This window comes from Pseudoliparis swirei, chromosome 1, assembly GCF_029220125.1.
Source record: "Pseudoliparis swirei isolate HS2019 ecotype Mariana Trench chromosome 1, NWPU_hadal_v1, whole genome shotgun sequence".
In the NCBI taxonomy this organism is placed as follows: domain Eukaryota; kingdom Metazoa; phylum Chordata; class Actinopteri; order Perciformes; family Liparidae; genus Pseudoliparis; species Pseudoliparis swirei.
In genome coordinates, this window is record NC_079388.1 from 18,876,859 (window position 1) to 19,160,808 (window position 283,950).

The 283,950-nt window shown below is 42.9% G+C and overlaps 5 protein-coding genes across 6 annotated transcripts; 4 read left to right on the top strand and 1 right to left on the bottom strand.

Annotated features, from left to right (window-relative positions):
* Window positions 1-203: 203 nt before the first annotated feature.
* kcnk9 (potassium channel, subfamily K, member 9) lies at window positions 204-34,103 on the top strand. Its single transcript, XM_056415253.1, is given in 3 exon segments — window positions 204-344; window positions 346-856; window positions 33,238-34,103. Coding segments are annotated over 3 exon segments (1,518 nt in total).
* Window positions 34,104-41,759: 7,656 nt separating this feature from the next.
* On the top strand, window positions 41,760-45,169 carry LOC130195137 (zinc finger protein 512B). Of its 2 annotated transcripts, XM_056416458.1 has the most exons (3): window positions 41,765-41,909; window positions 43,044-44,194; window positions 44,917-45,169. In XM_056416458.1, the coding sequence occupies exons 1-3, from the start codon at window positions 41,894-41,896 to the stop codon at window positions 45,034-45,036; spliced, it is 1,287 nt and encodes a 428-aa protein (XP_056272433.1). In that variant the 5' UTR covers window positions 41,765-41,893; the 3' UTR covers window positions 45,037-45,169. The 2 variants fall into 2 exon arrangements, 1 of the variants encoding a protein (XP_056272433.1); XR_008832022.1 differs by lacking the exon at window positions 43,044-44,194 and having other exon boundaries at window positions 41,760-41,909.
* Window positions 45,170-47,925: 2,756 nt separating this feature from the next.
* col22a1 (collagen, type XXII, alpha 1) lies at window positions 47,926-107,931 on the top strand. The gene is made up of 65 exons (XM_056416082.1): window positions 47,926-48,074; window positions 51,210-51,355; window positions 51,443-52,009; window positions 57,393-57,473; window positions 62,125-62,239; window positions 63,806-63,929; window positions 65,148-65,423; window positions 65,510-65,590; window positions 66,668-66,784; window positions 66,871-66,915; window positions 67,012-67,074; window positions 68,111-68,149; window positions 69,570-69,623; window positions 69,723-69,776; window positions 69,870-69,923; window positions 72,450-72,503; window positions 72,593-72,637; window positions 74,153-74,206; window positions 74,322-74,375; window positions 74,815-74,850; window positions 75,234-75,263; window positions 75,692-75,745; window positions 75,838-75,891; window positions 76,148-76,201; window positions 77,461-77,514; window positions 77,606-77,659; window positions 77,745-77,798; window positions 78,714-78,767; window positions 78,945-78,989; window positions 79,079-79,141; window positions 79,902-79,955; window positions 80,103-80,144; window positions 80,254-80,286; window positions 81,218-81,271; window positions 82,367-82,420; window positions 82,506-82,559; window positions 82,645-82,698; window positions 82,781-82,834; window positions 84,007-84,111; window positions 84,888-84,932; window positions 85,597-85,674; window positions 85,767-85,802; window positions 86,100-86,153; window positions 86,253-86,297; window positions 86,627-86,662; window positions 87,726-87,839; window positions 88,879-88,932; window positions 89,750-89,803; window positions 90,048-90,101; window positions 90,244-90,297; window positions 90,515-90,568; window positions 90,816-90,869; window positions 92,097-92,150; window positions 92,237-92,281; window positions 93,017-93,070; window positions 93,268-93,321; window positions 93,407-93,460; window positions 96,911-96,982; window positions 97,078-97,113; window positions 97,231-97,275; window positions 104,134-104,313; window positions 104,392-104,458; window positions 104,697-104,879; window positions 105,734-105,811; window positions 105,899-107,931. Exons 2-65 carry the CDS (start codon window positions 51,265-51,267, stop codon window positions 106,090-106,092), a joined length of 4,872 nt encoding a protein of 1,623 aa, XP_056272057.1. The 5' UTR covers window positions 47,926-48,074; window positions 51,210-51,264; the 3' UTR covers window positions 106,093-107,931.
* Window positions 107,932-109,999: 2,068 nt separating this feature from the next.
* On the bottom strand, window positions 110,000-141,155 carry LOC130198242 (collagen alpha-1(IX) chain-like). The gene is made up of 37 exons (XM_056421391.1): window positions 141,077-141,155; window positions 139,880-139,951; window positions 138,408-138,534; window positions 136,238-136,634; window positions 135,903-135,983; window positions 133,912-133,929; window positions 132,887-132,976; window positions 132,754-132,789; window positions 131,444-131,515; window positions 131,313-131,357; window positions 130,297-130,332; window positions 130,195-130,218; window positions 130,060-130,113; window positions 128,563-128,634; window positions 128,046-128,084; window positions 127,177-127,233; window positions 126,450-126,503; window positions 126,086-126,139; window positions 119,296-119,349; window positions 119,163-119,216; window positions 118,993-119,046; window positions 118,283-118,336; window positions 118,145-118,198; window positions 117,996-118,049; window positions 116,555-116,599; window positions 116,076-116,129; window positions 115,925-115,978; window positions 115,748-115,801; window positions 113,726-113,797; window positions 113,595-113,630; window positions 113,471-113,515; window positions 113,348-113,380; window positions 113,103-113,249; window positions 112,299-112,353; window positions 111,985-112,179; window positions 110,607-110,693; window positions 110,000-110,199 (listed from the first exon to the last, which is right to left on the bottom strand). The coding sequence occupies exons 1-37, from the start codon at window positions 141,153-141,155 to the stop codon at window positions 110,000-110,002; spliced, it is 2,808 nt and encodes a 935-aa protein (XP_056277366.1).
* A 13,077-nt stretch (window positions 141,156-154,232) lies between these two features.
* fam135b (family with sequence similarity 135 member B) lies at window positions 154,233-205,418 on the top strand. The gene is made up of 19 exons (XM_056426455.1): window positions 154,233-154,309; window positions 164,402-164,481; window positions 169,981-170,120; window positions 172,975-173,045; window positions 174,462-174,635; window positions 175,534-175,660; window positions 185,943-186,102; window positions 187,768-187,817; window positions 188,314-188,469; window positions 191,025-191,098; window positions 191,178-191,332; window positions 191,420-193,349; window positions 195,280-195,446; window positions 195,677-195,768; window positions 195,871-195,968; window positions 196,819-196,970; window positions 197,125-197,235; window positions 201,301-201,414; window positions 202,316-205,418. The coding sequence occupies exons 1-19, from the start codon at window positions 154,233-154,235 to the stop codon at window positions 202,519-202,521; spliced, it is 4,134 nt and encodes a 1,377-aa protein (XP_056282430.1). The 3' UTR covers window positions 202,522-205,418.
* Window positions 205,419-283,950: the final 78,532 nt, after the last annotated feature.

The following is a 283,950-nucleotide window of genomic DNA, read 5'->3' on the forward strand; positions in this document are numbered from 1 at the left end:
TTTTCTTAAAGATAAAGTGAGTCCAGCGTCAAATAAAAACAAGGGAAATAATCCATGTGATTGGACGAATTTATTCACATCTGTATTCATTCACTTGAGGAAGGGAAGAAGAAGAAGAAGAAGAAGAAGAAGAAGAAGAAGAAGAAGAAGAAGAAGAAGAAGAAGAGAAAAGACCAACAGGCGATCTTGGCCGCGCAGTGTTGATGGCACTGCGCACCGGGAGGACTTGGTTTGGGCAGGTCTTGCGCAGGCTCTTCCGGCTGCAGGGCTCCCGGTCCAGGCGATCCAGCAGCCTCTTGTGTCTCTCCTCGAACCAGGAGCAGGACCTGGGAGTCTGCCACCACCACCGGGGGGGGGGATCACTACCAGGTGGGGGATCTCCACCGCCGCTGCTGCTGCTGCTGCTGCCACGACCGCTGTCACCGGAGCGCACCGTTCTGCGCCTCCGCCTCCGGGCGCTGTCCGCGCGGCTTCCCCCCCCAACACCATCACCTACACCACCCCGCTCGCTGCTGCGCCTTCCCGGGGAACTCGAGGGGACATGAGCCCCTCGGCCGCCGGTTCCTGTTGGCCATGAAGCGGCAAAACGTGCGGACCTTGTCCCTGATCGTGTGCACGTTCACGTACCTGCTGGTCGGCGCCGCCGTGTTCGACGCCCTGGAGTCGGACTACGAGATGCTGGAGAAGGAGCAGCTGGAAGCCGTGGAGAAGCGTCTCCAGGGGAAGTACAACATCAGCGCGGCGGACTACCGCAAGCTGGAGAACATCATCATGAAGGCGGAGCCGCACCGGGCCGGCGTGCAGTGGAAATTCGCGGGCTCGTTTTACTTTGCCATCACGGTGATCACCACCATCGGTAAGTTCCCGGTACCCACCAGTCCGATCACTAACACCAGTATAACACCAGTATCACCAGAGCAGCCGCTCAGTGGCGCGTGGGCACCAGGGCGCAACAGGACGAGGTTTATGATTATTAGTAATATTATTATTAGTAATATTATTATGGCGATGAAAACATTCCAAAGGGAATAAAATGCCAAAAAAAGCTCTTATCTGTTTACACATCTTTGAATTCAACCCGCGAGGCTGAAGATAAAGTTGTTGTTTTTAAGCAACATGTTGCCACTCGGGAGTTGAACATAAATGTGTGTGTCGTAAACATGTACACACTACACACTACACACGGTATTTGGGTTGAATGACGTGGCGAACTTGGAAACCACACACACACACACGTCCCATAATGCGTTGTGTGTGTAGTCACGTTATGATGCAACTTTTGGATGAAGACGCAGCTCCGGGCTCTGAGCGGGTGGTGGGTGGTCAGACACGCCGGGGTTCAGCTCCGGTGCCCGGGGAGAGGAGGACGAGTCTCCGGCGGCGCGTCCCGTGGTGCTGACGGGGACAGCTCCTCTCCTCCGGGAGGGAGAGCCGGCGCGCGCACGCCAGAGTTCACTCGTGTCTCTCCGGAGAGATCTCGATGTGCACGTCTCTGGTTTGATGTTTGAGAGGTTTCTTTTTGAAAATGAAAAACTATGAGAACTAAAAACTATATAAAGACGAATTAATCCATGTTTTCATACATTAATTTCTCTCCCTCCCCAAGAAGAGGCCGCGTGACATCAGCGCGAGGCGGTGATGCATATTTGCGTCACCCAGATGTATTTCAGGCTGAGGGTTGCGCCGAGTTCGTCTCTGTGGAGCCGGAGCCACACTGTTCCGGGATTGTAAAAACCAAGAGAAGCTTGGATCTAACCCGAGTTAATTGAGTTAACTCACACGTGCGCTATACACACACCCCTAATTCATGACCTCTCTACTTGACCTCTCGCGACCTTTCCATCTCAGAGGTCACAGAGAAGGGCTGTCCCTCCATCACTGAGGCGGTGTTGGTGGAGGTGAGGACCGACACTCGAGAGGGACGACCTGCACGAGGAGGAGGGGGTGGAGCCTCTGTTGTATATGGCTGCAGCCGGTGGCATGCATCGTGAAGTGGGTACAAGGGACAGGGGGGGGGGGGGCTTTATATGCACCACCACGGCTCTGTCACGGTTTGACATCAGGAACCTTGTTGTCATGTGGTAGATTAAAGGTGGACAGGACATGTGTTACTACAGGTGTTACTACAGGTGTTACTACAGGTTATACTATGGGTGTTATGCAGGTGTTGTAAACAGGTGTTATACAGGTGTTACTACAGGTGTTAGTATAGTTGTTACTACAGGTGTTGTACAGGTGTTATAAACAGATGTTACTACAAATGTTATATACAGGTGTTGTACAGGTGTTATAAACAGGTTATATACAGGTGTTGTACAGGTGTTATAAACAGGTTATATACAGGTGTTATACAGTTGTTATACAGTTGTTGTACAGTCGTTACTACAGGTGTTATACAGGTGTCACTTTGCAGATTACAGTGTTCCTGAGGATGAACGAGCTCTATTGTTTCCTTCACTGGAGCCGAGTCCCGAGCCTCACGCTGTCCTCATTGTTCTACATCGTCGAGAAGAATGAAGCGAGTTCCATGGGGTGTTTCAGTTTTACACGTTCTCAGACTTGTGAACTATGTGAAACTCTGTTTACCGACAGCGGAACACCTCATTACACCTCAGAGGGCGGTTCTATGGGCATCTTGAACACGTTCATGGCGCAATATTGTCAGGTAATAAGAATTTTTGGGGAAAAGAGGATGCTTCATGTGTAATTTACTGTAATTCACACACAGGGCTATGTCAATGTATTCTTGGCATATCCCTCCTATAGAAACACACACACACTCCACGCATGCATTTCAGAGGGGGGGGGGGGTCGTCATGCGGGGTCGGGCCACAGCGCACTCCCCCGGAGCGGGTTCAGGGTTCGGTTTCCAGGCTTGAGGCGATTCCTTTTGGACCCCCGTGGACTCAGCTGCAGGAAACCCTGTTGCTCGTGTTGATCCCGTGACCTTCAGTGAGAATCAAGAACATCTCATGTAATCCTATTTTATACTTGAAAGGAAGAGTCTGGTGACGCCCCTAAAACACCACAAACCAACAAGGAACTGATCCTCCTAACAACAACAAAACCAAATATGCATACGAGTCATAATTCATCTGTATTCCTCTGAGCTATACAATCACCTTTATTACATGTGTGCACATACAAGATACTTTTTTTCCATCTCCATTGTTGTTCAGAAACTATTGAGAAGTATCCGTGATCTAATCCGTCCACTTGGAGTTCATATTACAATGAATGAGTTAGTTTATTGAGACTCAGTGCTACGTTTTCAAATACCAAAATATTGAGCAGCATTTGCGAGAAAAAAAAAGAACTTCAGGAAACCATTTCGCTTATTTTGGAAAATGACATTTTCCATCCATGAGATGTTTTTAAAAGTCTTCAGAAGGAACCGATAGAATGTCCAGAATACGGAGATGAAGTACAGAATATTATCCTTCAACCATATTGGCCTCTTTGAGCTCTACTGTAAGGTTTATTTATGTTGCACTTATCACAGACAAAGGGTCACAAAGTGCAGTAAAATATTCAATTAAAACAAATTGAGAATAACAGGGTTTAAAACAGTTAAAAGAGCAAAGTAAAATACAAGGTAAAAGATGGTGAGGTAAAAAACACAATAAAACAAATAAGTAAAAACTGATAAAACGCTGATTACTGCTGTCATCGATGAGGCTGGTTCACCTGGAGGCCTCACTGGGTTTAAAGGAGACGTTTTGATATCATCAGCATTTAGATGATAAGCAACTTTATAGGTTTTAATGATCTGCCCAAAGGGGGAATAAGTATAAAGAACAAATAAAAGAGGCCCCGCGACCCCACATGGACTCGCTGCAGATCGGAAACAAAAGCCAGTTTGAATTGACTTTTTCTTTTTCCTGTCATATTCTTGCCGTTACGACGTGTTCGGCACAGAAAGAGAAACGACTCGAGGGTTTTTGGAACCGATGTTCTTTGACGACCGTGACGTTTAAGACAATCACAGGAAAGTGTCCTCATGACTTCACTTTGATATCTTTTCCTGAGATTGGCTTGTCCGTCCAGACGTCCTCAGGCCGAGTCGTTTCATCTAACAGCTCGACATCCGTTTGCAGGTATCGTTTCAAACAGCCGGAGATTCACCTGTTGATGCCTTTGGGGGACATTTGTACACCGGATGTATTCAACCGCACCGCACCGGCAATCGATTTATCCAAATATTTATTATTTTGAAAGTAATTGAAATCCACTTCCTGTAAAAAATTAAACTCTGCCGCAAATATAAAGAAAAGGATTTGTTGCCGAGTCAACGATGAGCTGTGTGTGGAAAATAATTCACAAGAAAGACCAAATACCTCAGGAGATGTTTAACAATACAGCACAGAGAGCCACATGCATCACCTGATGCTCCGAGCTCATCCGCAGCACTTTCTCTCCAATAAAATCTTCTCCAACTGAATAAAACATCGTAACACTTTAAGGGAGAGTAGATAACATATTGGATTTAAATCATATATACGAAAGTCTCTCAAATAAAATGTTCAGAATGCATCCAAAAGCTGAATGTTGCTGGATTAATCTCTGAAGGGAGGCAGAAGTCAAGTCGTGTTAACAGTACAATCAGAAGTACTAGTGGTAGCAGAATCATCAGAATACATAACAGTCGGAGGAGCAGCAGTACAAGTCGTAGGCGAGCAGTAGGAGTATCAGATGTGGCAGTAGTAGTACTAGTAGCAGCAGTATTAGCAGTAGATGGTGGAGATCTATATCTCAGACTATATCTGGATTAAAACACAGATTAGCACTTCAGTGGCACTTAGATAGCACTTACTTATGGTACTTTTGTAGTTCGACTATGTTGAGGAAATGTTACTTCCTGTATTCTTGTTGTTCTTAGTTTGTACTCTAGGTTGAAATGCACTTATTGTAAGTCGCTTTGGATAAAAGCGTCTGCTAAATGACATGTAATGTAATGATGGACATGATGGAGATCATGGAGATGATGAAGATGATGGACATGATGAAGATGATGGAGATGATGAAGATGATGGACATGATGGAGATGATGAAGATGATGGACATGATGAAGATGATGGACATGATGGTGTAAGTCGTGGCTGCAATACGACTCCATGCAGAATCTCCGGCATGTGTTTTGCACTGAGGATCCGAGGCCACACACACACACACACACACACACACACACACACACACACACACTTACTCACAGAGCCATGAACTCATGGAGATGCTCGGCATCATCATCCTCATCATCATCATCATCAAACCTCCGTAAACCAGCTTCAAAAGAACAAATACTCGTCTGGAAATCTGAGACTGGAGTCGGAGCAGCTCGACTACATTTATACCTGTGTGACACTTAGAGATGACAGCAAGGTGTTCTTGGGGGGGGGGGGGAGGAGTAGTGTGCATATAAAAACTCACCTTTCTCCCGGAGTCGAGGTCCTCTTGTTCTCTTGTTGCCGGGAGACGGATGACAGCTTAAAAGGTGAAAGCCATCTCTGCCAAATGTCTGGAAACATCAACGTGTGTGTGTGTGTGTCTCTGTGTGTGTGTATCTGTGTGTGTGTCTGTGTCTGTGAGTGTGTCTGTGTCTGTATGTTTGTGTCTGTGTGTGTGGGTCTGTGAGTGTGTCTGTGTGTGTGTGTGTCTGTGTGGGTGTGTGTGGGTCTGTGAGTGTGTGTGTGTGTGTTTGTGTCTGTGTGGGTGTGACTGTCTCTGTGTGTTTGTATCTGTGTGTGTGGGTGTGTGTCTGTGTGGGTGTGTGTGGGTCTGTGAGTGTGTTTGTGTCTGTGTGTGTCTGTGTGTGTGTGGGTGTGTCTGTGTTTCTGTATGTTTGTGTCTGTGTGTGTGGGTCTGTGAGTGTGTCTGTGTGTGTGTGTGTGTGTGTGTGTCTGTGTGGGTGTGGGTGGGTCTGTGTGTGTGTGGGTCTGTGAGTGTGTGTGTGTTTGTGTCTGTGAGTGTGTCTGTGTGTGTGTGTGTACACTTAATGGATATGTTCCCTGATAATTAAAATTAATTGTACAGACTTTTTTGTGGTTGTCACCTCCAACCACATCATTAGAATATCAATTAATTAATTAAAGTTAATTGATTTTTATTTTTTTCAAACAAATACAAAAAGTCCATTAAAAAAATGTAATTTATTTAATGAGTTCATTCTTCTCGGTCACATCCGGCTAATTTCCACCCGCCGGCCCAATTTCACCTCCGTCTTGTTCTCTCCCTTCAGGCCGACACTGGAACTACACAACAAGGAATTGGCTTAAATAGAAAAATTGATTGTTGAATAGTAAATGTAATACATTAATAACATATCAATAGAACTTAAAACACTTTCAAGACAGGTTTCCAACCGTGGAGCTAATGCTAATTACCCCGAAAAAAAACATTATTATTCACGCAAATTAAACTGAACGAGTCCTTCGTCCTCTGCGATGAGTTAATGGTTTCTCATGAAGAGGCGGTCTCAGTTTCCATCACGCCGCTCAGCAAAGTGCCACTTATGGATATTTCTGGACTTTTGCCTCACGCACATTACGAGGTTAATGTCCACTAAAAAGAGAGTATTGTGTATTACGAATCGACTCATTCAAAAGGAGCCATTGTAGACAATATCTCCTCATATCTCTGTGATGCTTTGGTGTAGAAGGATTCTGTAAAGATATTCATAACCGGTGTGAATATATATATTTTTTATGACACTTTTTTAACGTATTTTTCCTCCAGAATTTCATATACAAAATATTATAAATAGAATAGATTATAAAATACACTGTTGATGAATACCAACCATATGAGTGTCTCAGTATTACATTTTTAATTGAAAAAAGTTTCACTGATCAAAAAAGAACGCGACAAAACATTGTAAATGACAAAAATAAAAATATATAAAATATAAATTTTTTTTTTAATGACAAACACTTTTTGTACGTATTTTTCCTCCAGAATTTCATATACAAAATATTATAAATAGAATAGAATATAAAATACATTGTTGATGAATATCAACCGTATGAGTGTCTAAGTATTACATTTTTTAATTAAAAAAAATTCAAAAAGTTCAAAAAAGAACCCCACAAAAAAATTGTAAGCGACAAAATAATTAAAAAAATTAAATAAAAACGTATTTAATAATTAACCTTTTTTTAAATTATAAATATTTATTTATTTAACCGTATTCTTCCTCCAGAATTTCTTATATATAATAATATATAATTGAATATAAAATACACTGTTGATGAATATTTTCAATTTCAATATCAACCGTTTGAGTGTGTTTCAGTAATAAATGTTAGTTCTTATTTCAAATTATTATTATTGTTATTATTAATATTTATCAGTATTTTTCCTCCAGACTTTCAAACGGTTTGTTTTTTTCACGTTAGTTTCTTCTAACATTGAATAAATCAGATTGTGTACGCTGGTGTTACATCACCTTGACGACGCTCCATCAATGATTAACGTTTAGTGGGTTTTGTTCACTTGAGGTTTTGCCTCCCCGTCTGTGCTGTAGACCAACGCCCGCTGGGCCGGACTTCTTTCTCAGTTAATAATGTCCGACTGGTTTTCTCATTGAAACATTATTTCCAGTTATTTTTCGCCCCGGTTGCCAGTAGATTATTGATTTACTTCTGCCTGAAGGCTCGATGGAGGTTCTCCACGCGGATCCATTGGGGGAACGTGTCCCACGGCGCTGATGGTCTCTGTGGGGGGTCCCGGGCTTTAAACGAGACCCCCTATGTGCACGACACAGCGTGAGCCCAAAAGCCAAGAAATAATGTCAGGTATTAGTCTGAAAGAAAGTTATATATATATAATAATAATAATAATTATACAAAAAAAACTCCAGCTATTGTCATTTAAAGGGGCTGTCAACATCTTCAAAAAATAACCCTGATGATGTCATCGAGGTGATTATTATTATCTCTATTTTGGGCTCGGTACATTATCTGTATATTCGCGTGGACTGTAAAAGACATCGGAAACGTGTGTGAAGATGCTGTCGTGGTGCATTGTCGGTAATATATGATCAAGAAGTTGCTTTAGCCCCAAAAGACAAGAAATTATGAAAGATATTAGTCTGAAAGAAAGTTATATATCGTTGTTTTTTTAAACTGTCTGTCAAATAACCCTGATGATGTCATCGAAGGTGACTTTGTGATACACGCATGGTGTGAAGATGCTGTCGTGGTGCATTGTGGGTAATATAGGATCCAGAAGGTTTGTAGGTTGCCCTCCAGAGACCAAACGTCAGGCTAGCTCGACCTGCGCTGCTTTCATTTCAACATTTATTCTTTCGGTTCGTCGATCCGTCTCTCGGGTCAGAACTCGATATCTCAGCAAGTAGAAGACGGATCGTCGTAGAATTGCACAGAGACCTTCATGGTTCCCTGAGGATGCATCGTACCGACTTTGGGCTCTTTAGTCCGTTTCTCTTCGCGTCAGCAGCTTGTTGAAATCTTGGGTTTTCCGTGAAATACCTAAACAGCTGTTGGATAAGATGCAATGCAGAGCATATACATGTATACCCTCTTATATGTGTTTCACTTAACCCTTGTGTTGCCTTCGGGTCAATATGACCCGATTCAATGTTAAACCCTCCTGTTACCTTTATATTTACTAACATATTTTACCCTTGAGGTCAATATGACCCCAGCTATTAAAATCTCCAGAAAATTATTAGAATTAATATTGTTTTCCAAGTTTAAGTGTGAGGTACTTTATGTTTGTTTGTTGACTCCCGAAAGAACACCGACATTAAACATTGAATCGGGTCAAATTGACCCGAAGGCGACAGGAGGGTTCAATATTGAATCGGGTCAAAATGACCCGAAGGCAACACAAGGGTTATAGAAACAAGTACCCATCAGATGAATCTAGCTAAATAGAAGTTTGATTGATTAATATACCAAATTTTGGGAGGAGAAAACAAAGCCGAGTAATAAAACAGTTTCTACTTCCTGCGATGCAGTTTTTCTACAATTTTTATATTATTCATTTCACGCTCATAATAGTCCGCAGTCGGGTTGGATGTACTCTCAAAGAAACAGTGTTGCAGTTATGGGGATTTAGTGGCAGAAATGTAACATCATATTTATAAAAGACATTGTATCTAGTGTATAAATTACCTGTAAATAAGAGTCACTGTGGTTTGCTTAACTTCTCAGGAGCAAGTCCTCTTCAAAGTTGATGTTTTATTCTAAAAAATAGGCAAATAAGTGAAATCTGTCATGAATTACAATTTCACTTCCAACTTCATACCACTGCCTGAGCTCCAGGAAGCGCCGCTCATTGAGCTTGGATCTCACCCGGTGATCGGCCCCTTAAAGCCACTGCATCCAGCCTCAATACACTGCCCTCCTGATCCCTGGTGGTCTCAACGCTTGTCTGTATCTCAAAGTAGAATCGACCTTTTAAAACATCCTCTAGAGGAGGAGGCGTGCAGCGTCCACGAGAGGAAGCAAAACGGAGGTAATCTGAGAGAAACAGGCGGAATATAATGATCCGTGTGGATGCTCGGCGTCGCCGGACTGTTTTCCTCTCGGTTTCTCTGCGCTGTGCTCGTTGAGCCTCCTCTCAGGAGAGGAGGAGAGAGACCACTCCAGCGACGGCCCAGGGAGACGAGCACAGCTGGGCTCTACCGGGCTTCGAGTGGGACAGTGTGGAGCGGAGAGTGGGGGGTGGGGAGCTTTGGGCCTCCTTGTTGGTGTCCGGGGGCCTCGGCTGTGTCCTTCCGAAGCAGGAGAGGAGAGGAGTCGTGTCGACTGAACAATGAGACGATGAGGGAGAAGATAGAGGTCGACTGTGCCGGGAGAGAGGAGGATGGAGGGATGAAGTGGGGTGTAAGTGGATAGAGGGATGAAGTGGGGTGTAAGTGGATAGAGGGAGGAGGTGGGGTATATATTCAAAAGGAAATAAGCCTCCTGTCCCATTACGTATCGCCTGATGGCTGAAGCAGCTCTTTCAAAATTGCCGTCCTTGTAGAAATTCCTCCTGGTTGCCAATAAATATATAATCCATCCAGCGCAAATATATATATATTTGCCCTGGATGGATTGGCGGCCTGTCCAGGGTGAACCCTGTCTGCTGGGATCGGCTCCAACGCCCCGTGACACTAATGAGGATAAGCGGTATGGATAATGGATTTAAAAAAAAAAAGATATATGTATATATATATACTGTATATAGGCAACCAGGAGGGATTTCAACAAGGACGTCAATTTATACATATATATTTATATTAGGGCTGTGAAACGATTAATCATGATTTATCACATATTACCGATATTCTCGGTATATTTTGTGAGAACATAGAGATTTATGACAAAAGACGGATATATACATTTATTCATTCTTCTATACAATGGTGCTGCAACTCAGCAGTTATTTAGCAGTTTTCTTCCATATGGAACATTAATACATCTTCATCCTAAACAGAATGTTTAACCCTCCTGTTACCTTTCGGGTCAATTTGACCCCATTCAATGTTTAATGTCGGTGTTCTTTGGGGTCAATTTGACCCCAGGCTGTTTTTCACTGTGTCAAACATATCAGAAATATCAACTTTTTATTTATTTAAAGGGCTATTTAGGTAGTCAACAAACAAACATAAAGTACCTCACACTTAAACTTGGGAAGCAATATTCATTCTAATAATTTTCTGAGGTTTTAATTGCTGGGGTCAAATTGACCCCGAGGGTAAAATATGTTCGTAAATGTAAAGGTAACAGGAGGGTTAAACAGAGCATTTTTCTTGTTTGTCAACCATTAACTCCACCATGATACAATCTAAAGGCCTCTAGTCTTCCTCTAGCAGCTGCTGAGGCAAACTGACTGTGTGGGTTTTCTTCATGAACTGGGCCGTGATGAAAGGGACGGCGGGGACACCGCTGCAAAGCTGAAACCTCACCGGCCCGGACAGGTGGACAGATTGACAAGTGACTTTTTTGCTCGGTCCCGATGCGCGCACGGAGCTCTGTGGCGCGCGAGACGGAGATCGATAAGTGTTAACGCAACGCGAAGAGACAGAAATGACATGCTGCTGTGGAGATACGATCAACAACAGACGTTTAGTTTAATAAAAGAACAAAGACGTGCTCTAGAGAACATGTCAGGGGGCGGGCCAATCTCTTTAATGTCATGCGATCTACCAACACTACGCCGCGATCGACTGGCAGGTCGCGATCGACGTGTTGAGACCCTGATCTACAGGAAGTAAAAGTCGTAACAAGGTTTCCGTAGGTGAACCTGCGGATGGATCATTACCGATGAACAGACCGTCTGCATGAGAGTGGACAGAGTTCAGATTGAAGTGGTGTGTTGGAAGCTCATTTTGCAAGTGACTTTTTTTTCATCCCGACGACCAACAACAGACGGATTGGAAGCTCATTCTGCGCATGCGTTAACCCTTGTGTTGCCTTCGGGTCATTTTGACCCGATTCAATATTTAACCCTCCTGTCGCCTTCGGGTCAATTTGACCCGATTCAATGTTTAATGTCGGTGTTCTTTCGGGAGTCAACAAACAAACATAAAGTATCTCACACTTAAACTTGGAAAACAATATTAATTCTAATAATTTTCTGGAGATTTTAATAGCTGGGGTCATATTGACCTCAAGGGTAAAATATGTTAGTAAATATAAAGGTAACAGGAGGGTTAAACATTGAATCGGGTCATATTGACCCGAAGGCGACAGGAGGGTGAAACATTGAATCGGGTCAAATTGACCCGAAGGCAACACAAGGGTTAAATGCGTAAAAATAAAATAACAAGTTAAACCTGTAATTGAATTAACTGAGTTAACGCGTTATTTTTCACAGCACTAATTTATATAAACATATATATAAACAAATGTATAAATATATATATATATTTATCCATATATATATATACAAATATACATTTGTATATATATATGTTTATATTTATATATATATTTATACATATGTTTATATTTATATATACTTTTACATATATATATGTTTACATATACAGGACTGTCTCAGAAAATTAGAATATTTTGATAAAGTTCTTTATTTTCAAAATGTCATGCATTCTGGATTCATTACAAATCAACTGAAATATTGCAAGCCTTTTATTTTTTTTTATATTGCTGATTATGGTTTACAGCTTAAGAAAACTCTAAAATCCTATCTCATAAAATTTTAATATTTCCTCAGACCAAGTAAAAAAAATTTATAACAGCTGAGTGTTTGTCAAGGCTCAGGAAACCCTTGCAGGTGTTTAGTTAATTAGACAATTCAAGTGATTTGTTTAATACCCTACTAGTATACTTTTTCATGATATTCTAATATTTAGAGATAGGATATTTGAGTTTTCCATAATCAGCAATAAATCATAAAAGGCTTGCAATAGATTTGTAATGAATCCAGAATGCATGACATTTTTGAGACCTGTATGTATATATATATACATATATGTACAGTATATATATATATGTTTACATATATATATATATATATAGTGATGTGGAACACATCGCATAGAGCGTGGCTCTCATGACGGTACATACCTCATAACTTGAAGGACACTCGCTTGAAGGACGGGGTCTGCTTATTAATTATACACAAATGTGGACGAGATGGTATCTGTATCAAATATTTAAAAAAGATGACGCTGAAAGGATTTGAATCACCATCTCGAGTGTTGTATAATTTATGAATTAAGAAGCTAAACTTTTTGAAGGAAAACTAAAGTTTTACAACTTTATTCCGACATCAACGTATATATTTTTACATCAGTGTTGTTTTAGCAAAGAAATCCGTCTTATCGAGCTATGAAAATATGTGTATAGATGTAGAAAGTGTTACCGCAAAAAATAACTATACCACGACAGATTCGCTCATTTTCAAAACATAAAAAACACCGTCCTCTAAGTTCCTGAATCTAAAAGATATTTACCAAGTGAACTCTGCAATGCAACTGTTCTACGTCACCCTGCTGGCCGCCGGGGGCCTTCCCGCCCCGGGCAGTGAGTCAGCGCCACACAGAAACCAGCTGCTTGCTCCTCCTCCTCGCGGCTTCAGGCACGAGACAGATTAGCATTTCATCTAATTACTATGCACACGCACATATTCATCCTGGAGAACCTGCGCTGACAGTTTAAACTCCAGGGTATTTCCTTGAAATCCGTCAGTGGGTGCAGCTGAGGCTTTTTCGATGACCAGAGTTCCTCCGTCGCCGTAACCTGCTGTTAATCCTCCACCTTGTCGCTCATCTTCCCGCTGCTGCTCCCACTTGCTCTTTACCGCTTTATTTTCCATGTGGGGAACGTGCGGTCTCGTGTGTGTGAGTTATTGCCTCGTGAAAACGCAGCAAAAGCATGAAATTGGCGGGTTTTTTTTAGACGCCAGTAGTGTCCCCCATCCTAAACGCGGTTCTCCTGGAGGGCGGCGGAGCAAATAGTGACAATAGAATTATATACAGCTAAAATAAAAAAAAGTTCATTTTACGTCTCATTAATGTAACTCAGCACCACATCTGGAAAAAAAAAAGAAATGTAGACATTTTTGCAAATGTATTAAAAAAGAAACACTGAAATATCACATGGTCATAAGTATTCAGACCCTTTGCTGTGACACTCATATTTAACTCGCCTGCTTTCCATTTATTCTGATCCTCCTTTAGATGGGTCTACTCCAGGGGTGGGCAAACTTTTTGACCTGCGGGCCACATTCGGTTCTAAAATGTGACAGAGGGGCCGGGCCAGGAGCATTTGGACACGCAATGTAAATTTATTAAACCTGGAGATTGCGTCTGTTTTTTATACATTTCAATTTAAGGTGCAAAGTTAAAGTAATCAATATTTACTGGAAAGAGATCAATGGAATCACTTTCAACATTCAAAACAAATTATTACCCAACGAAATACTCAAGCTCAATCATTTCTAATGGTTTTAAACCCCGCAAAATAATGGACGGATTGTCCTGAGAGATAGACTGTATTAAATATCCTGCCTGCAGCAGAAACTAGAAAGGGGTCTTTAAATTGAGGGCGATGTGCGGCGTCATCTGGTCAGCATGTGTATGAACCCGTCACAAACAGACTGACAGCACTTTACTCGAGAAAATATAACCCTAAAGCTGACAATTGAAGTTCGATTTTTAAAATGTATTCATATCTCTTCTGAAAACACACCTTTACTCATGTGGACGAACTGTTTTGGTGTTTGAAATTGGTTTACCAAAGGTCATAGGTTCACAAAAGCAGTGAAATATCTGAATACAATGCTAGATACATGTAATTGCACCTGTCCATCCTGGAGAGGGATCCTCCTCTGTTGTTCCTGATCCGATGTGAGGTCAAAGGTCAGGGATGTCTATATGCACAGATTGTCAAGCACTCCGAGACAAATTTGTAATTTGTGAAATTGGGCTCTACAAATAAACTGAATTGAATAAATGAGGAAAACCAAATTTTGTATTAACGTTTTTTTAGTAAAAATGATGTGGTCTGTCACACATTCACCAAAATGATAAAGATGGGACTGAGAAATGACTTCATATTGCAGATAAAGTTTCATGGGGTGTGTGCAAATAAAAAATGACCATTACATTTTTTGTTTAAATAAATATGTATTGTACATAAAAAAAAAAATCTACATTATATACATGTTGTGAAATAGAAAACAGAAAACAACTATTGACTATTTACAATATGGCTTCACTATAATAACATCGTGTCACGAGACCTCTCTGCTGGCCGGGCAGGTGGAGCTGTAGGCGCTGGTGAATCCTCTCTGTAAAATACAAGACTAGTCAGCACCGCGCACAAGTTACGGACACCGTGACACGTAACGTGTGGTAAAGACTCTTACCCGGTCCAAGTGGCTCTCTTCTGGCTGCGTGTTCCTCCTGTGCCTCTGCAGCCCCTCCAGGCTCCGCGCTGCTCGCCAAAATCACTGCAGCTGTTTCTAAATGAGTCTCACCTGTGTGGTGGGCGGGTGCCTTGTGATTTACTGAGTGTTCATTGGTTGTTTTTTTTCGCAAAATGTTGACAGACAAACGGATTGACAAATCATGGTGAAGGGTTTTGTGTGACGAGTACTTTCCGCGCCAACGCACACCGGAAGTAAACAAAGTCGCGATTTGGACAAGTTCGGCGGGCCGGATTAAAAAGCCTAACGGGCCGGATGTGGCCCGCGGGCCGTAGTTTGCCCATGTCTGGTCTATAAATATTTATACATATAAATATATATAAATACGTGTAAATATATATATATATTTATTTATATATATATTTATAAATATATGTATATATGTGTAAATATATATTTATATTTATAAATATATATATTTATATATGTGTAAATATATATATATATATATATATATTTATAAATATATGTATATATTTATAAATATATTAATATAAATACATATATTTATATAAATATATATATATTATATGTAAGTATTGTAAGAAAAAAATTCTACATTTCTGTTTTTTTCTGTCCAGACGGGGTGTTGAGTGACATTAATGAGAAATAAAATGAACTTCTTTGATTTGAGCAAACGGCTGCACTGAAACAAAGAGTGTACATTCAAAGGGTCTGAATACTTTCTGTCCACACAGTCAATGGAAAAACCAGACAAAACCAAACCAATAAAGCAGAAGTGGGATTAGGGCTGTAATTGTTTCCCAGCGTTACGCCGTCCACTCTGCACACGGCGTCGCTCCGATTGTTCGATTCCCGGATGAGTGGAAGGAACAAAACGTGCAGCTGGGTTTATTATCGTGAAACGCGATATGCGACATGTGCATAACGTCACTTTGTGTTGTCCTGAGGTAACATCGTCCCGACGTGACCTTTCCCGACCAACGGCGAAGCGTCTCCTCCTCGTCAGCTGGCGGTCCACGCCGGGCCGAGCGGTGTCGGCTGCTCTCTCTCGGAGGCGACGGAACAATGTGCCCGTTGCTTAGCAGCACTCGACGGCCATATTTGTTTTCCAGAAGCCGAGCAAATGAGCTTCATTAGGTGGAGGCCTAACGGGGAGATGGAGAGCGACACCTGGGACGACGGAGGAGGAGGCGAATGCGACTCGACTTTGAAATTGTTTTGGTTGCACACGGAGAGGATTTACAGCTGCTGGGAAATGCGTTTAGTGTGAGGATCCCCACGGAGGGTTAATTACCCAGCATGCTTTGGAATTAATGACAGGTATTAGGTCCACCCTGGTTCTCTAGTTCATCTGGTAGAAGTTAACGCTGAGATTTATAAATTGTGTGTGGTTTCTATCTCTTTTACCCCCCAAAAAAAGACAATATAGACATATATATAAATATATATATTAAGTGTCTTTGAGTACTATGAAAAGCGCTATAGAAATTGTATGTATTATTATTATTATTATTATATATATAAAAAACTAAACAAAATAAGAGCCACAATGCAATGCCGATACTGTTCATGTATATATATATATATATTTATGTCAGAATCAGAATCAGAAACAGTTTTATTGCCAGGAATGTTTACACAAACGAGGAATTTTTTTTGGCGGAAGGTGCAACATTTAGACATGACAAACAACAATCAACGCGACAGCAACAGTGAACTTAAGTATAAGATAATATAAGATAAAGATAAAGTGCTCGGACAACAAATAATGTTAAAGTGTTTAGGTGTGTGTTTCAAGTGATGTGTGTTTAAGTTAAAGTGCATGTTAAAGTGACGTGTGTGGAGGAGGCCTCCAGGAGGGAAGAAGAAGGAGGAGGGAGGAGGAGTAGGAGGAAGAAGGAGAAGGAGGAGAAGGAAGAGGAAGGAGGAGGAGGAGGGGGAGGAGAGAGGAAGGAGGAAGAAGAGGAGGTAGTCCTGGGGGTGACAGTCAGTCAGTGGGGGACCCGGGCTCCATTGATGAGCCCAACTGCCGACGGGAACAAACTTTTGGTGTGGCGGGAGGTCTTTGTCCTGATGGACCGCAGCCTCCGACCAGAGGGGAGGGACTCCAACAGGGAGTGATCAGGGTGGGAGGGGTCAGTGACAATCTTGCTGGCCCGCTTCAGTGACCTGGAGGGAAGGCAGAGGTCAGGGCGACGGGCCTGTAGTCATTGAGTCCTGTGATCTTAGGCTTTTTGGGGATGGGGATGATGGTGGAGGCCTTGAAGCAGGCCGGAACGTGGCATGTTCCCAGGGAGGTGTTGAAGATGTCGGTGAACACCGGAGACAGCTGGTCAGCACAGTGCTTCAGGGTGGAGGGGGAGACGGAGTCCGGGCCCGCTGCTCTGCGGGGGTTCTGCTTTTTAAACATCCTGTTGATGGAGCTGTGGGGGATGGCCTCAGGACTGCTCCATTGTCTTTCAAAGCGGAACTCATTGAGGTCATCTGCCAGAAGCACGTTGTTCATGGAGTGGGGTGATTTGGGCCTGTAGTTGGTGATCTAAATTCAGGAAGTTCATGGCTGAGGTTCCCTTTGTTAAAATCCCCGAGTACAATAACTAAAGAGTCCGGGTAGGTCCGCTCCACACACCGTCTCTGTTCGGCGAGGGTCCGCTGTGCCTCCTGCACATTTCCCTGCGGCGGCATGTAAACTCCGGCCAGGATGAATGAAGCGAACTCACGTGGGGAGTAGAAGGGTTTGCAGTGAATGATAAGAGATTCCAGGTCCGGCGAACAGTGCTGTAGAATCACCGTTACGTCGTTGCACCAGCCGTTGTTGAGGGAGAAGCAGATTCCTCCACCCTTTATTTTGCCGGAGAGCTCCGTGTCCCGGTCCGCTCGGAACAGCTGGAAGCCAGCCAGCTGGAGCGCAGAATCTGTTAGAGATCCACTTCGCCATGATTCCGTAAAACACAAAACGGAGGATGAAGAGAAGTCTCTGTCTCTCCCCACCAGCAGCTGGAGTTCGTCCAGTTTGTTGCACAGTGAGCGGACATTGGAGAGAAATATGCCCGGCAGCGCTGTACGAGATCCCCGTTTCCGTAGCCGCACAAGCGCCCCTGAACGTTTCCCTCTCCGACGGCGTCTCACCGCGTGAGCGAAGGTGAGCACACCTTTCACAAGAATGTCCAGTAACTCCACAGAAGTTAAACACGTTGGAAATAAATCCGCTGGAGTTGTTCCCCTGATGTTCATGAGCTCTTCTCTGGTGAAAAAGCTCCGGGGGTCACAGCAGAAAACAGTATTTAAGACGAAAACAACAAAAAACAAAGAGCACCTAAGCGCTTGTATACAGGACTGTCTCAGAAAATTAGAATATTGTGATAAAGTTCTTTATTTTCTGTAATGCAATTAAAAAAACAAAAATGTCATGCATTCTGGATTCATTACAAATCAACTGAAATATTGCAAGCCTTTTATTCTTTTAATATTGCTGATTATGGCTTACAGCTTAAGAAAACTCTAAAATCCTATCTCATACAATTTTAATATTTCCTCAGACCAAGTAAAAAAAAAGATTTATAACAGCTGAGTGTTTGTCAAGGCTCAGGAAACCCTTGCAGGTGTTTCGAGTTAATTAGACAATTCAAGTGATTTGTTTAATACCCTACTAGTATACTTTTTCATGATATTCTAATATTTAGAGATAGGATATTTGAGTTTTCTTAAGCTGTAAACCATAATCAGCAATAAATCAGAATAAAAGGCTTGCAATATTTCAGTTGATTTGTAATGAATCCAGAATGCATGACATTTTTGTTTTATTAATTGCATTACAGAAAATAAAGAACTTCATCACAATATTCTAATTTTCTGAGACAGTCCTGTATATATATACTTGTATTATGAATATATGTGTGTATATATATATACATATATATGTGTGTGTATATAGATATATGTGTATATATGTATATATATGTATATATACATATATGTATGTATATGTATGTATATATACATATATACACATACATATGTATATATATGTATATATACATATATGTGTATATATATGTGTATATATACATATGTTTATGTATATATATGTGTGTATATATGTATATAAGTGTATATATATGTGTGTGTGTATTTATATACCTATACACGTGTATATATACCTGTATATATACAGGTCTATATTTATGAAAATATGTATATGTATAAATATATATGTATATATAAATATATGTATATATACATGTCTATATACATATACATATATGTATATATATATATGTGTATATATACACATATATATATATATATTTAACGCCTCTTTGCCACATATTTTGGGATATTTCAGACTGGATTAAATGTGATGCAGCATCATTATAAACCACTGTTTGGACAAGGTTTCTCAGTTCATGCGTTAATTTTTATATATATATATATTTATAAAAAAATGCAGGAGGATAAACACAGTGAAACTAGAGAGCGCAGCTCGGTGCCAGCTGAGCGTCTCTCTCCTCTTTTCTCACTCCATCGTCCCTCCGGGCTCCATTACAGTCGAGATCAATATTCATCACTCGGCCGTTCTCAGCGAATCATAATATACAGGAGTATGAAATGAAATTAATCTGAAGATGCTGCGATAAGAAATGAGATCAGACTCTCTCACCGATGCCAGAGTGTGGCCTGCAAACACACACACACACACACACACACACACACACACACACACACACACACACACACACACACACACACACACACACACACACACACACTGGGTACGGTCTGTTTTTAGCCACTGAGAAAGCTGTTGGTCACCAGAGGAAGAGGAAGGGGGCGGAGTCAGTGACGCTATGAAATAGGCAATTTATAAACATTGTTGTTGTTGTTTTTTCTTCCAAAAATGGTGAATCGCGAACGAGCGCTGCAAATACCAGGCTGATGGGTTTCAGTGGACACACACACTCACACACACACACACACACACTCCCCCGGGGCTTCCATCTGCCGGAGATAATGATCAGATAATTAACAACGCGATGATGATTTCTTGTTAAAATCTTGCAGCGATCTTTTGGTATTTCATCCCCGGGGAGCTTCTGGATCAACTCCATTTTATGTTTAAAAAAAAAAAGCAGCTGCAATTAATGTTAATGTTTGCGGTAATAATGGAACACTTGGACTACTTGAAAATCCATTAAAAAAAGAAGCTCTAAATCTTCTCTCATCAGCAGGTGAGCATCGCGGCGCGGTTAGCAGCTAACGAGATGCGTGTGTCCCCGGAGGAGAGAGTGAACACCTTCATCAGGTGTTCACAAACATCTCCAACCCACTGCTAATGCTGCTCCATGTGCACATCACATACCGCATGTTTCATAATTTTACTCCTAATAATATTTGACTAATTCCTGAATAATTAACGTGGATGAAGGAAACATTTACTTTCCTACATATATATATATTATATATTATTTATATATAATGTATATATATTATATAAATATAGACCACTAATCAACACATATATATATATTATATATATAATGTATATATAATATATATAATATATATATATATAATATAGACCACTAATCAACACCTATGTATATATATATTTTCTATATATATTATATATAAATATGTATATTTTTCATAGCTCGATAAGACGTCTTTGCTAAAATATCACTCTGATGTAGAAAGAGCTGCCACAGAATAAATCATAAAAGAACCCATACGGCGTGGCTTCCTGAGGGTTGAAGCAGATTTCACTCATTACCTTCGCATTGAAAATGCCGGAAGGTTATGTTTTGATCGCCGTGTATTTATTTATTTATTTATTTGTATGCGTGTTATTCGCAAATCTCAAAAAGTATTAAACCGAATCGCATGAAATTTGGTGGGATGATTGTTTATTATCCGGGGACCAGTTGATTAGATTTTGGGATCGATCGGGTCAAAGGTCAAAGGTCAAAGGTCATGAACAGGTCAAAATCTTTCGCAGAACTCAAAAGTATTGAACCGAATCGCATGAAATTTGGTGGGATGATTGTTTATTATCCGGGGACCAGTTGATTAGATTTTGGGATCGATCGGGTCAAAGGTCAAAGGTCATGAACAGGTCAAAATCTTTCGCAGAACTCAAAAAGTATTGAACCGAATCGCATGAAATTTGGTGGGATGATTGTTTATTATCCGGGGACCAGTTGATTAGATTGTGGGATCGATCGGGTCAAAGGTCAAAGGTCATGAACAGGTCAAAATCTTTCGCAGAACACAAAAAGTATTGAACCGAATCGCATGAAATTTGGTGGGATGATTGTTTATTATCCGGGGACCAGTTGATTAGATTTTGGGATCGATCGGGTCAAAGGTCAAAGGTCATGAACAGGTCAAAATCTTTCAGAACTCAAAAAGTATTGAACCGAATCGCATGAAATTTGGTGGGATGATTGTTTATTATCCGGGGACCAGTTGACTAGATTTTGGGATCGATCGGGTCAAAGGTCAAGGTCAAAGGTCATGAACAGGTCAAAATGTTCTTGAATCGCATGAAATTTGGTGGGATGATTGGTTATTATCCGGGGACCATTTGATTAGATTTTGGGATCAATCGGGTCAAAGGTCAAGGTCATGGAAAGGTCAAACTCTTTTTTTACCATAGCACGATACATTTTTGTCCAATTGGCATGCAACTAATGCCAAAATGTTCATAATTCAATGCCCAATCTTGTGATATGCGAAGGTATGCGCTCTACCGAGTGCCCATTCTAGTTAATTAATGTCTTGATCACCCCCCCCCCTCCACCCCCTCCCCCCAAACCCAATCCTGGGGTTTGGTTGGCTCGCTTTAAAGCTGGCGGGACGTCTCCTCAACATCTCGTCGTAAAGAAGGACTTCACAAGACCGTCTCCGGGGGGCGGGGTTAGGAGGGGGGGGGGTCTTCAAAAGGACGGTTCTCGCAGCGGGCGTTTTAAAAAAACTGAAACAATCCTTTCAAACGAAAATTGTGGAATTCCGATTCGGCCACGGAACGTCGCAGAAGTGCGAGTGTTCACGCGTCCAGCCGCGACCCGAGGAGGTGTTGGTCAGTGGTCTTCGGGCCTCGCGAGTCCCTTTTGTGCAAGTATCTCTCAATCGATGTCACTTTAGATCATTCATTATTTCCCCTTCATCGTCGTCTTCGGCGAGACTCGGCCACCCAGATCTCGAAGTATCGCGTCGTTAATACGCCGAAGGGGCGAGTGATTAAATTAGAGTCCCTTTCTGTCCGGTGATCCCGAACTAATCGCTCCTGATACCGTGGAAAGGGGAATTTGCCTCAACGTTAGCACGCTAGCATAGCGCTAAACGATGACTGCAGCGTTTCAATTGACCTTACACGAGCCCTAGATACCACCAGTGTGACTAAGAGGAGCAGATATCCAAGCTTAAATGGACATAAAGAAATGACATGATTTTACCCAGAATGCAACTGATGCAACCGAGGCCCGTCACTTCTTGTAGCTTGTGGCTGTTTTCCGACTGACTCTCTCTCTCTCCGCCATCCCAGCTTCCTTCTCCTTCGCTCTTCTCATTACCATACATGGCCACGACATCTCACTGATGCGTGTCTGGCTTCTGTTCTTCATCGCCTTGAGGTGGGGGGGGGGGGTTGTTTTGTTGTCATCCGGAAGCACAATCACGATGTAAGAATACAAACCCCAGTTCTTGGCAGAGATGGATCCACATCCTTCAGATTCGAGTTATCGTTGCCGGAATCACAGTCAAGATCGACTTAGTCATGAGATGATTACATGCATCGGCTGTACCTCCAAATATTTAAGGAATATCAAAATCCCCCCCCACCCACCCACCCACCCACACACACACACACACACACACATACACACACACACCCTCCCATCTCATATTCCACAGGATTACCAGCTTCTCTGTGCCGGCTGCTCAGCTTTCTAGCTCAGAATCCGTTTTGTGTACCATTCTATATCTCGTGCCTCCGAGAAAAAGTTGAGCTCTCAAGAGCTAACAGACATATTTGAGTCTGCGAGGGTTCACACACACATTTCTCAGTCCAGCTGGTTTTCGCATTTTTCCGCTCGTCACGCCCCCGAAAAACGAGACGACCCCCACGGCGAGATGACTCCTGACTGTTTATTCACCTGTTTAGCCCGACGCACACTTTCTCATGCAAGTGACCCCTGAAGCTTCTCTAACTCCCCTGGTCAGGGCACGGTGGACTATGTGAGATTTTCGATGAAGTCGTTTGGGAGTCGCTTCTGTAATGGTCAAATTATAGTATGTCATGTTATATAAAAAAAATTGAGCTACGATGATCAGGAGTTTTAGAGTGATTTAGTATAGTGGAAAAATACGGGGTTGACCAGCCTGCTGTCATTAAAATCAATGGCATTCCACACTGGGAGGAGGAGGAGGGGGTGTGGGAGCAGATACAAGGTCTCTGGGTCTTGATCAAGATAAGGAGCTGACCCTTCTGGACGAAGGAGAAGGGACTTCTTCTTGGAAGTTGAGGTGTAAACCTCGTGTTGTATAAAGAAGGCTGTGAATGTTGCTTCGTTGAATCTTGAGTCCCAGAGTTTCTTAGAGAAGCTGTGTCACAGCTTTCCTCCTTGCAAGTAATATAACAGAATTTTTGGAATCAGAGACTTCATTCCTCCTTTCCCGATTGACAGAAAATCTTCCTCTACATTTCCTAAATCCGCTCTTTGCGTTCCGTCTTAAAATGCATTTGAGGTAAGTGTTTGACTCGCATACCTGAATCCTGGAAGGTTGTGTGTGCAGCATGTTACATTACATTATTAGACGTCATTTAGCAGACGCTTTTATCCAAAGAGACTTACAATAAGTACAGAGCAGAGAGAATTAGTGTACAGAGAGAAGAGGAGGGGACCCAGGACGGAGCCTTGAGGGACCCCAGTAGTGAGAGAAAGAGGAGGGGACCCAGGACGGAGCCTTGAGGGCCCCCAGTAGTGAGAGAAAGAGGAGGGGACCCAGGACGGAGCCTTGAGGGACCCCAGTAGTGAGAGAAAGAGGAGGGGACCCAGAACGGAGCCTTGAGGGACCCCAGTAGTGAGAGAAAGAGGAGGGGACCCAGAACGGAGCCTTGAGGGCCCCCAGTAGTGAGAGAAAGAGGAGGGGACCCAGGACAGAGCCTTGAGGGACCCCAGTATTGAGAGAAAGAGGAGGGGACCCAGGACGGAGCCTTGAGGGACCCCAGTAGTGAGAAAAAGAGGAGGGGACCCAGGACAGAGCCTTGAGGGACCCCAGTATTGAGAGAAAGAGGAGGGGACCCAGGACGGAGCCTTGAGGGACCCCAGTAGTGAGAAAAAGAGGAGGGGACCCAGGACGGAGCCTTGAGGGACCACAGTAGTGAGAGAAAGAGGAGGAGACCCAGGACGGAGCCTTGAGGGACCCCAGTAGTGAGAGAAATAGCAGGGGGCCCAGGAAGGTGCCTTGAGGGACCTCAGTAGTGAGAGAAAGAGGAGAGGAACCAGGACGAAGCCTTGAGGGACCCAAGTGGTGAGAGAAATAGGAGGGGACCCAGGACTGAGCCTTGAGGGACCCCAGTAGTGAGGAGGATCAGACAAAGATACTCTCCAAGTTACCCGGTATGGGATGATCCAAAATCGAATGAATAAAGGGTACCAGACATACGTCCTCTTCCAGTTGTCGTGGTCCTCTAGAGCCTGGACAGTGAGTTAGCGTTGCAAACAATTAAAAAACTTGCGTGGGCACTAAATTAGCAACGAGGGAACATTCTGGAGCGTAAATCCGCTGAAGAGATGTTTCCCTCGGAGCCTAAAACAAAAGTTCAACCTGGACTCTCATTCAACAGGTGGACCGCATTCACGCCTCCAAATGAAAGCTAACGTCGCTCTGCGGCTAAAATAATAGCTGCAACAACTTTATAAGTGGTTTAATATGTGAATTTATGGCAAGAAAAAAGTATTTACGGGGGTTAGAGAACGCCGCTGTACGAGAGTTTGTTTGGTAATCTAAATAAAAAGATTCTGAGGTATGAAAACCTCTCTTCATTTATTTATTCAGTCTGTTTCTCTCTGTACAATATGGGGCACTCCTGGTGTGTGTGTGTGTGTCCCAAATAAACTGGAAAACATTAAAGAGAATCATCCCTGAGCCAGAGGATTTCTATCTGGAACACACACCACCAACATTAACCGTGTGGGATCCGGGGTCATTTTCGCAATTTTACACAATTTCTTAAATTCACCTTTCATAAGTCTCTTGCATATGACACATAGACATGTGTGTTTTACATGAAGACAATTGTAGAACAATCTCAGCTTTCAATATAACGAGGCATAATTGTCGTAAGGCACAAGTGTAAATAGATAATATGGCTCTAAAGCTGAAAAGTGAAGTTTGATTTATAACAAAATTCTTCATATCTCTTGTGAAAACATACCTTTTACTCCTGTGGACGAACTGTTTTGGTGTTTGAAATTGTTTAACTTAAAGGTCTTTGGTTCACAAATGAGCCGAAGGAGGCGTTATCACCTCTGTCCTCTCTCTGATCCTTCCTTGGGTGCTGATGGAGGGGATACCTGGGTGCTGATGGGGGGATACCTGGGTGCTGATGGAGGGGATACCTGGGTGCTGATGGAGGGGATACCTGGGTGCTGATGGAGGGGATACCTGGGTGCTGATGGAGGGGATACCTGGGTGCTGATGGGATACCTGGGTGCTGATGGAGGGGATACCTGGGTGCTGATGGGGGGGATACATGGGTGCTGATGGAGGAGATACCTGGGTGCTGATGGAGGGGATACCTGGGTGCTGATGGGATACCTGGGTGCTGATGGGGGGGATACCTGGGTGCTGATGGAGGGGATACCTGGGTGCTGATGGAGGGGATACCTGGGTGCTGATGGGGGGGATACCTGGGTGCTGATGGAGGGGATACCTGGGTGCTGATGGAGGGGATACCTGGGTGCTGATGGGATACCTGGGTGCTGATGGGGGGGATACCTGGGTGCTGATGGAGGGGATACCTGGGTGCTGATGGAGGGGATACCTGGGTGCTGCGGTGAATAATGGATGATAGAGATTACGCAACCGGTGAAAATGAGGTAGCCTGTCCTTCACTGTGTTTCTAGATTGTAATACTATATTCCACATGAGGTATTCCTGATGAGAAAATTACAATAATTCTGGTTTGATGTCGTAATATATATATTTTTAAAAGGTCTAATGGAAAATGTATTCAAGAGGATTTTTTTTAGAAGCACTTCAGCCAAAACCTTTGTAGTTCATTATTTAATTTTAGTTGTTGCATACTGTATAAGAAGATCAAAGTGGCTTTTGCATTTTTTTATGTTAATAAAAGTTAATAATATTGAATATTAATAATAATTAATACAAATATTCAAGCGCCTTAAGCTCTGCTCGCTTAATTATTATTCAAAAATATAATATTATTCAATAATAGAATATAATTAATAATAATATTCATCCTACATTTACCAGGTGAATAAAACATATGACATCAAATGAATGTTGCTTTTTGCTAGATATGCAAGTTAAGCTACATTTGACATCAATTTCTTGAGTTGAATTTCAATATTTTTGCGTGAGGTATTTATCCATTATTGGTGTCTGGAGGTCATCACAGCAGCAGCGAAAACGTATATTTTAGTGACCTAAAACATCAACATGTATCGTCTTTGCAGCCCAACATCGATCAACTCATAAAAAAGATCTAACTAAAATAAAATAATACAAACATCTGGTAGTCTGGCTGCCTCGGTACTAACGTGACGATGATAAGACGGACTAACGTTAGCCGTGTTCGTTGTTTACGTTCGTCGTGATGACTTTGGGGGAGTGGCTTTGGGCTGTCGTTGTTGCCTCGGCGACTATCTTGCTGGATCGAGCTAGAAAAGGGTTGGCAAGCACAGATTTGGATTATTTTTGAGTGATGGTGTACTCCAGATTACTGACCCGGCTTTTCTTCGATTACGGTTTTGCCGCCGCACCCCTTCGAAAGTCGGAAATTGCGCCAAACTAGGGGGCTTCTCTTCCCGCCATCTCCTCTAGAATACACCAACTATAAGTACCCATCTTCACAAAGTCCAAACTATCCCTCAATCATAATTAGAAAACATTAGACACGTTTTAGTTATTAAACACGAGAGGTTTCTGTCATTAAAGTTTTGGTCTGTACCTTTCTTAATGATTTGAAATCGGTGGGGGAGGAGTGATCCCGTTGCATAACACATAAACCCCAATGATTCTTTGACTTCGATTATCTCTTATTTAGTCATGAATATCTATTTTCGCAGAGCAATGCATAACTGATTTCAGCTATTTGATGGATTAATGTGAACTCGTGGTGTAGGCTGTCGGTTAATTTATTAAATCGAGAGAAGAGCAGTTTTTTTTTATGGTGTTTGTGAGATAATAATATAATAATTGGGTTTCGGGTTGCAAGCTGTGTCAATTTAGACTTCCACAATGACTCACTCGCTCAGACCTGTCGAGCTCACGTCGTGGGTGCGGGGGCAGACGTTGAAAATAAGTCGTAGTAAAGTGGAGCCAAACAAATGTTGAGTCATGCAGCTTATGACAGGAGCTGCCCGGCTGTACTCACACATCAAAACGTTCAAGGCACTTTTTGGGTTGTGGAGTCACCGGAGGGGGAAGGGAGGGGGGGGGGGGGTAATACAATTATAGATGAAATTGAGTTCCATGCTAAGAAAGGACTGCAGGGGCGGCTTTAGCTCAGTGGGGTAAGAGGGCCGTCCTGCAACCGCAGGGTTGTGGGTTCGATCCCCGCTCTCCCCATTAGTTGCGAGTCGAAGTGTCCTTGAGCAAGGCACTGAACCCCCAGTTGCTTCCCGGGCGCTTCACCGCAGCCCACTGCTCCTTAATAACTAAGGATGGGTTAAATGCAGAGAACTAATTTCCCCTTGGGGATTAATAAAAGTGTATATTCTATTCTAGTTGTTTTGTGTGGTTTGACGTAGTGACACACATCTCGATGCACAGGTATACCCGTCTAATACCTGGCAACAACAATTATTTTAAGATATATTTTAGCCACGATGCAGACATTCCCATCCCAGATAATATATATAAATAAAATAAATATATATAAATATATATATGAATATAAATTTATACATATATATATTAAAATATATATATATATCAATATATATGTATATATATAACTATATATAAATATACATATACAGAAATATATATATATATGACAGAGAATCCCCTTACGTTTCTCCTTTTTTAATGAACTATTTATAATTAACTGTTGGATGGGATTATTACACAGGATCATATACGTCTACTTGATGTCTTCATTTGGGGAGAAGCCATTCCTCCAAAGGGACACAAGATGAGGTGCTTTGAGAAACAAGGGCCTCAACACACTCCAATTCCTCCGGTTGGAACTGAGCCGAGCAAATTACTTTTCTTTGTGCGGCAGAAAGAGAGAGAGAGATAACGGCGAAGAGATAGAGAGGGGGAGAGAGAGGGAGAGAGCATACTTTTGCTTGATGTTGGTCTTTGAGCCCTTTTTGAAGGCGGAAAAAGATATTCTGCTGACCAATTGGAGGAGGGAAGAGAGGTGGAAAGGGAGCATCGGTGACTTGAACTCGATGGCGAGCAGCAACAGGGAGCAACTGGCGAGTGATGAGCAGCGCAGTGACAAGGTTATTTCGGGCTGGTTGAAGACCGCTTCACTATGTGAACAATTTGCAGAGGTTTTATGGGGTGAAACTGATCCTCTGACTTTTCCTCTAGCACCATGGAGGTTGACATTTGTGCTTTTTGAATGAAATTTGCTTGACTAGTGGATTGATTGCCACGTTATTTATCCGTTAATTCATGTTCTCATCTTGGGCCATCGTGATGTTCACACTTCAGTTTGTCCATATCAACCTCAGCTGTCCTTGTTCAGAGCTCGTCATGTTTTCGACATGCTATATTTCTATATATATATATTTATAATATATGTATGAACAAATTGGTACAGAGCTGACCACAAACCGACGTTCTTCTTCGCCTTGTCTATCGCATAGCTTTGGGTTGTAGCAACAAAATGGTAACCCCGATGTGATTTTCTCTTTCTACTCCCAATGAATCCCAAAATACTTTCACGAGGCGCCTATGTGAAGCCGTGTTATGACAAAATGTTCTTTTAAAAGGAGAACTATGCTAATTTGTAGGTGCGCCTGTCTGCTTAAGTCTCAGCCCCGTTTTTTGTGATTGGTCAGCATTGTGCATCTTCTCACACTGAGGTCAGGGGATCTCCTCCAGGTAACTAAACAGTTGAGTCATCACAAACCGACCGATGTTCTTAGGATAGTTTCTGAGAGTACAGGCGATGTGCATTTTTCCGCTGACCGAGCGTATTTATACTTTTTTACGGTATTTTTAAAGCACCCAGACCTGCTTTTATAATCAATAAAGGCATCTCAAAATGTGACCTTTACACTGAGGGATCCGGAGAATCTGACTTTCACTTTCTTTTGCTGTTTATTTCTTTTAGCAGACGGCCAGCAGATTTATTATTACGATCCAACTTTTTGAGTACTGCGATAAATCAGTTTTAGTTGCAGTTGTTTTTACAAACTCTTGTTTCTTTATTAAAGCAATCAATTGTCACATTGTTTATTATAACCCCACCTTATTAAATATTAAGATCCACTATTTAAGGATGGCCGAGAAATTTTCTGTTGAAGGGAAGATCTGTCTCGGAGACACTTTGAAGAAAGATTTCTTGTGAGCTTCATCCCAAATCAGATTTATATCTTGACAAACTCACAGCATCTCAATTTCAAGATTGGGAAGTGCTTCTGAGACTCTTTTATGAATCCTGTCTGCTGGCTGAGAAAAACAAGTCAAATGTTCTTCTCCTTCAGGTCGCCGGCATTGGATGTCCGAACCCTCCAGTTTTTGTCGACATTATGTAATACTTGAGTGACGGGGCCTTCTCTCTCTCTTTGCTTTTTATCCTTCATTCAAGAGTGTGATTCTCTTTTTCCGCTGCACTACACACACCGGGCTGAGCACATGCGTTCACCTGTGCACACACAAGAGCACAAAAGCACCTGTGCTCTGTGTGGCGGAGCAAATACATCTGTTCCCAAGACAACGGGGAAAAGATAATACATTCATCACAACAGGACACACAGGATTACACACAGCCAACCAAACATCCCATCCACGACCTAAATACTTTAAATTGAGACTGAATCTGGAGGAAAAACATATTTTTCCTCTTTTAATAATTTAGGGGCTAAGTGCCATTTTTTAGTTTTTTGGGTCATCTCTGAGTTCACAGAAGGAAAAAGCAAACTGAACAACTCTCGTGAATGAATATATCTCCTCGTTGTCTTAAATCAACCCTTGATGGACGTAATTTGACATGGAATTACAAGTTAATATCTGCTTCTGCGGGTCATCTGCGTTAAACCCTGTACAAATCCCTGTTAATCATCCCGTACATATTGCCTTGGGAATGAATGTTGAAACCCGAGAAGAGCTCAAGCTGATTGGACATCTCTGTCCTTGCTGCTCGTTATACCTTTTAATATACTGCTTTCATGACCTCGGGTGAAGAAACAGACTCACCGTGATATCAACCGTCGCTACACGGACACTCGGGCGCTCCTCTGTCCGGTTTTAAGCTAACGGAAAACACACGCGAGCGTGGTGACCCTTCGATTGGCGTGCCGTTGAATCGATAACTAATACAGTTCAGTCTGATTGCAGAGAGGAGCGGCTGTTGGGTGTGATGAGCGCACACGGACAGAAATAGCCTTTAGTTGTTATGACGACGTCTTGACGTTAAACGTCGAAAATATTAATTTACGAGATCCGCGGTTATCCGTCGGCGGAGACGAGGCCGTCGCGCGAATCCAACGAGAGTTGTCGGTTCTCCCAAGTCGTTAATGTCCTAATTGCTGCGCCAGAACAAATGTGAGCAATTGGAATCGATATCAATTAATTTGATAATTTTTCAAAAGAAAGGAGGGGCCTGAGAAGACAGATGGCTATACGAGAAAACAAATCGTCCCTTTGATGTAATTAAAATTGACGAACGCTTTCGGGATGCCACAATTAGCGCACGATGTTTAATTTCCACCCGACTTCATTTTTTCCCCGCAGCAGTATGCAGAAGTTCTGCAATACTTCTTTCCTCCGCTTCCAATAGAACAAAGTCTACAGGAACAATGAAGAGGCAATTACGATAAAGCCACTAGTTAGAGATTTGCATCACATTTGGCTCGTCTTTCTCAATATTTCTCTATTTCCGCTGTGCGAGAGAGGTGTGAAAATTGCGGTTTTTAGATATCTTTTTAACCAGCTTGTTCCTATTGTTGAGGACTATGTGGAAATATTGTGCACAATGCGGTCCTTGTCAAAGGAATTGTACGAGCTCATCTGTAGTCGGCCCACACACCAGTGACGGTGACCTGCAGACGCTCCTTCAGCTTCCTGCACAGACCTCAAACGTCAAGGTCCCAGACAGTCATGCTGCATGTTTTACTGCATTTAAATATTCACACAAACACGACTTACTATATGCCAGAGCATGCCAGATGATTTTTTTTATTTTTTATTCTAGCAGCTCACTGGATGAGAATGAAACTTGTTGTTTTGGTTGTTGTTATTTTGCTTCTTCTGGAAATTTCAACCATCCGATGGATTTCAACCATCTAATAAAATCTGAGATGGACTGGCGAGCTGTCCAGGGTGTACCCTGCCTTCGCCCAATGTCAGCTGGGATCGGCTCCAGCGCCCCGCGACCCTAAAAGAAGGATAAGCGGTTTGGATAATGGATGGATGGATAGACTCCACCTATCTAAATGGAAATTGCTCTGTTGCCAAAACGTGACCCTAGTTTGGAACTTCAGTCGCACTATGCGCGTTAAAACTATTTCCAAATGTTTACAATAAAATCTGTCACGAAAATATTAAATAATTTTATGAGATGTATTTTTCGATGGAGTTGGTTTTCTTCATGCGTTTTTCTCGATCTTAAAAAAAAACCACACAAATTAACCGATGCGTCATCGTCTTAAGATAAGTAGATATCTTACATTGAGCGTCACATCGTCTGCAAAACAACTGGTTCACTATCAGCGTTTGATCAATTCGATCCAGTAACGTTGTGAAAGTCTTTGAGGAGCAACACCGTTTAATTATTGTAATCCCAATTCAAGTTAGCATTCGGAAGGTTTATCAGAGCTCGACTTGGAAAAGAGTTTGACGAGAGAGAGCGAAGCAAAGAGCTAGAAGAAGCCGGTTTGTGGAACTAAAGAGCGAGGTGTAATAAATGACCCCTTTCACATCACACGCAGTCGTCTCACCCATTCTTAATGAGAAAAATACTGATAGTGCAGCTTTAACTTTATATTGAACTCCGACACTCTTTTCCATTTAAAGAAAAATAACCAAGTGCAGGTAAAATGTTTAAATCTACCATTATCGTGATAGAACGTTTCTTTAAACTGCTCTGATAAAACCTCAGGCTGATAACGTAGACGTATCAGGAGCCTCGTTGCTCGTGCAAATAAGATTGCTGGAGTCCTTTTTCCAAAGGGCATAAGTAAACACGTGCTCGAGTGGGAAAACACCGAATCAATATTGAAGAGTGCAAAACTCAGAACATGCTCAGGACGTAAAAATAAATACGTAAAGAAACGCCACACAGCTAAAACACGATGCTTCTATTTGTAAGGCAGTTAGTTGTTGAAGTGATACACACCCCGACTGTTGGAGGTGTTTTCTTGCCATGATTTGGATGTTTAATACTCACAGTTATGGGGCTGTGGTAGAGGACCGATGACCAATACGACGTATTCAACAGCAGTTGGCTTCATTCGTAACGTTAATCTCCTGCATAATCGTTTTGTATTACATTACAAAATTAAATCAAAAGCATGAATCCTATTGTTAGCCCCCGGAAGGTTTTGTTTTTCCAAAAAAAGCCTTGTTTGTCTGTGAGTCAGCAGTTTTGTGGTCTAAAGATAAAGTTTAATTACGCTAAAAGCTTCATTGGCTCCGTCGCGACTGTCCCATCCAATCCTTCCTCCTCCAAACTCTTCTACCTCACCGGAAGACTTCTCGGACTAATTGGCACGCCGTAATCTCTGAGCCAAAATCAGATTCATGAGCGGACGCATTCCTGTGCCGTGCACCCGTTCGATCGCCCTTTTGGCAGCGCTCGGAGACCCTCGGGTGGATTTCTTGCTCGGTCATGGGTGTAAAGTGCTAATTGGACGGTCTTTCGGAGCCACGGGTTGCACACCCTTTGCGAGTATCTTCCCTGCTTCTCTAACCTCTGCTTGTCTTGTCTGCTCTTCTTCTCAGGCTACGGGCATGCGGCGCCGGGGACCAACGCGGGGAAGTCCTTTTGCATGTTTTACGCCGTCCTGGGAATCCCCTTGACTCTCGTCATGTTCCAGAGCCTGGGCGAGAGGATGAACACGTTCGTCAAGTACCTCCTGAAGCGCATCAAGAAGTGCTGCGGCATGAGCATCACCGACGTGTCCATGGAGAACATGGTGACGGTGGGCTTCTTCTCCTGCATCGGCACGCTGTGCATCGGCGCCGCCGCCTTCTCCCACTACGAGGACTGGAGCTTCTTCCAGTCGTATTACTACTGCTTCATCACATTAACTACGATAGGCTTCGGGGACTTTGTGGCCCTTCAAAAGAACCGCGCCCTCCAGAAGAAGCCCCTGTACGTGGCCTTTAGCTTCATGTACATCCTGGTGGGCCTGACGGTCATTGGGGCCTTCCTCAACCTGGTGGTGCTCCGGTTCCTGACGATGAACAGCGAGGACGAGCGGCGGGACGCCGAGGAGCGCGCCTCGCTGGCGGGCAACCGGAACAGCATGATCATCCACATCCAGGACGATTCGCTGCAGCGGGGCCAGCGGCCCGAAGTGGCCGATTTGCAGTCGGTATGCTCCTGCATGCACTACCACTCGCACGACTTCGGCAGCGCCGGGGGAGGGATGGGAGGCCTCGGCTGCACCTTCTCCCATCAGAACTCGTTCAGCTCGCAGCTGAATCCCAATCAGTACTTTCACTCGGTTTCCTACAGGATCGAGGAGATCTCGCCGAGCACCTTGAAAAACAGCTTTTTCCCTTCGCCCGTCAGCTCGGTGTCTCCGGGCCTCCGCAGCTTCACGGACGACCACCAGCTCATGAGGAGAAGGAAATCCATCTAAAACACTAACACACACACACACACACACACACACAGAGGACAAAAGAGGTTTCATGTTTTATATACACACACGGTCAAACATTTCCAATGCTGCTCCTTACCAAATCTTATTTCAGCACTTGTTGTTTGTGTGTAATATAAAAAAAGTATTTTTTGGGGAACAGATGATGAACACTGTGCAGAACAGCGTGGACACAACGGGATGCAAAGCATGACGCATGGATGTCTATTTTCTCAAGAGATTGCTCCATTTACAGACAACGAGACCCTTCCCTTATTTCAGATTTTACACAATTGATTATATTATATTATATTGGTTCCATACCAAATGATGCACACTTGGGGAAAAGCTTGTTTAACCCTTGTGTTGCCGTAGGGTCATTTTGACCCGAATCAATATTACACCCTCCCCCCGCTTTAGGATTAATTTGACCCCATTCAATGTTTAATGTCGGTGTTCTTTCGGTAGTCAACAAACAAACATAAAGTACCTCACACTTAAACTTGGAAAACAATATTAATTCTAATAATTTTCTGGAGGTTTTAATTGCTGGCGTCAAATTGAACCCAAAGGGTAAAATATGTTAGTAAATATAAAGGTAACAGGAGGGTGAAACATTGAATCGGGTCAAAATGACCCATAGGCGGGGGGAGGGTGTAATATTGATTCGGGTCAAAATGACCCTAAGGCAACACAAGGGTTAACCTTAACTTGAAGTTATGTACTATCCCATTGCCTCACTGCGGACAGAGATTTAAAAAATGACTTAAAGCATCAGGTATTGTTTTCTATTAAGCAATCGTATATATTTAAACTGTTTTCGCCATGCATCAAGCCAAAATATTGTTGCCGATATTAGCATGTGCATTAGATGTCATTTAGCGAGTGTGCCATGGGTTTTGTGACATCCGTTAGCCAAAATCAAGGTGTCTGTTTGTCTTGAATTCAGAGGATCATGCTAATGTTATTAATATTTGTCCTCATCAGGAATCAGATCTGGCCACAGTAGCTTTAATTTCACATATAGCCTTTTTTTCTCCATAGAAATTCGATGTCAAACCAACCTGAAGGACCCCCCCCCCCCCCCCCCCACACACACACACACTTCACTTTTAAACAGATTTGCATTTCAGCACATTACATTCATATTGAATATCTGTTATATTGCATTTATGCTTTTGCAACACACAAGGGGGTAACTCCATCCTCCTTCATTTACAGTCAGCCTTCCTAATTGACCAGAATGCAATGCTGTAAAAAAGGTATATAAGATCACGTGATCAATGACCCTCTCCACCAAATAGACGTCCAGGTAGCGCCACATGTTCACTGTCGACCATTTCTCTAGATCTTTTTGAGATGCATCATGGAAAATGTAGTTGGGAATGTGGAGGTTCTTGGGGAAATTCTCAAATTACTCAAATTACTCAAATTAATGAAGCGGCGATTTAAAACAGCGGGAGAGGATCGGCAGGAGTGAACCCGCAGTTACCAAAGTGCAATTAAGCAACGCCAGTTGAATTCATAAGCAGCGTAATTTGTAAACAAAGGACACGCATGACCGTGGTCTAAAGTCCTCGCATGCTTGTAGCAGCTGACCCCGGGTCAGATCTAAACTGATGTTTTTGATGCACTTTGGAGCCAATTAAGGAAACACACAAGCCCATCAGTGAGGACACAAGCAGGAATAGTTAGTATGAGTCAATGTAAGGGGACAGCTGGAGATTACAGATAAGAAAAACACTTAATAACATCAGTATGATCCTCTCACTTTCTGTAAGATATCAGAAGACGATACGAGGATGGGGAAGATTGTTTTACGTTTGAAAGATCTGATAAGTGCATGAACTTTGTATGATGAATTGGGAACACATTTCACAATAACTTCTATAGTATTTCAATGGCAAATAGTCTGAAGAAATTATTTACAATACAAGTCCGGCAGTTTCTAAAAGGATATAACCTTATTTATTGAATTCATTTAAAAAAAATTGTTCACAGATTTGAATGAATCGCCGCTTTTTTTTTTTTTAACCTACACGACAAACAAATCCCAGGAGTGCAAGAGAAACGGCCGACTAATACAATGTACATATCAAAACCCTCATTCCCAAATAGTATGAGTTTTCTGAGAAATGCGACTGAGATGCATCATCTCGACGAGGAGTCAGTTTGCATAAAAGGAATTATTTGTTACAGGGCTGGATAAATATTTGGGCAATTCTTGATATTTAATTTCTGATTGTAAGCCTTTTTTCTCCTTCCCTGTCACAAATTATGCTTTTTGCCGTCAAAAACAAAAATATTCACTATAACTGAGCTCTTAAATTGAAGCCAGGATTGAAGCGAGACACGTGATTTCTAAAGGCCTTTTTAAGCTGTAAATGTATATTTAAATATCAATTCTTTGTAAAGACTGGAGTGCTTTTTTAAAGTTACACAGGGGCTGGGAGCTATTCCGCCAGCAAGTTATATATCCTTTAAAATCAACCGATATTTATGTAGACAACATCAAACACCACATTTCTGGACCTTGACTTCTCAGAAGCGTTACCATTAGTATTATTTGCTGTCTAGTGTTTAACAGGCTAATTTTAATTTCCTGGGTAGCTGAGCGTGCCTCACAAGGTAAATGACAAACATAACGAGGCGTGAAGTCCGAGATGAGCCCGATTAAAAGAAAAAAGAAAAAGCATTGTTTCATTATCGGAAACTATTAGGCCTACCGGCTTATCTAAATATCCTGTACAATATGTTTATAATAACCTTTGGAATAAAAAGAAACGCCTTTTCACGGCTGAGACGCATATGTATTTTTATACATTAGCATACGTGCCTTGAAGAAACAGCGGTCGGTGTTTCTGTTTGAAGTGCGCACATTTAAATGCGGCGGTGGATCTGTTTGTGCTTTAGCAAACCCCAAAACGGACGGTCACGCGGAGGTCTGAAGCGCAGACGTGGTTATTAATGTAGAGACGAGATCTGAGCTCTGACCAACGGGTTAATATGAGGAGATGAAAGCCAACTTCAAATCCTCGCTAACTCTTCCTCATTCCCGACTCTTTACTTTCAAAAGGACATACGCATCCACGAGCAGCGAAAAAGATAATTCCAGGACGACGGAGGTAATGTCGGAGATTTAGGAATGCCGCAACTTTGCTAAAAATAAGCTAAAGGTGGCAGATAGTTACACAAGTTTTAAGCTAACGCTCGCAATATTCCCTCAAAAAATCCCCCCAAAAATATAAGAAAGCTAAGAAATATTGTCCTTTCAACCCAATTTCAAGATGATGCAGACATATTCCAAGACACTGTAGTTATTTGATCTCACACCTGATTAAAAATAGTCTCAAATATATATTTTTTAGAGTTTTTTGGGTTATTTGGGTGCAGCTAAACAAGCTGAACACACATACAGTAGTTAATAGAGTTTATATACCTAATACCTACCTGATAGAGTTTGCATTTACAATTTATTCGGAGTCTTGCATCTGAGGACCTGGTTACAAACACAGCACTGATATTCAATGTCCTTTTAGCTTTGTTTTGGTCCCCTCCCACACACATGGTTGGTCGGCTGAATGGTCACTAGCTAGGCGCTAACTCTATCTGCCTGTTGCAGTGACGTTACACTTGTTCCCAAATATCACAGCTATTACTTCGGTGAACATAAATCCTTGTCATAACCGTCGAGAATGATGGCAAACGTGCAAATACGAGACCCAACGTTCAAACAAACTGGAATTATCTTTTTACACCTTTCCAATACCGATAGGGTAGAGCTAAACATCCACCTGTAATAAGCGTCGTCCGCCCTCCGTTCAGCTCACGGCCGAACCTTTCCATGCAGCATTTTTGGGGGGGGGGGGAATGTATCAGCCATAATGGATCTTTTTTCTTCTTCATTTTTTTTTTTTTTTACTGAAAAGGAAGCGGCAGACTGAATGAACTCATCGAGCTGCCAGTCGGATCTTTTTTTTCTTTCTTCACACTCCTACCCGAACGTGTGCACGTTACTCAGATTCCCCTGCCGCCATGTGTCATATTGATGGTCCTTTTCGACTGAATGTTACTCCATAACACAGATGGCATGGAGCGGCAGCCACGGCGTCGCTTCCTCGAGAGATTTACGTGCCACGTTATTTTCCCGTGCCACGTTCGTTTTCCCGTGCCACGTTCTTTTTCCCGTGCCACGTTCATTTTTTCCCGTACGTACGTAGCTACGCTTTGGCTTCCAGGCGTCATTTACTGCACGTGGCAGTAGCTCTGAGGCCATTTCTCTGTCGACGGGGGACGATCAGAGACACAAATTGCACAACACAAACTGTGTAATACAATATAATAGAAAAGGCTGTGTTCTCTATGACTTCTATTTGTGAAATATCCTTTTTGCATTAGGTTCTTCTGTGTAGGTATGATGAACAAATAATACCATGTACCATATTCCTTACAGGAGATTATATCCCATCCGTGTGTTTATTTTTAGCGGTCATGTTAAACCCCCAGACCGTCTTCTGTCACAATTTTTTTTGGGGTAAACTGATGTCTGTACAGTGCACTCCGGTATGGGTCCCTTCTCCTTTTTCGCCACACGGAAAAAGAGATCATTGAGAATTGTGCAGAGTGAAATGAACATTATACATAAAATTTTTACATTTGTATGTTTTCCATTTTCTTTTCTTTTTTTGCGGGTGCGCGTGTGCATGATTTGGTGTGGATGACTTACTTGGTTTACGCAGCCCGAGTGAAGCCGTAACACACTTGAATAAAAATGATGAGCCTCCTTCTGAAACCCTCTGTCTTGTTCTAATTGTTCTAACATCTCCGACTGCTCTTAAAAAAAAACGTTATGACATTATATATTCATTAAATCAATTAGTTTCAATGATTTTTTAATTTGCCTCGGGCCACGTTTTTTTTCTTCCAGTTTGAAGTGATTCAAGATGAACTTTTCAACTCGTTTTTAAGAATTCATCTAAAGTACCTCTTGGGTTCATTTAGAAATCTAATGTTATTCTCAATATGACACCTTTTTTAACTCACGGTCTAGAGAATTTGGCCTTCTATCAGTCCAAATGAGAGGAGCATGACTTCCATGAGTATCTGCTGATGAATACAAAGAAACACTAACATATTTAGACTTTCAGAAAATGATCGGATGAGAGTACAAAAGTATGAGCTGCAAGAGACAAAAGAGATAATCCTTGATTAATCCTATGAACCCAATAACAATACCTCTTTCACTTTCACTTTCTTTTCATAAGTCTAAAAAAATAAAAGGAATCATTTGACATTTTGCATGGGTCTTCACATGGTAAATATGATGCAACTCCCATCTAATCGGTTAGCCTAGCTTAGCACAAAGACTGGAACCAGGGGGAAACAGCTAGCATGGCTAACAATATCTGCTTACCGACACCTTTAAAGTTTCAAACTTAATAGGTAATTTTTTAAATCGCTACTAACACCAAAGTGTAACCACATTAACGCCAGGCTAGCTGTCTCCCATCTTGTGTTTGCAGCATGCTAAGCTAACTTGCTGATTCATACCGAACGAACATATCAGCACATTCTCACTCCCGACCGCTTAAATATTGACGCTTGGTCTGTGGCCAGTCACGCTCTGATCCCTAAACCAACAACACTTTAAACCGGGAGGCCGGTGCTTGAAGCCCGGCATCTGGTCCCGACGTGTGGTTGAGTTATTGAACATATTGCGCCTTACGGTACTTCCACCACATTGTTTACGTTTTACTTAGTCGACTTATCTGTTTATTGCCCCGAGAAGTTTTTCCTAAACTTAACCAGTGATTGTATTGCCTTAAATATATACTGGACCTCCAAAAAGCAATGTGGCCCTACTCTTATAAATAAACTGCTCTAAGTACCCTCTGGTGTCGGTTTTCGACATGTCAGTGTCTTTTAAGAATAAACTTCAAACGCACATGCACTATACAGTTTTTTTTAGGCTTTTCATCTGCTTGGAGGTTCAGGAAAAGGACATTTTCAAACAGGCGTGTAATGTGGTGCAGAACGCATTTATTATATTAAATAAGCATGGCGTTACGAAACCGCCGTTGGTTGAGTACGGAAGTTGCGCAACACAACTCGTAAAATAAGTCGACGTTGACGCTGTACATGAAGAGCGACCTCCTCGTTGAAAGTCTCGTGGTTTCTTGACATTACGCCAGTTGCTCTGGCTAAAACCCCACGTCAGAGCGACAATATGGCATAAAAATGCTTCATATTTGACATATCTCTGAAGTCCAGTCGATGCCTTCTCGTCCCCAAATGGCTCTTGCGGTGCAGCTGGATGTTCAGTAGGTGGGAGAATGAGCGCGCAACGTCCCTTTTTATCTCTTCCCACACCGCAGTAATTACATGTCAGCCATATACACAACAATAAGAACATGGCAGAGGGGCGTACGGGCCTCGGCGTCAGGCCTGTAATCGCGCATCTCAAATGATCACGTAAGTGCAGCCAAGTTTGTTCGACCATCTCCAACCACGCCAACGATATGATGCAGCGTTTGCAATAAAGGGGAGCCGACACGCTGCTTTTTCTTTTTGCTTGGTCTTTTTCCTTCGGGGCGACGGAGAACGGGGAGATTTTCAACGATGATCGAGTGTGTCTGCCTGATGAAAGAAATGGCTCGACCGTAGGAGGCGCTAATACGAGTCTCATCCATCGCGGTGGGGGAAAAACTCTGCGACAGACCTGCCTCTGAAAATACAAAAGATGGAGCCAAATTTGAAAATAAACTGCTCCCTTGAAACGATTAAGATCTGCAGATATTCCTGCAGGCAGCACACACCACATCATTGTCTCATCTAGCCTGTCTGCAGTTGTGTATGCAGAAAACGATCACCAGAGCCTTGGAAGGGAAGAGGATTCGATCAAAGTTTAACTCCATGCTGACCGTATTAAGTACATCTCTCTGACATTGACGTATCGCACCTTCACCCACTATTCAGTCTCTCCAAAGGTCACACAGCCACCTGTAACACGTGTTCTTCACATCACCGACACGCGGCCGGGTTTTTGGATTTAATAAGGGGAGGCGATGCGATTAAGGTATTAAGATAAGATTTGAATCTGTGATGTCACGACAGGTTCATTGTCGAACGTCATCATGTTTTTTGGGCTTGTAATGTGTTTATTGTGATCCTGCATGTAACAGCGTATGCATGTCTCAAGTGTGTGGCCATGAATTGTGAGCAGATAGGATTTTTCCTCTTGAAATTTGAGGGATTTGTGGCAGCCTAAAAAAGTTCAGTATTTTGCTTGTAATTTTTCTTTTACCGGAACTCATCAAGGATAAATTAATTGGTTTGTGAACCACAAATATGATGATGATATAGTATGTTTATATGTTCTGATACATATTCGAGGTGTTTCACCAGCTCCTTGACAGCATGGCTTCCACATAATTATGACAAAAGGAGGTCTGTGGCACCCCCTAGTGGTGAGTGAAAACGCTAAAGAAATATCTGCTTGATTTGTCTTCTTAAAGATCACCCGAGCAGCAACTTGCCTTTTTATTTCCCATCATTATAAAAGGTTGGCCTCGCCCCGAGCGTGCACGCCGGCTGCCACTAAAGCCGGAGATAATTAGAGATCACTTGCGGCTGCACTGTGACCCAAATCTGCTTAATCACATTAAGGCGGCCGAAACCTTTTCTCCAACTGCAGGTGGCACAAACCCAACAAACAAACAACACGGACGTTCAACCAGACCGGTTCACCTTCGCTCAAAGATTCAAACTCCTCAACAAGTTCAAGCCGGTCGATGTCTGCCAGAGCCTGTGAGTATCCACTACCTGTGGTGATCTACTTCGACATGGTGTGTCACTGCCAATGGACACAGTTGATGGTTAGTTAGTGACAGTGTGTATTACAAGGCAATACGAGCACAATATATGCCTTTTTATTCCTGTATTTATCGAGTGGTATATTTAAGTTGCTGGTATTCAAGGTGCCGCTGGTCATTTGGAGCATTGTTGAAACTTTAGTTTGGCATTAAAGAAAGTCAAAGTGTCTCAAAACATGGTGTTGTATCACTTCCTAACAAGGGTGACTTTATAAATAGTGTATGAGTTTGTATTAATATGACATCAGTAATGGTTGATACATCATTTACAACGTATTTATTGCAGCTGGTTGCCCTTAGCTTGTGTCATGGCATACTTTATGTTGTTCTTTGCTGCTCGCTCTTAACAAGCAGCGCTCAGATGTTTCACCACTTGTGTAACTTCTAGAACATTAGCCCCCGAGCGTCTTTTGTTTAGAGGACCCTTTGATACGAAGTACAGTAAAACGTTGCATGTGTTTAGTTGTCAAAAGTCCTCCAATTCTTTAGCTTGAATCCTTTGACAGCCTGAAGCGCTGAAATATAGAATATAAAGATTAGAACCGAGTTGCTAGTCGGAAATCTAAATTTACGGCGAAGGTCTCTTGATCCTCCCGGATTCATCTTGTGACCATTTGAGTTCTACAGCCCCAGGTTGAGAACCGCTGTTCACTAGAAAAGTAAAGTGTCCAAATTAAATCTGTTCGCAATTTATTAACGCTAGCATCGAAAGAATGGGTGAAATAGCCATTTAATAATCAGATAATAATGAATATAACCACAAAGGAGGACACTTGTAACTTACTCATTTCAGTTGTATCAGACAATAGCTTCGCTCTGCAGTTTAAAAGAAAATTGAGCTATTAAGATATTAAAAGACAAAGCAGCTTGAGTTTTTTTTTTACGTAGCTGGCACAATTCTTAGAATATATGCTGTCATGGTGGCACTGGTACAATTCATCTTCCTAAGAGTGCTGCACTTGTTCCATTAGGTAATTTGTAATCACGTGGTAAACACAGACTTCGAGGGAGAGCCGGAGGTCACGTTACAGGCTTCAGTGATATTGATCTGACGTCTCCTTTGTTTCAGGGGGCGAGAAGAAAATGTCAACCGTCCAAGTTAAAAATACCGTGTCGCATCCGAGTGGTCAAAACCTCAGGCCGGCGGCTAAAAATGGCCGCAATTCAAAAACACCTGGCCTCCGTCTGTCAGGGACAAAGGGGAGGGAGACGAGCTCAACTGTGCCGACCCGGGGGGGCCCGTTGGGCTTCAAGTTGCCCAGGCCCGACTCACAGAGGGAGGCCGGGAGCCGGCCCCTGAGACGCCCCCCAAAGCTCGCGCCACTGGAGCTGCCAGAGGAGGCTCGGGAGGCTCGGAGGCGAAAACTTAAGTTGATCCAGCAAGAGGTCGAACCTGCCGACCACGAGCTGGATGTGAGGGCAACGGAGCCCCCTGCAGGGCAGTTGAAATCCTGCGCTAGACGGGGCCCGGTGAAAGCTGCAGCAGGTTGCCCCCCTGCTTCCACCGAGCCGCTCAAAGCCCAACGGCGACACACACCTTCGAGGCCCGGGGGGACGCGCCCCGTCCCCGTACAGCGATGCGTCCCCGCAAAGCGCCCCGTCCTCGTAAACCGCTGCGTCCCCGTTAGCCGCTTAGTTCCCGTAGAGTGCTCCGTCCCCGCAAAGAGCCGCGTCCCCGTAAACCGCCCCGTCCTCGTAAACCGCTGCGTCCCCGTTAGCCGCTTAGTTCCCGTAGAGTGCTCCGTCCCCGCAAAGAGCCGCGTCTCCGTAAACCGCCCCGTCCTCGTAAACCGCTGCGTCCCCGTTAGCCGCTTAGTTCCCGTAGAGTGCTCCGTCCCCGCAAAGAGCCGCGTCCCCGTAAACCGCCCTGTCCTCGTAAACCGCTGCGTCCCCGTAGGGCACCTGGAGGACGTGGTGGCGTGTCGAGGTGCCACGGCTCCTCTGCGCAGAAAGCCCGCCCCTCCCACGCTCTCCCGGCGGGTTAAAGCTCAAGCCGAACGCGCCGCGGAGGCGGCACGCAAAAACCACAGCGCCCTACCACCGCCGGAGGAGGGGAGGCTGAGGCTGAGGAGAGCACAATGCCCGAAAGAGGATCAGGGCAATTCAAACACGTCAACCGGGGGATTATCTGCAGATAAAGGCGAGCTCGGCGAGAGGGCTCCGAGAGTCCGGCCGCACGCTATTGAAAAGGCTTCGAGGAGCATCCCGCGGCCCCCTCCGGTGAGCGCGGAGATGCTATCGGGGAAAGCCATCAAGAGGACGCCAGTCGGCATATCTGACTCGGCAGCCGGCGGCGGCGGTTGGTAGCGGCTAACGGTGTGAAGCCGAGTGCTTCTAACTGGAGATTAAAAGAGGATTTTTCTTTTTCTTAAACCTTGATCGTGAAGCACAGCGGCGTGCGGTCCTTCTGGAACGTCTCCAGCTGTAATTAAATTGGATCTTTCACTTTTGCAGCATGGGGACTTTGTGAAATGATGTCATATGCTCAGAGACGACCCTATACCAGGAACAGGCTCGCAGCCCAGTTTTTGGGAAGCTGATTTAGAGTCTACTAATCGACCCAGTAGACGAAAAACAACACGTGTAGGAATCTAAAAGTTCTGCCATTATAAACCGCTCTACACACACACACACACACACACACACACACACACACACACACACACACACACACACACACACACACACACACACACACACACACACACACAGCAACATCAGCAAGTAACGCCGCTTTTTTTAACGGTTTTAGTCTGTAATCTTGAGATACATTATTTACACGCGACTTTTCTTCCGAAATGGCCCTTACAGGGTACAAAGACAAGATCGGTCGGAAGTTTGTTAATATTGACTTTCCCTCGCGATTCCAATCACGTCGTAACATTTCATGAAGTGTATGCAAGGCAGCTCTAAGTTTTGGTTTTCCCTTATTAAATCCCCAGATCCCCCGGTGTGTGTGCAACGATCTGATCGGGTGGGCGCACGCACTGCACGAAGCCAGTTACATCGTTATATGGTCCAGGGAAATGAAACGGGGCAGATGCTCTTCAAAGAAAATATGAGTTGGTGTGATGAGTTAAACAGCAGCAGGCAAGGACCGGCCTCACTTTTATTAGGTTGAATTCTAAGATGTATATATGTACGTGTCCACATGCGACCCTTCAATAAATAAAAGAAGTTCATGTGAACATTCAATTCTCGGAGTCCATCTGTCGTGTTTCTGATTGTCTTGTTGAAAATAGTTTGACGACTCCTCTCCCACAATGCTCTGCACTAATGCTCCAAGTCTCCCTTGACTCCTGCTTCATCTGACCTTTAGTCATAAGCCAGGTAACTTGACCCGACCTTAAGAAGGCGACACGACAAATGGAAGGAAGGATCGTAGTCGATGCAGCAGATGCCGGAATATCTTATTTTCAATGCCACGTGTTTTTGCCATTTCCATTTACGTTTTTTCTTTTTTGCGCCTACACTTCCCATCCTGAACTTGGCCCCCCGGCCATTTTCCAGCTCCTGACCCGCAGGAACCATCTACGAGGTGCCCTCAGGATCTCTTGCCAGTCTTGGTCACCATGCTCACTTGTTCCTTTTTCCTCAGACTCCTATAGTTTGTTGTCCGGTGCTTCACTCCTTTTAGTTCCCGTCACTCCCGTTAGCTATCGATGTTGACCCGCTGTCCGTTTTATTCACTTCCTGCCCCTGGTTGGATTTCTATGCCTTCTTGGACTGACTTCCTGACAGCCCCCCGAACCTGACCCACCAGAACCATCATTTTAAACTGTTTGAAAAGGGCTGACACTTTACCAAAACAATACTCAGGTAATTGAGTGAACCATCTGTCATTCTTCAAGAAGCCTATCTGGACCAGAGCGAACACTTCTTGAGAATATAGCCGTCAGTGTTGTTCCTTGCACTTAAGTTAGGATATAACGAATGCTATTGTAGCATTTACGCTAAAAATCTTCAGGAGCCGCCAATCTTATTTTGAAGGAGCCAACGCCTCCTTCCGGGTCTTCTTGCACACATCTAAGATAAGCCTGCAGCTGCCGGTAGATCCTCAGAGGATGCTGATCGTGATTAATTTTCGTGCGATGTGTGATGCCGAGATCCTCGCCTGTCAGTGGACCCTCGCGGTTCAGTTTCCCATGAGGCAACATGTGATCCATTGTTTAGACATAACTCACAGGGTGGAAAAATACCAACAAGTTGAAGGCAACCTGCCACATCTTTCAATCTGCAGTCTGACCTCCGGTGCCGGAAGAACAGCGCCCCCTGGCTGTCCGTATGGTAAAAGCACTGCCGGCAGATTCCCCGCCGAGTTGAGCGAGTCGTTGCATGAAAGTGTTCGCATTAATTCCTCATACAAATGTTTTTATTTATTTTTTCGTCCCGACGTGAATCGCCGTCAATCAAGCCGACAGATGGCTTTTTTCTCTCCACGACTACGGGGGCGCTCGCCGTCTCTCTCTCTCTCTCTCGCCCAACAAGCTGCTCACCTCTTTAGCCCACTCGCATAAGGCAGCAGACGGTTGCTGAGACTGACGCCATTGCTCATAACGTGCATCTGCCGCGTATCATCAGCCACGCTCCCCCCCCCCCCCCCCGGTCTATACATGGTCTGCCCCGTGCTCACTTTTCCGCGGCTACAAAAAGGCGTTCTAAAGAGGCCCGGATGCAATGGCAAACTTTTTTTTGGGGTTACCCGTGACACTGTTTTTGAGAATGTTGTTGCCTCGCCACCTCCACTGCGTTTTGGATGTGTTTTCTAATACAGCAAAAGCATGTGGAGACAGCTGTGAGAGCACTTTAAAGAGGCGAGTTCAACCCAACAACGGCCAACATGAGACTTCTGTCCCGGGAGCGTGACCACAGATGATAAGGACATCAGCGCACGCTCCTTAAATGTGAATTAATGTTGGGATTAATAACCTTTTCTAATCTATTCTACAGTCGTCCTCTAAAAATGTGCATATAAATCAAAGTGTATAGCTTTACAGGTCGGCAAACGATACTGGCTTCTCTGTGAAGGTATGAGGGTAAGATACATATTATTAGGTCCAAAAAGGGCTTTTTGGATTTTTTATAGTAATTATTTGTGTGAAAGCATCCTTGTGTGACAGATTACAATTGAATGTGTCAGGAAGTCTGGGTAATCTCTTGCTTTTAAGGGTGTTGTTCAGCTTTTAGGGAGATTTTTTAAATATATATGTCCATATTCATCCATGAGTGTGTTTTTTGCTCGTAAATGAATGATCAGCTCTACAAAGTGGATATTGTAGAATAAAGGTTGTCATCGTCTTGGAGGAAAATTGGGATATTGCGAAATGTGAGCTCAAGAAAATAAATCCGAAACTACTGAAGCAATCATTAAAAAGTCAACTAGAATATACACGTTTCATATTTAATGCTTGAATATAGTCATATAGTGATGAACGATGTGATATGGATCCCACACGGCTCTAAGTCAAGAGCAAAGGACACACATTTTAACACACACTGTTCTATAATCATTTCCCCCAATTTAATTACAGGCCTGCTCCATAAGTGTGTGGCTGGTTGAAACCAAGGCGGGGCCCTGGGGGGGGGGGGGCAGAGGGGCCCCAACCACGGGCTCCCGGGGCGGCTCCGCTGTGGGCGACACCACACAGCCCGAGAGGCAGCGGCCGTCTCTCTCTTTGAGATGGGCGAGAGAAAATAAAAGGATAAAAATATCCGGAAAGTTGCGTCTATAATTGGCTCTATAGTCTGTATTAAATACGCGAGCGCAGCTCCCAGTCGAGGACAGTGGAAGCCACTTCTACCCCCCCCCCCCCCCCCCCCCACACACACACAAGTGAAACCCTACACTTGTTACCCCCCTCCAACACAGTTCCCTCCCTCTCTGTCCACCCCATCCACAAGGGTTTCTGAAAGCTCACCTCACTTCTTTTTTTTTCAACAAACACTGCACGCCGGACTGTCACCCTGGATTATATGATCATCTCATTTTGATTTCTTGGAGCGTGCAGAGGGAGATCTCTCCGGATTATTATCACCTGGTGATGACGCCCCACCGGTGCTGATTCGGGGTGTGACTGCTGAGGGACGAGTGGCAGGCCGGGTAAGGACAATTAATTCAGGGCAAAAAGCTTTTTTTCTTCTTATTCTTCATAAATTGTGTATCCACATGCTGTGACGCTCCATCAGAGAACAGGTTTTTCTTGGGTTTGCACATAGAGAAGAAAAAACGCACCGTTTCTGTTTTTGACATCCTGGGAATGACAAACTGTTTCTGTTATAGAGATCTGGACTGCAGGTCCCAGGTCTGCCATTGAGAGAGAGAGGAAGTGGAAACAGACCTGCTGGTAACAGGGGGGGGGGGGGGGGGCAGCTTGTCTTTAGCTTTTACCTCAGATACTAAATAGGTTTCTAATAACTGCCGCTCTGAAAGGGACATGCGGTGTATTAAAATGTGATCAGAGATGAAAGGGAGACAAATTAGAAAATGTACGACTTGTGCAACGTTGGATGAAGAGAATTAGGAGCATGACTGCTGAGATATATACAGTATATATACAGTATATATATTTTGTATTTATTCAAAGTCTCGCTGGGCTGAATTTCTCAGATTTTAAACGCTCACTAATTAGGTGCAATTAGAGTGATTCAGCTACAGCTTGTCTATTTTAATCACTAATAGCACCAGTAAAGCAGCATAAATAGCCCAATCCGGGATCAGATAAGGAAACGTGTATCTGGAGGCCAAAAGCACTTTGCTCTACCCACAGTGAATCCAGCACAATGTGTCGGCTGTAAGGCCAGTCAACAGGTTGCTGTTTGGAAAGTGACCATTTCCTGGAGTAATTACCTGCTACTTTACTCCAACAGACTACTTCTACTTCATATTTGGGCCTCAGAGGTCCACTGACCTAAAACAGTTTCAAATATGCTGCAAAGATTGTAACATATTTATCTTTAAACGAGGATAAATGCATCACTTTATACAGTATGTTTGGTTCACATACCTTCTTAGATCTAATTTATTTAATTGCATAAAACCCGGTTATTGAAGGATCAACTCAACATTTTTTAAATTACACTTATTAGCTGAAAAGATTGAATCCTGTGTTATTGGTTGAATATAAAGCTTCAGAATAAAGAAAGTTAGCTCAGTGTAGACCGGAGGCGAGGGGGAAACAAATAGCCCGGCTCTAGCATTTTCTCAATCATATATCCCATTGTTAATAATGTAATTATGTTTATTATCATCATTATTGTGTCAGGAAGATCATGCTTGTTGTGTGCTCCATCAGCTACCCCAAAAAGCCTCATATTTTGGGTGGCCAGTTATTGCTTGAAATAAACAATGTGTAAAACTTAATGAGCAAACTGGATGCCCGATTCAAAGATGGCGCCTTCATTTAATACGAGGAAATGTGCTTACTCGGCTTTTCCATTGCTAACGCCTACACTGTTGACTCCCCCGAACATGAACGGGATGAGATAATGTCATCATATACGGCTTCGTTTTGGGAGGTTTGTGACGTCACGTGATGGCCGCACAAGTTGTAATACCAGGTGTGGCCACTACGGCAATTTTTTTTGACAGCTCTCGGGCCAAGACGTAGTCTGATGCGTAGGTCCCTGTAAACCCTAAATGTATTCGGTCAAGAAATAATCTGAGATAAAACATGTTCAGAGCAAGGCTAGATGTTTCCAGTCTTTATGCTAAGCTATATGCTAACAGTCTCCTGGGTCCAGCTTCATATTTAATGAACGGATCAATAGCGGTATCAATCTTCTCGACAAAAATGCTAATAAATAAATTGCCCAAAATAGTCTGATGTGTAGGTCCCTGTAAACCCTAAATGTGTTGTTGTTTTCCCTGAGATAAAACATGTTTAGAGCCATGTGTCCAGTCTTTATGCTAAGCTATATGCTAACAGTCTCCTGGGGCCAGCTTCATATTTAATGAGCGGATACGAGAGCCGTATAAATCTTCTCAACAAAAATGCAAATAAATGAATTGCCCCAAATATTCTGACGTGTAGGTCCCTGTAAACCCTAAATGTGTTGTTGTTTTCCCTGAGATAAAACATGTTTAGAGCCAGGCTAGATGTGTCCAGTCTTTATGCTAAGCTATATGCTAACAGTCTCCTGGGGCCAGCTTCATATTTAATGAGCGGATACGAGAGCCGTATAAATCTTCTCAACAAAAATGCAATTACCCAAAACAGTCTTTGCTTTAAGCCCTCAGACTGCAGGTTTGGGAAACCAATACGTTCACAGACCAATTCAATGGGAATGTCAGCGAGCACAGTGAAGGACGGTAAAGCACTTCTCTCGTATTATTGCTTTTCCAAGTTGTGCATATCTTTCCTCCCCCTCCCCCGCTGACCCCCCGCAGAGAGACGCCCTCCCAGGATGACTCTGTGTTATGTCTACGGTCAGTCACAGAGGCCGGCGGCGCAGCCACCGGTGTACAATAAGAGCGAGAATAGTTCTGTGTTTACGCGACAGGTTTCTGAAGGTGCCGCCCGGGAACAACAGAATCGTGAACGAATCCAACCGAGGACGGACTGATGCCGGCACTCGAGATACCTGCGTGAATGTTTTCATCATCAGTGCAACGTTAGCTCACTTCTAACTTTGTTCTTCTACTATTTTGTGAGTGGAGATTCCTATTTTTGGGGAGTTTTTCCTGATCCGATGTGACAGGGATGTCGTATGCGAACAGATTGTAAAGCCCTCTGAGGCAAATTTGTAATTTGTGATATTGGGCTATACAAAATAAACTGAATTGAAGATGTAATTGAATTCCCTCGCTGCTGTAGATTAAATGCGTGTTTCAGTCTGAGGCTTCAATCGTCACATCGTGAGAATGGAGATCTTGCAGAAATAATTTGAAACGAGAGACAATAGAAACACGAGACAATACGGGAGAAGAGAGATTTCTTGTATAAGTATAAAGTGGTAAATGCCATCTGAAATCAGCATTCCACCAGCCGCCTCTTCAATAGAGATGTGGCAGCAGCCATTGTAGGAAGGCCTCTTTTTTTTTACGCCAATCTCCATGCACGCCAACTCCTCTGCTTTCACTGTTAGAGAGAAATTAACACTAATCCCGTCCGCCGAGGGACGGCTCGGCAGACGGGATTTCGATTTTTAAATCTCTGAAAGGTCTGTTGTACATTTACGAAATAACTGACTGCAGTAGCCAATCGAAGAATAGCCAACTGTTGATGTTTTTCCACAGACTGAACATCTTGATGGTGGCTATAAGATAAAAGAAAAACACAACCGAGGCCGAGATGGAATTACACCGGGGATTTCGGATCACTTTGGTCTCAGTCCTCCTGGCTCTGACTCTTTCCGGCGAGCCGGTGGAAGCTCAGAGGGCAGGTAAAACCATCAGATCGGACATTACATTCTCCAGAGCTCATGTGGACTGCGTTTGTGACTAATTCCTCCTGTATTTTCTCACGGCAGGATGTAAAAATGTCCACTACGACTTGGCGTTTATCCTGGATACGTCTTCCAGTGTTGGAAAGGAGAACTTTGAGAAGATCCGGCAATGGGTGGCCAACATCGTGGAGTCTTTCGACGTGGCGCCGGACAAGACGAGGGTCGCCGTGGTCCGGTACAGTGACAGACCCAGCACCGAGTTCACCCTGGGTAGATACCGGACCCTGGAGGAGGTGAAACGAGCCGCCCGCAACATACGCTACCTGGGTGGAAACACGATGACCGGGGACGCCATCGGCTACACCGCCGCCAACATCTTCACGGAGCGCAGCGGCGCCAGGCCGACGGCCCGAGGCATCCAGCGGGTCGCCATCCTCCTCACGGACGGCCGAAGCCAGGATTACGTCCTGGAGCCCTCCAAGGCGGCCGCCAAAGCCGGCGTCAGGATTTTCGCCGTGGGCATCGGGGAGGCGCTGAAGGTGGAGCTGGAGGAGATCGCGGCCGAGCCAAAGAGCGCCCACGTCTTCCACGTGACGGACTTCAACGCCATCGACAAGATCAGAGGCCGGCTGAGGAGGAGGCTGTGCGAGAGTAAGTCGGCCAACCGCGGCCCAGCGCCAACACACGCCACATGGCTTCCTGTTTGAAGCCTCCCTGCCTCACCCTGAACGTGCACTTAATCAAAGTGGACTCTTATTTTAACCTTTAAGTGCTGCTACACGTAGGAGAGACCCCAACCACCCCGAACCACAAAGCAGCTGTGGCTCATGCATACGGTGCCATCATGGCTTCTTCTCTGAGTATGAAGCGCGTGAGGGGGGGGTTGTTGCAAACGTTGGCTTGAAGACGACAGTTTTTTTCTACCCGAGACATTTCTGTGGGTTAGCTGCCTATTTAACGGCTGCTTTGGTGCAGAGGTGTTTAGCACTGAGATTTTCTGAGATCTTCATTTATAACTTTTAAAAAGACTTCAAGACAGAAGAAAGAAAAAAAAGGACAAACTTTACTGCAGGAATTAGAAATAAATGCTAAATGAGATTTTGTGAGATCTTCATATATAACTTTTAAAAAGACTTCAAGACAGAAGAAAGAGAAAAAAAGTACAAACTTTACAGCAGGAATTAGAAATAAATGTTAAAGCAGCTGTGGCTCATGCATACGGTGCTATCATGGCTTCTTCTCTGAGTATGAAGCGCGTGAGGGGGGGTTGTTGCAAACGTTGGCTTGAAGATGACAGTTTTTTTCTACCCGAGACATTTCTGTGGGTTAGCTGCCTATTTAACGGCTGCTTTGGTGCAGAGGTGTTTCACACTGGAAAACCTGTCTTAAGCTCAACCTCAATGTTTTATTTCTTTTTTCTCACTAGTTTGCCGAGATAATCTTTCAACACAGGAACGGAGGCTCAGAAAGTGTCTCGCAAAGCCGAAGTAATGAGCTGAAATGAGTTTTATGTCGTCTGGCAGCTGCGAGGAGAGACGGAGAAATATCTTGTCCGTGAATGTTTTCGCGGAGAAGATGAATACTTTGCCCTCCAACATGAAAATTCTTGTCTAAAATTAGCCAGACAGGAAAGAAGAAGGATGCCACGGGTCTTCGCCACAAACTAAATGCAAAAAATGGAAAAGACATGATTACATGGTTTCACGCACAGATAAGCAAAGACAGGCTCGCAACTCTCAATTTCATCTTAAGCTCTAAATTGTCATGTTTTACAAATCCAAAAGTAGAGATTCCACTGAAGGAAGTGTTGATTTAGACTCTGAAACGCCTTTATTTTGACCTTTTGCTTCTTGACCATATACTTTTTAAATCTGCCAATAATAATAATAATTTGATAAAAATGTTATAAATCATGCTGTGCATGCAACTTTTAGGACTCTGTAGAAAATAACCATGGGGCGACAAAAAAGGTTCACATTTTTTTCTTTCCCTAATCTCTAAAATCACCACAAGTGAGTCTTTAAATATATCAGTGGTCAGCTCAACTGGCCCAGAGGGTAATTCAAAGTTATTTTCATTCGGAAAATTATAGCTCTAATGTTTTTAAATTGGGTCCAGGGCGGCCGCTCTAATGTCCACGTCGAATGTTTTCACCTTTTAATCCATAGGTTTGAAAAAGAAAAAAAAAGGACTCTACTTATTATGTTCTTCACTATTTCATGAGAGGGTGTGTGGCCTCGCTCACACACACTTGACCTTACATGACCCCAGTGACGGAGAACTCTTATTATCAAAGCTCCAGTCCAACACCTGCGGTGTGTTTTAAAAAATTCAGCAGGCAGCACGGGTCATAGTGAGAATTAAAAAGGTGTATCAGATCCTGGCTGCAAAAGGAAATGGTGTTTCTCCGGGGCATGAAATGCACCATCTCTTTCTTATGAATCTGTCCGAGACGTTCATTTCCAAAGGCAGGATCGCTTGCGTTTCAACTCACAGACAGATTCCTAAATTATAGCTCCGGGGGCCACAAGTTTAGGGAGCAGCTCCGCTTTAACATGCTTTAAGCCGTCTTTAAAAAAAAAGAGTGATGCACTTCCATTCATTCAGGGAACGGTACTCTTTTGGTAGACTCGCTGGCTTTAAAAACAAGACCCAAATACCTTTTTCTGAGATCTTCAATTATTGCTAGAGAGAACAAGACTCCTTGAATTTGACACACACGAGGACACACTTTCGAAATAAATGCTAAATGAGATTTTCTGAGATCTTCATTTATAACTTTTGCAAAGACTTCAAGACAGAAGAAAGAAAGAAAATGACAAACTTCACAGCAGGAATTAGAAATGAATGCTAAATGAGATATTCTGAGATCTTCATTTATAACTTTAAAAAAGACTTCAAGACAGAAGAAAGAGAAAAAAGGACAAACATTAGAGCAGGAATTAGAAATAAATGCTAAATGAGATTTTCTGAGATCTTCATTTAATTCAATTCAATTCAGTTTATTTGTATAGCCCAATTTCACAAATTACAAATTTGTCTCGGAGTGCTTTACAATCTGTACACATAGACATCCCTGCCCCAAAACCTCACATCGGACCAGGAAAAACTCCCAAATAACCCTTCAGGGGGAAAAAAAGGGAAGAAACCTGCAGGAGAGCAACAGAGGAGGATCCCTCTCCAGGATGGACAGGTGCAATAGATGTAATGTGTACAGAAGGACAGATTTAGAGTTAAAATACATTCAATGAATATGACAGAGTGTATGAATAGTTCATAGTAGGCATATTCCACGATGGAGACCTCCACGATCCATCAGGCAGATGGCGGTGGGGAGGAGGAGTGGGCGGAGTCTCAACAGTGGGTGGAGTCTCAACAGGACAGTGGCGCAGTCAGGAGCAGGAATTTCACGACCCAGACCTCGATGATCCATCAGGCAGATAGGATCTATGCCGTCTCATAGGGTCCGATGACCCCATGAGACGTGAAGTCAAAAGGACTCCGGGGAGAAAGCAGAGTTAGTAACGTGTGATTGAGAGTTAAAAATTCATCCTTAAGGAGAGAAAAAAGAGGAGATAGGTACTCAGTGCATCCTAAAACGTCCCCCGGCAGCTATAAGCCTATAGCAGCATATCAAGGGGCTGGACCTGTTGAACCTGATTCAGCCCTAACTATAAGCTCTGTCAAAGAGGAAGGTCTTAAGTCTACTCTTAAACGAGGTGACTGTGTCTGCCTCCCGGACTGAAATTGGAAGCTGGTTCCATAAAAGAGGAGCTTGATAACTAAAGGCTCTGGCTCCCATTCTACTTTTTAAGACTCTAGGAACTACAAGTAGTCCCGCATTTAGTGAGCGTAGCTCTCTAGTGGGGCAATATGGTACTATAAGCTCCTTAAGATATGATGGTGCATCACCAATCAAGGCTTTGTAGGTTAAGAGAAGAATTTTAAAAGTGATTCTTGATTTTACTGGGAGCCAGTGCAGAGCAGCTAGTGCAGGAGTGATGTGATCTCTTTTCTTAGTTTTAGTGAGAACACGAGCTGCAGCATTCTGGATCAACTGGAGGGACCTAAGAGACTTATTAGAGCAGCCTGATAATAAGGAGTTGCAGTAATCCAGTCTCGAAGTAACGAACGTGAACCAATTTTTCTGCATCTTTTTGAGACAAGATGTGCCTGATTTTTGAAATATTACGTAGATGAAAGAATGCAGTCCTTGAGATTTGCTTTACGTGGGAGTTAAAGGACAAGTCCCGATCAAAGATAACGCCAAGATTCTTTACAGTGGTGTTGGATGCTAGGGCAATGCCGTCTACAGAAACCACATCACCAGATAATTGATCTCTGAGGTGCTCAGGGCCGATTAAAATTACTTTGGTTTTGTCTGAGTTTAACATCAAGAAGTTGCAGGTCATCCATGTTTTTATGTCTTTAAGACATGCTTGAATTTTACCGAGTTGGTTGCTCTCCTCTGGTTTTATCGATAAATATAGTTGAGTATCATCTGCATAACAATGAAAGTTTATGGAGTGTTTCCTGATAATATTGCCCAAAGGAAGCATGTATAAGGTAAATAAAATTGGTCCAAGCACAGAACCTTGGTCCAAGCACAAAGACTTCAAGACAGAAGAAAGAGACAAAAAGGACAAACTTTACTGCAGGAATTAGAAATAAATGCTAAATGAGCCGCTTGTAGGATTAATTAACGGGTATGCAAGTGCTCACAATTAAAATGAGCTGCTTGGATTTTTGCAATCAGTCATGGTCTGGGATCTGCATGGAGCAGAAAAAAACAACAGCGCTAAATTTAATTGAATGAGAAGTTTCTCTGAACAGATTTATTGTAAACTAATGACAGGATCCGGCTGTCGGACCTTTCCAACAATGTGAACATATTTCTTCCCCATGTGGGATTGGTGAGGAGGTTCTATTCAATTCACCTTGACTTTCTTTCCTGCTATTTAACTCAATTTATTCTCAAGTAAAAGCCTTACATGAACCGTAACGCGTCAGATCACACACATGGCAAAATTCTCACCTTCCTATATGTTATCTAGCTAGTTTGGGTTTTATTTACCCAACACTCAAATGCAATGGCGTTATTATAAAGTGTGTTTATTGTTCTGTACGCTACCAATCCCTCCAGCCAAGAAATCTAGGATGTCATCAGCAGCCTCAACTCACCACCTCCAAGTCACGAAATACGCTTGTTTTTTTAGTGTAATTTAGACGAGCTGACCCTCATAAAATGTTAATCTCTCCAATGTTTACATCTAATAAACCACATGCGCTCTTTAGCAGTGAAGCTGGCATCTTGACACAGATATAGAAAATAACCCTCCTGCCAATAAAAACAAACGTAAACTGAGTATTTCTCACTGTCGTCACCGTGACTGAAATATCTGTGAAATATGAAACTGCGACTGCTTCCCGGCCCACGGAGGTGCCTTGTGCTCTCGTAGAACCACAAACCTCAAACGTCCAGTTATTTTTCGTGCAAATAATCCTTTGAATGTTCGACCTCATCGTGTATCTCACAGAGGTAATACTTTGTCATTTAAATTTTTTTTAAAGGCTCACCTCGGGGCATCAACCACTTGATATTAACTCCTTGGCATTTTCCATCTCTTTTGTAGCCATCTGATCTTTCTTTGTATAAATTGCTGACGTACTGCACAATATACATCCCGGTCCTTCATTGCACGGTATTTATTTGTTGTTATCATTCTGTTTGTACTGTTTGTAACTGTTTGTTTCACGCCATGTTTTGTATATTGTCCTTTCTGTGGACCGGAGGAAGATTAGCGGCCGCTAAGGCGTCAGCTAACGGGAATCCAGCTAATAAACTAAACTAAACTCTACACTTCAGACAAGAGAGATGGAGGACAGTACGTCGCATATCACACCAGAACGACTGCTTCCTATCACGTGATTAGATTTCCAAGAAGATGGGACTTTTGGCCCTGTATCCTAGGAGTTCATCTCATCCCAGATTTACGGCTCGACGTCTAACTGAACCATCGTCCTCTCTCCTCAGATGTCTTGTGTCCGAACATGAAGGTCCAACCTGATCAGTTCAAGACCAACAGCTCCAGCTACGGTCTCCAAGAGGTTCCAGGTATGTGGTTTTTTATATCCTCGATAATGCTGGCAATAGGCGTCTGCCACAAAGTCAGCTCTTTGTTTCTCGAAGCATTTACATGCCCACGTGAAGCTTTTGTTCCATGCACAGATGTAGTTTATTCTTCTATTTCAATCTGATCGGGTGGGGAATTTATTTATTTATTCAGGGCTCGAAAAGTACTACTTTACTGTGACAGTCATTGTTCTGTCTCGTTTTTTAAGCTGCCATTATAAAAAAAAACTCAATATACTTGCTGCTGTTATAGATTTATTTTGTCTGCACTCCACAGCAGCCATTGACTTGTATCCATTTCCACACGCTATGAAAATCAATGTGTTGGCCCTTTAAACTCGCTCGATGTGTTTCGCCAATCGCATCGAAAGGTTGGTCCGAGATTTGTTCCTATTTTCGAGAGATGGATCTTTTTTTCGCTTTCTTACTGAGAAAAGCTCACTAATTAGCACATAAATAAATATCTTGTTATTTAACATCGAAAAAAATGAAGTTACTAGTCACATTACTAGTCCTCCAACACTCCATGTTTTGTTTTCATGAATTCCAAGCTACCGTGCAAAAGGTTTCTGAGAACTTAGCGTTTCACCAGAAAGGTCGGATGTTGTTTTGTTCTTTTGGGGGGATCTGAGTTCCTGTCTGCGCCTCCCACACACATCCATCACGCTGAGAGAAAAAACAGATGCACCGGCACGTCTGTCTTCATGGAACTTCATGGAAAGAAAGAACGATGTCAGAGTGATGAAAGCTGTGTTTTTAGAACAATTTGACTCTGAAAAAAATTGGTCTGGCCTTCACCTGATACTGATTTGAGGTTTTTAATCTCAAATTAATGACATTTTGCTTATGGACTCTTTTGTGCCAGTGTTCAGTTATACCCCCCCCCCCCCCTCAAAATATGAGTGTGTGTTTCCTTAACCCTTGTGTTGCCTTCGGGTCAATTTGACCCGATTAAATGTTTCACCCTCCTGTCGCCTTCGGGTCAATATGACCCGATTCAATGTTTAACCCTCCTGTTACCTTTATATTTACTAACATATTTTACCCTTGAGGTCAATATGACCCCAGCTATATTAAAATCTCCAGAAAATTATTAGAATTAATATTGTTTTCCAAGTTTAAGTGTGAGGTACTTTATGTTTGTTTGTTGACTCCCGAAAGAACACCGACATTAAACATTGAATCGGGTCAAATTGACCCGAAGGCGACACAAGGGTTAAGAGATGTAGTGATGTCAGGCTATAAAGGTGCCTATAAAACATTTAAACCTTCCTCTGTTAGTGAAACCCGGACCATTGCAACTCATAAAGCATCATTATATCATGATGACAAATACAATATATTAAGGATTAATGAACATGTATCTGCAATTCGAACAATCTATCCATGTGGTTTACCTCCCCCCCACCCCCATCCCAGCATGCACTGGGGTCCAGTCACCTGTCCATCACAGGGCTTACCACCAAAACAAGTATTTCTAATGTATCTAACATCCATGTATTTATTTTGAGGAAGGAAACAAGAGCTCTTAGAGGAAACCCATTTGGACATGATATGCTAACTCCACACGAATGTCACGATTTTTTTGTTTTTTGCAATAAGGCTGCTGAGCCAAAAAGTAAAACAAGAAAAGAGAATTTGGCAAAAGATAAGGACTTGTCTTTGTATTGTTTCAATCGTGTGCATTGCTATACATCTAATATATTGTATTATTTGAAGTTTAAAACAGATGCAGCGTGGGGTAAAAAGAAAGTATTTGTAGTAATCTTAAAGTGTGGTACAACGGCATCAAGAAGCATGTGATGGAAATACTCAAGTATATTACAAGTGTTTTCCACTCTGAAGCAGTCGGAGTCGCCTCCGCTGGTAGAAGCTTCACGCATGACATCACTACATGATACATTCACAGTCTATAAAAAAAGTTGTTTCTACTGTTGTTGGTGAAAGTTAAAGAAACGATAATCGTGTTAGATTGAACACTTCATCAGGCGATGGCCGTTGGGCTAATTATGCTAATTATGCTAATTGGGGATTTTCCTCTAAACTGCACAGGAATTAGAACTTTAGATAAATCAGACACACACACACAAAACAACTACACACTCTCTCCGTACACAGATGTGCTGTAAACCCTCTAATTAGAATAAATCATCCGGGCTGTGTTTTTGTTTTTCCTGAGATGAGAAAATGTGTATTCTCATAAGCTAAAAAAAAAGAAGCTAGCATGAATATAATGTACGCCACGCTGATTGATGCGGCCTCAGAGCATCTATCTCTCTACGATAATGGTTCTCTCACGGGAGAACATGACGAGGCCGCGGCGGGTTCCCATGGTTTCATTCGACGTCGGCACAGCGTGACAAAAGTATAAGCTCGCCATCGGCTGCAGGAACCGCCGCCATCTGCTACCATCAAAAAAGAACGCTGCGTTTTATCCGAAAGTCGGTGAACTCATCTGGATTCCCCCGCGGATCGCCCCCATTGGGGCCGTCCGAAATAACTTTTTTCCGGGGTTGATTACATGCTCTCCGCCGCCAGTCTAAATTACAGCTCTGCGCTAACATGCCCCCGCGGCGGCCACAGAAACGTCACGCGGCTAGCTAACGCGCCGCGACAACGAGGGTCGAGGCTCACAGCTGCAACACATCCCTCAGTATGACATCACCGAGGCTCGAGTCGCTTGGTCTTGACTCTTGTTAGATTATTGCCGCTGGTCATTTTCGAAGTTCTAGACTTCTGCTCAAGCCTTTCTTCACGTTTTGTTTTTATCAGAATATTTGATTTTTGCTGTGTTTAGCTTGAGATGTTGAGTTTTAAGTTTGTTCCTTTTAGTTTTAAACACAGGAGCGCTTAGAAAAACCTAAATACTTTCTATACAGGTACTAGAGTCATTGTCTCTATGGCAGGGGTGTCAAACTCATGTTCACTGTGGGCCACATCACCATCATCGCTGCCCTCTTAAAGGGCCGGTGTGCCTGAAACGCTGTATAAACTACACTGTATATAACTCTCTTTGCATTTGATAATTGTTTATTGGAGTATAGAAATATTGCACACAAGAAAATGTATCTGACGTTATAACATGAATCCATTTAATTTGAAACCTTCAAAATAAAAGCACAGGATATTTTTCTTGATTTTCCTTTAGAAAAGGTGGTCCGCGAGCCTTGAGTTTGACCCCTGTGGTCTATGGCTTTTGTCTCACCAAAAATATACTATGTAGGTACTATGCTGTTGATGACACGAAGGAACATGAAATTAGAAATTAACAAGTGGCAAGAAACAATAAATTTGAAAGACAAAATGTTGTCGAAATTTGAGACTTCTGCTCAAGCCCTTTGACACCAGGTTTGGTTCTTTCTATCAGAATATGTTGTTTTTCTCAGGTATTAGAGTTGTAGTCTCGATGGCATTCGTCTTGCCAAAAAGTAGTTATACGACGCTGTTGATGACATGAAAAAATATGAAATAGAAATAAAGTTTTAGTGGCAAGAAACAAAACAATTGAAAGACAAGATTTTGTCGAAATTCTAGACTTCTGCTCAAGCCCTTCCACATGAGGTTTTATTTCTATCAGAAGATGTTGGTTTTCTCTGCAAGTATTTAGCTGAACATATTGTATTGTTCTAAGTATAAGTGTGTCCCCTTAGTTTCAAACACAGGTACCATGAGAGGCATCGTCTCTATGGATTTCGTCTTTTCGTCGAGATAATGCTATAAGCTAACGAATCTGCTGATGGCATTAAAGAACATGAATTAGAAATAAAAGTTACTACACTTTGATTTAACAAGTGGCAAGAAACAAAACAATTCACCATTCATCTTTTAATCTTGACAAACAAAATGAGGAAACAGATGTTAAAGATGCAGGCGAATTAAACGGCATCTAACAGTGAAGGTGTATGAAAAGTGACATTTGGTTATTTTGGTCTGTTATGATGGTTTTTGAGGTTATTCTTTCTTCTGTTGCTAATGGTCTCAGGGGCTCACCAGCTGTTTGAAGGCTATTTTCTCATAAGCTCCACTAAGCGTCTCACGTTACCACCTTTATGTTCCCGTTTTTCTCTTTTGGAAGATGAGGAAAAAAAACCAGAAAAAAAACCTTTTCACAGATTTATTCTTTCCGTCCCCAGCCCGTTCGCTGACGGCACGGTCCGCTCAACTCACGGCCAGCGAACCGCCACCGGTGGCTTTCAGGGCGATCCGCCGGACCGAGTGGCAGCGGTCGGTGCCTGGGACAAACTCACCCGTCCGCCCCTGGCGTCGCCATAGCGACAGCGCTTGTTTGTTGTACAAGGGAGTTTCCTTTTCCCAAAACCACCCTAAAAATGACCCTGTGGCCACACCACTTCAAAATCACATGCTTGCAGGGTCACACACACACACACACACACACACACACACACACACACACACTAATACGTGGACCTTAACAGAAATGCCGGCAGCAAATCAAAGAAATGCTCTATTTTCCAGTCGTTCGGTGATTTCAATCTCCAACATAGTGACGAACACGCTGGCTGCAGGGCGTGGTGGAGCAGACCCAATTAAAAGAAAACAGAGTACCCAAAGAAATACCGACAAAGGCCGTAACTCAACTCTCATTTATTCTGTTCTGCCCGTGTTGCCGCAGGCTTCGACCTGATGGAGCACTTCAACGTGAGAGACGTTCTGGGAGCCAGAGACGACAAAGGAGGCCAGAGCTCGTACGTCCGGCTCGGCACCATGCCCGTCGTGCAGCAGGCGGAGTGAGTGGTCGACAGAGCCGCACGGCGACTTCTGAAATATTTGAAAAGATGTTTAAGATGTGTGCAAAATGTGAAATGTTTGAAAATTCAAATGTGGGAATTCACCTCAGAAGTCATGAAATATTGGCGGATATGTCGGTTCAAAACTCTGGATGTTAGAGAATAATGTCACGTCACTGAGCTGAGGGGAAAGAACAGCGTATATGTATGTATATATATACATCCATATATATATATTTATATATAGATGTGTATATATATATATGTGTATATATATAAATATATATATGTCTATATATAAATATATATATTTATTAGGGCTGTCAGCGTTAACGCGTTAATCTATGCGATTAATTTGGCCGCGTTAACGCACTAAAATATTTTAACGCAATTAACGCAACTTTGTTTACTTCCGGTGTTCGTTGAAGTTTTTACACTCAAACCGAGTGTCAAACCGCGGCAGTACGGTTTAACACTGTTTCCGTTTTTAAAACAATTATTTCTCCGCGAAAATAAGGAGCAGAAATCAGTTTAACTCGTGGATGAATCAGTCGGGTTTCCTCCTGCTCCTCCTTCCTCCCGTCTCCCCCTCTGATACACAGAGGAACGGAGGGCGACGTGTCGGGTGACGCGGCGCGGAAAGAACTCGTCACACGAAACCTTCACCGTGATTGGTCAATCCGTTTGTCGGTCAACATTTTGGGGAAAAAACAACCAATGAACACTCAGTAAATCACAAAGGACCTCCCACCACACTGGTGAGGCTCATGAGCAGCCTGTCAGTCAGAGAGCAGAGAACACGGCGCGAGGACAACTGCGCCTCATTGAATAGAGCTGAGATTGTTCTGGAATGTTTGATGTAGAACACGTGGGTATGTGTCATATGAAAACGCCTTTAAAAGGTGAATTTTTGTGTGTGTGTAAAATGTATAAAATGAGCCCAGCCTCCAGAGGGTTAACATGACATATGTGAATGTCAGTCAGTTACCAAGGCCACTGGTTCTGCTGCTGTTCAATGTTAAAGATGACAGGACCAATGGGGTCTCAATATACAATATACAATATACAATTTATCATCCACAATATTAAATACCTCGCTGGCACTTTATAGGTAGGAGCCTCTTTGAAAACACAGCTCTGTGTGAAGTTTGGTCTTTAAAAAGAATGAACTTTTAACCTTTAATTGCGATTAATCGCGATTAATGAATTTCAAAATGTGCGATTAATTAGTTAATTTTTTAAAATCGATTGACAGCCCTAATATTTATATATGTATATATTCATATATATACATGTATATATATATATGAATATATGTATATATACATTTATATATATGTGTATATATACATATAAAAATATATATTTATTTATATTTGTACATATATATATTTACATATATATATGTATATATATATATATTTATGTATATATACTGTATATATATATATATATATAGGGAGAGAGAGAGAGAGAGTGGTTAGTAGGTGAAATATTGAGTCTAAACTTTGACTCTGTGTCCAAGTAAAATAATACACGCTTTAACAACGTGTTTTTCCTCTCCAGGGACGTGTTTCCTCAAGGGTTGCCGGATGAATACGCCTTTGTGACGACGTTCAAATTCAGGAAAACCTCAAAACGTGAAGACTGGTACCTCTGGCAGGTTTACGACAAGTATGGAATCCCTCAGGTGGGTCAGCCCAACGTAGATGGTCCGAAATGTGACGATAAAACCTGAAAATAAAGACATTGTTGAACTATATGTAATACCATATCTTCATGTGGAAGACAAAAGATGTTTCTAAATGTCTTGCCTACCTTGGCTCGATTATTTAGTTTGATAATTTGACTTCTGCATTTAAAGTACAAACGTAGTGTCAAAAAGACATACTTAAAGTACCAACAGTGAAAGTTAGGGATTCTAATTATTGCATCCGGTAAAGGGGCGGAGCTTATTTTATATACTTAATACCCTGCTGGGAAGCTTGTGTATATCTACATTCTTATCTTAAGGTATCATAATACATGTAATTGTCAAGTAAAGTACCTCTGGATTGTAATAAAAACATATACGAATGCCTTTCTGCCTTTGTCCGGTAGAGGGCGGAGTTTATTTGATAAAAATAAATATCCTGCTAAGAAGTTTGTATATCACTAAGTTCTTATCTTAAGGTATCATAATACATATAATCACCTTTATAATACCTCAGAATTCTAATCAAAACACTACGAATAACCTTTCTGCCTCAGTCGTTAACGTCGTCCCGCCTCCATCCGGTAAGGGGCGGGGCTTATTTTATGTACTTAATACCCTGCTGGGAAGCTTGTGTATCACTAAGTTCTTATCTTAAGGTATCATAATACATATAATCACCTTTATAATACCTCAGAATTCTAATCAAAACACTACGAATGACCTTTCTGCCTCTGTCGTTAACGTCGTCCCGCCTCCATCTGGTAAGGGGCGGGGCTTATTTTATATACGTAATGTCCTGCTGGGAAGCTTGTGTATCTCTAAGGTCTCATATTACTGTATAATACATTCAATCATTGAGTGAAGTCCCTCAGAATTGTAATAAAAACATTACAAATGACCTTTCTGCCTCCGTCCGGTAGAGGGCGGGGCTTATTGTATATACTTAATACCCTGCTAAGAAGCTTGCGTATCACTAAGGTCTCATCTTAAGGTATAATAATACATATAATCATCAGTAAAGTGTTGTTAATGTCGTCCCGCCTCCATCCGGTAAGGGGCGGGGCTTATTTTATCTACTAACTATCCTGCTGGGAAGCTTGTGTATCACTAAGGTCTCATCTTAAGGTATAATAATACATATAACCATCAGTAAAGTACCTCAGGATTCTAATAAAGACACTACCAATGACCTTTCCTCCTCCGTGTTGTCAGGTGTCCATCCGACTGGACGGCGAGAACAAAGGGGTGGAGTACAACGCCGTCGGCTTGACGAAGGACGCCGTCCGAGCCGTGTTCAAGAGCCCCGACGTCGACAACCTGTTCGACCGCAACTGGCACAAGATCGCCCTGAGCGTGGAGGCCAAGTCCGTGACCCTGTACCTGGACTGCAAGCGCATCCAGACCGTGGCCATCGGCGACCGGGAGGACATCGACATCCAGGGCAAGACGGTGATCGGGAAGAGGCTGTACGACAGCGTGCCGATCGACGTGAGTCTCCGCGCGATGAAGCGCTTGACGAGATTTGAGGAATCGATTTTTTTTCAGCGGCTGTCCGTCTCGTTTTTCCCGCCCAGTTTGACCTCCAGAGGATGATGGTGTACTGCGACTCCAAGCATGCGGAGCTGGAAACCTGCTGTGACATACCCAACGGACCGGTGAGTACGTTAGCTTCCTGGTACTTAAGTCTTCATGTCTTTCAGTCTTTAAGTCTTTCAGCTAGTTTCCAATTTAAAGCACTTGGATTTTTAGCTTGAATACAAACGGATATATTGAGAGGCTTTTTCAGTTTCTGGCTTCTTCATTTTTTACCTTGAGATATACCCAATGGACCTGTGAGTACTTTAGCTTCCTGGTATTTAAGTCTTTGACCTAGTTTCCAATTTAAAGCACTTGGATTCTTAGCTTGAATACAAACAGATATATTAAGAGACCTTTTCAGTTTCTGGCTTCTTCATTTTTTATCTTGAGATATACCCAATGGACCTGTGGGTACTTTAGCTTCCTGGTATTTAAGTCTTTGACCTAGTTTCCAATTTAAAGCACTTGGATTCTTAGCTTGAATACAAACAGATATATTGAGAGACCTTTTCAGTTTCTCGCTTCTTATTTCTTTAACTTGAGATATACCCAACGGATCTGTGGGTACTTTAGCTTCCTGGTCTTTATGTCTTTAAGTCTTTAAGTCATGCTTGTTTCTAATTTAAAGCACTTAGATTCTTAGCTTGAATACAAACGTATATATTGAGAGACCATCTGGCTATTTCCGGCTTTTTTTAATTTTTACTTCTATAGCTGATACTAAAACACTGTTTCCCCTAGACTTAAACTGTGGAAAAGATATTTGTATAAATCAGCAAATCATCATTTTTTCAGGTAGATTAAACATTAAAATAGTCCTTATTCAAAGCATAAAAAAGCATTTTTAGCGAAAATAGCTAATAATGCTCCTACGTTCATTTTAATGAGCACACGATGGAGGATGGACCCGAAGGCTTCTCATTTAACTCTTGGCTAGAAAGTTCATGAGTTAGCACATAAAGAAAAACTATTTAAATTTTTTATAAAGCAATCGGCTCCTTTAGAGTCACAGATGACTTCCAACAACGGCTACTTTAGCGTTTAGCGACGTTACCCGAAAGTAGTTTGTTGGTGATCTAATGCTGGCACCACTGTTGCTTCTTCCTTTTTGGTTGCACCATTAAATACAGTATATATTATATTTTTATTTTCAGTGCCCCAAGAAAGTGGTCACGGAGCCCCCCCCTGTGGAAATCCCGGCTCCGACGCCTTCGACCGTGGAGCAGCAGAGGGGCCCTCAAGTGAACTGCTCCTGCCCGGGAGGAGATAAGGTAAAGCCGCCACGCTTAATCCCGGCTATTAATCTTTCCACCGATGAGAGGGAACCTTTTCAATAAACGGCTTTCATTCTTCACAGGGAGCGACCGGTGCGCCCGGCGTTGCAGGTCCTCAGGGTGGAAAGGTCATCTACGATTGTACTTTTAAGGGCTAGTGTGTGCGTCGCAAAAAAAAAAAGAAAGTATGTTTGTTCATTTTGTGAACTTACGTTTTTTTTTAGGGTGACACCGGCCTTAAGGGCGCCGTCGGAGAGCCGGGAATCAGAGCGGAAAAAGGAGAAGCTGTATGAAACCTTAAAGCGTGCACATCCACGAGCTGATTCATTATTTATGTTCTTCCTTTCTGATGAGAGATGATGATCCTCAGAACTTCATGTTCAACGTTGACTTTCTGTAGTACACAGAAAAATAAAGGTTCTTAAATGGTTCTTTAAAACGCCTTGTGGTTCTACGAAGAACCATTTATTCGTTTGAGGCACCATGATAGGTTCTTTGAAGAACTCTTTAAGTAAATGGTTCTTTAGAGAACCCTGGTTTGAAAGGTTCTTTGTGGAACCAGAAATGGTGCTTTAGAGATCCATGTTAAAGGTTCTTCGACACACCTTTATAGGTTCTTTGAAGAACTCTTTAAGGAAATGGTTCTTTTGAGAACCCTGGTTTGAAGGGTTCTTTAAAGAACCAGAACTGGTGCCTTAAAGAACCATGTTTTGAAGGTTCTTGAGACACCTTTATAGGTTCTTTTAATAACTCTTTAAGGACATGGTTCTTTAAAGAACCCTGGTTTGAACGGTTCTTTAAAGAACCAGAAATGGTGCCTTAAAGAACCATGTTTTGAAGGTTCTTTGAGACACTTTCATAGGTTCTTTGAAGAACTCTTTTCTTTAAAGAACCCTGGTTTAAAAGGTTCTTTGTGGAACCAGAAATGGTGCCTTAAAGAACCATGTTTTGAAGGTTCTTGAGACACCTTTATAGGTTATTTGAAGAACTTTTAAGGAAATGGTTCTTTGAAGAACCCTGGTTTGAAGGGTTCTTTAAAGAACCAGAAATGGTGCCTTAAAGAACCATGTTTCATAGGTTCTTTGAAGAACTCTTTTCTTTAAATAACCCTGGTTTGAAAGGTTCTTCGTGGAACCAGAAATGGTTCTTCTCTGGCATCACTCAGAAGAACCATGTCCTGTCCCAGATGGCTCCTTCATGTTTCTGTGTGCTGTGATACACATTTCTTTAGACTCAGGTCGCATGCCTCCCAGCTATTACCTCATCTGCTCTTTTTTTTCCCGCCTCGATAATAATTGATCCTTGTCGATTGATTATTTGCAGGGCAAAGTAGTCTCTGTCAAAGGTGACAGAGGTGTGAAGGTAAGTACACCTGCTCTTCCTGCATGCTGGTCTCCGTGCATATTTTATATGCATGTACGTCTTAAGAGTCGACACACCCCCTTGCTTTCTTTCATTTGGCATTTTCCAAATATCTTTATCACTTCATTACTCTTGTTGTTGTTGCTAGGGAGTGGGTAGGAAAATACTCAACCAGCTGTGATTGTCAGGAGGTTACCACAGAGGATTTGTGGAAGAGCGAGGGGGCGGAGCTACGCAGTCTGTTCAAAACCACAGCCTCTGAGCCGCGCGGCGCTGCCAGCTGGACGAGTCGCACAGTGTGTATTTTATTCCTTGAGACAAAATCCTGGGCACGCATCACCACGCTGTCCAGAGAGGGACTCTTAAAGACGGCCCCCGAGACGAGACGTAGGGTCCTCTCGCTTGTGTTGCGATGCATCTGGAATCTTTTGCATCATACAGGTGGTTTAAAAAAAACTGTACAGGGAGTTATTTTAACGCCGAGTAAAGCAGACAGGACGAATTTCGGGATAATAGACGATCCGTCGCTGAAGAAACTGCATGAAACCAAATGTGTAATGCAGCGCATCCCTGTGGCTTTTCCTGTTCCATCTCCTTTCTTTCCCGCACGAGCATCTGTCTTCACTTCCTCCCAGAGAAAAGACGCAATTTGTTGCATCGCAAACCTTTTTTTGTATGCCTATTTGTAAGAATACACGACGTAAGCGGCAGTTAATTAATTAATTTATTTGTACAGGGACCGTACACATTAATCGACCCATGGGTGAATGTCCCTAAAAAGGTCCGGTTAAAAAGCGCCTCCGATTGCTTCCAACGACGTCTCTGCCCGACGACAACGGGCGGCGGTGTTACGCAACGTGAACGACATGACGTGCGTCTTTTAAAAAAATGATATAAGCTCCTAAAAATAATTAGAGGGGGGCTGACCCGCCGTGACTTTTAAAGCGGTTTATGGAGCGTGGAGGGAAATTCTCGGCGGCCGGTGGGCGGGGCCTCGGCGGCCGCGTGTAATTTCTACCGATCGTAACTTTTCGCTCGGTCCGGCTTTTTTCTCCAAATTCACAGGGATCGCTCGGCACGTTGCTCGTGACGTGAAATCGAAAATTCGACCCTGGGAAGCCGTTGTTCCTCGAGTTTCACCCGATCGCGGTGGGCCTCGGCGTAGGCGATAACGGCTCCCAAAACCCATTAACTCAAACGTCTCTGTGTGTGTGTATTGTGTGTAATTTTAACCCCTGTCTTTCGTCAAAATGTCTGCATCCGTGTTTCAAAGTAATCAAATCCATTCATTCCTCCCACGATAACCCTCTCGACCAATCATCACGCACTAAACCACGCTCTGTGATGTCAGCACGCCGTAGTCGCCGGCCATCCTGCACGCCCCTTTGTGTCGTATTGAAGAGCTTCCTTCTGTCCACAGGGCGACACGGGCGGCTTAGGGTTGACAGATGCTCCCGGAACTAAGGGAGAGAAGGTGTGGCCTTCGAGAACCCGGGATTTCTTCAATACGTCGAATCTAAATCTAATTCTTTAACATGTCGATTCATTCGGTGTCTTTCCCGTCGCCCGACAGGGACTCGGCGGCGTGCCCGGCATCGACGGCTTATCCGGAGACAAAGGAGACAGAGTCAGTCCCGAGTGTTTGGGTGTTTTGTTCATAGGGGTTTGCAAAGACGTGTTCTCATATGTGCGATTTCTTTCTTTTTCTTCCGGTAAACAGGGGGAACCGGGACTGGCTGGTGGTTCTGGGCTGCCGGGTCTAGCTGGACAGAAGGTGTGTGTGTGTGTGTGTGTGTGTGGTCTTCACATTTTTTTTATGAAATCACGAGCCGGTGCTCATACATTTGACTCATCGTGATGTTCACGCGGGGAAGAAAGGATGTCTTTAGGCATAGATATAGATCAGTGCCATATATACAGGACTGTCTCAGAAAATTAGAATATTGTGATAAAGTTCTTTATTTTCTGTAATGCAATTAAAAAAACAAAAATGTCATGCATTCTGGATTCATTACAAATCAACTGAAATATTGCAAGCCTTTTATTCTTTTAATATTGCTGATTATGGCTTACAGCTTAAGAAAACTCTAAAATCCTATCTCATAAAATTTGAATATTTCCTCAGACCAAGTAAAAAAAAAGATTTATAACAGCAAAACAAAATCAAACATTTGAAAATGTGTTTCCAGGTGTTTCGAGTTAATTAGACGATTCAAGTGATTTGTTTAATACCCTACTAGTATACTTTTTCATGATATTCTAATATTTAGAGATAGGATATTTGAGTTTTCTTAAGCTGTAAGAACTTTATCACAATATTCTAATTTTCTGAGACAGTCCTGTATATATATATATATATATATTTGTATACATATATATACATATATGCAAATAATTTTTTTAAATATTATATATATTTATATCTGTATATATATAAAAAAATGTAATATTATATATATTTATATTTGTATATATATATATTTGTATATATATATATATATTGATGGGGTAGCAATTGCGAGTCTACAAGTCTAGCATTTGGATCATACGTTAGCATGTATTCGCTGTATGTATATAATATATTTATATTTGTATATATATATATTATATACATGCTAACGTTGCTAGTTCCTACACGTCTTGGATTTCAATCAAACGTTAGCATGTCTTCGCCGTTTATATATATATGTATATACATATATACATATGGCGGATACATGCTAACGTTGCTCGTTCCGTTGCTAGTTCCTACACGTCTAGCATTTGGATCAAACGTTAGCATGTATTCGCCATTTATATACATATGTTTATATACTGTATATATATATATATATATGGCGGATACATGCTAACATTTGATCCATACACTAGACGTGTAGGAACTAGCCATTGCTACCCCGTTAGCGTCAGACCTGTGTAAGGTAACATAACTGGTTTCTCCCCCCCCACATTCTTCTCTCAGAATAATAAGTGTTCATAAATCTCTCAGAGATAACAAAGTGTTTTTAGCCAGCCGGCGTTGAGCCTCTCCAGACAGCTGTCGTCTCACCGCTCCGCGGCAGCAGGTGTATCATCGACGGCTCGGTTCTATTCAGGTTTCCCCAGGAGCCGTTTTATTATTTACACCTGTGCTTTGTTCTTTGACATTTCAAAATGTCCCTCTTCAGGAACACATTATTCATTGTTCATCTAATATCATAGACATGAGGACCGTGAAGAGGTCAAACGGCACGGGAGCAGCGGCGCTGTTTCCCCCGACGACCGACAGGAAAACGATTCACGGGATAATGTACACTTTTATTTATCTCTTTGTGTGAGAAGAGAGAGGTCAAAGGTCAAGGTTCATCCATAGGGAGGAGGGCCACTGACAACTGGTGCTTCTTTTAACCCTTGTGTTGCCTTCGGGTCATTTTGACCCGATTCAATATTTAACCCTCCTGTCGCCTTCGGGTCAATTTGACCCGATTCAATGTTTAATGTCTGTGTTCTTTCGGGAGTCAACAAACAAACATAAAGTACCTCACACTTAAACTTGGAAAACAATATTAATTCTAATAATTTCCTGGAGATTTTAATAGCTGGGGTCATATTGACCTCAAGGGTAAAATATGTTAGTAAATATAAAGGTAACAGGAGGGTTAAACATTGAATCGGGTCATATTGACCCGAAGGCGACAGGAGGGTGAAACATTGAATCGGGTCAATTTGACCCGAAGGCAACACAAGGGTTAAGGGGGGGGGGGTCAGGTTTCTAGTTGGTCAGTTACATTTATTTACTATAGTCTAAAAACAATATAGTTTAAAAACAATATAGTTTAAAAACACTTGTTTAAAAACACTATAGTTTAAAAACGCTAGTTTAAAAACATAATATCGTCTAAAAACACTATAGTTTAAAAACAATATAGTCTAAAAACACTATAGTTTAAAAACAATATAGTTTTAAAACACTATAGTTTAAAAACAATATAGTTTAAAAACACTAGTTTAAAAACATAATATAGTCTAAAAACACTATAGTTTATAAACATAATATAGTCTAAAAACAATATAGTCTAAAAACACTATAGTTTAAAAACAATTTAGTCTAAAAACACTATAGTTTAAAAACAATATAGTTTAAAAACACTATAGTTTAAATAATTATAGTTTAAAAACACTCGTTTAAAAACAATATAGTTTAAACACACTATAGTCTAAAAACACTATAGTTTAAAAACACTATAGTTTAAAAACACGATAGTCTAAAAACACTATCGTCTAAAAACACTCTAATGATAAATGACTCGATGTCTTTCAGGGAATTCAAGGGGATGAAGGAGTTTCTGGCGGCCCGGGTCCGAAAGGCGTCACCGTGAGTCATAGTATCTCACATTGATTAGAGATGAAACGTTTATTTAACTATTATATAACCTCCTCCTCCTCCTGCTGCTGCTGCTGCAGGGCGAGTCGGCGGGGAGAGGTGAGAAGGGACCAACGGGAGACAAGGTGAGTCGTACCGGGGCTTCAGCGTCTCGCTGAGGGACAAGTCAAGGTCACGCATTTCATTTGACCCCGGGGTTTGAGACATGCAAGTCAGATTAGCTTCTGAAAGAAGCACTTCTTCTCGGGAGGTAACGGAGAACCGAGGGGGGGGGGGGGGGTAATCGTGCAAACAGATGTGGCTTTCTTGATTCACTCTCCACACTTCCTGTCTAGGATCCTGTTGTGGGGGGGGGGGGGGGGTTGGCTTTGCCATGCGGCATGAGGATGTGCGGCGGGTTTCCGAGGCCCCGTTCAATCATGCCGACGAGCAGGTTCAGAGCGCCTGTCAGCCGGGACGCTTCTTGGAGGTGAAAACTGGAGAAGCGATCAGGGGCAGGGGGGGGGGTGGGGGGGTAGCTGGGGTTGAAGTCAGGACAAACGTCTCCTCACTGAAAACTCTCAGAAAAGAAAATCTGCAACCATCGTCGTACACGGCTCTGCACGGTTCGGCTCCTCTGGTTGCTAAAAGGAGTCAATGAGGAAATTACTTCTCACTTGATTTATCTCCTTGAAGACGTTAAAAATCTGATTTCATGAGTCGTTTCTTTATATTTATTTTTTTATTTTTTTATTATTATTTTTGTTTATTAAATTCTTTATTGTATTATTATTTTTATTATTATATTATTTATATAAGTTTATATAAGTTTATGATAGTGTTTTCTATATTTTTAATTATTAAAAAATAATCAATAAATAATAAGTAGAAAAGAAATTGAGTTTATGATAATCTTTTCTTTTTTTATTTATTTCTTTAAGTTTTTATTTTTGTCATTTACAATGTTTTTTTACATTCTTTTGTGTTCAGTGAAACATAAAAAAAAATCAATAAATATATATTTTTTTAAAGTACTGAAAAGTATGAAAGTATTTTCTTAATTTTTCTTTTAATTCATTTTTTAATTTATTTATTTAAGTTTGTCTTTTTCTCATTAATTATTTTCTTGTTGCGTTCTTTTTAAACTCTTTAAACTGAAATAAATAAATAAAATCCTTCAATACAATATGATGTTCATTTAGTAAAGAATCGTCACCAGTCAAATAAAGCAGGGGATGGTTCAGGGCGGGGCTACAAGGTGATTGACAGGTCTCTGCCACAGAGTGTGTGTAAGTGTGTGTGTGTTAGTGTGTGTGTGTGTTTGCCTGACAGCGTTTCAGGGTATTTTCACTCCATAAAAGTTAATTGTAGCTGTTTTGTGTGGTCTAAACTTTCCCTTCTTCAATTTAAATCAACTTTTTTTTCCCACCTTCGAATTAACTATAGAATTATGTGTAATTATCCTTCTTTATTTATTTTAATTTTACGTTAACCACTTCTTGAGTTGACTTCTTTTTCCACAAAGTACTTAACGGGCGTTGTGTGTTTAGATTAAACACTTTAAGACTCTTAAAACTATTATTCACTTTTATTACGTCACTAAAACTATTTCTTCATTCTCATCGATACGTTCTAAATGCTATTCCTCTTCTCTCCACTAGGGCCAGGCAGGCTTTGACGGACTACCTGGAAAACCCGGTGTTCACGGCAAAGACGTAAGATTTAAAGAGGCAGATTTTAATTAATATGCAGCATATTTTTGGCGAGTCGCCTAATTTGTATTAACGAAGCTTTTTTCTCTCTTAATTGATTAATTGGTTAATTGATCAGGGTCTGAGAGGACTGGCCGGGGCCTCGGGGCCCAGTGGGATTAAAGGCATCAAGGTATCGTAACCCCGTTCACCAGATTATAAACAGATAAAGTCACCGACACACCGACGTCACGCCGCTCCGCTGCAGACATTCCTCCGTCTCCTCTGCGCCCACTCGCTCGGGGATAAAAATGCAGTTTGTCTGTAATTAGTGACTTTGATGAATATTCCAGTCGCACACACACACCACACCCATGTGTGCACACACACACACACACACATAAATACACATATATATATATATATATATATATATATATATATATGCACACATGTACGCAGCAAATTCCCACAAGTTTCACTTTCCTTCAGGGCGACAGTAAGTACACACGTGTCATCTCATAATTTATGGTCGTTGCCGTGTAATTACCACGTTGCCCTAAAGGTGCTTTTTAGAAATACATTTTAATAATAATAAAATAAAATCTTTTGTTGTGTGAACTGCTTCACAGGGGGAGAGAGGCCTGGCCGGATCACCTGGGGATGTGGTGAGTACCAATATATATATATATATAGCCCAAAAGAGAGAAAGGATTAGTGTGGAGAACATGATTATGAAGTCTGACCTTTTGGCCACTAGAGGGCGCCACTGAGGCGAAAACCATGTAGTTTCACTGGTGGGTGGGTTGACTTTCTTTATTTTGATATTGAATAAAGTCATTTTTAAAAACAAATATGACAGAAAAGTGCTGGTCCCATCTTTTTGTATAGGATGTATGATAATATAAAATAATTACGTAGCGTTTTGGACGATTTCGTCTGAAAAAACAATAGATTTTAATTCTCAGAATCAATCTGTCAATGATTTTTTAAATTAAAAATAATAATAACACGCATTGATTTTTTTGTTCTTCTTATCTTTTTATTTCAGTTTCAGAAGGAAGGCTTGCGGGGTGAAAAGGTGAGTTCATGTTTAAAAATAAAAAATGTAACATTTTTCATGTTAATGAACAGGAACCACATCAAAGGCTCGAGCCACCGTGTCTCCTAAAATTACAATATATAAGATTACTTATTAAAATTACAAGACAACAGGTATTTTTGGTTATTTAATTTTTTTTACATAATAATAATAAATATTAATACATTGAGTCTATATAGCGCTTTTCTAGAGACTTAAAAACGTTTAGACAAACAGGACAAATAGAACATTTCAGGTAAAAAAGGAATTTAAAAATATTTTAAAAATATGTTTATCATGTTAATTAACACAAATGAACATTTTTTAAACATGTTACCTGAACATGTTTAACCATAAAGTGTAAACTGTGATCTCAATGAGTGTCAGAAGTTGCATCATGTGACACGTGTCATGTGACCTCCTCTCAGGGCAATGCTGGACCTCCTGGGCCTTCAGGGCCTGCCGGCCCCCAGGGGCCTCATGTAAGGATCAGGATTTATCACTTCCCTTTTTTTCCTACTTTTTTTGGGGGGGGGCCACATGTCCAGATATTGTTATTGTTTTTATTTCTCAGGGTCCTCCGGGTCATCAGGGTCTACCTGGGGAACCGGGAGAGTTCGGCCAGAGGGTGAGAATCTCATTTTGATTTAATCTGAACATTTCTTCATCATTTTAGGAAATACATTTTGTATAAAGATGCTCAACAACTACAGGTTAAAATATCCTACATTTAAATGAGCTTCGTCCTTTTTTCTATTTTTTTTACCTCCCTATTCGGCCGTCCACATCATCCTTATATGATGACCTAATAAGCTGGAAGCGGCTCACGTGCAAATAAACGTATTTTTTAATTCCGTTTTTGTTTTTTAAATGTTTTCTTTCAGGGTAAGAAAGGTGAAAGTGGATCACACGGCGTGGACGGCCTTCCTGGACCCCCTGTAAGAACGACTTCCGGTTCACACACACACACACACACACACACACACACACACACACACACACACACACACACACACACACACACACACACACACACACACACACACACACACACACACACACACTAAGACCTCCTCTAAGTAAATGGAGGAGATTTCATTTGGTATTGAGGCCTCCTGTTACCTTTGTGGTCAATTTGACCACATTCAATGTTTAACGTCTCTAAAAGAATGATTGACATCATTTTTTGTTGTTTTATATTTCATGACTTTTCCTAATTTATTGGGGGCAACTGGTAAAAACATAAAATTCTCATGATGATATGTTTTCAGCGTCCTGTACACAACTTGTACACATCGGTGTTCTTTGGGGTCAATTTGACCCCAGGCTGTTTTTCACTGTGTAAAACATATGAGAGATATCAACATATTTATTTATTTAAAGGGCTATTTAGGTAGTCAACAAACAAACAAACATAAAGTACCTCACACTTAAACTTGAGAAACAATATTAATTCTAATTCTTAATATTTGATGTGAGCCACGGAGCGCAGAAGGAGTCTGAGCTGCTTTCGATTTACATTTTACAAAAATTACTTCTCTAAACTTTCCCCTGGAGCCAAATAGAAACGCAGTCCACCTGTTCCAGTGTATGAGGTTTAAAGAGCTGCAAACAAGTGGTGTAATACTCCCTTCTAGTGGCCGCTCGCCGGTACTGACGCACTCTGTGAAATACATATGGACACAATTCATGAGGAAGAAAATAATTTAAAAAAACATGCCTGGAAAAAGTAAAGATATCTTAAAAAAACAAACATTCATTTGATATAAAAATTTAAAAAAACATTAATTTGATATAAAAATAAGAAAAAACATTAATTTGATAATTAAAAAAATAATAACATTAATTTGATATTTAAAAAAATAAAAAACATTCATTTGAGATTTAAAAAAACAAAAACATTAATTTGATATTAAAATAAAAAAATAAAAAGAAATTTGATATTTAAAAAAACCCCATTAATTTTCTTAATTTGGTTTTTACATTTTTTGTGATCACATTTTTATTGTTTTTGAGATATGCACATGCAAAGGAAACTATTTACATATTGTACATATATACAAAGGTACTAGACAAAAACATGATTTGAAATATATATATATATATATATATATATATAAATACGGGTAGACGTGCAGAAACCTGCACACATGTTGACATTGAGTGTATTTCTGAGGTGTGATCTCTGTACCTGCAGGGTCCGGTGGGTCAATCCGGGTCAGCTGGGAGCCAAGGACACACCGGGCCTCCCGTGAGTCACCAGACGCACACTAAGGAATGCACACTAAGGAACGCACACGTCTGTTGTTTTCTAACGAGGGTCCCGTTGTTTCTCCCTGAAGGGTCTTCCCGGTGAAATTGGATTTTCAGGCAAGCACGGCGAGGCCGGAAAGTCTGTGAGTCGGCTGTAAATTATTTATTCTTCTCCAATATGGAAACAGATGTTGTTGCTTCTCTGCTGAACGTCTTTCCCCCTCAAAGGGTCTTCCCGGTAAAGACGGGCTGGACGGCCTTCCTGGGAACGACGGCTCCCCGGTCAGTGAGGCGTCAGTGTGTGTGACCTTGTGTGAGACCTTGTGTGTGACCTTGTGTGAGACCTTGTGTGAGACCTTGTGTGTGACCTTGTGTGAGACCTTGTGTGTGACCTTGTGTGTGAGACCTTGTGTGTGAGACCTTGTGTGTGAGACAATGTGTGTGACCTTGTGAGACTGTTTGTGTAAAAATGTGTGTGTGACGTTGTGTGTGAGACCTTGTGTGTGAGACGTTTTGTATGAAATGTTGTGTGTATGACCTTGTTTGTGTGTGACGTTGTGTGTGAGGCAATGTGTGTAACCTTGTGTGACCTTGTGTGTGTGACCTTTTGTGTGTGACCGTGTGTGTGACCTTGTGTGTGACCTTGTGTGTGACCTTGTGTGTGTGACCTTGTGTGTGTGACCTTGTGTGTGTTACCTTGTGTGTGACCTTGTGTGTGTGACCTTGTGTGTGACCGTGTGTGTGTGACCTTGTGTGTGTGACCTTGTGTGTGTTACCTTGTGTGTTACCTTGTGTGACCTTGTGTGTGACCTTGTGTGTTACCTTGTGTGTGTGACCTTGTGTGTGAGCCTGTTTTTATTTTAAGGTCTTCATATCGTGTTGTCGCTTTTAAAAACGTAGTTTTACAGCAACTTGCAGACATTTTCAGAATAATAAATAAATAACTATCCGACCTGAACGTCTCGAAAACTACACAAACACACACACACAAACACACACACACACACACACACACACACACACACACACACACACACACACACACACACACACACACACACACACACACACAAAGAAGCTATTGCACCTTTTCAGAGGCCAGGGTGTGTCTCTTGTGTGTCTCTTGTGTGTCTCTTGTGTGTCTCTGTGTGTGACGCTCCGGTTGTACATCTAAATGTAAATGTTGTGTCCCTGAAGGGGCTGAGGGGGGAGCGCGCCGCCGAGGGGCCTTCAGGCACACCCGGATCTAAGGTAAGACACCCCCCCCCCCAGGAACACATTGATACATGTGTGTGTGTGTGTGTGTGTGTGTGTGCGTGTGTGTGTTATCATAATGCATAACGAGTGTGTGTGCGTCCCAGGAACACATTGATACGTGTGTGTGTTTTATCATAATGCATAACGAGTGTCTCCCCCCCCCCCCCCCAGGGTGACGATGGGCCTCCCGGACCAAGAGGGCCTCCAGGGGACAGAGTGAGCTCACGGCTGTGTGTTGTTGTTGTTGTTGTGTTGTTGTTGTGATGGTGTGTAGTTCATAGTGTGTGTGTTTTCTCTGCCTGCAGGGCGAGCCGGGTGCCGCCGGTCAGACTGGGGGGGACGGAGGCCGCGGGGACAGGGGGGTCCCGGTAGGTTGATGTGGGCCGGGGCCTGAATGGTGCTGGTGACCTGCTGGGAGAACCTCGGGTTCTGCTGGGTTCCCCAAAAAGACGCCTTGAGACTTCACTTCCTACTTCCTACTTCTTACTTCCAATTAATGAAGTTCCCATATTCCTGCATTTAAGGGCCAATATGGTCCATGATCTGTAGACATGTATCATATAGTCTTGATTTTTATATACATATTTATTTGTTTATTTATATATAAATGTATTTATTTATATATCATTTTTTATTTATTCATACATAAAGATGGACAAATATATATTTATATTGTTATATATATATATATATAGATTTTTTAATGTAAATATTTATTTATATATTTTATATATACATTTATACATATATACATCTGAATTTATATATATATATATATTTATATACGTATTTATTTATATTTATACATGTATTTATATATGTATTTTTATATGTATATGCATTTATTTATATATATATACATATATATATATATTTAATATATATTTATATATATGTATTTATTATTATATGTATATATGTATTTATTTATATTTATATATATATTATTCATATATTCGTATGTATTTATTTATATATATATTTATATATATATACATATTTATATTTAATCACATATATATGTTTAAAAATATATATATTTAGATATATTTATTCATATATTTTATTTCTATATATATATTTATAGATAATTATTTTTATATATTTGTCGTGGCTTCTCCTCTGTAGGGAGAAAGAGGACAGGATGGATCACTCGGCCCGAAAGGGGATAAAGGAGGCAAGGTAACGAAGGAGTCAGTTTTCACCTGACGACTCATGACATTTAATGACATTTAAAACGTAGTTTAAAAAAACAAAAAGACAGTTACGGCCCCCTGTGGTGTTGGTCGTGATGATGGCATCGGTGTGACGTGTCCTCTGTGTCCTCAGGGGGACGTGGGAGTCAGAGGACTACCCGGCATCCCGGGGAACGTGAGTTCACCTCCCGACACTTTGATCTTTCACGTCCTGAAATCTCATCGTGGTAAAAACTCGTACGTCCGATTAAAGACGAGCGCCGACTGTTTCTTCTCCTCCGCAGGTCGCCAACGTCATCCCCGAGCCCGGTGAACCCGTGAGTCCACTCACCACACACACACACACACACACACACACACTAGACCTCTGCTACAGGCTCAGGGGTGACGGCACGTTGAGATAGATGTCACGTTTTACACTTTCACCATGTTTCCAGTTTCTATTGAATTAAGCCAGTAAATAACGTGAAATATAACGTAAAGGTCAGCGGCAAACTGCCAGAGGTCAAACCAAACAAGTTTATGTTACCAACAACTGAAAAATAATGTACATTTTAAAGTTATCGAAAAAGGCTTTTTTCAGGAAGCAAGTTGCAGTTGGAAGAAGTTTATGAACAATATTTGATGTCCATTCTAGAAAGAATGCCACACGAGTGTTTTAGGCTGTTTTATACATATATTTATTTATTTATATATAAATATAATTATTTATATATAAAGATATATATTTATATATACAAATCTAGATTTATATTAATATATATTAATATATATATATATATATAAATATATGTAAATACATAGTTATATAAATACAGATATATACATAAATATATATAAGAATATAAATATATATATATAAAAATCTATATATATATTAATATAAATCTAGATTTGTATATATGAATATATATCTTTGTATATAAATAAATAAATATATTTTTAAATAAATAAATATATATATATAAATATATATATATATATATATAAATCAAGATTATAATATACATGTCTACATTTTATTAAAGAAAACCATTCCATGATTTTTTTTTAAATATATCTCAAATTTTTGTATTCGTTCTATTCTTTAATTTCAACAAAAAATGGAGAAATTGAGGTGCTCTAGAACTTTCTGACCAGTAGTGTGTGTATATATGTATATGAGTAAAATTTCCTCTTGTCTTTTCTTTCTTTCTTTTCTTTTGTCCATAAAAACGTGTAAGTGTATTTTGTTGTTCCCACCTGTAGGGCGTACCTGGAGAGAAAGGAGCAAAGGGCGATCAAGGGAAGCAGGGAGAGATAGTGAGTTTCTTTTTCTCCTTATATTCACGTCTCGTCGTCTTCCTGCAGTGTGCACGCGTGTCCACCAGGTGGCAGCAGAGAGCAGGTCTGCCGCGTGGAGCCGTAACTATTAAAGACAGTTTATAGAGGTACAGACTAGATCAGCTGAGCAGGAGCGGCAGCTTTAATGTGTCGCTATGGTTACGGTGAAGTCATGATGCAACACTCGCACTCACGTTCTCACAAACACACACTTTATCACACACACACACGTTATCACACACTCACACTCACTTTCTCACAAATACACACACACATACTTTATAACACACAAACACACATATTATCACACACACACTTTATCACTCACACACACTTTATCACATACACACACACACAAACACACACACATTTTATAACACACACACAAACACACACACATTTTATCACACACACACACTCAATCACACACATACACACACACACACTTTATCACTCTCACACACACATATTATCACACATACACAAACACACACACTTTATCACACACACACATTTATTTTCTTACACACAAACTCTTGCATTTCATTCTCTCACACACACACACACTTTATCACTCTCACACACACATATTTTCACACATACACAAACACACACACTTTATCACTCACACACACTTTATCACATACACACACACAAACACACACATATTTTATCACACACACACACACACTCACTTTCTCACAAACACACACACACTCAAACACACATATAATCATACACACACACACTTTATCACTCTCACACACACATATTATCACACATACACACACACTTTATCACACACACATGTTTCTTTTCTTACACACAAACTCTTGCATTTCATTCTCTCACACACACACACACACACACACTCTGACTCACACACACTCTGACTCTCAAGCGTCCTATGGAGGTGACAGAATATTGTCGTCATACTTCAACACGTAGACGTCGTTAATAATCTAAACTCTTCATCACCCTGGTTGTAATCTAAACTCTTCATCACCCTGGTTGTAATCTAAACTCTTCATCACCCTGGTTGTAATCTGATGTCATAACGATCTCCCCCTGAAGGGTCACCGCGGGTTACCGGGCGAACAAGGCTTCAAGGGACCGGCCGGCCTCGCGGTAAGAAGCTCGTCACCCGGGCGACGCCCATCGGCGAAGTCTCAACGTCTAATCTGACTTATTTTTCTTTTTTTAATCCCAAAAGGGTCCGACGGGTGAAGCCGGCCTCACGGGAGAGACGGGCGGCGCCGGCCCCCCCGTACGTTTGTTTCTAGCCCTTCACACGTGTTCAGCAGACGGGGCAATGCATTGTGGGAGAACTGTAACGCTTGTGTTCCCCTCAGGGTCCACCGGGGGGCGGCGGCTCTCAAGGTGCTCGGGGAATACCGGGGAACGTGGTAAGTCGGGCTCTGACCTCCAAAGGTCATCGAGAGGAGCTGGAGGTCACCGGCATTGAACCGCCGGCTGTGTGTGTTGCAGGGTGTCCCGGGGGCCGCGGGGCCCCCAGCTGCCGCCGGACAGAGGGGAGACAAGGTCAGTCCTCCTGGTGGAGGTCAGAGGTCAGGCTGCAGAGTGAGCCTGACCTGTGTGACCTTGTGTGTGACCTTGAGTGTGACCTTATGTGTGACCTTGTATCTAGAGACACAATAGCAACGTAGAGACGCAATAGAGACACAACAGAGACACAATAGAGACACGGTAGAGACACGGTAGAGAGACAATAGAGACATAATATAAAGACAATAGAGACAAAATAGAGACACAATAGAGACACGGTAGAGAGACAATAGAGACAAAATAGAGACACAATAGAGACACGGTAGAGAGACAATAGTGACATAATATAAAGACAATAGAGACACAATAGAGACATAATGGAGAGACAAGAGAGACACAATAGAGATACGGGAGAGACAATAGAGACATAACATAAAGACAATAGAGACACAATAGAGACACAATAGAGACACGGTAGAGAGACAATAGAGACATAATATAAAGACAATAGAGACACAATAGAGACATAATGGAGAGACAATAGATACATAATATAAAGACAATAGAGACAGAATAGAGACATAATAGAGAGACAATATAGACATAATATAAAGACAATAGAGACACAATAGAGACATAATGGAGAGACAATAGAGAGACAAGAGAGACACAATAGAGAAATAGTAGAGAGACAATAGAGACATAATATAAAGACAATAGAGACACCATAGAGACACAGTATAGAGAAAATAGAGAGACAATAGAGACATAATATAAAGACAATAGAGACAGAATAGAGACATAATAGAGAGACAATAGAGACATAATATAAAGACAATAGAGACAGAATAGAGACATAATAGAGAGACAATAGAGACATAATATAAAGACAATAGAGACATAATAGAGACATAATAGAGAGACAATAGAGACAAATATAAAGACAATAGAGACAGAATAGAGACATAATAGAGACACAATAGAGACACAAAAGAGACACAATAGAGAAACAATAGAGACACAGTAGATATATAATATAAAGACAATAGAAACACAATAGAGACATAATAGAGATACAATAGATAAATAATAGAGACATAATAAAGAGACACAATAAAGACACAATAGAGACATAATAGAGAGACAATAGAGACACAATAGAGAAACAGTAGCGAGACAATAGAGTGATTTTACTCTCTTAATTCTAGGGCGAGGCCGGTAGACCAGGCCCCTCCGGCCCCTCCGGGCCCCCCGGAGACGGAGGCCTGACGGGGCCCCCCGGACCACCGGGGAAGGGCAAAGACGGACAGACTGTGAGTTACTGATCATTTATATTATATATTATATTTATCACTTCCGTTTCAACTTCAAACATTTAGTTTTTGCAGGATAATATTTGTAATAATATGTTCTTGTATGTGTGTGTATGTGATGCAGTTTGTGGCTTTTAAAGGGAAAGAAACAAATGAAAGAATTAAGAAACAATTGCAGATTTTTGGGTTGAATTCTGTTTTTTTATGAGCTACAATGACGAAGTAAATAAAGGAGACACCGGGATGTAGATGTTGTCTCTTTAAAGTCTGTCCACTAATAGTCAATTAAAATCCAGCATCTCCTTTTGGTCTTCCTTTAGTATCTTTATTTATAAACTTATAAACATCAAATGTACGTCTTGTGCGTCAGTTCCTGACATTTATAATCTGTTGGACACATGTGCGTCTCCTCTGGTGTCTGAGGGCCAGCAGCAGGTCAGAGGTCAATCACAGGGGCCTGTGAGTCCGCTGGCCTTCAACAGGAAGCTCCTCCACGTTCTGCTGAGTCGGCGCATTCCGCTGCACACGTGTCAGACATGTGGCGCCGCCCTGCTGACAGGAAACGAGAAGACGCCCGAGAGGAGAACCACAGAACCGCAGCTCGGGTTTATGTTCTTGTGTTTTACAGCTGCCAGGTGTGGCCCCGGGGCCGAGAACACTCACTCGGAGAACACACACTCCTGCACACTCTGGGTCCTGAGTGGTGTATCTAGAGGTTTCTTGTCTTTGATTGGTCGAGATTATTTTTTTATTGAGGTTATTTGTGTTTATTACAGGGAGATCAAGGACCTCAAGGAATACAAGGACCCCCAGGGCTAAAGGTATAGGTGTGTGTGTGTGGGTGTGTGGGTGATAAAGTGAGTGTGTGTGTGAGAGAGAATGAAATGCGTGTGTGTGTGTGAGTGAGTGTGTGAAGGTGTTGCAGGTTGCCTGAGGTGTGTTTTTAATCACACACAGCTTCTCTTTTGTTGATGTGAAAAACGTTTTATTTATTTATTCTGGCTCACGAAAACAATGACTTCTGTTGAAAGCAGCAGAATAAATATATATACATATATATATATATATACATAAATATATACATAAACATATATATGTATATTGTTTTTAAATATATATATGTATATTTGTTTTATATTCATATATAAATATATGTATATATTTTTTAAATAAATATATCTTTGTAGATTTTTTATATACATACATGTATAAATATATATATATATATACTGTATATGTATATTTAAAAATATATATATATGTATACATATATATATATAAATATACATATATGTATACATATATATATATCTGTATGTATATATATATGTATATATATTTATATATATGTATATAAATATATAAATATAAAAATTAATGTATATATACATATATATATATATATATTACGTGTAGTCTCTCGCCCTCGTCACCGACGGTGACTGTTTAAAAAATGAATATTCCTAAGAATATTTTTTCTCTCAGGGCCAGACGGGTTCCCGGGGAGAATCGGGGTCACCCGGAGGTCGGGGCGTGGCCGGAGAAGGAAAAGTGGGCCAACCGGTGAGAGCCTCGACGTCACATGACCCGCTGCTCATTTACATATTTATAAAATAAAAAATATTCAATTTATTATGTTCTTCTTCTTTCTTTAGGGACATGCAGGAAATAACGGAGCCCCGGGACTTTCAGTAAATATGTTTAATAAAGTTTCCTCTTGAATATCTAATGTGTATATATATATATATATGTATATACGTATATATATGTATATATACACATATATATATGTATACTGTATATATGTATATATATTTATATATATATTTATATTTATATATATATATGATATATATATATAAATATTTGTACAGTATATATACATATATATATATGTATATATATACTGTACAAATATACTTACATATATATACATATATATATATGTATATATATGTAAGTATATATAATGTATATTTGTGTTCCAGGGCGTGAGGGGTCTGCCCGGGGCCTCCGGTCCTCAGGGCCCCGCGGGCCACAACGTGAGTCACACTGCATTCATAAACATATTTAATTACTGTGAGTTGTGTTTGTTTGTTTATTTGTAAACAATAATATTCAATATTGTTTTACCTTCAAAGGGTTTAACGGGACGGCCGGGAGACAAGGGGTCACCCGGAGATCCCGTGAGTACATTTAAGGAGATAATATGTTTATATTCTAATAAAAATTATATTTATGCTTATTTTTATTGAATCTTTTGGGCCAAACGTGACCATCTTTGTCATTTAGTCCATGCTTTAAATCATTTTTAACATGCATGAATGAATACATTCGATAATATTTACATGGGCCGTCATGTGGAGATTTAAATAAATAATGTTTTATTTAAAAACTGAGAAACAAATTGTATTATGAAAAAATTTACAAAATGTAAAAAATAAAATAAAAACTACTGATAATAAAATTAATACAATATTTCTGGATTTTTCTTCTTTTTCTCTTCGTCTCTCAGGGAAAAGACGTTGACCTCTCTGACCTCAAACTGAAGGTAAGGAGCGTCTCCTCTTCATCACCAACATGTCTCCTCTTCACCACCAACATGTCTCCTCTTCATCACCAACATGTCTCCTCTTCATCACCAACATGACTCCTCTTCATCACCAACATGTCTCCTCTTCATCACCAACATGACTCCTCTTCACCACCAACATGTCTCCTCTTCATCACCAACATGTCTCCTCTTCATCACCAACATGACTCCTCTTCATCACCAACATGTCTCCTCTTCATCACCAACATGACTCCTCTTCACCACCAACATGTCTCCTCTTCATCACCAACATGTCTCCTCTTCATCACCAACATGACTCCTCTTCATCACCAACATGTCTCCTCTTCATCACCAACATGTCTCCTCTTCACCACCAAACATGTCTCCTCTTCATCACCAACATGTCTCCTCTTCACCACCAACATGTCTCCTCTTCATCACCAACATGTCTCCTCTTCATCACCAACATGTCTCCTCTTCACCACCAACATGTCTCCTCTTCATCACCAACATGTCTCCTCTTCATCACCACCATGTCTCCTCTTCATCACCAACATGTCTCCTCTTCACCACCAACATGTCTCCTCTTCATCACCACCATGTCTCCTCTTCATCACTACCGTGTCTCCTCCTCATCACCACCGTGTCTCCTCTTCATCACCAACATGTCTCCTCTTCATCACCAACATGTCTCCTCTTCATCACCAACATGTCTCCTCTTCATCACCACCGTGTCTCCTCTTCATCACCACCGTGTCTCCTCCTCATCATCACAGTGTCTCCTCTTCATCACCAACATGTCTCCTCTTCATCACCACTGTGTCTCCTCCTCATCACCACCGTGTCTCCTCATCACCAACATGTCTCCTCTTCATCACTAACATGTCTCCTCTTCACCACCAACATGTCTCCTCTTCATCACCACCGTGTCTCCTCTTCATAATCACCATGTCTCCTCTTCATCACCACCGTGTCTCCTCCTCATCATCACCGTGTCTCCTCTTCATCACCAACATGTCTCCTCTTCATCACCACCGTGTCTCCTCTTCATCACTTGTAGGACGTGTGCTCTGACTGCCCAGCCGGTCCTCCCGGTCTTCCTGGTCTACCCGGCGCCTCGGGAGACAAAGGACACCCGGGACCGCCGGGGAAGAACGGCCAAGACGGTTACCAGGTAAGAAATTAATATTCATATAAATGTTTATGTATCGCCCAATATCACAAACCACAAACTACCCTCAGAGGAGTGTTACTGTACGTTACGGTACGTTACGTCATGGTACGGTATGTCACGGTACGTTACGGTATGTTACGGTATGTTACGTCATGGTACGGTACGGTACGTTACGGTATGTTAGGTCATGTTACGATATGTTAAGGTACGGTACGTTAGGTCATGTTACGATATGTTAAGGTATGTTACGATATGTTACGTTGCGATATGTTACATTACGATATGTTACATTACGATATGTTACGTTACGATATGTTACGTTACGATATGTTACGTTACGATACGGTACGGGATTGTTGCGGTGTGTTACGATATGTTACGGTTTGTTACGATATGTTGCTGTATGTTACGATATGTTACGGTACGTTACGGTATGTTACGATACGGTATGTTACGTTATGATACAGTACTGTATGTTACAGTATTTTTACGGTATGTTCCGATATGTTATGGTATATTCCGGTCTGTTCCGATATGTTCCGTTATGTTACAATACGTTACGGTACGTTACCTTATGTTCCGATATGTTACGGTATGTTACGGTACGTTACAATATGTTGCGTTACATTACGGTACGGTACATTATTGTATGTTACGATATGTTGCGGTATGTTACGGTACGTTACGATATATTACGGTATGTTATGATATGTTACGATATGTTACGGTTCGTTGCGATATGTTATGATATCTTACGTTACGGTACGGTATGTTACGTTACAGAACGATACGTTCTGATATCTTACGTTACGGTACGATACGTTCCGATATCTTACGGTACGATATGTTACGTTACGGTACGGTATGTTTCGTTCCGATATGTTCCGGCAGAACAACGATGTGCCTAATGCAGCTTTCGACCTGCTGCTGTCATGACGTCATGACGTCTCCAGGGTCTGTTAACATGAATCATTCCGTAATTCAGAAAGTAAATTCTAAACGTTACCGTGACACAGACTGACGCTCCCTGTCCCCACAGGGCCAGACGGGAGCAGCCGGAGCCGACGGGCTCCCCGGAGCTGACGGGGCCAAGGCAAGTGTGTGTTCACTCACAGCTTCACACACATCACCGACATGCCTCCTCTTCATCACGACGCTGTGATCCAAAGTGACTAACAGTCACATTCACACACCGTAGACTCAGCTACAGGGAGCAACTCAGGGTTAAGTGTCTTGCTCAAGGACACGTTGACTCGGGCGGGGATTGCACCGTCAACCCTCTGATTGGAAGACAAACCTGGTGACCTCTGACCCTCAGTCACCTTATGACGCATCATACACACTACTCTCTGAAAAACACACATAGCACATACAATACTACAACTCAGGACTAGACAATTATTATTAAAACTATTTATTTTATTTACATTATTTGTATTTCATTATTTTGTATGCAATCTATTCATTATTATCCTTTTCCCCCCATTTTTTTTTCTTGGAGTGAGCGCCATTTGTTTGTTGTTGTTTGTGTGTTGTTGTATACACTGCATACGTGAATATCACGTGTACCAAGACATACAACTGGAAAAAATGACAAAGAAAGTGACTGTATGAAAATACATATTGCTATGTTGTTGAAAACTAAATAATAAAAAATATATAATAATAATAATAATAATACATTTTAATAAAATAACAAAATAACAAAAAAGAGGATACAATATAAATATAGTCCTGACTGCTCATAAGTTTCCTTTGTCAACATTTATATTTATTTTTAAAGCTCAACGGGTTCAGATAATTTAACCACAGCCTTCTCCTTTTGTAAGAGTTTAATATCTTTATTTTTCTCTTTTTGAAATGTCAAATTTCTTATGCTCTCTCTCTCTCTCTCTCTCTTCCCCCCTCAGGGTATTAAAGGGGAACGAGGAACCCCGGGAGGCCCGGGAGACAAAGGAGAAAAGGTAGAGTTATGGTTAAGACTCATTTCCTCCATTTGGGTTTAAAAAATATAGTTTGATATGAATCACATAATTATCACATTATTAAAATACTTATCATTTAATATTAATTATTTTATATTGTTAATACTATTATTACTACAATCACTTTATTACTATTATTATTACTTTGATATATATATATTATATATATACATATATATATATATATATATCATATATAATGTGTATTGTAATGCATTCACAGGGCCACACAGGACCTCCTGGCCATCCAGGTACCACCGGCCTCATGGGAACACCTGTAAGTTATGATCATGCTTCTGTATTCTTCTTTATTCTTCTACATGTTTCATACTTTCAGTTAACGGAGCGACTAGTATCGGCTCTGGTCCCACACTGACCTCCACTGACCTCCACTGACTTCGCCTCTTTTTCCTCTTCAGGGTAACGACGGACAGCCCGGCCAAGCCGGCCCCCCTGGCCCCCCCGGAGAAAAGGTCAGGGTACTTTCCCCCCTCAGAATAACGTATTACCTGTGTGTGTGTGTGTGTGTATGTATGTCTGTGTGTGTGTATGTGTGTGTCATCACTGTACGTGTGTGTGTGTGTCCTCCCTCCTCCAGCATGTAGGTCAGCCCTGTGTTGGTAAATCATCATTTTCTTTTTTCCTCTCCTGCGGTGACGTTGACCCTTTTGTTTGTTTGTTTGTTGTTAGGGCAAAGAGGGTCTCAAGGGGATCCAGGGACCACCGGGTCTGCCCGGCTTGATCGTAAGCACAAAACATACCATGCATGCCGCTCCGCGGCGTGGTGGATGTCTGCTCCGTGGCGTGGTGGATGTCTGCTCCGTGGCGTGGTGGATGTCTGCTCCGTGGCGTGGTGGATGTCTGCTCCGCGGCGTGGTGGATGTCTGCTCCGTGGCGTGGTGGATGTCTGCTCCGTGGCGTGATGGATGTCTGCTCCGTGGCGTGGTGGATGTGCAGGACGCTAACGTGGACGATGTCCTTTGATCTTTAGGGTCCGCCCGGGAGGACGGGGAAAGACGGAGGTCCAGGGGAACCGGGAGAGTCCGTGAGTGGAGGAAGACGAGGGTCTCGAGCCGCGGTCACACAGAGCAACACTCACCACGCCCCACTGTTTGGACTAGTTGTGGCTTTTCACATAGTTCGTCCCTCAGAGGGGGCGGGGCTTAGAGGGGGCGTGGCTTAGCTCTATGGCTTGTCTCCGTGGAAACAGTTATCATCTCCTTCATCCACCATAAAGAACTCACCACTAGTTCTGCTTCATACTTGTTGAAGAACTATATATACACACATTTATATATATATATATATGTACATACATATATATACATATATTTTTACGTACACATATATATATACATATATATGCATGTATATATATAGACATATATATGTATATAAAAATGTATATTTATATATATATGTATATATAAATAAATGTACATATATATATATGTATGTATATGTACATTTGTATATAAATACATATATACAGGACTGTCTCAGAAAATTAGAATATTGTGATAGTTCTCTTTTTTTTCTTCTGTGCAAAAAAAAAAAAAAAAAATGCATTGCATTCTCATTTCATTAAATCAAAATATTGCAATATCTTTTATTTTTTATTTTTTATTATTTTATAATTTACACACAAAAAAAAATAAATCATAATCTCAAAAATTTTTATTTTTTAATTCAGACCAAAAAAAAGATTTATAACAGCTGAGTGTTTGTCAAGGCTCAGGAAACCCTGCAGTGTTTGTTTCGAGTTAATTAGACAATTCAATTTGTTTAATTAATACCCTACTAGTATTCTTTTTCATGATATTTAATTAGAGACAGGATATTTGAGTTTTCAAACTGTGTCATAAATCAGCATAAATCATAATAAAAAAGAAATGTAATGTTCATTGTAGATGATTTATAAATGAATCATGTTGTTTTTTTTTTTTTTTTTTTTAATTGAATATTCTAAAAATCTGATTATATATGTATATATATAGATAGATACATGGCCAGACAATGACGACGTCACTGTTTATGGTTCATTTCTTTCAATCATTTTATATTAAGTTTTTTACAAGTTACACATTACCAGACGACAACAAAACAACAACAAATGAATACAAACTACAGAAGAGCAAAACAACTAAACTATTCAAACAATACGACACGGACAGAAATCATCATCATCATCATCATCATCCTCTTCATCCTCCATATTGAACTATACTTGTATGTATATCATCCTCACCACTGCCTTCTGGTCTCCTCTCAGGGGAAGCAGGGGGAGCCGGGGCCGCTCGGGAGCCCGGGTCTGAGGGGCTTCCCGGTAGGTAGTCCACCACGGTACACGGTCTGATGGAGCAGGCTGACTGATGGTTCACGGCTGTTGTTGTTTTTTTAAATTCTATGTAGGGCTTCAAGGGCCACAGAGGAGAATCGGGTGCTCCGGGTACGAAGGTTAGTAGAAGTGTTTAGTTATTTTTGTGCATTTGAACCGCTGCAAGGACCATGTTGGTGTTTAACTACGAGCAATTCAATTAATTGTTAATCTTGCTATGATAAAAAAAAGATTACAACAAAGATAAACTAAATTATACTTATATTTAATTAGTTTTATATATATTGTATATGTATTTTATATATATGTACTTTATATATATTGTTATATATATAAAGTACATATATATATAAAATATATAAATATTTATTATATATACAGTATTATTATTATTATATATATAATTTTGTTAACAAAAGATGATACATTTTATATATATATATTTAATTAGTTTAATCTATTATATATATATTATAATAATAATATAAATATATATATTATTATAATAATAATATATCATATTTATTCATTATTATAATTATGAGTGTATATATAATGTATATATAATAGATACAACTATGTATATATTCAAACCACATAGGTTTAAAGCAAGATTACAAAAAAGATAAACAAAATGGTTTATATATATATATAATAGATAAAACTCATAAAATCTATATATTTATAATCTTTTTTTAATATACACTGGTGTTTGACTCTTTTCTTAGACTTGAAATCCAATTACTTCGAGAAGAGTTCCTCTGTAATGTCTTTAGAGCTCCGTGTGTCGCCTCTTGGTCTTTTTGAGGTTTATCTAGTAATTACGTTTTTTCTTCTTCTTCTGTGCCAAACAGGGAGAAGATGGAAAGCCTGGATTATCCGGGAGAGACGGCAAGCCTGGGAAAGAGGTACGAGCAACCTCTTTATTAGTTATTGATTCATGTTTTCAGACATATACTATAATATACAGTAAAATACAGCTGCGCTCACATAAAAAGGGTTATCAAGGGTTTTCTACCCCTCTGTTAGTCTTCTAAGGCGAAAACACAACGTACCACTATAACACTGGAGATAACACATGCTTGTTTCCCTTGTGGCTCTTCAGGGCTCCGTGGGGCCTCCAGGCCGAGAGGGGCTCAGCGGACCCCGAGGGGAGTCGGTGAGTCTCGAGGACGTGAAGCGGCGCTCCACTCCGATCCATCATCCCGTGTTCTTCATGTTTTATTTATATTTTGCATCCTCAGGGGAAACAAGGTGAAGCGGGCCCGTCGGGGAAAGCCGGTCTGCCTGGAACTCCAGTGAGTCACTCTATTTTCTGTGTGTGTGTGTGTGTGTGTGTGTACACTATCTCTAAAACAACAAGTTGCAAACATTATTTGTTGCACATGTTTAATTTTTTTTAAATTAAAGTGCAGCAGGGGAAGTTTTTATAGAAGAGACGATCTATCCTGAGGCTGGAGGACGAGTTCCTGGAGGAGAACAGCGATCAGAGAGGAGAGAGGATAGAGGAGGGAGGAGAGAGGGGAGAGGAGAAGAGAGAGGGAAGAGGAGAGAGGAGGGAGGAGGGAGGAAAGAGGAGAGAGGAGAGTTTAGTTTAGTTTAGTTTAGTTTAGTTTATTTCGATCAGCACGGTGGCTCAGTGGTTAGCACTGTCGCCTCACAGCAAGAAGGCCCTGGGTTCGAGTCCCAGTCGTCCCGGTCGTTCCAGGTCCTTTCTGTGTGGAGTTTGCATGTTCTCCTCGTGTCTGCGTGGGTTTCCTCCGGGTACTCCGGTTTCCCCCACCATCATAAAGACATGCTCCGCAGCCTCACCCCGGTTCGTATGGATGTGAATGAATGTTGGTGGTGGGGGAGGGGCCGGAGGCGCTGATTGGCTGCCACGCTTCCGTCAGTCTGCCCCAGGGCAGCTGTGGCTACTGATGTAGCTTACCACCACCGGTATGACTGTGTGTGTATGACTACTGGACTCTGGACTGTAAAGCGACTTTGGGTATTTAGAAAAGCGCTATATAAAAATTGAATGTTATTATTATTATAATATACAAAAATCAAAATTTCAACAAAAGAAGAAAGTGGCTGACCGAAAGGGTCAAGGCTGAAGCTATCAAGTTTATAAGTGCCCTAACCTATGTTTTCATGAAAATACTTATTTTAGAGAACCATATACATATACAGGGTTTTTCCTGGGTCAAAATGGGTCTTCGATGCCGGCGTGCGGTGATTTTTTTTTTCTTTTTCCATCGCGGACTTTTTTTTGCCTTAGGCGCTCGGGAAAACGGCTTAGGCGCACGCCCACATTTTCTCTATACAGGAAAAACCCCTGATATACCCATATATATATATATATATATATACATATAAACATATACACATGCATACAAATTCACACACCCATATAAACATATATACACACACATAAATACTAGTGCTGTGAAAAATAACGCGTTAACTCAGTTAATTCAATTACAGGTTTAACTAGTTGTTTTTTTTAACGCATTTAACGCATGCGCAGAATGAGCTTCCAATCCGTCTGTTGTTGGTCGTCGGGACGAAAAAAAAGTCACTTGCAAAATGAGCTTCCAATCCACCACTTCAATCTGAACTCTGTCCGCTCTCATGCAGACGGTCTGTTCATCGGTAATGATCCTTCCGCAGGTTCACCTCCGGAAACCTTGTTACGACTTTTACTTCCTGTAGATCAGGGTCTCAACACGTCGATCGCGACCTGCCAGTCGATCGCGGCGTAGTGTCGGTAGACCGCATGACATTATAAAGATTGGCCCGCCCACTGACATGTTCTCTAGAGCACGTCTTTGTTCTTTTATTAAACTAAACGCCTGTTGTTGATCGTATCTCCACAGCAGCATGTCATTTCTGTCTCTTCGCGTTGTGTTAACACTTATCGATCTCCGTCTGCGCGCCACAGAGCTCCGCGGCGCATCGGGACCGAGCAAAAAAAGTATCTTGTCAATCTGTCCACCTTTAGATTGTATCATGGTGGAGTTAATGGTTGACAAACAAGAGAAAAATGCTCTGTTTAACCCTCCTGTTACCTTTACATTTACGAACATATTTTACCCTCGGGTCAATTTGACCCCAGCAATTAAAACCTCCAGAAAATTATTAGAATTAATATTGCTTCCCAAGTTTAAGTGTGAGGTACTTTATGTTTGTTTGTTGACTACCTAAATAGCCCTTTAAATAAATAAAAAAGTTGATATTTCTGATATGTTTGTCACAGTGAAAAACAGCCTGGGGTCAAATTGACCCCAAAGAACACCGACATTAAACATTGAATGGGGTCAAATTGACCCGAAAGGTAACAGGAGGGTTAAACATTCTGTTTAGGATGAAGATGTATTAATGTTCCATATGGAAGAAAACTGCTAAATAACTGCTGAGTTGCAGCACCATTGTATAGAAGAATGTATAAATGTATATATCCGTCTTTTGTCATAAATCTCTATGTTCTCACAAAATATACCGAGAATATCGGTAATATGTGATTAATCATGATTAATCCACAAAAACCTGTGATTAACCCGATTAAAATTTTTAATCGTTTCACAGCCCTAATAAATACACATACCTACATATACATAAAACAATCAACAAAACAAAAACAAAACAAAAAACTTGTCCCCATTACCTGTTACTTCAGATGCGTCATCAATGCTGATACGTCTGTACTTGTCCAGAGTCATGTCTTTAATTTTTTTTTGGAATATCACCAGATTCTTAGAGAGGAGAGAGGAGAGAGGGGAGAGAGGAGAGAGGAGAAGAGAGAGGGAAGAGGAGAGAGGGAAGAGGAGAGAGGAAAGAGGAGAGAGGAGGGAGGATGGAGGAGAGAGCTGAGAGGAGAGGGGAGAGAGGAGAAGAGAGAGGAGAGAGGAAGGAAAGGAGAGAGGAGGGAGGAGGGAGTAGAGAGCAGGGAGGAGGGAGGGGAGAGGAGAGAGGAGGGAGAGGAGAAGACAGAGGAGGGAGGAGGGAGGATGGAGGAGAGAGCTGAGAGGAGAGAGGGGAGAGGAGAGAGGAGGGAAAGGAGAGGGGAGAGGAGAGAGGAGGGAGGATGGAGGAGAGAGCTGAGAGGAGGGAGGAGGGAGGAGAGAGCTGAGAGGAGAGGGGAGAGAGGAGAAGAGAGAGGGGAGAGGAGGGAGGAGGGAGTAGAGAGCAGGGAGGAGGGAGGGGAGAGGAGAGAGGAGGGAGAAGAGAAGAGAGATGAGGGAGGAGGAAGGAGGGAGGAGAGAGGAGGGAGGGGAGATAGGAGGAAGAGGAGGCACAGAGGCATGATATAAAAATGTTATCAGATGGACAATTTTACCACATAGAGATAGAAAGAGAGAGAGAGAGAGGAGGAAGAGAGGAGGAGGAAGGAGGCAGAGAGAGGAGGAAGAAGAGAGGAGGATGAAGGCAGAGGAAGAAGAAGGAGGCAGAGGAGAGGAGGAAATAAATGTTATTCGTAAAGCTCATTATACCACGAGCGGCCTTCAGGTGGCGCCACAGAGCGAGAGCCTGGGGGTCACGTGACCTCCTCTCCACCTGGGGAGAGGACCGAGCCTCCTGATTGGCCGGTTTGAGGTCATAGGAGACAGAGGGTGGAGTGTCGTCACCTCACTGTGTCCTAGGCCTCCATGCGCCGTGTGAACACGGATATTAACCCCTTCAAAGCCGACATGAGTCCTGGGTGATGAGCGGTGCGTTAGAGGTCATGTGACCGCGGTCATGTGACCACGGCTGTGTGTCTGCAGGGTCTGAGAGGAGACAAGGGAGTGCCCGGCAACCCCGGGCTACCGGGCTTCAGTGGCCCCAAGGGCCCCGCGGTGAGTGGGAGATTATGGGTTTTTACTTTAAAAGATTATTTTTCAAAAGTGACCAGCTGTGTGGTGATGATGTCATCTTTTATCTTGATTTCCAGGGTCCATTCGGTCCCATCGGCCCAGAAGGTAAACAGGTGAGGACGTCATAGTAATGTTGACGAACTGTGATGACTAATATATATATTACATAATATATACGTTACATGTGCTTCTTGATCACATCCAATTTTTTTATTAATATATTTTTTTAGGGGATGCCGGGCAGAGTGGGAGATCGTGGCCTCAGAGGAGACAAGGCGAGTACAAGAGATGCAATTCTATATATAAAAATATATATTTATAAACCTATCATATATATATATTTATATATAAATATATATAAATAAATATATATGTAAATATATATATATATATATAAATATAAATATATATTTATATAAATATATATATATGTATATATCAATATATTATATGTATATATATTGTATATACAGGACTGTCTCAGAAAATTAGAATTGTGATAAAAGTTTTTTTTTTTTTCTATAATTTTTAAAAAAAAAAAATCAACTGATTTGGATTTTCATTTTTTTTTGAAATAAATATTGCAAGCCTTTTTTTTTTTAAAAATGCTAATTATGTGCTTACAAAAAAAAAAAAAATCTTTCCAAAAAAAAAAATAAAAACAGCTGAGTGTAAAAAAAAAAAAAACCTTGCAGTGTTTTGAGTGTTGTAGGGTTAATTACACAATAATTTGTTTATTTTAATTAGACACTTTTTAGTGTTTTACTTACTTTATACTAGTATATTATCTTTTATTTGATATTTTAGTTTTTAAGCCATAATCAGAATCAAAATAATCATAAATAAAAATAATTAATATAGTTGAAATGTAATGAATCATTAATGAATGCATTTTTTTTTTTTTTTTTAATTGCATTTTTGAAAATTTTCACAATATTCTAATTTTCTGAGACAGTCCTGTATTATATCATACATTAGATATATATAAATATATATTTATATATAAATATATTTATATATAAATATATATATATATATACATTTATATACATATATTTATATATAAATATATATATGTATATATAAATATTAGGGCTGGGCAACGATTACATTTTTTAATCGCGATTAATCGCATGATTTCCCTGATTAATCACGATTAATCGCATTTGTATACGCAAAATCCAATAATTAATTCAAAAGTAGTGTATAGCGCACTTCTATTTGAAATGTTCTGCCATATGAATGAAAGTGCCATAACATGTGTTGTCCCTGTTAGAGTGAGACACCAGAAAACACTTTCAGTGCAGTTTGTCAATTCCTAGAACTTGACACTTATTTTTAATGTTCTGCCATATGAACTAAAGTGCCATCAAATCTGTCAGGACATTGTCCAACGCAGTTATGCAGAGACACTGTGACAGAAGGCTGGAGACTGTGAAGCAGGGACATGATCAAAGGCAGTTGTCTCGCAGCAGCGATCATCTCTGGTGCTCTATCTGCTCAGTGTGGTGACTTTATCTGACACATTCCACTGCTGTGCAACTTCAGTAAAGTGTCCCGCGCACGTTTCAGCATCATGTCTCTCCTCTGTTGTCATCACAGTCAGGGCATGTGAATGCAGCGCCCACTTCTCATCAATATAATGCACAGTAACTCCGAGGTCATTGTGGTTACCGAGTGATGTCCAGTAGGGTGACCAGGTTTGAGTTTGTGAAAAAGAGGACACTTCGTCTCGGGGGGGGGGGGGGGGTGCTGAGATCTCTCTTGTTCTGCCTGTTTTGTGATATCCATGCCTAAAAGGTGCCTAATATTTCTAGACTGAAATAATATCGGCATTATAATTATTATAACTATTGTAGTGCCGGAGATACGGAGTCGGAGGCGGAGTATTCAGGATCGAATTCCAAGCTTTAATATCCATCAAGGAAGAGAACCTTATCCACACAACTGCTTAGCATAGCGAGTTTGCAGGAATGACATGCATCAACCCCTGTGTCACAACTTAACTGTCCGTGTGGCAACACCATTCCTAAAGGTGAATTATGTTAACATTACGTGTCACCACACAAGCCCCCCCAGAATTCACACATTAACAAAATCTGCGTGGCGGGGAGGAACAACACGCCGACCACAACGGCTCCTAATAACTGGAGTTGGTAAGGCGACTCCTTCCTGTGCGGTCCCCGTAAGAGGAGGGACCGGAACAACAGGTCTAGCACCCGTGACAGGAGTCAAAGCTGGGGGGCGGCCCCTTCTCGGCGGCCTAGCGAGCACCACCGGTTGGCCCAAGTCCAAATGAGCAGCCTTCACCCGATCGACCGAGATGTGCTCCGCCTTGCCACCCAGGTCGACCACCAGGTGCTTATCCCCGTGTTCCAAGACCCTGAAAGGTCCATCATAAGGAGGCTGCAGGGGACCTCTGTGTGCGTCGTGGCGGATAAAAACGTGCCCAGCCGAGCGTAGATCCGTGGGCACCTGAACCCCCGGAGTACCGTGCTGAGTAGTAGGTACCAGGGCGAAAGCCTCCGCCGCGTCCAGCAAGAAAGCCCGCTGGGCCCTCGCCGACCAGGGAGCCGACGCCTTCGGGAGGAAATCCCCTGGAACCCTCAGCGGCTGACCGTAAACCATCTCCGCCGTAGAGCACTGCAGATCCTCCTTGGGCGCGGTACGCAACCCCAGCATCACCCAGGGCAGCTTGTCGACCCAGTTGCCGTCCGTAAGGCTGGCCTTAAGGGCCGCCTTCATGGAGCGATGGAAGCGCTCACAGAGGCCGTTAGCCTGAGGGTGGTAAGCGGTAGTCCTGTGCAGCTTAACCCCCAGACCGCCAGCCACCGCGTTCCAGAGCTCGGACGTGAACTGCGAGCCCCTGTCCGAGGAAATGTCTGATGGGGTGCCAAAACGACACACCCACGTTGCAATGAAAGCCCGGGCAACGTCTGCGGCCGACGTCGACCCGAGCGGAACCGCCTCCGGCCAACGAGTCGTCCTGTCCACCATAGTGAGGAGGTATGAGAAACCCTGAGAGGGAGGCAACGGACCAACTAAATCAATGTTAACATGGTCAAACCTCCTCTCCGGCACCAGGAAACGCTCCAAAGGGGCCTTCGTGTGGCGGTGCACCTTAGCGCGTTGACAAGCCACGCACTCCCCTGCCCAAGTCCTCACGTCTTTTTTAAGTCCATGCCAGACGAACTTTGTGGCCACCAAACGCACTGAAGGCTTAACGCCGGGGTGCGATAGGCCGTGCACTGCTTCAAACACCGAGCGCCTCCAGCAGGCGGGGACGACAGGCCGCGACAGGCCCGTAGAAACGTCACAAAGCAGAGTGATGTCCGCGTCGCCGAACACCACGTCCTCCAAGCGCAATCCAGTGCTCTCCAACTTCAGAGCCTGGACGCCAGGGTCAGCGACCTGGTCCGCCGCCATGCGCGTATAATCCAGGCCCAACTGGACGGCCCCGATGACGACCCTGGAGAGGCAATCAGCCACCAGGTTTGACTTGCCAGCCACATGCTTAATGTCCGTGGTAAACTCTGAAATGTACGAGCTGCCGCTGCTGGCGCCGACCAAGGCTCCGCCACCTTCGACATGGCGAAGGTGAGCGGCTTGTGGTCGACAAACGCCGTGAACTCACGGCCCTCCAGCAAGAAACGGAAGTGCCGCACGGCCAAATAAAGACCCATGAGTTCACGGTCAAAAGCGCTGTACCTGCGTTCTCTGGGCGTAAGTTGGCGGCTGAAAAAGGCGAGCGGTTGCCAAGCGCCCTCCACCCACTGTTCGTGCACCGCGCCGACCGCGTAGTCCGACGCATCTGTAGTGATAGAGATGGGTGCCGTGGGTGATGGGTGTGCCAACAAAGCCGCCTGCGCCAACGCGGCCTTGACCTCAGTAAAAGCCCCCTCCGTTTCCACCGTCCAGTCGATCGCCTGGACGGGGGTCTTGCCTTTCAAAGCCTCATACAGCGGCCGCATGATGTGGGCAGCTCGGGCGATAAAACGGTGATAGAAAGTCACCATCCCCAGGAACTCCCGTAGCGACCGGACTGTGAGCGGGCGAGGAAAAGCCGCGACAGCCTCCACCTTCGCCGGCAGGGGTGTCGCACCGCCGTCTGTGACGCGGTGCCCGAGGAAGTCAATGGCAGACAGCCCGAACTGGCACTTTGCAGGATTAATGATTAATCCGTGATCGCTGAGCCGCGTGAAAAGGGCACGGAGGTGGGACAGGTGCTCTTCCACCGAAGCGCTGGCGACGAGTATGTCGTCCAGGTACACAAACACGAAAGGCAGGTCCCGTAGCACCGAATCCATCAGGCGCTGGAATGTCTGAGCGGCGTTTTTGAGCCCAAAAGGCATCCGCAGGAACTCAAAAAGCCCAAAAGGCGTAATCACCGCCGTCTTGGGAATGTCTAGAGGGTGCATGGGCACTTGGTGGTATCCACGCACCAGGTCCACTTTGGAAAACACCGATGCGCCGAAAAGTCTTGTATGTGCGGCACCGGATAGCGGTCGGGCGTAGTGGCGTCGTTGAGCCGACGATAGTCCCCGCACGGGCGGAATCCGCCGTTCGGCTTGGGAACGACATGCAGCGGCGAGGCCCAAGGGCTGTCGGAGCGGCGGTCGATGCCCAGGCGCTCCATAGTCGAAAACTCCGCCCTCGCCACAGCCAGCTTAGAAGGGTTCAACCGCCGGGCCCTGGCGTAGACAGGAGGACCCTCCGTCGTGACGTGGTGCTCCACGCCATGCTTGGTAGTGAGTGCAGAAAAGGTGGGTAACGACAGGTCTGGAAACTCAGCCAAAGTTTAAGAAAAATGTCTGATCCTGACAGCGAGCTCGACAGTCCGTCGTACGCTGCGCTGCCGAGTGTGCACACCAGGGAGGAAAACGTCAAGGCGTCAACCAAGCGTTTATTTTTAACGTCCACCAACAGTCCATGGGCACAAAAAAAGTCTGCCCCAAGCAGGGGAAAAGAAATGTCCGCTGTCACAAACTCCCAGCTGAAACGCTGACCCCCGATGCACAAACACATAGGCCGCACGCCGTACGTGCGAATGGGGCCGCCATTAGCCGTCGTCAACCGCGGACCATTCCCTCCACGAGCGACGTCTTCCCTCGACGCAGGAACTACACTCCGCTGGGCGCCCGTGTCACACAGAAAAAAGGTCCCCGAAATGCTGTCGCTGATGAAAAGGAGCCTGCCCGTGCCGCCCACGCTCACGGCCACTACTGAGCGCGGGCCCCTCCGTTTCCCGGAGGTTTGTAGCTGCATGGAGCGATGCACTTCTTTGCCTTTGTCCCGAAACGTGCGTGGTAAAAGCACTGTCCGGTGTCTCCACGCTGATTAGACATAGGCGCCTCCGGCCTCCGCCACGCCGTCCTGCCTGTACGCGGGCCGCCGAGCGTCACAGCTAACGCCTCCGCCTCTGGCTCTCGTGCCGCCAGGAAAAAGCGGTCCGCCTCCTCAGCCAAGGCGCGGGGGTCTGTGATGGCCGTGTTGGCCAGCGCCGTCTGGACCCGGGGTGGCAAGCGGCGCAGGAAAACCTCCATGAACAATATCTGGGGATCTTCCCCCCCTAGCAGATTCAGCATTTTCTCCATGAGATGAGACGGTCTGCTGTCCCCCAGGCTCTGAATGTCAAGAATCTGGCGGGCTCTCTCCTTAGCAGATAAGCTAAATGTCTTAAGGAGGAGCTCTTTAATCGCCTCGTATTTGCCCTGTAGCGGGGGAGCAGCGATGAATCCCACCAACCTGGACGATGTGGAACTTCCCAGCGCCGTTACCACCAGGTAGTATTTTGCGTCCCCGTCACGGACCTGACGGCAGGCGAAGTGTGCCTCCACGTGGGCAAACCATGCCTCCGCAGCATGCTCCCAAAACTCCGGCAACTTTACATAAACATCACGCTCTGCCATGTTCACTAAGTTTCTGGAAACTTTCCTAGAAATGTCAGGGTCACCACTGTAGTGCCGGAGATACGGAGTCGGAGGCGGAGTATTCAGGATCGAATTCCAAGCTTTAATATCCATCAAGGAAGAGAACCTTATCCACACAACTGCTTAGCATAGCGAGTTTGCAGGAATGACATGCATCAACCCCTGTGTCACAACTTAACTGTCCGTGTGGCAACACCATTCCTAAAGGTGAATTATGTTAACATTACGTGTCACCACACTATGAGGATTTTTTAGTTGCCTATTTTGTGGAGCCCCCTCAGGACGTGGTGTCCTATGCACAGCGCGTAGTGCGCTATGGGAGCGGCGGCGCTGGTCGTAGTTTATAGCACAAACAACAATGAACTAGTGGAGGCGGCAAGGTGCTCCGTGTTGCCAGATTAGAAACGGTGAAGTATCGTACCAAAGGCTCAAAATGGTTGTATTTGGGGGATAATTATCGTGTATCTGGCAACCCTGAGATCGGTCGACCAATGACTGTTCTCTATACTGGGAGATGCCATTTCCACAACTTGTATGGGGTAAATACTAGTTTATGAAAACCCAGAGAAAGACAAATATCCAACGAAGCAAAATCCCGACGTTTTTGGAATCCCTGCCGGACGCATTTGTTAGGTCTCAAAAGCAGGACATGTCCGGGGAAAGAGGACGTCTGGTCCCCCGATGTCCAGTCGTCCCCAGAGAGCAGCAGCACGTTGTGAAGCTGTCGCTTTGCAGTCCTCTCCTTTCATCCAGCTCGTGTATTCTCCGTGTGACGTGTGTCTTGAGGGCGTCTCATACCTGCCGTCATTTGTTGAGATTCTCCATGTTTGTTAAACCGCGAATGACTTTCTTTTCCGGCTCCGCAGCAAGCTGTAGCAGACTTTTACAAAATAAAAGCCTGTGAGCAACACACTTTTACAAGAATAAAATAAATAATAAAACCTGCGTTAACGCGTGATAAAATAATTGTCGGCGTTAATTAATTGATGCGTTAACGCAAGATTAACGCGTTAACGTGCCCAGCCCTAATATATTTATATATAAATATATGATAAGTTTAAATGGCAGTAGAACACAATTGATCACAGAATGATGAATCTAGATGATTTTCAAACCATTAGTGGTAATTATTTAAATCACATCCAGTTATTTTGAAGGTTTCTTTTATTCTGAAAATGTACAATTTGCCGTCATGTGATCCAGGGAGATGGGGGCGTGAAGGGAGATAAAGGACAATCCGGAGATTCAGGTATCCCTGGAAACCCCGGACCCCCCGGGAGGAAGGGTCACACAGGGATGATGGGCATGTCTGGACCAATGGGAGAGCTCGGAGCTCTGGGGCCTCAAGGACCGTCGGGGAACCCCGGTATTCCAGGCCAGAGGGTGAGTCTCACAGGCTTTATATCTGTTGATATTGAGCTTTATCAATAAGTTGATGATGAATAATGTGCGGCGTCTCAGGGAGAGTCGGTGTCTCTGGAGCAGATGAGACGACTCATCCAGGAGGAGCTGGCCAAGCAGCTCGACGGTGAGGAGGAAACTTTACTTATTCATTTCATTCATTTTATTCATTTCATTCATTATTTTTTTAAATATTCATTTGATTCATTAATTTTTTTAATTATTTATTTTATTTATTTCATTTATTTATTTTATTGTATTTATTATATTTATTTAATTAATTTATTTTCTTTTATTCGTTTCTCTAACATTGCTCTAAGTTCTTGACCCTGAAGAACTGAAGTGACCTCTTCCCCGTCTTCCAGCCAAGATGGCGTACCTCTTGGCTCAGATGCAGCCGGCCCACGTGAAGAGCCCGGCGGGCCGCCCGGGTCACCCGGGGTCCTCGGGTAAGGACGGCAGTTCTGGACGACCGGGACCCCCCGGAGAGCCCGGTATGCCCGGGCAAAATGGTGGCGAGGGATCGAGAGGCCCCGCCGGCCCTAAAGGTAGGAGACTTCTCTGGTCCAGTCCACATGGTCCAGTCCACATGGTCCATTTAATATGGTCCATCCAAGTGTTATGTGAATGTCAACAGTGACATCAGAGGTCTTTAGCCGTGTCAATGATGTAATGCGATGATGTCATGTGATGATATCATGGTTTGATGTCATGCGATGATGTCATGTGATGATGTCATGGTTTGATGTCATGCGATGATGTCATGTGATGATGTCATGGTTTGATGTCATGCGATGATGTCATGTGATGATGTCATGCGATGATGTCATGAAATGATGTCATGTGATGATGTCATGCGATGATGTCATGCGATGATGTCATGCGATGATGTCATGCGGTGATGTCATGCGATGATGTCATGCGATGATGTCATGCGATCATGTCATGCGATGATGTCATGCGATGATGTCATGCGATTATGTCATGCGATGATGTCATGCGGTGATGTCATGCGATGATGTCATGCGGTGATGTCATGCGATGATGTCATGCGATGATGTCATGCGATGATGTCATGCGATGATGTCATGCGATGATGTCATGCGATGATGTCATGCGATGACGTCATGCGATGATGTCATGCGATGACGTCATGCGATGATGTCATGCGATGCGATGATGTCATGCGATGATGTCATGCGGCGATGCGTCATGCGATGATGTCATGCGATGATGTCATGCGATGACGTCATGCGATTATGTCATGCGATGACGTCATGCGATGACGTCATGCGATGATGTCATGCGATGATGTCATGCGATGATGTCATGCGATGATGTCATGTGATGATGTCATGGTTTAACGACGTTCTTCAAGCTGTCAAATGTTCTGATGTTCCAGGAGACAAAGGGACCAGAGGAGAAAAGGGAGAAGCCGGCGTGGGCGACCGAGGAGAACAAGGACCCTCGGGACCGATCGGTGAGGACCAGCTTCCTGTTTCCTGTTTCCTGCTTCCTGTCTCCACTCAGGGGCCTCATCACTCTGTCCCTCTCTCCCCGGCTGCAGGTCCAGCTGGTCTCCCCGGATACGGTAAAGACGGAGGCCTGGGTCAAGTCGGAGCCCAGGGGGAACCGGGGAACCCGGGCCCCCACGGTCAGACCGGCCCCCCGGGGCCCACCGGCCAGTGCGACCCCTCCCAGTGCGCCTACTACGCCAGCCTGGGCCAGAGGCCCCACAGCAAGAACGTCAAGGGCACCTAGAGGACGCCGCGCCGGACCGATGGACTATGAACCCCTCTTTGATGTTCTGAAGACGGCAGAACTCGTGCTGGGTCACGTGACCTCTGGGTCACGTGACCTGGTTTAGTTTATTGTTGGTTAGAAGCGTTGAGAAGAGGAGCTTCACCAGAGGGAGGACGAGAGCTGCTCATCCCTTTGTTTTTACTCCCTTGAAGCTTCCTGTAAACGTAAAGGGAGGTCACAAGCCCCGCCCCTCAGAGCGCCCCATTGGTGGAGAAGATTTCACAGTCGATGTGTTGAATCGTTTCATCAGTAGTTATCTCAAAAGTCCTTCTTCTTCTTCTTCTTTTCCTCCTCCTCCTTCTTTTCCTCCTCCTTATTCGTCTCCTCTTCCTCCTTCTTCTTTTACTCCTCCTTATCCTACTCCTCCTTCCTCTTTTCCTACCCCTCCTTCTCCTCCTCCTTATCCATTTCTCCTCTTCCTCCTCCTCCTTCTTCTTTCTTTCTGCCTCGCACCATTTTGCATCCTCTGCTCTCCGATCACTCCCCGTCAGTCAGCTCTCTCTAACTCGTTTGGCGTCCCTTCCCTAATTACTCAGGTCTGGTGAATTATCTGTTTCATTGTGATTGATGGAAGGGGGCGGGGCATAAATACCACAAGTGATGCAAGAACCACTTTGTGCACTTATTGCTCCCCCCCCCTCCAACTGGTAGCAGTGTTGTTGTTGTTGTTGTTGTGTAGCCTTAATTGTTTCAGATAATATTGGCTTTCTTAGAAAAGCTGCACACCGCCCTCTCTCTCTCTCTCTCTCTCTCTCTCAACGTGTCACTTCCTGTCTGAGTGCCCTCGTTCCTTCTGTCATTGGTCCCCTTAGTTTCGGCCCTGCACCCCGATGGCCACCAGGGGGCCTCGCGTCAGCCTCACAGACCAATCACAGCGCTCCTCTCAACCTCCCAGAGGTGCTGGTCATCTTGAACTTATTTAATCACCTCCGCCAAAACAAAGAAGGAGGTGTCACGTTTCGACTTGAGCAATGATAAAGAAGGCAGAGATAGTTCTAGTCCTCTTCATCGTCTCCTCCTCATCGTCGACGGCTCAGGTTACCGTTCATAAACAAAAGCTTTGGTTTTGAAGCTTTAGTCGGGATAAGCAGACTTTTTATTTTGATGTTTTTACATTTTATTTGTGGAGTTAAAGCGACGCTTTGTCATGTTGTTGTTTGATAAGCGACACAATGCACCCGTCAGTACAATGTGTTTGTGTGTTTGTTGCTACAGCTTCACTTTGTTTTTGTTTGTTATGGGGAATGTTTTCCAAAGAATGTCATTTTAAAGGTCCAATTTATACGGAATTCAGAACGTTCCCATGGCGACGAAACAACCGCAGCGCCTGTTTGCACCGTTAGCGCTCTCGGCTCTGTTAGCTGCAAGCCGCCAGGCCCCGCCTCCCTCGACTCCGCCTCCCTCGGCCCCGACTCCGCCTCCCTCAGCCCCGCCTCCTTAGGCCCGTCTACCCCGACTCCGCCTCCCTCGGCCCCGCCTCCCCCGACTCCGCCTCCTCTTTATTGAGAGCCAATCCCGCAACTTAAAACTTTTCTGGCTACGTAAAGGCTCTCTTCAAACTTCAGGAATTGGAAGTTATTTTTTAAGAAAGCTGTTTATCTAGTAGAATACGCCAAAATAAAACATATAAATAGAAATGACCGAGTTTTAGTATTCAGAAAGCTCGTAAGTCCAGCTGCTGATCAATAAACCTCCGTTAGACCTAAACATGGATAATTTAAAGCGTTCTGTCCAGCTCGGCTAGCAAGCTTTTTAGTTTTTTTGGTGTATTGCTTTAACCAAAGTAGTTACAGGAACTCTGAGATGTATACATGTATATCTATATATATATATATATATATATATATATATATGTGTATTTATATATATACATATATATTTATTTATATATATATAAATATATATTTATATATATGTATATTTATATATACATATTTTTTAAATATATATATATATATATATTTGTGTGTGTATATATATACATATATATATATTTATAAACATATATATATATATATTTGTAGCTTTGTCACGTTTTCTCCCTTTTCATCGAATTGGTATGAAATGCAATGAAGTTCAAATTTACGGTAAATTCAGCATTAAATTTGCAATAAATCAGCTTCTCTTTGTTAGTATTCAAGTTAACATAATGTTCGCTGCTTCCTTGTCGATGTATTACTTTATTATTTAACAATTGGACCATATAATTTTTGCCCTTTCTGTTCCATCATTCATTATTCAAATAGCTGTTTTTAAAAGTTAGACCGCTAAATTATTCATGATTTCAACCCAATAACTAAAGTGTATTAATTAACCTGTTTTTCCAATTTGTTGTTCTTTCTTCATGAATTGGTGCTAAGATGTTTTATAATTAATAGCATATTGTAAGTATTGAAAAGACAACATGTACTGTATAATAAAGACTGGAAACGGATTCATTTTATAATACACGCTTTGCTTTGTTTTTTAAAAGAAAATAACAGGTTTACATTCACTTGTGTAAATAAATATGTAAACTGATCTTTTTCATCCTGTGCAGACGACTTCAAATCCACGATATGATTTATGAAATCAAAAGGGACGTGAAGGTCATGTTTGACTGTTTGTGCAGATGGAGGGGGGACGGGGGGGGGGGATGTCAGCTGTAACCTTTTGTAACTAGACAACAGATTATATCCAGAACAACCGTCGCTTTAATCCATTTATGTTTTTTAAAAAGAATACAAATTAAATCAAGACGAAACAAACGTGTGGATCCGAGACAAAGAACTTATGTTGTTGGAGATTGTCGTAGACGTTCATTTTTTAAATTCCTGCCTCAAAATGTAATTTCCTCTTTTCCCAAATTATCTTTTCTGAAAACCGAATAAATATAAATATATATATATATACATGTATATAAACATGTATATATATGAATGTATAAATATATAAAAGTATATAAAAATCTATATATGAATATATATAAATATATGTATATATGTATAAACATACAGGACTGTCTCAGAAAATTAGAATATTGTGATAAAGTTCTTTATTTTCTGTAATGCAATTAAAAAAACAAAAATGTCATGCATTCTGGATTCATTACAAATCAACTGAAATATTGCAAGCCTTTTATTCTTTTTATATTGCTGATTATGGCTTACAGCTTAAGAAAACTCTAAAATCCTATCTCATAAAATTTTAATATTTCCTCAGACCAAGTAAAAAAAAGATTTATAACAGCTGAGTGTTTGTCAAGGCTCAGGAAACCCTTGCAGGTGTTTCGAGTTAATTAGACAATTCAAGTGATTTGTTTAATACCCTACTAGTATACTTTTTCATGATATTCTAATATTTAGAGATAGGATATTTGAGTTTTCTTAAGCTGTAAGCCATAATCAGCAATAAATCAGAATAAAAGGCTTGCAATATTTCAGTTGATTTGTAATGAATCCAGAATGCATGACATTTTTGTTTTTTTAATTGCATTACAGAAAATAAAGAACTTCATCACAATATTCTAATTTTCTGAGACAGTCCTGTATATATAAATATATATATATAAATATCTATTCGAAACGTATTTGACTCGACACGCGTTCAAAGGAGAAGAAGAAGAAGAAGTACACGCATAAGAGGAAATGTACTTTTTATATTACAGAAGAAGTTGCGTTGGCGGCGGTGGCGGCAGCGGCGGCCATTTTGTAACGTTACATAAGCTCCTGGCTAAAATCACACACGAGGTCAAATGTCTATACAGTATTCTACAAGTGTGGCTCGTCTCTGTTCGGGGTCTCTGAGATCCAGACCTCTGGAACCGGGATGCAATCTGGAGTGTGTGTAGGTGTGTGTGTAAGTGTGTGTAGGTGTGTGTGTGTGGTTAGTGTTTGTAGCTGGGGGACTTCTTCCCTCCCAACATGTAGAGGGGGGGCATCCTGCCGGTGCAGGTGGAGGGGTCACAGAGGCCGGGCGACCCCGACGGCCCCCGTGGACCGGCTGCTCCCGGGACGCCGGGGGTCCCCGTCTCGCCCCGTTGGCCGTTTTTGCCATTTATGCCGATGCCATCAGCTCCCGGTGCACCTGAGGGGAGGGGGGGGGGGGGGTCATTATGAAAATCAATTGAGTGTTGAAACATCTGTGTAAATGGGTACTATAATAGTTGTATATTAAGTGCTCCGGGCGGCATATATATATATAAATATATATATATATTTTTTTTTCAAAAATATATATAGATATATTTTCAAAAATATATATAGATATATTTATAAATAGATATATTTATTTATACATATATATACTTTTTTCCCTTTAATATATATAATTTTTTAATATATATTTTTAAATATATTTAATAATATTTACTCTTATCAGTATAGATTAGATTTTTTACACAAACTTAAATTACAAATTTTAGTTACAATTGTTAAGAAAGAGGAACATTCTTCGCGGTTCCATTGTTATTAATATGATAATGATGATATTACCTGGTGCACCTCGTGCTCCTGAGCTTCCTTTGATTCCCACGCCGTCCTCTCCTTTACCTCCTTTGTCTCCCTTGCCCCCAGCATCACCTGCAGAACAGAAGAGGACACACACATTAACACACACACACATTAACACACACACACATTAAAAGACACACATTTTAACACACACATTAACACATTCCTGCTGACGTTAACTGTAGATATGAATGTTAAGCAATGGCAAAAATTGCTCTCTAGCGCCCCCTCACTCTTTGACCGGCGACGCCCCTCATCCAGAATGTCCGATTGATTTGAAATTGTTCACACATGTCCACCTGGACCTGCTCTACAAAAAAGCCTCTGAGACCCTAAGCTCCGCCTGCTGAGATTCTCCGCCATTTTGTATTTTGTGAAAAACCATAATTTGCCAGTCCTCCTACACGCTGGGTCCGATTCATACCAAACTTCATGTGGATCATGATTGAAGCTATATCACTTACTATGTGTCACATGTTTGTGATATTTCATTGTGTTAAGTTCATATGGCCTAATAAACCTCTTAGGGGCGTGTCTTCTTTTTCAACGCTAACAACTTCTACACTTTTGGGAATAATCCCTCCAACCTTGCAGTATATGTGCACTTTGCATGCTGTAACAAGCACAGAAAATCTCGTATGATTTGAATAATAGTGGGCGCTACAAGAATTCACCAAATTTGGACGTTTTTGCATTTTTTTGCAATTTTATTTGCTTAAATTTTTCATTTTTCGCTGTTATACATTTACAGATTTCTCCCACACAACTTGTCCGAATCGACGTCTCTCTTGTTCAAGGATGATCTAAAGGCTTTGATGACAAATACAGAGCAGAATGGTGACTTCTCACCTAACTTCAATTGTCATTATGTGGACCCCAATAAACGCCCACTTTCTGTGATTTTGTTATGTTACTGTTGCTTAAACTGATCCAATCCTTCCCAAAATAATCCTGCATGATGCCAGTCGAGGCCTGAACACATTGATAGGAACACCTACTGAAAAAATAAAATGACCATATGGTTTTCTACTTATATCCTATGGTTGAGATTTTTTTCAACTGACCCAGAGATCCGTGTTCGCTTTCAAGCCAGGGCAAAAAAATGTGCATTGTTGAATTTTTTTACCGTGTCTTACTTTCTTTTTGGGGGTTTTCTCTAAAGCCTTTACTTAATTTCCTGCCTCTACATCCACTGTATGAGCTCTGGATACCCTCCAGGAAAATGAAGAAATAAAATGAAGCATCTATAGCTGGTGAAACACATTATTTGAAAACCAATTAAGGCTCCACTGAAGACTTCCTTGTTGTAGTTCAGCCTAAATTTTAGTTTAGAAAGTGGATTTTATAAAGGCTCACTGACCTTTTTTGCCCGGTGCGCCCGGAAGTCCATAAAAGCCGTGATGTCCTTTGGCGCCGTTCAGCCCCGGAGGCCCCGCCGCTCCCGGGACCCCGGCAGGACCGGCGGGACCGGGAAGTCCCGCTGGTCCAACGGTACCGGGGGAACCGATGGCTGCCGGCTTCTTCAGGAACTCTTTCATGAACTCTGCCAGTTGTTCTACGAGGATAGAGAGCAACACAAATCGGCTTGAAACCAGGAAAGTAGCCGCGATGTATTGTCTCGTGGGTTCATTGTTATTAAATTCAGTTATGAAAGTCAAATCAAAGTAAACAAACCTTCGACTACGGCGGAGCACATTTGCCGAAGCTTCTCGTCGTTCACTTTCGGGCCCTGTGAACGAACGAATGAACGTTAACGCTGCACGCGTTAGCCGAGTATGCGTTAGCCGACCACACGTGAGCCGAGTGCGCTAACAGACTCACGATGGCTTAAACAGAGATATGAATCAAATCGTAAATCCAATTTTGGGCAATTTGGGGTAAGTTCAGTGTTCGCACCATTGTTTGTATGCTAACATGAGCTAATTAGCACAAATTATGGAATTATGGTCTTAAAACAAAAGTCATGTAGGTAATGTGTATATATGTATCTACTGAACATGTATACTGGACACATTTTATGCATGCTAATATTAGCTTATTAGTACAAATTACACCAAAAGTCGATGGAATTATAGTCTTAAACCAAAAGTCATGTATGTAATGTATACTGTACATCAGGGTTCCTACACATGTTGGCCAATGAATTTCCATGACCTTTCCATGACCTTTCCATGACTTTAAACCAAATTTCTATGACTTGTGAAATCTCCGTGTATACACAAGTATAAACCTTAATGACACAAATGAATGAGAGGCAATAGTCTGATTAAAAGAATAAATATTTATATAAATGTTTATTCTTTTACTCGAAAATTAACATATGAAAATAACAATTTTCCAGGACTTTTCTAAAACTTTAAGGATAAAAAAAATTTCATGAACTTTTCCAGGCCTGGAAATGACTATTTCAAAAGGCAATGCCTTCTCCAGGTTTCCCATGAGCGTATGAACCCTGGCACATGCACACTGGACACTTACAGGTAGCCCTCTGGGTCCGGATGATCCAGGCAGGCCCGGTTCACCGTCCAGCCCCCGAGCGCCCATCGGACCGGCCAGGCCCTCGTGGCCCGTCTGGCCCGGTCGGCCCTCGTCTCCCGTGGCTCCTCGAAGGCCCTTCTCGCCACGCTTTGAAGATAAAACACAAAAGAACAAGTAATGACCATCTCAATTATTCATTTCTGTGTGATTTTACAAGGGAAAAGCTTGGAACACAAGTGTAATACCTCTCCTTTGACTCCAGTTACACCGGGTGGGCCCTGAAAACACACCAAAGGTTAGTGGAATTTCTATCAAAGGTTTTATTCTCAACAGACGCGAGTACATAAATAATATCCGGCGTCACATACCTGGTCGCCCTTGACCCCTGCATCTCCCATCATGCCTGTGTCCCCCTGTTCACACAGATTACAGCTATGAAAGTGTCAATAATGTACATTTTTTAATATAAACTGCGATTATAATGGTGCTTACCACCCCCCCTGTCGGTCCCATTGGTCCGATGGGCCCCTGAACACAACACGTGAGACATTTACTGTGAGGCATTTCTTATCATTATGGATGTTTTTAAGTAACGTTGGTAAAATAAAAGAGATTAGTCTGACCTGATCCCCTTTGTGTCCGGGATGACCCTTCAGACCGCCAGCGCCGGTGTAACCTTTGTCTCCTTTGTCCCCCTGGAAATACACGTTTATATACGTTATATATGTTTTATATACGTTTATATACATGTTATATATGTTTATATACATGTTATATACGTTTATATACATGTTATATATATGTATATATGTTATATATGTTTATATACATGTTATATACGTTTATATACATGTTATATACATTTATATATAATGATATACATGTTGTATATGTTTATATATATGTTATATACGTTTCTATACATGTTATATATGTTTTATATACATGTTATATACGTTTATATATGTCAGACATGTATATACATGTTATATACGTTTATATACATGTTATATACGTTTATATATGTTATATACGTTTATATACATGTTATATATGTTTTATATACATGTTACATAAGTTTATATATGTCATAGACATGTATATACATGTTATATACATTTATATACATGTTATATATGTCAGACATGTATATACATGTTATATACGTTTATATACATGTTATATACGTTTATATACATGTTATATACATTTATATACATTTATATGTGTTATATATAATTATATACATGTTGTATATGTTTATATACATGTTATATACGTTTCTATATGTTTTATATACATCTTATATACCTTTATATATGTCATAGACATGTATATACATGTTATATACATTTATATACATGTTATATATGTTTATATATACGTTATATATGTTTATATACATGTTATATATGTTTTATATACATGTTACATAAGTTTATATATGTCATAGACATATATATATATATATGTTATATATATTTATATACATGTTATATACATTTATATACATGTTATATACGTTTATATACATGTTATATACATTTATATATGTTATATATATTTATATACATTTATATATGTTATATATATTTATATAAATGTAATATATGTTTATATACATGTTATATATGTTTATATACATGTTATATACATTTATATACATGTTATATACATTTATATATGTTATATATATATTTATATACATGTTATATATGTTTATATACATGTTATATACATTCATATAAATGTTATATATGTTTTATATACATGTTATATACATTTATATAAATGTTATATACGCTTATGTACATTTATATATGTTTTATATACATGTTATATACGTTTATATAAATGTTATATACGCTTATGTACATTTATATATGTTTTATATACATGTTATATACGTTTATATAAATGTTATATACGCTTATGTACATTTATATATGTTTTATATACATGTTATATACGTTTCTATACATGTTATATATGTTTTATATACATGTTATATACGTTTTCTATATAATATATATGTTTAATATATTTTATATATGTTTTATATACATGTTATATACGTTTTATATGTATTATATATGTTTTATATATTTTATATATGTTTTATATACATGTTATATACGTTTTATATGTATTATATGTTTTATATACACGTTATTTACGTTTTATATATGTTATATACGTTTTATATACATTATATATGTTTTAATTTGTTATATATGTTTTGTATACATGTTATATACGTTTTATATACATGTTATATGTTTTATATATTTTATATATGTTTTATATACACGTTATATACCTTTTATATATGTTTTATATACATGTTATATATACATTGTATACACATGTTATATAGGTTTCATATGTTATATACGTTCTATATCTCTTATGTTTTATATACGATTTATATACTTGTTATATACATTTTATAAACATGTTATATATGTTTTATGTTATAAACACGTATTCAACACAAATCCATATATTTTGTTTCTGTAAATGATCTTCATCATAAGCATTAAACTGTTTCCTAAAGCATGTTGGCTGTTATACATTGTTTTTTAATTATGGTTTATCAAAGTCTCAGTTTATGGAACTTCATATCAATAATCAACGCGTCTCACATGGATGCCTGGAGGACCAGCGGCGCCCACTGGTCCTTGTTTTCCTGCTTCCCCCTGGAAAATTAATTAAAAATAGAGTTAACAAAACACCTGCAGTTTGCAAATCAACTTTAGTCATATTAATAAACCCGAAACATCAACAAATATAAATATAAATCTCTCTGGATGCTTCCTCACGTTGGCTCCTTTGTCTCCTGGCTTCCCGTCCTCTCCGTCACTTCCCGCCTCGCCCTATAGGAACACAGATGTCGGGTTTTTAAACAATTTTAAGTGACAGGCGGGCGTCAACGTAACAGATGAACCCAGATGCATGATGGGAGATTCTCACGATCTTTCCAGGAAGTCCAACCGGCCCGACGGCCCCCTCTTCACCGGCTTCACCCTGGATAACAAAAAAACATGGGAATCTTTAGTTTTTAAACTTCTATTAGTTTAGTCCGGTTGAGAGAAAATAAAATAATTATTTTAATTTATTTCTAATATTTGTATTTTACTATTTTTTAAATTCAATCTATTCATTATTATACTTTTTTTTGGTCAATTTTTTTTGTTCTTCTAGTGAGCACCATTTGAGCTTTGTTGTTGTTTGTGTGTTGTTGTATACACTGTATACCTGAATATCAGGTGTACCAAGACAATTAAAGAAAGAAATTAAAAGAAAATCTAAAAAGAAAGTTACTGTATAAAAAAATCTATTGTTATGTTTAAAACATTTTTTTAAAGAAAAGTCGGTTAAAATAAATTAAACCACATTTTTAATAACATTTTGGCTCAACTCAATAAATAGAAGATGATTTTGCAGCGTACCTGTGGACCGGCGGGTCCGACGAGCCCCTGCTTTCCCGGCAGACCCTGGAACCACAACACGGCGTGTGAAGACGTACAATAATATGTAGAAGAAGAACTCGGATGGGTAACTAAGATAATTCTCTAAGATCAAGAGTGGAAAGGTCAGGAGGTCATGTAGGTGGTCATGGATACACCTGTTGGAGGAGCACGGTGTCGTCCACTCACACACTCACAGGTTCTCCTTCCTGCTGCTGGTTTCATTGAATGTTTTATTGACCTTTACTTTATTATATTTATTAGAAATACAGGACTGTCTCAGAAAATTAGAATATTGTGATAAAGTTCTTTATTTTCTGTAATGCAATTAAAAAAACAAAAATGTCATGCATTCTGGATTCATTACAAATCAACTGAAATATTGCAAGCCTTTTATTTTTTTTAATATTGCTGATTATGGCTTACAGCTTAAGAAAACTCTAAAATCCTATCTCATAAAATTTTAATATTTCCTCAGACCAAGTAAAAAAAAAGATTTATAACAGCTGAGTGTTTGTCAAGGCTCAGGAAACCCTTGCAGGTGTTTCGAGTTAATTAGACAATTCAAGTGATTTGTTTAATACCCTACTAGTATACTTTTTCATGATATTCTAATATTTAGAGATAGGATATTTGAGTTTTCTTAAGCTGTAAGCCATAATCAGCAATAAATCAGAATAAAAGGCTTGCAATATTTCAGTTGATTTGTAATGAATCCAGAATGCATGACATTTTTGTTTTTTTAATTGCATTACAGAAAATAAAGAACTTCATCACAATATTCTAATTTTCTGAGACAGTCCTGTATATAATATTGTGTGTATAATATGAATATTTCTGAAAGAAAATGTGTCATTATTTGTCGAAATAAAATCATAGTACAGTATATAAAAAAATAACTAATACCATACCCTAAAAGTCCTAGTACTGTATGTTTAGAAAAGTTATGGTATAGATTTTTTTTTTAAGCTGTAAAAAGATAATAATATAGTGTGTAAAAAAATATTTCACACGTTAAAAGAAATCCATAAAAGGTTCTCGTAATATATGTAATATATGTCCAAATAGTCAAGTCAATAGTAAAATATATGTATATATAAATATTTATATATACTAATAATTATAATGCATTTAATTTATATAGCACTTTAAAAGGGTACTCAAAGACACTTTACATCACATAATTAAAACATATATATATATATATATATATGTGTAAATATATAAATAAATAAATATAAATAAATAGATAAATACATATATATATGAATAAATAGATAAATATATATATATATATAAATATAAATAAATAAATGTAAATATATATATATATATATACATCAATATATATGAATAAATACATATAAATAAATATAAATATATATAAAGCCAATGAATTGAATGAAAATGAAGTTGAACTTACTGGAATACCCACAATCCCTCTGACACCTTGAGCTCCAGCAGCGCCCGCCTCTCCCTGTGGAGTAGAGGATTATATACAGACAAAAATTATAATTAATACAAAAATTAAATAAAAAATTAAATACTGGAACAAAAGAATGTTTGCGTCACCTTGGCTCCATCGGATCCAGGAAGTCCGTCTAAACCATCTTTACCAGACGCTCCCTGTAACGTCACGAACAGTTATGACCCAGATACAATGAAAATATTAAAATATGAATGCATAATTTCCTCCGCCAGCGTACTCACGGTGTCTCCTTTCTCCCCCGTAGCGCCTCGCTCTCCTTGAGGTCCCACAGCACCCTAATTTAATAAGAAACGTTCCTCTGAGACGGCGTCGCAAACACACGAGGTCAAAGGGCAGAACTGCCCGAAGTATGATTAAAAAACATAATTGTGCCCCTGATATCACTGAGAGAGGGGTTAAAAATGAACCCATAATTTCCTCTAATAATTTAGATAATTTTAATAGCATCTGTACTTGGTAAGTACACACACAAATCAATAAATATATTTTTTTTAATGATAAAAAAACACATAAATAAGTTGTAATTGTTAATAGTTGTTTGAAAAAAAATTATAACAATAAATAACCACAAAGAAATGAAAATAAAATGTAATATGATTGTCTAATTTATGTTTTCTGTTTGATTTTTGTTCAAATAAATCTCTGAAAACACTTTAAATCTATAGATTTCTGTCTAATAGTCTTATTATTGCCTAATTGTCTTATTTTTGCCATTTCTATGACAACTGCTCATATCCTGTAAACCTAATTAAGTATATTTATTATTTTTGAACAAAGGTTAAATGTTATTTCCCAAGTTTTCAAAAAGTGCCCCAATTTATGTTTAAATGCTTCTGGATTTCAGTCAGTGGGGAAAAAACTGCCTCCTAATAAATATGTAAATTTCCTCCCCTGATATAATCCGGACGTCGAAATAAAAGTGAGAACTCACCTCGTCCCCGCCGGGCCCTTCCAGACCTTGACGTCCACGGACCCCCTCCACACCCTGAGGGGAGAGACCAGAGAGTTAGGGGTCAGAGTTAGGGGTCAGAGTTAGAGGTCATTCACATCCTGGTCCCAGAGACCACGAGGGCGTCGAGAGGATCAGACTGAGGGTCTTACGGGAGCTCCGGGGGGGCCGGTCGGCCCGGGGACCCCGTTGAAACCAGGAGGCCCCTGGGAGCAGAGAGGAGGAAACAGAGTCAGTGAATATATGAACTTTACTGGTTTTGAGAAAAAGACGTGATGAACTTACTCTGTCTCCCTTTTCCCCCAAAGTACCGGGAAACCCAATCGGACCCCTTTGCCCCTGAAAAGATAAAACACACATTCATATCTATATATCTATTATATATTAAATATATGTATGTATGTATATATTTAATATATATGTACTAGTGCTGTGAAAAATAACGCGTTAACTCAGTTAATTCAATTACAGGTTTAACTAGTTTTTATTTTTAACGCATTTAACGCATGCGCAGAATGAGCTTCCAATCCGTCTGTTGTTGGTCGTCTCTCCAGCAGCATGTCATTCTGTCTCTAGTGTCGCGTTAACACGACTCCGATCTCCGTCTCGCGCGCCGCAGAGCTCGGATGCCGGCGTGTGCGCGCACATCGGGACGAAAAAAAGTCACTTGCAAAATGAGCTTCCAACACACCACTTCAATCTGAACTCTGTCCGCTCTCATGCAGACGGTCTGTTCATCGGTAATGATCCTTCCGCAGGTTCACCTACGGAAACCTTGTTACGACTTCTACTTCCTGTAGATCAGGGTCTCAACACGTCGATCGCGACCTGCCAGTCGATCGCGGCGTAGTGTTGATAGATCGCATGACATTAAAGAGATTGGCCCGCCCCCTGACATGTTCTCTAGAGCACGTCTTTGTTCTTTTATTCAACTAAACGTCTGTTGTTGATCGTATCTCCACAGCAGCATGTCATTTCTGTCTCTTCGCGTTGCGTTAACACTTATCGATCTCCGTCTCGCGCCACAGAGCTCCGCGCCGCATCGGGACCGAGCAAAAAAAAAGTCACTTGTCAATCTGTCCACCTGTCCGGGCCGGTGAGGTTTCAGCTTTGCAGCGGTGTCCCCGCCGTCCCTTTCATCACGGCCCAGTTCATGAAGAAAACCCACACAGTCAGTTTGCCTCAGCGGCTGCTAGAGGAAGACTAGAGGCCTTTAGATTGTATCATTGTGGAGTTAATTGTGGAATTTTCCCAGCTGCTCCTGAACGCATCATCTCACTCTTCCGGTAAGCTTTGGTTGCCAGCTCAACAGCGAGCATGACTTCTTCTTCTCTCCCTCCCGCTCCCTCTTGCTCAGTGTGTCTCATGTATAGTTACCCCCCTGCCTCCCTTAATGATAACGATACATGCAACAAGTGTAGTTTATTTGCTAGGTTGGAGGCAGGTCTAAGTGGGTTAGATGCACGGCTCCGCGCTATCGAAGCTCAGACAGCTATGCTAGTTAGCCCGCCCTCTCCCGTAGTCGGCGCGGAGCTACAGTCAGCTGTTAGCTGTGCCCCGGCGGTAACCGTGCAGCCGGATGGTTGGGTAACTGTTCGCAGGAGTCGTAAGTCTACACAGAAGCCCGCTGTGCACCAACCACTTCACGTTATGAACCAGTTTTGCCTGCTCAGCGACACACCCGCTGAGGAACACACCCTGGTTATCGGGAGCTCTATAGTCAGGAACGTGAAAATAGCGAAGCCACGGACCAGAGTCGTGTGCCTCCCGGGGGCCAGAGCGGGCGACGTGGAGTCTTGTTTGAAGCTGCTGGCTAAGGATAAGCGGAGATACAGTCAGATTGTAATACACGCCGGTGGTAATGACGCCGAGCCCGCCGCTCGGAAGTCACTAAAATTAATGTGGAATCGGTGTGTGCCAAGACGTTGTCGGACACCGTAATTTTCTCTGGCCCTCTCCCAAATTTGCAGACAGACGAATTGTATAGCCGAATGTCGTCTTTCAACCGCTGGCTGTCGAGGTGGTGCCCAGCGAATAATGTGGGCTACGTAGACAACTGGAAGACTTTCTGGGGAAAACCTGATCTGATGAGGAGAGACGGCATTCATCCCACGTTGGACGGAGCGTCTCATTTCTGCGAATATGACCAAGTTGATCACCGGACTTAATCTATGACAACCCAGGGTTCAGATCAGGAACCGGGAGCAGAGTTGTAGTTTAACACCCTTCTCTGCTCTTCCATTCGAGCAGTTACCCACCCTTGACTTTAGAGTAGAGACTGTGTCTGTCCCACGGCCACTTCAATTAAATAAATCAAAAGTAAGCAGAAGAGGAGTCGTACACAATAACCTTATACAAGTTAACACAATTATTTCAGCAGTGCAACAAAATAGGTCTATTAAATGTGGTCTCCTAAATATTCGATCTCTGTCATCTAAAGCTGTGTTACTGAATGATTTAATATCAGATAATCACATTGATTTATGTTGCCTAACTGAAACCTGGCTGAGCCATGAAGAATATGTCTGCCTGAATGAATCGACTCCTCCAAGTCATATTAATACTCACATTCCTCGAGGCACCGGTCGAGGAGGTGGAGTAGCAGCCATCTTTGAATCGAGCCTATTAATTAATCCTCAACCAAAATTACACTACACCTCATTTGAAAGCCTTGTTCTTAGTCTTTCACATCCAACCTGGAAAACACTACAGCCAATTCGATTTGTGATTCTGTACCGGCCACCAGGTCCATATTCAGAGTTTATATCTGAATTCTCAGAATTTATATCAAGTTTGGTTCTTAAAACCGATAAAGTTATTATTGTTGGAGATTTTAATATCCATGTGGATGTTGATAATGATTGCCTTAGTGCTGCATTCATCTCCTTGTTGGACTCGATTGGCTTCTGTCAGAGAGTACAGAAACCCACTCACAGCTTTGGCCACACGCTTGATCTTGTTCTTACTTATGGCGTTGACATTGAGCATTTGAACGTCTTCCCACAGAATCCTCTTCTGTCAGACCACAACCTCATAACTTTTGAATTTATACTACCGGAGTGTACTCCGTTAGTCAAAAGTTTCTACACTAGATGTCTAACTGATAGTGCTGTAGCTAAATTTAAAGAAGCGATTCCTTCTGTATTTGATTCGATACCACGTCTCAATATAACAGAGGACTCCTGGTCTAACTTTAGTCCGTCCCAGATTGATCATCTTGTTGACAGTGCCATAGGCTCTCTGAGAATGACACTGGACTCGATAGCCCTCTGAAGAAGAAGACAGTGAGGAAGAGGAGGTTTGCTCCTGGTATAACCCTCAGATCCGCAAAGTGAAGCAGACGTCACGAAAGCTTGAACGCATATGGCGTTCAACTAATCTCGAAGAATCCCGCTTAGTTTGGCGAGATAGTCTTAAAACATATAAGAAGGCCCTCCGTAATGCCAGAGCAGCCTATTACTCATCAATAATAGAAAAATGAACACAACCCCAGGTTTCTCTTCAGCACTGTAGCCAGGCTGACAGAGAGTCACAGCTCTGTGGAGCCGAGCATTCCTATAAACCTTAGTGGTAATGACTTTATGAACTTCTTTAATGAAAAGATTTTAACTATTAGGGACAAGATTAATAATCTCTTGCCCATAACCAGTGCCAATCTGTTCTCAAGTGGAATGGCCTTGGAAACCGCTGTATGCCCTGGTGTATATTTGGAGGATTTTCTCCTATCAACCGTGACCAATTATTTTCAACGGTTTCTACTTGAACACGCCTACCTGTCTCTTGGACCCCATCCCGACGAGGCTGCTTAAAGACGTTTTGCCTTTAATTGGCGGCTCTCTATTAGATATTATCAATGTGTCTCTGCTAACAGGCCACGTACCACACTCCTTCAAGGTGGCTGTTATTAAACCTCTCCTGAAGAAGCCCACTCTGGATCCAGAGGTATTGGCTAACTACAGACCGATCTCTAACCTCCCCTTCCTCTCCAAGATCCTTGAGAAAGTGGTCGCAAATCAGTTGTGCGACTTTCTACATCATAATAGTTTATTTGAGAAATTTCAATCAGGATTTAGAAAACACCACAGCACCGAGACGGCACTGGTGAAAATTACAAATGACCTCTTAATGGCAGCAGATAAAGGACTCCTCTCTGTCCTGGTCTTGTTAGACCTTAGTGCTGCATTCGACACCATTGACCATGACATCCTGTTACAGAGACTGGAGCAGTCGATTGGCATTTCAGGCACGGCACTAATTTGGTTTAAATCCTATTTATCAGATCGATCTCAGTTTGTATTTGTAAACGATGACGCCTCGATAACCACCAACGTTAATCACGGAGTTCCACAAGGTTCTGTGCTTGGACCAATTTTATTTACCTTATACATGCTTCCTTTGGGCAATATTATCAGGAAACACTCCATAAACTTTCATTGTTATGCAGATGACACTCAACTATATTTATCGATAAAACCAGAGGAGAGCAACCAACTCTGTAAAATTCAAGCATGTCTTAAAGACATAAAACATGGATGACCTGCAACTTCTTGATGTTAAACTCAGACAAAACCAAGTAATTTTAATCGGCCCTGAGCACCTCAGAGATCAATTATCTGGTGATGTGGATTCTGTAGACGGCATTGCCCTGGCATCCAACACCACTGTAAAGAATCTTGGCGTTATCTTTGATCGGGACTTGTCCTTTAACTCCCACGTAAAGCAAATCTCAAGGACTGCATTCTTTCATCTACGTAATATTTCAAAATCAGGCACATCTTGTCTCAAAAGATGCAGAAAAATTGGTTCACGCTTCGTTACTTGAGACTGGATTACTGCAACTCCTTATTAGCAGGCTGCTCTAATAAATCTCTTAGGTCCCTCCAGTTGATCCAGAATGCTGCAGCTCGTGTTCTCACTAAAACTAAGAAAAGAGATCACATCACTCCTGCACTAGCTGCTCTGCACTGGCTCCCAGTAAAATCAAGAATCACTTTTAAAATTCTTCTCTTAACCTACAAAGCCTTGATTGGTGATGCTCCATCATATCTTAAGGAGCTTGTCGTACCATATTGCCCCACTAGAGAGCTACGCTCACTAAATGCGGGACTACTTGTAGTTCCTAGAGTCTTAAAAAGTAGAATGGGAGCCAGAGCCTTTAGTTATCAAGCTCCTCTTTTATGGAACCAGCTTCCAATTTCAGTCCGGGAGGCAGACACAGTCACCTCGTTTAAGAGTAGACTTAAGACCTTCCTCTTTGACAGAGCTTATAGTTAGGGCTGAATCAGGTTTGCCCTGGTCCAGCCCCTTGATATGCTGCTATAGGCTTATAGCTGCCGGGGACGTTTAGGATGCACTGAGTACCTATCTCCTCTTTTTCTCTCCTTAAGGATGAATTTTCATCTCTCAATCACACGTTACTAACTCTGCTTTCTCCCGGAAGTCCTTTTGACTTTACGTCTCATGGGGTCATCGGACCCTATGAGACGGCATAGATCCTATCTGCCTGATGGATCGTCTGGGTCGTGGAATTCCTGCTCATGACTACGCCACTGTCCTGTTGAGACTCCGCCCTCCTCCTCCCCACCGCCATCTGCCTGATGGATCGTGGAGGTCTCCATCGTGGAATATGCCTACTATGAACTATTCATACACTCTGTCATATTCATTGAATGTATTTTAACTCTAAATCTGTCCTTCTGTACACATTACATCTATTGCATCTGTCCATCCTAGGAGAGGGATCCTCCTCTGTTGCTCTCCTCCAGGTTTCTTCCCTTTTTTTCCCCCTGAAGGGTTATTTGGGAGTTTTTCCTGGTCCGATGTGAGGTTTTGGGGCAGGGATGTCTATGTGTACAGATTGTAAAGCACTCCGAGACAAATTTGTAATTTGTGAAATTGGGCTATACAAATAAACTGAATTGAATTGAATTGAATGGTTGACAAACAAGAGAAAAATGTTCTGTTTAACCCTCCTGTTACCTTTACATTTACTAACATATTTTACCCTCGGGGTCAATTTGACCCCAGCAATTAAAACCTCCAGAAAATTATTAGAATTAATATTGCTTCTCAAGTTTAAGTGTGAGGTACTTTATGTTTGTTTGTTGACTACCTAAATATCCCTTTAAATAAATACAAAAGTTGATATTTCTTATATGTTTGACACAGTGAAAAACAGCCTGGGGTCAAATTGACCCCAAAGAACACCGACATTAAACATTGAATGGGGTCAAATTGACCCGAAAGGTAACAGGAGGGTTAAACATTCTGTTTAGGATGAAGATGTATTAATGTTCCATATGGAAGAAAACTGCTAAATAACTGCTGGGTTGCAGCACCATTGTATAGAAGAATGTATAAATGTATATATCCGTCTTTTGTCATAAATCTCTATGTTCTCACAAAATATACCGAGAATATCGGTAATATGTGATTAATCATGATTAATCCACAAAAACCTGTGATGAACCCGATTAAAATTTTTAATCGTTTCACAGCCCTAATATGTACATATATATACAAATATATACACGTCCATATACACATATATTTTATATTTAATACATATATGATATATATGTATATATACATGCATAAATATATATGTACATACATTTAATATATAAAATGTTTTATATATTTGGTAATATATTTATTTATTTATACCTAAATATATTTATTTATTTATAAATATATTTATTTAAATATATAATATATATATATTATATATAGATTATACTTATATATACATCTATTTATATATATATATATATATGTATATATACATATATACTGTATATTTAATATATAAATATATATCAATATATATATTTATAGATTAAATATATAAAATATATATGTAAATATATATATTAAATATATATATATATATATTTAATATGTATTTATATATATACATACATATATATACACCTCTCATTGAGTAGCATACAGCTGAATAATAACACATTATATTATTCATATGTGGTATGAATGTGTTTTATATGATGGTATGATTGTATGTATATATATATATATATATATATATATATATATACATATATATGTTCCTCACATCATCTCCCATCCGTCCGGCTGGCCCCATACCACCTTGCTCTCCAGCTTCTCCCTGAGGTCGAAGAAGAAAAAAAATTAATCAAGTTGCGTGAAATAATCATATTAATCTGTTTACAGGCTGCAATCAAACCACGTGTGTGTGTGGCGGGGGTTGTTCTCCATCTCTTTCCACACACACACACACACACACACACACACACACACACACACACACACACACACACACACACACACACACACACACACACACACACACACACACACACACACACACACACACACACACACACACACCACCTGTTACTGGAAGCAGAGTGTGTGAGTGTGGAGGATATTAAATATCATAGTTTCACACGCCCTACCTTTTCTCCAGCCGCTCCGTCCGTTCCGGGTTCACCAGCCAGACCCGCATGTCCCTGAACGCATCATCAAAGACAGGTTTAGAAATACTTGATTATATGGACTCTAGGAATATATAGGAAGTATTTATAGGAATGATATATAGGTATATATAGGAATATATAGGAAGAATATATAGGTATATATAGGAAGTATATATAAATATATATAGGAAGAATATATAGGTATATATAGGAATATATAGGAAGAATATATATGAATAAAATCTAGGTATATATAGGAAGTATATATACATATATATAGGAATAATATCTAGGTATATATAGGAATTATATATATGAATAATATATAGGTATATATAGGAAGTATATATACATATATATAGGAAGAATATATAGGTATATATAGGAAGTATATATAGGAAGAATATATAGGAATTATATATAAGTATATATAGGAATATATATATACGAATATATGTATATATAGGAAGAATATATAGGTATATATAGGAATATACAATAAGTATATCTAGGAAGTCTATAGGAAGTATATAAGAAGAATATAAAGGAATATACAGGAAGTATATATAGGAAGTATATATATAGGAAGTATATAGAGGAAATATATAGAGGAAGTATATAGAGGAATATATAGGAATATACAGGAATCATAGAAATATATAGGAACTCCAAACTAAATAACACTATCATATAATGTGTTTCTTACCTTCGCCCCTGGAAGCCCGGACAACCCCTGTCGACCAGCAGGGCAGGCGGCAGGACACTGGGAAGGATGGGAAGGAAGGGGAGGAAGGGAAGGATGGGGAGGATGGGAAGGACGGGAAGGATGGGGAGGGGGGGAGGGGAGGAAGGGGAGGAAGGGGATGAGGGGGAGGAAGGGGAGGAAGGGAAGGATGGGAAGGAAGGGGAGGAAGGGAAGGATGGGGAGGATGGGAAGGACGGGAAGGACGGGAAGGAAGGGGAGGATGGGGAGGATGGGGAGGAGGGGGAGGAAGGACGGAAGGAAGGGATGAGGGGAGGAGAGGGAGGAAGGGGAGGAGAGGGAGGAAGGGGAGGAAGGGGAGGATGGGAAGGAAGGGGAGGAGGGGAGGAGGAGGGAGGATGGGAGGAAGGGGATGAGGGGAGGAAGGGGAGAGGAAGGGAAGGGAGGGAAGGGAGGGAAGGGAAGGGGAGGATGGGGAGGAAGGGAAAGACGGGAAGGACGGGAAGGAAGGGGAGGATGGGGAGGAAGGGAAAGACGGGAAGGACGGGAAGGAATGGGAGGATGGGGAGGAGGGGGAGGATGGGGAGGAAGGGGAGGATGGGGAGGAAGGGGATGAGGGGGAGGAAGGGGAGGATGGGGAGGAAGGGGAGGAAGGGAAGGATGGGAAGGAAGGGGATGAGGGGGAGGAGGGGGAGGAAGGGGAGGAAGGGGAGGAGGGGGAGGAAACAGACTCAAACCATCAGAGAACCTCACGACTTTAATGAACATCCATTTTATTAGAAATCACACCTTCACCGCAAAACCCAAACGCCATGCAGCCCACAAACCAAAAGAAACCAAAAGAAACCAAAGGAAACCAAAGCGTCACTCACGGGCTCCCCGGTCCCCTCCAGGCCGGCACCAGGCGGCCCCTGAAACACAGCAGAGGGACATCTAAGGACAGCGGCGGGGGGGCGGAGCTTAGATGTCCTCTCAAATCCACCAGCAGAAACCAAACCCAGAGAGGAAATGAGGAAGAAAGAGACCCCTCCCCCGCACCCCCTCCCCCACACCACCACCACAGTGTGCACCACAGATTAAAAGGCGGTGGATTAATATCCTGATATTGAGATTACATGAACAGGCATTTTGTTGTCAATTTTGGCATGAGCCAATCAGCTGCCTCGTTTTAGATTTGGCCAGACTTATATGGTCCAGGTCTCCATAAACTTAGACCATGTAGGTCTAGGTTTAAAGGACCTAGACCTACGTGGTCCAGGTTTATGGAGCTAAATATCAGTACCTGCATATGTGCTCTCATTAATTATCTCAAATAAAATTAATGAATTGTGTAAAACGTATTTTTTTAAAGGAGACACAAAAGAAGAGGGGTTTAGTTGTGGTCCTTACCGCGGGTCCTGGTGGACCAGGAGGACCAGAAGACCCCGAGGTGCCGGCTGCCCCTCTGCGTCCAGGTTGACCCTGCAAGTCCAGAATAAAATACAATAACTTATTGAATAAAGTTCAATAACTTATTGAATAAAGTTCAATAACTTATTGAATAAAGTTCAATAACTTCAATAAAGTTCAATAACTGATTGAATAAAGTTCAATAACTTATTGAATAAAGTTCAATAACTTGAATAAAGTTCAATAACTTGAATAAAATACAATAACTTATTGAATAAAGTTCAATAACTTATTGAATAAAGTTCAATAACTTGAATAAAATACAATAACTGATTGAATAAAGTTCAATAACTTGAATAAAGTTCAATAACTTATTGAATAAAGTTCAATAACTTGAATAAAGTACAATAATGTATTGAATAAAATACAATAACTTATTGAATAAAGTACAATAACTTATTGAATAAAGTTCAATAACTTGAATAAAGTACAATAACTTGAATAAAGTTCAATAACTTGAATAAAGTACAATAATGTATTGAGTAAAATACAATAACTTATTGAATAAAGTTCAATAACTTATTGAATAAAGTACAATAACTTATTGAATAAAGTTCAATAACTTATTCAATAAAGTTCAATAACTTGAATAAAGTTCAATAACTTATTGAATAAAGTTCAATAACTTGAATAAAGTTCAATAACTTATTGAATAAAGTTCAATAACTTGAATAAAGTTCAATAACTTGAATAAAATACAATAACTTATTGAATAAAGTTCAATAACTAGAATAAAGTTCAATAACTTGAATAAAGTTCAATAACTTATTGAATAAAGTTCAATAACTTGAATAAAGTTCAATAACTTGAATAAAATACAATAACTGATTGAATAAAGTTCAATAACTTGAATAAAGTTCAATAACTTATTGAATAAAGTTCAATAACTTGAATAAAGTTCAATAACTTATTGAATAAAGTTCAATAACTTGAATAAAGTACAATAATTTATTGAATAAAATACAATAACTTATTGAATAAAGTACAATAACTTATTGAATAAAGTTCAATAACTTGAATAAAGTACAATAACTTGAATAAAGTTCAATAACTTGAATAAAGTACAATAATTTATTGAGTAAAATACAATAACTTATAGAATAAAGTTCAATAACTTATTCAATAAAGTTCAATAACTTGAATAAAGTTCAATAACTTATTGAATAAAGTTCAATAACTTGAATAAAGTTCAATAACTTATTTAATAAAGTTCAATAACTTGAATAAAATACAATAACTTATTGAATAAAGTTCAATAACTTATTGAATAAAGTTCAATAACTTGAATAAAGTTCAATAACTTATTGAATAAAGTTCAATAACTTGAATAAAGTACAATAACTTATTGAATAAAGTACAATAACTTCAATGAAGTATAATAACCATGCACTATTTTCCTTCCCCTAGACCCAAACGTTTGAGAAGTGTGTTTCTGACCTCCGGCCCGATGTTTCCTTCATCTCCTGGGATTCCCGGTTTCCCCGCAGGTCCCTGAAGGGCACACACACACGGCGGTTAGTGATAATGTCCGCGCTGCTTCACGGTGAAGATGAAGATGCAGTGGATACATACGGTGGGGCCTTCGCTCGCCGGTCCCTGTGAGGCCACAAACACAACATTAGTACATGAATACGACATGTCAGTATTCACGTGGCTCAGTGATGTCACACTCACTGGAGGCCCTTGGAGTCCGGGGAAGCCGGGGAGGCCCTGAGGAGTTAAACAGCTGTTAATAACTGTATGACATCATACACTGTGTCAGTTTATACAATAACATAATAATGTGAATTATTAAGACTTTTTCTGACATTTTAATGATGTATTTTTACCTTTTTACTCATTTTTATGACTTACCATACTCTGTTTTTATCTCCATTACTTTATGATGATATAATAACATTAATGGCAATTTTTATGCCATTTGTATACATATAATCTTCCTTTTTGTGACTTGTTATGTCATTTTATGACATTACTATGACCTCATTACGAATAATAAAGACTAGCATGATATGATAATATACTATATTAAGACATTTTTTTAAATACTATGAATTATTTGGACTTTTATCTCATACTGTACTACGACTTTTTATGACTTTATTTATAAAAATGTTATGACATATTATAGTATGAATTATTAGGACTTTTACCTCACACTATACATTTTTTTACAAATGGTATGACGTACTATAATTTGAATTATTAGGACTTTTTCTGACATTTTAATAATGTATTTTTTCCTTTTTATTCATTTTTATGACTTACCATACTGTGTTTTTATCTCCATTACTTTATGATGATATAATAACATTAATATGACTTTACTGAACATTTTAATGGGATTTTTTTACCAAAAAATACACATATAATCTTCCTTTTTGTGCTAATTTTACAGCACTAGTCGTTTTATGACATAACCATTATGACTTTATTATGATTCATAATAACTAGCATTATAATAATATTCTACATGATGATATTTTAAAACATTTTAATGTCATACTATACTATACTTTACTTTTTTTAAATATAGCGTATTTTTGTGTCGTACTATATATAATTTTTTCATAGTATAATATTATATTTTTGTGACATTTATAAATAATTATTAAGGGCTTTTTATAGCCAAATCTATATAGAATTAAAATGTGTTTAAGTGAGTAATGTGTGTGTAAATGGTTACTCACCCTCTCCCCTACGGGCCCTCTGGGGCCCATCGGACCAGAAGAACCCTGCAGACAGTAAACGCACCATCACACACAGACCGTACTGGCAGGTATTATAAAGTGTGTGTGTGTGTGTGTGTGTGTATTCCTACACCAGATCCTTGAAGGCCGGGCAGGCCTCTCTGTCCCGGTAGCCCGATCTCCCCCTGCTCTCCTTTGCTGCCCTGGAAACAGACACAAGTAGAATAAAGTAGAATGAAGTAGAATAAAACCGGCTCGATCTCCTTCCTGCAGCCCAGATGTTCACATTCAGATTGTTACGCAATGGACACATTTTAATTATATTACAATCCCACCTGCAGAGTCAAACTAGATCATGTCAGCGTAATTATAAAGTGTAATTTACAGTTTATAGCATCTTTCGAATGTATATTCCTTATAAAACAATTAGAAATACGAGAACAATTGAAAATGTATCAATTTCTTTTAAAACTACAAGCAACACGAGGTCTACTCTGTTGGGACATATACATGTTGAACGGACATTCGGGCTCCTCGTGTGGCCCAAAGGGGTACTGCACATGCTCGCTAAACCCCCCAAAAATGGACGAAAAGCTCCATATTTACGGTAGCTCGCCTTTTAAGTAAATTAGAGAATATTTCACGTGTTTGCGATCATGGTCAAAATAAGCAGCCACCACTATGGCTTTCTAATGTCTAATTAAATACAATTAAGGATAATTTTACTCACAAGGATTACAAACATTTTAAATAAATAAATGGTTGCATCCGCCTTTATTAATGCACCACCGGGCATTCACGCCAAGTGACATAAATTCAACACACCATCAACTATTTGTGATCTGTACAGTACCAGGATGTTTATATGTTCTATGTGAAGCATCTGGCTATTCAATGCATGTTTCTTAATATTACTCCATAACTCTTTCGTTCATAGTTGGTACTTTTTGTTAAGTCGTTAGCTGAACTTTGTCCCTTTTTTTCTGTCTAATTCTAGTGAGGATGGTGGTTGATGTAATTTATTATGTAATCTAAATACACCTGATTTAACAATAGTATTAAAGGTATATTAATACCTCCTCCTCCTCCCATTTAAAAATGTAAAGCAGTAACATTGATAAATAATATAATTTAGCATTTCTCTCCTCTGACTGGATGCTGGTCCTTTGTAAGTTAATGTGTTCCTAATAGATGCACGAGTGGGAAGAAGGAAGAACATGAAGTCCTGGAAGACGTAAAAAAAAAAAACAGCGTTGTTTATGCGGTGCAGCGTTTTAAAGTGGTTTAAAAACCTGTTGAAGTCTAGAAATGACCTCGATTACCGAATGTCAAATGCCGGTGACAATACACCTCTCAGAAGTGAAGTGAAGCATATCTCACACACAAAAAGAGGGAGGACGGTGATATTGCGTCAGTGCATCGTTCAACATGTGACACTTACGGTATTTCCCGGACTGCCGGTAGAACCTGGAAGACCCTGGAGAGAGGGATGAAGCAACACGGTGAAAGAAGACAGAGACAAATACTTACTTTACGGTCCTAAACAATCATTCAACCAATGAAAGGACTCTTACGTCTCTTCCGTCTCGGCCATTTTCTCCCGCGGCCCCTCGGGGGCCCTCTTGGCCGGGGACTCCTGGGGGGCCTTGGATGGATTTGTCCGGCTGAGAGGAGAGACAAGCAGTCAGCCAATGACAGTGAAAAGACTGGAATAAACTATGAATAAAGCTTTTATTGAACAAATCATGGAACTTACTGAACTCATCAACTCGTTCATCCACAATCGTAAAAAAAATACACTACCGTTCAAAAGTTTGGGGTCACGTAGAAATGTCCTTATTTTTCAAAGTAAAACACTGTTTTTATGAATGAAGATAACATTAAATTAATCATAAATACTCTCTCTACATAGTTAATGTGTAGATGACTATTCTCTGGTGTTTAATGAAGTCTCTCCAGAGGTGTGTAGAGGCCCATCTCCAGCAATGTTATCGCCTTAGAAGACTAACGGAGGGTAGAAAACCCTTGAAAACCCTTTTTATGTGAGCGCAGCTGAAAACAGTTATGCTGGTGAGAGAAGCTATAAAACTGGCCTTCCTTTGAGCCACAAGAAGAACTACATTAATATTTACAAGAAAAATCATTATTTATAACCTCGTCAATGTCTTGACTAGATTTTATATTCATTTTTCAATTAATTTAATAAATAAAAGTGAGTTTTTATAGAAAACACTGAATTGTCTGGGTGACCCCAAACTTTTTAACGGTAGTGCATATTACATTATATCAAATGCTTTTTTCAAATATTACAGGAATGTGTTAAGCAGGTCCATTTAATTAGGTGCCTTTATGTTAATGTTACTGTGTTACAATGCATGTCTTTTTACAGCCAGGCTCGTTTCAGATACAATGCTTATAGTGTAAATACAAATATATTTGTGCTCTAAAAAAAAGAAACCAAGCAAAAAAACCACGATAAATCAGGTTTTGAACAAAGCAATGAGGCAATTAGGCAATCGAAAGCACTGAAGTAGATTATTAGCTTAAAAAATGTCAAAGCAAAAAAAAAAGGAAGTCGAGTAGGAAGAGAGATAAATACCTCAGCATTGGCATACATCTGAAGAAGCAAGAGAAATCAGATAAAAGGAGAGTTAGTGAAAGTAGTCACACCACCATCATCACCAAAAAGTGTCAGCCGAAGCCTGTTCACGTTCTTAGTAGTGAGTATCTCATGCCGTCATTTGAATACACAGCCGTAGTACCGACACCATGTACAGAACCACCTCGCAGCTCGATGCAGGAAGGTTAGCCCGAAATTAAAAAGAGTGCACCAGCGGGCCAGGAAATATTCTGGTATATTTGCTTTTTTTTAAATGTATATACCGTGTAAATTTACGATGCGAGGCAGCAGAGTGGCGTTTTCATCGTAGGCTACGAGTATTTCTCCCGAGACCTCATCAGTCGCGCTTTAAGCCAAGCGGAAATACAGCGCGTTGGGAATGTAGAACTGCATCAAGTACATTCGGGTGTCGTAACTCATAAAGTTGAATGGATTGTGCACAATATGCCAACGGATGTGCAATGTTGTCACAGCTTAAAAAATTAACCGGGCAAATGCATTTGAGCTAACGTCTATTTAGCATATTGGATGCCTCATATAAACTGATGATAATCTCATGAGAATGTTTCTGTTTCAACAGACCTAGGTGATACCATTTCCCACTTTTAACTTGAATACTTAAGCTAGATTTGTTGATGATAAAACTAACTCGTGAAGCATATCTCTCACCTTAAAAAGTGCATGCTCAGGTAAGCTGCCTTCGTTAGCTAGCTAAGCTAACTGACTCCTAATTTGAGATAGTGGGATACAATTCCACAGATGTGTTTTTCTTTCTAAAGAGTTCACTCTGATTGGAGAAGTGTAACAAGTGTATTTCGGTGTCATAACTCATTACGTTGAATGGATTGTGTACAATATGCCCACGGCAAATGCATTTGAGCTAACGTCTACATTTGGTGTCTTGGTTGCCGCATACAAACTGAGGTCAAACGTATGATAATTACTTTGTTTGAACGGTCCTAGAGAATACTATTCCCCACTTTTAACATTCAAGCTACATTTTTTATGATCAAACTAACTCATGAAGCATATCTCTCACCTTAAAAAGTGCATGCTAAGGTGAGCTGTCTTCATTAGCTCGCCAACTGACTCCAAATTTGAGGTAGTGGGATATAATTCCACAGATATGTTTACGGTCCTAGAGAATATTATTTCCCACTTTTAACTTTTAATATTCAAGCTAGATTTGTTGATGATAAAACAAACTCATGAAGCATATCTCTCACCTTAAAAACTTCATGCTAATGTGAGCTGTCTTCGTGAGCTAGCTAACTAGACTCCCAATTTTGAGGTAGTGGGATACAAATCCACAGATATGTTTTTTTTCTTAGAGTTTACTCTGTTTAGAGTTGCCGGGCTGCTCCACCCTTGTTCCTCTGCAACATGTGTGGAGAAAAAACCCACTTTTAATGGTCCTAACCAGCAGGTGGCGGTTGTTATACTGCATTCCTCCCAGCTGATAGTCAAGTCGCAGCAGGTAGCGAGTTATTTCAGGCAGGGAAACATATGTAACCCGTTAAAGTATTTTCTATCACATTTCCGATACCTTTAATTAATTTCGCCCCTATCTTCCTGAAAAGCAAAGTCAGTGAAATGTGTGTTCAGTTTCGATGCAACCGCGTTGCTATCGGACCTCACGTTGTTTACGCGTTGCGCAGCGGCCAACTGACATTAGGACAATTGGCACGCGCTGTTTTCTTTGCTGACTTCAGATGAAATGGTAACCACACAAATTGGTTATTAAAGCTAGCTAAAACAAAAACAAGCGTTTATAGGTCTAACCAATGGGATCATGTCGGGCCTTCCCCTTTAACATCTCTGATTTGGATGAACTCTAACCTCGGGGTGTACGAAGCAGCGTGTTTGACGCTTCCGCTAAACTCCACCTCGGCTTTTCCGCGCTGCATTTCGCCGTCAGCCAGAATTCAAACCACAAACCACCTGGCAGATCCAAGTCCTCGCTACTGTACCTCGGTGGCGGGCAGCTCGTTGCAGCTCTCTCTCTGGGCCCTCTTCGGGTCGCAGTGAATCAACATCCACTGGAGCTCGAACTGAAAAGAGACGTCGACGTCACTGCAAGGGCAATACTTTGTGATGTTGAATCAGTTCCCTTCGTGGGTCGTCCCATCAAGACTACTGTGTGCAGGGATCACGTTTTTTTCCGTTTTTTCCTACCCCACTGGAACCCAGCTGTGCAGCTTTGCTGTAACAGCGGCGCTTTACAATTATAGCCGAGCTCAGCAAACATAATAACCCGAATGTGTTCACGTTAAATGCAGCCACCGATTCGCCATTCGTCGCTTACCACTACGGAGGCCTCGGGGTCGGCGTCCAGCCTGCCGATGAGGGTGTCTCCCTCGGTGTTGATGGGGCCCTTGTCCTTGATGGGCTTTTGATCCACAGGCTGGCAGTCCACGTACAGGGTGACGTGGTCGCGCTCCACGCCGATCATCACCTTGTGCCACTTGGTGTTGAAGAGCACGGAGAGGCCGGGAAAGGTGGCGGTCTGCAGGTTGCCGTCGGCGCCCATCAGGAAGTACTCCAGAGACTGCAGGTCCCCGTTGAGCCTCAGTCCGGCTTGCTTGTAGCCGTCCTGGTCCACTATCTGCCAGACGTTCCACACTTTGCTCACCGTGTTCTTGATCATGCGGAACGTCACCATGACGGAGTACTCGTCGGGGAAGCCGCGGGGAAAGTTCAGCCTTCGGGGAGAGAAATTGAGCACAGGGGTGTTGCAATCAGCTAAAAGGGTATCGCGGTAGAACTTGGCTTCTATCGAATGACACTTAAAAGGAAACGCTCGATGCCATCCATCACCCAGAAAATATGTTTTATTTGAACGTTAATCCGTGGCCACAAAATAAAACACCACTCGGCCTGAACTATCATCGAATCAAGCGCAAAGACATGGATGGAAATAACTTGAAAGCCTCGGCCATCTCTGCCTTTGAGAGTCCGATACGTGCTTCGAAGAAATAAGGCGAGCCTATTATATTCGAAATGAGACACTGTGAAAGATGCTGCCTCGGTGCATGAATCACTGCTGTTTGGCATCCACAGTCTGATGCGTTTTTTTTTTTTAACAAGCCAGATTCTCAGTAGGCGGTGGCCTTCATAGACGCACCGGACTTTTTACCATCTTGTAAACGATCAAGGTGAGGTAATAAATAAAAAATACAAGAGTTTCCTGTCAGCCAATGAAACCAAAGAAGACCACTGGCTTGGCCCGAGGAGAGAAAAGTCTCAAGTTTGTGCTGCTTTTGTCCCGCAAAAAAAAAGAAGACGCATGAAGCTCGCTGGCAGCGACGGACTTCAAAGTCCGTGCCACGGGGACTTGCGGGGGAAACGAACACGTATTTACATTCAGTGCGACGGGCTCGTCGCCGCAGGGTGCCAGCGAGTTACATTACGACTTAAGAAAAGCTGGCACTGCAGGAAAAGCTTAGCCGACACAGACTGCAGCAAACCCACTGGGGAGGGAAAATACAAAGGAGACGTCTTTATGGAAGGTGGAGAACGATGTCTTGAACACTACGTCCGAAATTTCCCCAAATAAAGAGCAAAAAGGGGTCTCTTTTTAGATGCCGGAGTTGCAACACAGTGCTGCATTACAGATAGGCCAAAGTGGGAAGCTCCAAAGGACCCCCCCCCCCCCGCCCCCCAGTTCACTATTTTGTCTTTTTGGGGCGAAGGTTACTGGATTAATTGAACACCGATTGTACACTGAATTACTTCTTTTGTCTCTCGGGGAAGCTTCTCAATGTAGTTATCCAAAATAAAATGTAAAAAAAATACCTGGGCATTTACCTGGCACTGAGGATTTTTTATGAAATAAACTATTGAGATGCATTATGGGAAACATGTAGCATTGTAATAGCTTGACTCAGACTAAAAGTTGCTGCTTTGACTAAATACGTCTTTTGCAATAAAGTTTCCAAACAATATGGAATTGCAAAATAAATTAGCTGGGCTTTTTTTATTATAACGGTCAAAGACTGCCTTGGTAGTTTGATTGAGACATATTTCTCACGCAGGTGGGCGTCTCAATAGGGGCCCACATCGGATTGTTTCGCCGCGGGGTAATCCGGCCATGTTGTTTCAAGCTAACCTTCAATTAAAAACTCGGGGAAATCTTAAAATGAAGTCTGTTCCTTCTCAAACATGTAAAGGACAATAAATCACGACTGACTCCTTCCTCTACATTACCTGTAGATACAGAGGCCTTCAAGTAGGGTTAAAAACATGCTTTTCCAATCCCTCCCATCACTCACACATAAACAAAAATACCTTTTAGTCTGTCAAATAGGTTCAGGCATGTTTTTTCTCTGCTAATTATATACTGCGTGCTATTCAGTAACATCTGCGGAGGACCTGTAATAATGCAACACCTGCATGGAGAGGACCGCTGCTGCTGCTCAGTGTTTTTATCGGTTTTCCTTTCTTTTCTTTTTTTAAACCGTCTCTACTGTACTTACATGGTTGGAATCTGGAAGTTGGCCCTGTCGAAGCGGTAGGCCACCTGCAGGTTCGTGGAGCCGTCCACCTTCCTCACGCCCTTCAGGGGGATCACGTCCAGCTGGAACTGCGTGATCAGATCAAAACCTGCACACACACAAAAAAAGGATTGTATTATGTGTCGTAAATAATTACACTTCCTTTTCGTTCTTATTGCAGCCGGTAGAAGTAACGGCAGTCGTAGGACTCATTGTTAGAGGTAAAAGCAACAACACTAATAGCATCGTACTAGTTAAGTTATCAAGCTCCTCTTTTATGGAATCAGCTTCACCTTCAGTCCTGGAGGCAGACACAGTCACCTCATGTGGACTGAAGACTTTCCTCTTGATGGTCTGATAGTGAGACCTGAACCAGGTTCACCTGGTCCAGACCTAGAGATGCTGCTAGAGGCTGAGAGGCTGCTGGGGGACGCTTAGGATACACTGAGCACCTCTCTCCTCTAGGATACACTGAGCACCTATATCCTCATTTTAGGATACACTGAGCACCAAAATCCTCCTATTAGGATAAAATAAGCACCTATCTCCTCGTTCTAGGATACACTGAGCACCTATTTCCCTAGTTTAGGATACACTGAGCTCCTATCTCCTCATTTTAGGAAACACCGAGCTCCTATCTCCTCGGTTAAGGATACACCAAGCTCCCATCTCCTCATTTTAGGAAACACCGAGCTCCTATCTCCTCGGTTAAGGATACACCAAGCTCCCATCTCCTCATTTTAGGAAACACCGAGCTCCTATCTCCTCGTTTTAGGATACACTGAGCTCCTATCTCCTCGTTTTAGGATACACTGAGCTCCTATCTCCTCTTCTCTCTCTACTTATGGATGAATTTTCATCTCTCCATCACACATTACTAACTCTTCCTCCCTGGAGTCCTTGTGACTTCCCGTCTCATCGGGTCCATTGGACCTGGCTGTCCTGCCATGCACTAGCATTACCACGTCGATCCTGTAATCTTTTGGTTAACTTCAAATGCTTTTACGAAACAATATCTAATGTAGCACTAAAGCGGTCAAAGCTTTGCCCCGACTTGAGAACGAGACAAGGAGCCCACAGTAGCGAAGCGTCGCATCGGAGCAATCCTCACGAAATGAGGAAGCGCGATGGTGATTAATCACATGTGGGGAAAAAACGGTGCGCTACTGTATTTCAGACCGCAGAGCAGATGTGTTCGGGAAACAGTAGCGAGCAATTACAAATACAATCTTGCTGAGTTTGGATTGTTAAAAAACTAAAAATTCTGTAACGCTGAAGGGGAACATTTTATTTGCCCCGTTAAAAAAAAAATCCTCCCCCCCCGACCCTTCAACCCCGTTCCACTGATTAAAAAAGCTCACCGCCACCACCACCGTCCTGCGGAGAGTCTCAAGGATTTTTCTGAGCCTCGAGCTGTTTGTGTCTTAACGACCGCCGCCTTAACTCTTGTTTACCTGTAAGGTCGTCTTGTCCGCTTCTCATTGGCGGGCAGACGTTGTCGCCATCCAATCGGTTGAGGTCTAATTCTGATGGGACACAGAATCAACAATAACAATCAGCTTGTTGTCCTTGTAATTTAATTTATATCACATTAACATCATAATGCACTTAGAGTATTTCACACATTCACACTTTAGTATTTGGGATATCAAAATGCAGAAGACCTTTTGCGATGCAGCTCCGCCCCCCAGGAGGTGGGAACGTATCACCTGGAGCCACTGAGAAGGGTCAATAATGTCACTTTTCTTTTTGTTTATGTGTACGATTCATCAAGATAGGAACTGAAACTTGCAATCCATCAACGTGTCATTTCATTTGGAGCTTTCATCACGAAATCTCTACTTTTTTTTCTATAATTTTATTTTTGGGGGGGGGGTTGTTTCGTTAATCCCAAAAAATACAATGCTGGCCTATTTTACTGTCCTAAATATAAATGGGGGAATTAGAGTGATTTCAGTTTCAATAAAACACCTTGTTAGTACTTTTTTTTAACCAACACCCCAATTACGTAGAGTGGAAAATCAATTACTGTGAAGTGACAGGAGAGGGGGCTATCCCTGAGTCACTGCACTGTAACGAGGTGGAGGGGGGGGGGGGGGTTACCATGGTGACAGGGGCCCTCCACCACTGGTAGAGGCCCCTCCGGGCTGAGTCAGCTCATTTACGCAGAGAACGCACCAGTGAACGCAACACACACATCTGGAAGCCGTTCACAGATCCCACGTATAAAAAAAACGCCTGATAAATGAGGTGAGGTGGTGAGACGGTATTTATAATCCCATCGTTTACTGCTAAACACTTTATCTGACTGCATGCCGGCCCCAAAGCTGTTAAAAAAGTTATTGCCTGCCGCAGCATTGAGCAAGTCGTTAGTGCAACGAGGGCGGGATGCGAACCGCAATTAAGATGTCACATGCATTTGTGTGTGTGTGTGTGTGTGTGTGTGTGTGTGTGTGCAACGTAGTAATGAGCTCGGCACCTATTGTATCTGGCACTTTACTGTGTCCCCGAACACCTGGTTATTATTATTATTGTTATTATTATTATCAGAGGGGACACTGCTTGGTGAATTCTGATAAAGGAAAATGACCGTGGCGACAGTCAACACGTCCCTCTTGTCGATTTGGCGCAGTGCATTGTGGGTGACTTACGTCCGAATGCAGGAGCGATGAGTACGAGGAGGAGGGGGAGGGGCAGCAGGGCCACGCACGCAGGTGAGCGGGTCGACATCGACAGCGGCCGCTTTCTGAGAAGAAAAAATAAATAAATCAGTATTCAGTCGGGCGTCATGAGATTCTGTTTGGCGGTTTCCTTTGTGTCCGAATCGATTGGAAAACACTTCGCATGCAGCACTTTGCCAGCGTGCTCTGTGTGTGTGTGTCTGTCTGTGTGTGTGTGTGTGTCTGTGTGTGTGTCTGTGTGTGTGTGTCTGTGTGTGTGTCTGTGTGTGTGTGTGTGAGTGAGAGCATGTGAATGGAAAGCAAAAAAGTTTACACAGCTTCAGCAAAATTGTGTTTCAATCTTCCAGTAAATACACTTCTTGTCATCTTATGCAATGAAAAACACTTCAAGTATTAAAGCTGCTATGATATGAATATATATATAATTTTTTATTTTTGTATTATTAAAAATAATTTTTTTATCAAATTAAAAGATGTAATATATATATATATAAATATATATATATATATCATTTTTGAATTGTAATTTTTTGAATTTTTTTATTATAACAATGGGTGAAATAACTTGTATAAAAAATAAAATGTGGTTCTAAATAATATGTGTAGTTCTTACTTATGCTAAAGCGTTCATATGCTACGATAGGAATGTCCTGACTCCGCCCACTCAGCTCTGACTTAACCAATCAGATCATTTGAGTATGAAACACCGGAGAAGGCTTGGATGAGAAATCACAGAAAAAAGGTCCCACAGAGGAGATGCGACCCAGAAGTCTCAAAATGTTGTCCACACTTTCACCAGCGTCGGCGCACGCTCACAGTACACACACACACACACACACACACACACACACACACACACACACACACACAACGATGTGTGGCGACAGCTTTTCCACAGCAATCCTAAATCCATCATCTTTGTGACAGATGGTGATACGAGGACTCAAAAAGGTTGTCGCCTCTTGCAAATGTGTGTGTGTGTGTGTGTGTCTAGACAGGTGCGGCTACACGAGAGGGACGCTTTCAAAGTTACACGCTTCAAATTCATCCACCCGGAGGTATTGAGGAAGAGGTCGACATCTTTTGGGAAACCAATCGTTTCCTTTTTAAAATTCGTGTTGATGATTCGGTCGATGAGAAGATTGATCGGCCTCGAATATTCATGATGAAGACGTAGCCAGGAGACTGTTAGCTTAGCTTAGCAGAAATGACAACAAGCTTTCGTACATATTAAACCAGACGGGTGTTAATTCGTGAGTTTTAAAGGCACTTATTAGCATATTTCTTTCCTTTTTGCCATTACACTAAGCTAAGATAACCATCTCCTGGAACCAGGTGTCCTAATTATTGATCTTAGATTAGCAAGCTTGACCATTCGTCATTCAACACCCCAACTTCAGACTCACCCTAAGAAGAGCGCCGATGAGTGACGCCCAGCGGGAGAGGACAAGACGACTCGTTATTTGTGGTTTTTTGCTAACGTGAGTTTTGAGAAAGGAAAGAGTTCAGACCTTCAGGCGACGGAGAGCAGCGAGGACGTCGTCAATCAGTTCGGGTTGGACGCTCCCCTCCGCCACGACCGATGAGTCAGCGGCGTTTTGAGAAGCTATGCCGCCTCTCAGCGGGAATCCAGATTTATTCGTTGTTCTGTCACACTTGTGAAATGACCTCGGAACTATCAAATTCTTCCAGAAGGCAAATATTATCTGGAGTCGAGTGGTTGGATTTTGTTTTTTTACCCAGAATTCATAGCAAAATTAGTCCTATTTCGTCATACTCTAAAATAACCTTTTTAATGTAAAGTCACACGCAATTTTTTTAAATCATAACCAACAGAAGCTTTGCTCGTTCCCTTTGGTACGCAAATAAAAGGCTAATATACCGACGACCTCATGTCATCATATGCTGCTTGAAATGTGAGAAGTTTTACTCGTAAGTTATGACATGAAATCCATTTGAAGACTGAAGGATGTAGAGATTTTAAGTATGACGACAATACCAACACAAAAGGCACCAATGTGGCATTTACTGTGATTATAAATGTGCGTAATCTGCATAATTTCCCATCAAAAGGTTTCGTTTTAAGAGTTTCGTTTTCCCACGGATGTGGTTGGTTTATGTGCCGCGAGAGAGAGAAATCCCCCAAACACATTCCAGTAAGTATCAGTCACAATCAATTAGGCAAATGACATGTCATCTTGTTAATACCTGACATTCATCAACGTGCGATGGGCCTTTCCCAACGCCGTGACGTTCCCTTCGGTGCTCCCACAATCGGTGATTTATGCTCCCTAATTTGTCTTAATTACCTTAAAAAAGGATCGCAGTTGAGAATGAAGCAACAACCAAGTTATCTGTTGCCAGGCGGAAGACTTTGGGTAATATATGTGTGTGGTCTTCGAATTTCCCCCAAAGGAAGTGAATAGAAACACAACGAAAAGCTAAAGACTCTTTTACCACAGTCGAGGTTTATAGGCCCCGAGGCAGATTAGCAGTTCTAATAATCTCTGCTGAACTACACACATCTCAACCGTGGACTATGCGGCATCTGAATGAAACATGTGAAACAGACTATGAGTGAACACCCAGACGTAAAGGCGTCAACGCTCAGAGCTCAGAGACCTCCGTGATGACGACGGTCGATCCATAGTTACCTCTTCAAACCAGAGCAGCTGGGGAAGGCCATGTTTCAAACCCCCTTCCTCGGCGGGAGACGCGGTCGGTCGGGCTCGGCAACGAAGAAGGAGCGGCGGCGAGGTGCAGGAGCAGAGGTAGACGCCACGGACATGAAATCCCAGAAGTCCGTTCTACCTGCGCATCTTAAGGACTGACGGAGAGGGAGAGGACTGCCGACGGGGGAAGCTCAAGCATTTTTCCGAGGTCACGTAAAAAAAAAAAAATGTGTTTGGCGGGTTCCCATTGGCCGGGGAGCCTCTTTATCACCAACACTTAAAAAGGGATGCAGAAGCCCACGGGGCCCTCTTGTGTGTAACCCCCCCCCCCCCCGTAACCCCTCCCCCCTGCCTCTTTTCTTTATGGGGCCTCCTAATGACACGTGTGCGATTCCCTTAATAATTACCGTCAGGATCGGGTAGAGGCATCCCGGAGAGCGATGAAATGAGAAATGTCGTGTGTGTGTGTGTGTGTGTGTGTGTACTCATCAATGCAGGTGAAGAAAAAACAGAAGAAGAAGAACAAGAAGAACAAGAAGAACAAGAACAAAAACGGGAGAAAGAGGAAGAAGAACTAAGGAAAGAAGAAAGGGAGGAAGAAGAAGAAGAAGAACAAAAAAGGGAGAAAGAGGAAGAAGAAGTAAGGGAAGAAGAAAGGGAGGAAAAAGAAGAAGAAGAAGAAAGGAGAAAGAGGAAGAAGAAGTAAGGGAAGAAGAAGAAGATGAAGAAGAAAAAAGGAGAAAGAGGAAGAAGAAGTAAGGGAAGAAGTAAGTGTGGAAGAAGAATAAAGGGAAGAAGAAGAAGAAAGGGAGGAAGAGGAAGATGAAGACGTAAGCGAAGAAGAAAGGGAGGAAGAAGAATAAAGGGAAGAAAAAGAAGTAGAAGAAGGAGAACAAGAACAAGAAGAACAACAAGAAGAAGAACAACAAGAAGAAGAAGAAGAAGAAGAACAACAAGAAGAACAAGAAGAAGAAGAAGAAGAAGCAGAAGAAGCAGAAGAAGAAGAAGAAGAAGCAGAAGCAGAAGAAGCATCAGCAGCCTGTCAGCCTGTCAGCCTGTGGTGTCGACATGAGGAAAGCCTTGTTCCTCCATCAGGCCTCTGGCCGACATGCTGGCTGTTTCCTGCCTGTTATGTCATTGATTCTCATGGCGTCGGATCTGTGACTCTGAGAGGCTCTGAGGGAATATCACATTAACCCAAAATCTGAAAAGATGCGCCGCTTTATTCCATCGCCTACAGGAACGACGGTCTCGTCTCAAGAAAAGCCTCCTCCGTCGGGCCCGTGGTACGAATCCCTCTGAAGACAGAAATTACATTTACGTTTTAAAATGAAGACGCATGAAACGTTGCTCCAGATCTTTGCAACATCTGGAAAATAAATGCACTTCTGTCCACGGAGGATCTAAAGACCACTTCGACTTCACTTTAATGAGGGCGCACGCCACCAGTATGATCTCCGATGTCTAGTATTCCTAAAACTGCTGTTGGTTTATTGATCCTGGCGGCTTGAATCAATAACCTCACAGTCACCGGATACTCCATACTTCACAACAAACGATAATATTTTGAATAAAAGGTCAAGTATGAAACATGTGTTCCGGCATCATATTGAGAGCTGTAGGGGAAACGTGATACGGCCACTGGGCCTCTTCACGGGTCATGTGACCGGTCCGGATCATTGAGAGCTCACGCAGGCGGGGAATGAGATGTGATTACCGAGGCCTCGTGACGAGCACGCCGCTAACCGAGCCTCGCGTCCGCCGAGATGATGGAGGTCCCTTTCAAACGACACGGTGGTAAAACATGTTAAACCAAACTGTGGTGTTTCATTTTCAACCCCTTTACTTAAGGTTTAATCGATTTCATTTGTCTTTACAAAATGTACCAAAACACCGGCGACAAGGAAGCTCTTAAATAATGAGAAGAATAAATATGAATGAAATTTAAATCATACCCTCGAAACTAAAAAGGTTTGAATTGTCATCAAACACAATTACACAGTCACCTCATGGAGACTGAAGACTTTCCTTTTTAATAGTGCTTGTAGTTAGAGATGCTGCTATAGGCTAAGAGGCTGCTGGGGGACGTTTTAGGATACACTGAGCTCCTATCTCCTCGTTTTAGGACACACTGAGCACCTATCTCCTCGTTATAGGATACACTGAACCCCTATCTCCTCGGTTAATTCAATTCAATTCAATTCAGTTTATTTGTATAGCCCAATTTCACAAATTACAAATTTGTCTCGGAGTGCTTTACAATCTGTACACATAGACATCCCTGCCCCAAAACCTCACATCGGACCAGGAAAAACTCCCAAATAACCCTTCAGGAGGAAAAAAGGGAAGAAACCTTCAGGAGAGCAACAGAGGAGGATCCCTCTCCAGGATGAACAGATGCAATAGATGTAATGTGTACAGAAGGACAGATTTAGAGTTAAAATACATTCAATGAATATGACAGAGTGTATGAATAGGTTAAGGTTAAGGATACACTGAACCCCTATCTCCTCGGTTAAGGATACACTGAACACCTATCTCCTCGGGTAAGGATACACTGAGCACCTATCTTCTTGTTAAAACTCAGCGTAAATGAACACATTTCCATGACTTTTCCAAAACTTTGGTGATTTTTTTTTCTTCTCCATGACTTTTCCAGGCCTGGAAATAACCCTGAAAAAAATCCCATGACTCTTCCAGGTTTTCCATGACCGTACGAACCCTGGATGTCATACATGTTGCTCCTAATCATTTCATAGGCGTTGCATTGGGTTTGACCTTCAGTGACTGCGAGGAAAGTGTGTGATCGTGATTCATTCGGATATAAAACCCAAAGTGTCGGCATTCCTTCCCACGGTCTTTGTTTTAATAAACCAGTAATAATCAAATATTGCACCGTGTACAAAAGAGAGAGAGTCCTCGCTGTGTAACCTCTCTAATCCGGGGCGCTGGCAACGGTCAGGAAAAAAGAAAAGAACAGGAACAAATCGATCGCGCCTCTCTCTTAATCAAGAGTGCTTGGAGCTTCATGGCGGAGCGCCACGAGAGAAAAGCAGCAATTGACTTTTTTAAAAAAATTTTTAAAGAGGAAGGTGAAGCGGAAGCAGAAACACTGCAAAGGGTCCACTTCATCACACAAAACACCCAAAGAAACCTTCAGAGAAAAGTCCGTTATTTATTTCTAGCACGCGGTTACCAGCAGCAGCTTATGCACAGCGGACATTTTTATTCATTCGCAGTTACGTAATCCTCCCCTCTTATCTGACGGTGATTAGGCTGTGAGGAGTTGTTTAACCGGGACAGATGCCGCTTTAATTGCGGTACCTGACCGTCGGGAACAAAACCAACCGACTCGTGTTGCCGTCCATCCTTTGTACCGTATCTCATGTGAGGGTTCACAGAACAACTATCAGATACGGTTTATGTACCAGTTTCAATTCATTTCAGTTCGTTTCATAAAGCCCAATATCACAAATACGACATCCCTGACCTTTGACCTCACATCGGATCAGGAAAACTCCCCCAAAACAGGCATCAGACCGAGACAGGTCCAATGGACCCGATGAGACGTGAAGTCACAAGGACTCCGGGGAGGAAGCAGAGTTAGTAAAGTGTGATGGAGAGATGAAAATTCATCCATAAGGAGAGAGAGAAGAGGAGATAGGTGCTCAGCGTATCCTAAAACAAGGAGATAGGTGCTCAGTGTATCCTAACACAAGGAGATAGGAGCTCAGTGTATCCTAACACAAGGAGATAGGTGCTCAGTGTATCCTAACACAAGGAGATAGGAGCTCAGTGTATCCTTAAATGAGGAGATAGGTGCTCAGTGTATCCTAACACAAGGAGATAGGAGCTCAGTGTATCCTAACACAAGGAGATAGGTGCTCAGTGTATCCTAACACAAGGAGATAGGTGCTCAGTGTATCCTAACACAAGGAGATAGGAGCTCAGTGTATCCTAACACAAGGAGATAGGTGCTCAGTGTATCCTAATACAAGGAGATAGGTGCTCAGTGTATCCTAACACAAGGAGATAGGAGCTCAGTGTATCCTAACACAAGGAGATAGGTGCTCAGTGTATCCTAACACAAGAAGATAGGAGCTCAGTGTATCCTAAGCGTCCCCCAGCAGCCTCTCAGCCTCTCTAGGTCTGGACCAGGTGACCCTTGTTCAGCTATAACTATAACGGTTATTAAAGAGCAACGCCTTAAGTCTACTCTACATGAAGAGACTTTTCTTTGGGCGTGGCCAGATTAACCTATAAAAAAAGGTATACAAGTATACAACTTCTATAATATACATGACTCCAGATTTTGCACTTTAGGAATAATGCAACAGATGTGAGGTATGTGCTTTAAACCAGCTTCTCAGGCCGCTGGGATACGAGGACCGCAGCCCGCTTTACGGCCATTTAGAATGTAACGTTTTTACTGGTCGGCTTTTGGTTTCTAAATGAGTAATTTTGTACGGCAAGGCTTACGTTTATTCATATTACACATTTCAACAACAAGGACATTCAAAGTGCTTCACATAAAACATCATTTCAAATGTTAAATATTTACATTTTTGTGTAACTTGCACCATCGAACGCATCGTTGCCGTGAGGATATTATATCCGCTTCTACACTTTGAAGCTGGAAACTCAGAAATGAGCTTGTTTACTATATTGTTCATCTGTGAACACGAGGTTGAGATACAAAAATTAAAAAAAACAAGCTTCCTATTAACCACGACCTCCAAGTCACATGACATCCGCATGCTCTCTTTCTTTTCTCATAACACTCATCCTTTGTTTCTCATGTTAATTCCCGACAGCACGGCTCACTTTTAGGGGGGCCGGCTGTGACGTCACGCGTACTATAGTGCAGCAGCAGGACACACACACACACACACACAAACACACACACACGGCATATTAATATTCCCCCTTGTGAAACTACCCATTGCATTGTCTGTAAAAAAAGGGGGCGGGACCTGAAGGATAAACACACAGACAGACAGAGAGCTGCCGCACTTTCCCAAATTGAAATCCCAGTCAGACGTAGGGAGGGAATGAAAAGAGAGAGAGAGAGAGAGAGAGGGAGGGGACTGCAGAACGCACAGGCTCTGGATGAATAACCATGGCAACAGCAGCAGCAGCAGCAGAAGGAGAAGAAGAAGCGGCGGTATAAACACGCCGCAAAGCGCTCATCCCTCCTGCAAACCAGTGGAGGCTGGAGCCGGAACCCTCTGCGGGATATTACGCCTCATCACTGCCAAGGTGAGGCGGCGTCCATCTGCATGTGACACCCGCCTTTCTTATTGTGTGTGTGAGGGGGGGGGGGGGGGGGGGCTGAATGTGTGTGTGTGGATTGAGGATGTGGACATTTTATATATATATATATATATATATATATATATACTTTGTATACTCCCGTTATGGCAGCTGAGGGTCTTTAGTCGGACACCTTGAGTGAATTAGAAATAGCTTTTTTTAATTATTAAACAATCCCTTGTGCTCAGATCTGAATGCATGTGATATAATTGAATTCTTAGCGTGGAGGTCGTCATCCCCGGGTCCCGTAGTCGTGAAGCCGTCCCGCGCTCGCACACACGCCGTCTCACAAGGCTCCACGCTTCCGACACGGGACAACAACGCTTTGTCGCCTCAGCGGGAGAGTAAACAGCGACGGGTCGAACGCGATCGCATGCCATCGAGGGTCAGCGTGCACCACGGGAAAAGTGCTGGACTGTCATCGTAATGCAGGGGACCGACCCCCTTTATACTTTCATGAAAGAGCAATTCTTTATATTTACGTGTGTAGCTTCAAACACTCGAACGCATGTGACCAGCACTTGGTTGTCATTCACACATTCATGTTGAATCAGAGGCTATAGTGAAGATAAAAAGAGTCTCAATGCTGCGAAGGACTTGTGCGGTTGGGTTTTCCGGTGTATCTCTGTATCTTTCAGCTCTGTGATCGTCACAGCGTCTCATTCCGAGGTGGCGAGAATGCCGGTCACATCCCCTCAAAGTCATACACTCATGACTCATTTAATTCTGTTTCTTTTTTTCTCCTCGTCTTGGCCTTCTCAGGGAATTTGCCTTCATGATTTTTTTCGACAACAAAGAGCCTAATACAGCTTCACAGAGGGGGTTTAAAGCAAATGCCAGATTATTCCCTCACATGATTGCTGGCCCGGTGATTTCCTGTAGGGCACTCCACGTACCCAGTGTGCAGAAATCAGCTGTGTATCAACATTGTCGCAGCAACTTTGATTTTTACACACGCTAAATATCCTCAAAATGCCTCAAAGACCAATCAGAAACTACATTTGTATCATTTCATCGCCTGAAAAGAGGCGCTGTAGCCCATTGGCCCTGTGTCACATGACCCTGTATTTGGCGACGGCTCTAGTTTCGGCCATTGTGCTTCGCAGATTTAGATATTAATGAATTAAATAATGCCTGTGGGATTAATTTCCGGCCCTTTTGAGCTGTGCACACATACAGCAGCACACAGTGACTCTGCGTTACAATCACACCTATACGCCTACGTCGACTGCACAAATCTGCTCATTCCACATCAAGTCAGTATTAGGGGGGGGGGGGGGGGGGGCTAGCATTGTGCAGCTAACTGGACACAACATGCATCTTAAACTGGGATTTGTATAACGATAGAAAATGGAGAACGGCCTCAAGAAATCCCAATACTGAAAGGTAAACCATTGGGATTGCGGGAAAATGGCTTATTGATGATCAATGGCTTCATTAAAAGTCTGTTAACAGACACGCGCTCGGCATGTTTCCGATTGCTCAGCAGTCTTTCAGCCCGAGGCGCGGTTAATATATCCGAAACCAGGCCAGTTACAGCTATGTTGAAACCGATAAGTTGCTTAAAAAGGTGAAACATTCGATAATGAGAGGATTAATATAGCATCAAACCACTATAGTCTGTGCAAAGAGAGCGGAGTGACGTCTACCTGAGCAGAGATCGGAGCCACGTTCCCTCTCCAGTGTTTTAAATGCTTCTCGCTTGGTTAAACACCGTTAGCTCTGTCATTACTTTTGCGTTAGCATGCGCTGGTAGCACCGTTAGCCGCAAGCCGGCGGCCGAACCTGGAGGCAACGGACATATGGGCCAATTCTTGTAGTCGGCACCTTCTAAAGTTTATCTAAAGTCCGGAAGATTTCAGATTACGTCTTTTTTTAATTAACATGTGCAGAATAATACTAGTTAGTACCAGAATTATGGGGGCAGCAGATACTCTTAACCTGAGCTTCTATCTATGTTGACATCGGCGTACACATTTTTAAACTTCCTGTAGCTCACATGGCGGCTGTCAGCATCGACGGCGTTCTCCCTCCGATAGAAACACCGTTAGCTACGTCGTTACTGCGCTGCGCTGTTAGCACCGTTAGCCGCAAGCTGGCGGTCCGACCGTCACCATTTTCGAGAGGCAACGGAAACCGATTCTTTTAAAGTTGATCTAAAATCTGTGAGATTTCATATTCCGGTTTTATTTGAACGTGTAGTCGGGGTTTGCGTCAACATGTGCAGAATAATATGACCGGTACCAGAATTATGGAGACAGCAGATATGTAGAACCTGAGCTTCTGGCTTTATTGACATCGCCGTGCACACTTTTAATGCTAGTGCACGTGAGCGCCCCACTTCCTGGAGCACGCCGCGTTCATAGAGGCGGTTGTCGGCTTGGACGGCGCTAATTTGCGTTAGCCTGCGCCGTTACTCCGTTAGCCGCAACCAAGAGGCAACGGAAATGGACCGATTCTTGTCGTCGGCAGCTTTTAAAGTGAATATAAAGTCTGTAAAATTTCAGATTACGTTTTTTTTTTTTACATGGAGTCAGGGTTTGCATCTACATGTGCAGAAAAATACTTCAGGTACCAGAATGATGTTTATCATCAGAAGCAGAAGAGCAACAGATGTGTGTGTTCACGGTGACGCCGAACAAACATTTACAGGCAAGTGGGGGCATGTTTCCACCCGAGGGAACGGCCATTAGCATTGAAACTGTACTCTATAGAAAGGAACACGTTGAAATATATATCATATATATACAACATAAAATGTGTCAAAAATAGGTCCCACTTAAAAGGAAACGAAAAACAATCTTTCAGGATTCTTCGTTATTCAATTCTATTTTCTTTAGGATTTTTTTTTAAAGGAGCAGAAAATTTGAAAAAATATGTTTTTAAAAGCAACTCGACAAACTAAACACTATCATCTATTCGTCCTTTAATTAATTCAGTGTTTCTCTCCATGAAACAACTTGTCATTTAAATGTGTAAAGCTTTAAACTACAGACTAACAGAAAAAGGTCCAAGTCTCAAAGCCCCATAAAATCCTGATGGGGGAAAAAAAAAAATTGGGACCTGGATGAAAGAGTCTAAAAATAGCCCTGCTGGTATCAGCACTAAAAGGTTTTCACTCGGAAGATGCCGCCTGGATACGGCTGCCGATAATCTAGATTATTCTTTCCATTGTCAACAAAGAATTGAACTCACTAACGAGCGTTGTCTTGAAAAAGAAATCAATAGAAACACAGATGTGGGATTAATTTGATTACATATGCAGCTGAGGGGGGGGGGGGCTACAGAGGAATACATTCATTGTTAGTTTTGTTCTTTTGTGAGATCCATTGATCAGATGAAAATCTCTAACCCCCTTTAATAAAGACGTTGCTCGTCGTCAACGGTAACGGTGAATCCGACGTACGCCGGCGGTGGGCCTTTGAGGCCGTCAGCGTGGGCGCTTTTTGATCTGATTCCCTTCTTGACGTCTACATCCGTACGACGTCGATTGTTTCGGTGGGAGCGGAAGTATATTAACTCCCAACAGTCCCTCGACCGCCAGCCTCCATTTAATCGAAGCCGCCGTTGGTTCAGCTCGCGGCTCTTCAGACCGTCGAGGCAGCAGACAAACACAACCTCCGTTCACGACTCAGGGAACGAAGGAAGCGCCGGAGCAGCTCTCGGTGGAGAAGTCACGAGACGTACGTACTAACGGGCTCACGTGAAAAATCACTTGCAACCGTCCCACGTTGGCATCGTGGTGACGGGCATCACCGGTGATCACACACACACACACACACACACAAGTGTGTCGATGTGACACAATATGCAGAGTCAGCAAGAAGAGGAAGAGTTTCTTGCCTTTTTTCGGGCCTTTTGTAGCAGTGGCCGGCTAACGTGTTGCGTTCAAGGTTACCGTGGTTTTTGTTTCACATGCCACGTTTTTTATTATTTTTTTCTTTTTTATCGTTTGTATTGATTTTGCAAACACAGGAATGAAGAATAATACCACCTCCAAGAAGTTGGGGTATACAGAACTTTAAAATCAGTCGTTTGGAGGTTTTGTGACTGAGACAGAAACTATACAAAGATTTAAAATACAGTGAACAAACAACCACGATAACAGCAACTTAAGGTACAAATAAATATAGTATGAATTGAGACGTGGAAACATGCATACATAATTACATACAAAAAAAATACATAGACCCCCAAAAAAATACAAATTGTAAATTAGGAAGGTGCTGGTTTTGGAAGGCGGATGTTCTCTGAACTGGCCCTTAATTTACCTTTATTTATCTTTATTTATCAGGTGGCAAGATTCTTGCTGGGAAGACACTCTGGAAAACGTTCCTCTGCTCGCAGGACGTGGCAAATAAAAACTCAGACCGAAAACTTACCAATGCCGTTTGCCGAAGGAAACCCAAGGCTTCACTTGACGATGACATACAAAGAGTTGCTTTTGCTAAATTGAACATTTGAGACACAAACTGTGGATTCTTACTCCATCAGCAGTCGGTCAGAGGGGTAGAGGCGATTTGGCATTTTGGGAATTACGCCACCAGGACATATACATTTAAGAACCTTAAGAATATTGTTTTTCCATAACTAATAAAGGCAACAGACGTGTTTTGTGAAATAAACCAATGGTTTTATTTCGGAAAAAACGAAAAATAAGCAAATTGGGAGTAAAAAAACAATAAGGGGTCGAAAGAAGAAAAAAATATATATATTTATTTATATAGCATCAACAGGCAGAAGACATCGTATTTGACAAATCGTTCTCTTTTTCTGTGCATATGATGAAAGCTGCACCTCAGATTGTTTGTGCGTGAAGCACAGACATCACAGACAACGTTGACTCACTTTAAATGGACGAAGAGGATTACGTGTCATCACTAGTTTTGCATGTATTTGATATCTGATGGAAATATATCGAAGCGCCAGAACTATTCAGTGCGTACAGTTATAATCCTGATTATTCAGGCGGTAATTACAATGACATTGACCGCGCTGCATTTACTCTGAGATAACGACGCATCAGGGCGATGTTTATTTCTCATTTGATGTCAATGATATTCATAAAAGTGAAGATGAGTCACAGCCGCCTCATTGTGTCTCTCTCCTCTCACTCGACAGGTGATGAGTCGGAGCGTGTCATGTCTGAAGTTCAGGGGACGCTGGAGTTTTCTGTAGAGCTGCACAAGTTCCACAATGTGGATCTCTTTCAAAGAGGGTAAGCACCTGTATTTATTTCATATTGTCAGGAATCCACAGGCATGATTTTTGTTTGTGTTGCTCGGCTTCACAACTGGCAACTCGGCAAAATTACAGAGGATATGAGTGTTGACTGCTGACTAAGGACACATTTTAATATCTCATATAGATATTAAAATCTCTCTATATATAGAAAGATATATAAAGATATCAAAACATATAAATATATATATATATATACAACAAATAATTTAATAATTTAAAAAAATTCAATACAAAATATAAAAAGTTATAGATATATACATTGTTACGGCCTCTCGGTTGTCTAGGGATGCACAGGCCGTAACATCCAAATAATAAGGGATATAGCTAAGGGGTAAGCAAAGGAGGCGGACAATAAAATGAAATACTTAAGCAAAATAAGGAATATTTATTTAGCGGAGATAAGGGTAGACTGAAACAGAAACAAAAAGGCTTCAGGGTCTCCAAGGCCAACACAACAAAACCCCATGCTAACTAGAAAACAAAATATCCCACTGACCTAGAAGAAAAGAAAAACAATACTGAGCTCCCTGACTGACCACAAGAAAGCCAGAGAACCCCGACACAGCTTGACCCGACAATACACAAATGGTGGCCTACACTTAGGCACCATGCCACAGAATGGTTAAGCTCAGAGGTCAAGACACAGAGAGAGACACACTTGCTTTCAGGGTGTATATAAGCCCCGCCCACTGATTATGTAATTCCTCTCAGGTGGTGTTGCTCCAGGCGTGCCAGACCTGAAAGACATAGCTCCACCCTCTTCCTGGAACAGGGCTGTCTCAGTCACAGGATGTAACATACATATAGAAACACTTAAAATAATAAATACAGAAATTTGGAAATAAATATATTATATTTTATTTTTATAAAATTCAGTAGTTCATGAGAATTTTCAATATAAACTTTGGTTATTGATGGAATAATTGCAGACCAGATGGACTGCTTTGGCTTAAAAATATAGATAAAATACACCATCCCTTTCCTGTAGATCCCTATAGTACATTAAAACGATAGATGAATGCTAATTAAAATATGCCACATCTTAAAATGATGAAGGTACAATATAATTTATTGAGTAAATTAAAGTACGACTCGGTACATTTAAAAAACAACAACAACAAAAAACATAAAATCAGTTCTCCGAGCTGGACGTTGTCAGGCGTGTCTGAGAAATACCCATAATCCCCTGCAAATGTATGTCAGGACGTCAGGGGGTTTAATGAAATGTAGGCATGGCTGTTCAGAGGACAGATTCATCATAATAATAATAATAAAGTATGAATTTAAACGTGTACTTTTCCCAGTTGAGTTTTTCATAATATTCTGTGACATAAAAACAAATTGCAACGTTCATCCTGCTGTGTTGCTGCAAGAAGATTAAAACCTCTCGTCGGGTGCCGGCTTTATGAAAATGATTTTCCATCTCCAGAAGAGGACGGGCCGAGGCTTAATCGTGGTAATCCCTTCAGCCGAGTGCACTAATGTGTGTTTGTACCAGCGGCAAAACTGCTATGAACCTCCAGTTTGAGTTCTACCATTAAGTATACCAGACACCCATTTAGTATGTCCCCATATATATATATATATATATATAAATATATATATATATATATTTATATATTTATAAATAAATAAAAAATTAATAATATATAAATATATATATTTATAAATGAATACAACTATTAATATATAAATATCTATATACATATATAAATATATATATTTATTAATATATATATATATTTATCTAAATATATTTATATATACATATATATATATGTATTAACATATACATATATTTAAATAAAGTATATATAAATATATTTAGATAAATATATATATATATTAATAAATATATATATTTATATATAAATATACACATATATATATATATATATATAGTATGTAAAACGCAGTATGTTGAAAATACCATCGTTGTCCCACTGCATCCGTTCCCATTTCACAGAACAAGTCGACATACTTTTCTGGCTCTTCAGACCCACGATCCTCGAGAGGGTCAAAGGTCAAAGGTGCAATATTATCACACAGTAGTTTGTCCTTATTGAATACTGCAAGGAAAAGCATGTATTCCTTTCCGCTCCCCTATTCAAGCTTATTTTTTGCCGTGTGTGTACAGGTTGTAAAGCCACATGTGTTAGATGTGATTTCAGGACACATACAACATGAATTGAATTGAATTGAATTAGTAAAACAGGAAGTAAAAAGCCTCGCGTCCCGATGTGAAGATGAAGCCCTGCAGACTGACACCGGTTCAGCGACTTACTTCTCACCACGCAGCGAAGCAATTAGTGCAATCGATAGGAAGCCCGGGACCAGACTGAGGGAGCGACGCAGAGGCACACTTTGAGGGATTACATCTCAGTTTGAGAAGCCGTTTAGTTTGATCTAATGGAGATAAAATTAGAGACTTAGATTGTTTCAGATACTCCAATCACAAAACCAGCTGCACTTTCTTCGGCAATATAACTTTATTTTGCCAACAAAATGTCAAAGTTTGATTGTCCTCCTGCATCAATAACCATATTTTATAAATGTATATATCTATATATATATATATATATACATATATAAAATAATATTTATTTATTCATTTAAAAAATATCTATCTTTATTTATTTATTAAGAAAATGTATATATATATATTTATAAAAAGAAATACATATATATAAATATCTATTCAAAAATATCTATATGTATTTCAAACTATCTATTTTGAAAAAAATATATATATACATTCATTAAAAAATATATATACAAAAAATATATATACATATTTATTTTTAAATATGTATTAAAAATATGTGTATTTATTTAGAAATATCTATTAAAAAATATCTATTTATTTAAAATATATATATATATATATATATATATTAGTGCTGTGAAAAATAACGTGTTAACTCAGTTAATTAAATCACAGGTTTAACTAGTTTATTTTTTTTAACGCATTTAACGCATGCGCAGAATGAGCTTTCAATCCGTCTGTTGTTGGTCGTCTCGAACCAGCAGCATGTCATTCTGTCTCTAGTGTCACGTTAACACGACTCCGATCTCCGTCACTTGCACCCCTCGGCTCGCGCAGCAGAGCTCGGATGCTGGCGCGCGCACTGGTGAACGATGCACTCTCAGTGTCACGCATTGAGCGATGAGACTCCGCATTTTGTTCTTACTCACGCACCCCGCCACACAATTTCTTTCTGAAAAAAAAACTCTCGACTCTTAATGTTTAATGGTAGGTGCTCAATATGTTTATCGCGGCAGGGCAAGAGAGGTTTGTTTGGTGAACAAAGAAGGTGACGGGTGGGGTGACCCTGTTATTTCCCACAACTGGAGGGGGATAAGCGAGAGTTCTTTATTGTCTCATGTCTGTGGTTGATCATGGACCGAGCGGCCAGCTGCTGATCACTCACTCAACGGACAGACGGTGCGCCGAAGACCCATTTTGACGCAGGAAAAACCCTGAATGTATATATGGGATTAATCATGATTAATCCACAGAAACCTGTGATTAACCTGATTACAAATTTTAATCGTTTCACAGCCCTAATATATATACATTATTTAGTCTATAAAGTCTATAAAACCTCCGCTGTAATAGGTAGAGGATTAGTTTCTGACCAGTGGACCTACTTCATCCCATAAACAGCCCTTATGTATTTAAGCTGTCCCAGTGACCTTCGGTCTGGGATGCTGTGTAAATAATTCTGATGAACGTCAGCGAGACGTTTCACGCCTCACAGCCTCTAATAACCTCATGCCATGGGATCAATAGCTTCTTTGCCTTATCTTTAAATGTTTGCTCGTTTGTAGTATTCTACCACAAGTTCCCATCTGCTGCTTTTAAATAGAGGTTTATGATTATGTGTTTTCCATTATTGATAACCATTTTGCCCGTAAACCCTTTTAAAAATGTCAGCAACATTTGTACATTTCATGTTTGATTCTGTTTGACGTGAATTCGTTAACTTCAGGTCATCACGTCTTCATGACGTGAAGAAGTACTTCTGAAGCTTGAAAGCTGAACGTCTGTATTCCATCCAGAGATGACACGGACACTCCCGTTCAAAAGTCTGGGGTCACTTCGAAATGTCCTTATGTTTCAAAGTAAAGCTCTCTTTTTATCAATGAAGATAACATTATATGAATCATAAAGACTCAGGTGTATATACACTACTGTTCAAAAGGTTGGGGTCACTCAGACAATTTGGTGTTTTCCATGAAAACTCACTTTTATTTGTCAAATTAATTAAAAAATTTATATAAAATATAGTCAAGACATTGACGAGGTTAGAAATAAAGATTTTTATTGTAAACATTAATGTTGTTCTTCTTGTGGCTCAAAGGAAGGCCAGTTGTATAGCTTCTCTCAGCAGCATAACTGTTTTCAGCTGCGCTCACATAAAAAGGGTTTTCAAGGGTTAGAGGGGTTAGAGGGTCAGGGGGTTAGAGGGTTAGGGGGTTAGGGGGTTAGAGGGTTAGGGGGTTAGGGGGTCAGGGGGTTAGGGGGTAAGAGGGTTAGAGGGTAAGAGGGTTAGAGGTTAGGGGTTAGGGGTAAGAGGTTAGGGGTAAGAGGTTGGGGGTTAGAGGCTTAGAGGGTTAGGGGGTTAGGGGGTTAGAGGGTAAGAGGGTTAGAGGTTTAGGGGGTTAGGGGGTTAGAGGGTTAGAGGGTTAGGGGGTAAGAGGGTTAGAGGCTTAGGGGGTAAGGGGGTTAGATAAAAATCAAAATGGCGCTGTGCCAACGGCTGCTTGTTTCAGTAGTGGCGTTTTGCTTTTATTTTATTGTCTTTTTTGCACTTTTCCTCTCTTTCTTTTCTTTTCTTTCACGTTTGTCTTAGTTACGGTCGGACACTGGACCATAACTACTTTTTTCGATAATTCTACTGTGGCTTTTGTTCACTTTGTCGTGAGTATCGGAGAGCCACAGCAAAACAATGACGGGGACCGTCGTCTACTCGCGTGCTCAGCTGATCGCTGTGCAGGCGAAGCTTCTGCCTGGAGAAAGACCTGTGATCCCGCTGGAGCTACGGAGAAGGGCTCGCGGTTGCAGATCGGGTGTCAAGCGGAGGGCTAAACGAGGAGATACAAACCCTCGGTACCGTCGATCATAACGGGAACGTGAGGTCTTTGGCGAATAAGACGGATGAGCTCGGCGCTGGTAATGTCTGAGAGGATCTTCCGTGAGAGCAGCCTCTTGTGCTTCACTGAGACGTGGCTACACGCGGACTATCCGGATCACAGCGTCTTTGCCCGGCTTCAGGACTGTTCGGGCTGACAGAGACGCTTCACAGAGCGGTAAGAAGAGGGGGGGCGGGATCGCTGTTTATGTGAATGAACGGTGGTGCCACCCGGACCATGTGTGCGTGAAGGAGCGCTTCTGTAGCCCGAACATTGAACTGTTGGCCGTGGGGATGCGCCCGTACTATTTGCCGAGAGAGTTCACGTCCGCCATTGTGGTTGTCGTGTATGTGCCGCCATCAGCTGACGCTGAGGAAGCTGTGGACACCATCCACTCCACTGTGTCTGCTCTGCTGAATCATCAGCCTGGAGCATTCATGGCTATCACTGGCGACTTTAACCACACCACATTGGAAAAAGCTCTGCCAACCTTCCATCAATACATAGACTGCCCAACAAGGAACAATAAAACTCTGGACTTGCTGTATGCTAATACTAAGGACGCATACAGCGCCACTGCCCTTCCCCCCCTCGGCAGGTCTGATCATGACCTGGTCCGGCTGACACCCAGGTATGTTCCTCTGGTGAAGAGGCTGCCGGTGACCACCAGAACTGTGAGGAGGTGGTCTCTGGAGGCTAACGACGCTCTACAGGACTGCTTCGAGTCAACGGACTGGGATGTGTTGTGTGGACCGCATGGGGAGGACATCAACAGTATGACCGACTGCATCACGGAATACATCAAGTTCTGTGAACACACCACCATCCCATCACGGACTGTGCGCTGCTTCCCCAACAACAAGCCCTGGATCACCAGGGACATGAAGAAAGCTGCTTTCAGGTCTGGAGACAGGGATGAGCTGAGGAAAGCCCAGCGCAACCTAAAGGTGAAGCTCAGGGAGGGCAAGGACTCCTACAGGAGGAAGCTGGAGGCCAAACTCCAGCTGAACAACACAAGGGAGGTGTGGTCTGGCATGAAGCAGATAACTGGCTTCAAGGTGGGAGGGAGACAGCCAGGGGGCTCCCTGGAGAGGGCCAACTGTCATGATCTGGAGTTTGTGTTAGTTTTGTGTCTTGTTTGGAAGTCCTTGTGTCGTCTGTCTCCCTGTGATTGTCTGCCCTGGCCCTGATTGTTTCCTTCTGTGATTGCTGGCCCCGCCCTCATTGTGTCCACCTGTGTCTCGTTCCCCGTTGTCCAATCCTCTCACCTTGCCTGTGTATGTAAACCCTGTTCGTCTCATTCCCAGTGTGGCTTCGTACTGTTTGGTCCGTGTGTTTTGTCGTCCTGTTCTGGTTTCTTGGAGTAAAGATTGTTTTGTGCAGTAATGTCGGCGTTTGGGTCCTCTCTCGTTATGACAACCTGGACTGCCGATGACAGAACGAAGCCACCAAGAATGGACCCAGCCTTCAGTTTCCACTGCACGGTTCCTGCCGGGCCAACTAAGTTTCAGGTACTTCTGGAGGAGATGTGGGAGTCCCTCGGGCCCGTGGTCCTGTGCGGCTCCAGTCCCGAGGTTCCGTCACAGGCTCCAGACCCGAGGTTCCAGTCCACGATGTTCCAGTCCCCGGTGTTCCGTCGCGGTTCTGGTCTGGCCAGCCTTCCATGAGGTGCATCTCCACAACATGTGGAGTCCCTCCGGCCCTTGGCCCTGTGCCGGCTCCAGTCCCGATGTTCCGTCACAGGCTCCAGACCCGAGGTTCCAGTCCACGATGTTCGGTTCCGTCACAGGCTCCGGACCCTGAGGTTCCAGTCCACGATGTTCGGTTCCAGTCCTGACAGGCTCCAGACCCTGAAGTTCCAGTCCCGATGTTCCAGTTCCAGTCCCCGGTGTTCCGCCGCCGGCTCCAGTCCCTGGGTTTCCGTCACCGGTTCCAGTCCACGATGTTCCGGTTCCAGTCCCCGGAGTTCCGTCACCGGTTCCAGTCCACGATGTTCCGGTTCCGTCACAGGCTCCAGACCCTGAAGTTCCAGTCCCGATGTTCCAGTTCCAGTCCCGGTGTTCCGCCGGCTCCAGTCCCTGGGTTTCCGTCACCGGTTCCAGTCCCTGGTGTTCCGCCGCCGGCTCCAGCCCCCGATGTTCCAGTCCCCGGTGTTCCGCCTCCTTCCCACCGGCCCTGGTTCTCCTCATCCGCCTCCGTCCCGGTCAGTCACAGTTCCCGTGTTCCGTCCGTCCATCCCGGTTCCCGTGACCGTCCGTCCAGCCCTGGTTCCCCATGTCTGCCGCCTGGTCCTGGTCCCACAGAGCCCCCATCCCCACCCCGGTACCCTGGGACTTCCTCCTGAGCCCGGTCCCTAGCTCCCGCTCTTGTCCTCCGGCCCGCCTCCAGAGCGCCTCGGCCTGGTTATCGTCCTGCCGCCCGCCCCCCCGGGCTGCTTCTGCAGCCTTGGACCATCCTCCGGCTCCCCTCCACCCACCCTTGTGGAACGCCGTCTGGAATTCGTCCCTTGAGGGGGGGGTACTGTCATGATCTGGAGTTTGTGTTAGTTTTGTGTCTTGTTTGGAAGTCCTTGTGTCGTCTGTCTCCCTGTGATTGTCTGCCCTGGCCCTGATTGTTTCCTTCTGTGATTGCTGGCCCCGCCCTCATTGTGTCCACCTGTGTCTCGTTCCCCGTTGTCCAATCCTCTCACCTTGCCTGTGTATGTAAACCCTGTTCGTCTCATTCCCAGTGTGGCTTCGTACTGTTTGGTCCGTGTGTTTTGTCGTTCTGGTTTCTTGGAGTAAAGATTGTTTTTGTGCAATAATGTCGGCGTTTGGGTCCTCTCTCGTTGCGACAACCTGGACTGCGCATGACACCAACGAGCTGAACTGTTTTTTCAATAGGTTCAGTTCACAGCCCTCTCCTGTCTCCTCCACACATCACACCTCCCCCTCTGTCCCCCCTGCTGAGCTGCACATCCACCGAGCCCTCAATAACAATGGGCTCCTCCACCCTCCCCCCTCTCTCTGTGACGACTGACCAGGTGAGAAGACAGCTGGAGAAACTACACCAGCGCAGAGCTGAAGGTCCTGATGGCATCAGCCCCAGGGTCCTAAAGACCTGCGCCACCCAGCTGTCTGGTGTCCTGCAGCGCCTCTTCAACCTCAGCCTGAGGCTGGGGAAGTCCCGGTGCTGTGGAAGACGTCGTGCCTGGTCCCTGTCCCCAAGAAGTCAACACCATCTGGCCTCAACGACTACCGACCGGTCGCCCTCACCTCCCATGTGATGAAGGTGCTGGAGAGGCTGGTCTTGGCCCACCTCCGGCCGCAGGTGAAATCGTCGCTGGACCCTCTGCAATTTGCTTACCAGCCTCATGTGGGAGTGGACGACGCCATCATCTACCTGCTGCGAGCTCAGTCGCACCTGGATGGAACCGGTGTCTCTGTGAGAGTCACTTTCTTTGACTTCTCCAGTGCATTTAACACCATCCAGCCACTGCTGCTGAGTGAGAAGCTGCGGTGGCCGGTGTGGGCCGTCCACCATCTCCTGGATCACTGACTACCTCACAGGCAGACCACAGTTTGTCAGAATGGGCGTGTGCTGTCTGGAACGGTGGTCAGTGATGTTGGAGCCCACAGGAACTGTTCTGTCTCCTTCCTCTTCACCCTGTACACCAGTGACTTCCAGTACAACACGGAGTCATGCCATCTGCAGAAGTACTCTGATGATTCTGCAGTGGTCGGTGTATTAGGGATGGACGGGAGGAGGAGTACAGGGCAGTGGTGAGTGACTTTGTAAAGTGGGCGATGAGAACCACCTGCGGCTGAACGTGGCCAAGACCAGAGAGATGGTGGTGGACTTCAGGAGGAGGCGACAGCTCCTACACCTCTGAGTGTCCTGGGAGTGGACGTGGACATGGTGGAGGAGTACAAGTACCTGGGCGTCTCCATCGACAGCCCACTGAACTGGAAGGCCAACATCAACGCTGTGTACAAGAAGGGATGAGTCGACTCTTTTTCCTGAGAAAGCTTGATCCTTCAACGTGTGCAGCAAGATGCTGGAGTTATTCTACCAGTCGGTTGTGGCCAGTGTGCACTTTGCCATTGTCTGCTGGGGAGCAGCATGGGCGACACCGGCTCACTTTATTTGTCAAATTAATTAAAAAATTAATATAAAATATAGTCAAGACATTGACGAGGTTAGAAATAATGATTTTTATTGTAAACATTAATGTTGTTCTTCTTGTGGCTCAAAGGAAGGCCAGTTGTATAGCTTCTCTCAGCAGCATAACTGTTTTCAGCTGCGCTCACATAAAAAGGGTTTTCAAGGGTTAGAGGGGTTAGAGGGTCAGGAGGTTAGAGGGTTAGGGGGTTAGGGGGTTAGAGGGTTAGGGGGTTAGGGGGTTAGGGGTAGAGGTTAGAGGGTTAGGGGTTTAGGGGTTAGGGGGGTAAGAGGTTAGGGGTAAGAGGGTTAGGGGTTAGGGGTTAGAGGTTAGGGGTTAGGGGTTAGGGGTAAGAGGTTAGAGGTTAGGGGTTAGAGGGTTAGAGGGTTAGGGGTAAGAGGTTAGGGGTTAGAGGCTTAGAGGTTAGGGGTTAGGGGTCAGGGGTTAGGGGTAAGGGAGTTAGAGGGTTAGGGGGTTAGAGGGTTAGAGGTTAGTGGGTTAGGGTTAGAGGTTAAGGGTTAGGGTTTAGGGTTTAGAGGTTAGGGGGTTAGGGTCAGAGGTTAGGGGGTAGAGGTTAGGGGTTAGGGGGTTAGAAGGTTAGGGGGTTAGGGGGTAAGAGGGTTAGAGGCTTAGGGGGTAAGGGGGTTAGATGGTAAGAGGGTTAGAGGCTTAGGGGGTAAGAGTGACTCGCCCTGAAACCTGACATGTTAAAATATCTGTGACATAGCATTGTTATCCTGTGGTAGGAAGCTGGACTCAACAATGAGGTGTGGGTGTCGCCCCCTACAGGTTCTACCAGGTACGCGCCGGGCTGAAGGTCTCACCTCGAGTGCCCCACAGGTTGATCGTGACGACGCTAGACAACACAGGTAGGGAGGACACACTGACCCTCGAGAGACAACGGTACCCTGACGTCTGCAGATACAATCTCATGATCTTGTAATATTAGTTTTCAGTTATCACATTAAATGTTTCTGCCCTTTTTCTTGGTTTCTTTTGCAGTTGATTTGTGTCTCTTCACTCATCTCAGTGGTTGGTTAGCATCCTATTGCAGTCGCTTGGACTCACATACGAGTTGTTTGGCATTTTATGGGTCATTTTGCATCCTTTTTGTGGTTGTTTAACATATTATTGCAGTCGCTTGGAGTCACATAGGAGTCGTTTTGTATTTCATGGAACATTTTGTATCCTTTTTGTGGTTGTTTAGCATCCTATTTCAGTCGCTTGGAGTCACATTTTTTGTATTGGATTAGATTCAATTTATTGTCATTGTATAGAGTACAGGTACAGAGGCACATAGCAGTTTTTGGGTCATTTTGCATCCTTTTGTGGATGTTTAGGGTCTTTTTGCAGTTGTTTGGAGTCATGTCGGAGTTAGTTTGCATTTTTGGGTCATTTTGCATCCTTTTTGTGGTTGTTTAGCGTCTTATTGCAGTCGTTCGGACTCACATAGAAGTTGTTTTATATTTTATGGAACATTTTGCATCCTTTTTGTGATTGTTTAGCGTCTTATTGCAGTCGCTTGGAGTCACATACCAGTTGTTTAACATTTTTCGGGTCATTTTGCATCCTTTTTGTGGTTGGTTAGCGTCTTTGTGCAGTCGTTTGGAGTCCCGTATGAGTTGTTTAGCATTTTTAGGATAATGTTGTGTCCTTTTCTGGTTGTTTAGGGTCTTATTGCAGTAGCTTGAAGTCATGTGGGAGTTGTTTTGCATTTTGGGATTATTTTGCATCCTTTTTTAGTCGTTTAGCATCTCTTTGCAGTCTTCTGAATGACACGGTAGTTGCTTTGCATCTTTTTTGTCGTTTTGCATCCTTTTTTTGTTGTGGTTTAGCATCTTCTTCCAGTCGTGTGGAGTCACATAGGAGTTGTTTAGCATTTTTCGGGTCGTTTTGCGCCTCTTTGTGGTCATTTTGCATCCTTTTGTGCTTGTTGAGGCCCATTCAGTCATTCGTTCATGTAAACGGTTGAATAGAAGTCATAAAAGCCGAACACAAGAAGACTGATACAACCAATGGTGTTTCAGCCTCAGTGGTCCATGTCTAAAGGACCGAGTGTGAGAACTCCTGACACAGGAACTCTTTTCACGACCTCAGTAAACGTCTGAATTACACACACACACACACACACACACACACACACACACACACACACACACACACACACACACACACACACACACACACACACACACACACACACAGTGTTGTTCACGCTCCTCTTTGAAGTGTACGTGAAAACAGTTATTTCTGTGTTCTGTGGTTTTAAGTACACAGTAGTCATTTCAAAGTATGTGTGGAATATTGACAACTTCTACAACCTTCTCTGGATTGTAGTAATCTCACAGATTCTTGCCTTCATGTCTTTTTTTAGTTTATTTTTTAAAGATCTGTGGATTCAAAAGAACTACAATCCACATTTGCCAGAAAAAAATAAATAACGACATACCTCAGCACATGTTTATTGGGACGCAATGAATTCACCTTGAAGAAAACCCATTCGTATGAACTGTGGGTAGAAAGACTGAGAAAGAACCAGATGGATAATTGTTTTATAATTAACTGTACATTAATTTAACGCTTTGTTTATGAATCATAGTGGTGGGAATGTTATGGCTCAATTATTTTAAGACATTTGTCTTTTCATCTTTTGGGGTTGAACACTGACTCTCAGAACATCTTGAGTCTCTCATATCTCCCAAAACCAAATTTTCCATTTTCTTTGGACTCAAACATAATTGAATTTCATGTTATTTCTTGATAATTGTTCATCTGCAAATTGAAAAAATAAAAAATAAAACATCCGTTCTTAAAGTAGCAAGAGTTTTCATCTTGGTCTCATAATGAGGGAATTAAGACTCGATGAAGAAAATGACACAACAAGCTTGACATGTGGGCGTTTTGCAGTAGACAATAGAATGATCATCTTAAAATGCTGTTCTTCGGAAAAAAAAGAAATTAATAACATAAATGTGTTGTGTAATTATACAATATTTACAATAAACTCATTTGCAAATCCTCTCTTAATTAAAATACTGGAGATAAACACGCAAATAAACACGCAACCGACGAGACGAACAGGAATCTCAACAGCGCTTCGCTTCACGCTCCGGTAATTCATAAATACATATTATTATTATTATTATGACATGTTGCATTCATGTGGCTCAGAGCTTCTGGATCTCCGACAGTGCAGCAAGACCTTTCTCAGTAATAACGGCTATTTTTAGCTTGCCATGACTCGAGCGCTGTGTGTGTGTGTGTGTGTTTGTTTGCCTGTGCTTGTGAGGACCTGTTCCTATTTTGAGGACATTCTGGATTGTGAGGACATTTTAAGGGTCTCGGGTATTCCCATTCCCTAATAACAATAGATTGCAGTGGAACTCATAAACGTAGCAGCTCGCGGTCGTCTATTTCTAGGGCGCCGTGACTCGAGCACCGTGTGTGTGTGTGTTTGTTTGCCTGTGCTTGTGAGGACCTGTTCCTATTGTGAGGACATTTTGTATTGTGAGGACATTTTAAGGGTCTCGGGAATTCCCATTATCTAATGGGAATAGATTGCAGTGGAATTTATAAACGTAGCAGCTCGCGGTCGTCTACTTTTAGGGCGCCGTACCCTGAAGGTGCAGATCAACCCGATGGTGAGGAATGGAAGGGCGGCCATCGTCCAGCTGGAGGACGCGTCACCGCTTATTGCATCCATACACTAACAAACCTGCGTCATTCATTCACTTTATCGTTTTTAAAAAATTAATAAAAAATTCTAGCCAAATGTGATGGAAAACTGACCTTGAATGAGTGAAATATCCAGCATGACAATATTTATTTTGTATTATATATATATATTATATATTATATATTTTTATTTTTTAACTAACATTTTGTGGAAATGCTATCTCTTCAAATAAAAAACACTTTAGTAAATCAATATTTAATTAAGTGGCTTTCTTTGTCCATGAAGGCAACATAGTGGCTAATTGTACTGTTAAAGAGTTACTTTTACTCCATTGCAAGTTGGTGGGAATGAACCTACCACCACATTCATACTGACAATATGTACTACTACATTTCTCTTGATGTTATAACCCTATGTTCCATAAACAAGGTCATTTAAAAACCCCGAAAAATGCTCCAAAAGAAATAAAGCCGTGCATAAGCATCCGTATATTTGGTGGATACGGAGGAGCACTGCGGCAGCGATACTTATTATTATGCTAATTAGCAGGCGGCGGCGGCCCCGCCCCTCTGCAGATCCTTCCTCAAGGTCACGTACTAAAGTGCAGCTCACTCTCAGCCCTCCGGCCCGCCACAGGAAACCATTTGTCACCCGGACAAAAACGGGAAATAATAATAACAATCCTCTGTTCTCGTGTCAAAGTGTGTGTCGACGTTTCAATTGTTCCTCAACGGGAAGCTCTTAAAGGTCGGGAGTCACGCGCAGGAACGCGCTTGTTTTAAGGCGACTCGAGAGTTTTGGTGTTTTCACACACACACACACACACACACACACAGCAGACGTAGAGCACCATGAGGCCGTCGGCTTCTCATCTTCTGCTCCGACTCCCTGTGGGTTTGATGTGTTTCAAACTCACTGTAAACAATGAATGGGATTACTAAAATGTATTCCAAATACATTCATCCATCCATTAATCTATCTATCCATCCATCCATCTATCATCTATCCATCCATCCATCTATTTATTTATCCATCTATCCATCCATCTAAATCCATCATAATATATCAATAGCCCTCTCAGTCTTGGCTGCTCTCCTCTCGTCCTGCAGCTCCTCCTCAGGTCGTATCGCCGCCGCTCCCTCGGCACACGACGATCAATCAAAACAAACTGGCATCCAGGAGGAAGTGGAGAGTGTGTGTGAGTGAGAGAGAGTAGAGGGCAAAAAAGGCTTAATTGATTTAGTCCCTTTGGTCCCACTGAGGAGGGGGCGGGGCCACCCAGCACAGGACTCCTGCAGTTTACTGTCTCTAATCCACATCAGTTGTGTGTCTGCAGACAGTGTGGGTGGGAAACCCAAACACACACACACACACACACACACACACACACACACACACACACACACACACACACACACACACACTGTGAAGAGAAATCATATCAAAGACACATTCTTCACACCCAGAGGGGCTCATCTGCCGCCTCGGTCACATCCGTCACCCTGCGTTATGAACCTGGAGGAGGCGTAACATCTGCAGGGGCGGGGGACTCAAAGACTTGCTGGACAGCATGAGATGAGAGCCGGGCTGCAATACAGACACAACTAAAAACACGACTTTTCCGGCTATACCTTAAATAAAACCAGAACTTCAGTGGATCTCAATGGTGGTATTACTCATAGTATTACTCATAGTATTACTCATAGTATTACTCAAAGTATTACTCAAAGTATTACTCATAGTATTACTCATAGTATTACTCATGGTATTACTTGAGGTATTACTGATGGTATTTCTGTAGTTTGTCCTTCTTGAAGAAGTGTTTTCCCCGTGGTCGATTCGCTCTTCATAAGTCTCGTCTGCTCGATGACGACAACGTCGTGATGTGAAACATCTGTTTCCATCCTGCTTCCAGTCTTTATGCTAAACTAAGCTAAGCTAACGTGAGTATCCACCACGCTGCCCAGGAGGAAAGACAACAATGTCCCCCGAGTATTCCTGGAAGAGGCCTTCCGGAGGGCCGTGTTGACCGCGCACGTCGAGGTGTAGAACCATGACTCGGCATGTTTGACGCCGACTCGTTTAGCGTGCATCCGTTAATAACTCCTCCCGTGGTCGTACGGCGCTGCCTCACCTCTCGTCTTGTACTTCGTCACGGTTTAGAAAAGACGGGCCGGATGGAATGTGAGTTATCGTTGAAACACCGATACGCATCTTCACAAACGAAAAAAACCCAAAGAAGCTCATGTTCTCCAGATCGGAGTAAACACGCTCAGATCTCTCCAGGAGACATTCGCCAAATGTCAGGTCACGCATTGCGCAACACTCATTATGCATTTTTTTCAAACCCGGGTACACATATTTTCACAAATCTAAGCACACACACACACACACACACACACACACCCTCATTTCATTTCCGGTTTCTGAAAAGTAGCGCGTCTCTTTTTTTTAGACTTCCTTTTGTATTGCCGGTGAAATCATACGGCGTTATATTACATAATAAGAATGAGCGAAACCTAGAGAGATGAAAAAGAAAAGGAGGGAAAATATTATTTAAAAAATGCCACCAGTGTCAAATGTTGTTTTGAGGTTTTTTTCTGCCGGTTGCCGTGAATAAGTGACATTGCTTCGACAATAAACCGATCGGTGACTAATGGAGCGCGACGCTGTGCCCCCCCCCCCCCCTCAGCAGAATGCGGCCTCGGCGCGGCGGGGGTCCACGACGGCGCTGCGCTCAGCCGGATATTTCAGATCCTTTACAGGAACGAGGAGATTACGGTGAACGACCGTATGATCTTCAGAGTCCATCTGCTGCTCGACGGAGAGCGGGTGAGTCACACACACACACACACACACACACATGCACACACACACACGCGGACTTCCTGTTGAGAAGCAGCGTGGTTCATGGCCGCTTGCTGTTTATCAGAAGCCTCACTGTAAAATCAGCCGTTATGATATGAATATGGGCTTTTATCCCCTCATAACCAGCTGACATGGACAACAACAGAGTCAAGCAAGTTAAGGAACATAAACTACGCCATGAAGTTATATAATCATGCCAAATAATAAAAGAGTAATGATGCTCGGCTATTTTCGAGTAAAAATCTTCCATTGTTCAAATTCCTGATCAGTTGGTGACGCCCACCTGCCTAAAGAAACACTTGAAGGGAAGAAATCTTCCTTTGTTGTATTTTTTAAACCAGTGAAATCAGTGTTTTGGGGGGGGGAAATGTTAAATGATGGACTTTAATTTGTACTCCTTTGGGCCCCTTAACCCTTTGAAGCCTGTAGACCCCCGAGGGGGTCTGGGGTCTGGGGTCTTTATTGCTATAAGAAACAAGCAAATATATTAATGTTGCACATCACAACAGAGCCTGGGCTACAAGAATCAGCTAGCCATTTAAAAAAAAATTTGCAGGGAGAATGTTCACATATTTTAATATGATTTGTGAGAGTTTTAAATCTTTCAGCTGCTTCATTCCAAAGATATCATCATCCTGGAAGGGCTTTTTTTCAATTAGAACCTCACATTTTCATATTTTTTCTTCATTTACTCTTACCCAGTCACATATCAACTGATATCTACACATCTGAACAAAATTTTAAACAATTTTAAAATTGTAAAAATGATTAAAATAGCCCCCTAGTGGTTGCAGAGATTCAGCCTTTTTAGTTTGTTGATGCCATTTTCGGATCAGAGGCCTTAAAAAAGCTTGGAAAGACCAAAAATCCATCAGATTAATTCAATACTTCTCCAGCTCTCGTCTTCTGAAGCTACACCATTTGAGGTGAAGTGAATCTTCTTTCATGAGGAATATTGAGTTCAACAACTTGTCTCATGGAATCTACGTGCTTTAATTGACAGAAGAATCAAAATGGCCTCCCCCCCCCCCCCCCCAGACCGCTCGCATGTTACGTCCAAACGATGGGCGTGTCAACCTGCCCGACAGTTATAGACGCGCCCCAAAGACAGCCGCTCTGTCGTCTTGTTGTTGTTGTCGGGAGCCACCGGAGCTCAGGTGGATCAGCTGTGAGGGGCCCCGAGGCCGCGATGCGGTGGGAGTTGAGACGGCCCCTCCCCCGCTGGAAGCTAGTCATCCAGCCGATGGCCGTGGCTCAAACGGTGACATCACAGCTGCTCTCCATCCCCGCTCTGAACGCTGGGTATTCTGTCTCACGTGGATGCCCCCCCCCCCCCCCCCCTGATTTCTAATCCTAGAAGCTTTTCATTAAATACAGACGTCCAGGTGGAGGCGGAGGAGCTGCCGGGCGTATCAGATTTCAGCCGTAAGCGCTCCCCCTCCCCCGAAGGCTCCCGACTCATTAACCTTCCCGGAGGTTATCAGCCGCTCGCAGCCACAGATAGCGCGGCCGGACCAAAAATAGCCCCTCTTCCTCTTCCTCTTCTTCTTCTTCTTCTTCTTCTTCTTCTTCTTCTTCTTCTTCTTCTTCCTCGCCTGTGCACAGATTAACGCCTGATTAATCAAAGCAAAGATTTTCTACGTTTGCTTTTAAATTAGATTAAATGCAAAGGGAACGAGAGGAAAGACTGTGCGCCACTGTTATTATAATGAGCAACACTTTGACCCTTCAATCTTCAGACGGCTCGATTCACGCCACCGCCTTTTGTTCTGTGCTCCTACCTTCTTTTTTCTTTTCTTTTCCAAATTTGAATAAGGTGCATTTCCATAAACGTGTGTATTCTATGGCTCTTTGAACGCGAGAGTAATTCATCTCTGTTCAACTCGCACCAAGGTTTCAGATCACACAGAGAACATAAAAACGTAATAACCAATCAACGCCAGTCACGTTAGCATCTTGAGCTAAACAGCGGTATTCATCTGCATTCTGTATAATAGTGTACATGTCCATCGGGTACTCATTTGGGATCACTGGTCCTCTTCGTTGACACGTCTGCTTCCTCGCCTCTTTGGTGACTCGTATGCAATACGTGCTCCAGAGAAAACTAGTTAAGTTAAGTCTATGTTGACAGTTGAAATGACTCGTATCAACCGTCGTTAGCTATCTAATTAAGCTAGCGTTAACTCCACGAGTAAAAAAAACAACGACTTTCTGGCTGAGTTTTTATTATTTCCAGCTCATTTTCCTTTTAAATTTCATTGCTTGTGTAATAATAATGGAGTTATTGGATTTCTAAAAGAGCAGGACCGAGTTAATGTTAGCCTGAACTTTGATAGCAGCTAACGCTAAAGCTAAAGCTGCACGACTGCCTCATTTTCAGAGAATTGGAAATGTCGTATTTAATTGCAGAGCTGGTCATCTTGATAGTGAAAACAATAAAAGCAACAGTATCCATGATACCGACGGAAGAACTACAACATATATTTCCCTCTTCCCTGATTTGTTTTGGCGTACCTCCGTTAGCCGGATAGATTTCCAAACACTTATCTGATGAATCCAGCCGTCAATATCACAAACTCAAGGTTTCAAGCCGAGCGTCACATAGATTACTGCAGCACCGGATTGATTGAAACTAGTTAAGACTTCAAATCTAGCAAAATTCGACGGAGTTCTCAGCTAACGAATGTACAAAACTGCTATTCAAGCACCTTTTGTATTAGATTTCATGAGGTAACATGACAATGTATGGATGTTTCCATGAAGTATTTTCATGATGTTGTGTCCGTGCATCGCCAACCTGTTACCGGGCCCCATGCAGGTGGAGGAGGCCCTGAGCGAGCTGGACTTCCAGCTGAAGCTGGACCTTCATTTCACCGACAATGAGCAACAGTAGGTTTTTTGAGCAATTTGTAAAAGTGTGTGTGTGTGTGTGTGAGAACACTAGACTTTCCCCTTGTGCAGCTTTTAATGTGCGAGTGACAATGCTAACTAGGCACGAATATGAGCGATTACGTCTCTTGGCTCGCAGCCATCTCTTCAAGCACCTGATCACAACTTCTGTGCCGGCAAAAACACGATCACTGGGATTAGTTTCCGTCGGCTCGGGACGAATAGAAGGAGAAATATTATACGTTCCGTAGCACGTGGCAAAAGGAACTGGGGGGAAACTGGTTATTTATTGTCCCGCAGCTGCACATTAGTGCCAAGTGCTGTCAAGCGTTTGTGTTTAAACTGTTAATTCGGCGTTGTGTGAGTATGGTCCTCACAGGAGCTATGGAGCCGCTTGGAGAGTAGCATCAACGCTAGCTGCTCTTCTTCAGTCTCACTCCGGAAACTAAAAACACATTTTCACTGAACCTTGAATAAAAACAGATTTACACTTCATACTCATGGTATTACTTAAAGTATTACTTATAGTATAATTTATGGTATTATAATATTACTAGTGGAATTACTTGTGGTATTACTTGTGGTATTACTCATGGTATTACTCAGTATTACTCGTGGTATTACTCAGTATTACTCGTGGTATTACTCAGTATTACTTGTTGTATTACTCGTGGTATTACTCATAGTATTACTCAGTATTACTCATGGTATTACTCAGTATTACTCATGGTATTACTCAGTATTACTTGTTGTATTACTCGTGGTATTACTCGTGGTATTACTCATAGTATTACTCAGTATTACTCATGGTATTACTCAGTATTACTCATGGTATTACTCAGTATTACTCGTGGTATTACTCAGTATTACTCGTGGTATTACTCAGTATTACTCATAGTATTACTCAGTATTACTCATGGTATTACTCAGTATTACTCGTGGTATTACTCAGTATTACTCGTGGTATTACTTGTGGTATTACTCGTGGTATTACTCATAGTATTACTCAGTATTACTCGTGGTATTACTCAGTATTACTCATGGTATTACTCGTGGTATTTTTGTACTATGGCTTTCTTGAAGACACTTTACTGTCTTGATTCTTGTCGTTCTGTTTGTCCTCGTGGTTGAATCCCTTCTTTTGAGTCTCTTTGGATAAAAATGACTTCATGTCATGTGCATCATCTTCAAGGTCTTCTTCGAGGACAAGGCTCTCTAGGCCCAGAAGAAAGAGATATAAGCGTTCACGTTTTAGTCTTATGCAATACAATCTGCATCAGCATTATAGCATCGTAGCACAGAGAAACTCATGTGTGTTACATCTGTCTTTACATATTGATTAGCTTGAGCACTAAAGATGGTGAAAATACCTCAAATCAAGAATAAGTAACGTTTCTCTCTCTCTTCCCTCCCCAGGCTGGCGGAGATAGCGACCGTCCCGTTGATCAGCAGTCGGACCCTCAGCCTCCACTTCCACCCGCGGACCGGCCTCCACCACCACGTCCCCGTCATGTTCGACTACTTCCACCTGTCCGTCATCTCCGTCTCCATACACGCCTCACTGGTGGCCTTACACCAGCCGCTGATCAGGTAGAGCCAGAAAGACCCTTCATGGACCCTCAAAAGTCATATCCCGTCTTCCATAGTTACCGTTGCTATGCCGGTTTACGACTAAAACGTCTTGTCATCTTGAAAACATTGTTTTTGTTGTTGTTGTGTATTTTATTCAGTCAATCATTGCAATACAATACAATAATATTCTATATATTATACAAACCAGAAAGACTGAAAAGGTAAAGGTAGAAACAAAACATGATGATATATTCCTCTCCTACATCGGATCCTCGATTTCAGAAAGAGGGAGCTAAAAGCAGCGTTCCGTTTCCTAGACAACATCTGTCCATGTTGACAGCTGAAATGACTCGTATCAACCGTCGTTAGCTAGCTAATTAAGCTCGCGTTAACTCCACGAGTGAAAAAACAACGACTTCCTGGCTGAGTTTTTATTATTTCCAGCTCATTTTCCTTTTAAATTGCATTGCTTGTGTAATATTACTGGAGTCATTGGACTTCTAAAGGAACAGGAGAGACTTAATGTTCGCCTGAACTTTGATAGCAGCTAACGCTAAAGCTGCACGACTGCCTCATTTTCAGAGAATGGGAAATGTCGTATTGAATTTTAGAGCTGGTCATCTTGATAGTAATAACTGAAACTGTATCCATGGTTACAATGGAAGAACTGTAACAGATATTTCCCTCTTCCCTCATTTGTTTTGGCATCCACACTTAGAAGCGTACCTCCGTTAGCCGGGTAGATTTCCAAACACACTTATCTGATGAATCCCGCCGTCGATGTCACGTAGATTACCGCAGCACCTGATTGATTGGAACAGCAGCAGCTTATCCGTCTACACACACACACACACACACACACACACACACTCACTCACACACTCACGGTGTGTCCCTGCACGTGTTTCCTCTGCAGCTTTGCGCGGACAGGGAGGGGCTCTTGGCTGGGGAAGGGCTCGCCGGAGAGCCCGAGCGACCCGTCCGCCATGTCGGTCGAGAACCTGGTGTTCGGCGCCGGCTACTGCAAGCCCCTGACCTCTGAGGTACGTCGACCTTCAGGAGTTCAGCCGAGCGATGACGTCACAACGTGATCTGAGGTTTTTTTTTGGGGGGGGGGGGGGGGGCGGGATGCCGATGGATTTAGTTGTGATTTGTGTTTTTTGGGGCGTGTCACCCGGAATCAGCAGCATTCAAAGCCCTGATCCTGGACCTGTTGGGAGCTCCGACTCTTAAAAGGCTGAAAGCCCAGAGGCCGACACACAGATTATTCCCGTGCTGCATTGTGGGTGTTTCATAATCACTGATGAACCCGCCTGCCCGGGCATGCGGAGCATCTGGAAGCGTTCGCAGCTCTTCGGGGTCCGGTGGAGCTTCTCTGCTGCACGATGACGGAAATGCCGTTAATCGTCTTTATGGATCCTGATTGTACAGGATGCGTCTCACTGCATCGGGACGGCGTCACGCTGAGACCCTCGAGTGCAGAAACATCGTTATAGCGCCTCTCTGGCTCGAGCTTTCATACGACACACGCTCTCATCAATATGCAGTTCAATACATGTACTAATCTTTTACGTTTGTTGGGAGTTGTTCCTGATCCGACGTGAGGTCAAAGGTCAGTTGTTCCTGATCCGACGTGAGGTCAAAGGTCAGGACGTCTGTGTCCAGACTGTTCGGCTCGTGTTCAGCTGTCGGTTCCATTTTCTTTTCCATCTCTCAGGTCACTGTAAACCTTAATGAGCGCCATGCTACCACCCCCCCCCCCCCCAACACACACACACACCTCCCACCTCCTCATCTAACACACCTCCTGGTCTGTCCCCCCCCCCCCCCCGGCCGGGCGCTTTAATAAGCCGGTGTTTAGCGAGGCGGGGGGGCAGCGTTTGATCACAGTAATGAGTTCTGCTCACAAGGAGCGCCACGTCCTCCATGGCTGCAGGTGAAACCAGCACAGAGCGCCTCCTCCTCCTCCTCCTCCTCCTCCTCCTCTTCCCTCCTTTCTCCTCCTTCTCCCTCCTCTCCCTCCTCTACGTTCCTCCCTCATCTCCCTCCTCGTCCCCTCCCTCCTCCTCCTTCTTTCTCCCTCCCTCATCTCACTCCTCCTCCTCCTCCTCCTCCACCACCTCGTCCTCCTTCTCCTCCCTCCTCCCCCTCCCCCATCTCCTCCTCCTCCACCACCGTTACCTCATTCTCCTTCTCCTCCCTTCTCCTTCTCCTCCCTTCGTTCTCATCCTCCTCCCTCCTCTCCCTTCTCCTCCTCCCTCCTCCTCCTCTTCCCTCCTTTCTCCTCCTCCTCTTCCCTCCGTTCTCATCTTTCTCCCTCCTCTTCCCTCGTCCCCCTCCCTCCTCCTTCCTTCTCCCTCCCTCATCTCACTCCTCCTCCTCCTCCTCCTCCTCGTCCTCCTCCACCACCACCTCTTCCTCATTCTCCTCCTTCCTCCCCATCTCCCTCCTCCTTCTTCTCCTTCCTTCTCCCTCTCTCCTCCCCCCTCATCTCCCTCCTCCTCCTCCCCTGTTAGTGGTGTAAATAACACACATACATCATATCATATATATATATATATATATATATAAACATACATATATACACACACACACACATATGTATATATATATATATATATATATTCCTATATGAAAACCATATTTGTCATATTACATATAGTTTTATACATATATAAAATGTGTTCTCTACATTTAACCCGTCCTGAGTGATGAAGTAGCAGTGAGCTGCAGTGAAGCGCCCTGGGGGTTCAGTGCCTTGCTCAAGGACACATCGACATGCAGCTAACGGGGGAGAGCGGGGATGGAACCGGGGACCTCGTGTTTACGATCCGTTTGTCGAAAGTTAAAGTTGGAAACGTTTCATCAACAGCAGCAAAAAAAGAAGAAGAAGAAATTCTCGCATCAGCTGACATACGACTAAAAAACATCCGAGACGTTTTTCGAATTTTTTAGAAACTATGATTTTTGGAATAATTGCTAGTTCACACAGAAAAATATACAGTTTGGGTGACAGCCGATTGGGTGGGGCAGCCCGGGAAGATGGATTTAAATTAGAGGCGTGGCTAAAGTACGGAGGCCTGGTGATCTGAACCAGTTGCACTCAATGATTATTGAAAAATGGCAGTGTGGTGGAGTTCACTGAATACTTCTCTACCGCCATCTCCTGGGGACAAGTACTCATTACAGCTCATGTTTAAGATTCAAGATTAAAGGTTTTTATTTACCATTTCTGCCCCTAGAACAACAGTCCAGACACATTGGAGATGTAGTGCAGAGTCAACAGTTATAGAAATAACACTAAGAAAGAATACTAAATGTAAAGAAGACACGATAGAGAAGGTGGTAAGACATGTACTAGTATGAACAGTTTGGGATGAAGTAGTCAAGCTAAAGGATTATCTTGTTTCTCTTTTCCATGACATGTTACTCATCAAGCCGCTTTCTTTAGCTTTTTCAATTTATTTTATTTATTTTATTTATTCAACCAGGAAAATCCTCATTGAGATTTAAAAAATCTCCTTTTATGAGAGTCATAAATCATCAATCACTCATTAAACTAAGTTTCACTCATTAAACTAAGTTTCAGACACACCCCGTAAAACGGTGACGGACAGTAAAAAAAAGAAAAAATATATTTTTTAATCACACACAGAAAAATAATGGTTCTTAAATGGCTCTTTGAAAAGTTTGGTGGTTCTACGAAGAACAACCAGAAGAACTTTCCTCCAACTCTGTCAATCTATTTTTTTTAAAACACCTAAATGGAAAGATTCTATATTGTATATATTTTTTTCCGCGTGTCATCTTATCTCCACTCGGCCATGTGTCTCTTTTACTCATTCAGGCCTCCGGGGCAAACATCGGCGCCTCGGATTCTGTGTCAACTTCCTGTCCTGGTTTTATTATTTTAAAGGTCATATAACGAGGAAGCGTTCGCCTCCTCCCGAGGCCACGAGCGCGTATCGATCCGTTTCACAGCCGCCCGCCGTGTTATAGGGTTCGTCCCTCCACGTCGTGTTTGATCTTCAACGTGGTCATCTTATCCCTTACCCCTCAGAAAGAGAAGAAACCCCACTCCTTTTATCACCAGGTGGGCTCAATGTACACACGAACTGTAAATGTCGGGTCCGTGTCGGTGATGAAGGCGAGACGTTTCCTTGGGCGGTGACTTGTGGCCTACATACATGGACGGATTAAGAAACCACGGGCCCCTGGGCCTGGACGTGTCAATGCCCCCCCTCCCCACCCGCAAAAAAAAAAAAAAAAAAAAAAATCGCTAACAAAACAGTCCGTATGGAACAACGATACCGGAGCTGAGCAGACAACATAACGCGAATTATATGACCATGACATGAATGACTTAAGCCTAGCATATACCGGCTATGGTGCATCGTGTCATATCATCATATCAGAATCAGAATCAGAATCAGAAACAGTTTTATTGCCAGGAATGTTTACACAAACGAGGAATTTTTTTTGGCGGAAGGTGCAACATTTGGACATGACAAACAAACAACAATCAACACGACAGAAAGACAACAAATAATGTGAAAGTGTTTGGGTGTGTGCTTCAAGTGGTGTGTTTTAGTTAAAAGTGTATGTTACACGTGGCGTGTGTTTAAGTGTTTAATTAAAGTGCATGTAAATAAAGTGGCATGTGTGTGGAGGAGGCCTCAAGTTAAAGTGCATGTTAAAGTGACGTGTGTGGAGGAGGCCTCCAGGAGGGAAGAGGAAGGATGAGGGAGGAGGAGTGGGAGGAAGAAGGAGGAGGAGGAAGAGGAAGGAGCGGGAAGAAGGAGGAGAGAGGAAGGTGGAAGAAGAGGTGGTAGTCCTGGGGGTGACAGTCAGTCAGCTCCATTGATGAGCCCGACTGCCGACGGGAAAAATATTTTGGTGTGGCGGGAGGTCTTTGTCCTGATGGACCGCAGCCTCCTTCCCGAGGGGAGGGACTCGAACAGGGAGTGTCCAGTGTGGGAGGGGTCAGCGACAATCTTTCTGGCCCGCTTCAGTGACCTGGAAGTGAACAGGACCTGGAGGGAAGGCAGATTGCAGCCGATAACCCTCTCGGCCGAGCGGATGATGCTCTGCAGCTGCACTTGTCTTTGGCTGTGGCTGCAGGGTGCCAGACGGTGATGGAGGAGCAGATGATGGACTCAACGATGGCCGTGTAGAATTGTACCATCATTTTCCCTGGCAGGTTGAATTTCCTCAGCTGCCTCAGGAAGAACATCCTCTGCTGGGCCTTCTTGGTGATGGAGCCGATGTTCAGCTCCCACTTGAGGTCCTGGGTGATGATGGAGCCCAGGAAGCGGAGGGACTCCACAGCGTCGACGGGGGAGTCACACAGGATGAGAGGGCGGGTGGGGCTGCATTCCTCCTGAAATCCACAACCATCTCCACTGTCTTCAGAGCGTTGAGCTCCAGGTTGTTCTGGCTGCACCAGGTCACCAGGTGGTCCGTCTCCCACCTGTAGGCGGTCTCGTCCCCACCAGAGATGAGCCCAATGAGGGTGGTGTCATCCGCGAACTTTAGGAGCTTGACGGACTGGTGACTGGAGGTGCAGCTGTTGGTGTACAGGGAGAACAGCAGAGGGGAGAGAACACAGCCTTGGGGGAACCTGTGCTGGTGGTCCGGGAGCCTGAGACGTGTTTCCCCAGCCTCACGTGCTGCTTCCTGTCGGTCAGGAAGTCTGTGATCCACCTGCAGGTGGAGTCGGGCACGTGCAGCTGGGAGAGCTTGTCCTGCAGCAGGGACGGGATGATTGTATTGAAAGCAGAGCTGAAGTCCACAAACAGGATCCTGGCGTAGGTTCCTGGGGAGTCCAGATGCTGGAGGATGTAGTGAAGGGCCATGTTGACTGTGTCATCTGCAGACCTGTTGGCTCTGTAGGCGAACTGCAGGGGGTCCAGGAGTGGGTCGGTGATGGTCTTAAGGTGTGACAGGACCAAGCGTTCAAAGGACTTCATGACCACAGAGGTCAGGGCGACGGGCCTGTAGTCATTGAGTCCTGTGATCTTGGGTTTTTGGGACGGTATGATGGTGGAGGCCTTGAAGCAGGCTGGAACGTGGCATGTCTCCAGGGAGGTGTTGAAGATGTCGGTGAACACCGGAGACAGCTGGTCAGCACAGTGCTTCAGGGTGGAGGGGGAGACGGAGTCCGGGCCCGCTGCTTTATGGGTTCTGCTTTTAAACAGCCTGTTGACGCTCTCTCCAGGATGGCGAGGGTCGCTGAGTTGATGGAGGGTGCTCCAGAGGTGTGAGCCCCTGATGGGCTGGCGGAGGCTGGGCTGATGGTCTGTGGCTTGTTGATGGGGCTGTGGGGGATGGTCTCAGGACTGCTCCATTGTCTTTCAAAGCGGCAGTAGAACTCATTGAGCTCGTCTGCCAGAAGCACATTGTTCATGGAGTGGGGTGATTTGGGCTTGTAGTTGGTGATCTGCCTGAGCCTCTCCAGACAGAAGCAGAGTCGTTTGCTGAGAGCTGCTGTTGCAGTTTCTCAGAGTACAGTCGTTTAGCATCTCTCACCGCCTTGCTAAACCTGTATTTGGACTCTGTGTACAGGTCCTTGTCCCCACTCCTGAATGCCTGGTCCTTCTGCAGTCTTAGCTTCCTGAGCTCCGCTGTGAACCAGGGTTTGTCGTTGTTAGAACTCACCCTGGAGCTGGATGGAATACAGCTGTCCTCACAGAAGCTGATGTAGGAAGTTACAGCCTCTGTGTACTCATCCAGGCTGTTGGTAGCAGTCCTGAAGACATCCCAGTCAGTACAGTCCAAGCACGCCCGTAGATCCTCCAGAGCCTCACTGGTCCACTTCTTGAACTTCCTCACCACAGGTTTGCAGAGCTTTAGTCTCTGCCTGTATGAGGGAATCAGATGAACCATGACGTGGTCAGAGTTTCCCAGTGCAGCTCGAGGGACGGCGTGATAGGCCCTGCTGATTGTTGTGTAGCAGTGGTCCAGAATGCTCTTCTCTCTAGTAGGGCATTTAAAAATGGCGCTGTGCCAACGGCTGCTTGTTTCAGTAGTGGCGTTTTGCTTTTATTTTATTGTCTTTTTTTGCACTTTTCCTCTCTTTTTCTTTTTCTTTTCTTTCACGTTTGTCTTAGTTACGGTCGGACACTGGACCATAACTACTTTTTTCAATAATTCTACTGTGGCTTTTGTTCACTTTGTCGTGAGTATCGGAGAGCCACAGCAAAACAATGACGGGGACCGTCGTCTACTCGCGTGCTCAGCTGATCGCGCTGTGCAGGCCGAAGCTCCTGCCTGGAGAAAGACCTGTGATACCGCTGGAGCTACGGAGGAGGGCTCGCGGTTGCAGATCGGGTGTCAAGCGGAGGGCTAAAACGAGGAGATACAAACCCTCGGTACCGTCGATCATAACGGGGAACGTGAGGTCTTTGGCGAATAAGACGGATGAGCTCGGCGCGCTGGTAATGACTGAGAGGATCTTCCGTGAGAGCAGCCTCTTGTGCTTCACTGAGACGTGGCTGCACGCGGACTATCCGGATCACAGCGCGTCTGTACCCGGCTTCAGGACTGTTCGGGCTGACAGAGACGCTACACAGAGCGGTAAGAAGAGGGGGGGCGGGATCGCTGTTTATGTGAATGAACGGTGGTGCCACCCGGACCATGTGTGCGTGAAGGAGCGCTTCTGTAGCCCGAACATTGAACTGTTGGCCGTGGGGATGCGCCCGTACTATTTGCCGAGAGAGTTCACGTCCGCCATTGTGGTTGTCGTACGTGCCGCCATCAGCTGACGCTGAGGAAGCTGTGGACACCATCCACTCCACTGTGTCTGCTCTGCTGAATCATCAGCCTGGAGCATTCATGGCTATCACTGGTGACTTTAACCACACCACATTGGAAAAAGCTCTGCCAACCTTCCATCAATACATAGACTGCCCAACAAGGAACAATAAAACTCTGGACTTGCTGTATGCTAATACTAAGGACGACTACAGCGCCACTGCCCTTCCCCTCGGCAGGTCTGATCATGACCTGGTCCGCTGACACCCAGGTATGTTCCTCTGGTGAAGAGGCTGCGGTGACCACCAGTACTGTGAGGAGGTGGTCTCTGGAGGCTAACGACGCCTACAGGACTGCTTCGAGTCAACGGACTGGGATGTGTTGTGTGGACCGCACGGGAGGACATCAACAGTATGACCGACTGCATCACGGAATACATCAAGTTCTGTGAACACACCACCATCCCATCACGGACTGTGCGCTGCTTCCCAACAACAAGCCCTGGATCACCAGGGACCTGAAGGCGCTTCTTAACATGAAGAAAGCTGCTTTCAGGTCTGGAGACAGGGATGAGCTGAGGAAAGCCCAGCGCAACCTAAAGGTGAAGCTCAGGAGGGCAAGGACTCCTACAGGAGGAAGCTGGAGGCCAAACTCCAGCTGAACAACACAAGGGAGGTGTGGTCTGGCATGAAGCAGATAACTGGCTTCAAGGTGGAGGGAGACAGCCAGGGGCTCCTGGAGAGGTCCAACGAGCTGAACTGTTTTTTCAATAGGTTCAGTTCACAGCCCTCTCCTGTCTCCTCCACACATCACACCTCCCAAACACCAACCCCCCTCTGTCCCCCCTGCTGAGCTGCACATCCACCGAGCCCTCAATAACAATGGGCCTCCACCCTCCCCCCTCTCTCTGTGACGACTGACCAGGTGAGAAGACAGCTGGAGAAACTACACCAGCGCAGAGCTGAAGGTCCTGATGGCATCAGCCCCAGGGTCCTAAAGACCTGCGCCACCCAGCTGTCTGGTGTCCTGCAGCGCCTCTTCAACCTCAGCCTGAGGCTGGGGGAGGTCCCGGTGGAAGACGTCGTGCCTGGTCCCTGTCCCCAAGAAGTCAACACCATCTGGCCTCAACGACTACCGACCGGTCGCCCTCACCTCCCATGTGATGAAGGTGCTTGAGAGGCTGGTCTTGGCCCACCTCCGGCCGCAGGTGAAATCGTCGCTGGACCCTCTGCAATTTGCTTACCGGCCTCATGTGGGAGTGGACGACGCCATCATCTACCTGCTGCAACGAGCTCAGTCGCACCTGGATGGAACCGGTGTCTCTGTGAGAGTCACTTTTTGACTTCTCCAGTGCATTTAACACCATCCAGCCACTGCTGCTGAGTGAGAAGCTGCGTGGCGGTGTGACGCGTCCACCATCTCCTGGATCACTGACTACCTCACAGGCAGACCACAGTTTGTCAGAATGGGCGTGTGCTGTCTGGAACGGTGGTCAGTGATGTTGAGCCCCACAGGAACTGTTCTGTCTCCTTCCTCTTCACCCTGTACACCAGTGACTTCCAGTACAACACGGAGTCATGCCATCTGCAGAAGTACTCTGATGATTCTGCAGTGGTCGGGTGTATTAGGGATGGACGGGAGGAGGAGTACAGGGCAGTGGTGAGTGACTTTGTAAAGTGGGCGATGAGAACCACCTGCGGCTGAACGTGGCCAAGACCAGAGAGATGGTGGTGGACTTCAGGAGGAAGGCGACAGCTCCTACACCTCTGAGTGTCCTGGGAGTGGACGTGGACATGGTGGAGGAGTACAAGTACCTGGGCGTCTCCATCGACAGCCGACTGAACTGGAAGGCCAACATCAACGCTGTGTACAAGAAGGGGATGAGTCGACTCTTTTCCTGAGAAAGCTTGATCCTTCAACGTGTACAGAAAGATGATGGAGTTATTCTACCAATCGGTTGTGGCCAGTGTGCTGCAATTTGCCATTGTCTGCTGGGGAGCAGCATCGGGCCGTGACACCAGCCGTCTTAACAAACTGGTTAGGAAGGCTGGCTCCATCATCGGCTGCCAGCTGGAGCACCTGGAACAGGTGGTGGAGAGGAGGACGTTGAAGAAACTTGTGTCCATAGTGGACAACCCGGACCACCCTCTCCACCACCTCCTACAGGGACAGAGGAGTACTTTCTCCAAACGTCTCCTCACGCTCCGCTGCCACAAGGACAGATACAGGAGAACATTCCTGCCGACGGCTATGAGGCTCTACAACAGTTCACCTCTTGCCAGATCACCCTAACCCTTCTTATATTTGTGTTTTTTATTTTTATTTTTATTCTTGTGTGTTGCTGCTACTGGCTCGACAAATTTCCCCTTGGGGATTAATAAAGTATATATCTATCTATCTATCTATCTATCTAATTAACTGTCTATATTTAGGAAGTTCGTGGCTGAGGTTTCCTTTGTTAAAATCCCCGAGTACAATAACTAAAGAGTCCGGGTAGGTCCGCTCCACACACCGTATCTGTTCGGCGAGGGTCCGCTGTGCCTCCTGCACATTTCCCTGCGGCGGCATGTAAACTCCGGCCAGGATGAATGAAGCGAACTCACGTGGGGAGTAGAAGGGTTTGCAGTGGATGATAAAAGATTCCAGGTCCGGCGAACAGTGCTGTAGAATCACCGTTACGTCGTTGCACCAGCCGTTGTTGAGGTAGAAGCAGATTCCTCCACCCTTTGTTTTTCCGGAGAGCTCCGTGACCCGGTCCGCTCGGAACAGCTGGAAGCCAGCGAGCTGGAGCGCAGAATCTGGTATCGATCCACTTAGCCATGATTCCGTAAAACACAGGACGGAGGATGAGGAGAAGTCTCTGTCTCTCCCCACCAGCAGCTGGAGTTCGTCCAGTTTGTTGCACAGTGAGCGGACATTGAGAGAAATATGCCCGGCAGCGCTGTACGAGATCCCGTTTCGTGGCCCAGCGCCCTGAACGTTTCCTCTCCGACGGCGTCTCACGCGTGGCGGTGAGCACACCTTTCACAAAAATGTCCAGTAACTCCACAGAAGTTAAAAACGTTGGAAATAAATCCGCTGGAGTTGTTCCCCTGATGTTCATGAGCTCTTCTCTGGTGAAAGAGCTCCGGGAATCACAGCAGAAAACAGTATTTAAGACGAAAACAACAAAAAACATCGCGCACCAACGCACCGAGGCGGCCGTCCGCGGCGCCATCATGAGTTCATATCAATACAAAGTTAATAACAGCTACTTCACGCAGAGGCTCTGGATTAGGGGCCCCCTGAGCTCATGGGCCCTTGGTGCCGGTAGTCTCGTTCGGTAATCCATCCCTCAGTAGGACTATTGGGGCCCTGTTACTGACATGAATGACTTAAGCCTAGCATATACCGGCTACGGCGCATCGTGTCATATCATCATATTCATATCAATACAATGTTAATAACAGCGACGTCACGCGCGGAGGCTCAGGCCCAGGGGCCCCCTGAGCTCATGGGCCCGGTAGGCCCGTTGGTTAATCCATCCCTGCCTACATAGCATTCTGACATTTCCTCGTGTCTCCCGCTCCGCAGGGGAGCTTCTATCTGCCCAGCGAGAACCGCCTGCAGAGAGCTCACACGTGGCACCGGCGGCTCTGTCGCCTCCTGCTGGTGGCGCACGGCGGCCTCCACGGCTACCACGCCGCGCTGAGGAAGGAAATACCACAGCTGCAGCAGACGCCACTGGACTCAGGTGATATGTGAATATTATCTTTTCTTTTTTCAATATAAATTCAGTATTCAAATTTCTAGCCTTCAAATTAACTATATTTTTATATAAATATATATAAATATATATATTTATAAATATAAATATATATATATTTATACATATAAATGTATATGTATTTATAAATATATCTAAGTTCTATTGGAAATTAACATTTTGGAGATCCCATAGTTAAGTCTTTATTTCTTTGAATAAAAGAAACTATTTTTTATAATAATTGTTTGCATTGACACCTTTCAGAGTATTATGATATAACACTAAATAATGAATTGTTACTATCGAATAAGCAACATCTTAATGTGCTTGTATGGTTGGTAGTGGGTGGACCAGCATGCTGGGGTCGATTTTCCAGAGTAACTAAATGTATTCTGACCGGCATCTAAATGGGCAACATCGACCACGTCATGAGGTTTATCACGTCGGGTCCTCTGCAGATAATTAATGAGCAGAAACACAGAGAACATGGCAGAGAACAGATCATTAATGAGCAGCAGTAAAGAGCACATGGCCAAGAACAGATAATTAATGAGCAGAAACACAGAGCAGATGGCCAAGAACAGACCAAGCTGCTCTGCTGGCCTTTCAGGACCTCTTATACCTTCTGCTGCTCCCTGTGGCCAATCAGGGTTGAGCTCTGGAATACACACCTTAACCCCAGGTGGCATCAATCTCCCTTCAGTTGGACTCAATTAAGCCAAATGCACGTTGACAGAAGACAGAGATATTGTTCGTGAGGTCGTGAAACAAGTAAATAATTCCCTCTTTTTTTTGTTTTTTAACTGACAAACATTAGAGAAGCACAAACTCCCCAGAAGACTTGTTAAAGGGGAACTGCACTCCTTCCTAAAGGGGAGTTCAAAGTCTCCCGACAGAAAACCTCTCTGCAACATCACAAGCTCACGGCTCTAAAAGTGTTTCACACAATACTTTACTGTTGGGAGTGGAGGTGATAGGCTCCATGTGGAGGAAATAGGCCCCATGTGGAGGAAATAGGCCCCATGTGGAGGAAATAGGCCCAGTGACACATTGTGGAAATGATTTTTTTTTTTTATTTCATATATTGGGGACTAGTTAAATGCATGATATCTTATAAATACATGATATATTTGTATTGACTGTAAACTAAACTGTCAAATAGATAAAGTGGAGTAAAATAGTATAGAGCCAGAAAGAGAAACACTATCTCAAAATGAGATGTACTTCATGACATTTAACAATTTATTTTGTTTTATTTCATCCATAAATTCCCTATATTATAGGTTTAGTTCTAAATCCCCAAAAATATATTGAATTATTTGATTTGTGTTGTTGTTCAATATTTAAAAAAATTGTCCTGAAGTTAATATTTGTATTGAAACAATTTTCAAAATAAAATACATGACTTTAATGAAGTATATGTTTTTGTAATGTTTCTTTCCACAGAAACAATTAATTTTGTTTGATTTCATTCATATATTCCCTATATTATAGTTTTAGTCTTAAATCCCCAAAATATATTGAATTATTTAATTTGTGTTGTTCAATATTTAAATAAAATGTCCTGAAGTTATTATTTGTATTGAAACAATTTTCAAAATAAAATACATGACTTGAATGAATTACATGCTCCTGTAATGTTTCTGTCCACAGACGTGCTGCCTGTAGACGAAACTCTGAGTCAGCTCACTGCAGAGTTACAGGTACCTTCATTCCACTGTCAGAGACACACGTCTCTACTGTTACTTTCACATTGATATGATTTCTTTGTAATTCTTTTTTTAATGTTGTTTATTTGTTGCCTTTTCAAATTTCGGGGGGTATACAAAAACACTATTTTGCGGCTACCTGCTACCAAAATAAGACAACAAAGTAATGTCTTCATCTAGATGTTTGGTTCTGAGGGATTATGATTTATTTTTGGTTTCAACGCCAACCAACACAAGAGGACTTTTGGATTAACTGATTAAGTAATGCTGTATTTTATTTAATGTTTTACTATAGCAGTGAATTTCAGCTTAGACAATATTAGTTAGGCGATGGATGTAATTACAATGTAGTATTTAGTGCGAAGGGGCTCATTGAGACGGTAAACGATCACGACTTCTCTCTGAATATATCGCATATACATGCATGTGTGGATTCAGTTTGATATTACATGCATCTATACATGTTTCTCCCCCCCCCCCCCCCCATCAGCTACAGGACGACCACGAGAAGGTGGCGGAGCAGATCAACCGGGACGTGAGCCGGCTGTGCTCCCAGCTGGCCGCCCTGTGGAGCCACTTCCTGGAGGCCGCCGTCCTCAACCCCCACATCCTGTCCTACCTGGCCCAGGAGCACCACACCCTGAGGGTGAGCGCGGCGCCGAGAGGCACCACGCGACGCTCAGACGCCGGCCTTCCTCCCCCGTGTTCCCCGAGCCTCAGGCCAGACGTCCGTCTCCGTGTTGGAGGGCGGCGATCAGTGCGGATAGCCGTTTAAAATTCAGTTTATTTGTATAGCCCATTTTCACAAATTAGAAATGTGTCTCAGAGTGCTTTACAATCTGAACACATAGACATCCCTGACCTTTGATCACACATCGGATTAGGAACAACTCCCAAACAACCCTTCAGGGGGAAAAAAGAAAGAAACCTTCAGGAGAGCAACAGAGGAGGATCCCTCTCCAGGATGGACAGGTGCAATAGATGTAATGTGACCAGAAGGACAGATCCAAGTTTCAAGTTTCAAGTTTCAAGTTTTTATTGTCACAAGTATAATCGGTTCGTGAAATTCTTATGTGCAAAACACCCGACAGCAGTAGCAGACTAAAAAAAGAATAAGAATGAGAATAAACTATACAATATCCACACACAAAAAAGAAGAAAGTATTAACAATATATATATAAAACAATGTAATAGAATATACATCATGGCAATATATATATATAAAACAATGTAATAAAATATACACTTTTTTTGAGACTATATATATATATATATGTATATACATACAATATATATATACAATATATATATATAAACAATGTAATAAAATATACACCATGGCCATAGATATTCACAGAATATGTTCTGGTGTGTAGTGTTAATGAGGGTCTCAGTCCTTGTTCAGCAGCCTGATGGCCTGACTGAAGAAGCTGTCCTCAGTCTGTTTGTCTGGACACTTGTACTACTGTCGCCCGCCTGCCTGACGAAAGGAGAAACAGTTTGTGGTCGGGGTGGTTTGTGTTCATCATCCGTTTGGCCCCTGCCCACGCCGCTTAGTGTATATGTCCAGGATGGAGGGAGCTCACCTCAACGATGTACTGTGCCGACCGACCCCACCACCCCCCCCCTACCCAGGGCGGTGCAGTTCCCGTACCAGACGGTGATGCAACCTGTCAGAACACTCTCGATGGTACTGGTGTAGAATGTTCTGAGGATGCGGGGGCCATGTTGAATTTCCTCAGTCGCCTAAGGAAATACAGGCGTTGTTGGGCCCTTTTCCACGTGGTGGTGTGCGTGGTCCATGTGAGGTCCTCGGAGATGTGCACGCCGAGAAACTTGCTGCTGACCTCTCTACTGCAACTCCATCTATGGAGATGGGGTGTGCTCTCCTCTCCGCTTCCTAGTCCACGATCAGCTCCTTGGTCTTCTTGACGTTGAGGACGAGGCTGTTCTCCTGGCACCACTGTACCAGTGATCCAACCTCCTCCCTGTAGGCTGTCTCGTCGTCACCGGTGATCAGCCCCAACACTGTTGTGTCGCCAGCAACTTGATGATGACGTGGAGCTGTGCATGGGCCGCAGCGTCGGTGTACAGGGAGGAGAGAGGAAGAGGCATCCCACGCATCCCCCGTGAGGAGGTCCCAGGGTTGAGGGCGTGAGCCATCCTCACCACCTGGCGGCGGCCCGACAGGAAGTCCAGTATCCAGCTGCACATGGTAGAGTGCAGGCCTGAACCTCTGAGCTTGGTGTCGAGCTGGCGGGAACAATAGTGTTGAGCAGCTGACTGTAGTCACAACCAGCATTCGCACACAACAGTTCCTCCTCCAGGTGGGAAAGGCGGTGTGAAGTGCCATGGCAATTACTTCGTCGGTGGATCTGTTTTGACGTTATGCAAATTGGCATGGGTCCAGCGTGGCAGGCAACATGGAACAAATGAAGTCCTTGACCAACCTCTCGAAGCATTTACTGACAATCGAGGTGAGGGCTACGGGTCCCCAGTCATTCAGGCAGGTTACCTTGGGGTGTTTGGGGACAGGCACAATGGTGGACATCTTGAAGCTCTCAGGAACAACAGCCTGGGACAGGGAGAGGTTGAAGATGTCTGCGAGACTCTGCCAACTGGTCTGCACATGCTCTGAGGCGCGCCCGGATGTGGGCGGGACCTGCCGCCCGGATGTCCACCCGCTTGAAGGCTCTGCGCACGCAGCCTCTGAGATGATCAGCAGGCTGGTCTCCTCGGCGCTGCTGCCTTGGGGCGCTGCCGTTCACGTCGAACCGAGCAAAGAATGTATTTAGCTCGCCTGGGAGGGAGGTAGAGGAGTTCTCTTCACCGCTGGTTTTCCCTCTGAAGTCCGTGATTGTCTGTAGCCCCTTCCACACACCTCCCCTTCCACACACCTGGGGCGCCGTCATGCCTCCACCCACCAAGTGGAGTTCGGATTTTCAATTAACACTTGTTCCGTAATTGCTGTCGTGTGAAAAATACACCAGAAATAGTGTTCCTGATGCCGCGCCTGTCACAGTGGATGACTTTCAAGCATCATGCACTTCTAATTGGAGTGAGAGACGGAGGAAGGCGGTTGGATTAAGCTCGTGCCACAGACTGGAAGCGGCGACACGAATCTCTCTTTCTTAGTGAGCAGAACTTGAACGATTGACTCCGGTGATGAAAACTGTTTTGTCTGTTTCTGGAAACTCCAGGTGAGGAGGTTCTCAGAGGCGTACTTCTTCACCGAACACCCCAAAGAGATGTCGATGTCTTTTCAAGAGGAACTGTAAGCATCAGCCTGGTATTCTATGAACGGAGAGACGTCCGTCGTTTTGATATTGATGATGGTTATTCTGCCGATACAGAATCAGCAGACACGGCCAGATAGCTGCAGAGGTGCGGAGCTCCGACTACTTGACGAAGATGCCTCCTTTACCTGTCGAGTGCCTGGACATCGATGGAGACTGGAACAGCCTGCCCATCATCTTTGAGGACAGATATGTTCAGTCTCCTCAAACAGGTAATACACATAAAAAGAGTGGCTGAAAATATGTTGTCATTTACATCCAATCACAAAAGGTGACTCAATACCCTTGTTTTCTTTCAGAATGGATGTCGCATGTGCCGACCGCTGAAGGGCAGGCCCACTCAGATCCCGGCATCTCTCTGGTCAATGGGATTTTTCAATGCGTCCAGGGAGCCAGATCACCAGCAATACACCCGGACCCCTCGGACAGTGACGACTGCATGGACCTACCCACGTACGTCTCCCTCATGGCGGAGCAGAGCAAGACCAGCACCGGCATCAGAAGTACCCAGAGCCTCGTCCGTACCGAGGACGTCGCTGAACCCTCTCCGGCGGCGACGAAGCCCTTGAAGGGTCGAGAGGAAAAACAAGGCCGGGATGAGGAGAGCTGTAATCCAGACCCGAGGTACATCGCAGATAAACCTCGTGATGTGGATCCATGTAGAGAAGAAGCGGTTCCTGTTCTCTCCTCAATCCTCAATCCCCTCATTGAGTCTCCTGTTTGTGATGCGGCGGAAAACACCATCGGACCTTCTGATGCCACGCATGACAGCGACGCAACAGAAGGGGGAAACAACGAAGAGGAGTCCGATATCGCGATGCCATTAAATCACTCCATGGATGATGAGATTGAGGATGTCCCTCTCATCGCCGCCTATGCACATCCCGGTGTACCTCCTTTCCCCAGTGATCTCAGAAAAGAGGTGACTCAGCGCGGAGGCCTGGCCGGCTCCAAGATCATGAAGCGCTCTTCCTCGGTTATTTCGGACTCGGGTATCGAGAGCGAGCCCAGCAGCTCGGTGGCGTGGCCGCCGGAGGCCGCGTTGCGACGCCGACCCCCCCTCGGCTTCTCCAGCGAACTGGAGATCCCAAAGCAAACGGTGTGTCGGCACCGGGTCCACCGCTGCTCTCTGGAAGGCCTGCAGATGGAGAGCAATGGCAGTGGAGGCATACAGGCCTCTCTCACTTCCATCAGCTCCCTGCCGTACGAGGAGGACAAGCAGCAGAGGCGGCTCAGTAAACTGACAAAGTCCGTTTCGGCACCGCAGATAAGCAGCCCCGAAGACACCGAGGAGGACCGTGTGCTCGTGGACCAGGAAACAGATACCGAGGGTTCAGCGCAACGCCAGGATGCACTGAAGATCGACGGCTCTTCTCTGAACGGCAACCTGGATTCGGAGCGATCCGAATCGTCTTCGTCGGACCCGACCTCAACGCCAAATCCGGGCCGTATCCTCAATGAGAATATTAGCTCGGAAAAGTCAAACCCGTCAAAGACACACAGAACCAAGTCGGCGTTAAGTGATGTTTCTGAAGTGCTGCTTTTACAAGAGTCTGTGGCGAGCCTTCATGCGAAGGGCAGCGCTGTTGTTGTAAGCCGGGGGGAGAATACGAACCATCAAACACACATCGGTGGAGCGAGCGCCTCGGAGGAGGAGGGTGTGCGTCTCGACGAAACGGAAGCGGTGCCCCGGAGCTGTGGAAACAAACCATGTGTGCATAAAAGTGCAGAAGCGCAGGACAGAATGAACTCTTTAGATGATTGCCGACGTTTCCGTCAGACTGAACGCTTTAGTGTTGAGGACCAGAAGTGTCCGGATCCCTGCCGATCACCTCCAGGGCTTCAGCACACCAGTACCATCGCACAGAGGCCCAGTGATCTCGCGGGGCTGATTACCAATGATGCTGGGCCACCAGTTGACCTCAATGGGATCTCAGCCGGTGAGAAAGAGCCTCTGGACGGCCAGACTAAGCCCCCGAAGATCCCCAACTCGGGGCTGGCCTTTGTGAATAAGAAGATGGTGGAGGTGGTGAACATGTCGGTGTCCTGTGCCCCGACCTGCCTGCCCTTTTCTTCGGCGCTAAGAGACTCTCCGTCCATCAGTGGAATGTCTGCTCACCAGGCCACCTCGCCCATCACCCATCAGCCCCTGGGATCCTTTGGTATCATCTCCTCGTCTTCGCTCAATCCCTTGAACATGGACGACGAGACCAACGAACGAATGCTAAAGTGAGTTTACGTTTCCAGCTAATCTAGGCGTTAGCTAAGGACACATTCTGCTGTAAATGTGGTTTAACCCTTGTGTTGCCTTAGGGTCATTTTGACCCGAATCAATATTACACCCTCCCCCCGCCGTTGGGTCATTTTGACCCGATTCAATGTTTCACCCTCCTGTTACCTTTATATTTACTAACATATTTTACCCTTTGGGTTCAATTTGACGCCAGCAATTTAAACCTCCAGAAAATTATTAGAATTAATATTGTTTTCCAAGTTTAAGTGTGAGGCACTTTATGTTTGTTTGTTGACTACCGAAAGAACACCGACATTAAACATTGAATGGGGTCAAATTAATCCTAAAGCGACACGAGGGTGTAATATTGATTCGGGTCAAAATTACCCGAAGGCAACACAAGGGTTAAACCACAAGTTAAACGACATAGCATGTCATGTTCTGCTTCCCATACGAATAATTACATCTTTGTGACTGATAACCAGAGAGCAGCCTGTCACACATCATGAAAAGAGTCACACAGTGTGAACTGCAACCCGCGTTAGCTCCCTGGCTAATGTCTCCGCTTTGCTACAAGCACGGACACACGTCTTTGGTAGCACCTGAACGTGCTGCTGAGCTACCCGTCAGACATCTGCTCGGGTTCCAGTGCTGATGTTAACAGACTAGATAGCAAAAGAAATTCTGCAAGCACATTTAACATTTTTAACAAATATCAACATTGGTTGTTTTGGACCAATTGAGCTAATAGCTAAATAAGCAGGTGCACGGTAGTTTACATTAAGTGTCCTTGTCCACTTAAACTTTCAATCAAACATGTTCACAGAAAATATGGGGACTAAAGGAGCTTTTTGGTGTGTTGCTTTTGTAAAAAAAAAAATTATTCAGATTAATGAGTGCAAAAAGGGCCCTTGTACTTTCAGTTGGACATTAAGGCTGCGTTAGTCATTTGTGTTCAGGCAGGTGAGAATAATGCCCTTCTGACTTGTGTGTGTACCAGTGAATATTGTATATCAGCAAATGCATGCCACCTTCCAGGGAAAAAACTTGTCGGATTGAGATCATAATCCACACCAACTACTGAAAACAAGGCCAAAACACGAGGTGTTATGGGTTCGCGGAGACGGCTGATGACATCTGGTGCAGTTACTCATGCTTGGAAAGCCGAGCGTAACAAAATGAAGCGAGGGCGAACACGAAGCGAGGAAGTGGAGACGAGGCGATGCGTTAAATCACATCAAAGAGTGCAGGCAAATCCACCAACGATTAGCTGAGCGTACAGGAGCTGGAATGGGATTTGTTCTGACTCCTCCACAGCTGGAATCTCTAACCTGGCAGGAATAAAGGGTAGACACAAAACTTAGAGGAGCTACTCGTAAGTAGCTGTGGAACTTTTGTTTGAAAGTCCTAATTTTGCTCGGAAGTCAGCAATGTTGACTGACATTATCCAAACATGCAAGGCGTCGCTGATATTCTGGACCAGGGGTGACAAACTCATGTTCACCGCGGGCCAAATCATCGTCATGGCTGCCCTCTTAAAGGGCCGGCAACACTTTATAAACTCCTCGAACATGTTGTTAAATAACTCTCTTTGCATTCGAGTATTGTTTATTTGAGTGTAGAAATATTTTACATGAGAAAATGTCTCTGATATTACAACATGAATCTATTTAATCTTAAACCTTCAAAATAAAAGGACGGGATATTTTTCTTCAATTTCTTTAAGAAAAGGTGATCATGTCTCTTTAAAGCCATCAGGGGCCACATAAAACGATGGCGGGCCTTGTGTTGGACACCTGTGTTCTAGACCAAAGGGACTTTCGGAGTGATACCCTTTTAGGGGTAAATAAATACAATCTTAAAGGTCCATACCAAACACAATATCTTGGTTTTTTTAAATAAAAATGTAATTTTCTTATGCTCCAGTTTCTACAAAGCCAAAGACGAGCTGCTCAAAGAGTTGAGCTTTCGGGCCGCCCTTTACAGCGACCTTCCTCTCCTGGCATCAGATGTGCCCTACTTCCCCCCCGAGGAGGACGACGAGGAGTTCGACGACGGCATACACCTCGTGGTGTGCGTCCACGGGCTCGACGGTGAGTCCTCGCGCTGCCGTCCAAGAACGTACCGGCTATTAAACCCGAGACACGCGGCCCGTCCCGTTCTCTGCCCTATTAGCATCGTAAATGCGATACAGTCTCTTGAGAGCGTGTCCTACAAAATATCACTACGCACCACGCAGTCTGTGAATACTAATTCCAGGTGTCACTTACATGACTAATGGACCAGAAAACAGTGAGTAATAATTTCCCCTTTTTGCTCCCAGGAAACAGCGCAGACCTTCGGCTGGTGAAGACATTTATTGAGTTGGGACTGCCGGGATCCAGACTGGACTTCCTCATGTCCGAAAGGAACCAGGTACATTTAAAATGTTCTTTTAAAAATGGCAGCAACTTGCGAATGTGCTTCGAGGCATTTTGCATAGCGCTGACGACCTTGTTTTTCCCGCCCCCTCCGCAGACCGACACGTTTTCAGATTTCGACACCATGACGGACAGGTTGCTGGATGAGATCATTCAGCACGTCCAGCTGTACAACCTCACCATCGGCCGGATAAGGTGAGTCGCTCCACTTCGATGCAGCGCATTACTGACGACTCACCCTTTGGATTGACCGTTTGAGGCGAGAGTTGGGAGCAGCGTACCTTTTGGACACTAGGTGGCAGCAGAGACCGCGTGTTGATACTCCGGACGGTCTTCATTCACGGTTTGAGGATGAGATATCGACTGTACGACTCCAAAATGGATAAGTGGCACAGCGGAATGGACGAAAGGCTCTTATCACACAGTGCCAATAAGTTCCTGACTTTCCCCGTGATAGACTCTCCTCCCTTGTGCAGCAGTGCGTCGCCTTGTTCCCATGAAATTAAGCGATTCATCTTCCACGCCTAATTGCACTCTGGCAATTATAAAAAAAATTGTGAGAGTTTCTCCCCAAGTTTGTTCAACATTCTTTTCCGGCGTATTTATTCTCTAGAGAGAAACTACCAAAGACGAAAAGCAATGGACTGCCACGACAGCATCTGGTTTCCTTTTCTTTATACATTTAGTTTGGAGATAGATGAGAAGGAGCCCACATGGCGTTGAGGGATTCTGGGGGTAAAGCTGTTAACAGTACAGTAATTAAACCAAGTGACAGACACATATAGCTTCATGGATCTGCTGGGAACACGATTCATTTGCGTGGCACGTCCTCCATGTCGCTATCATTAAGTTGTCATTGCCTTTGAGAGTGTTTAAACAAGTTAATGAATTTTCTATAATTACCAATGTTGTATCTTAAATCTCTGAATAGCTCCAGCTGGAACTAGTTCCTCACTAACAGAATCGACTATAATAACATGTCGTGCGGTGTCGGAGGTCAAGTTCATCGCCCTGAAAGTATTTTGCCTTTTTTTCGACCCGACAGCTTCATCGGCCACTCTCTGGGGAACGTCATCATCCGCTCGGTGCTGACGAGGCCTCGCTTCCGCTGCTATTTGCCCAAACTGCACACTTTCCTCTCGCTGTCCGGGCCACACTTGGGAACGCTGTACAACAACAGCACACTGGTCAGCACAGGTGAGGCCACACACACACACACAGAGAAAAAGGTGCACCGCAGATGTGCCGAGTTGTTACGATGCGTTTTGACCTCCTCAGCAGCATCTTTCATCACGTACGGTCCGGATTGTGTTTAAGTGTGTGTGTGTGTGTGTGTGTGTGTGATTCTTAGGTCTGTGGTTAATGCAGAAGCTGAAGAAGTCGGGATCCTTGCTGCAGCTCACCTTCAGAGACCACGTCGATCCACGGAAAACCTTCCTCTATCTCCTGAGTCAGAAACAAGGTAGCCTAACGTCTGAAAAGCGGATTTGAAACGCGGCGTACATATCGACTGTCTCGCTGTCACAGACTTTTAGGCGACAGCCCGGTTGAAATATTCACGGGGAAAAAAAGTGATGTCGTCGTGTCTTTCTTTTGTCAAATTTCTTGTACGCGTCAGCTCGCTAACACTCAAACCGCCGCCGCCGCCGGCTCTGCTGCGAGAGGCCTCCCCATTGTTTGAGTGGAACAAAGCAGTCGTTTGTCACGCGGGCTCGAAGGAGATAAGACTGAAAACACTATTTTACCCCTCAAGACAGTGGCAGGCTGACAAAATGATCCAAAACCTGTCATTGGAAAGCCCACCAGATCTTAAAAGCACACTGACGGGAGAAAAAAAACTAGGTTTATCACATCTAGCGCCGTCATTGTAGTCTGTGATTGTCTTTTGCATTTTACGTCCAATTCACTCTCTCTCTCTCTCTCTCGCTCTCTCGCTCTCTCTCTCTAACACTCGGCTCTCACGCGTTTAGCTGCCGCTGCTCTCCGGTTGTTTTATATTTTTAAAGTTTCTACGATTTTTTGCACAGTTTGCAGCAGACCACCTACTTCTGGCGAACTAGTCTCTATCCTGGGCTTACTGTCAAGCCGTTTAGTTTAGTTAGAATTGTGTTTACAGCGAGTTTGTCGTCCTACCTACCCGAACGCTGACAGCTACGCTGCTCGGTGAACATCTGTCCGTGGATCATGTGGATCTACAAGCTTGCTGTGAGCTTTGTGCTCCTGTGGACTGTCCTGTCCTTCGTAATACTCCCAGTCTCACCCCTGATCCACTACTTGAGCGCGGAGCTCCTCCAATTCAGATTCCACCGATCTGCTCCTCCGCCTACACTATACCACTTCCCGGACACCGCTCGCCACCCCCGCCGGAGGTACATTCACCGCGGAGCGGGACGATACCACCGCATCGATAACTCCACTGCCATTAACTCATTCTGGTCCTCAACCCGCCGCCACCCTCCGAGAAACACCCGCAGGAAGGTGGACCACAGCACGTTAGCCAGCCTAGCCAGGTCGGCTAACGTTAGCTTTACCAACCAACACTCCGACGTCAACTTTGGATTGTTCAACATCCGTTCCCTCTCAGGCAAGGGACAACTACTCCAAGACCTCCTCCTTGACCACAAGTTGGACTTTCTCTGCCTGACTGAGACGTGGCAAACCCCTGACGACTTCTCTCAGCTGAACGAGTCTGTTCCACCTGGGTTTGTTTACACCGCACACCCCCGTCTCACCGGAAGAGGAGGAGGTCTCGCGATACTTCACCGCGAGACTTGGAAGGTCTCATCAGTATCATTGCCAGTATCCCAGACATTCGAATCTGTGGCTCTACAACTGAATGGTCCGACTCCAACCGTTTTAGTCAACATTTACCGCCCACCCAAACCAAATAAGGACTTCATCAATGAATTCACCACACTTCTCACACACATCTGTTCACTGTCTCCCAACATAATTCTGTTGGGCGATCTGAATATTCACATGGACAACACTAATCATCCCCTCACTAAGGACTTCACTTTTTGCTTGGATAGTTTTGGTCTCCTACAACATATTCACTTCCCCACCCACTCTAAAGGTCACATTTTGGACTTGGTCTGTTGCTCTGGTCTCACTCCCCTCAACTGTTCTGCTGTCGATCTCCCTATCTCCGACCACATGCTTATTTGATTTAATTTAAGATTAACATTATCCAAATTCAAACAGTTACGTGTCATATCCTTTCGCAACATCTCAAACATTAATCTCGCTGACCTCACAACAGGCATTGACAGTTTCCCCATCATCACCCCCTCACACACCTCGGACCATCTGGTTAATCTTTACAATGATAGTCTCCATACTCTGCTGAACTCACTTGCTCCCCTCAGAACCCGGACTGTCTCGTTCCCCCACTCGGCCCCCTGGTTCTCCCCTCACCTCCGCCAGTTGAAAGCCAAAGGACGTCAGTTGGAGAGGCTTTCCACCAAAACCGGACTCACTATTCATAAACAGATGCACCATGCCCACATCCTCCTCTACAAAGATGCCCTCTCCTCAGCCAAATCACAATACTTTACAAACAAAATCACTGCTGGTGCTGGGAACACCAGGACCCTTTTCTCTGTGGTCAATAATTCATTCCGCCCCCCTGATTCCCTTCCCCCTCACTTCTACTCCACTGAACACTGTAACTCCCTAATGTCATTTTTTAACACTAAAATAGCTGCCATCCATCAGCAACTGACCCCTCATACGTCCTGTTGTCCTTCTACTTTTATTCCCCCCCCCCTCTCTGTACCTCTATCCTGCTTCCAACTCCCCTCTGCCATCGTTTTATCAAAACTCATCCAGACTTCCAAGCCATCCACCTGCCAACTCGACCCCCTCCCATCCTCCCTGGTCATAACCTCCCTCCCCTCTCTGCTACCCCTGATAACAGCCATCATCCACTCCTCCCTCACCTCTGGTTCTGTCCCATCACCTCTCAAATCTGCTGCTGTTACTCCAATACTCAAGAAACCTGGTTTAGACCCCAACATTTTTAATAACCTCCGTCCCATTTCCAACCTACCATTTCTCTCTAAAATCCTAGAAAAAACAGTGGCATCTCAGATTCAGACTCACCTCTCCAACAATAACCTCTATGAACAGTTCCAGTCTGGCGTCACAGCACAGAAACAGCCCTCATCAAAGTCTCAAATGACCTCCTCATGGCAGCGGACTCTGGACTATTATCAATCCTCATCCTCCTCGATCTGAGCGCCGCCTTCGACACCATCTCCCACTCCATCCTCCTTGATCGACTAGCCTCCATTGGAATTTCAGACACACCCCTTTCATGGTTTCACTCATATCTCTCTGGCCGTACTCAGTTCATTCAGTTAAAATCATTCACATCACACCCCTCCCCCCTCTCCTCCGGTGTTCCCCAGGGCTCTGTCCTTGGTCCTATCCTGTTTATCATCTACCTCCTCCCACTTGGACTCATTTTCTGCAAACATAACATTCAATTCCACTGTTACGCGGACGACACCCAACTCTATGTTTCCTCCAAACCCTCTTCCACGTTCCCCCCCCCTCCCTTTGTGCCTGTTTACAGGAAATCAAAGACTGGTTCACCTCAAACTTCCTCAAATTGAACAGCAATAAAACCGAGGTTGTCCTCATTGGCTCCAAGTCCACTCTCACCAAGCATCCCAGTTTCACCCTTACAATAGACAACTCCTCGGTCTCCCCCTCCCCTCAGGCGAAGAGTCTGGGTGTCGTCCTCGACAGCACACTGTCATTCCACACTCACATCAACACCACCATCCGGTCTGCCTACTTCCACCTCCGAAATATCAACCGCCTCCGCCCTTCACTCACACCCAACAGCACCGCAATCCTGGTCCACTCTCTTGTCACCTCCCGCTTGGATTATTGCAATTCCCTCCTCTTTGGTCTCCCCCAGAAACTCCTCCATAAGCTCCAACTGGTCCAGAACGCTGCTGCCCGCATCATCATCAAAACCCCTTCGATCTGTCACATCACCCCTGTTCTACAACAACTCCACTGGCTTCCCATCAAACACCGCATTGACTTTAAGATCCTGCTCCATGCATTCAAGGCCATCCACAACCTCGCCCCTCCATACCTGTCTCACCTCCTCCAAATCAACATCCCCACCCGGTCCCTCAGGTCTGCCTCCTCCATCAACCTGACTGTCCCCCCAGCTCGTCTGTCCACCATGGGGTCACGAGCCTTCAGCCGCTCTGCCCCTCGCCTATGGAACTCTCTCCCCCCTGACATCAGAAACATTGACTCTATCACTTTATTCAAAACTCACCTCAAAACTCACCTTTTCAGGCAGGCCTATGGCTGACCTGTTCCCCTCTTGGTTGCTCTGCTGCAGACTGTTCTGCTTTTTAACTGTTCTGCTTTTTAATTGTGTCCATTTTTAAATATGTTGTACGGCGACCTTGAGTGCCTTGAAAGGCGCCTTATAAAATTAATGTATTATTATTATTATTATTATTATCTACTCGTTTGTTTTGTGTGTTTTTTTTAGGGCTCCAGTTCTTCAAGAACGTGGTGCTGGTGGCTTCTCCGCAGGACCGATACGTTCCTTTCCACTCTGCCAGAATAGAGATGTGCAGAACCGCTCTCAAAGACCAGACCACAGGTGAGAGGGGCGCCGTGTGTTAATCCAACTGGATTATCTTCTCTACAGACGCCATTTTTCTCTCTTTTAATCTTTGAGAATATTGAGTGCAAACACTTACTCGTATCTGAAGACATCCCTCTGTGGACCTGACTGGTGTTATTTAAAGCGGTGGTTCTCAACCATTTCTCAGTGACGTACCCCCTGAAATAAAAGATGTATTACACAGCGCTGTGCCATCAGTGTCTGATTTTAATATAGATTATATTCTCAGTTTATGAAATTACACTTGTACTTTTTTTTAATGGGTGCTCAATTTGAATACATATATTTTAAATCTCACGTACCCCCTGGAATGCCTTCACGGAACCCCATCGGAGAAGCATTTAAAGTCATATTATAAACATTCGACTAAAATGCTGAATTAATAAAACACACTTTAGCACAATTAAATACCCTCATCAGTCCCCCACCCGTTGAGATGTTGTACGCTGTAGCCCTCTAATGCAAATTTTAGATTTTTGTGGGCTAGAAACCTTTTTGGTAGGCATGACCAGTAGCTGATGGTGGATAACGTTAGCTAAGGTTAGCTAATATTAGCTAATATAAGCACGCTTCAGATGGATATTGCTGTCCAGCTGATGTTAGTAAATCGTTTAGACCTTCGTAAGACTTCTTCACTACAGCCATAAAGACGGTTTAATACACCAAACTTCTTTACGGCCTTCTGTAAACCGATGGCTTTCCTCAGCCTGACCTTCATTGTTTGGTGTTTTGGTTTCTAATCAGAATTCTGGAAACCAACAAAATCTATTTTCCAAAATGCATATAAACCACCGCCAGCCGCTTGTTAGCTTCAGCCTAGTTTCAAGATTAGGTTTAAGACTAACCGTATATTTTCCTACTTTTTTTCCCACCGAAGGGCCCGTTTACACCGAGATGATCAACAACCTTTTGCAGCCGCTCGCCGGGGCCAAAGAGTGCCGGCTGATCCGCCAGAACGTGTTCCACGCTCTGCCCAACACGGCCAACACCTTGATCGGCCGCGCGGCGCACATCGCCGTCTTGGACTCTGAGCTCTTCCTGGAGAAGTTCTTTCTGGTGGCGGGACTCAACTACTTCAAGTAGAGGTGCTCATACAGGAGCCGGCGGATACGGCCCTACCTTCAGTCTGTACAGTATATTATATGTATATAATATCCAAGTGGCGAGGCCTGTATATCCCTTTTGTTAGGATCGTTAGCAGCTGTTAGAAAAAAATAAAAAAAGACCAGTGTATTGTGACTGAAATACTAACTCAGAAGTCTGAGTTTGACATGTAGCCATGCAAAAAAAAAAAAACGTCTTGACATCAATCACAGGATTAATTGTAGATGTTTTTATGGCCTTATTAATAACCGGCGTCAGCCAAAACGCTAACAGATGCTAATTGTTGTCGAAGGCATTTAACTACTTTCCCTTTATGGTTGGTTTAAAGGCTTCAGTCAGGCTGGTTGATTGGATTCTTCCACAAGGGTTACACCTCTCTGAACAGTCTTAAAATGTACTCGGGAGCCGAGGCAATAGCTGGGCAGCGTTTTGATTGTACATGAAGTATTTTGTTGTACCAAATCTGTTCCTTTCTACGAAAATAATTAATTAATTGTTTCAAAATTATTTATTTTTTAGCCGCGTATGTATCTACGGTGTAAGTAGTCCATCTAAATGTGATCTTTCGTTCATTAAACATATCGAATGAAAGTATACACTGGCGGCAGGAGAAGTGTTACTCCGTGTAACCCCCATAATTTATCCAACGCATTGATCCTGATTAGCCACGTTTATGGAGTCCCCACAAGGGATGCCAAATGGCTATAGATGCTTTGTTAGCTGTCACTTCTTAAATAATTGTTTGCACTAATTGATGGAAGGCATTGAGTAAGTTCATGAATTGAGCGTTTGCCAAGTCCCGCCCTCCGTAGTCACGGTATTGATATCAAATACCACTAAAAGACATTTAAGTATAACAATTTCCATTTTGCTTTTTAATTCATGTGACAAGGGAGTCAGAAAAAAAAATGGTCTTACTCATATAATTAACAGCAAAAAAATAACTTAATTATCAATGACTGTACGGTGTAATGACCACGTCTTTCTTAACGAGCCTTTTAAAATTCAAGATTAAAATGGCCGACACAAGGATGGATTTCACGAGGCTCTTTTGATACTCTTTAAATCCAAATGGCTTAAATCAGGGTGTCATTGACCCTCTGTCGAGCTCCGTCGTAGCAGACGCGCCCGACGCCATATCTCGATCGTCTCATCAGCTATCGGACAACACGTAAGATTTATTTTCTCCTCCACGACATTTGCCGTCGCATTCAACCGTGACGCGAAATAACGTGGTTTACCAGCCGACTGGGTGAGGACTGTTTCCCATAATCACCGAGGAGTCCATCGAATGATGTTTACATTTAGTCATTAGAATACCGCCATCGTCGTCGACGCGTACGCCAGAATCTCTTATATCCAGTGACGTATCTGCTGCGTCTGTATTGATGTATGTTCAGAGTAGCTATATTTAACCTTTTGCACTGGTTTGATGGCAAGTGCACTTTATTGACAACCTTGACTCAACCTCCACTAGCTTTAAAAAAAAAAGTCCAAACAGCAACGTTTCACACTGCTCCTTTTAGCTCTGAAGGTCTCCCCGGAGGGGTTGAGGGGGGGGGGGGGAGGGGGAGTGGCGGGGGGCTGTCCACCGTCTCAGCCATTCAAGCATTGTACCGTCTTCAGACTCAACAAAAGAGGACTTCTCAAAGTCCTCTTTTTTTGTTTTTGTTCCCGCCTCTCGGTAAGCGCCGGCGTCGCTGTGATTGACTCTAATCAAATCGGCTCCTCCGGGACACGGAGGTTCACTCTCGGAAAAAAAGAAAAGAAAAAAAGCCACTAAGCAAAGCTGCGTAAGCGGTACCGTGGGAGCTGCCATGCATCATGAATCATTCCTCACCCCCCCCCCACCCCCCCTTTCCACCCCCGAGAAGACGAACGCATGCTGTATATGGATGAGGCGTTAGCTTGTTTGCGTTTGGCGCCGCGCTTGTTTACCCGAAGGGGTCAGCCGGGAATCGATGGAAGTGTTTGCGGTATTGAGATTGGTGCCTTCAAGGGCAAATGCGGCGTTGGAATTGTTTCACGAGATGGATGAGTGTGTGTGTGGAAGGGTACTAGATCACAAACAGTTGAACGTACGTTTAGCCGGACGCCACTCTGACAAAATATGTGCCAGAGATCGTTAACTGCACATTTATTTACGCCGCCGTCGCGACTTGAGAGTGAATTCAGAGGCGATTCATAAATCCAATAGATTCAGTTTTCAATTCAATTCAGTTTATTTATATAGCCCAATTTCACAAATTACAAATTTGTCTCGGAGTGCTTTACAATCTGTACACATAGACATCCCTGCCCCAAAACCTCACATCGGACCAGGAGAAACTCCCAAATAACCCTTCAGGGGGAAAAAAGTGAAGAAACCTTCAGGAGAGAACAGAGGAGGATCCCTCTCCAGGATGGACAGAACAATAGATGTCATGTGTACAGAAGGACAGATTTAGAGTTAAAATACATTCAATGAATATGACAGAGAGTATGAATAGTTCATAGTTCTATAGTTCATAGATCTGTGCTGTCAACCTTCAAAACGAGCTGACTTGAACCTTTTTTTCCGTATGTGATTATTCTTTACTGCTCGTTGCTAGAACATCTTTCATGTGTTTGAACCGAATGTCCAAAATGTTTACCGTCACTGTGAGGATCACGTACTTCTTCATTGTGAATGTATACCATGTAAAGTACAGTAAATACTTCATCTGTGCCAATGCTCTCATATTTTTCTATGTTGCTGTACTGTACTGTATGTATCCTTAGTAGCTTGTGTTCCATGTAAAAATATAAATACAAATATATATATAGATATATATATAGCATAGTATTATTGTAAACAGATATGATGTTACAATAAAACATTTCCTTTTGCATAATTACCTTATTTTGTGTTGTTTAAACCATCTTTTATTTGCATTTTCTATTAGAAATGTCTATTTTCAGTATCAATTGATGTTTCCCTCTAATATTACAATGTGAGGTTAAACCTTTTCCATGGTGATAAACATCAAATATGGATTATTGCACTTTTTAATAATTTGACATTTCATCGAGAAACGAAGGAACTCCATTGAGTCTGGATCATAAATATATTAAATATATAATGTTATCGCAATGAATCCAAAATCAATATTTGTTTGGGAAAGCCGCCAAATGAAAATATTATAAAGAAAGAAAAATGTAATTATTGTGATACATGAGTAATAAATTGCATATAAAAAAATAACATAAAATGCTGTAAGAAAACCGGACAATCCGCCTATAAATTGTCATAACAGGTCATTAATAATGTAAATTAAAGCATTGGATTCAAACAGTTATGTTAAGTAAATCTAGATGAATGTGTTTAAATTTGACCCTCTTCTGTAGCCATCTTTGAATGAGCTGTCTGTTTGGGGCTTGTGAGCATGTGATTGGTCAAACCGGGGGCTCTGGCATGTTGAACAGATCTCCAAAAATAAAATGTTAGGTCTAGAGAACGAGGAGTTTCACCGACGCCTGCAACACGGAGACGCACGTAAAGCACCGCCAAAGTTTCTGGTGACGTTTGATTCATCCGTCACATCAGCAAACACGAGTTAAGACCACTCAACAAAATGCTTCAACAGAAAAAAGCGACTTAAGATATATCTATATATATAGATATATATATATCTATATATATATATATATAGATATATATATATCATACCTTGTGTCTGTGGCCCAGGACAAGGACAAGAGAGACAGTGGAACATTACATCTTAACCCTGAATCCTCTCCCTGGGGATTCTCGGGGGCTTCAGTCTATTACATTTAGACATCAGACTTTTTCTTTTTTAAATTGTAGGACCATTCATAACTTTTGTTATTATAAATCTTAAAGTTAGCTTGTTCCACTGGGTTGTCAAGGCCTTTTGTACCTGCCAGGGATATCGTGTTGACCGGTCTAGTGGTATTCAAATCCATGTAATTCCCAAATACAGGATGATTCTATATTGCTAACAGGGGTTATTGGTTATTGTCATATAGGCCAAAGGATGTTGGTGCATTTCCAAACTTTCCCTACATTGAGGACTTGTTTTCCATCCGTCTGATCATCTGATTGTGGAGCCCGACTAGATTGAGTTGGCCAGCATCGTCTCACCAGTGTGTCAACGAGGAGATAAGATGTTATCGTAAGCGATGTGATTCTGTCGCCAGAAACGACTGAAATAGATCTCAGGTTGTTAAAAAAAAAAACAGAACTTATCGTTTTTTGGAAGAAGAAGTTATGAATGAAATACGAAGGTATACTGCAGCTATTCTGCTTTTTAAGATGTTTTTATCTTGTCTTAATTATAATAATACCATTATTAACAATGTACTAGTCTGTCACTACTGTCCCAAAAAGTTTCAGTGAGTTCCTCATACATCCGAGAACTGTCGTTTTTTCGTAAATGTTACTCGAAAAGGAGAAAACTATTGGGAAGTATTTTCAGTTAAGGATGAAAACACATTTAGTGATGTTTGGGAGTATTTCCTGCAGCTGGACTGTGTATACAGAGAAATCCGATGTTTCAGGTTTTGCAATATTTGTTCACGCGTGAAAAAATATTTTAGGCAATTTGTTGAATATTAGAAACATTTATCCAGAACATACGAATAAAAATAAAAAAAATTACAAAAGCACAATATGAAATAATAGTTTTATGCTCCATCTCGCAACAAAACTGGTGCAAAAAAAATTCCTAAAAGAACAACCGCAGACCGATGGAGCGGTCCCGCCCCGGGCCGCAACCCCCGGTACACGGTGAGTCCTTTCACCGCCGCCTCACCGAGCCACGGGGTCCACGGAGGCCGATCCGTCACAGCCTCTCACCGCCGTCTGTGTGTTCTATTAACGAGCGCCGTTTGTGTCGTCCGCCGACGGACGCGCGGTAAACCAATCGTAGCCGGGAATCCCGCCGACGCCTCATTTCAACTGCATCAATTTATGACTTCCAGGTTTTCGGGGATCCCTCGAGGCCATAAATCTAATCCACAACAATCCATATTCGATTTGATTTCAGGGTGTTTCTTTTCTCATTCCGACATCCATTTGTCACCGGCGTGTTGAACTCCGAGGCTAGGTGGAGCCCCTCCACTTGCCCCCCCCCCCTCCACACCCCCCTTTTCTCTTACCTCCCTGAAATCAATAGAGCTCATTTTTCCACGCCGACCCTAAAGACACATCGCTCTCGCGGTAAAGCATTTCATTTGCCGCGAGTTAACGGCAATTGGTCGGTCGCGTTCACTTTCCATCAAACGAGATGAAATCACGGCGAATAAAAGCTAACAAAAGCAGCGCTTCTTGTTTACAGCTCGACTCTCACACAACAACAACAACAACCCAGTCAACCCACCGCCCCCCCGGTCTTATTCTGAATGTGTCAACCCTCCCGCCGCCCATAAAGTGAAGGGGTGAAAATGATTTAGTCATTAAATCCATCAGTCTGGGTTGATTGAAGCAGTGTTGATTCCACTGTTTGCCTCTTGACGGGGGGTGTGGGGGGGCATCAGTCCCAGAGTGATACTTTGGGCGGCCATCATCGATAAGCAAGCCGCCAGTGGGAGTAATTATCGGTGCCGGGCGGTAATAAGATCTCACGCGAGTCTCGTCAGCTTCGGTGACGCCGACGTGGCGGATTTCACGCCTGAATATCGGGAAGATGAAGCGACACAAACACTCGCAGAACTGGAGTTTGGTTACGGTTTGAAAATGAAGCCTTTTCTGTCTCGTCATTTTGAATATCGTACAATATTTAACATAACTTGTTGTCTTCTAGATGGAGAATATTAACCAACAATCAACCATGTTGGATAGCCCCATTTGGTCACGTATATATCACCGTTATTCCAATTGTTTTACAATAAAAAAAGAGATTTTATTGCTTTTATTTGATGAATTAATTATAATTAATGATGGCGTGAGATGGACAGTCAAATATTCAACACCACATTTCGACATAGACATTGTACACAGACTGTGTACTCAGTTAGAAGGAAATTATTCTCCTAAAAAATAAAAAATAAATCCCTCCAGCTGTTTTGACCAAGATGTTTGAAACAGTGAACATCTTCCCTTCCTCCAGCCCGTTTTAGAGCAGACTTCCATCTTCTTTTAATACCCCACCAAAAAAACCTTATTACTCTCGGGTTGAGATCTTCTCAAACAAAAACAAAAACTTTTATCAACGCTTTCTTCACAGGGAGGAAGGTAGAAGTCATCAACTGCAATATTATGACGTAGATATCATCATTATGTCTTCCTCCATGTCTTCATTAGCTCTGTTCTGACTAGAGGAGTCTCTCCAGCAGATGGGGCTACTACTCTCTGTTTTCACCTCCTATGTGGCTATCAGGCAACGAATCCATTTTGTAATTTAGCCACCTTTAATATACGTCGGTCAGTAATATGTGACAAACATTCACACAATGCCCTTTGAGGTGTGATAGAGTGTCTGATTGCGATGTGCTTCGGGTAGATGTAGTCTCGGGTATCTCTATTGGCTGTGAGGGCCTAGAGGTCAGACACACGGCTAATGAGCAGAGCTATCGATAACGATATATCGACCCAGAGGCATTTCACATTTACCGTAGCGTCCTCGCTAGAAGTGTCAGGATGCCTCTTTACCTTTAACAGAAAGTAGTTACGGTACATGGACAAACCCCAAAATGAGAAAATTAGGCCAAAGACGAAAAAGGAAAACTTCCATCGGATCCATTCATCTCCCGCCGTCAGAAGCCAGTGAGAGTCCGTGAACTGAACTTTTGCTTTTCACCTTTCCCTCAAGGGTGCGCCGCCCTTTTTTCCCGGAGAAAATAAATAACAAGTCGACTTCGCAAAAAAAAATAAAAAAGGGATTCAGACTATACCCGGCAATTTCCAAGCATGGCATTGGTAAACACACTTCACCGGCCACAGCCATATCATTTATCTGTTGCCACTGTAGGTCAGTGGATCCAGAAACCAGATATATGTGTGGGGGGGATGACAGGCTGTCAAGACAGAGATGCTAAGAAGCAGAGAGAGAGACGGAGAGAGGGAGGGAGAGAGGGAGGGAGAGAAGGATATGGTTGATGTAATGCAGTTTCAAAGAAATGCTTCGGCGTTTTAGGGAAATGTGCTTATTTCCTATTATTTCCAGAAGATGAGAACATTGATTGTCATGCATTGAGCCCCAAGCTCATGGGGGGGGGGGGGGGGGGGGGGGCAGAATGGCTAATTCGTATTTAACCCAAAAGTGTTGCCTTGCATTGGGTTGTCTGGTCTCTGCCGAGTTTAAGATCTCCCCAGCCTGACGGTAACGTCAACCACAGCTGTTTTTGTTTTCGATTTCTTATCGATTCACTAATAACTAGAATGGGCACTCGGTAGAGCGCATACCTTCGCATATCACAAGATTGGGCATTGAATTATGAACATGTTGGCATTAGTTGCATGCCAATTGGATATAAATTGACCGTGCTATGGTAAAAAGAAGATTTTGACCTATCCACGACTTTGACCTTGACCTTTGACCCGATTGATCCCAAAATCTAATCAAATGGTCCCCAGATAAGAACCAATCATCCCACCAAATTGTATGCGATTCAAGAGGATGTTGACCTTTTCATGACCTTGACCTTGACCTTTGACCCGATCGATCCCAAAATCGAATCAAATGGTCCCCGTATAATAACCAATCATCCCACCCAATTTCATGCGATTCGGTTTAAAACTTTTTTTGTTCTGCGAATAACACGCATTCAAATAAATAAATTAATAAATACACGGCGATCAAAACTTAACCTTCCGCATTTTCAATGCGAAGGTAAACATATCGATCTCTCTGCATATTTTCTCATTTCTTTCTCCTGACTGACTGCTGTCAAAGTCTCAAATTGACTGTCATACCTCCGGATATAAAACGTGAATTCAACGTTACAGTCCGACCTCAAGTCACTTGACTTGAGCCATAACTCAAAACTCATGCACTCGGTCTTGTAAGAGTTGTCGTGAGGGACAATCCATGAAAACATTGACAATAGACAGAAGAGTTCATTCTTCACAGCCACATCGGGGAAACACGTGTTACTTAGAGCTATGCATGTGACGCTTATTTAAAAATGGAAACTTTGGAGCGTAAAGTTGGTTTATTAACATTCAGCTCACGTGAATTTCTTCCAATATTTTCAAGACATTCAGAGTGTGACTGGATAAAGCAAATAAATAATTAAGAACAGTACAAAATTGAAGAAATGCACGTTAGCTAAATGTTAATAAACCAACTTTACGCTTCAAAGTTTCAATTTTTTTTACTGTTCTTAATTATTTATTTTCAGTATCCAGTCACACTATGAAAGTCCTGAAAATATTGGAAGAAATTCACGTTAGCTAAATGTTAATAAACCAACTTTACGCTTCAAAGTTTCCAATATTTTCAGGACATTCATAGTGTGATTGGATAATGCAAATAAATAATTAAGAACAGTAAAAAAAAAAAATTTAAGTAGCCGACCAACACCTGGGGTGCTTGTTTTATTATATTTTGTATATGAATATAGACAGAACTAACCATTTCTTGACAAACAATGTTTCCAAGGAAACAATACATAAACCCTTTTTTTTTAAATAAATTTTTTAACCTGGGTCTCATTCTCATAATTGTGGCCCAGTATATATTCTTCATCCTTTAATGATGTTAATATATGTTTTTTCATTTCACACAGAGCCGGGCTTCATTTCCCCCCCGCAGACAGTCTTTATTATCGCTCTGTGGGAGAATGCAAATAGTCATATTAATGTTTTACATTGCCTATCATCTCATTTCGTTTTCATTTTAGTTTTTGCTTCACATGCTTTTTTTTGTTTTTTTGGGTGACATGATTTTCACGCGTCGCCATCAATCCTCCTTATTTCACGTAGTATGTCGATACCGCGAGGCCGATGACATCGGACCGTGACCTTGGCGTGCGCCCGTCGTAGCTCGCTGCATTGCTAATGAGGTGTTGTTTCTCACACACTGTGTTCTATACAAAGCCCGAGGACGCGGCGTTCGAGTCTCGGGGGGAAATGAAGAGCTTGTTTGGATTCATTCATTTGACGGGGGAAAAAAAGGTTATGAATAAGATATATGATATGTATTTGGTCCTGTAAAAGAAGATGGGAGTCAGAGGTTTTTTGTCTCTTCTTTTGGATTCAGGATGTTGGAAATTCAGCATCTTACCCCAAAACTGACGGATGGAAAAGATAACGGCAGATCTGGCACGGGGTAGATTAAAAATAAATATGAACTAATCTCTCTGTAATCCCAAGAGATCCCAGCATACAAAGAAACGGTAATCCCATGTAATGATAGATGATCCTTGCAAAGGTCCGCTCTCTCTCGTGCAAAAAGAAAGGCCAAAGAGAGAATGTACCATGCAGGGAAAAAAATGATCCATCTAGGGGCTTTACGAGTGGACTCTCAAATAAGTCATTGCGACTTTCGTCCTTCAACAGAAATGTGCTGCATCGGCAAAAATCCTCAACATGCTGAGCGAGAAAGATATTGCGTCTTGATATGCTCTGAATCCATTTCATTTTTAACGACGGATTAACCTTGATCCTGCATATCTCGGGATTAACCACTCTGTGACAAGTGCATATGGTGTGCTTTTCTGAAATGCATCCAAATCCAACATCCCAGACCCCCTCCCCCCTTTAGGATCTGCCTCCCGATCTGGAGCAACGCTAGTGGGACTCTCGGGAATCAACCACACGCCTTTAGATGTCATGGGGGCGCTGTGATCCTCCTCTGAACGTCACACAACTCCTCCGAGATTATTCTCCTCGCCCAACATTTGTCCTCCAGATGCATTCCTGTAAACTAACAACATGCGTGAACTCCTAACTCATCGTGATTCAGTCTATTAACCGATGCATACTGTGTCTTTTCAAAATAAAATTCCAAGGTAGGTTTACTCGGATACATTTAGGCAACAAAAGGTACTTAGTTGGGTTTTAGGAAAATATCTGAATTTGGGTTCAAATAGCTACATTTGTCACGTAAAATAAGTGCGCTCAATCCATAGCTAACGTATGAGGGGAGAGTTTGTAAGTAACACAGACTTGGTTTAATGCAGGTCTCCTGGGTGAAAGTCCATGTTTTTTTGACCCAGATATTCCATCTTGAACCTCCTCTCGCAAGAGTCCGTCGGCTCGTTTTACCGACGTCAGATGCTCAACCTTCGACCGTCTCGGGCGAGTATATTTAGTTTATATTTAATACATAAAGAGGGAAAGGACAGATCTAATGTTGATGAGTACGGCTATTTCTCTGGATACAGTTCTTGCTCACTGCTCTATAACAGAGTTTGTCTTTGTGCTGAGGTTTTGAATCGTTACTGTCTAGGATTTCAGAAGGAGACTTTCTTTTGAAATACAGAGACAGAAGCCAGACGCCAGGACTGAGTTTTTTTATTCATACAATTATTGAGGCAAGAAATGAAGAAATTAATATCCATACATGAAATAACATTTCACTGCAGTCTTGATTTACCCTTTCTTAACGTTCCTGTAATTTAGGGTTCAGATGGATGGAGGAAGAGATGGGGGAAGAGGGGCCTCATAGATCCCTGGGTTTCTGTAGATGTTCTGGGCTAGTTCGAAGAGAAGACATATTAACGTAACACATATTTAGCTGTACACTTGCAGGTAAATAATAATTAACCATTAAAATCTCGTTCAAAGTTAATTGGCAGATTAGTAGACAAAGGTCATCCTCAGAAGGTTTTCAATTGCCTTACAGTTCCATTAAGAGCAAGAGAAGCATCTTGGATCCATCAAGCGACGCCTCCCCTGCTAATACCGCTAATTGGCAATTTGATTACATTTCAGAATTGAATTGAGAAGTTGGTTATTCATCCTTTTAATTTCTTCTTTTACAGAGACACAGCCTTTCTCACCGCGGACGATGGACGGAGAAGTCTATTAATAAAAAGTACTGTGATTCTGAGCTAATTTATGAAGCCGCTGAGCCGTTTAATCGCCGGCAGATTCTCAGAGAAGATGGTCGGGACAAAAGAATTTACATAAAAAAGAATAAATGTATGTCCTCTTCGGTGGCCGGAACGATGTTGGGTCACAGAACCACAGAACCGTTTGCCTTGTCGGCCCAAACGCTTGTAGATAGAGAAATGCAGATTTTTTTTAAACAGCAGGGATTCCATGTGAAGACAGAGGGATAGCGGCCGCCTTGTGAATCTGAAAGGAGGCGCATGCAGAGCAAAGCGACCCGCTGGAGGGGGAACCGGCGCCGGCGTTACACGCTCTCGGATCGGACGTGGCCGCTCCGCGTCATTAGCATTTCTAACCGAACGGGGACGTAGGGAAGGAGAAATACAGCGTGAACGCTGTGCGAGAAGAATTAATGAGGAGCGGGTGATGAAAAGGGTTACGGGGAATTTCACGAAACACAGGACGACCCGCCGAATAACGGTCAGGAGTCGTTTTTTATTGAAAGGAGGCCTCGTCTCATCTCGAGCGGAAGCGGCTTTGATGCCGGGGCATCGTGACTGTTGGCGTTACGTTTTAATGGCCGACCAGGTAGGACAAAGCGTGAATAATAGGAGAAGAAATGAGGACGGTTTGTTCAGGAGAGTCGACTTTGTGCAAGATTTGCAACGGCGAGGTGATCAATGGCGATGAATTTTTCATTATTTCACGGGATGCACATAAGGTGTGTGCTGTCGCCGAGCTGAACCAGCGAGGGTGTTTGAGTTCACGCAATTTAGAGCCGGTAAAGTTACGGTAGCTCTTTTTAAAAGGGGATGTTTTCTGGAGGGCGGGTCGGTTTTCTATGCCATCAAACTACTGCACACGTAGTCAACTAGAGGACATAAGAAGTTAAGCGTGTTGCATTGTGGGTATGAGGATACTGTTATCGCTGCATAATAATGATGCTGATTTGATTTAATTATCAAATCAGATTTCACGCGGATTAATCAAACTAAGAGAGCCTGGATATTACCGCTAATTCACCCCAGTGGCCACTCGTGGTATTGCCACAAAAAGCACAAAACAACTCCAACAAGACCAATTTTTACTTTTTTATTATGACCGTTTTTAATCACAAAGGTCATACATTTTTTTCAGATAATTTGTTATAACCTAGAAGCTCGGAGCCATATTTAATGCGTTACTCACATACTTGTCTCAGTCATAGTCCAGATAAAGTATTTTAATAGATTCTGTTCCTCATATATAAATGACATTTTATGCTATAATTTCTCATTTTATTACTGACACGGATTTTGCTAACTTTTAAGAAATACAGCGTGAGTATCGTCATTATATTTGGACATTAAAAAGACTTGAGCGGTGTGAAGCTCGCGGCCACACAGTCGCGAGTCCTCTGGAGAGTAATGCTGCGGCCGCATATAATTCATATTCACTGAGGCTGCAACGCGATCTACTGTGGAGAACAAAATCAATCTGGTGTGGGCGGACGGACTGTCTCTCCTCTCCCACTGAGGAATATTGCACATTGAGCGAAGTGGTCACAAATATGACTTTACACACACACACACACACACACACACACACACACACACACACACACAGTCAAGGGAAATGTGCAGAGTTTACTATTCAAACAGCACCTGTTCAGCGATGATAGATCAACACTGAATGAGAGAGCATATTCAAATGTATGTTTACACCAGTGATGACTTCAACCGGATAGGTTAGATTATCCGACCATACGCACGTCGTCTGGGCGCCGCGGTTGCCAAAGTTTCACGTGGTTCTCCCAAAAATAATTCATGAGAAAACCTGCAGGAGAGATATGATAACTTTTCTTAAAATCCCATTGAATTTGCCACATTTCTACTAAAAAGATAAATATACGGAGCATAAAACAGGAATTTTTTGAAAACTACACCGCGCCCGAAGACTTTGCAAAAAACAGAAACTGAGTCATGGGACATTAATAGCTTTTAGGATTTAGTAGGTATATGAAAAGCACCTCTGCTTTTAATTTATCAGTGGTTTTAAAGTCACTGATCTCAATACAAATGACATTTATTAGGTTATATTGTAGATAATAGGCTAATAACCTGCTTGTGGGCCCTTTATGCCCCCCAAGGGGAAACAAATTGAACACATTTATTCATATGAAGTTCTGAAACTTAATTTAAGACAACTTTGATCATCAGCACCTCATCATTTAAAACATGTATCAAGCAAAGGTGAAAGACACTTTTCTATGTTTATGTAATTATTATCTGTCGGGTTGTTGGTCAGTCAAAAGCTATTCCAATACTTCACTTCATAGAGACATTCAAAGATTTAAAACAACAAAGAAGTAGCTGTAATTGATTTATTGCATTAGGTTTCATGGCATAGCTTGGGTCATGGGTTTTAATTAATAAAATGAATGACCCACCAAATGAATTGCTAAGATCCTGGAACACATTATTTGGAGGTAAAACCAAAAGTGACAGCATCTGTAATAGTTGTAATAATACCAGCAATAACTCCATATCATAACATATATATATATATATATATATATATGTATATATATATGTATATATATATACTTGTATATAGCAAACAACCTATTGTGTCCTTTAAATAAGGATCTTATCTTTTTGATCTTATTTATTTCCGACATTTATAATAATACTAATAATAACCTTCAATTTTATATAGCGCTTCTCTAAATACCAGAAGTCGCTTACAGAGTCCAGAGTCCAGTAGTCATACACACACAGTCATCCCGGTGGTGGTGGAGCTACATCAGTAGCCACAGCTGCCCTGGGGCAGACTGACTGAAGCGTGGCAGCCATTCAGCGCCTACGGCCCCTCCCCCACCACCAACATTTATTCACATCCATACGAACTGGGGTGAGGCTGCGGGGCATGTCTTTATGATGGTGGGGGAAACCGGAGTACCCGGAGTAAACCCACGCAGGCACGAGGAGAACATGCAAACTCCACACAGAAAGGACCTGGAACGACCGGGACGACCGGGACTCGAACCCAGGGCCTTCTTGCTATGAGGCGACAGTGCTAACCACTGAGCCACCGTGCTGCCCTACAGGGTAATCTACAGGGTAATCTTCATAATAAATGGACTAATTGACAATGAAATAATCTTCTCCCATCCCAATAGTAGCAATATATACAACGTAGGTCAAAAGCAAGGGAAAGGAATCACGATCAGGAAATAATGTAGGAACCACTTTAAGGCCATTTATTACATCATAATTAATTTGTGCATATTTTTAAACAAATCACCTCATCATTTACCAAGAAAATCAAATTAGACACAGATGGCCTTCAGGAGTGTGAAGTAGAGCTAAGAGATCAACACAGCCTGTAATTAACTTTTTATATCGTTTGCTATACTTTGCCAACAACCTCTGCGAGACAAAAGAACATTTTCATCATACTAATAAAACTGTTATGCGACCTAAAAGTTTAGCTCCGTTCCATTTATCAACCCATTAACCGAAGACCACGTTGTCCATGTCAGCAGACATAATAAACATGTTCCCACGTGGTAAAATATATTTTGATAAATTTCAAATTTCATTTTTTTTTCTTCAAAAGTTGTAAAATGCTGTATTTGGATATAATGAACATCATGAGTGACATAGAAGTGAAAATATATGGTTTGTTACATGAGAAAATACAAATCTTAATTTGACAAAATGGCCGCTTTGACACATTTTAGAGAGGTTTTTGTACTAAAAATTCTCTAACTTTGTTCTGCTTCACTTTTTTTCGAAGTCAAACTTTGCAGAGAGAATGTTAACATATTTTAATATGATGTATGAGAGTTTTAAACCTTTCATCTGCCACATTCTAAACATATCATCATCCTGGAAGTGCTTTTTTCCCATTCAGACCTGAAATTTTAATTTTTTTCCCGTGTGCCATTCTTATTTACTCTTACCCAGTAATATATAGACTGATATGTACACATCTGAACAAATGAAAACCAATTTAAAAAGGTACAAAGATAAAAATGATTAAAATAGCCCTAGTGGTTGCAGAGATACAGTCTTCTTAGTTTGGGGATGCCATTCTCGGAGCAGAGGCCTAAAAAAAGGTTCAGATCACGAACACAAATACCGTGTCATTAAAATATTAAATTCTATAAAACGCAATCGAGTAAAATGGTTCACGAAGAGGTTTCTGGTTCATTCATCTCAAAAATCGACGGCATTAGTCAACACAAACGTGAACTATAGTGTGTATTGTTGTGCTTGATTTGATTATGTTTTGGTTCAACAGGTAAAAAGACTGTGGCTACAAAAACCCCATTAGGTCGTGATGAATGATCGTCTATCGGCGAGAGAGAGAAAACTCTTCCATCTTCCATCTTCAGTCCCACGTGCCTCCTAATTACATTCCGTGGCCCCGGTGAATTTAAAGAGGTAAATAATGATACGACTTTTTTAAATTTTTATATTATTACGATTCATCAACTTTGCCTTTCGCTGCCGCCCGAGTGCCCCGAGTCGTCGTCTCTCATTAGGTAATGAATAGTGATTGGTATGAAATGACTTCACCCCACTCTGCCGCCTGTCCATTAGTCCGTTAATCAACAATATGGCTGCACGAAATCCTCCTGCAAACAAATCACCCTCGACCCTCTATCCCTTCTCCCCCCCCCCCTAAAAAATACAATTCCCAATTTGCATAATGAGGGCCAAAGGAGGGCAATGTTTGCTCATAATCAAAATGCATTTATTCAGAGGAAGCTATCACCGTTGCACTCGTTTAATTCACACCTGCTCTTTTCCCTGTAATGAAAAGCCGGGGTTCGGGTTGTAACGTGTTCTCATGAGGGCGACGTGCGGAGGAAGATGTTTTTGATTCAAGAAGATCGGAACAGAATAACCTCGGGCCAGTACGGCAGCGATCGGCATCGGCAAATTGTTTGTCATCAGGGCGTCGACAAGAAGTTAAATTTAAGACTTTTTAATAGTACGTCTAAATTAAATTTAAGACTAAACTTACAATGGAAATACAAATCAAAAGGAAATATACAGTAATCTTTTCAAGTAAACGCATTGAAGTCTGTTCAAAATTAACAGTATGGTGTAAATTGAAGGATAACACAAAAATGTCATTGCTGTTTTATATTATATTTATTAATACAGTATTTTCAGAACATTTAGGTCCCATGAACAAATGCTTAAAAACTTTAAAAAATACTGTTCCTTTTGAACTAAAAAATCTATAAAATAACATAAATGAATGACAATTCCAGCTGCTTCTAAAATGCAAATAATAATATAATGTGTGTGTGTGTGAGAATCCTCATGTCTCTATGTGATGGATTTTTTTGCACGAGTTCATACAACTAATCCTCAGCTTTTCTGAATGTACTAGTAAAACAATCCTTTTTATACTGTGTGAATAAAAAAACTTCCAGTTGACATTTGGTCCATTGAGATATAAATCATACGTCTGAGGTCAAGCTGCCTGAAAAAAGAAAAAACGCAGACATTAGCCATAAAACAGTCAGCACATCTCTTTCTGACACCACCACTTCAGATTAATGTGACTTTGTTGTTTTAATTATTAAACTCGCTTTTTTTGAGGCTCTGGTACATTCATCTTGGATTGCACATCGTAACAACCCAGAGAATTATCACCAAACTGCAGTTCCTCAGCTTTACAGACCGTTTTACTATCTCTCAGCTCGGATTTCCCCAAGTGGCTATAAACTGTTGCTTCTCGTTCTCCATATCGACTCACGAGGAGTCACTGTTGTCATGTGACGTAATACAACCACGAAATGCAGCTTTAATTAAACCGAAAACGACAATGTGTGATGCGTTTGTGACACTTTACCGTCATTGGCCGTGAGCATGTTGTCCGATGTGTAAAAATAAGTTATTCTTAACTATATTGTGCACCGTGTCACAATGATTTAATTTGATTAAATAGACTGGTGCTATGTCCTTAAATATGGATATTTTTTATGATTCTGTAAATAACTACTGTACCTACGCATGCCAGGTTTTAAAGACAAAGGCAGTGGCGTATTTCTGCAAAAAGGACCCCAAAAAACGTGTCTGTTTTTAGAAATACTGTGTCGATGGGGAGTCTCCCGCTGCATCATGAATTTCAGGCAGGTCCCTGTGCAAGGAGTTGATGCCCCCGTTAGCCGGTATTTCTTTTTGTAGTGCGACCGCAGTGCTGCTCCTACGTGGCTGTCCAAGCAACAAAAACAGGACATTCTTCCAATACTGAAATAACTTCGGGGCATTTGAATCCTCGTCCGTGGGACCCTCACATCTGGTCGAAGGCGCTCTCTTGTGATTGAAAAATTCAGGGGGAAAAAAGCCACTTTACTAATGCTAAATACTAGCACACAGGTTCATATGGAGTGGCAGGAGATTCACTGGTGCACCCCGTTGACCTGATCCCGCAGTGTGTACACTAACACACACACACACACACACAATATGCTGTTTGATATAGTTCCCAGTGTGTGCAGTGTTTGCTATCTCCACCAGGAAATTATGTATTCGCTCCTGGGAGTGAGTGTGCCATCAGCCTTGCATGTTTCTGTGCCGACTGTATGTTTAAGGAACTCTCGAGGCGCCATTGATTCACACTTTTTTGGTAATGTATTGATAGTTTGATGGTTTTGTTGACAGGCGACTCGTTACTAATCTCAACCGGCAGGTCGGTACACAAGCGGTTCAGTTGAGACTTGCTTCTGCGTTAGCATTACGGATCGTCGGGCTCTTAATTTGAAAAGACAATTGCGTGGATGTCTTCATGTAAATTATCGCTGACTACATTTTCATGTCGGTAGGAGGAGAGCTGTTAGCTCTTAGCTGTGGACAGCTAACGGGAGTAAAACGATGTGTTTGTGCTAATAGTCAAGAGCTAACGGGACTAACGCACAACAGGACGTTTTCTTTTGCTGTGTCCCAATAAACGCTTTTGTCCATTAAATCAAGGTGTTCGGAAGATTGCGGTCACTTGTCAATCAAGCGGTGTGTTTGGCTTACTGTGATGTCTCTTTGATTTACTGTTTGACTTAGTGTGTCGGCAGCAGGCACTCTTTTTTTTTTCTCTCACCGGCTTTTTATTTGATATTCCTTTCATGTCCACGTGACTATTTTCCAATGGGGGAAAAAAAAGGGACTTTTTTCGTGACATCGGTATCACGTTTCATGTCAACCGCCACCAGGGAGTACCGATATGTTCATATGAAACGTCACACGCTATTACTTAAATTCATGACACATTGACGCGTCAAATAGTTTCGGTTAACCTGCAGTTATTCATCGTGAACTCTCCTCCAATCTGACAGTGAAATGTGTAAATGTGAATATGCTTTGACCTATCAAGGATGCCTTGTTAACCGGCATCATTCCATATGATGAAATGAGAAGGGGGGAAAAAAGCACCCCTTATCCATCTCTGTCAGGGAAATAAAAAATAAGCTGCTTAATAGAAGTGATAAGGTCAACACCAAATGTCAAACTTGTTTACCCTCCCCCGAGGCAGACGGATTGGACCGCAGCGTTCCCCGTGAACAACCACAGGTTCCCATTACAGAAACACTTCCTCATTGTGGACTCTGGTTTAACTGCGTAGATAAAATAAATTGAAAGAGAAAGATGCGAAACACTTCACGGCGTTTTCATTTGAGGGGGGGGCAGTATAGGTCCTCTTTTCACGAGCGGCGATCGCGAGCGTATGTGATTGTTCAAATCACGTGAGAGCGGCGCTGTGTACGAGTAGAAGAAAAAAATCGAGTTAAAAAAAATATGATATTGATTTTTTTTTTGGCGCTCCAAAAAGAGAGCGGCTAAGTGAGATGGATTGTCCTCTCCTGTGAGAGAACATGCAGTACATCAGGTGAGAACATCCCTCGATGGTATTCATTGTCCATCTGTGCCCTCGTGATTGTTTCTGTAACACATCTTGAAGGATTAAGATTCACGGCGTGGAGATTCCCCCTCAGTGGCCGTGTGATGCCCATGGTTCATTACATGCATTAATTGGAGGAGAGTGCTTTAAAAAAAAGAGTCCCGGGGACGATTTATGATCTACTATGAGGCCCAAACTGTTGGAGATCAATAGGACAAGGAGTTAGGAGAGGGTTGGAGGTGCAATGTGTCATCATTTTAAAAGAAATATATATTTGGGCCTGTTAAACAGCTTTGCTAGCGCGTTTTTTTTTTTTTACCACTAAACAAAGTCATTCATTTTAACTGTTGGAAAACAAATCGATGGGGGGCCGCGACCAATATGTATCTGTCGAATGTGGGTACGGTTACATGGAAAAGGAGCTAATAAATCAAAGCAAAAAAGGGGGGTAGAGCATCTTTTATAGTCAGCGTGTCGGTGTAAAGCTCCCCGGCTCGCGGTAGAGTCCTTCATCACGGACCACCGAAATGGTTCTGAGCATGGACAAGGTGGTCCGCGTTTACTTCGTTCTCCCATTTCAGTCTGGTGGGACGACAACAACAACAATTCTATTTGGGATGGCGGTTCAGACGGGAGAGGTCAGAGTGAAAACGGCTTCGTCGAGAGGCTGAAGGACACGAGACCCTTCGTGACGATCGTTGTTTTGGCAAAAATGAAGAGCAGACGCATTGATTTGGCGAAGCAACCCAGCGGGAATTGTTTTAATGAGCACAAGGCAACATTCAACACGTTTAACAAACCCGTCTTTCTAGAATATTTAGCACATATTTGTAGTGTAAATGTAGCCCCTCCCGTCAGACCTTTTAACCAATCAGATCAATTGTTGGAGAACATGGCATATGATTTACTAAGGTGACCGTGACCCAACCGCACTAGATAACCAGGGATCATAGTCCGCTTCCAGGAAACATCTGTTAGATACCCAAGGATCATAGCAAGGTACATCATTGTTTATGCTAGCTGACTCTAAGGAGTTTAACCTAGGTTACTGAATATGATTTTCCCCAACGTCGTCCCCCCTCTGGGGTCTCTGGACCCCCATCCTAATTTCATATAACTTTGGTCTGATAGGTGGCCTTGTAACCCAAAGTATTGATCTCTTACAGCATTGCAACGACGAAGCGGTTATACAGTCTATACATAATATATGAGTGATTCTACCAAGTGGTTATATCAATTATTTATGCTCGAGTATATAAGAATACAGAACATTTCAGGGTTAGGAGAAATATTTACGAGAATACCGTCGGTCGGTCAGGGTCTGGTAACGATGCCCGGAGGCCAAAAACAAAACGTGAGGAAAGCTTGCACAAGTCTGATTGAAGTGGATAACAAAACCAACAAAAAGGACCTTTTGTCCAAGAGAATCTGTTCTTGTCCGAAGTAAAAAAAACGGAAAATGGACCGTAAACCTAACTGTGTGATTTTGTCGCCTGAACTCAACCGACTGTGGAGACGGAAGTACATTTAACGCATTTAACGAGCGGAAACACGCCGTGGCCTCTTTACTCTAGAGGAGAACCCAGAGCGTCATCGTTTTGAAGCTCAGGACCGCTGACGAAGCTTTTTTTCGTTGATACAACCCTATTCTCCTGCATAGAATCGGTAGAATTACCATGTGGAGATGCGACATTAGAGAAATAAAACGTTAAGTGTGGACAATATGATAGAAGCCCGCTATCAGCTTGTCAAAGAAGCGCACATGAAAAGCAAACGATTACATTCACTGTGATTAACTGATTGGAAATATTGCATAAAATATACAGAATTCACTGTCGTCCACTTAATACTTACTCCGAGGCTCGAGGCTTAAATCAGAGGGTGACCGAGCCTTTGCCGTTAGAGCCGCTCGACTTAGGAACGACCTACCGGAGAATCAGTGACTTCGTTGAAATCACTTCTTAAAACCCATTTTTATAGAACAGCTTTTAAGTGATGTCGTCCTTTTATGCCATTCTTTGGTTCCCCTAATTTAGTTTGTCTGTTTTTTTATTTTTATTTTTATTCAATTTTTTTATTTTATATTTGTATCTTACTATTCTATTTCCTTTGCCTTGATTCTTTGTAGAGCTCTTTGTAAACTTGGTTTTTAAAGGTGCTTTATAAATAAAGTTATTATTATTACGTCATAAATAAGTTAGCGTTTTCAGGCAGTATACTCGTACACATAGATTGACAGGTGATTGACAGGTGATTGACAGGTGATTGACAGGTCATCCAACGTCATTAAGACACCGACGTGGTTCGGCTCGTGTGAACGTCACATTTTAAATAAACGGTAAACTATCGTTTTGTTTTGCTCTAGCTGAAAATCCTCTGGAAAAGAAACAGACGTGTAGAAAAAGCCATACAATTGATCGCCGATTGCTTTCTCAAGGAGGGAGACAGGAAAGGGTTGTGTCTGAGCCATAAGATGAACGCTCCTCTGGAACTCTTGGGTTTTTGTTTTTGGGGTTTTTGTTTCGACTGCGGCAGCAACTCCCCGTGTGTCACCATCACATGTATAAATATCACTTCTTTCATTGTGTGAAAAATGAGAAGCGATCGTCTTCCCGTCCTGTGAATAACAAGGGGACCAAACAGCCCGCTGTCCAATTTCCACTTAACAACATAATACATGTGTCAACATTGACACCCGGCGATCCACGAAAGCCAATTTTGCTGCCATTTCTCACGCGGCTTCGCGGTCTAATTGTCTAATGTGAGAGCCGTGCAGCATGGAGGGAGGGGGGGGGGGGCTTTAACATTTGGACTATTCCTTCACAACTTTTGAAAATGTTACAGGGGTGTGTTCGTTTGTAATAGTTTATTTAGATTCTGTAGTCTTGAGCTTTAAATTAATACATATAGAAAGATTATAATAGGAAATATTAGGGAGAATATTGATATTATTATAAATGTGTTATGAAGCATAGGGGGACTGTGTACTCTCTGCAAATGTCAATGGCAAGAGGTAAAGTTGTGTATGTGCATGGAATGAAAGTTAGTTTCAGAAATGTTGGAGCCGGGTATCTTTAATGCGGACAATAACAGACGGGACTTTTATTGTGAAAATACTTGTTTAGTGACTTGACCGGAAGTGACGTTTTGACCCAGTGGTCGTGACATTTGACCCCTCCATTTTGATCGCGGGACTTTTAGCCAACATGAAGGTGTAAAAGGCTGAACTACCTTTGAAGAGTAGGTGATTGGCTGATTTTGCAACTAATACTCTGAACTGGGGAAATATCGCTCTCTTTCGTCTTGACCCGGGTCAAACAGCAACCCCTGCTTGCTTCAAACTCGTACCTGTGGAGCCCGGATCACCACGAAAACCACGATCGCGAGCCTTGATTGTTTTGGTTGAACTTCTGCCATTAAATATTGTTAAACTTAATTCACGCGCATCCGGAGCCTGATTTCCATCATCTCCGAAGTGCCCAGTTTCAGTTACCCTTATAGGTGCTAACGAAAGTAAACTCGCGGTAGCAAAGATTACTTTCGTGAGCACCTCTGGGACATTTTCAGAAGTCATCGAGGGGCGAAAGAAAGAAAAGTAAGCGATTGCTTAACGGCCGGTCCATTTTTATGTCCTCGGATGTCAGTCGGCCGACACTCTCGTGAAGCGGCGGTTCAGTCGGGTCAAGTCCAACCTTTTCACCGCGAGGCTTTTAAGCAAAACGCTCCGTCTGACACAAATGGAGCGGAAAATGACCGTAAAGCAACAAAAACAAGAGCGAGAGAAAACAAATCACATTCGTGAGATATCTACAATTAGAAGGAATGAATGGCACAGCGGGACTTCGTGGCTTTTATAGCTCGTTGAGTCCCGTTTTAAAAATAACAATGATAGTGCTAATAGGCTGTTGATCATAAACGCACTTAGCGCTCGCAGTGTTTATTAATTTCAAACACGAGAGAGATGTGCTATCTGGACACTTCGGCGGGAAAGAGATCAAAGGACAAAAATCTCTTTCTATCAAGTTGAGCTTCTCGCACGAGAGATCCCCGAGTCTCGGAAAAAAACCAAGGCTAATGGACACTTTTGAGGAAGACCGGAGTGACCCTTAAAAGCGTGGGTGATGTTAAAGTGGAAATAAATGGCTGTAAAAGCCAAGCGGGGATGTTTGTCATCCTTCTTGAAAAAATATCTCCGGGAAACGTGTATTTTTCTTTGTCACTCTTTGTCAGATAGATATGAGATGCCCCCGCCCCCCCCCCCCGGCACACCCAACACTATATTCAAAGCTATCCGACCTATGACCTTGGAGGTATCAATTTGGATTGTGAATTTTTATTTGTTGCATTTAATTGACAACCATCTGGGAAGTCTTGGAAAATTGCGTCGCGCTGAATAAGTGATGAAGAGATGGGTCCATACTGTCAGTTGTAATAACGCGGGATGATTCACACGCATTTGGCTCCGTCGCGACGCATAATTACAGCGGCGGGGGCGATGACATCTGAATCGTGTAATGCGTCTGAGCTTTTGAGTCTTTTCATAAGTGCCTCATTGTGGGTGGTCCGCTATCTGGTCTTAACCCGTCTTCATCAGACGGGACCGCCTGTCGCCGGGCGGATTTGTTGTATGGTGAACGCCGGGGGAAAAAACACATTTGTGGTAACGGGCGTAAATTAGAACTTTTTTTATTCTTCCGGTCATTTTCTTTCTTTAGCGGGTAATTACAGCCTCGCGCCTCCCTACGTGTCGATGCTTTTATTATGCTAATGTTACATGCTAATACTCGTGTTTATATATAAGTTAGCGCGCGCATATCGTACATTAAAATATACAATAAAGCTGCATATATTAACTATGCTAATGCATATAATGTTATGCATAGAACTCATGCATAAATGAGTGCAGCTGAAAAAAACTGAAGAGGGGGGAGGGGGGGGGGGGATCACAGCCTTTCCTCTAGCGCTAACCTTTAAAGGAAATGATAGAAGATCAGCAGTTTTCACACAAAACAATAATTCTGTTTTCTGGGCTCATGTTGGGTATTTAAGTCTCTTATTGCACTACTTTTTTAAAGGAAATGAGCCCTGTGATGTACATATTAGCATGCGCGTTAGCATGAAGTCCACAGATCAGTTGAGTTTTAGTGTCAAAATAGAGGTTAGATTAATCCAAGTGGAGAACTCTGAAGGTCGGACATCAAGTTGGTCTCGTACGACCTTCAGATCCCGCCGTCAGTGATGGACATTTTGGGCATTTTTCATCCTTCCAACGACTTTATTTGCTGGAATGTAATCAGCGTTACCGACTCGGGGCTGCTAGCTAACCCTGTGAGCTACTTTCCCCCCACGGGCCAATCAGACGGCCCGTAGCGGTCGCATTAGCAACCCGTTTTTTTCTTCTCTTCCAGCCGACTTGGTTCGGCGAGAAAAATCACGACTTATCGTCGTCAACGCCGAGCGACGTCGACGCCTTTTGGAATAGTCCAATTCATTTCCGTCGTCGACGTGTAATAAAGAGTCATGCGTTGGTAAAGTTGTGATGAACGGCTCGTGATGTTGAAACCAAGTCGTACTCGTGTGGGAGGAACACTTCCTTTTCCCTTTTCACAGCACAAATGACGAGATTCAGTTAGGAAGAAGAAGAAACGCGAATCCCAAAATAACGTTATGTAACGACGGCCTTAGAACTCATTCAATCTGAAACTGGGAGGTGGTGATGGACGTCCGGAACACACCTGAAAAGGTACAGACTGCTTGGCCACACTGTGGCTCGGGTTAGCATTGCGTCATGAACAGCGCCCCCTAGAGGCCGGGTGATGGGTGTGAGGAGTCTGGCGGTATGAAACGGGCAATAGGGGGAGGAGTTACCCCGAGCATCCGGAGCAGAGCACACGCAAAACCATATTACTGAAGGAGAAGGAGAAATATCTGTGGACACACACACAAACACACACACACACACACACACTCACTTACTTACTCACTCACTCACACACACTCACACACACTCACTTACTTACTCACTCACTCACACACACTCACTTACTTACTCACTCACTCACACAAACACACTCACACACACACACTCACTTACTTACTCACTCACACACACACTCACACACACACACTCACTTACTTACTCACTCACACACACACAAACACACTCACACACACTCACTTACTTACTCACTCACTCACACACACACTCACACACACACTCACTTACTTACACACTCACACACACACTCACTTTCTCACTCACTCTCACACGCTCACACACTCATTCACTCACACACACTCTCTCACTCATCATCTCACTCACACACTCACTCTCTCTCTCTCACACACACACAGACTCTCACACTCACTCTCTCTCTCACACACACACACTCTCACACTCACTCATCCTCTCTCACTCACTATCTCACTCACACACTCACTCTCTCACACACTCTCTCTCACTCACTCACTATCTCACACACTCACTCTCTCACGGACATTTGCGTGACTCTCCAGGAGAGATGATGCAAAGTGTGTTGAATTGAAACAAACAGCGTAATGTTATTTAAATTGTTCACACGTTGACGCGGTGACTCTCCGACCTCGAGTCAATCGGAATTCATCTCGTTGCCCCCGTCAACGTGTATTGTCGGGTTGCATTGAATTCAATGGAGTTGGACATAAAAGGTTTTTTTTGGTGTCATTTCTCTCACTTTGTAGCACTCTGATATCGGAGGAGAGGGGGCGGGGGGGGGGGGACCAGCGATGGAGAGCTAGGTGGTAGAATAATGCCTCATGGAGTGTTGATAACCTTTCAGCTTATTATCCCAATTAGAGTACACAGCTGGAGGAGGAAATTAATTCAACACCGGGGCCATTTTGTTTGTTTATTTACCGATGTGTGCAAATCGGAATCGAGGTAAACAGAGCTCGGTGATCAGGGCTTTCTGATTTGGGGGTGGGGGGGGGGGGGGTTACCGTGGCGTCGGCCATCGCTTCAACCGGCACAAGGTCTAATAAGCGCTATCCGTCGAGCACATTTTTAAAATTGCGTTCATAACGAGGAGCTGATTTTTACTCTCGTAAATATCCAGGAAGAAGACGAATGAACCAAAAGGCCAAAAGCACTAACTGTAAATTAGTAAAAAAAAGAAAAGTATGAGGGGGGGGGGGGGGGTAATCAAGCAGCAGATGGAAAAAAAAATTTGGGGATGTTCGCACATTTAAAACCGAAAGACGTTCGCGAGTTGGAGGGAAAACGGTGATTTTTTCTTCTTCTTCCCTCTATTCTCCTCCGTGTACCGTAATGTGGGTTTTCCTCGGAACTGGTGTAATTTCCCTCCCAAAGGGTGTGTGTGTGTGGGGGGGGGTTGGAGGTTGTTCCACATGAGCCGGTTCCCTAATAACCAACCCGAGCCTCCCAGTTGAAACAAAAATCCATGAAGGTCAAGTCATGCATAGTTGATTGAACAACTCCTCTGGTGGTCGGCTAACGGTGGTCGGCTAACGGTGGTCGGCTAACGGAGCCGCGAGCCTCAAGAATACGGCGTCAACAGGGAACACGTCTTTTTTATGGTTATGGAACCGCAGATGTTCTTTTTTTGGGGCGGGTGGAAGGGATTTTTTGGCACATTCGTGTCATTAGCGCACAAGATTTAGCGACGTATTTAAAGCAAGTGGGGGAGGGGGAGGTACGTAAAGGGACCTTTTAATGAAAAAAAACATCAAATGTATAAATAAAAAATAACATATTTTTTAAAAGCTCACACACATGTACACATGCATTTTTATTCATTCATTTTTATTTATTTGTTATTTTTCTCAGTCCTCTGACTTTATGATGTTGTCGTCCTCTAGGTGTGACGTCTAGGGATTGTCTTTTGTCTTATAATAAAAAAATATCTAAAAAAATAACAAGAAATAAACATTGCAGTTCAGAGGAAGGAAATATAAAAAATAAATTTTTTAAACACCACAGTGACGCTAATCTGCCCGACGCCAAGGAGGCGCGTTCAAGAGCACCATGATCTCTCCTCCACCTCCTTCTATTCACAGCCAGCGCCGTGTTCTCCCTGCTCCATTAGTTCAGCCGCCGCATCCATCCCGCCGAGAAGGGGGGGGGGGGGGGGACCAAGGGCGTCACTGTCTTGTGTGTGTGTGTGTTTTCTATTGTGGTGGAGGTGGAGTGTGTAGCCGCTACGGAACGAAGCAGTCGAGCGTGAAATCACCTCTCTTCAGCTTTAAAGGGCTTACATGGATTTTTAATGATGAGCTCATATCTTTCATACACCAAATATACTCAATGACTCCATTCTTTTTTTCAATGCATATTTAACGGTAAAGAAAAAGGGGGGGGTGGGGGTGACGAGGGGGAGGGGCTGTAACGAGATTAATGTGATATGCATATCTCTCTCTCTTTCTGTCAAACCTTTGTTTTATTTAAAAGCAGTATATTATAGAATAACAAAATAAATTGTGGATAACAGATTACATTTTTTTGAGTGAAATACAGAATAAATCCGTAATCTAACACACTCGTTAAAAAAACTTGTTTTATTTCAAAGCAGAATATTATATTAAGTAATAGATTGTTTATAATAGACCGTACTTTATGCATACAAAGATATATACGTGTATGTATACACATACATATATACACATACCAGACATACATACACATATATATATACATATTTGTGTATATATATATGTATTCATATATATATACACACATGTAGATATATATACATACACACACATATATATATATACACAAATACACACTTACATATATATAAACTGTATATGTATACACACATACGCACACACACATATATATATATATACATACATACACATATATATACATTGCTGAGTAAAACGTATACCTTGTACAAAACTAAAATGACTACGGATAGCGAAAAAAAACCTGATCAAAAATAAATTGTCCGTACACCAGATATGGACTTCTAACTTTATTAAACCTTTAATGTAAGATTAAAAATAAACTCACCCAGTGGATTATATACCACGTAATGAGGATATACGTCAACCATGTTTATGTAACACCCGGTTCCGTGTCTCCTATGTTCCGTGTCTCCTATGTTCCATGTCTCCTCTGTGTCTTCTCTCTCTCGTTTAATTCCCTGCACCTGCCCTCAGCCACTCTTGTCTCGTTAGTCTGATGTCGTACACCTGTTTCCCCCCCTATATATTGTGTCAGTCTTTCCCTTGTCTGCTGTCCGATTGTCGTCTCTTGTTCCGTGTCCTTTTCCCGTCGTCCTGTCTGTGTTCCTGATCCTGCCTGCCTCGATCCTACTTGCCTGCCTGCCCTGACCGATGATCCTCTGCCTGACCCTTTTGGACCTTGTTTATTTTGCAACTGTTTTGCCTCATTAAAGAGTGCTTTTTGTTATTTATATTTTGTCCAGCTTGTCTCTCTGCGCCTGAGCCTCACCCCGTTACACTCCCCGTGACAGTTTAACTTATTTTATAATCATTATATGTGTTCAAATTGTCCTGGTAAGGATGTAGTGTTGATGCATCTTTAAATATTAATCATAGGATGTATAACACCAATATTGTGAGTGCTAAACAATAACACATTAATACACGAGGAGACCATTGTGACAGCGTTATCTTACGTCTCGTGTTGATGTCTTTAATGACTCGTAAACTGAAGTTAAACACGGTGTTTGTCAAAGCGCTGCAGAGGTGAGATTTCATGTAGCAGCTCCATCTGCTGAGCACGATGGAAATAAACTCTGGCCAGGTCTGCGGCGCCGGAGGGGAAAGCCAATCAAATTAATCACTTACCCCCCTCAACCCGCCTGGGAACGCCCGTGTGCCTTTAATAGAGAAAACTGTATTTATAATGGGGCTCGACCCCCCGGTGAGTACCGGGCCAAGTGTCTGATTGAGTGAATGTCGGTCACGTGTTGTTCTTGGGGGGGGGGGGGAACAAAAAAATACTAAAAATAAACACCTTGGCCTTACAGGGTTCGTACGGTCATGGAAAACCTGGAAAAGTCCTGGAATTATTTTATTGTTATTTTCAGTCCTTGGAAAAAAATGCAAATTCCAAAGTTTTGGAACAGTCATGTAAAATGTTGTTATATTCACATATTTCCTCTGATTTTTAAATAATGAATATGCTTTTTCAAAGAATAACGCTCTAAATATAAGCCGGCATACGCTCTTTCATAAGTGCACATTTTCCGAGCTGCAAGTGAACGCACCGTAACAGAAAAGACATACATATTTATTATTTTAATCAAACTATTGTCTCATTCATTTGTGTCATTTAAGGTTGTAATCTAAATTAATTAATTATTAAAATAAATGTTCTCATGGAAAACCTGGAAAAATTCCTTGAAAATTTTTTTTTATCCCAAGGTTTGGGAAAAGTCATAAAATGTGTTATATTCCCATGTTTATCTACGCTGATTTTTAAATAATGAATATGCTTTTAAGAAAAACTCAAAATATAAGCCGGCATATGCTTTTTCCTCATCGCACATTTTCCGCGCTGTAAGTGAACGCACCGTAACTGAAAAAACATAAATGTTTTATTCTTTTAATCTAAACTATTGTTTCATTCATTTGTGTAATTTAAGGTTATTTACCGTTTGCTTTGGGATTCTCATTGTTATTTTAAATACGATATTTTCTCACTTTTTCATGTATACACAGAGATTAAAAACATTTTGGGTCATGGAAATTCAGTTTAAAGTCCTGGAAATCCACTGGTCAACATGTGTGTATGAAACCTGCACCATCCGCAATATTTACGGGCCTTCTTACCTCAGGATTCATTTTACGATTTGCGCGTTATTTCTGCACCAAAGGTATTTGTTTTCGTCATTGTCGGTTGCGTTTGCTCGGAGAGGAGGGTGCATGTTGTCTGAGAAAAAAAAGAAAATGAAAGAAATGTCTTCAGCATAATGTAGAGAAGTAGAAAAAAACACTTTACCGGGGAGTCTTTAACACTCGCCGGCGCTCGAGCGTGTTGCCGCCGGCGCGGGGAAACGCTCCCCCCCCCCGCCCCTCCCCCGAGCCGTCGGTGTTCAGGTTACAAGTCAATCGAGGAAAATGTGTATATGCAAATGTGACCTTCAGTGGAGTCGACCGTCTCTCTGCAATTTAGGACAGTTTGTCCAATTTTCATTTAAGTAACTCGATAATTGCTCGACCTTCTGGTCTGGAGGGGAATCGGACGAGTGAACGTCATCATAGACAAGTGAACGTTTAAAGAGGGACATAAGAAAACTATATATATAAATATATATTTGTGTGTGTGTGTGTTTAACCTTGTAGTGCTTTAAGAGTACATTTAACAAACATACTTCACATTCAGGCTGATAACTGCCATTCAAATATGTGCCCTTAAATATATTGCTCTTCAGTCATTTCACCAAAGATATCATCTGGAACAAACAACTTTATCAGTTGATTGAAAAAGTGCAAGATAAATATCAAAAATCGTAAATACAGAGCGTAAAATGTGAGAATGGGATGGGAATAAATTTGGTTAAATATACATTTTAGGGGGAAGAAAATTCCCAAAACAAAGAAAACAACGTTATTGCAATACAAGGTTGTAGTTCTAGAAGAACACGTTTGTAGTATGTTGAATTGAGACATGTTTATTACCTGAAAGTTGTATTAGTATGATAATAAATTCATAATATCATCTATAAATAGGAAAATTTAATGTCATGAGAATTGTAATATCAAGAAAACAATATAAAAACACATATATTGTATATATACACTAATGTTCAAAAGTTTGGGCTCACCTGGACAATTTTGTGTTTCCCATGAAAACTCATTTTTATGTATCAAAGGAATTGCAAAATGAATGGAACATATAGTCAAGACATTCACAAGGTTAGAAGTTATTGTAAATATTAATGTTGTTCTTGTGGCTCAAAGGAAGGCCAGTTTTATAGCTTCTCACCAGCATAACTGTTTTCAGCTGCGCTCACATAAAAAGGGTTTTCAAGGGTTTTCTACCCCTCCGCTAGTCTTCTAAGGCGATAACACAATGTACCACGAGAACACTGGAGATGGGCCTCTACACACCTCTGGAGAGACTTCATTAAACACCAGAGAATAGTCATCTACACATTAACGATGTAGAGAGAGTATTTATGATTCATGTTATCTTCATTGAAAAGAAACTTTACTTTGAAAAATAAGGACATTTCTAAGTGACCCCAAACTTTTGAATATATATATATATTCTGTCATTCACACGAGTGCTCAGACATTTCTGACAATAATACGCCGGTGATAAGCGCTCGGCACACGGTTGTCGCTCAAAGCTTCCCACGCAGTTCAGTGAACAATGGCCGCCTGTACGCTTTTAAAAAGGACAATGTAATTGGTCAAGAGGAAGCAGCTGTCAATCAACTCGCCTTGCACCGCTCTCGAGAGCCGTGCCTACACCTGCAGCTCAATGCCTCAAAGTCTATGAGAGAGAAAGTAGCATAAAGCCTCCATAAATTCGTCAAACAATACAATATCATTTTAGGCATACGTCAAAACCAAAGAGGCAAATACAAAGCAGGCAATAAAAAACCCAAACAATAAACCTTCCATGGGGGTGTTGACTGAATGTGTGCTGTTGGTTGCTCGCACAATGACATCACTTATTGAAGGCCAGAAGACGTTCTCCTGCTCTCCCTTTGTTGTTTCCACTTCTCCCGTGTCCTTTCTGTAACACTGTCAAGTACCCTGAGTGCCGGGTTCAGGTAGAACTCGGTTCCCTTTCAGCAGATTGTAGCTCCGTTAGCTCATCGGGGGAAAACCGCCGAGCGGACCCTCGCCTCATCTGGGATTCTGCACGCACACGTCTAAGTGTTTCTCGGGGATATCCGAAAGACTTCCTCCAGGCAAAGTGGAGGATATCAGCTGGACGGCCATCACCTCGAACTCTTCTTGTCCATCCCTCCGGGAGCTCGACGTTCTGTTCTAGCAGTGAGAAGATTGTCGAGAGGGTTTACCTTTCTTGCAAACAATAGTCTGAATTCATGCAGCCAGCATGCTATGGGGCATGTTTAATAGCGTGTTATGGATCGCTACCAAAAGACAGAAAAATAGGAGTCCCACAGGGCCCTGTTCTTGGCCCATTTCTCGTCAGTTTATGTATTCATGACTTACCAGAATCATGCCTCGCAGCAATATGTATCCGGTAGCTGTTCTGTCAGCCAACTGTCAGCAGTTGCGATCAATAGCAGCACGGTTTGATAACTCCTGTTACCTGTCTTCCAGGACCGAGGCCTCCAGAGAAGCTGCTAAGTTCAATTTAAAGGTCAACGGACGGAGCAGGTTTCAGAAGTAAAAAAACATCTCGGCTTTCTGGTAGATTCACAACCTGAAACTTGGTAAACTTGGTAAAATAGTGAGCAAGGTCGCAAAAATAACTGATTAGAGAATGTATTATCTTATTATGCTCCAGGCTTTCAATGTCATTTACAGGTTTAATGTATTTTAGGACCTCTTAAACACACACAGATACAAAAGCAATCAAAAGGTTTTAAAGTGAATTGACTGGTCCAATGTGTGTCCGTTATTGATTCTGTCTTTGGCTGTTCTGTGTAATGTGTTGTCCAGCTGTCTGTACTGTAGAGGCCCAACTTTAACCTTTTAACCACCAAGCTTGTAGGCCTCTGCTCTGAAAATGGCATCCCCAAACTAAAAAGGCTGTATCTCTGCAAACACTAGGGCTACTTTAATCAAATGTTTTCCTTTTTAATTTTTTTTCTTTTGTTCAGATGTGTACATATCAGTATATATGTTACTGGTTCAGAGTAAATGAAGATGGCACATAAAAAAAATATAACAATTTCAGGTCCGAATTGAAAAAAAGCACCTCCAGGATGATGATATGTTTGGAATGAGGCAGTTGAAAGATTTAAAACTCACACATCATATTAAAATATGTTAACATTCTCCCTGCAAAGTTTGACTTAAAAAAAGTGAAGCAAAACAAAGTTAGAGAGGTTTTAGTACCAAAAAAACCCTCAAATGTGTCAAAGTGGCCATTTTGACGGGCATTTTGGCAAATTTAGATTGACATTTTCTCATGTAACAAACCATATATTTTCACTTCTATGTTACTCATGATATTCAATATATCCAAATAGAGCATTTTACAATATGAATAAACATCGGACCATTCTGTGAAATCCAGAGTACAATATGGGCGTAAATCGTCGGTATACTTCGGCTGTTTTCATCTTCCTAACCCCCCCGATATTTGTTTAGAGAACTTCAGAAGTTATGCTAATGCCAGAGGGGCCTTCTCGAAAATCTGCGAAAAAAGGATGCCCTGAATAATGAAAAGAAACAAGGAAAAAAAGAAGACGGCAACCTGACATCTGCGGCGCTACTGTGTAACACGCACGGGTGTGAAAAAAACATGAAAGCCTTATTCAAATGAATAAATGTGTGTGTATGCAAATGCTGACATTAGGCTTCACTTTAATGTGCAAAAGCCTTCTTGGAGCTCCGCTCTATAGGCTCCTCCACTGCTACGGCGTGTTCTCTTAACAAGCTCTGCGTCCACATGTTTCTACAATGCGATGCATCTTTCCTTGTTGTTTGACCGTGCATTTATGCAATTAGAATATCTTTCATTCTGGTGCCGCGTTTTTTTCTTCTTCTTTTTTTCGCACAGAACCCGTCGAGACCTTTGCTGTGTTTGTGACACCGTCACAGCTAAATTATTCACCCCGGTCCGTCTCCAATAAGCTTATCCTTTATTGACCTGGTATTACGGTTTAATTAGCGATGCAGTGTGAGGCTCAACTGTCTCCCCGTGGTTTTGATACTATGTGTTCAACTCATGGGATTCAAGATTATGTATTTCATATATGAGAGAGTGTGCATGAATTTTCCTTGATATTTTAAATCTACTGGTGATGCTTCTGGTCCTGCACGTCTAAGAATACAGGCTTTGTTTAGCCCGGGAGCAGAGAACCTCTTTCACTACATATCGCCCAAAATTATCAGCACCTATGGCAATGCAGAGGACCTAGATATGGTCGCTTTGTTGAGTAATACGCCCAACACGGTGGTTCTCAACCTTTTCTCAGTGATGCACCCCCCTTTCAAATATTATACCCTCTAACCAGCGTAACACGATATGTCATCCACAGCGCTGGGCCATCAGTGGCTGATTTATACATTTACATTTATATTTAATTGAATATTTATTAAATAACTATTTTAAAAAGATTTTTTAATCGACACACCTTTTTAAATATATATATATATTGTAAAAAATTCTCCTGTACCCCTGGAGTCCCTTCGCGTACCCACATTTGAGAACCACTGGTCTAACGGATGTTGCCGTCAACAATTTTCACTGGGACTATTTATTTAAACCAGTGCAGAGTGGATTATTTCGAGGAAAATGTGTTTTTTCCAAATGTTATTTCTCACCACCAACACAATTATATCTGCCTTCGTTGTATCGGGATGTCAAAACTGAAAACTCGATAACTAATATCTCAAAACTTGGCCAAATAAAAATAAAAATAAAAGTAGCCGCATAGCTGGATACCATCGAGTGGGACTGGTCCTAAAAGTACTGAGAAAATACACACAAGTAGTTTTAGAGAATACACACATGTACTGGTAAAGAAACACACATGTACTGGTAAAGAAACACACATGTACTGGTAAAGAAGACACACATGTAATGGTAGAGAATACACACATGTAATGGTAGAGAATACACACATGTACTGGTCGAGAATCCACACATGTACTGGTAAAGAAACACACATGTACTGGTAAAGAAGACACACATGTACTGGTAAAGAATACACACATGTACTGGTCGAGAATCCACACATGTACTGGTAAAGAAACACACATGTACTGGTAAAAAATACACACATGTAATGGTAGAGAATACACACATGTAATGGTAGAGAATACACACATGTACTGGTAGAGAATACACACATGTACTGGTAAAGAATACACACATGTACTGGTAAAGAAACACACATGTACTGGTAAAGAATACACACATGTAGTGGTAGAGAATACACACATGTACTGGTAAAGAATACACACATGTACTGGTAAAGAATACACACATGTAGTGGTAGAGAATACACACATGTAGTGGTAGAGAATACACACATGTAGTGGTAGAGAATACACAAATGTAGTGGTAGAGAATACACACATGTAGTGGTAGAGAATACACAAATGTAGTGGTAGAGAATACACACATGTAATGGTAGAGAATACACACATGTAGTGGTAGAGAATACACACATGTACATGTATTGGAACTTTTAGACGTGAAAATAACGCTTCATTATACCATTTATTCAACGTCAGGTGGTTGTTTTCGTCGCTGCGTACCTCTAATCTGAGAACACTGATGTCAGGAGTGAGAAATGTTCTCTATTGTCCGGAGTATTGTTAGAAAGCAAAAGAGTTAGAATCATAAGACATATTTTCCTTTAGGGAAAACGTTGCTGCTGTTATATCTGGAACAAGTAGAGGAAGAGTACCTCGATGTTTTATTTTATACGTCCTCTCATGGTAGTATTACCTCCACTTTTCCAGTAAAAATCTGATTCTAATTATATTTAAATCAGACCTGGAGGTGAAGTTTCTCTCAAAGAGTCGTATCTGCTCTTAAATCACACGCTTGATGTACGCTTAATATTACACCTTTATGAAGTAAGTCTTAGTGGAAATATGAAGTGATGACTTTTGAACAATGCTGGTGACTATTTGCATATAATTGTGTGGAGGTTTATAATAGAACAGCCGTTTACAATGTAAATGAACGAGGGTCCCACAAAAAACTGCTTAATCAGCAAATTACCCCAAAACAACTTGTTTTTATTCAGCATAATACTTTTATGAAGGTAAATAGTGTTATTACAGAACGATAACGGCTGCAGATGGAGGAGGTCGTTGGTCATTATTGAGAAATAATAATTCATACCCACACCACCACTTTACCAAAACCAATTGTTTTTACGACAACACCTAACAATAGTTCCGTTATCAGCTTCCCAGCTGGTGAGCTTCATCATGTCACCCCGTGTTTCTCTTTCCTCATGTTGCCCGTACTTGGTTCTTCATATTTAATATGGTTATGTCTCACCATCTTTTTATATTTGCACACGTTCCATATATATATTTCACATCATTTTCTTTTACAGCGACTCGACCAAAAATGACCGTTTGTCTCCATTAATCTTGTTGTCCATAACTCAGGTACCACATTAAATATATGTATATATATATATATATATATAAAATAGGAAACAGGGAGGGGAAGGGAAAAATGTGAGAGAGATGAAATATGGTATTTATTCCATAATCTCTAAGCACTGACTCACCACATTATTTGACAGCTGAAAGTTGGCAGACAGATTGTCATTCTGAGACGATCCGTCACGCCGGGCCCGGCGGGTTGAGCTCCAGACTTTCTGGGCCCACCGACAGGATTGTCAGAGCTATTTGTCACAGCTCTATTGGGTTTGTACTCTCTCGGCCTCTCCTCCTCCTCCTCCTCCTCCGGTCCACAGCCACGGGTGCTAGTTATTAAACCTTTCGCCACTTAATCAAATGATTTGCTCTCTTGTTCGGATGTTTGTGTTTTTTCTTCCTTTCCTAAGCTCAATGACGTATGAAGACAGAGGTCCATATGCATATCGCGTTTTGCTAAGCAACTCATCAACGTCACGGTTGCCGCGCACAACGAGAGTCCCCGTTACCCGGATAGAAAATACACTTTGAAAGACTTAAAGCGGTTGGGGTTCAGGACTTCACAAAGGACTGCTGTCGGAGAGCCATCAACTGTACGCTAACAATTACATTAATGAGAGTACATAGGCAGTAACTGCCATTATACAGACGTTTAGTAGAATTGAGCTCATTTAACATATCAAATAGGAGGCATTCTTTATTATTTTCTATTTTTTCACCCAACAATTACATTAATAAGAGTACATAGGCAGTAACTGCAATCATACAGACGTTTAGTAGAATTGAGCTTATTTAACATGAAATTGGAGGCACTTTTTATAATTTTCTATTTTTTCACCCAATGAGCGTACATAGGCAGTAATTGCCATCATACAGACATTTAGTAGAATTAAGCTTGGAGAAAATATCATGAAATTGGTGGTTTTTTACCCAATTAACTCATTTGCTAATTTACTTTTGGGATGTTCAACCCACTCTGGTGGCGATGTCCGTCACAGGGTAAAGATCTCCACCAGATGGATTGCTATTCGGTATGGGCATTACATTTCCTCTGAGGCGGTGATATCTTCCATCATGCTCACCATTGCTCCCTGTATGCGAGGGTTGGTTGGACTCCTCTGTCCATCCGGAGACAAAATCATTGGCATGTCCTTATTTATAAAGCTATTCTCCACGTACTTCCATCGTATCTTTGGACGCTAATTCAGCTGAAAAACCCTGGAAGCTACCATCTTCGCTCTGTGACCTCTGCTCAAGGCCTCCTCTTGCTCTCCGTCCCTCACGTCCGTTTGGAAATGGGAAAAAGAGGTTTTAAGTTTGCTGCTCCTGCGGCTTGGAATTTGCTGCAGACAGACCTGGGTCTCCGGGAGCCGGTCTCCTTAGGTGTTTTTAAAAATAGATTGAAAATATTGGAGTGAAATTCATCTAGCTGTCGATGTTTTATATGACGGAGGTATGTGCTCCTGTGTGAGCTGGGTTGTGTTGACTTGAGACTTAGTTTTGGTTTTATTCATGCTGTGATTTAGTTTTTCGTTTTATATATTGTCTGTCACTGTTTTATGTTTTATGTTGTATTGTATAAACTTTGTGTGACGTGCTGCTGCTGCTGTCTTGGCCAGGACACTCTTGTAAAGGAGATTTTTAATCTCAATGAGGCATTTCCTGGTTAAATAAATAAAAAAATTTAAAAAATGCCCTTACTTTTCCTCTCGCATCAACATTTCCTCCACTCTTTGTTTAGGTCAGCATTTTATATTTTTTGCTGAACAATTTTTATCTTCTGAGGCTGGAAGCGACATTGGTGAGAACCCGTGAGACGGAACCAGAAGAGCGAAGACGAATGGATGAGCCCAAAGACACTGAGGTGTCCCGATGAGCTCGGGGTGACTGCAGGTCATTACATACGACCCGTTCTCATTAAACGGGTCGGACTTAACGATCTGAACCTCAATGCAGAAAAACCATCGAGAAAATGCTCCCAATGTCAGATCTTGCACCTTTAAACTATTTGACCCATTGTCGATATAATAGTGTTGATTACTTTCACAAACAGCATGTCGGGGTCAGCATTACAATTTGGATAAAAATTCCAATATCTGACTTTGTCTTTCATTTTTGACAAATAGCTGGAGTGGGAAATGCAGCATCTCGCACATTTTGGAGAGCGCCCGTGAGAATTCGAGGACGCTTAGTGGACAGAGAAAAATGTAACATTGATTTTATTTTTCTCGTCACTAAAGCTCAATAGGGATTTGTTGCGCTCCTGGTTCCTCCCCCTTCTGCTGTGATCCAGACCGTCAGGTAAATGGATCGAGCGGCTCGGGATCCTTCACGTCTGATTTCATGAAGCAATTGTTGATCAGCAAGAGAACCGCTGTCAGTCTTTCCGTACACTGATTATACATTCATCTTTGAAGGATGCTCTTTGCTGTATTCGTGGTCTCAATCCAACTGAGAGCTAAAGTGCCCTGTGCCCCATTATAAAAAGCATTTTCATCTGGCCTGTGGCATTTCATGCAATATGACAAATCCTCTAAAATAACAATGCGTGTGAAAGGAAGTATGTATTATATCAAGACGAGCAGCGGTCGCCATCAAATGCACAGTGTGATGACCGGAAAGCCAACGTCAGCGCGGCCTCCGACTCCCTCCGTTTTATTCCCGCTCTTTATATCTCTTCCTTCGACTCTCCACTTCGGAAAATGAGTTGTTTTAAATACTCTGTGTTGGACTACTCGGGGAAAATCAAGATCTGTTGCGTGACATACGGTGAGACGATCTCTATGAAGACAATATGATGCTCACTTAACATTTGATTTGCGGAGGACCTTTTTTTAATCTAATTGACCATAATGCTTATGAGTTGGCCCATTTACATTGCTGCTTTTCATGTTCCAAGTCTAATGGCTTTAAAGAATATATGATCCATAATGGTGTGATGTATAAAAAAAGAAATGTATGATCGATTTACCTTGTGTGGAATTGTTCTCCTTTTATATCTTTAGGAAAGAGAAATGTATTCACAACGTGACATATGTTTAACAATTAACTTCAACCTTGAATAGCCTCGGCGATCCGATACCTTAAATGGGTTTTCACTTGGTCTCCGATGCACTTCTCTCACTTCAAAAACCTTAAATATTCCTTTACTTATTAAAATGTTGTGTCTGAACCATTCTGGCAGAAATATAAATGATATTCATCCTGCAGTCTTTCCCAGTTAGATGCTGTTCTTTAAGCACACGTGTTACTGGGAGGTATCCCTGACATTTAAAAAATGCTTTATTGTTGCAATAAAGGAATATTGTAGAGGGGGGGGGAAAAGTATATTGACAGCCAACAGTATTGTAGATGTGTACAGTGTGAACCCCACAGCCTATACAGGGACTGTGATTACAATGTGAAAGTCACATGATCCTCAAGGTTATGAATGTCCAACTGTACCAAATTATACGACCATTTATCCAAAAGCTGTTGAAGCCTCTCCATTAAAAACCTAACACGTCAAACTCAGAGTGACACAAGAGGAAGTAGAAGTCAGGAGATCGTCCAAGAATTTAGGACTCGTCCTATTGGAACCATTAATGTCTTTTCAAAATGTTCGCGCCAATCCATTACGCAGATGTTGAGACATTTCACCGAAGTGAATGTATCCCCTGAGCACCGTCGACATGTACACCCAATTTCATGGCAATGGTTCTAATAGTTGAGGTAATACAAGTTCAGTTAATGCCAAAAGTATCTGAAAGTTTGGGGCATGACCAAAGGTAGTAGGGTTCATCCTCTGGGCACCATCGACATCTACACCACATTTCATGGCAATGGTTTTAATAGTTGAGATAATACAAGTTCAGTAACAGTGTCTGGTTGGCTAGAGGAAAGGTTATGGCATGGCCAAAGTTAGTAGGGTTCATCCTCTGGGCACCATCGACTTCGAGACCAAATTTCATGGCAATGAATTCAATAGTTGAGATAATACAAGTTCAGTAAATGCCAAAAGTATCTGAAAGGTTATGGCATGGTCAAAGTTAGTAGGGTTCATCTTCTGGACAGCATCGACATCTACATCAAATTTCATGGCAATTGTTCCAATAGTTGAGGTAATACAAGTTCAGTAAACGGTGTCTGGTTGGCTAGAGGACAGTTTGGGGCATGGCCAAAGTTAGTAGGGTTCATCCTCTGGACAGCATCGACATCTACACCAAATTTCATGGCAATGGTTCCAATAGTTGAAATAATGCAAGTTCAGTAAACGCCAACAGTCAAGGTTGGGGCATCACCAAAGTTAGTAGGGTCCTTCCCCTGGAGAGCGGTGACAACGTCCTTCCGAATTAGTTTTCTGTATGTACAGTATAAACATAATTTTAAGGGACCGTGGTTGGACGATACTGGAGAAGAATTGCTGGTTCTCAAGGTGTTCAAAAGGAATCCAGAAGACAGCTGTTTGCATCCCGTGTGTAATCAAATTAAAAGTACTAATTTAAGTTGCCACATCACGTTACATTCTTGATTTACGTAACATAATGGAAGCTCTTTTAACCGGACCAAGTGTCCGTATTTGACGGGAAAGGATTGCATCATCTCCATGATGAGAAGCAACCCTTTGGGGGGTTGAGTAATAGATACAGAAATGCTATTTTTAATGCCTGCAGATCAGTCTAGTTATTTAGCCTCGATAATATTGATCTGACATGTTGGCTTATCATTGTTACATTCTACTTCAGTTGTTACCGTACCCTTTTCTGGTAAACTTGAGAAAGAGAGAAAGTATGCTTTTAAAACTCAATATATGCTTTGTTATCTACAAAATTCAGGGACAAAGTATGTATATAGTAAAAACACAATTCCATGCAAGTGAGAGTAGACAGACTGACTAACCTTTCCCGTTGCAGCGTGTTACGAGCATCACGTGGAGGCTTGAGGAATTGGGGCACTATATAGCGATCGAAGCCTGAATTCAGAGGCAGGCTTATTATGCAGGAGCACCATTTCAGGAAGACAAATGGAGGAGTTAATGATGTCACTCCCTCCCCAGAAGTGAATTTATGATATCATCTTGTGATAGATTCCCTTTTGTTGGACCTGGTTCAGGTGATTTGTGATTGTTGTAAGTGCCTGAAAAGCAGCCAGGCTTTCCGATGGGATTCGCGCGGCATCTCGAAGCGGCCTCGGGTTTTACCTTCGCGCTGACCTCAGTGCTCCGAACACACCAGAAGCTCCTCTTCATATCTTTAATTCAGCACGGCGCCGCCAACGAAGACTTTCGTGGCAATCCGAGCGTCGTACCCCTCAAAAAAGGTGGCGAGACATTCGCTTAATTAAAGTCCGCCGGAAGCTACGATACCCCCCTTATGCTCTCGGAGTGCAAACGCATTAGCGGCCATCGGGCCAGGAGCTCGTCATCTTTACACAACTGACTGTCGACCCACTGGTTTAAAAGCTGACCGGGACGTCTACTGAATACGTGGCTGCCTACTTAGTGTCAGATGAAAATTAATAGACACAGATGTACTCCGCGCCTTAGGATAATCACGTGGCCCTCGGGGAAGAGAGAAACCGCAGTCTAAATATCTCATTAATTCAAATTCGGGGAGGTCACGACGAGGTTTCAGCCTTCGCGACACCGACATTTTAATCAGAAGTCCGTCCCGAGTCTCCATTCATAGGATAATGGAGATTATGATAGCGGGCATTGTGCGGAAAATACCTTTGAGTGAGGCTTTTATGATGTTTCTGTTCTCTCTGGAATCCACCTGTGAGATATTACAGCATCGATTGCTGCTCAAGGAGATATTAGCCTCCCTCAGACTTAAATTTAAACGTATTACCACGCACTTATACGTTTGATCTCTAAAAAGGAGGTAGTGTGGGATTCAATCATCTATTTTCTTTATGGGGTATCACTTTTATTTTTCATCTCTCTCTTCAGCGTTCCCACTTGCATGGAGTGCCACTCATTGTTAACAGCATACGGGGGCTGTTGAGGCAATGTGTCGCAACACCAGAGTGTGAGAAGAGCAACGTGAAACAACGTTATTAGTCGGCGGCATCTTTAATTCATGATTCATTTCACAGTTTCGAAAAAACTAATTAGCGAGGACTGCTTTAATGACTGCGGCAACCTTTTCCTGATGGGAACGCATCGGAAAGCTGTAACTGTAGTGACACTTTAACAGAAGAACAGGAATAAATGAAGCAATCCCCCCCTCCAGTGTGACATCTATGATCTGCAACAATCAATACTCAAATAAACAAATGGGTTTCCTGCGAAGCTTAAAAATCAATGAGAATCTGGTGGTAAATTTGTCTTTGTGGAGCGTGAATCGTGGTCGTTTTTTCTTCCTCTCAGTAGACATGTTGTCTAGCGCACACACACACACACACACACACACTTGTGTGTCTTTTTAATTAACTACTTTAAACACACTCATGCTGACTTTTGTGAATTGAACCTAAAAAGGTGCAAAGAAGAGAAAAACGTGTCTCTGGCACGCGTTCCGAATAGAGTGAGCGCAGATAAGACGAAGATTGAAATAAAAATTCATTCCCGGTTTATCGAGGATGGATTATCCCAGCTGAAGGATCCCTGGAGGCAGACCCCCCCCCCCACCCCCCAAAGCTCTGCTCAATCAACATTCAACCCTCTCAATGAACCCAAACGGTTTACCTCATCCAGCCGACTGCTGTGGACGAAGCATCGTCTTATCAGTTACCACAAAATATAACACTTATAAGAGCTAGTTATTCGAGGAAATTAATGTAAATGTTCATTGTGGTGACTTAACGTCTGTGAGTGGCTTTGTAGTTACTGCACTGTTTTATTCTTTTAACCTTTGGAATTTATTTATTTATTTAAAAGATGTAATTGTGTTGGCCTTTTAAACTGTACGTGTGTTCGCCAGCCAAACGCGCCGAGCTGATAATAAAGAAGTGTTAATGTTGCCGATGCATACAAAAGGTCTATGTAGTATAACAATATAATACACGGCCCTATTTAAAGAGTGTTTGCAGGTGAGGGTGAAGAAGCCGTCTGGGATCATTTGGTTGATAGAATAAGGAATAGTCTATGTAAGAGAGGAGAAGAAAACACAAGAAGGCTGGGAAGATCATGGAATTTAAGCTTTTAATTATATTTAAAATCAACAAAAAGTAGTATTGTAACAGGTGGCTGTCACCAGTAAGTTTCTCGACTAAGCACCAAAGGATAGATATACACAAAGGCTATTGGGTAATATCTTTCATTGTACCTGCAGACTGTGTCTGTGCTCACCACCCTCCCGGGAGGCTCCTCAGTCACTACTGCTCTTTTTATGGGGACATACGCACACACATGCAGATTGGCCCAAGCTGGTGCTGATTAGAAATCAGCCACCAGCGTGGGCCAATAAGACACTAATCCCTGAACCACACCAAGCTCCACCCACTCTGCAGCTGAGCCTAAACACACCCTTCTGCCACACGTAATTTTGTTATCATTTTGAAAGCGCCTACACATGTCTCGTAGCTCTTTGAACCGTCTTTCAGCCGTGAGACGGTCGTCGTGGTTGATCGGTTTGACTAAATAATGTCGTTGCAGATTTACAATGAACGGAGCTTTGCGTCGTATCACGTCTTCTCTCCAGTAAACTGCTTTCTTTTTCTTTTTTTTCTTCCGACGTCAGGGTCGACGCTGGCCTTCGAAGCCGACGTGGACGAGGGATTTCTTTAAAATGTCAATTTGAAGATCTGCAATTCCATGACGGCGCCATCTGCTAATGAAGATTATGGGACTTGACAGTAAAAAGCTCCAGAACGGATCCATGAAATATATAAGTATAAGCATCTATTGGTTTCTGCTTTTTGTACGACCTAGGACACATTGAGGCTGAAACCACACGAGAGACTTATACGTTACATATTTTTACTGATGGGATAGCTCTGTTTCTTAGATGATTTTAATTGGTAATAGAAACAGTTTAACCTTAATAAAAACTTAACTGAAGAGAAGCCAGTAGTCAAGTTAGTGTGAGTATTCCCCTGTGGAGGTAAATGACATTTGTAATATATATATATATATATATTTATATATATTCTTTCCGTTGACTGCCTCCTCCACACAACATCCAGACGTGTATACAGTATTTTAAGTTCTTCGATGCGGGTTATAATGTGGCACGAGGCAGCAAAAATTGAGTCTGAAATAACTAATTAATAGCTCAGCCGCAGGCAAAAGCAGAGCGCGTTCATAAATCAATGTATCGGCGCAGGTTATTGATTGAATTTTCGAAAAAGGGCCAACAGAAATAGAGATGAGCGATGATACGGCTTCTATTCATAGAGAGAAGCTGTAAAGTAGCTTGTCATGTTGAAAAATAAGGAATAATAATAGGTGCTTAAAGTGAGAAGGCTATAAAAAGTCCCTCATAAAAGTTGTAAATTATTGACATTATAAGAAATGTAATATAACAAGACTTGGCAATTGAAATCTGTCCCGGTAGCCCCTAAAGACTAAAGGTTGGTCATATGTTACGATGTCACAGAAAGGGATTACTGAGCTATTCTAAGCACAACGAACTTGGTTGGGGTCAACGACAACATACAGAAATATTAACTATTACAGATTGAGAACTGTCGTTTCACCCAGACTGCAAAGGAGGTCCTCAATTCTCACAAAGGATTACAATTATCCTGTTTGCTGTATTTTATTTAGTCAATTGAGTCTCCATAATAAGAGTGTAGACCCTTGGGAGCCAATTTAAATTTTTTTAATGAAAAATATATATATCTTGTGCACAAATATAACTTTTCAGGGACACAGTTTGACACAGGAACACTATAGTTTATCCTCTGGGGGTCGTGATTGTTCACAGCGCATTTAATGGGAACACATCCATTGTTTGCCTTTTTTTTTCGTGGACCAAAACCAAAAATATTATTTCCCAAATTCATTCTTTCTGCTCAACCGACAGTCTTCCGACCCACGGAACAATATCACGACGCTTACGCTCAAGTGCAGAACTCTCATTCCCCCTTTAGCATTTTTGGTTAATTCAATTCAATTCAGTTTATTTGTATAGCCCAATTTCACAAATTACAAATTTGTCTCGGAGTGCTTTACAATCTGTACACATAGACATCCCTGCCCCAAAACCTCACATCGGACCAGGAAAAACTCCCAAATAACCCTTCAGGGGGAAAAGGAAGAAACCTGGAGGAGAGCAACAGAGGAGGATCCTCTCCTAGGATGGACAGATGCAATAGATGTAATGTGTACAGAAGGACAGATTTAGAGTTAAAATACATTCAATGAATATGACAGAGTGTATGAATAGTTCATAGTAGGCATATTCCACGATGGAGACCTCCACGATCCATCAGGCAGATGGCGGTGGGGAGGAGGAGTGGGCGGAGTCTCAACAGGACAGTGGCGTAGTCATGAGCAGGAATTCCACGACCCAGACGATCCATCAGGCAGATGGGATCTATGCCGTCTCATAGGGTCCGATGACCCCATGAGACGTAAAGTCAAAAGGACTTCCGGGAGAAAGCAGAGTTAGTAACGTGTGATTGAGAGATGAAAATTCATCCTTAAGGAGAGAAAAAAGAGGAGATAGGTACTCAGTGCATCCTAAAACCTCCCCCGGCAGCTATAAGCCTATAGCAGCATATCAAGGGGCTGGACCAGGGCAAACCTGATTCAGCCCTAACTATAAGCTCTGTCAAAGAGGAAGGTCTTAAGTCTACTCTTAAACGAGGTGACTGTGTCTGCCTCCCGGACTGAAATTGGAAGCTGGTTCCATAAAAGAGGAGCTTGATAACTAAAGGCTCTGGCTCCCATTCTACTTTTTAAGACTCTAGGAACTACAAGTAGTCCCGCATTTAGTGAGCGTAGCTCTCTAGTGGGGCAATATGGTACGACAAGCTCCTTAAGATATGATGGAGCATCACCAATCAAGGCTTTGTAGGTTAAGAGAAGAATTTTAAAAGTGATTCTTGATTTTACTGGGAGCCAGTGCAGAGCAGCTAGTGCAGGAGTGATGTGATCTCTTTTCTTAGTTTTAGTGAGAACACGAGCTGCAGCATTCTGGATCAACTGGAGGGACCTAAGAGATTTATTAGAGCAGCCTGCTAATAAGGAGTTGCAGTAATCCAGTCTCAAGTAACGAACGTGAACCAATTTTTCTGCATCTTTTGAGACAAGATGTGCCTGATTTTTGAAATATTACGATGATGAAAGAATGCAGTCCTTGAGATTTGCTTTACGTGGGAGTTAAAGGACAAGTCCCGATCAAAGATAACGCCAAGATTCTTTACAGTGGTGTTGGATGCCAGGGCAATGCCGTCTACAGAATCCACATCACCAGATAATTGATCTCTGAGGTGCTCAGGGCCGATTAAAATTACTTCGGTTTTGTCTGAGTTTAACATCAAGAAGTTGCAGGTCATCCATGTTTTTATGTCTTTAAGACATGCTTGAATTTTACAGAGTTGGTTGCTCTCCTCTGGTTTTATCGATAAATATAGTTGAGTGTCATCTGCATAACAATGAAAGTTTATGGAGTGTTTCCTGATAATATTGCCCAAAGGAAGCATGTATAAGGTAAATAAAATTGGTCCAAGCACAGAACCTTGTGGAACTCCGTGATTAACGTTGGTGGTTATCGAGGCGTCATCGTTTACAAATACAAACTGAGATCGATCTGATAAATAGGATTTAAACCAAATTAGTGCCGTGCCTGAAATGCCAATCGACTGCTCCAGTCTCTGTAACAGGATGTCATGGTCAATGGTGTCGAATGCAGCACTAAGGTCTAACAAGACCAGGACAGAGAGGAGTCCTTTATCTGCTGCCATTAAGAGGTCATTTGTAATTTTCACCAGTGCCGTCTCGGTGCTGTGGTGTTTTCTAAATCCTGATTGAAATTTCTCAAATAAACTATTATGATGTAGAAAGTCGCACAACTGATTTGCGACCACTTTCTCAAGGATCTTGGAGAGGAAGGGAGGTTAGAGATCGGTCTGTAGTTAGCCAATACCTCTGGATCCAGAGTGGGCTTCTTCAGGAGAAGTTTGATAACAGCCACCTTGGAGGAGTGTGGCCTGTTGGCAGAGACACATTGATAATATCTAATAGAGAGCCGCCAATTAAAGGCAAAACGTCTTTAAGCAGCCTCGGATGGGGTCCAAGAGACAGGTAGACGTGTTCAAGTAGAAACCGTTGAAAATAATTGGTCACGGTTGATAGGAGAAAATCCCTCCAAATATACACCAGGGCATACAGCGGTTTCCAAGGCCATTCCACTTGAGGACAGATTGGCACTGGTTATGGGCAAGAGATTATTAATCTTGTCCCTAATAGTTAAAATCTTTTCATTAAAGAAGTTCATAAAGTCATTACCACTAAGGTTTATAGGAATGCTCGGCTCCACAGAGCTGTGACTCTCTGTCAGCCTGGCTACAGTGCTGAAGAGAAACCTGGGGTTGTTTTATTTTTTCTATTATTGATGAGTAATAGGCTGCTCTGGCATTACGGAGGGCCTTCTTATATGTTTTAAGACTATCTCGCCAAACTGATTCTTCGAGATTAGTTGAACGCCATATGCGTTCAAGCTTTCGTGACGTTTGCTTCAGGGTCTGAGGGTTATACCAGGAGCAAACCTCCTTCCTCACTGTCTTCTTCTTCAGAGGGGCTATCGAGTCCAGTGTCATTCTCAGAGAGCCTATGGCACTGTCAACAAGATGATCAATCTGGGACGGACTAAAGTTAGACCAGGAGTCCTCTGTTATATTGAGACGTGGTATCGAATCAAATACAGAAGGAATCGCTTTAAATTTAGCTACAGCACTATCAGTTAGACATCTAGTGTAGAAACTTTTGACTAACGGAGTACACCCGTAGTATAAATTCAAAAGTTATGAGGTTGTGGTCTGACAGAAGAGGATTCTGTGGGAAGACGTTCAAATGCTCAATGTCAACGCCATAAGTAAGAACAAGATCAAGCGTGGCCAAAGCTGTGAGTGGGTTTCTGTACTCAGACAGAAGCCAATCGAGTCCAACAAGGAGATGAATGCAGCACTAAGGCAATCATTATCAACATCCACATGGATATTAAAATCTCCAACAATAATAACTTTATCGGTTTTAAGAACCAAACTTGATATAAATTCTGAGAATTCAGATATAAACTCTGAATATGGACCTGGTGGCGGTACAGAATCACAAATTGAATTGGCTGTAGTGTTTTCCAGGTTGGATGTGAAAGACTAAGAACAAGGCTTTCAAATGAGGTGTAGTGTAATTTTGGTTGAGGATTAATTAATAGGCTCGATTCAAAGATGGCTGCTACTCCACCTCCTCGACCGGTGCCTCGAGGAATGTGAGTATTAATATGACTTGGAGGAGTCGATTCATTCAGGCAGACATATTCTTCATGGCTCAGCCAGGTTTCAGTTAGGCAACATAAATCAATGTGATTATCTGATATTAAATCATTCAGTAACACAGCTTTAGATGACAGAGATCGAATATTTAGGAGACCACATTTAATAGACCTATTTTGTTGCACTGCTGAAATAATTGTGTTAACTTGTATAAGGTTATTGTGTACGACTCCTCTTCTGCGTAACGCCGATTGGATCCAAAACTTCCATGAAGAAACCGTGACACGAAACCCATTTGAACCCCCCCTACTTTTTGTAGTACGTGACCCGGTGTGTCGTAAATGGAAGGGGGTGGGCGTATTTTTTAGATATTGATTGCGGCCTAATCGTTGCCTTTTTTTCCCAGAGGAGATTAGCTAAATTACCCTCCCCCCTAATTGGGACTCGCATTTAAGTAGAACTCCACTGTGAGGCGAGATTTTAAAATGCCATTAGTGCCAGCGACGGCTCGGCGGCGGGGGTTTTTGAAACAGGGTTATCGTCTGATCGGCGTCCAAAAAATGTTTCGAGGTAATTGTCGACGGGAAAAATTAGCCCTGCCGCTGCAGGGTGATTGATACCGGTGACTCTGTAATTAGAGCGCGGCGCCCGTTTTAGAGACGAGGGCCGTCGCACTTCGCACCGCTAACTGTAGGAGAAGAAAAAACCTTTTTCCCTTTTGTTTTCCTCTTGATTCAAAGAATAATTGACGTTGGATCCTGATTTTCATTCACAGTGAAGGTATGTGGTCTCATAGCATAATGGCTCCTGAGTCATCGTAACACTTTCCTTACCTTCCCACCCCCCTCGATTCACTATTATGACATCTAGTTTTTCAACTAAATGTACGAACAGCTTATCAGACATATAAATGAAAAGGCATGTATAAATAAAACTTCATTATATGGAGGTATTTACTTTTCCTGTACCTTAAATTATGGTTTAAAACGGGGTTCTTCTGGAAGGGGCTGAGGTTCTGCCCAGAACCCTTAGCTTCTAAAGAACCTTTTTTTTTTCAAGTATTTTGAAGGAACGAACCCTTTCCATGAGTTATTCAGTGAGTTCTTTAAGGACGGTGGGTGAAGGGAAAAGTTGGTTTGGCAGGTAGTTGCTGGTATGATAAAGATAATTTTTATTAGCTCATTTAAATGAGACTCATACAGACGAGACTACTAAGTGAAACCACGCTGACATTTCGCATTCTCCTAATGACTTTGAATTTTATAGAAATAGTCACGGCATTATTTTGCCACTGCACAATACACAATCTCTGCAATTGTATCAATTTCCTCATATTACTTGTATGACCTGAGCAGTAAAGGAAATGAATATCTTACCGCATAAATAAACTAGCATTCGCCCCCTGGCCGAACCCCCCCCCCCCCCACACACCTCTTTTTAACCTTCTTTCACAACCTTTGCGACAACTTTAACCACTTTTGCATCTATAAAATATCGTAAAGTTAGAGCGAATGACGCGGTTAAAAATGTAGAGGTGAAGTGTCGGGGCTTATCTCCATGGCTTGTAGCCATTAAAAAAACTTTATCGCGGAAGAACAAACCACTAGTTCTGCTTTCTACTTTTTTTGGACATCCCACACACCTCAGAACATATAACGCCCTCGTGTTTGGGTTCTTAACATTATATTATATATATATATATATATATGCCTGTTTTATTCTCTGTGTCAGGTACTCATAAGAGGTATTAAAGAGCTCCGGGTGCCTGCAAACCGCAACGATAAATTCATCCTTCGTCTTGTTCCGATTCAACAGCGGCGGGACAGCGATGATGCGCTGAGCAACTCAAGAGCTGATTGGCCCGAGTTGCGAAATTATCGCCTCAAAGTAGGAACAAATTTGAGCTGCCCAAACGCCTCAAAATGCGCCTGGAATAATGTCTCAACCACACCGTACGTTGACTTTGCGTCTATGGCAACCACACCGTACGTTGACTTCGCGTCTATCGCAACCACACTGTATGTTGACTTTGCGTCTATCGCAACCACACTGTACGTTGACTTTGCGTCTATGGCAACCACACCGTACGTTGACTTTGCGTCTATGGCAACCACACCGTACGTTGACTTCGCGTCTATCGCAACCACACTATACGTTGACTTTGCATGGGATCCTGTCACTTTCGGGTGTGAACGTAGCATAATGTTTCCATAGCCTGGAAACATGTTTCAGAGGCAGATTTTGCACACGTCACTGTCACTCTGTGCCGTACGCGATGTCATTTAGCGCCTTGTTGCCAGTTGATATCTCGACGGTTAACAGTGCTTCTCTTCTCTCTTACGCTCGGAGACACTTGGATTGATCTGATCCGCTTCTCTTTTTTTTAACGTCCTTGGCATCCACACGCCGGGAAACGAGAGTAAATTGAATCAGCGGCGTGAGTGACGGAGGCATTATGGTCCCGGAGTGGGCCGTCAGCAGCCAGACTCCCAACAGAAGGAAAAGGAAGAGAGATTAATCACAGGGGCATGGCAGCCCTGTTGGTATCAACGTTTATGGGATGTAAATGAACGCTCGTGCATGACAATGAACGTGTAGCGTAAAAGCCTTCAAATTGTTTTGACCAGATTTTTGCACCATCGCGATGGATTCTCCGTATATTGACGCAATCATCTATAGATTTTTTTTTTTATTGTCTTCTGAACCAAAACGATACAGGTGATCACAGTGCTAAACCTAAGAAACTCACCCCAAAATAATCTAGATTGATGAACAGGTGAGAACATCTGAGAGAGCAAAGTGTGTATTTCTGATTTTGAGGTGAACTGTCCCTTTAAGGAGAATTAATGCTGTGAGGCTTTTAAAGCTACTCTGACTTTTTTGGACCATAATCCTGCACAAACTGCAGTTTACACATATTTATTTTGTCGATTAAAGCATTCTAATAGATCGTATTTCATTCATTTTCTTTATATTTTTTTATGCTAGTTTTATTTTTATATTTTAATATTTTAGATCTTGTCAACAAATACAGATTAGAAGGCAGTAAAGTAGATTTATTTCACTTTCCTTACTGTCACAACAGTATCACAGTCAGAGCATTGACAATAAAAATACATATCTAAAAGCATGTATATCAAGTTAATAATACACGTAATAATATTTTAATAGTGTAAGCAATTCACGCTTCTCTCTCCACCTCTACTCTTAGTCACAGAAAAAGGGAGGAAAAGCACAAGAATAATTTATATAATAATTATTATTATTATCATCAAATTGTTTCTAAATAGCATGAATTCTTCCATTCAAATAATCATATATATATACGTATATTTATTTAATATATAATATATATATATAAATATATTTAAATACATGTATAATATACATATATAAATATATATGTATACATGTATATTTTATATATATATATATATATATATCACACAGCCATTTGAAAAGCTTATTAGAATGCATGTAAATTTCTGAAAAGTTTCCTCATATACGACCGATTGCATCTGAAGCAAACCCTTCCCAGGCCAAAGGGGGAAAGGAAAGGAGACGAGGATGTAATGTAAGGTTAGCTATGAATTCACTTCTCCCCCGGGGGATGCAACTGCCAAGGTCACTCAGCGCCGCGGCCCTGAGTGTTTCTCACCTCTGGAGCAAATGAGCGCCGTGTCATCTTACATCTGGACGTGATGGCTCTCATCCGGCTGCCGGAGTGAAGCGCTTCCACTCCGGCCGGCGTAGATATATTCTGCACCAGGGTAAACAACAGAGAGAATAAACACAATTCACAAATTTGATTGGGGATTCATGCTCTCGGAGGATGTTGCTTGGGCTTTGTTTACTTTGGATCGAATTAGAAACACACACACACACACACAGACGCCTCGCTTCTCGGAAAACTACTGTTCACAGCTCATAACACTCCAGATACTCCAACTATTAATCATGCAGAAATATTTTTTGAAAATTCTGCCTTTTCGCATTATGTTTATCATGTTTACTGTCTTAGCTTAGCACGTTAGCATGCAAAGAATGTGCTCTTGGAGGCCGGTTGTAAGGTCTTTAAGTTCTTTATAATACCAAAGAAAGCTGATTGTGCCACTCGATATGGAAGATCAGCTAAAGAGGCGTGTAAAAAAAATTCTGAATACCCAAAAGATTAGCACGAGTGGTTCATCCTCTGGGGGACAACGGACTTACTTTGAAAGTGTCCTGATGATCCGTCCAATGGGTGACGAGACACCACAATCTGATGGCGTCGGACAAATAATGAAAAAACCCGTCAACCAGCCATGAAGTGATGGTGAAAGTCTTCATTGCAATTCGGCATCCATTACTCCGCTGTGCATGGACATGCCTGCTGACGCTAATGCTCTGATCTCCACATTTAAGCCCCTGAACTACACACTCGTAAAGAATCACAGCCACTACCAACGCTACCTCAGTATTTCAAGCCGCATCTAAAGTTTTCTGAATGCGACCGGCTGTATATGTTGCCGTATTTACAGGCCGGCGGTAGTTCAGATTTAGACTCATCTCATTTGTGTTGGTCGCACCTGTAAATACGCAGAATGTGCATCTGTCCGCGCGGTAATCTGGTTACACGCCGGAATGGACCGACTTCAGGGACGATATTGAGTTTCGTGATCGTCTCAGAACTTTCCACTGCAGGAATCACAACAAGCTTCAATAAATTGCTTTTCCAGCCATGAATATTTATGTCTTTTCACTTTTTTTTAAGTTTCATTCGTAAGGTTTTCTAGTTATAAGACGAACTGGACCTACATGGCCACAACCAGATGCATTATTTATTAAGCTTGTGTGGAATACCATTTGGGTACTCGGTGAGTAAATGTTCCATCTAAGCGAAATAAAGGATATGCAAATTGATTGAAGCGGTGTTAATCAATATTATTATATCAACATCGGGTCAAATGACCAATATATTGTCATAGTCATCTTTTTTTTGCATCTTTCAGCTAATTGTTGTGACTTTACAGCACTAGTGGTTCAGTGTCTTACTCAAGGACACTTCGACATGCAAATATATATAAATATATATACATATATTTACAAAGCATTATTCTTTTCTGTTTGCTTTCAGTTTATTTAATTCTGGATCTGGTTTAAGATGTCTTATTTGTATGCACGACACAATAGTACAAAAAAGAAACCACCTGAATGGCGGATCGGGGTTCCTGACTACCGGGGCATATTTTTCCCCGGAGCTGCTGCTATTTTTTCTCGCAGCTCGTTTGACATTATTGTCGCGTGCGACCTTATCTTTGCTGCGTGCCACGACGCCCTCTTAAGTAGATTTGTCAAAACGTTGTAATGTGCCAAATATAAAAGCACGGATGACATGTACGAGAACAATCGATGGCCACGGGGGACGTCAAGTCGCCCGTCTAGTAATCGCACTGACCGCCGTCTGCAGGGCTGACATCACCAAACATCACTAAACAAACTGAATAAAGTGCATTAGATTCAGGGGGGGGGGGGACATTAGGTAGCTGTGACACCTCATAGTTGTATTGCCTCACGCGTAAAAGTGTTGATCTCTAAATGTTTTCATTCACTTTTGATATAAATTAAACAGACGACAGTAGTCACGCAACGGTCTCTGTGAATGTGACGTATGAGGAGGGAGTCAATCCGCTATTCACTATTTATATGATTGATCAGATTGTGTTAATAGAAAGTGACAGTTGTAAAGATGAGAGGTTTCGGACATCGACGAGATTCGTAGGGTCTTAAGAAGCAAATCGAGTTCGGTGAACCGCCTCCTGGACCGCATCAAACAAGATGATTTCAACCTCCTCGGAGTGCGACGTTGTTTGTCTTCCCCTCTTCTTTTGGTTCCTCCAATAATAATCTGTGACGATCAAAAGTGGCGGAACATATCATTGTTGCAACAGAAGCCATCAAATATCATCGCAGAAGGTGTTTTTATTGTGCCTTTAACGAGACACCGAGTGGGGCGTCAAGAGGGCGGAAGAGGAAGACCTTTGATGACTGATTAGCGCCGGCAGCTGTCAGGACATTACGGGGCAGAGATTTTGAAAAAAAGTTTTTCATACCGCGGTTTATATTTACGCTTTTTCGCAGCCAGCGTTCCGTTCGTTGTCTCGTGGGATTATTGGGTTGCCGCCGGAGAGGGAGGAGAAGGAGGAGAAAGAAGAAGAGGAAAGGGGCAACATCAGGTTTCCTCTCGCCGCACTGGATGTGACCACATTAATTATAGATCTTGGGAAGCGGCGGTTACTTTCGTTGGGCATATTTTTAGAGCGTGAGAGGGGCTGATTCATTTCTTTAATCAAGGCGACAAGTGTCAGCTCGGTTCAGAAAGAGAAGAAAAAAATACCGGAAGCTGGATGAAGTTGTCAAGGCGGTGACATTTTGGGCGCGTTGAGGTGTGAGGCGTTTATTTGTGAATTCTTGCCTGAGGCTATTAGTTGCAGGTGAAAACCGAACAGTTTATATTTTATATTTAGGGTTTAGAGTTGCTGTATATATATTTAACCATACGGTATGGGGTGCATTCTAAAAACCATGACATGGGCTGGACGGAAGTGTAAAGTACTACTGAAATATATGTAAGTAGAAGTAATATATATATATTAAACTTGCTACTTCTTTAAATGTAAATGTGCTCTGCAGTAAAAGTGAGGGCACGTACAGAATTCCCTCCCAATCGAAGCGAGGTGGAAATTGTCCCATAGAGGAAAAAGCTCATGAACATTCTCTCCTACCTGTTGTAATTTTTCATTAACCGGGTGTCCTTAATGTCTTTTAATTATTAAGTCGTGAATATCCAGCTGTGGTGGAGAGACGATCAAAATAAAGTTAACTCATGTCGGTGTGCAGTTTAATCCTGTAGACCGCCCGATGTAAAATACAAGAGTCCCATCCAAAGATTTTGTGCTTTTAAACAAATTATACATATATATATAAATATATATATATAAATATATGTTTTCTAAATTAATATTTAATTATATATGTATTTATAAATAAATGTTATTTATTTATATATTTATGAATATATATTTATATATCGATAAATATATCGATATATAAATAAATGTTATCCAGTTATTATGTCTCCTTGCTTCCAGAATCTTTCACATATCAGTTCCAAGTCAGACAGTGACATATATATACATCATATATATTTATATATATATATATATATTCTTAAATATTCGTATAAAGAGTTGAGATGTTGTAGTTAAAGTAAACAACAATCTGGTGATATGGTTATGTAAATTTTCAAAAAGACCAAAAATAGCTCATGTTGATCCGCACGTCAACTCTCATTTTCCTGTTTCCTCTTATTCTTATTTCCTGTTTTCTAACTTGTCCGAGAGCTGCAGCGTCAAACACACACACACACACACACACACACAGCAGAGCCTTTAGCATTTAGCAGTGGCTCATTTGGATAATCACAGCTTTAAAAATCTACTCAGCCATATTTAGTAAAGTAAAGACGCTCGCTGCAGACGTCGTGTTCTCCATTTGGTTTTATTTCCCAGAGTTCCATCATCGTGAAGCACTTATGAGTGATTGTGACTGTCTGAGTGCTCTGAAGTGGCTTTGAGTGCTTCAGAGCACTCTTCAACCGTCGTGTACATCCTTCCCTTTGTGGGGCCAACAATCAGTGGGTTAATACAACGGAGGTCACAGAGCGGTCACCCAAAACAGTTCAAAATAAAATATCAATGGCGTAAGTAAATTACGAGAGTTGGCAGAATAAAAAGATCCGACAATTATTTATGACCACTTGATGGTCCTCCTCTGACGAAAGGTACCCAAGACTCACCCCCAATTAACCCCAATCGCCAAAATTGGCTGCATTGTGGGTAATGTAGACCGACCGGGGTTTTGATAGAGAACTCACTTCTTATAAAAGTTGCACGATGCTTCGTGGGAATGTAGATTACGGTCTTGTGAAGGTAAAATGTGAATGTGTGGTCTTTTTCCGTTTTTTTAAATTACACACTAATGCTGTATTTCCATGTGAACTTTGAAAATAAATTAAATGACACGAACGCCCAGTAACCGACAGTCATTTTAGAAAGGGGAAGTCAGTCTCTAGTAAAATCTCTACCTACCTTCTCATTCGATAAACAAGTATCAAGTGTGTTTACTCTCACACTGCCAGCCTGTCTATTCATAGCGTGTCCATTAGATAGAGCCGTGTGACTAATGGACGAGGGAGCGCCTCACCTCTCTGCGGATGCGTTTTCCGAGGCGCTGCTGAGGGACTCTCCCATTCTCACATGGCGCTTCAGAAGCAACGAGGCCATTAGGACTTGGCAGAGAACACGATACATCCTAACTCCTAATTTGTTTGGTCCAGGGATTCAATTAACTCATCTCAGAAGAGCTCATTTGCAAAGGAGAAGAATAAGTCCGACTCTCTTTATCTCTGTCTCGCTCTCTCTCTCTCTGGGCTTTTCTGCCGTCACCTTGGGTGGAATTTCCTCTCAACGTGGTGCAAAGTGATCAATACCCTGAGTAGTGTAAAATGGCAGGTGACATCCTCTGAAGGGGGCGATGTGATAATGGATCCCACGCCGCGTCTGATACCGGGTCCTCCGATCTCTCCTGCGGTCCGCTCGGAGGTGTATCGCATCCGCTGATTGTTTTCAATGTGACTTTTGATTGATATCAGATCCACGCTGTTGTCTACTTTAGAGACCGGGAGCCGGCCGGCGTTGGGGGAGTATCAGTTCCCCCCCCGCATCACATTTACTGAGGCAAAACTACACTTTTGATACATGCGATGGCACCGCGATAACCCATGATTCGTGATCGGGATGCGTCGCGATCTCTCGATCAACGGTTTGACGGATCGATGCCGCCCTCGGGAACGAGGCCTCCTCGCCGTGCGACAGCTCGAGCACGAGCTCCACCTCCATTCGTCTTCTTTCATGTTTCTCTTGGAGGACAGAAACATCCGCAAGTGGTTCCGCTGAGGCTTCAACGACACGACGGTATAAAGGTGGGACGATTATGAACGAGGGGGCAATCGACGGCTTCGGGTCCATCGCCCTTTCACGGCTTAATAGAGCACGAGTGCAACAAAATCATACTGTACATGATGTGCCTTTTTGATTGAGTCATTTTCAGTGTAGATGGTGTTTTCTGACAGCGAGAGCTTCGTCCGTAGACGTCAACGCTGTCAACGGTCGCTCAACCCAACGTCCCCGAGGATTGTTGTTCAGCTGCGTTTCCTTGAACCGGTGTGGCGAGGCAGCGTGTAGAGGCCGTGGTGGTCGGGGGTCACCAGGAGCCACGTAGAGGGTCTCAAACCGAAGTCTTTGTCTTGTGTCTTGGCCCATGAGATAATAACGTTTTCCTTATTTTGTTACGTTAGCGCCGCCCCAAGATGATCGTGATTCTTTCAAAGCAATACCAATGAGCCAAAAAAGGAACATTTGAACTGAATTCTGAATTTAATTTTTTATCCAATACATGCACACAATCGATAATCAATTTGAGCTGACGGTGAAGCGGCGTGAACTGAGGGAGTCTGCAGAGGCCACCTGGATGTTCTGGTGCTGCTCAGAACGTTTTACATATTGACACACTTTTTTGTTTTTTGTTGAGAATTTCATACAACCCAACCGGGTGGTGGGTTGACCCCTCTCACAGTGGTGTGGTGGAGTCTGGCCTACATGTAGGTGGTAAACCAGCCTGTATTTAAATTATAAACCCAAACAGTCTGAACTGTAAAGGGATCATACTCACACACTCCTTCTCTACCAAAAAGTTGCCTCTCAAGCCTTAAAATAAACTTCCGTTAGCAGTGTCTTTTATGTTTCATACGTGGAAGGACCAGCGTTATCTGCTCATGTTGGACCCAACAACCCCCCAGAACCCCTCACCCCCATGTGCTGAGCTAACGCTCTTTATATGTTCTTGACCAAGATTACGTGGATATGGTGGCATATTATTTTTCGTAAGTATTGCTCCAGATGCTGAACCCAACCGTCCCCAGACCCCCATCCGGGGGCTGATTCAACGCTCTTTATATCTTCTAGATTACGTCAATAAAGAACACACAAAAAGACAGTCTACATCTTCAAATGATGGCATATTATGTGTCATAGGTTAAGGTTACAGATGCTGGACGAGACGAGTCTGCCTGTGGACGCGTGGACCGGAGGATCAAACCCCCAACCCGACAACGGGCTCCTGCATCGTGTCCGAAGACGAGGAGTTCACTGACCACCGGACGGCTAGCAGCACCTGTACCTGCTCCGGTTCACACGGCTCTCGCCTCCGAGCGGTCGGACCGGTGCCTCTCCGGGATGTAATGAGACGAACTGACCACACGATTCGACACCCAAATGTCCCAAAAGTGATAACCTGCGATATAATTGCTCACTTTTTTAAATAGTAACCCCTTGTACGGACAATCACATCACTGTTAGCACTGAAGTGATGACAGGGGGCCTTCGTGGTACGCATGTATTATATTAGTCGGTTTGATGGTGCACACTTAAGCGAGGACATGCAGATATACATATCAACTCATCTGTTTCCATGGAAACGTCAGCAACTGGAAGCAAAGGAAAGACGACTGTAGATCGACATCAGGTCGGACGGAGGAATGGATTCAGCTTCTGGAAGAGAAAGAGACGGCCAACTGATTATGAGCCGGTTATTCATGTCCACATCACAGCGGTCCATAATTAAGACCCATGCATACAGACCGCTGTGTTCTGTGTCTGCAAAAGTGCCAACGGTGACACAAGCGGAGGATTCGGAGGTTGCACATCGGATTTCTGAGACATTGTGTTATTGTCTCGTCAGTCGTTGCATCCGTCTTTTCTGTGGAAAAGCGTCTGACAATGAGCAACGCTGACCAAGCCAACACATTATTACCAAACCCCATTGGGTTTTCTTTTCATAAACATATAGAAGTTGTATGGGAGAATGTAAAAAGGTGGAGTTAGGGGGGTGAAGCGACTCAGGTATTAAGGCGCTTGTGTATCGCAGCATGTTTGAATGAACAACCGGCGTCGACACAAAACACGCTGTGATTCCCGTCAACGGAGGATGCAGGCAAGTCTTGTGAGAGGAAGGCGCTTTTCTTTTTGTCAGCTCCATTTGATAGATTTCCATAACACCCCCCACCCTCCACCCATCCCCCCCCCCCCCCCCCCCGCTCGCTCGCACCGGCCTGGCAGGAAATGGGCATTCAATGCTTTCTAGATGACTTCCTGAAAGAAATGAATCTCTCACGGCAAAATAAAAAAAATGAGAACAATGAATAATGAAACAATGTGCCCGACCCGACGCTTCACACAACCTGTGAGAGGGAGGACGGCGAGAGACGGCCGTGAAATTGAAGGTTGTGAAAGGAAAAGGGGGGGAAACAAATAATGTGTTCTTGGCGCTCGTCTAATCATTTCATTCTAGGCTACGCAGACGACACAGCGCTTCCCCCGATGGGATAAATCTTGCATTTTTTGCAACTGCGATAAGATTACAGATTTTTCCCGTATTTCTTGACATTTTCAAAAATCACAGACATTTTACGTAGAATTGAAAAACGGATATACAACTTTAGATCTCCGGAGCATATACGCTTGGAGTGTTTCCGATAACCCAAAGGAACAACACAGTCAGACATACTACTAGTGTCTCAGTTAGGTCGTAACCCCACAGAGGAAATATTCCACCAATGACAGCGACTACAGCCGCGTGGTGCCGGGAGAAATCTGGAGCTCGGAGGTATTCGGAAGATTACAGATTTTTCCCGTATTTCTTGACATTTTCAAAAATTACAGACATTTTACGTAGAATAAAAAAATGGATATACAACTTTATATCTCCGGAGGATGGAATAATGCAGTCAGACTTACTACTAGTGTCAAAACAAATACTCCACCAATGACGGCGACTACAGCCGCGTGGTGCCGGGGGAAATCCGGAGCTCGGAGGTATCCGGGCTTTTTGACAGCCTAAAAAGAAGAAGAAATAAATAATGTGTTCATGGCGATCGTCTAATCATTAAAATTCTCGGCTACGCAGACGACACAGCGCTTTCCCCTCTAGGATAAATCTTGAATTTTTGCAACTGTGCGATAAGATTACAGATTTTTCCCGTATAGTTCTTGACATTTCCAAATCACCGACGTTTTACAACTCGGCCTTCGTAGAATAGAAAAATGGAAGTAAAACGTTATCTTTACTCACAGTGGTCGTAACCCCACAGAGGAAATACTCCACCAACGCCGGTGACTACAGCTACGCGGTGCCGGGAGAAATCCGGAGCTCGGAGGTATTTGGGCTTTTTGACAGCCTTGCCTCGCATTAGCGTCGGCAGGACGACACACACACACACAGACACACACACACAAATAAATAATAAGTCTCTGTTCTACATAAAGAGTCGACTGCAGTCCTCCAGCTGCTATCCTGACATGAAGCAGTCGGCCGGAGCTCCTACACATATTTATAATCCCCTCAACATTTGCCAGACCTCTGCTCCGGGTGTGTGTGTGTGTGTGTGTGTGTGTGTGTGTGTGTGTGTGTGTGTGTGTGTGTGTGTGTGTGTGTGTGTGTGTGTGTGTGTGTGTGTGTGTGTGTGTGTGTGTGTGTGTGTGTGTGTGTGTGTGTTAGGACGTCTAAAGGAATTTTGAGAGTCACCGGGACTCGGAGCTCTCCGAAGCTCCTCACGGAGCCGCCGTTCAGCCCGTGGACGTCTGGGTGGCGGCGCCGTGTGAGCCGAGGCCGCGAGATCAAGTAATTACTGCACACCAGTGTGTGTGTGTGTGTGTGTGTGTGTTTGTGTGTGTGTGTGTGTTCCATCGAAGCGATTGGACCGCGGCGCTCACTTGGCCGTGTGTAATCACAGTGAGCGTACATGGCGGCGCCGGGCGTGTCAGATCGGCTTGCGGGCGTTCCGGGTCGCCGGGCGCCGTTTACGAATCATTGATTTAGTTGTACGACAGCGAAGAGACAGAAGGGGGGGGGGGAGGAGCCCCATTATGTTTTTTGTAATAAGCCAGCGTTGCCAGGACATGGGGGGGGGGGGGCACCTCCTCCTCTTCTTCCTCCTTGTCCTCCTTTTCTTCATCCTCTTTCTTCTCCTTCCCAATCTTCCTCCTCTTCATCCTTCTCCTCGTCCCTCTCCTCCTCCTCACTCTCCTCTTCCTCATCCTCTTTCTTCTCCTCATCCTCTTCCTTCTCCTGCTCCCTCTCCTCTTCCCTCTCCTCCTCCTCTTCCTCCTCCTCCCTCTCCTCTTCCCTCTCCTCCTCCTCTTCCTCCTCCCTCTCCTTTTCCCTCTCCTCCTCCTCTTCCTCCTCCTCCCTCTCCTCTTCCCTCTCCTCCTCCTCCCTCTCCTCTTCCCTCTCCTACTCCTCTCCCCTCTCCTCTTCCTCCTTCCTTCTCCTCCTCCTCTTCCTCCTCCTCCTCCTCCCTCTCCTCATCCTATTCCTTCACCTCTTTCTCCTCCTTCATCCTCTTCCCTCTCTTCCTCCTCTTCCCTCTCCTCATCCTCTTTCTCCTTCTTCATCCTCCTCCTCTTCCCTCTCCTCCTCCTTTTCCTCCTCCTACCTCTCCTCCGCCTCCTCCCCGGGAACTTCAACCGCTCGCTAATTCTTACACAGTCGCCAACTCAGGAGCTAACGAGATGATGGATGGAGGAGGAGGAGGAGGAAGAGGAAGAGGAGGAGAATAAAAAACAACAAACAAACGACAAATGACTTCATCGCGACTCTGGACTTTTTGATTTCGCACATTTTTTTCTTCTTCCTTCCTGCACTTCCAGCGTCCGGTTACTTATATAATAAATAAAAACTGGACACACTGGAGATCTTAATTTCAGTTCGCCCGGATAATAAACCCGCCCTCGACGCCGCGGCCTCCTCCTCCTCTTCTTCCTCCTCCTCTTCCTCCTCCTCCTCCCTCGATCCGACTACGGTGCAGCGAGGCGATGTCAAAAAATGCGAGAATATAAAACTCACGCAGGAAACCTCATCCCTCACTCCACGTGGTCATTAGAGGGAGGACACACAACGGAGCTACACAACAGAGCTACACAACGGAGCTACACAACGGAGCTACACAACAGAGCTACACAACGGAGCTACACAACAGAGCTACACAACAGAGCTACACAACAGAGCTACACACAACATAGCTACACAACGGAGCTACACAACGGAGCTACACAACAGAGCTACACAACAGAGCTACACAACAGAGCTACACACAACAGAGCTACACAACAGAGCTACACAACGGAGCTACACAACAGAGCTACACAACGTAGCTACACAACAGAGCTACACAACAGAGCTACACAACGGAGCTACACAACAGAGCTACACAACAGAGCTACACAACAGAGCTACACAACGGAGCTACACAACAGAGCTACACAACGGAGCTACACACAACGGAGCTACACACAACGGAGCTAAACAACGGAGCTACACAACAGAGCTACACACAACGGAGCTACACACAACGGAGCTACACACAACAGAGCAACACAACGGATCTACACAACATAGCTACACACAACGGAGCTACACAACATCAACGGTCGGTGTCGCCATGGAGACGGCGTCCTCTAGTTCTAGTTTCTCCTGTGAATGAAATGTAATCATTTGATTCTCCATAACGTCTGAAGTTCATCTCTGGTTCTCCTCGTTTGATCTGATCGACGCCGATGAGAAGCTATTGATTGATTTCAGTCTCTTAATCCCGAGTATTGATCGTGGGTCCAAGCGCTCGCTTTCAGTGAGGAGGAAAAGTTCTTAAAAAGAAGGAAAACGATTAAATCTGAGGATTTATTGAATTGGGGGAAAAACGGTCTCTTAAAATCTGGCGGGACGAAGAGTTTCTTAGAAAATGTTAATTACGTATGGGCTTGAGGAGGAAGGGGACGCGGCGGAGAGACCGTCGCCACACAAAAGACGAGGGGGGGGGGGAGAGGGGGGGGAGAAAGAAAGAAGAATATTTAAAAAAGCGAATGTGGCAATATGCGTAAAAGAAAGTGTGGGATCAATAAGCAATCTGAGGAGCGCGGTGGGTCGGGGGGGGGGGGTTATCATACGCTGCACCTCCATGAGGATAATGGACGACTCCCGTGTGTGTGTGTGTGTGTGTGTGTGTGTGTGTGTGTGTGTGTGTGTGTGTGTGTGTGTGTGTGTGTGTGTGTGTGCAGTAAAGCTGACACACACACTCTGTGGGTTTGATACTATTCAAAGTTGAGAGGGGCTCTTTTTTCTTTTTATTTCCTGCACAAGAGTTCATTACACCTGTAGCAGATTACCTTTTGGCGTGCGCCAACACACACACACACACACACACACACTGCTTGAGTGTGTGTGTATGTGTGTGTGTGTTATTCTCCAGCAGCCTCGCCAGCTGTTCCTTCCTTCCTCATCTCCAGTCCTAAACTCGGATCAGAGACTCCTCCTCTTGCTTCTCTTGTGATTACAGACTTCTATTATTCGTCTCTTCTTAGAATATAATCCTGATGCACATATGCAGTGTGTCTTCTGCTTTATTTGTTGTTGTTGTTGTTGTTGTTGTTGTTACATGGGTGTGAATATGGACAATGCAGGTAGTGTAGTTGCCCTCCAATCATGTTTGAAGACAATGTTGAACCTCAAATATGATCTTATATTCCTTATAAACTAAACAAATATATAAAACCCAGGATCATGAAGGTAGATGATGGCGAGGCAACTTCAACCTAAACGTCTCATCGTCAGATTTCTGTTCACGACCTGTTTCCTTCTGATCTTTCCTTCTGATCTTTCCTTCTGATCTTTCCTTCTGATCTTTCCTTCTTCTCGTCTCCTCCTGATCTCTCCTTCACACCTTCATGACCTCCTGCACACTCGACGGAGCATTTAACGGTCAAACAGCCACTCAGCGCTCCTCTTTGAGGAGATCAGCTCTGTGAGGCTCACCACCTCAAAGGAGGAGGAGGAGGAGGAGGAGGAGGAGGAGGAGGACGACGAGGAGGAGGACGACGACGAGGAGGAGGACAACGAGGAGGACGACGAGGAGGAGGAGGAGGAGGACGACGACGAGGAGGACGAGGAGGAGGATGAGGAGGACGACGAGGAGGAGGAGGATGAGGAGGAGGAGGACGAGGAGGACGACGACGACGAGGAGGACGAGGAGGAGGAGGAGGACGAGGAGGACGAGGAGGAGGAGGACGACGAGGAGGAGGAGGAGGACGAGGAGGAGGACGAGGACGAGGAGGAGGACGAGGAGGAGGACGACGAGGATGAGGAGGAGGAGGAGGACGACGAGGAGGAGGACGACGACGAGGAGGACGAGGAGGAGGACGACGAGGAGGACGACGAGGAGGACGAGGAGGAGGATGACGAGGACGAGGAGGAGGAGGACGATGACGAGGAGGAGGAGGAGGAGGACGAGGAGGAGGACGAGGAGGAGGAGGAGGAGGAGGACGACGAGGAGGACGACGACGAGGAGGAGGAGGACGACGACGAGGAGGACGAGGAGGAGGAGGAGGACGAGGAGGAGGACGAGGAGGAGGAGGAGGACGACGACGAGGAGGACGAGGAGGAGGAGGAGGACGAGGAGGAGGACGAGGAGGAGGAGGACGACGAGGAGGACGACGAGGATGAGGAGGAGGAGGAGGACGACGACGAGGAGGACGAGGAGGAGGAGGAGGAGGACGAGGAGGAGGAGGACGAGGAGGAGGACGACAAGGACGAGGAGGAGGAGTACGACGAGGAGGAGGAGGAGGATGAGGAGGACGACGAGGAGGAGGAGGAGGACGACACACACATATATACACAATATATATATATATATATAAATAGCTATCAATCTCGCTACATATATAAATGTATATTTATATACAAATCTGTATATATATAAATATATACATAAATATATATACACATATCTAAAGGGAACTAAAGGGAACTGAAGGGAACTGAAGGGAACTAAAGGGAACTGAGGGGAACTGAAGGGAAATGAAGGGAACTAAAGGGAACTGAAGGGAAATGAAGGGCACTAAAGGGAACTGAAGGGAAATGAAGGGAACTAAAGGGAACTAAAGGGAACTGAAAGGAACTGAAGGGAAATGAAGGGAACTAAAGAGAACGAAAGGGAACTAAAGAGAACTAAAGGGAACTGAGGGGAACTAAAGGGAACTGAAGGGAACTAAAGGGAACTGAAGAGAACTGAAGGGAACTAAAGAGAACTGAAGGGAACTAAAGGGAACTGAAAGGAACTGAATGGAACTAAAGGGAACTAAAGGGAACTGAAGGGAACTAAAGGGAACTGACGGGAACTAAAGGGAACTGAAGGGAACTAAATGGAACTGAGGGGAACTAAAGGGAACTGAAGGGAACTAAAGGGAACTGAGGGGAACTAAAGGGAACTGAAAGGAACTGAAGGGAACTAAAGGGAACTGAGGGGAACTAAAGGGAACTGAAAGGAACTGAATGGAACTAAAGGGAACTGAAGGGAACTGAAGGGAACTAAAGGGAACTGAGGGGAACTAAAGGGAACTGAAAGGAACTGAAGGGAACTAAAGGGAACTGACGGGAACTGAAGGGAACTAAATGGAACTGAGGGGAACTAAAGGGAACTGAAGGGAACTAAAGGGAACTGAGGGGAACTAAAGGGAACTAAAGGGAACTGAAAGGAACTGAAGGGAACTAAAGGGAACTGAAGGGAACTAAATGGAACTGAGGGGAACTAAAGGGAACTGAAGGGAACTAAAGGGAACTGAGGGGAACTTAAGGGAACTAAAGGGAAATGAAGGGAACTAAAGGGAACTGAAGGGAACTAAAGGGAACTGAAGGGAACTAAAGGGAAATGAAGGGAACTAAAGGGAACTGAAGGGAACTAAAGGGAACTGAAGGGAACTGAAAGGAACTGAAGGGAACTGAAAGGAACTGAAGGGAACTAAACAAGCCCCGGCGTGCAGCGGGCGCTCCGTGTTTTAAGGACTGAGAGTCGCAGTAACTCTCTTAGTTAATTGAAACTGGGGATCGATGGCGCTCCGCTCCCTCTCCCAGCGCGGCAGTATTAATTAACGAGACTCGCTCTGAGGAGCTTTTCTTCTGCATCTAGTTAATTAGAAACTTTGAAGCCGTAAAAAAAAAGAAGAAAAAAGAAAAGGTTCTCTAAACTAGAACGACACAACAAAGGATCGGATGGACCCACGAGATCGTATTTAAAGGGACAGTGACGGCAGATTCCCGTCGCGCCGTCGGTCCGGTTGCCTTTTTGACTCGAGTCAGAATTCAAATGACATGTCAGGGGGTCCGGGACGAAGCATGCACCGCCCGGGGGGGCGGGGCTTATAACGCATCATAACCTTGACCGCGGCGGGCTGCTTTGGCCATCGATGTGCTCGAGGGCCCCTCTGTACCCTGTATTACACCCCCCCCCTCCCCCACGTCACCCTGTCGAGCCTGGTGGCGAAGAAATAATAATAAAATGAAATGTCAAATCAGAAAGAGAGAAAGAGAGAGGAGACGGTCGATCCCACGAGGCTCGGGGGGGAAACACGTCTATTTACGGCCACTAGGCGGCGTTCTGCACATTGAGTCAATGAAATACGGAACGTGCTAAATGCCATATGTCATGTGACAGGAAGTGAAGACGTGTCGCGTGAGTAAAGAACTTAAACACGTAACTGAGAACTCGTCCCAACACTTCCTCTTTAGAAAAAAACACTATTAAAAAATATATATATATAGACACACATGGAAAGAGAAACATGAATCCTAAGGACATATATTCTCGTTTGATTGTCTTGGTGTGATAATAACTTTATTTGTACGTTTATTCCCAATTTCAACTTCGATTCATCCTGTGATGTTTTTGACAACTATTAGTCGTACAAAGCAGTAAATTAAGATATATTGTCTTAAACTATGTGTGATTAAGAGATAAGCACTGCTTGGATTTATTAGGATTTACATCCCTAATTTTTACGTTTATTCCCAATTTCCATCCATTAGTCACACAAAGCAATCAATTAAATATATTTTATTTAACTATTTGTGATTAAGGGCTAAGCACTGCATGGTTTTCTGTAACAGGTCTTATAAATATACACTACCGTTCAAAAGTTTGGGGTCATCCAGACAATTTCGTGTCTTCCATGAAAACTCACTTTTATTCATCAAATGAATTGAAAATTGAACGGAAAATATAGTCAAGACATTGACAAGGTTAGAAATAATGCTTCATATTGGAAGTATTAATTTTGTTCTACAAACTTCAAGCTCAAAGGAAGGCCAGTTGTATAGCTTATATCACCAGCATAACTGTTTTCAGCTGTGCTAACGTAATTGCACAAGGGTTTTCTAATCAGATATTAGTCTTCTAAGGCGATTAGCAAACACAATGTACCATTAGAACACTGGAGTGATAGTTGATGGAAATGGGCCTCTATACACCTCTGGAGATATTTCATTAGAAACCAGACGTTTCCACCTAGAATAGTCATTTACCACATTAACAATGTATAGAGTGTATTTTTGATTAATGTTCTCTTTCTTGAAAAAACAGTGCTTTTCTTTGAAAAATAAAGACATTTCTAGGTGACCCCAAACTTTTGAATGGTAGTGTATATACAGTATATATTTATATATCTATATATATATATTTTAGTTTTTTTTTGTGGGTCTTCTATACCTGCAAAAGAGTGAAACTCCCCAACGGAGTGTTTGTGAAACCCAATAATTTCAGATTTATGAGTCTAACCATTCCAAACCGAGAAGCAGCCAATTACGTGGGAGGAAAGTTGCTCCGCCTCCGGCCGCCGGACAAAGTAATCATGGAGTCGGTGTTATTGATGAACGGCTCACATGTGGTGCACTCCAGGAACATAAAAAAGGGACTTGGATAAATAAAAAAAGCCCCTCGTGAGAGATGTGAATCAGCCTCGTCTGGGGGGCAGATGTTGATGCATGTGTAAAGCCTTCTGAGAGTCCAGATGCTGCAGGCGGAGGGGGGGGGGGGGTGACGTCCCAGCAGACCTGGGATCAGTGTACTGTGGGTCCGCGATGATCATCCTAGGGCCCTTTTTTCCCCGATGAGGTGTGCATAATGGGGAGAGCGTTCTCCCACTGAAGGATGAATCAATGTGGCATGAAGAAGAGAGTTTCCGGCCCATTTCCCCTCCCCTGATTACCCCACCACACACAGCTTCCTTAATAGCCTGTTGTGTGTCATAAATCTCTTCTTCTTCTTGCTGTTTTTTTTACCACCACAGTATCACACAGATGTATTCCAGTGTATGGCTTCCATATTAAAGGTGTTATTTTGGGATGTCGGTGCTGCGGCATGTGTTCAGAGGATTCGGGGTGTCGGGGGTCTGAGCCGCGGCGTGCAGCCGGCTTATCTTCAAACGGCTCTCCGGCTTATAATAAAGCTGTTTAACCTGTATGGGATGAGGAGAGGGACGCCGCTCCATCCCACCTGGCGGGCGGGGGGGGGGGGGGGGGGGTCCAGGGCCCACAGGCACAAACTGTGACTATACGGTCCGCTGGGATCTACGCAAATCATTTTCATTTAATGTGGCACAGAAGATGACTCGACGTGCATACACGCCAACATCTCGTTGCAATTGAATCAGCCACATGTCGACATATTTCCATTGTACAATATGCTAATAATATATATTAAAATACATTCATACACCGTAGAGACAGCTACAGGGGGCATTCAGGGTTAAGTGTCTTGCTTGAGGACGCCATCGACTAGGGCGGGGCTTGAAATTGAACCGCCAAACCCGTGATTGGAAGACGGACCTGCTACCCGCTGACCCACAGGAATATATTCATTATTGAGAGCTTTTTAGTTCAGATTTAGAGCGACTTTACCATTTATTTGGTATCGCGATAAGCTCAGTATTCACTCTTCTTATTGCCACCAACTCCTGAGAGAGATCGGACTGTGTGTTCATCAGCTGGGTAAGTAATAATAATAATAATAATAATACTTTGAATTTATACAACGCTTTTCTGGACGCTTTATGTAGCTTACAGAAGATTTATCTGAGCTTTTTTTCCACTCGTCAGTATTGGATGTCCTGGGAGTGAAGAGTCTGAGATGTTTCACTGAAACCAAAGCCCTCCACCACACATGACAATATCTAATATGATAACACTGGAAATGGAAATAGTAGGAGAAGGAAATGAAACATCTCTTCCTCCCCCTCGTCCCTCCCCGACTCGCTTCTCCCTCAGAAAATGACTACAACTAGGACAACCGCCTCCCATCTCGCCCAATGAATATTTTAGGACCCCACAGCTGGCAAAATATATGGAAACCCCCTCGATACCCGGAGCAATAAAAGGAGGCCTCACAGAAACCCATAGAAATGTTCCTTATTGTATCGTGATTCACTGGGAGGGGGACCACATTGTGCTAATTTCATTGTTTTATTTCATGCCCAGCGTACAGGTACGTGTCAAATAGATTGGACATGTAGTTCTTAGAGATTCCAGGAGGTGTGGACGAGCCTTCAGTCTTGAGCACTGGTAGAGGTAGCACATTGTTGTTAACTTGTTTGTAATTTCATTATTTTCTTTCATGCCGAGTGTACATGTACGTGTCCATAGTTGATTTAAAGTAGATTGGACATGTAGTTCTTAGTGATTCCAGAAGGTGTGGACGAGCCTTCAGTCTTGAGCAGAGAAAAAGAAAATCGCACACGTGTAGTGAAAGTCAAACATCAAAGAAAACAAGAAAAAAATATTTTTGTAGTCTAAGAATTTAAAGTCAAAATCTCGGGACGAATACGAACACGAATCAATTAAAACCACTTTGCAGGTGTGAAGTGGATCGCAGCAGTAATCCGACGAAAATACTCCACGTCCGACATGTGGAGCCGAAGCGACGTGGTCGCACCATGGAAGTACCGTCTCACGTGAGGGGGGTCCGGAGAGGGGTCCGGAGGGGCATGTTTTTGAGTCATCGAGGATAATAAACAGATTGTTACCTTCCATTACAGGTGAGTAGGTATGGATGTAACGGTGCAGTGGAGGTACTAATGGCTTCAGGTGTGTGTGTACAGTGAGTCGCTTTACATTCAAGCAATTACTGACGACAGGTGGCCTCATCATGTCAAAACCTGCACTCACCAGGCTTCCATTGTTAGGCCATGGGATTTTTTTTCTTTTTCTTTCTCGCCGTCAAGAGCTACATTATGCTAATGTGACAGGAATGTACCGCTTGGTCACGGATAGCGGCGGGAGAGCGCCGCGCATTAGTCATCACCCGCGCTGACAGAAGCACTAATTAATGGTTTGGAGAAGAAAAAAAAAAGATTCCAAAGAGTGATTTCCACCCAGCTCTCCTCCACCTAATCAGTTTATAATAGCGCTTTCGTCCTCCGGGATGATAACGTCTCCTCTCAGATGTCATTAAGCCCTCGCAGGAGGTTGAAGTGGTGTTTGGTAGAGGTAGTGTGTGTAGTGGGGGAGGTTTTCTGCAAGGACCATAAATATCACACTCAAAAACAAAGACAGAGTGTATAAACACTTGAGTGACCCTTGTGTCTGACGCATATTTGAATAGAGACAACAATCTGTGGTTAACAAGGCAACTTTAGCTGCGTCGCATGTTTTCATTTGGAGTCAATTACGCTCAATGTCAGCAACTATTGGTGTTTATAGTGTCGGTTACACAGCGAATCAACAGTGAGCGTATTAGTTATAATGCAACTTTTTTCCCGCCTTTTTCTCTTCATGGCGGGAAATTTACGGCGCCAATGGGTGGGGGGTGGGAGGGGGTATACAGACACTCCTGTACCGGCAAACAACACTCAGCAACAATGGCACAAATAATGCAGATCCATCAACATAAATGCTAATAATAATCCCGCGGTGTTATTTAAGTGTGTCGCTCGGCTTCTTCTTCCAAACGCCGATTATACATCGCTATCAGTTTCATTTATTAATTTCATGAAACCATTTTATGGAAGCACAGTAAACGGCTCGAGGCCGCGATCTCACTTGGAAAGGGGGCGGTCTCGAGCACCGTTAGCATGCATTGAAATTGGTAGAGCTAACGGAATAATTCAGCCAATGACCTTCTCGTTCTCTCCTTTCCAACAGGAGAATTTATTCTCCGATCACACGTCAAATACAAGCTTGCATAGCATTACAATCACAGCGAGAGTTATTCCTCAACTCATGATGAAGCCCAAAACAACTCCCCACAAGACAACTACGGCCATCTAAGCGCTCAAATTTCGTGTACCCAAACTTTGAGGAGGAGACATAATGTTACGAACTCAGACACTTAGGAAGTAGGACCCAATTGCACGACCCGGGAGACAGAGATAAAGTCTGCAGTGAACAAAATGAAAGGAGCTCGGGATCCATGGTAACAAGACACAGGTGGGACCAATCAGGGCTGACACTGATGAGCATAGGAGACAGGTGTGATGACAGGTGAAAACAATCAGGAAGCCTGGAATGAGAGAAAGCGAACATAAATGACATGAACCTCTCTAGCATATCTGTCGGCCAACTCCTGATGGCAGCTTCTAGCCTCAGGACCGTAACCCTTCCAGTCTACCTATTACGGACCTCCAGTAGCTTAACCCCCTTCAAAGAACTGGGGCGGTGGAGGGGCTTGAGGCGGGAACAAGTGTGCTCACACACCGGTTGATTTTACTGTCCTGGGGAGTTGCAAGCGCATCGGGCGGTTGATGACTCTGGATACTGGAACGGACCCACAAATCTCGGACCAGTTTCTTTGAGGCGACATGGAGTGGTAAGTCTTTGGTAGAGAGCCAAACCTTTGGCCTGGACTGTAGGAGGGAGCGACCCTGCGATGAACGTCGCAAGCAGCCTTCATCCGAGCTGAACTGAGAAGAGACTCACCAGCCCAAACTCTGGCTGATCATGGCATGTGCCGATGGAACCATCACCTCTTCCTCGTTGTTAGGAAAGTGAGGCTGGAAACCATTGACACAATGGAATGGAGAGAGACCTGTGGCCGCCCGTGGAAGGGTATTGTGGGCAACCTCGACCCATGTGAGGTGGTCACTCCAGGTGGTCTGGTTCCGGGAGCGAGACACAGTGGCGTAGTCTCTAGTTCTTGGTTCAGACGCCTCCACTGTCCATTTGACTGAGGGTGATATCCTGATGACAGGCTGACGGTGGCACCTATGAGTCGACAAAACTCTTTCCAGAAGGCGGAAATGAATTGTGGACCCCTGTCAAACAATGTCATTAGGGAATCCATGGATCCTGAATACTTGATTCATCATGACCTCTGCGGTGACTTTGGCAGAGGAAGCTTGGTCAATGGGATGAAGTGAGCCATCTTTGAAAATCGATCAACCACTGTTAGAACCGTAGTCTTGCCTCTGGATGAGGGAAATCCTGTCACAAAATCCATCGAAATGTGTGACCAAGGACGATGGGGAATCGGCAGCGGCTGGAGCAAGCCCATCTTAACTTGAGATGAGGTCTTATTACATGCACACACGGACAAGCCGCTACATACTCCGCCACATTTTTCTTCACCGATGGCCACCAGAAACGTAGTTGAATCCTGAACATTGATCTTGCTACTCCCGGATGGCACGAAACAGATGAGTGAGCCCAGTGGATGACCTTGGAGTGAAGAGCCTCGAACAAACAGCAGATTGTTGGGACACTGCGCTGGATTCATGACATTTGCCTCTTTAACGTCTGACTCCACTTGCCAGGAAAAGGCTCCGATCACCCGGTTAAGTGGAAGGATGGTCTTGGGCTCTACACAAGTGGTTCGGGATCGGACAAAGCATCGGGTTTTGATTCTGAGACCCGGCACCGGAAAGAGAGTGTGAAGTTGAATCTACTAAAGAAAAGTGTCCACCTGGCCTTTCTTATATATTCTAGATTCTTGTGATCTGTCCAGACTAAGGACGGTTGCTCTGCACCCTCTAGCCAGTGTCTCCATTCCTCGAGGGCAGCTTTTACAGCTAACAATTCCTTGTTTCCCACGTCATAATTCCGCTCTGCCGTTGTCAACTTCCGCGACAGGTAAGCACATGGATGCATCTTGTTGTCTTCTGCAGAACGTTGAGACAGTACTCCTCCAATTCCCTCATTGGAAGCATCCACCTCGACCATAAACTGGCGCTGGGGATCTGGAATGGTGAGTATGGGAGCTGATGTGAATCTATCTCTGAGAAGTTTGAAAGCAAGATCCGCCTGGGGGTCCACTTGAGGGAACCTTAGGAGAAGTCAGAACATGCAGAGGAGCAGCAACAGAACTGAAATTCCTAATAAACTTCCTATAGAAGTTAGCAAATCCTAGGAACTGCTGAACCTTTTTCCTGGAGTCTGGTGTGGGCCACTGGGATACTGCACTGACTTTCGCAGGATCCATTTGGATATGATTAGGTGAGACTATGTATCCTAAGAAAGACACCTCTTCTGTGTGGAACCTGTACTTCTCTGCCTTGACATATAGCTGATTATCCAGTAGTTTCTGCAAAACTTGGCGGACATGGTTAACATGAGATTTAGCGTCTGGGGAGAAAATCAGTATGTCATCCAGATACACAAACACTGAAATATTCAAGAATTCCCGCAAAACCTCATTCACAAAAGCTTGAAAAACAGCCGGTGCATTGCACAGTCCAAAAGGCATTACCAAGTACTCATAGTGACCATTCTGAGTGTTGAATCCAGTCTTCCACTCATCCCTATGTTTTATTCTAACCAAGTGATATGCATTTCTTAAATCCAACTTGGTGAATATCTTGGCTGGCCGTTGAAGCAGTTCAAAAGCAGATGACATGAGTGGCAGAGGATAGCGGTTCTTCACCGTAATGTCATTTAGTGGACTGTAGTCTATGCAAGGTCTCAGAGACCCGTCTTTCTTTCCCACAAAAAAGAATCCCGCTCGGCTGACGATGAAGGACGGATAATCCCTGATTTGAGTGAAGAGGAGATGTATTCATCCATTGCTGTTCTCTCAGGTCTCGAAATCGAGTAAAGTCTCCCTTGGGAATGGGGCTCCCGTAAGAGATCAATGGGACAGTCAAAATCTCGGTGAGGAGGTAGCGACAAGGCTTTAGACTTGTTAAACGCTTTTTTAAATCATGGTAACAGGAAGGTACCTTGTGTAGATCAGGATAGTCAGGGTGATCTATAATGATCCTACTAGAGTCTGTTGGTGCATTAACAGGTTGCGAAGTTTACACCTGCCCTACAATCCTCTCCCCATTCCTTAACTTTCCTGAAGGCCAGTCTATGTGAGGATTGTGGATCTTCAGCCAAGAAACCCCAAAATAATCGGGTGCTGAGTCGACTCAAAAATATGAAATTGCATGCTCTCGGTATGGTCCTTATTTATAGTAATCCGTATGGGCTCAGTGCAATGGGTAACTGTGAACAACAAGCAGGCACTGGCACTAACAGGATGAGATAGCGGGACAGTTTTATTTTTAGCTGTTTGACTAGGCCCCAGTCTATAAGGCTTTCGTCAGCCCCTGAGTCTATTAACACACCCTGGTCAATGGTCTGATTGTTAATACAAATGTCTACCTGAGTAACAGGTCGAGGAGAAACTTGCTCACCAGCGCCTCCTTTGACTGGTGAGCACGATCTTTGGCATGAAGCGAGTTGATGACCCGGTGGCGCAGAAACAGCAACCCTCCAGTAGACGGCGCTGCCTCTCCTGCAGAGAAGGCCTGGTACATCCAAGCTGCATGGGTTCACAGTGTAGTCCTCTGATGGTCCGGTAACATGAGCTGGAAATCCTCCGCTGGCGGGCGCGACCCTCCGAGGCGAATGGAAGCTGGGAATAACATCTCGGTTGCGCTAGCGCTCTCTTTCCGATCCGGATGGCCACAGCGATGAGGATTCCAGATCCCGTGTCTCCAGTGGAGCCAGCTGGTCCTTTATCGGTTCCGAAAGTCCTGTCATGAAGGCGGAACATTCCATCCGCTGTCCGCTGCTGCTGTACGAAACTCGATGGCATAATCAACCACCTGACGGTTGAGCTTGAAACAGTCTTCTGCTGGCCTCCGTAGCAGGCGATGAGTGGTCAAAATGCGCCTCATAGTCTCTATGAAATCGGCCAATGAGTAACATAGTTCGGTGTCTCTAGACCATTCTGCAGTAGCCCAGGCTGCAGCTCTTCCCGTTAAATGAGACACAATAAACGCCACTTTACCATGCTCAGATAAAAAGCTGCTGGGTTGTGTTGAAAATGCAGATCACACTGTACCAGAAAGGCTCTGCAATTCGAAGAGTCTCCGGAAAATCTCTCCGGAAGAGCCAGCCGTAATGGGAGGAAACAGCCTGACCTGGGTCGTCAGCTGGAGTATTGACAGGCAAATTCTCAGCTGTGGATGACGTCACCGGAGGAGCAGTCTGTTGATGAGTGAAAAAATTATTCATTTGGGCAACCAGTTGTTGCATCTGTGTAGATAATTCTTCCTGAACTCTCAGCTCTTGTATTTCCGGCTGACTTTGTCCAGTCTTTCCTCGTGATGAAAAATCGTCACGCCCTGTACCGACAGAGGTCCATAATGTGGTCTACGAACTCAGACACTTAGGAAGTAGGACCCAATTGCACGACCGGAGACAGAGATAAAGTATTTGTAAGTACTTTATTCTTCGGTTCTGCAGTGAACAAAATGAAAGCGCTCACGTAGTGAGGGATCAAAAACTTTTCAAGAGCACAACATAACCCGACCTGATCATGGCAAAAGACCAGACGAACTGACAAGGAACACTGGGAGACAGGGGAATTTAAGCACATGGTAACAAGACACAGGTGGGACCAATCAGGGGCGGGGCTGACACTGATGAGCATAGGAGACAGGTGTGATGACAGGTGAAAACAATCAGGAAGCCTGGAATGAGAGAAAGCGAACATAAATGACATGAACCTCTCTAGCATATCTGTCGGTGCACAACACATAATATTTCTTATCGGACACGTATTCCATCTGCTGTGATGTTATTCTGAATTTGCAGGAGCTTGAACACAACAGTCTCTTCAATAATTCAGATTTACATTAACACGTTTATATTGACCCAGACAGACGGCCGCGATCGCCGTTGTTTGCTAATCTTACCGTTACCCGGAAAATAACAACTTCAAGGACATCGGAAGGAATAAAATGGAAATTGTGCTTATTGTATATTGCAGCTTGTTGCCCGTCTGGTAGGTTTGAATCCCCATCGTCACAATTTCAGTCAGTAAATCAGAGACAACCGTTTGGGACGTAACGAGATAAGAGTTTAGAAATCTATTCAACTCAAATCCCCAGATACGGCTTGAACCAGCGATCCCAATTTGTTTTCACGCCATCTAGAAATGATTTTATTACCAAGTATAACATAATACGGTTTGAGAAAAATATTCTGGTTTCTGTTTTTTTTATTACGTTTTTTTTTCTTTCACAGTATATTTGGTAAATCAAAACTTCCATGAATGTCACTTTGAGATATTTGTGTGAGGATTGCATATATCCAGTATTTTACAGTACGTGCTCACAGACCATCGAGCGGGATCATTCCGGTGTTAAACCCGTTATATATTCTCCCCACGTGAATGCGTTGAGAAAGCAGCTGTTGCCGGGGGTTACGCCGAGTTCACTCGGCACCTTCGCTCATGGAAATGAAGTCGCTGAGACGCTTGATATTTGTTTTCCGAGCCTCATTTAAAAAAAAAAAAATGTCGGGGTAATAACTTGGTTATCACAATATTCAATTGTGCGTTTGTTGTCATAGATTGACAGTTTATTTAAATAAAGATACATCACATGAGAGCAATAATCATGCAAAACTGCATTAAAAACATCGACAATTCAGCATGAAGATTAATTTACTGGTGGTCGACGGTTTGAGGCTCACAGAGACAAACCCCACTTACTGTCTTTTCTTTTGGAGAGCAGGATTATGACGTATGATGTCACCGGGCTCCATTGATCCAACGTGGCGCTGTATCTGTTAACCCAATAATCAATACGGTAAGAAATCTGCACCTGAATGTTTTTATCTGGTAGAAACAAATGTGTTGTTTTCTTTTTTAAGGATTATTTTACTTTAATGTTGCATTTATAAACAGTTTATAAACAATAAATAAATGGCTCATAAGACACCGTAATGAAGTTATATGAAGACATTTTAACGTATTTATTATGAAACATGTATTTATTTTATTTAAATAGATCCACGCCTCCCAACTGGTGTTGATGGATGACGGTGAACATGATGCAATTACATTTATTGATCTACTATAAACAAACAGAATCATCACGGAGCTGCTCTGTCGTCACGGAGCTCGTTCAGACGAGTTTAAAACATTAAAATATGCTCAAATCTAATGAAGAAAACGTGAATTCAAATGAACTAATTTGGCAAAAAATAATCTAAAAAAGGTCTAATCTTACTAAAGTGTGCAAGAGGCTTTAAGCCACATACTCTGATAGATGCTTTAAAGAATTATAGGTTTTGACAAATACATAGTTAAGGTACATGAAAGGAAAAGTTGCACCGATCCAGAGAGTTCATCCAGGTGGAGCTGCAGGTGGATGTCAATGAGCCACGGAGGCGTGGTGGAGGTAGGGTCACGGTGCTTAAGCCCTTGAGCTCCGACCTCTCCGCCCCTTCAAGAGGGTTCAAGCAGCCAACTGCCTCTGGAACCGGGTCTCACCAAGACCCCCCCCCCCCCCCACACACACACACACCTCTTCAAAGTCAACTGTGGTTGGAGGTCAACGTTACCCCCCCCCCCCCCCCCCCCCCATCGTGGATGAGGACAACCCAGCTGATGGACGGTGGACCAGAGTTATATATATATATATATATTATATATATTTTATATATATACATATATATTAGAATATATATATACTATATATATATAGTATATATATAATATATATTAGAATATACTGTATATATATTATATATATATATATTAGAATATATATATATAATAAATACGACATATATATTAGAATATATATATATATATATACACATATATATTTTTAAAGGGGTTCAGAAGGTGGTGAACATGGACATTGATGTTGCTGTTGTGAGTGTTCCGGGATGTTGTTCCATGTTTGGTACTTTAATATTTGCAATATTCATTTGCAGGAACTTGAACACAACAGTCTCTTCAATAATTCAGATTGTAATTACACGTATATATTGACCCATTGACCTTATTTATATTGAGAGACGCCCGCGATCGCCATAGTTTGCTAATCTTACCGTTACCCGGAAAATAACAACTTCAAGGACATCAGAAGGAAGGAAAGGGAAATGTCGGTATGTTGTTCCATGTTTGGTACTTTAGTATTTGTTATATTCACATAGGAGCATGGACACAGTGCAGGAGGTGATGACCAATGGATGAGCAGTAGTTCTCTTCAGGTAGAACGTTTCCTTTTTTACAAAGTAAATGCTGCTAGTTGTTCATGTTACAGGACGTACATCATTATAACACTATTTACCGGGAAGAGTAAATCAAAAGACAAAAAAACGTCTGATGTTGAAAACCGACGCTGCGGCCCAGGAACTTAAGATCCAGAAAAAATATGGGAAAAAACCCAGAACCAATCTTGAATAAAGCGATGAGCCAGGCGGCGTAGCATCCGTCAGACGCTCATGAGCCGCTCCGGTCGGAGTCGGTGCCGACGGGCCGAGCAGCCAGCAGGCGACCTCTGACCCCCGGCTGGTCTCAGGGTTGTGATCCCACCGGTCGGCCAGCGGCGGCACAGCTGCAGCGGCAGAGGGAGGCGTCCTCGGGCCCCAATTAGACTCCCGAGTCCCAGCCGGCCCCCCAACGCGGTAGTCCCGCCCCCCCCAGGAACCAGGGCCTGACACTGATGTGGCTGTACAGCTGCTGAAGGGGGGGGGGGGGGGGGGTGCTAATGCTAATGCAATGCTAATGCAATGCCAATAAGCGGTTTGAAAATGTACAGCGACGACCCTGTCAAAAAGTTTCTTCGTTTCACGTCGCCACGGCAACCGACTTGGGCTCGCGGCACGGCTGGCGGTGAGGAAAGAAAAAAGAAAAAAAGGAGGCAGAGTCACATTTAGTTTCCTTTTGTCTTTGAATAACACGAACAAGAACATCACATGTCAGGGACGCTCAGTGAGATGATGATGGGAGGACATGTTTATGATTTAAAGCCAAAAACAAACAAACAAACAAACTGTTCTGAAAGATAAATTAGTCCCCTAAGAATTGAAGCAACATTTTTTATTATAATTATGGCTCAGGGGAAAAGTAGGGCGCTCGAATGTGGACAAACAATAGAAACTAAAAGCGATATTTCAATAAATAAATTATGAATCAACACATGTTGGTACACATTTTTTGGGATATCTTCAATTTCGTAGGTATCGCTATGCATGCTGGGATGGCTCACGGCCTCCATCCCATCATAGACTCAGCTTGTATACGTCTCCACGAACATACCACTCTCATGTTGCTTTACCTCGCAACAGCAAAACAACAACAACAACAACACGTAACCTTGAGGGCTTTTCCAGACGCTGCGTGAGCCGTCGCTACGACATCCGGTGGCTAACGCGATTAGCACGGCGGATCAAATTCTACAACGTTTGTAGCTCCGCCTCCTGCTCCTAGACCAGATACATTTCCGCTAGTGCTGCCTCTCCATCAGCTGCTTGCAGGGTGTGATTAATGCACACCAAGTCATTTTAAAATGAAGTCCCAGGTCAAGTAAGGTAAGGAAGTTCATTGTCTTTGTAAAAAAACATACAAGAAAATTAAGTTGGCGACTCATCAGGAGGAAAAAAAAGTATAAAAACATTAAGACGGGATATTTATCATTTAAAACCTTTATGAGGAAAAGAAACGGCTGTGATGTGTTTTTTTGATTGATGCCCTGCCCCCGCCGCCATGAGTCCACCACGGGGTCACGATCAATACACCACGACTCCGTAATGGTCTGGCCTCACACACGACGTCTATAAAGGTGTCTCAAAGAACCTCAAACACATGGTTATTTAAGGCACCATATATGGTTCCATAAATAACCTTTCATACCAGGGTTCTTTAAAGAACATTTCCTAAAAGAGTTCTTCAAAGAACCTAAAAAGGTGTCTCAAAGAGCCTTCAAAACATGGTTATTTAAAGCACCGTTTATGGTTCCATAAAGAACCTCTCAAACCAGGGTTCTTTAAAGAACCATTTCCTTAAAGAGTTCTTCAAAGAACCTATAACGGTGTCTCAAGGAACCTTCAACAAATGGTTCTTTAAGGCCCCATATATGGTTCCATAAAGGATCTTTCAAACCAGGGTTCTTTAAAGAACCATTTCCTTAAAGTGTTCTTCAAAGAACCTATAAAGGTTCCTCACACAGAAGAAGGGTTCTTCAAGAGGTGATGGTTCTTCGTACAACCACAAAACCATTTGAAGAACCTTTTAAAGAACCATTTAAAGAACCTTTATTTTTCTCCGTGCAGGACGGCGGTGAAAAAGCTGCCAAACGGCATAAAAAAAAAAGAAAAATGTCAGCTTCCGAAAAGGTTAAAAAGCGAAGGACGACGCGGCGTCGTAGCGTAGCATCGTTACCGCGGCATCGTTACCGCGGCATCCATCATGTGCCCGTGACACGGGACTCTCATTAACCGGCGCTGCTCTACATTGTGTAAACCGGGACTCGTGGAGCGGGGGTGGGGAGGTCTCTGCCAAACACCTGGTGGGGTTGGTGGACTTCCTTCCCGCAGAACCTCAGGATTGATGACTCGATGCGGGCCCCGGGCCCCGTGATCCGGGTCGGAGAGGATCGTCCCCGGAGCCTCAGACGTACGCTACGAGCAGGAAGTAGACAAAGCTGGCGTTCGGGGACGGAGAGCCGTATCGTATTCTACCAGAACATCTGACGCCATTCAGTCCAGATGCAAACCTCTCTGGGGGG

What these genes read in the sequence shown, in the direction of transcription:
- LOC130195137 (XM_056416458.1), top strand. An exon ending in GCATCCCGCGGCCCCCTCCG is followed by an intron (nt 44,195 to 44,916) that starts GTGAGCGCGGAG and finishes TTAAATCCCCAG; the next exon opens with ATCCCCCGGTGTGTGTGCAA.
- col22a1 (XM_056416082.1), top strand. Translation starts at nt 51,265, where the DNA reads ATGGAATTACACCGGGGATTTCGGATCACTTTGGTCTCAGTCCTCCTG. An exon ending in ACGGAGCCCCGGGACTTTCA is followed by an intron (nt 85,803 to 86,099) that starts GTAAATATGTTT and finishes TTTGTGTTCCAG; the next exon opens with GGCGTGAGGGGTCTGCCCGG. An exon ending in CCGGCCTCATGGGAACACCT is followed by an intron (nt 90,102 to 90,243) that starts GTAAGTTATGAT and finishes TTTCCTCTTCAG; the next exon opens with GGTAACGACGGACAGCCCGG.
- LOC130198242 (XM_056421391.1), bottom strand. Translation starts at nt 141,155, where the DNA reads ATGTCGACCCGCTCACCTGCGTGCGTGGCCCTGCTGCCCCTCCCCCTC. An exon ending in CCGGACTCCAAGGGCCTCCA is followed by an intron (nt 130,219 to 130,296) that starts GTGAGTGTGACA and finishes GTGGCCTCACAG; the next exon opens with GGACCGGCGAGCGAAGGCCC. An exon ending in CCGGGCTTCCAGGGGCGAAG is followed by an intron (nt 126,504 to 127,176) that starts GTAAGAAACACA and finishes TGATGCGTTCAG; the next exon opens with GGACATGCGGGTCTGGCTGG.
- fam135b (XM_056426455.1), top strand. Translation starts at nt 154,233, where the DNA reads ATGTCTGAAGTTCAGGGGACGCTGGAGTTTTCTGTAGAGCTGCACAAG. An exon ending in TTACACCAGCCGCTGATCAG is followed by an intron (nt 174,636 to 175,533) that starts GTAGAGCCAGAA and finishes TTTCCTCTGCAG; the next exon opens with CTTTGCGCGGACAGGGAGGG. An exon ending in GCAGACGCCACTGGACTCAG is followed by an intron (nt 186,103 to 187,767) that starts GTGATATGTGAA and finishes TTCTGTCCACAG; the next exon opens with ACGTGCTGCCTGTAGACGAA.